Source organism: Diadema antillarum, unplaced genomic scaffold (assembly GCF_040938485.1).
Source record: "Diadema antillarum isolate AM-2024a unplaced genomic scaffold, OU_Dant_1.0 scf00000099, whole genome shotgun sequence".
In the NCBI taxonomy this organism is placed as follows: domain Eukaryota; kingdom Metazoa; phylum Echinodermata; class Echinoidea; order Diadematoida; family Diadematidae; genus Diadema; species Diadema antillarum.
In genome coordinates this window covers 344,972-633,329 of record NW_027270988.1, presented here as the reverse complement: position 1 = coordinate 633,329, position 288,358 = coordinate 344,972, and the positions used below count along the sequence as shown (strand labels likewise).

At 38.7% G+C, this 288,358-nt stretch overlaps 6 protein-coding genes across 6 annotated transcripts; 5 read left to right on the top strand and 1 right to left on the bottom strand.

Moving 5' to 3' along the window:
- The first annotated feature begins 1,809 nt into the window (after positions 1–1,809).
- On the top strand, positions 1,810–43,653 carry LOC139718726 (ADP-ribosylation factor 6-like). The gene is given in 7 exon segments (XM_071630188.1): positions 1,810–1,912; positions 18,628–18,776; positions 21,343–21,684; positions 38,522–38,625; positions 40,874–40,942; positions 40,944–41,073; positions 42,262–43,653. Coding segments are annotated over 5 exon segments (528 nt in total). The 5' UTR covers positions 1,810–1,912; positions 18,628–18,776; positions 21,343–21,602; the 3' UTR covers positions 42,405–43,653.
- A 20,418-nt stretch (positions 43,654–64,071) lies between these two features.
- Positions 64,072–101,622, top strand: LOC139718761 (MAM and LDL-receptor class A domain-containing protein 1-like). Its single transcript, XM_071630226.1, has 29 exons — positions 64,072–64,188; positions 65,629–65,752; positions 66,420–66,605; positions 66,922–67,184; positions 68,470–68,560; positions 69,076–69,204; positions 69,593–69,852; positions 74,998–75,082; positions 76,180–76,410; positions 76,762–77,024; positions 78,623–78,710; positions 79,272–79,445; positions 80,596–80,750; positions 82,361–82,553; positions 83,301–83,441; positions 84,074–84,237; positions 85,234–85,318; positions 85,451–85,543; positions 86,629–86,772; positions 87,431–87,690; positions 89,631–89,715; positions 90,559–90,705; positions 92,813–92,970; positions 94,411–94,603; positions 98,110–98,247; positions 99,029–99,300; positions 99,941–100,025; positions 100,754–100,927; positions 101,576–101,622. The coding sequence occupies exons 1-29, from the start codon at positions 64,072–64,074 to the stop codon at positions 101,620–101,622; spliced, it is 4,545 nt and encodes a 1,514-aa protein (XP_071486327.1).
- A 292-nt stretch (positions 101,623–101,914) lies between these two features.
- LOC139718760 (MAM and LDL-receptor class A domain-containing protein 1-like) lies at positions 101,915–127,437 on the top strand. The gene is made up of 19 exons (XM_071630224.1): positions 101,915–102,049; positions 102,494–102,584; positions 103,267–103,404; positions 104,294–104,562; positions 106,635–106,650; positions 114,067–114,207; positions 114,733–114,852; positions 115,967–116,188; positions 116,856–116,999; positions 120,009–120,283; positions 121,477–121,561; positions 121,950–122,096; positions 122,611–122,765; positions 123,175–123,370; positions 123,999–124,139; positions 124,859–125,012; positions 125,907–126,024; positions 126,633–126,717; positions 127,430–127,437. The coding sequence occupies exons 1-19, from the start codon at positions 101,915–101,917 to the stop codon at positions 127,435–127,437; spliced, it is 2,640 nt and encodes an 879-aa protein (XP_071486325.1).
- A 139-nt stretch (positions 127,438–127,576) lies between these two features.
- On the top strand, positions 127,577–236,918 carry LOC139718759 (MAM and LDL-receptor class A domain-containing protein 1-like). Its single transcript, XM_071630223.1, has 107 exons — positions 127,577–127,745; positions 128,737–128,996; positions 129,364–129,454; positions 130,208–130,357; positions 130,865–131,130; positions 134,397–134,487; positions 135,273–135,410; positions 136,149–136,283; positions 137,013–137,246; positions 137,843–137,986; positions 138,603–138,856; positions 139,822–139,906; positions 140,599–140,745; positions 141,894–141,949; positions 143,058–143,250; positions 143,672–143,812; positions 144,784–145,049; positions 148,229–148,313; positions 148,901–149,071; positions 149,347–149,606; positions 150,219–150,312; positions 151,356–151,487; positions 152,384–152,634; positions 154,183–154,273; positions 154,892–155,029; positions 155,455–155,577; positions 156,560–156,784; positions 157,490–157,678; positions 158,701–158,874; positions 159,508–159,690; positions 160,263–160,400; positions 161,290–161,415; positions 161,969–162,054; positions 162,821–162,980; positions 163,722–163,969; positions 164,805–164,915; positions 165,519–165,665; positions 166,572–166,767; positions 168,161–168,288; positions 168,820–169,024; positions 169,397–169,653; positions 170,211–170,375; positions 170,956–171,202; positions 172,935–173,048; positions 174,289–174,530; positions 175,054–175,303; positions 175,761–176,017; positions 176,547–176,637; positions 177,720–177,860; positions 179,110–179,307; positions 179,974–180,126; positions 180,818–180,958; positions 181,497–181,631; positions 182,358–182,488; positions 183,414–183,525; positions 184,204–184,610; positions 185,692–185,782; positions 186,618–186,755; positions 187,576–187,785; positions 189,295–189,447; positions 190,566–190,706; positions 191,203–191,331; positions 192,184–192,314; positions 192,971–193,100; positions 193,738–193,887; positions 194,659–194,906; positions 195,561–195,651; positions 196,402–196,542; positions 197,717–197,973; positions 199,083–199,332; positions 199,843–200,108; positions 200,639–200,843; positions 201,831–201,968; positions 202,769–202,894; positions 204,878–205,008; positions 206,235–206,319; positions 207,209–207,328; positions 208,269–208,415; positions 208,975–209,246; positions 210,376–210,631; positions 211,301–211,529; positions 212,083–212,254; positions 212,850–212,952; positions 213,665–213,817; positions 214,565–214,746; positions 215,891–216,059; positions 217,138–217,269; positions 218,074–218,336; positions 218,857–219,091; positions 219,534–219,620; positions 220,802–220,971; positions 222,001–222,121; positions 222,670–222,819; positions 223,456–223,712; positions 225,339–225,429; positions 225,827–225,958; positions 226,609–226,754; positions 228,059–228,175; positions 228,786–229,020; positions 230,211–230,437; positions 231,042–231,165; positions 231,569–231,685; positions 232,500–232,640; positions 233,374–233,630; positions 235,271–235,355; positions 236,017–236,145; positions 236,746–236,918. The coding sequence occupies exons 1-107, from the start codon at positions 127,577–127,579 to the stop codon at positions 236,916–236,918; spliced, it is 17,925 nt and encodes a 5,974-aa protein (XP_071486324.1).
- A 461-nt stretch (positions 236,919–237,379) lies between these two features.
- On the top strand, positions 237,380–260,752 carry LOC139718758 (MAM and LDL-receptor class A domain-containing protein 1-like). Its single transcript, XM_071630222.1, has 24 exons — positions 237,380–237,472; positions 237,865–238,029; positions 239,411–239,501; positions 240,196–240,351; positions 242,361–242,480; positions 242,983–243,101; positions 243,910–244,065; positions 245,173–245,362; positions 246,810–246,956; positions 247,535–247,632; positions 248,718–248,882; positions 249,977–250,097; positions 250,638–250,754; positions 251,768–251,908; positions 252,564–252,838; positions 253,694–253,910; positions 254,438–254,575; positions 255,246–255,343; positions 255,817–255,978; positions 256,734–256,908; positions 257,862–257,951; positions 258,345–258,438; positions 259,223–259,304; positions 260,663–260,752. The coding sequence occupies exons 1-24, from the start codon at positions 237,380–237,382 to the stop codon at positions 260,750–260,752; spliced, it is 3,300 nt and encodes a 1,099-aa protein (XP_071486323.1).
- Positions 260,753–265,244: 4,492 nt separating this feature from the next.
- LOC139718694 (dnaJ homolog subfamily C member 5G-like) lies at positions 265,245–281,517 on the bottom strand. Its single transcript, XM_071630153.1, has 7 exons — positions 281,451–281,517; positions 279,411–279,642; positions 276,463–276,544; positions 275,183–275,239; positions 274,112–274,264; positions 266,284–266,433; positions 265,245–265,416 (listed from the first exon to the last, which is right to left on the bottom strand). Exons 2-7 carry the CDS (start codon positions 279,509–279,511, stop codon positions 265,312–265,314), a joined length of 648 nt encoding a protein of 215 aa, XP_071486254.1. The 5' UTR covers positions 279,512–279,642; positions 281,451–281,517; the 3' UTR covers positions 265,245–265,311.
- Positions 281,518–288,358: the final 6,841 nt, after the last annotated feature.

Genomic DNA, 288,358 nt, shown 5'->3' with positions numbered 1-288,358 from the left:
TCTATCACGTATATAGCTATGACATGGGAAGCAATGAGACTCGGGATTGTCACAGGGCCGGAACCGGGGCGCGGGGCTGGCCCCCCTCTCCCACTTTTTTTTTTTTTTTTTTTTGCACCCGGTACAAAGGAATACATAAGGTGTCACCACTTCGGCCCCCCCCCCCCCATTTTTTAAAACCCCGGAAGTGCGTAAGTGGCACTAGAAAGAAATAGATAGAAACCTTGAAGTGAAGGCTATGTTGCGGTAAAGATTTTTTTTTTTTTTTTTTTTTTTTTTGCTTTGCAGCTGAAGAAACCCGGAAGTGGCACCCTAAAGAAGTTGCGCTGAAGACCTTTTTTTTTTTTTTCGCTTGTTAACTGATGAAACCCGGGGTGGCACCAGAAGTCTGTTCAGTGCCCCCCCCCCCCCCCCCCAAACACACACACACACACACACACTTTTGAAAACGTGGTGCCGGCCATGTGTCAAGATGATGTGAGGCTAGCAATGGCATAATACTAAACATCCATCTAGTGTGAAGGGTGGGCATTAAAGAGGGTACCTGTCCAGTTTCAACTAACTCGCGTAATCTCAAGATAAGCTATAACAAAAATGTTTTGAAGAATGTGTCTCAACCATGTGAAGCACGTATCCCATTAATTAGCAGGCTTATAGCTAGGCTGTATGTTATAGAAATCATGTACCGTACTGTGTTTCCGAAATTACGTGACAACAACTTACTATATAATATAGCAACCCCCTTCCCCTTTAAAGTCACCAGTTAATTGGTTATTGCAGCATCTTTTTAACTCCATGTAGGCATGCATTTTTTTTTTCATTTAGAAATAAAAAATACGAAACTATGGTGCATATTTAGTTGTTTGCTGGTCAATGGGATACTAAAAAATGAGAGAGAGATACAGTATTTAACATCTTTTCAATTTTAAAAGAAGAATAGACTAGGCCTATAGGCCCAACTGCATTTTGCTTACTGATTCACATGATTTGAAATACGCCTATTGGAACTATAGGGCTTACCATGTTTCATTTATATTCTATTGAAGTACAATATATCGAAAACAAATGCTAAAATTGTGTGTGGGAGAGGGAGGGGGAGGTGGAAGTGGTTTTACGGCCATCCTTTCGTCGGAAATAACTGCGTCAGACCCAGAGTTTGCCCGCACCCGCTAACTTGTCCTCTAAGTATGGATTCCCGTCCGCGACTGAAGATCAGGCCAGTTTGTAGCGATTTATTATTCGTCAAAATATGATAGTCGACTCTTTCAGGCCTATTATCACTGATCTCGTATAGAATTCAGTGCCTATAACGAACGATCAATGAATAAAAAAATAAAGATAATCACAACGTTCTGCCTTCGCATTTTTCATATTCGCATCGAACGTACTTCACAATCCACAGGTAGGTATTATCTCTTTGATTAAAACGTTCATTACTTGGACTATGTGAACGGTTTTTGTTAATTTTCGTGACTACACTAAATTCGATAGCATGGGACTATTCATAATAGAACAAGCAGCGAACGAGCCTACCAATAACGTCACCACACCCAGGGCGTTTCACATTGAAAGAACGAAAGTATCCATCTACTTTCATAATAATGCCTATAATGTGAAGTCAAGTCGCGAAATACGGATGTAAACTAAATTCCATAACTTTAAATGTGAAGAAGTTTTACCAACTGTGACATTTAAACGTAAAACGTGGGGTTCATGACATATATTTGTTGCCCTCTATTTTTTTCAGCGTATGTTTCACGTCGTGATGTGGCATCGTGCAACCGCGCATAATTGCTTGAATGTAGGCGACTAGAATTAACGTTTCCCGTGTGACCATTGAAGCGCAAATTGCTTTTCTTCAGTCGTTGTCAGTGGTATGAGGGACAAAATGTTGCGTTTTTCACCTATCTAGGTAAATATTTCATCTCCTGTGCTCTTTTTCTAACAATAGGTTTCGTTATATTTCACAAACGTTGATCTTATGTTACCCCGGAAGTTTGATTTACCGAGTGTGTCAATGAGTGAACGGTGTATAACCACGCACTGCGATGTGGAGCTGTGTGGAGTGGATGCCGTGATCCGTAGATTATTCTTTTACTGAGGTCTGTACTGACTGTGCTGTGCATGTGCTATATATGTGCTGTGCTGTTCGCCTGGCTGTATACTGAGTGTAGCAGTGCAGTGTAGTGGGATGGGAGGTACGGAGTGATACCGTGCACTGTGTGGAAAATGGCTCGCCCCTGAACTCCTTTACTATAAACATGACAAGCACATATTCTATACATTGTAAGTTAAAATCACTAAGAACGAGGGGCAAGGCCAGGGCCAACAATCATTGTCAGCTCGTCAGATAGTATACAAATGACGCACAGGTCTGAGTGCGTCAGTTGGAATTGTGTGCATGCCATAACCATAAGGTAACTATGGAATGCTTAACCCACTGGGCTTCGCCTCGTGGGTTAAGCATTCCATAGTTACCGCATGCACACTATATTCTGACTGCCGCACGAAAAGACATGTGCGTCATCCGTTTTATAGAAATAAGAATGGGTAATCTTGCCAAAAACCCAATTTTCTATCGTTACCCGATGACAAATTTACTGGATGCATCCTTTTGGCTTGTCATAGACGAGAGACCGAAAACCATGCATCAGTTTTTACTGGACGCATGATTTCTCCTCAGAAAAAACTGATGCATGGTTGTTTTAGCCAATAGGCGTCTCGTACTGAGTGCGCGAACCTTTGTTACAAGTGCGCGTGCTCTTGCTACAAGTGTGCGATAACATGTTTACCACTGTGACTCGGCGTGCGGCCAGTATAAATAAATACATAGCTCTCGACCAATGAGATCACAGGATTCTCGCTACCCATAGTAAAATATCCCAAATTACAATAGTGAATGGCCGCGCGTCGTTTGCGATGGTTCAAGATAAAAGTTAGAGGTGCTCTATTCTACGAGGCGAAGCGGAGTTGAATTGTGCGCCTCATCTTTCACCGAGTGCAAAATCTTGGTCCATTGCAAACGACGCGTGGCCATATTGTAATTCACTATTGTAAAGACCATACACTAGGTACCGGTACTAGACGGGCTATTTGTTTTGTACAACACCTTGTTTGAACATCAACAGATGTGATCCACACAGCACAAATTCTTGAATTTAGCATAGAAATGGCAACTATTTTCCATGAAAGACGAATGAGTAGCTGCACAGTCACAGTCACCATGTGCGCACTTACATGAAGCCGATCGGTTGAAGTTGTTTACAAAAATGAGTGACAAAATAACGCGCTTGTAAGTGGGCTTGTAATTGTTGAGTGCACGGGGCAAATGTTTGTTGATTGTGACCTCAGATCCATGCGATGGAGCAAAAACTTCGAGTCAATCGCGAGTTTTAACACGGGAGTCAATGGAAATGGTTGACATCAGCCATGCGCTATCCATTTTTGCTCAAACAAAATTACAAGGCTGACAGCCAAAGGCACAGCGTGCGATGGAACTTTTAACTAAATGTTGATTGTCATGTGATGGGCAATCGACCAATTGGATAGCTATGTTCTGACTTCTAATTAGGTGTTGTATAATAAGTAGGGCTGTAGGCTTTTTACTGCAGGTTATCAACTGCTGCACCAGCATGCGCAGCAGTGGTTTCGACAGCTACCTGGTGCAAATCCAAATGTACACAACAGGTGAATGTGATGCCAATGACCAGGGTTCGAAATTGGCGATGGTCCGCTGGCCATTGGCCACCCAAAATCACGTCGGACTAGCTAAAAATCGTAAAATTCTGAAGTTACTAGTCCGTCTGGCTAGCCAAAATATTGCTTCAGTGTCAAAATTGATTCTAAGTAGTCCGCCTGGCTAGTTAAAAAAAAAGTGAAGTGCGACCCCTGATGACAAATGACCAATCAATGATATATTTGCATACCTGCCAACTGTTCAGTTTTAATCTGAATATTCATATTGTTTGTTTAGATTTATTAAGTCTCAGGGTTGGAAAGTATGTATTTGTGAAATGTAGTACTTAATCAGTGAGTAGTAGGAATAGTGTGTATTCTATAGGATGTAGAGTTTGCGACAGGGTGCCTATTTCTGACAGGAGCACTTTCATTCATCAATAAAACAGCCCATGAACAGTTGTACTTACACCTGTAGTCCTACTTAGTTTTAAGAATACAAGCAGTCCTGAGTTACTTGCAAGTGTTATGGAAAGTGACACATAATTGGGCCTTTTCATCAATGAATGAAGCTGCCCCTGCCGCAATAGGCACCCTGTACAAGGCCTGCCGCTGCCGCAAACAGGGTTGTTCACTCTAGGCCATCGTCAGTTAAAAAAAAAAAAATGCACACACACACACACCAAGCAAGGTTAGGCCTTTCGTTCCAAAATTCTATTGCGCACAAAATCACAGGTTTCTAATTAATGTAGCCGGCGATCGAACCTTGGAAAGGACAGTGTTAAACTATGGTTGAATTAAAGGTGGCTTGCTTCTTCAACCACGTCATTGGATCGGGCATTTATATAATCCTATCCCTTCTTTGACAGAAATGTCAGTGTAGATTGTACTTTACATTAATCTATCTTTTACTACAGTGTATCAGCTCCAGTTAAGGCAAGCACGCCATATGCGTCACCTTTGATTTTTCTACAATGTTGTGCGTGCTGCTTGAGTGTACCACTGCACGGCCAACAGTCTGACCTAATGAAGTACACTGATGACCATTTGTTATGGGTAATTTCTGCCTTTTTCCAAGGAAATAACCGACCATGTGGAGGGAAGTGAGAAACAATAGGACCCAGAAAAAGTTGCGGTATTCGGTACAAGGCATACGTGTAGATGATGTGTGAAGATGCACTGATTGTATTTTGCGGCAGAAATTTTGAAGGATTGCTGTGATACATTGTACTTTGTATAACTTAGTCTAGAATCCATTTATACATTTACTTTATCTTGTGTTCCCATGTACAATGTGTAAGTTTTGCTGTGTGGCAACAAAAGCAATTTTTGATGTATCACACGGTGTTGTACCTTCTCATACCAGCTGCTGAGCAGTGACTGACTGCTGAAGTTCTTCTTCCCAAAATTATATTCCTTCTGTGTCCCAACTACAGATATGTGATCATTTGTAGCCGTTTGTGTATTAGCATTGTGCATGTGTGTACATTAATTATTGCAGTAATGTTGTTTACCTGGTGAATGCAATATATTGATTGGCAAGGACCAGGCTGTGGCTACATCGTAACGAAATGTTCCATGCAACACACCAGATACTATTTTGTCTTTCTGTTTCCAGTAAATCAGGATTGGATATGGTGTAATGCCATCAGATTTTATCCTGCTCATTTGCGGACAAAACTTTTCATGTAAAGTACTGTACAGTGCAACCATAATTCAAATGAAATTAGCAACCAGTTATCATGGCCAGTAGTACCAATGTCTGACTTTTTGACAACACTATGATGATATATTACAATGTATGTGTGCATACATAAGTACAGTTCATGTATAATTAAGTAATTTTTTTTTCAGCATCCATCGGTGTTATTGAAGACAAATCAATCAGTATTTTTTAACACACTATGCACACTGTTTGTATGGAGACTTGCTACAGATATCACTGACATCCAACTGATCAATTTAGGAGGATTGAGGTTCCATTGATGAAGCAATTCAGTGACATGGTTCTTTCAGAACACACAGCATACTCGTTAAAAAAACCCCAAACAAACAAACAAACAAAAGCAAAAAACAAAACAAAACAAACTCATAATCATTTATCAGAATAGTGAGAATCATTGTTGTTTAATTGAGATGAAAGCTTCACTTAAAATGTAAGAAGAACTCTGGAAAGCACACAGTATGGAGTACAGGTGTTTTGTGAGGTGGGTGCAGCAGTAAATTGCATACCGGTAATTGTCACATTCATGCTTTCATGTGTGCACTGTTACATTGTAAATATCACAGGAAATTTAGTTTCTGACAGTACTGCACACACACACTTTGCTGATGTGAAAGTCTGCAGATAAACTCTGTTGTACCTCCTTAAATTGCATGAAAACTTCAGGGTGAGGAGTGGCGCCATTGCAGTGCTGACTACATGTACGTACAAGTGTTTATGTACAGTGCACTGTAAAAATAGCTTGGGTATTAACCCTCTCTGACAATGAGTCAAGTGTGCACACATTTCACATGGACAGGACATACAACACTGTAAGTGTGGTACTCAGAGGGTTAGTGAAGTTCTTTTTGTGACTTCCATGGTAGTCCTGTTTTAATTTAGGCTCAATGGCCCGAATTCACGAAGGTGGTACAAATGAAACCATGGTTTAAACCATGGACAAAAACCATGGAGCGCCAAGTGTCGCACGGAATATTTTGTTACGAAATTGGTCATTTCGTCGACAAAATTACCGTTTTGTTAACGAAATTATCATTTCGTGGACGAAATGTTCATTTAGTTACAATATGTTGTCATTTCGTAACAAGATAATTATTTCATTGACGAAATGACTGATTTCTTAACGAAATATTCCATGCAACACTTCGGGCTCCCTGGTTTTTGTCCATGGTTTAAACCATGGTTTCATTTGTACCACCTTCGTGAATTCGGGCCATAGGGTTGAAAGGGAGATGGTCCTTGCAGTATACTCTTTGCAAGCTGACTGCACTGTGCTGTAACAGTAGACATTTACCCACACTTTTTTTTTTCTTCTGATTCATTAGGTTCTTGTTTACAATGTACATTAAGTATTTTCGTGCTGAGTCAATCTTTGATACAATGTAACTGCACTTCTTTGTAGATTTAGGGATGAGGGCAAATCTGTACTTAAATATCTCCCAAAAATGTTGGCATGCTATTTGTGTGCAAGATCAACAGGCCCAGAATATTGTGAACATCTCTACACTACAGACTATTCAATATTGACAGTAGCCCAGCAATGAGGGTGTACATGTACATATGGCACATCAAGTGACATTTCTGCTTCTAATGAAAGTGTATCCCATATTGAAGTTCTAAAGGAAAATGAAAAAGAAGCTTTAGTACCTTGAACGATATTACACCAATTATGCACATGTAGTTCATTTCCTGTAATATGGCATTTAGATTTTTAGTAACAGTTAGAAAAATGTCTGTCAGATCATTAATGGCCCTCGTCTGTTTTGACTAGCATTGTGTTAGAGTGCACGTTTGAATTGGTCATGGGGGGACCAAATGAGACTATCTTTTTTTAGCAGTTTCCTTCAATTCAGTACCATTGAATTTCCTACATCTGGAGTTTCAATTAATTTATGAATGAGTAGCCTATGTGTCTGACTGTGAGTTGTCAAACACACTTGTTATATTAGCCCGTCCCCCTGCTAAAAGAGAAAAGAAAAAAGAAAAAAATATCCATTCCATCCAATTGAAACAGTAGACTCTACAGCAAACTGCAAATTCTAGGGATTCCAACAGAATGATTCACGCACCATGGTACACTTTGTACAGCAAGGCGGAACAGTCACAAGTCACATAGTGCATCATGGGATACCATCTATATGTTTTAATACATAGGATCATGTTTTACAGTGTATGACAAGCATTGGATTATAAAATGTATCATAGTTCCAGTTCCTTGGAACATGTGACAATACCATGAAATTTTTAGGAGAGAAGTTTACTGTATGATGTTTTGATTTACCGTATATTTTAGATGATCAGTGCGTCAGATGCATCCATTCACACACATTCAAAATTAAACAGGTTTTGAAATTTATGTAATATTTCTTCTTTTTTAATGCATGTTATCGGAGGCTAAGGAAAACTGATTTTTACATCAAGATGCAAAAATCAATCGAACTCTTGTCTGTATTAAAGGAATGTGACTCATACAGTGTTATAAATGTCAAAGAGGTGGCTTCAGGCAGTAGACTGCCATGCCCACTTTGGTGGAAAAAAAAAAAACTTTCTTGAAATTACTGTACCATTGTTATCACACTTTTTTGTTTCATTCTGTTTGATTTGTGTCATAATCATAGGCGTTTTCACATCAGCCCGATGTTTCGAAATAGCGCGCTATTTTCTGACTTGGGAAATTTTCCCGACAGCGAAATAGCGCGCTATTTGATAATGTGAACACAAATTAGCGCGCTAATTGTATCGCTCTGATCGAGAAAATTTCTCGAGTCCAACTCGGGAAATTTCTGAAATAGCGGGATAGTAGCGCGCTATTTGATAATGTGAAAACGACTCGAGAAATTAGCGCGATGAATCCCATCATGCCTAGCGTGTGTGACTCGATCGATCGAGGCAAACTGCACACAAATCATGAGGAATTTTTGAGAGGGCACACACATTACTGATGCTGTTTGCACATACTCAGCTGTCGAATTAGCTCGACAAAAATTCGGGCTAATTCTCTTCGGGCTGATGTGAATAAGAAATTAAATGGCGAGTTAATTCGCAATCGCGAAAAATTTCTCGAGCTTGGATTTTTATCGGGCTGATGTGAAAACGCCTAATGATTGTACATTTAATAACTTAGGGATGGCACAACAGTATTGATTGAGGTGAGGCTTCAGGTTTCCAACGTTTTTCAGTTATGATTTTTTGAGATACATGTAATTAGAAACCTCTCCTGAAATATGACAGAAAATAATTCTAAGAGGTACGGTATTCAAAGTTTATTTGATAAAAAACTGGTTTTGAAAGAGCTCAGGCTGAGATATCCAAAATAAAGCGATCTTAATAAAAGGTGGGACCCACCTTGTAATAGTGATCACTTTGCTTTACTTTGTTTTTGGACATCAGCCATTTCAAAACCAATTTTCATCAAATAAACTTTTAATTCCTCTTTATACTACATGCTCTTGAAATAACATTTCATAGAGTGGTTTTATAGTATATTTTTGCATAAAGTTAAAAGCTGTATACTCACCGCAACCAACAGTTAAAGGGATCGTACAGTTTTGTTTGAGACCTAATTTCAGGTTTCTAACATTTTTTGGTGAGATAATGAGAAACCTCCTATAAAATATGAAAGAGCATGTAATTCTATGAGGAATTCAATGTTTATTTGATGAAAATTGGTTTTGAAATGGCTGAGATATCCAAAAAAGAGTGATTCTAATAAAGTGTGGGACCCACACTTTATTACGATCGCTTTGTTTTACTTTGTTTTTGGATGTTTCAGTCATTCCAAACCCGATTTTCATCAAATAAACTTTGAATTCCTCTTAAAATGGTATGCTCTGTACTATATCATAAGCGTTTTCTTGGTATTTCGCAAAAAGTTAAAAGCCCAATTCTCATCTCCACCAATACTGTACTATCCCTTTAATACTGTACCATCCCTTTGTAATTCAAATGAAGCTGAACATGATGCTTGTGTCGTGGTAATGATGGCCTTTCCGCAAAGGGAACATACATGTACGTATGTGCTTTTACATAGATAGTAAATAGTTCCCACATACAAAAATGTGCAATGCATGCAGCATGGCAGTTGTTTGGGAAAAAAAACACATACAAGTACAATTGTATACATGTGGTTATACTGTACTCGCTACTAGTACAAGTATGTGTTCCATTCTCTTTTGTATTGTTCATTTCGTTCCTATTCACTTTCGAGCTCATTCATGGTATGTGTCAGAATAGTGCAGTAATGAGTAATTCTGCTTCAAAGGTGGCTTCCACAGTGAATCTACAACTGTACATGCCTTGAAATCTCTCTCTACTACAGTCATAATACAATTTGTCCACCTGAGGTGTGTGTGTATAGACACAATGTGCTATGGTATTGTGGCCATATTCAATGAGAAGTTTCAATGTGTTTGCTGTGTGGTTTTTCTGGAATGCCACTGCTTTGAGCATCGGATGCGCCTGAGTGACACAACCCTTATGAACCGGAGTGGGAGGGGAACATCTAAAGGAAGCGATTGATACAGGAATTCTGTGAGTGTCCCAGATAATCGTCAGTGCGACAGAACTACATGTCAGGATGGATTAGGATACTGCATGTCTATGTACAATGCACAGTATGTGTTCGCCTTTCAAAAGTCCTTGAGAACAGCCATTATTAAAATGTTTTTGGTATTCAATGAATTTTTAGAAAAGGAAGAAGAGAGGATATTTGGGACTACTAGTAGTTTGTACTTGTTTTCCTGTACTTCAGTGCTTCTTCGTTTATCACTTTTATGGCTGTACATACAGACGTAATACTGTACATGTACACAATGTACACTGTACGTGTGTGCCTGGGCCACATTGTTCTGAGCACACTCTGAAAAACTCTTTGTATAGACTGTAATCCTCACACTCTGAAAACTCTTTGTACAGACTGTAATCCTAATAAAGTTTTCTAAATTTGTAACAAGTCACAGATAAGTCAGACTGTGGAACTGTTTTTTATTTCATTATCAACAAATGAAAAAGGTTAGGGTTAAACACTAACCCACCAAGTACTTTTTTTTAAAACCACTTTGCTAGACCAGTGGAAGGTCATTTTTCTGCAATGATACTGTAATACATAAATGTGATTTTCTCTTTGAGAGAGTCCTCAATGTTTTATGTATGATGTTTGCTCGTAATTGTAAGTGAGTCAGTTTAGCAGCCATAGCACTGCGGAAGAGCCACTTCTTAAAGGGATGGTATAGTTTTGGTTGAGACCTGGCTTTAGGTCTCTTTTTTTTTGTGGGATAATTAGAAACCTCAAATATGAAAGAGCGTGTAATTCCAACAGGAATTCATTGTTCATTTGATGAAAATTGGTTTTGAAATGGCTGAGATATCCAAAACAAAGTGATACTAATAGAAGGTGGGACCCACCTTTTATTAGGATCACTTTGTTTTACTTTGTTTTTGGATATCCCAGCCATTTCAAAAACTATTTTCATAAAACACCTTTGAATTCCTCTTGTAATGGTACATATGCTCTTTAACATTTCATAATGTGGTTTCTAAAGTACAGCTGTATTTCGTAAAAAGTTAAAAGCTCAATCTTCATCTCTACCAATACTGTACCATCCCTTTCAGTGTAATGTCACTGAGCTTTTAAGGTCATTGACATGAAATAGGAAACTATTTGTCACATGATACTATCTTATGTCTAGATTTCACTGGAATTTCATGCTAATTGTATACACTTCAACCTTGAATACCATGTAGTTTATCATCTAGGCGTAACAAGAGGAAATGGCAATTTGTTAACATAGTACTTGGATTTCACAATGTACAAACATGTAGAATTGTTCTGTAAATATCATATTGATATGACTGTGCATTATATTGATGTACACTGTTATGATACATACTTTTTATATCATTTTATTTCATTCTGTTATTTTAAAATGCATTTAAACATTTAATGACACTGTAAACATCACTGTTACTACACAGTACAAGTTTAGTACAGTATGTCACACAACACATGTAGGCCACTACTACACTGTACATACACTGTACAATTGTACATGTACTGTATTATGTACACTGTACAATGTACATAATGTACTTTGCTCCTATTTCAATCATTGTATCTGCAATGATTAAAAGAGGTTTTAATTGTGTATAATGGAAGCCTCTGTGATATTATAGCCCACAAATCAGTTCTGGAAGAGATTAAAAAAGTATATAAAAAGACCAAGGAATACAGTTGTACAGAAAGTGTACACGTACAATAAGTATATTACAAATGTACAATTTATCTACACTGTAAACTGCATCGTACGATATGGTACGTACAGTAATGCTAAATATAAAGCTGACAGCAAGTCCACTTATTGTACACAATATTACTTGTATGTACATGTACTGTATGTACTCGCGTGCCTGTGTACATCATACAGTATGTATGATGTTCAATGTACTTGTGATGTGGGGTGGATGTGGATATGAGGTGATATAATCACACAAAAGGACACTCGTCTTTTCCTGAACCCTCCCCTCAGTAGCGAGTCATCGCTCAGTGACTGAATTAGCCTGTATCCTGTCTTACCAATCTTGTACAGCTGTGTGTGTGTGTGTGTGTGTGTGTGTGTGTGTGTAGACAGAGAGATATGATGTAAAGAGGGATCCATTGGTACTGTATATCATACATTATTGTTTCTGAATGCTTCTTACACTGTATATTGATGAGCTGTTCATTTTGTCATACCATGGACTGTACTCATTTTTTATAAATATATTGACTGCATTTTTCATACAGCATTTTACATACAGTGTATGCTGTACAGGCTCTGTATTTTGTACAGGGTTTATAGGAAGCAGTTTTTTGCTTGATGTTTTCTTCAACATGTAGTGTACAGTATGCGGGTTACACTGTATGATATTGTGTTATTCTTTTTAAGATAGCTTACAACTTTTTTGTGTGTGTTTTTCATGAAAATATTTTTATCATGATTATCAACCCTATTTATAGTTTCCATCACGATAGAGTCCATTTTTGTACCGAGCTGAGTCAGACATACAGAATTGTGTGTCAACCGAGTCAGAGAAGAACAATGGGTACGTTCGAGCGCTCTCTTAAAGCGAACTGTACCGTACCGTACCCGCGCCAGAGGAGCACTCGAACGCTCCTAAAGTGTACCGTACCGTACTGTACCGAGCCAAAAGTGGACCACCTCCCGAAATGCTTGACCTTTTCTAAAGATAACTCGTGAGGTACGCTTTAGTTCAGTTCGCTTTGGTTTGCTTTAGAGCGTTCAAACGCACCCAATGATCCTTGGTCGTAATGTTTTAATGATATGATGTATTGTGACAAAGAGCACACCATGAAAATACTGCAAATGATATCGGAAACACTACACGTATGACTACTACTGTTGGCTAGAAGCATGTATGAATATGTATGTACAAAATACCACAGCCACAGACAAATCTATGTACTGTATACACCAAGTTTTTATTTACAGCTGTACACTAATGACCTTTGCAAGTCAGGTGCTACAAAGTATTCGCGAATTTAAAAACAACTAGAAATATCAACTCTGATCTCGACATGAATGTGACATGCACGCATTCTCCAGTCAGTACACTGTGCTCAACAACCACAAATTTAACCGAGCTCGCAATATTGTCGGAAAGTCCTGATTCGCGAAAAATTAGACTCGCTAATTATATAATGCCGTATACAGTATCGTACCTGCAGTCATTCAGTCAATCCCACGAATCTGCACGCAAGCACTTGCATGATATATTATAGATTTTATTTTTAGTCTGGTGCAATTGCATATTTTATGGCACTTTGACAGTGCTTTGTATGAACCTTTTTTTAAGACCAAGTACACGTGTACTTGTACTGTGGTACATTATAAGGACTACATGTACATGGAAAATACATGATTGTCAAAACTATCAGGATCATGTAAAATAAGATACAATAGTGTACATTGTATTGCAGCAGCTACAGTGTATATTTTTCATTTCAAAACTCATTTTTAACTGAACAAGAACACATCAAGGTGCTACACACGTAACAGTATATATGCAATGTACATGTACATTGTACATTGTACATTATACAGTACATGTACCAAATGGGGTAGTATATGGGTGCAGGAATGCATTTTACCTACATGTATATCTCAAGATGTCTGAGGTTGTACAAAGTACACTGCTTGCAGCAAGTTCTAACTTTTTTTTTTTTCAAACATTTACTTTCAATACATTGTTGACAAAAGCTGATGATACACACTTTGTACATTGTACATGTAGGGTCTCCTGTGTATAGTGCAATTATTTTTGAAGAAAAGAATTCAGCCTCTTGCCCTTTACATACAGGGCAATATATCCCCATAACCTGACATATAAAATGTGAACAATATGCATGTTGCCCATTTTTTACAATTTTAATTTTATTCAGAATGAATGACAAGAGATGTGATTGTCCATGCACACATTGTTCCTGTGTTTGTGGTGTATTCAAGGTCTTACGCAATGAATTCTTCAGAATCTGCTGTCCTTATTTGTCGATCTTCCAGGATTGTGCAATATTGAAACTGATATGCTGCTCAGATCGTCAGATGTGATACGATACATGTATGTGAATACATATCCATGCATTGCACAGAAAATATTTTACTATTTAATATCTACATTTGTATGAACATGAAGACAGCTCGTTGAGATGCTCATGGCTCGCATAGACACGACATGACTAATTTGGCAGAGTGACTAATGCAGTGCACATCTTTTGATTCCAAGCCAATTCTTGGTGGAAGAAAATTGTGGAGTATGTTGTGAGTTATCTATTATTCGTGGTTATTTTAGGGTTTTTTTTTTTTTTTTTGGGGGGGGGGGATCCCTGGGGAGGGGGAGAAGATTTTTTTTTTTTTTTAAGTACGGGAGTTACTTCTTTCTGTTAAAGAAATATGACACAGAGTTTCTTGATGTCAAAGTAGAATAGCATTGGGGCATGATAAAGGATTTGGATTGATTATGAAAATTGTAATTCAGAAGTCTCAGTGATGGCAACAGGGAAATCTCTTGCTTTGGATGATAACAGTGTGATATTGTACCCTTAATAGTCAAATTGTACAATGTTCATGTACAATGTACATTGTAAGTACGCTGCTGTCGAGGCTAGGCCAAAAAAGACAAATTATGACATTACAATGAAAGTATTCAAATGGTAATACATCAATGACATCACTCGCTTTTAAATAGAAACTGAATGTGAGGCCCAGGTTTTCTGCAGGTCCTCCTCCTGTTGTAGTCAAGGCCGTGTCACACCATAACGCGGGCTTGTGGCGAGGAGGTATAGTTTCCAGCACGTAGAAGATTTTCAGTGGGCGAACAAGAATGTTTGCAATTTTCATTCATGCCTTGTCATACCGTACGGGGGAACTTCTGCGGCTTGACTTGCGGGGAAACAAATTTACTCCAAGGAGCTCTCCGCAGTTGGTCCGCACCTGACAGTATCTATCGCGTAGTTGCCCGGAGGTGCTCACGCAAGTCCGATTTAACCGCAGCCAAGTTTTGAGCATGACCAAAACTTTTTCCGGGTGAGTTGCGGGAATGCCCGTAGAGGTCCACGCAGAACGCCAGTAGGAGACCCTTAGCGGCAGTACTTCCCAGGCAATTCCCACGCAGGTACTTCGCAGTCCCGTATGCAGCCAAGATAATGAAATTCTGTGAGATTTCAGCCATTCCATTAGAGGAATTCCTTCACTAAGTTGTCAGCCCCCACGCGACTGGTACAAAGGTCACACAGTATACTCGCAAGTATAACGCGTCCAGCAAGTAAGACACATGCGCTGACTCGCACAAATCCTTTTCCGCCCTCATGAATGTCCGGTATGCTAGAAAATCCCTACACGTAACAAGCCCGAGTAGCTTGCCCGGAAAGGTGTGACAGGGCCTAAACACGGTTGCGGGTAAAAAAATATGCGTGCGCACCTCCGGGCGACTACTTTTGAGATACATGCTAGGTACTGTCATGTGCGGATATCTACGGGGACCTCCGGGTAGTCAAAATTGTTCTTTGCAAGTCGCACGCAAGGCTGGTGTGACACGGCCTTCAGAAATACATTGGCCCGAATTCACAAAGGTGGTACAAGTAAAACCATGGTTTAAACCATGGACAAAAACCATGGAGCGCCAAGTGTCGCACAGAATATTTCGTACGAAATTGGTCATTTCGTGGACAAAATGACCGTTTCGTTAACGAAGTTATCATTTCGTGAACGAAATGTTCATTTAGTTACAAAATAATAATTTCATCGATGAAATGACTGATTTCGTAACGAATATTCCATGAGACACTTGGCGCTCCATGGTTTTTGTTCATAGTTTAAACCATGGTTTCATTTGTACCACCTTTGTGAATTCGGGCCATTGTGTACAAATATGTAGGCTGACACTGTATTGCCCTTGACTACTGCGTGTACATGTACCACCTGTATCTTTCGGTCAAATATAGAATTTGAAAATGAAGAGAAGAAGCAGGATAATTTCATACCAGAAATACACAGGACCCTCAACACGTGCTGAATGTCACATATGTATAATTTGCATTTCGACTGTCGCTTTGATACTGATTTATTGAGGGGATTCAGATGCAAGAATTTTTATGATTGTTGAACATTACGTTTTTGATTTTCAAACTTCCTGTACATTGTTGTGTTGTACTTTGCACACACTATGTATACATTGTAATACAAGTTTTATATGAAAGGAGACTTTGCCATTCAACTGTGTCCGTAGTCCTCGTTTCCAAAAATGGTTTAATATTCAAGCCAATAGAAAGAGATATTGCTCCCACTTGCCCAACTGGACATGCTGGCAAGAACCCCATACACTGTACTCTGTGGAAGAGAAGAAGGCAAGTTCCCATTTATGCTCCTTGCCAGATAGTGAGTTTTACCGGTAGTTGCCCCTGGCCGGGCCATTATAAAGCAAGTGTGTTTGTAGCCCCCTGCCCCCTGTGCTGGCATAGAGCTGAATACTCTATAATACTTTGAAGTTTACTTTATATAATTTGTTTATGTATCTCAGTGAAATAGTGAGGGATACATTGTACATGTTCTGTACAATGTGCACTGTTGTACTTGACTCGTTCTACAGCGAACAGCAACTGCAGTGCTGTACCACACAGCACAGCATACTGTTTTAGTACAACATTTTTTTTTTTATCTGATTCACTGAACATGCTGCTGTGAATAATTCAACTGTCACATTAATCGCTTCCAGTGTGGTTCACATTCAGACTTCTCTCAGTGTAAAATGGAAGTGGACATGGTGACACACCTACATCCCACTTGTTAACTTCCTCAAATAAACATTGAGTTGGTTGAATAAAGGCCATTGTACTTCCACAGGAGATGTACCGTGGTACCTACAGTCTGTACGTACAGTTGTACACTGTACATGTATGCCCAGCATACAGTGTGCAGTGTTCGTGTGTGCTTCTAAAAATGTGCATTTACCTGTTCCAAAGTACAGTTGTACATGTGCAACATGTACTATTAAAACGTACAGTGGATGTTAACTGCAGTCGTATTGAGAGTACCATACTGTATAGTGGACCATGTGCATGTACAATAGTACTGTAGGATACAAATGTAGACCGTGTGTGAAATTCCTAGTGGTACTGTTGAAGTGTAAGGTACTGGTAGATACAGCTTTAGATACAACTCTCATAATTGAATACAAATTACTAATTGAAATAAAAGCACACATGAGTAGGTGCTTACTGAGATAATGAAAAAAAATAGGAACGTCACCAATGATAGGAACATGTACAATTATTGTACATTATGTACTTGCAGGAAGAAGTACAGTACATGTGAGATGTCTACTGAACTTGTAAACTAATGCAAGTGTGCCTACACTGTACATCCGTGCTTTGCAGACTTTTATTGGTTCATTAACTTGCAATACATGTATTAACCTCTAGTGTAAGCCTGTACATATACAACGTAGGTCTTTAATGTATTTCATGTAAATCACTCATGGTTTCATTCAAAAAGAACCTCTTTCTTTGTATGAATATTCTCTCTTTGATATGCCTTTTTACATTTTTGTGCACTGACGGCTGTATGAAGGGATTGATTTACTATGTCTCTGTATGCACCATATATCACCCATCAAACCCAATCCAGGAAACCATTATTTGTGTGGTTAATGGTGTATCTCTTTGTTCAATGATTTCATCTTCCAGTACCAGTAAATTGATAAACTTTGGTAAGAACTTTGCAGCCATATTGTTCATTAAAGGACAAGTTCACCTTCATAAACATAAGGATTGAGAGAATGTAGCAATATTAGTAGAACACATCATTGAAAGTTTGAGGAAAATCAGACAATCCGTTCAAAAGTTATGAATTTTTGAAGTTTTTGTGCAGTACCCGCTGGATGAGAAGACTACTGCAGTGTATGAATAACTTAGATGTCACATGCGTACAACAATATAAGGAAAATATAAAGAGAATTTCACAAAATTCCATCTTTTGAAAAAAGTACACATTCCCCTTACTCGTTACCGACAAATGTTATGGGTAATATTATTCCCCCTGCCTTTAGAAAGAGGCAAGTCAATTGCTCTTTTATTATGCGAAAAAAGTGAAAATATGTTGAATTTTCTTTTATATTTTCTTTATACTGTTGTACGCATATGACTCACAAGCTGTAGTAGTCTCCTCATCCAGCGGTTCCAACGCAAAAATTTAAAAAATTCATAACTTTTGCATCGATTGTCCAATTTTCCTCAAACTTTCACTGATGTGTTCTACTAATATTGTTGCATTTTCTCAATCCTTATGTTTATGAAGGTGAACTTGTCCTTTAAATGAAGATACAATTGTTTGTCTTAGGTGCACAATCATCAAAAGCCTTTGATGAACTACGAAGTCTAAACTTGATGTACACCCTGTGCATGCACAATTGATTTTAAAATAAATGGCATGTTATCTTCCCTCAATGAACTCTGTAGGATACCAAGTATACTGCAGAGGTGCTCACTTTTTAATGAGGACAAGATTATAATTTCTTCAGCGCGAAATTATGCCGGGAGTACATGTAGATGTGTGGTAAAGGCCACAAGGCTTGCGTGGTATGCCGGGCTGTGATATCATTATGTGCAATTATTAAAGTGATGTTGTCACTTTGACAGGATGTCACAGTCTAAATGACGTGTCCGTTCATTGAACACACAGGTCGTCTGGCACTGCTGGTGACACGGTCTTTTTGACGAGCCCTTTCCAAGGCGAGGGATCCCCCCCACGGAGTGTGACCAGTTTTTTTCTCTGTCTTCCCTACCTTGGAAGGCTGCTTTTAGCTGTGGACAGCCAGCCATAAACCAGAGGTGACCTGTCAATGTAGACTTTTCCTCTTGTTCATCATTGTACTATTGTTTATAAATATAAATGTATTGTCAAGTGTAGAGTTCTCTGCATGCATTTTATGCATGCATTTTATTTTTATAATCAAAATTTGGTAAGCATGATGATTTGTGCCTTTGAATGTGTAGGGCAATTTCAAGAGTTGTGGAATTCGCCATCTACTATCGCTTTTGTAGAATCTATGTTAGCAATACGCCAAGGTGGAGATGATGTACATGTATGTTTTCATTTGACACTGTACAGGAAGTGATTGAGAAGTTTCAGTGGGCTCCTGAAATAGAACAAATGGCATCATGTAATGTTTATGTGATAAAGTAGGCTACACTGTACGTGTTGTACTGTGTACAGTGCATGAAAATGTTCAAAGTTCACTGGTAATCGAAGTCTAAAATCCAGAGACCAAAATATTACTTCGATTAGACTTGAGCAATCATTTGAGCCATTGAAGAGATTCAGTCAAAGTACAGTGAATGATATTGTATGAAGTACATTTCTAAACTAGAGAGGGGCCGTCAAAGGCGGCAGACCCACGCCTAAGTACAAAGTCGGGGTAAACATAATGTGCATTCGGTCATCTACCAGAATTCGGCCACTTAATTGCCAGTGTGCTTTATCACCAGCCAGTGAGTTCTACCAAAGATCGTACACTGAAGTGTACGATCTTTGGTTCTACAGTCACATCACACGCAAATCACATAATTACACATACGGTATTAACACTCATTCACGTACAGGAAAGTCCTTAAGTCTCCTCCAAAAATCCATCGAAAATCCCAAATTCCACCGTCAAAAGTGCAGAATCGGAACTTTTCCAAGCGCGCGCGAATTAAGTCCAGTTTTAAGAGTATTGTCTACGCGACGGGTCGCGGAAAAAGCGCTAAAAATCGAGAAATACGCCGTTTTCTTGCGGGATATTTTGATTATAGCAAGCCGAGAGTGTGATGATATCAAAGGTCGTATGAGTGTACGATCTTTGATGGTATCCACAAAAGCAAAAAAGAAAAACAAAATTTACGTACCCCCTAGGCAATTACCCCTATGATTAGTGTCTACGGGAATTATTCAATGCAAGGGTTGAATGCAAATGTCTACTGCACCAGTATTCGGCCACCAACGAGCGCCGCAACGTCCCCGGTGCAATTTTGCACCAACAGTGTAGAGCGCGATGCATTTTCAGCGGCCTTGCACACGCATTGACATTGAGCACGCATATCGTGCAGTGTGACTGCGACCGAGCAAAATGCTCCTCCAACGAAAAAAACAATCAATGTTAATTTGAAAAATCATCAAATATCAAAGGTCGTATGAGTGTACGATCTTTGATGGTATCCACAAAAGCAAAAAAGAAAAACAAAATTTACGTACCCCCTAGGCAATTACCCCTATGATTAGTGTCTACGGGAATTATTCAATGCAAGGGTTGAATGCAAATGTCTACTGCACCAGTATTAGCCCACCAACGAGCGCCGCAACGTCCCCGGTGCAATTTTGCACCAACAGTGTAGAGCGCGATGCATTTTCAGCGGCCTTGCACACGCATTGACATTGAGCGCGCATATCGTGCAGTGTGACTGCGACCGAGCAAAATGCTCCTCCAACGAAAAAAACAATCAATGTTGATTTGAAAAATCATCAAAATACGGGCCAGTTTGTGATGACGGAGAACGAACTTTCATAAATCTAGAAGGACATAGTCCCTCAAATAGGCCTAAACGTAAATTTCGGAATTCTTACGAACATTTGAGCAGCGAAGTCGGATCGTTGGGGAGTTTATGTCTTCGTATGGTAGCGGAAAATCGCAAAGTGAGAAACGGGAAATTTTCGGAATGGTCACTATACCATGGGGTCAAAACTTCAAGGTCACACAGAATTTGCAAGGGTCAACCGATTATCACCAAAATCTAATCGATTCTTTCCTGTCATTATCCAAACATTCCCTGAACATTTCGTGCAAATCCGTTTTCCCGTTCTCTTGTTATCTTGTACACAAACAAACAAACAAACAAACAAACAAACAAACAAACATACAAACAAACAAACAAACAAACAAACAAACAAACAAACAAAAAAAAAACAAAAAAACAAACAAACAAACAAACAAACAAACAAACATACGGAACCCTTTACATAACCCCCTGCCGATTTTCATCGGCGTGGGTAATTAAGTTGCAAGTTTCACTTTGGGGTAAGCTCATGCTTGAATTATTCAGAAAGTGCCACATTTTGGTTGGCATTTGATCATAATAATAAGGCACATTATGTGGAAGGTGAATTTTTCGTGCATACATACAGTATGTACATGTAGCTCCGTACAGATAGTATCAATCTTATTGTATGTGGTGGCATACAAATTATGATGTTTAATCTTGCAAAGCCAGTTCCAAGCATTGATTTCTTGATAGAATTGTCAAAGTCAGTATGTACCATATGTACTGTAATATATACCATTTTATGTACAGTTGCTCTAATCCCATAAATAGAATTTGATGTACAGTTTGATTTTCTTTTATTCCATTCTTTACCATGCAGCAAATAGGGTAGTTGCAGAGGACCCTATCGAGGGCCGTCGAAGCGCTCAAGGAAGACAGGTGGCCCAGTGTAGGGAGGCGGTCTGCAAAGGACGTGTCACGCCCAGGGCCAACCTTGGGAAACTACACTGTGCAGGAAGGAAAGAGGGCGCCCTTTTCCCTCTTCTTCAACTGGGAATCCCTCGTTCACACACCAGTGGATTCCAGTGCATTTCACTGAACTCATTCTACTAAAAAGAAAAGGACTTTGAAGATATCACCATGGGGAAGATTATGTCAAAGATCTTTGGCAAGAAGGATATGAGGATACTCATGCTGGGGCTGGACGCTGCTGGAAAAACCAGTATCCTTTTTCTGTCTCTGCTGCATGAGTGTTGAGCAGTGCGGTTTTTCATTTCAAAACATGCATTCACTTTGGAATTTATGTGGTAGCACAGTAATATGTAGTCAGTAATATGTCATTGAAGAAATACCACAGTTATGGCACGGTATTTCAGGTGGCACGGTTCTCATTCAAGTAATACTGTGATATTTCTGGCCCGAAAGTACACAGGTCTCTCCGAGGTGTCATTTAAACACCTTGCATACTGTAAAACACAATATTTTCGCGGCATGAAATTTTCGTGGATGGGAGCCGACGGCCTTGTTAGCAGCTTGAAGTTTTCAAGAGTTACCTCTTACATTCAGTGCATATAGTGTAGACAACATCTTTAGCGTGCATTTTAATTTTGCGAAACTTGGCTCTCGCGAAATTTGCAAAAGTAAAATGCGTGTGAATATTCCTCGTTTTACAGTATATTTCCTACGTTGAAAAGATAGGGGAGTATGTCAGGGCATGTGGGGAATGCACCCGCTGTCCGAAGTGTGGTATTTCACAACAGGATTCACACACAGTTGTAGCAGGCGTTATTCGCGTGAACTTTGAATTACTACCCTAAATACCACATGTATTTGAGGTATTGTAGATGTGTACACATTACGGAATACTACATGGATCACCGTATAGTGACCAATGCATCACTCTTTCTTGTAAATATGCAAACCTTTTGAAGTTTCATAATACTGTCAAGATGACGAAACCTTGTGATGATGTCAAATGTTCAGGAAGGGGCAGTCAAAGCACTGTGACAAATGGGATTTCCTTTTCCTTTAAATGCAATGGTGGCTTCATTTTGGGGGTAAGACAGCTAGGATTTAGACAAGACATCACTTTAATACCCGATTATCTGGCAATTAATCTAAAAAGTAATTTTAACAAAAATTCGAGATACATATGTACAAGGTTTTGAAACCCCAGCGCGATTATCTACTTTATACTTTCCCATTTCAATGTAGCTTCATCCACTCTGTTCATTTGATTTTAAATGGTCATACAGTGCATTGATTTCAAGCCAGTTGGGATATGACTTGCCTTTCAGGGCTCAGAACTAATGTTTTTCTTTCGTGGCCTATTTGAGCCTCTAAAATATTTTAATGTGATATTTTGGTGGCCTGAGAAAGAAATGTAGCAGCCCAAAATAAAGGGAAATATAAAAAAGTCATCTTTAGTTTTAGCAGCGCAATCAGGCCACCATTAATGTTGAGCCCTACTTATGAAATATTAGTGCTGAATATTGGCAAAAATTACAGTAATAATACAGAACGTCAATCCACAAATAGAAAGTAAATTCTGGGACTTTGTGGGTTGAAGAAGAGACTGCAACAACCTGTAGGTAGGGTACTTTTATGGTATGTGTCACAACATCTGCTTTCTCCGATAAAATTTCTCTCTTAATAGTCACTCTGAAACTGATACGGAAATGAAGGTACTTTCCATTGTGTTTGGTCACAAGACAGGTAGAATGTATACCTGTACCTGTAAATAGTATGGTTTTATATTTGTCCGTAGTACACTGTAGTACCTGTGGCCATTCTTTTGTGTGTGTGTGTGTGTGTGTGTGTGTGCGTGTGTTAGAATAGTTCAGGCATGTCAAGTGGAAAATATGTGTGTCATTTCAAAAGTGCCCACGTATTATTCTTGGCTTGTCATAAATTGTGTGCATCTCAAGTGCATTTGCATCTGTTTGTTTGTATAATGAGTATTTGCCTCTGCCTTGCATGCCTACAAACACAAATTAGTGTATAGTGCTGTTGAGTAAACAAATAATACACAAAAACTACTTGATTATTGTACTGCCAGCTGATCCCAGAAACCACAACATTTTTTTTGCAAGTTTATGTGTATACTGTAAATGCAGAAACTGTCGCGGTACATTAATTTTCGCGTATTTCGTGCTACTTCTGGCTATGTAAAAATATCTTTTCAATTTTCTCCCCATATTGTGAATAGGTCAACAAATGCGCAGCACGAATTCAACAACCCACGAATATGTTTTTGAGCCACTCAGCACGAAAAATTAATCATAGTATTATGTTTACAGTACTGTTGTACTGTATGAAAATGTTCAAAGGTTTAGCAATATTTGCACTAACATGTACAATGTACATGTTGTATTCAACTGACTTGCTGTAAGGAAAGGTCAAAGGTGATGGGCCAATTGGGTCATGGTCTGTCCAGTGCAAGTGTCGAAAACGTTGAAAAAAAAATGAAACTAAAAGAAATTCATGTACATCATATTTCATCTCTAATCAAAACAGTGTGTGGAATTACTTGCTTTTATGTGGTGATGCTCATAGTAAGTGTCCTTGAATTTAACTGTCTACTATTGAAGGTTTGCTGTGTCAAAGGTCATCTAAGTAAAGGTTAGAACTAAAGAGGAAAACTGGTATGGAATGACATATTTCTTTACCAGAGTATTCTTCATTCTTACTAGTCTTATGAAAAGTGAAGTAGTGCTTATCGCTGTATTTTGTCAACCAGGTAAACAAGCTTTGTGTCAATGTTGTTTTGTAAGTATTCTTCTTTAGCATTAGTAAAGTATGTTGGTTTTTACCTGCACACGTACAATGTACATACCATAGTTCCTGTACTCTTCAGAGTTTTCAAACAAAACACACCAGCTCCATAACCAAATTGGGCGATACAAATGTATTCAACACCAATGACCTAGCTATACTGTGGCAATTGTCACGCTATATATACAAGACTGAAACTTCCCCCCTCCCCCCACCCTCAGGTTGACTAAACTCACCATGTATGATGTTGATGTCACCATGGACCTAGATCAATAATATCTAAGTCCATGCTGTCACCAAGAGCTGTACTGTAAAGTATGTTGAAATGATGGACAGCAGTTTTACGTCAAAAGACAAAATGCCGTCTGTTATTTAGCTGGATATACTGGCTACCTTGTTAGGTGATCCGAGTATCCTCTCGGATCACCTTCTGTATCTGTACGGATTCTTTGTTCTTCTTCTTCTTCTTCTTCTTCTTCTTCTTTCTTTATTTCTGGACAAAAGTTGTGTATCTACGTACTCAGAAAGTACCCAGAGTATCAACTTCAAACTCATACCATATATGTATCATGTCCCAAAGACGACAAATCTATTGTATCATTGTGATTGGTCGATCGTGACGTCACTATGACGTCATTATATGAAAACACATTTTCATTCATATCTCATTAATGGAATAGAATTTTGCAATGAAATTTACGTCACATACATTTCAAGTTATGCGCATTTTACTCATATTCTCAAAATTCATATTTTCTCTTAAAACGTGCGCGTACGCGCGCGTTGAAATATTTGTATGCTTAAATCGAGCTCAAATTTTTTGTGCACACGTTTCAGACCATTTGGAGCATTTTTTGAAAAATTGAAAAAATTGGACGGACGCGTACGCGCGCGCACATATTCGCACACACAGCTCATATGCAATGGAAATTTCCCGTTTTTTTACACTTATCGGATGCCTAAAATGTCAAGGAATATTTCTACCAAGTTTCAAGTCAATCTGACTCAATATGACGTCATACAGGCCCGTCAAAGTTGAAATTTCGCGCGCGCGTCAATGGCGATATACAGTGCAACGATGCCAAAAAAACGCCAATTTTAAGTCCGATTTTTACTCGTCAGGATGGACAGTAACCCCCTATTTTCTTTACATATTCTGAAAGCTGATGAGTTGGACATATCATTTCATGGGTTGGCAATGCTGGCAAAATGATTAAAAGATATCAAATTTCTTAATAAAGTAAAAAAAGTAAATTTTCAAAATGACGTCATCAAATTTCAAGTTCACTCGAGCGTATCTCACTTATCCTTTGCCAATTTACACCCAGATTTCAGTATGTTGTAGCTTATTAAATGATCTTTCATTAATATGTTTACAACATTTTGATTGGATGACGGCATCACCTCGTAAAAATGGATTGAAAGTAATATTGTCAAATTTGACCAGTTTACGTGTTATCTCTATGGGAGAGCAGTTTTTCTGGCAGTGAAAATTGACATGACTCTCTTTTTCGAGCACTAGCTCACTTATGCTTCGGTGAATTTCTCCCAGATTTTAGTATGTTGTAGCTGAGACTTTGGGCTATCGTTATTGTGCCCTCCATTTTTTCATATGATGTCGGCATCACGTCGAAAAACTTGGTTGAAAATGGCATGAGGCTTCGATGCAGCGTCATTTTGCTTAATACACAGGGCCTATGGAGAATGAAATAGGTCATTGCGTAGCGCATCCGACTCGTAATCCTAAGGTCCCTGGTTCGAGGCTCACCCCTGCCAATATTTTTTTTTAAAATTTTTTTAAACACTTTTTTCTTCTTTTTCTTTAGTTAATCTTAATCTCCCTTTCCTTACTTTATCTTTTTCTGATTTTTTTATGCTTCTCCTTCAAATTTCTATAAAATAACATAATTTTTTCTTTATTTTTCTTTCTTTCTACTACTTTCTGTGCAATAGATGAACAACAACAATGGCTATCAATCCCATATTTTGCACATGTTTAGTACATGTCACGTACATTATTTAATAAAATAACAACTACTTGATCGGACACCATCTTGGGTATGTAAATTAGGGTCAAAGGTCATAAATGTTTCATCCTGTATCTTGGTGAATACATGTCCTATCTTTCCCATATTTTGCACACACAACGACCATGTTACAAGAATCATTTCAGAAAATAATCACTTTTTGCTTAGACGCCATCTTGGGTGTGCAAAGTGAGGTCAAAGGTCAAATATACTTCATTCTGTATTTCCGTTAGTGTATACGGAATTCGGTACCAAAGATGGCAGGTCTCACTCCCTTTTCTAAATGAGAATCCAAACATCACACGGCCAATGTCCCGTCAACACAGATGAAACCTGTATGGTCATGAATATTTGGATCAGGACTCAAATTATTGATTTTCGAAGAAATCGGATCACCTAATTTGTCAGTGTTGACAAATTCCGGTTCTAGTTTAGTAGTTAATGCTCTTTTAAAATGCTAATATCTGGTTTCTGCAGTGTGACAAAGTAATGGAATAGCCCAATAGTTTGTAATGTCATAGCAAACAGTAATACACTAGGTATGAGGAGTACAGTGTACATGTCTGCAATAAAATTCGCAGAAGAGCTTGACAAGCAGTGCTGGACAAATGAACCATAATCTACGTCACTCTCAGTTTCATTTTATTCTGTGAGACTGAAACAATGTTAGTTCACAGACGATATGAGTGTGTGTTTAGAATCTGTTGTAACGTTGTACATTAGCACGACAGTTGACCAGTTGTTCAGTTGTGAAATCGTATAGCATTATTGAGTGTGCACAATATTCAGTCATGACATAAAACAAGGTGACGGGTTAGTTCATTTTCACTCTCACACATTATTACCATAACAGCCCTTACTGTTGAGTCTAACATACACTGTATACCGTAGAAATAACATTGATATTAATTGAATAAAACGTTCAGAGGGAGAGCGTTGCACAAAAAGCTTGTCTGAATGCTGACATCATTTGGAAGCTCCTACAAGTATTACAATAACTGTCGGGTCATCTGAATAAACAAACAAACAGTAGGAGACTTCATTCACTAGCACTTTGAGTAAAAATGTGGGGTGCCTCCAGATAAATTGTGCTACATAAATGCTGTTCTTCATTGTACAGTCCCTCTAATCAATTTCTGTAAATTACCATGGTGTTCGGAAGAATACATGTACACTGTATTCTTGAATGCATTGTTGGCTAGGGCTCTGTTTCACTAACACTTGTAACTATCCAGTGAATCGTGCTATACAATGAACCCACATTGTGTGTGTGTGTAGACTGTAGCTCTATAGACCTACTCTATCAAAAGGGGATTTCCCTGATTAGAGATCAGACTAAATTACCAATGAAAAGACACACCATGTGAAATGGACCATGCAGAGCACTGACCCTTTTCCCTTTCCACAATTGTCTCACTACCGGAAATCAGGCATACAGTCCATAAACGTGTACTGACTGTGTACACTGTACGGTATTGCACAGTATCCTGTACAGTGTACACCATTACTGTACATGAAGTGGACAGCTTCTTCAAGAGGTACAATTGTATTGAAACCATGAATATTTCTGTATTTTAATATTAAAGTGTGATTATGTTCAAGTTGTGTGCACAGTACTCTAGTTTTTGAGGGCTTTTCTCACAACACTCATGAATACATGTAATATTAGCATACTTCCATTACCGTTTACAATATCAAATACCTGTAATGTGAAAATTTGCTCGAAAACCCACAGCAGTCACACCCGCACTACAAGGAAGCATAGAAAGTTTTGGTGTATCTCAGTGATGTGATGTGTACCAAGCAATGCTTGCAATGTTAAATAAACACTGTCTATCACTGTCAGTGTACACCATGTATTTTTAACCCATCATTCAAATAATTATGCTAACAATAGGACAAAGCGATTTATTTGTGCACACTGCATGACGTGTCTAATTTGTAGTACAGCAACTGCAAGAAAGCTCTGCTACAGACTGTGCTGACACACCGGCTGAAGACATACATGTAGATATTTCATGTTGCCTCTAATTCTGGCAGGACCTCCTCAATGATATCATTTTATCAATCTGAAAACCATGTCGAGAGAATGCATTGTGCCTCTAGTATACGTAGATTGGAGGTAATTAGGAGCCAAGGGAGTGTATAAGAATACACATCAAGGATGAGATATATTGATGGAAAGGGGAAGGGGGAAGAAGGAGGGGGATTGGTAGGGGAGGGGAAAAGATCATTTGGGCACGGACACGTGTGTGACTGAAATACCGTGTAGCTTAAAGGAGGCGGTGTGACTCACCGCTCCTTGTCCCCCATCCCTAACCCCCAAGGCTGTGTGCTGCAAGTGGCTTTGGCGGAGCCATGCAGGCAGGGGGAAGCCTGAGCAGCGAGGAAGAGTACACAGCCCACAGCAGGAAATTGTTCATAACTTTCAAATCCCCCAAACTGTGCTGTTCTACAGTGAATGAATCCTGAAACTGCATCTTTCCTTGCTCTCATTGCTGATACATTCTGATGCATCCTGTTATGATTTTTTTTCTGTTTGTTTGTTTGCTGTGGTTTTCTCTTTCTGTTTCTTGAAGTGCATACAACAGGAAACTATTTTTACACCAACTGAGCCTGAATGGGGAAATATTGTATTCCATGTGGCACGTTAAAGGGATGGTACAGTATTGGTGGAGATGAGAATTGGGCTTTTAACTTTTTGCGAGATACACTGTACCAAGAAAACACTTATGAAATAGTACAGAGCATACCATTCTAAGAGGAATTCAAAGTTTATTTGATGAAAATCGGGTTTGGAATGACTGAAACATCCAAAAACATAGTAAAACAAAGCAATCGTCAAAAAAGTGTGGGTCCCACACTTTATTAGAATCGCTCTGTTTTGGATATCTCAGCTATTTCAAAACCAATTTCCATCAAATAAACATTGAATTCTTCATGGAATTACATGCATGCTCTTTCATATTTCATAAGAGATTTCTCATTATCTCACCTAAAATTGTTAGAAACCTGAAATTAGGTCTCAAACAAAACTATATAATCCCTTTAAAGGCAGCCGATCGCCATCCCTAATGGTACGTAAACTCCGAACGACCGAAGTTTGTGCGTGCAATTGCGCAATGGCAGACTCGGTGCTATATCCATAAACGTGTGGGACAATGCTACCACTGAGACAAGTGTGTGTGTGTGCGTGTGTGTGTACGCATCATACACAAACATTGTCACCGCGAGCTGCGGTGATTGGAGGAGAGAGGCCAGAAGACGCTGCGGCGTGTGTGTGTGTGTGTGTGTGTGTGTGCGTGTGTGTACGCATCGTACACAAATATTGTCACCGCGAGCTGCGGTGATTGGAGGAGAGAGGCCAGAAGACGCGTGGCTCTTTTGGCCTCTCTTCATGCGCATGCGCACTGAGAGTGTGCGTCCATTCGGAAGCTCTCGGGACAGCCATTTTGGGTTAGGAGATAAGCACAGGGAGCTCTCTTGTAGCCTACCGTATTTTCGCTGACCCATTGAGCCAGCGCTATTCTCATTCGGGGGTCACTACATTTGATACAGAATGGGGGAGGCAGCGTGTTGCGTTCGTCTCCGTGCCGCACAAACCACTCGCCACGACTGAGTGTCTTTAAGGGTTTGTTTAAATCTAAAAATTTTCTGAGGCAGAATCGCAATCCTAAACATGTTGTAGGCATTTTGATAGAAATGCCAATATGAATTCAATGAAACACCATTCAAAGGGCAATTAGAATCGTTTGAGACAACGATCACCTTTCTGCGAGTAGATAAATGCAAAGCTATTGAAACGTGTTTTATATCTCCAAGCTGCAAAGGTCAACTTCCAGTATACACGCCGTCTGTTAAAACAAACAAACAAACGAACATGCCTCTACTTACGGGGTCGACAGCACAAAGTAGTTCTGCAGTGACAATGCTCAAATCCCGATTATGATGTTTAGATAAATGCGGCACCCAGAGAATCACGTTTCAAACCACGTTTGCAAAGGAAATGCCATTCAAAAGGAGTTTTGAAGCGTGATTCTCTCTCATGTTAAATGCAGCCTTAGTCTCATTGGGATTTTCACTTTCAATTTCAGTGGACTCTCTGCTATACTCTTTCTTTTCGTGGATTTTGTTTTAATAGCAAATCAGTGATAAAGGGAATGAGAAGATTTCATAGTTTGTCTTTCTGTTTCTTGTTTTCTCCTCATGTACTGTATACAATGTATCTTTGATAATGCAGGGTAATAGGAATATTATTTAAAATTGTATTATTTACATTATTTATACAGTTAAACATTCATGAACATAGAAAATCATAGTATGGGAATAGTACCCTTTAATGTTTGTAGCCTTTATAATAACATTATGTCATTGTCTATATTCATATAACTCTATCAAACTTATTAGTATTTTGTGTGTGTGTGTATGTGTGGGTGCGTGCATCATGCACTTAATAGTTACAAATTTAAATGATACATACTGCATACAAATTATACATACTGTAGGCAAGCGCACATCTGCGAACAGTTGTATACAATTACGCATGTCAATGAGTGTGTTTATGTGGGTGGATATGGGTGTTTGCTTGTATGTGGTTTTGGGAGGAGGGTAGTTTCCTCTTGTACATTGTCACTTCCATGAAGACTCGAAGACTTCCGTTCCTATCTCTCCGTGGCAGTGTGCCCCGTTCTCCTTGTGACGTTTATAGACCAAAGTCCAGCTACAGTTGTAGGAAGCACGAGGGGTTAAATCCTAGCCGCAACTCTTCCTAGTTAGCCTTCCTTCCGTGTTCCTCCCTTCCTTGGCATGTGATGCAGCACGTACAGGTAGAAGCTTTCAAATAGATTCCCTCTGGCATTTCAACTGGCACTTTACCACATCTGTGGAAACTCGATATAAAGGGATCTGGGCCCTGTTTTATCAAAAGAATTGATTAAATTTCCTTACCACACAGGCTGCCATAGACTTTGATAGCATAGAAATCAAAATTCTATATAATTAATTATAACTCTTCATAAAACAGAGCCCAGATTTAACAAAACTATTGTACCTGATGTAACAAACTAATTTCTGTGGCCCCCATGAATTTGTTTCTTTTGTTTCGTATTGTTTATTGACTACTGATATAACAAAATACCTGGTATAAAGAACAAATTATCTTGGTCCCAAGGATCTAAATACTGAGTTTCCACTGTATTGTCAAGTGTACGCACAGTAGTCACTCACTTTCTTTTTATCGTAAAGATATTTATGCAATGTTCACAAGTACACTGTATCTTCTTTCTCTTGTATTGTACGATGATACTGTATTCCCTACAGTGTACAATGTACTTCAATTTTTGGTTTACATTTGGGTCATGTCTTATTTTTTTCTTTCCAGAACAGTTTGATTTCTGAACAAGAATGTTTGTCTGTTTGTTTGTTTGTTTGTTTTTTGTGTGTGGTGGGGGGGGGGGGAGGTGCTTTTGTTTGTTTTTGGGGGGGATGTAATGAGCATACAACTGTACACAGAATAATTGTACTTTATTAGGTACCGTAATGGATATTGCTGAGTCCAAAGTTTACCATGTCTGACTTGTCCACGTCATTGGAACTACGAAAACTCATTGTCCAGCAAGTAATGTATGCAGGTAAATGGGCACTTCAACTTAAAATCAGAAATTATGTGACCTTTTGTCCAAATGTCTGTTGAGACTGCACAGTTTTTAATAGCGAGAGAAATATTGTGATACAGAACTGTACTTCACCCTGTCAAGGTCCATTGACAGCATACTCATTGTACAATCCCATGAACCATGTTTGATGCATGGAATATTAGCACATCAATCTACCATAGAATTCTTCTCTTTCTCTCCCCCTTATTAACACTGTATCTCATTCTAAGTATGACAGCTGTAGAATCAAAAGTATGAAGGGAAACCGTGTTCTCTGAACCTGGCACTCGAGTGACTACTTTTCCACTCTGTAAAGAATGCATGTACTGTGTGTTGCCTTTTTTGACAGCGTTGACGTTTTGTACATGTACCCAACATGATTAGGATGGTTATTTGTCTGAGTACTGTAACACAAGAAATGCTTGCGTGCATTCTAATTTCACGAATATCACGAGAGCCAAGGTACGCGAAATTCAAATCATATGCATGCGGGAGTTCTTGTCTACACTACATCATTGAATGGTAGTGACAAAAGGCCATTGGCTCCAGTTTGCAAAAATTCCATGCCCCGAAAATACTTTGTATTTTGCTTTACAGTAGCGGTTCTGCCTTCTTTTGAGTCCCGTTGAGCAAAGCTGAGCAATGCTGTGTGTACAATCATGCCGTTCCCTTCAGTATTTGATATAAAGGAAAAACACTGTCCTTTGAAGGACATGCAGTTGTAAAATTGTGCAGTGTAGATGGGGTGCATGAACACCTTTAGTCCCAGTCGTACATTGTGAAATAAAGAATACTGTCACCACCATCTTATCAGGATGGCTTGGTCAATGTACGCAACTTGGGTCTTTTGTCCTAATAAAGCAACTGTCCCAATTACTTTTAATTGAACGAAGTAAAAATTTGGTTATTTGTACAATGTGAACTTAGTATGAATCTAGACATGGGCCTTTAAATCATTCTTTGAAGACACTCAGTCGTGGCGAGTGGTTTGTTCAGCACGGAGACGAACGCAACACGCTGCCTCCCCCATTCTGTATCAAATGTAGTGACCCCCGAATGAGAATAGCGCTGGCTCAATGGGTCAGCGAAAATACGGTAGGCTACAAGAGAGCTCCCTGTGCTTATCTTCAAACCCAAAATGGCTGTCCCAGCGAGCCACGAGAGCTTCCGAATGGACGCACACTCTCAGTGCGCATGCACATGAAGAGAGGCCGAAAGAGCCACGCGTCTTCTGGCCTCTCTCCTCCAATCACCGCAGCTCGCGGTGACAATATTTGTGTATGATGCGTACACACACACGCACACACACACACACACACACACACACACACACACACACGCCGCAGCGTCTTCTGGCCTCTCTCCTCCAATCACCGCAGCTCGCGGTGACAATGTTTGTGTATGATGCGTACACACACACGCACACACACACACTTGTCTCAGTGGTAGCATTGCGCAATTGCATGCACAAACTTTGGTCGTTCGGAGTTTACGTACCATTAGGGATGGCGATCGGCTGCCTTTAACTTGCGTAGACTATCACTGTCAAGTTTAGAGTGCTTGCATGTAAAATCATTTCTGCATTAGTATCAAAGTATTTTTTTAATCAGTTTTTGGGGCAAAGAGTGGATTGTTTGTAGCTGGGATTGATTACCAAGTGATTTTGAAACTATTAAAGGCAGCCGATCGCCATCCCTAATGGTACGTAAACTCCGAACGACCGAAGTTTGTGCATGCAATTGCGCAATGCTACCACTGAGACAAGTGTGTGTGTGCGTGTGTGTGTACGCATCATACACAAACATTGTCACCGCGAGCTGCGGTGATTGGAGGAGAGAGGCCAGAAGACGCTGCGGCGTGTGTGTGTGTGTGTGTGTGTGTGCGTGTGTGTGTACGCATCATACACAAATATTGTCACCGCGAGCTGCGGTGATTTGAGGAGAGAGGCCAGAAGACGCGTGGCTCTTTCGGCCTCTCTTCATGCGCATGCGCACTGAGAGTGTGCGTCCATTCGGAAGCTCTCGTGGCTCGCTGGGACAGCCATTCTGGGTTAGGAGATAAGCACAGGGAGCTCTCTTGTAGCCTATCGTATTTTCGCTGACCCATTGAGCCAGCGCTATTCTCATTCGGGGGTCACTACATTTGATACAGAATGGGGGAGGCAGCGTGTTGCGTTCGTCTCCGTGCCGCACAAACCACTCGCCACGACTGAGTGTCTTTAAAGCAGGGCCCAGTGAAGTCAATGGACCATCAATGGATTGCCTGCCATACAGTAAATTTAAACTACTGTTGAATATTCCTTCATACCAGTCATTTCCGTGACTGGTAAAGAGTAGGGTGTTTCTTGTTTTGTTTTGTATTTATCTTGTTTTGTTCTCTTCTGTTTTTGGTTGGTTGGTTGATTTTTTTTTTTACCCATAGTTTTGACATGTAATTGATTGTCCTTGTACAGTTCTGTTAAAATTAAATATCAAACTTTATACAAAGTGTCTAATTTCCAGGAATATCTGATGAAGATAATCCTGATAGCAATGTTTCATCCTGTTGAATTAGTCATAACATGTGTCCCTTGGAAATGGTACAATAACATTGTCATGTATTGTACCCATTTATCCGAGTCCTCATCTAAGAGTATCGACTGTGCATTACAATTGTATGTGTAATCTTGCTGTCATGTCCCTCTGTGAGGAAGTGGGCTCTAGATACCAAAAACACAAGAGATCCTGTTACCCTCAACATGGCATTGATCCTCATGCTCTGCTCTGGGAAATATAATTGGGTACAGGGCATTTACAAGAGCTATTTTCACCTGTACTTGCCTCCAGTGAGGGGGTATACACCAGGCTAGGACCCCCATACTCCTAATAGGCAAACTCCCACTATGTACTTGGATTTCAGTAGCCCCGGTCAAGTACAGCAATCCCATAATACAGAGTATTTATGACATCTCATGGGCCTGTTTTATAAAGAGTTGCGATTGATCTTACGTGTGATTTATTGAGTGTAACTCAGTGAATTGAGCGTAACTCAGTGAATTGAGCGTAGAGTAAGTTCAATATTGAGCAAAGTCCTTTTCCATAACGACGCGCTTGATTTTAAGAAAAATCAAGAGTAACTTTCAATAGATTGAGAATTACTTGCGATTAATCGCAAAGTTGTTTATGAAACGCAATTTGCGATTGATTGCAACTTACACTCAATCTTTATGAAACAGGCCCCAGTTCTCCTTCATTGTACAAAAATGCCGTCAATTACATGACACTACTGTTGTACAGTGTAGGTCTGGTGTACCTATTGACCGATTCGGGTTCGTTGAGGGCAGCAGACAATTTGTGGCACTGGGCGCAGCCATTAGCTCAAATTGCGGTGTCCCAGCCGACCCCCCTCCTCTCCCCCACCCCCCAGGCAACATGTTTATCGCGCACTTGTAGCAGGAGTACGCACACTTATGTAACAAAGGTTCGCGCACTAAGCAAGCGTTCTTGCACTCAGTACGAGACGCCTATTAGCTAAAACTACCATGCATTAGTTTTTCATTCCGTGCGCATGCTAATGTAGGGAGGGGGGTGGAGGAGTGGGAGGGGGGGTTGGCCGGGACACCGCAGTAATGGCGCTGCCCATGCTGATTATACACAAACCGCCTCACAGAATCGGTCAATACACAGGGCTTGACATTGGTGGTCCCCGGTGGCCCAGTGGCCCAGGGCCACCAGGAATTGATGTCAGGTCACCGAACTTCCATGAAAGCTATTGGTGGCCCAAATGGGCAGCTAATTTTTTTTATGATTATTTTTTTTTTATATCGGGCCACCACATTTCTTTTCAGACCACTACAACTCGCGAAAATTTCATGCCGCGAAAGTATTGTGTTTTACAGTTTACATTGTATTGTCAAGCCTTGCCATACATTGTATAACAGATTGGATACCATACGATATAAATAAACCAGCCGTAGAGCAAGTGTCAAGTAGAAGAAATATTGGTTTCATTTAGCTGTGCATTGCATAGTTAATTCAAGTCAGCCTCATTTTGCATTGCAAAACCATTTCCTGTCATTAGGTTATAGAGCCACATAATAGCTACACGTGTAAGCTATTATTAGTTATTATTCTAATAGAGCATACTGTACATGTACCTGGCAAAAATGAACAGTCACCTCTGCTTACGGTAATTAATGGCATGGGAGTGAGACCTAGCCCTGAATGGGCAACTGTCCTGATTATACAAGGTTAGATACTGAACCATCCATTATGCTCTTGAGTTCAATGCAATACATCACACCACAGCTGGAACACACTTGAATATTATAGCTATCAAGCTTTAGACTACACTTGTATTTTTCAGTCCCTGAATGCAGTGTACATGTACCTTCTCCAAAGACAAATTACATTTGAGAGAAATTCTGTGGTAATAAACTTTATGATGAGGATATCATGTGAATGGCATCGTGAAGAGGATGAGCGGAGAGTGACGGAATGTACACTGTGTAGGAAGGAGGAAGAATTTCACGATCAAGTAATAAATCTCTAGCGAGTGGCGAACACTCCCATTTAGTTTCTATGACTATTGAGTGGTTATTCAGTACCATGAATGTGTTTCTTTTATTCTCTCTTCCTATTTCAGTGAGATATGAATCCTGTAGATACGCTGGCTTCTATTTGAAACAAATATCTGATGAAAATATGTCCTGTTGTTAAAACCAATGTCCTATCCCCTTTTTCGCAGTGAAAATAACATGCCTTTCAAATGTCACTGGTCCTGTTTCAGTACATTGTAGGAGTGTACTCACTTTATCCGAGTCCTGGTTAAACAGTGGTGACTGTTACATTTTGTTAGTACAGTGTATCGGTATTCGAACATGTACAATGTAGTGCACTAAACATGAAGTGCTTGCCACTCAAAATAGATGTGCCCTTGATACACAACAGTTGCTCGGCTATTTTTGATTAAACCCATGCACTCATGTAGGCCTATTACGTGTACAATATGCTGCTCACGTGTGTACTGTGTGTACCTGGGCTGATTAACGTAGCTGCAGTGAGTTCTGCCTTTATTAACATACATTCATGACAAAACCAGTCCTTTGGGCATACACACTGCACATTATCTCTATTGTACTATTTTGAGTACCATGCATTGAATATCATGTGATTCCAACACAGTCAGATGGACAGTAGTACTGTAACTCTTGTGAGATTATTACAATCTTCTCAAGTTTAATTTTCATCTTACATTTGTTTGTGATACTGTATTATTAGAATACTGAATGTATACAAAGCATGTACATATATTCTGATTATTAGTAGTAGTTAGTAGTGGAGTGGACTTTATACAAAATTACAATTATCTGTAGATTATTGATATCTTGTTAACTTTTTAATCAATATTTTTAAACTACATTTTATATCATATATATGTATATATATATATATATTTTTTTTTTTTTTTTTTTTTTTTGGGGGGGGGAGGGTGGTGATTTGATAGCACACAAGTAGGTGTACATATCTTCAGCATCCCTGTATGATTAATTCATCTATTTTCATTTTTCATCATACATGTAATTGGTGTCATCCCAGTCTCAACACATGACGCTACAGGAACTTTTGATATGACTCATTAATTTTGCCAAGTGACTTTTATTGTCGTGTTAACTCACAGAATGATTTCCTGCATTCATAATCTTGTATGTAAAAGCCGCGTTCTGCCACAAATTGTTACTTCAGCCATTTTGTATTGTTCAGTGGGAAACTGGAGGGACAAGTTGACTTTTAATGATAATGATAATCATTGCAATTGCTATTTGTGTAGTGCTGTAGCCACAGAAGTGCTCAAAGGGCTTAGAAGTGAAAATGAAATAAAGATAAAAAGCAGGAAACAATACACAAACAAACTAGAAAAGTGCTCACAGAGCACAGACCTCCGCCAAGCCAGCAACTCATTTTCACCCATGCAATTTCCCAAAAGAGAAGCCTTTTGTTTACATCATTGCACGGCGCCTTGCCCACGCAGAGTACGCTCTGTAGTGCCCGTACATTGTATGAGCCTCCAGTACGCACAGCTTGAACTCCAAGTTTTTTACCTTATATGCCAAAAGATGAAAAATCCTTCTAAAATCCATTAAAATTCCTGGATCACTACCAACATTGAATGACGTGTTCCTTGTGTCAATATCAACTTCTTATGCAAGTTTCGTTCTAATCCGTACACAACTTTTTGAATTATTTTGCAAACAGACAAACCAATGCTGATGATCACTTAACCTCCTCCTTCCTTGGCGGAGGTAACAATATAAAATGAACAGCTACTTAAAATATGATATGCAAATTTACAGAGATGTGTGATAATAGAGTGAAATATGAAGTGGAATGGTGGAAGTTTCTTGAAAAGTGGACATAAAGACAGAAATCCTGACGTTTCATGGATTTCAGGAAAGTACTGGCCACGAGTGCAAAATCAAACCAGATAAAGATGTTGATATCATTGCCTTTTACAGGACTCTAATTGACCTTGATTGAACTCACAGGTGGCTCAGATAATTTGTATAGTATTGTGCAATCATATGGAATGTTGCAATGTTTTCCTTGACTGTTTTTTTCTCCCACAGCCATTTTATACAAGCTGAAGCTAGGCCAATCAGTGACAACAATACCTACTGTAGGTTTCAATGTAGAAACTGTCACATTCAAGAACGTCAAATTCAATGTATGGGTGAGTATTTCTGGTAAAATCCATAACAGCTTTTAGCCCCCAAACCAAAAGTAGCTGCTTGAAGTAAATGTGGATGTAAGTGGATAAGGAGATCCCAAAATGACTGTAATTCTTGTTTCACAAACTTAACCCATTGAGGGCAAGCTAGTAATGCTATAATATTTCCCATAGACACCTTCCTGAGTATACTCAATCTTTAACGGGTTAACCCTATTCCCACTGGGGGGGGGGGGGGGGGGGGGCATTTTGGCGGCGCCACCCCCCCCCCCCCCAACGTTTCACGTGATCATTCTGCAACGCGTGACGCTCTCGCCGCGACATTTTATGACTTTTTTCTTTCAAGTATCGCGCAACTTTTGAGACCAAATTTGTCGCTCCCGGGCATACCGTTTTGAAGCCACGCCCCTTTGAAGAAAATTCGTCGACCCAAAGATTGCTCAAAAACATGATTTTTTTTTTACAAATCCAATATAAATTGTGTTTTTGCAATGAATTCATATAAGAATAAATATTTTTACTTTCAATGGCTGATGATGATTTATTTTAGCCTGATTATGCTTTAAAAAGTTTCTGCGACAAATTTTGGCAAAAAAAAAAACAAAAACAAAGTAAAAAACAAAGAAATACACAAGAAATTCAATAAACAATAAAATACATAAGAAATAATTATGAAGCCGAATTTTTGCTTTAATATTATTGTTGAGGATATTGAAAAGAATATGTTCACCAAAAATTAGAAGTCTTGGAGCTTTATTTTTTGATTTATAGGCAAAAAAAAAAATTGCAGAAATTAGCATAAATTAATTAATGTAAAATACATGAATTAAAATTTGAAAAATCTAACTATACCGTCTTGTAGATTACATTGACCTCTACCTTAGTGCAAATTTTCGCGAGAATCGCGCGATCCACGACCGAGATCTGAAGGGGGGCCAAAAAGGCCCCCCCTGGTGGTTTCAAGTCTCTCAAAAAACCCGATGGGATTTGTAGGGTTAAGGGAGTTTTGATGTTTTTTTGTGATACATGCTATTGAAATTGTAGCATACATGTACGTAGGCCTATACTTAAAATAGTTGAAATGCTAATGACAATAATAGTGACAATGATAATATGAAGATGATGATGAAAAAGAAGAACAAAAAAAGAGGAAGTGGAGGGAAGAAGTGATGGTAACAGAGAATGATAGTAGTTGATGATAAATAATGATAGTTGACTATTAAATGATAATGACAGTGATCCAATGATTACCAATAATGATTAGCAACTTGGTTGCTTCCAAGACAGTGCTAGCCATTCATAAGCAAACCCCGAAGACCGAAACCATTTTGTGCCATACAGCCTTTCAGTTTCCATGAACTTCATGAATACATCATTTTGCAGTACATTATTTTTTTTTTTCATTCAGCATGTAACTTCCTGATATTCACTCTTGAAAGTAAAGTGATCAACCATAGTTAATTTTCACTCCTCTTCAATGTCTATGTTATCTTCCCAGTAGCCTTTGGTGTTATGAAAGTTATTTTTGATTTGTCATGTTCCTGAGCTATTAAAGATATTGATCCGGTAAAAGCCCGGGTTCTAATCCTAACTTTGCTTGAATAACCGTGGTACAATTTAAACAGGAAGTCATGTCATGTCATGTTGGAAGAATTACAATGTATGATGTGCAATGTAAAATACAGTCATCAGCACACCAGACAAGTCCAGCAATGTGGTTTGATACTGTACTGTACATTAAAGGGGCGGTATAGTTTTGGTTGAGACCTAACTTCAGATTTCTAACAGTTTTGGATGAGATAACGAGGAACCTCTCATGAAATATGAAAGGGCATGTAATTCCAAGAGGAATTCAGCATTTATTTTATAAGAATTGGTTTTGAAATGACTGAGATATATCCAAAGATAGCGATCCCAATAAAAGATGGGACCCACCTTTTTTACGATTGCTTTGTTTTACTTTGTTTTCGGATGTCTCAGCCATTCCAAAACCGATTTTCGTCAAATAAACTTTGAATTCCTCTTAGAATGGGTATGCTCTGTCCTATTTCATAAGTTGTTTCTTGGTATCTCGCAAAAACTTAAAAGCCCAATTCTCATCTCCAGCAATACTATACCATCCCTTTAACGTTGTCTAAATACACTAATCAGTTGCCTGACAAGTCCAGCCATTTACATGTAGTTTGCTTTTTAATGTGCACACCTGGTCACTCCATGGTCTCTCTTGATGCTTGATCTACTAACACTACAGGATGTGGGTGGTCAAGACAAAATCCGACCGCTCTGGAGGCACTACTACACGGGGACACAGGGACTGATTTTTTGTAGTGGACTGCGCTGACCGGGATAGGATAGATGAAGCGAGACAGGAGCTGCATCGGATAATTAACGACCGTGAGATGAAAGAGGCCCTCATCCTCATCTTTGCAAACAAACAAGACCTTCCAGATGGTGAGGCAATGCATAACAACAACAAAAACAAAAATACCCATGAAAGTTGGGGGGTGGGGGGAAGAGACATGGAATGCTACATGTAGAAAGATGTAATAAGAATACAATAATGATAAGTATGATAATAATAATAATAATAATAATAATAATAATAATAATAATAACAATAATGATTATAATAATAACAATAATAATGATAATAATGATAATAATAATAATAATAACAATAATAATAATATTGATAATAATGATAATAACAACAATAATGATAATAATAGTAATAATAATAATAATAATAATAATAATAATAATAATAATAATAGTGATGTCGTATTCATCCAGGGTATTCTCTTCAGTGTTGCCAGGTACCCATTTATACACTTGGGTCAAGAGGGACATGATGGGTAAAAATATCTTGTCCAAGGACGTATGCACTGGGGCGGGAATGGAACTCGGGTCCACCGATTGGGTGGAGTCTTATCCACGATCCTCCCCCCCCCCCCCCCCCTTCCCCTTGAATAAAGGGTGATGTGACATGAAACCTCTTCCATCCGTGATATTGAGCAGTTAAAGTTTTGAGGTTTTGTTTTTGTTTGTTTGTTTGTTTGTTTGTTTGTTTTGCATTTCAATACTTTTAAATGGGCACCATGCCCCACTTGCCCAACCCATCCCCCCGGGACATTATGGAATCTTGAAAGTAAGAGTATGCAAGAAAGCATGGTTGGTGAACTTGCGATACTCTGAGCGCGAGACCCCCAGGTTGTTCATTGTCTCAAAATTCATCATCAAAAACATTGGAAACCTGAAGCCCCATCTCAACGGAAACTGTACCATCCCTTAAACAGTATCTAGTGACAGTCCCACTATATTTTTGGATGATTTTGCTGAAGAGAGAGATTGTAGTTGCCAGATTATCAGAGTCTGGAAAGCTTAGTTAACATTCTCTCTTCCAACCTAGCTGAGGAGTTGGTTAAAGGTACCAGATACCTTGTAAAAAGAAACAATAGAGGTACAAAATTAAATCAATTCATCTGGACTTGTTTTAATTCAGAGAACGATTTCGTGTCTGATCCTGGACGTTTCATCAGCTCGTCTGATAAAAAGAAACCTTATTTCATGTTGATGTGTGTACAGTGAAAGTGTACAGTGAAAGTAAACCGAATGCATGTTTTTCGCTTCTCCTATTAGCCATGAAACCTGCCGATATCCAAGAATTACTCGGGCTCACCAAGATTCGAGACAGGAACTGGTACGTCCAGCCCGCATGCGCCACGTCCGGGGACGGCCTAGTAGAAGGGCTAACGTGGTTGATGACCAACAGTAAAGCCTAACGTAGCATCTCTGTTTGGAGGGCCTGTTCACACTGTACTGTCGGTGGGAGGACAACGCGCCAAGCTATGAAAAGCCAGCACCAGTCCACCTGAATGCATCTGTTTGCGCCGCCTTAATCCTGGTGGAGCGGTGCCAGGGATCCACATCGTTCTCTCTCTGTGCAGAAAGTGTCGGTGCGGTGATGGTGTTCAGTAGATACTGGAAGTGATCAAAGTCAAGTTAATCATTCCGTGTGCATTCTGGCCTAGGTGGCTTTTCATAGCATGCTAGCGTAGAGACGGTACTGTGTGAATGTGCCTTAACTCTTCATCTTATATTATATATAATACAAAATAATCATTTTTTTAATGAACCTATTTGTTTACTTGGAATCTGCACCAAGGCATCTTCTACATGTTTTTCTTTATTCTTTCTTTCTTTCTTTCTTTCTTTCCTTCTCTCTTTCTTGTAGAAATCTTGCTCAAGTCTGTGTGAGTGGTATGACATATTTGTTATAAAGGTAAAACTGCGACACAAAGAAATTGAGCGAGAGTGAGTTATGTTTGCTGGTCTTTTTAAAGATTTTTATATTGTTGTGACATGTCTGAGATACCATGTTTTTTCTACCTGGTTGTAGGTTTTCCAGAGCGGAGTAGAAATAATGCAAACTGTGCCTCCTTATTATTAAGCACGAAACCACCAGCGTTCAGTATCACCTGACCCCAAAGCTAAATCTCCAAGAACTCCACTGCATGCTACGTAATAGACACTTATGTTGGAAATTGTAAGAATCAATTGCAGCGAGAAATATAGAGTATTTCCATGATTAGGTGCACAAGGAAATGTGTCAAAAAGTGCTTGAGTTGTCTGTAACAGTCTGGAAAGGTGTACCAGTGAAATGACCAAATCTTATGGAATAATGATAACATGTTGTAATGTGAACACATCCATACTATCTCTGTGGTTGAGAGAAAGCTTGCATACAGCAAAATGTGAAAAGAGTGTGTACAAAACATATGTATGATAACATCAGTAATGGTGGTCATGGTTGCTGTTATTTGCAATACTCAGTAGTGTGATTATTTTTTTATTGCTGAACATGATTCAAAATATGAGCACAATTTGTTTTCTTTGATGATAAGAGAAAGAAAAAGTGAAAAAAATTCTTTTTGTAGCTCAGTATGCCAGCATCTAGAGTGATGTGGTGTGTTCCATTGTGTCATGCCTCATGTTCCATTTTTTAAATCTGTCTTGCTGAGAGGGTGGGGGGGGGGGGGGGGAGTTTCAACAGTTATGTAACTCCGAGGGCGCCCTACCATTCCTTGCAGAGATTCATGCGTATTGGTGCTTACTGGGTATAAATGTTCTGCAAATGCAAGTGTGCAAATTGCTTCAGCAGGTTGCTTTAAATCAGTCGTAGTAAAAAGTTTCATTAGAGAGTTAGTGGGTTTGAAAAGGGTCAGGGTGGGGAGGGATTTGCAGTGAATTGCACCGAATTGCATTTTTGGTGTGCTGCCTGAGGGGATTAGATTTCAACGGCAATTTTGGCTGCGAGATTGTGAAATACTCTATTGTAAAATACTATTTGCAGCAGCAAAATCATTTATGTCACATGCCTGCCATGGAGCATCTTCATTTCCTTTTTATGGAAAAATCAAAATGAAAGAAAACAGAGAGTCACAAAAGACTGAATTTTGAGAGAGGGTACGTGGCTTTTGAATGATTGAAAATTTATATGGCACATTATTTCCAAATGTTGCCCAAAGTGCCATTGTTTTATACACTTTCCATAAATTGTGTGAGTGTTACGCTTGGAGGAAAACCAGAGCGGAGAGAGGCTGGCATGTATGTTTTATGTTTGCCTGTGGCAATCCTCCTCAGCTTTGCAATGACCATCGGCCATTAGCTAGGTAATAAGTTGTCTGCGTAGTCAACCACATACTTGGATTTAATCATTTTGTATGTTGACATTTAGGTGTATAGTGAAGTCTGCCTCATACATTAAGATCAAGTTCATCCAAATTGCAAGGATTATTTATGTTGATGGAGGGCAATTTGTCAATCATATCAAGTTCAGTTTGCGGTAGTCTTGATTACCATGGGTTTTTGTTTATTGTTTTTTTTTTGGGGGGGGGGGGAGAGTTGGGGAGGTGGAGTTAAGTATTCTCTGTTGTGGTGGTGCTGCATGCCAGAGTTGTATATTCAACATTGTTCATTCTTCCTAGAGGATGGGGCATTGAAAACATGCACCATTCTCACCTCGGTATTTGTGATACGCTGCAAAACTCACATAACTCCAGGCACCTGCAGCCATTTCTTTGATAGACATTGTCCACCAACAGACCCAATTCCTTGTTGCTTGGAGTTGAACATAAGAGTCCCAGCTAATTTTGTAGTCACAGTAATGAATAGTTATCAGTAGTAATTGGATTACATTGAAACCATGTCATTTTCATCAGTTTATCATTCATTCTTACAAATATGTCAAGTTTCTGGTGGGGTACAGTTTCATAATGTGTAATCTGTCATTCAGCCACTGCTGTTGCCCAACGAAGGAGATTTAGAAACCATGTGCTTTTGGTCCTTTCCGATTTGTGTCACAAGTTTGCAGTAATCCCAGGCCCCTATGTATTACTAAATACAAAGCATTACATTCTGTGTACCATGCTTCAAAGTTGTGCTTTACTTAAATCTGCTGCAGGAATAAATGTATCAAAGGCTCTTAAGCCTCACTTACCATAAGTCTTACTCAACTCTTACTGCACAATTTTGAATACTTGCTCTTTTTGTTTGGATCAGTTTTCTAGCTGTTTCTTTTTTTTTAATGAAATGTATTTACAGTAACTGCAGATGAAGTGATTTTTGCATGTGAAGTGGTGCATAGTCAAAAGCAAATTCATGACTTTTCAGCGTGGAGCTAATGAATGGTTGATCAAAGTAATCCACAGGAGACTACAGCATGAATTTTCCTCGCTAAATTCTTCACTTTTTTAGTCGTTGAAGAATTGTCACTCGACCCAGATTGAAGAGATTGGGTTGAAATGTAAAGATATTTAGGGTTGAATATTATTAGGGACGAATATGACAGAGACATTTTTGGAATGCATACTGTGAAGTAAGATTTGTGTGTCATGTAAAGAGTGACAATATTTGATGCGTTCACACTGAGACAGTGTATCGTTTGCTTGCTGGCCAGTTGTGTGATGTATTGTAAACAGACCTGTAAATAGGATCAACACGAAACCGTGCCGTGGCCGTCAAGCGCATTTATGGCGTCTGTCTTTCTGCTGGAGGGGGATGCCAAATTGGCAACAGTGAAAGTGCTTGACAAAAGGCCACAACTTTCAGTGTATACTTAAAGGGAGAATTATGACAGTTGTGGCTCCAACTGAACTTGTAAAGTAAATGTACAGCTGCAAAATGGAAGAAGATGTAGAAATTGATAGATTTTAATGTAGAAAACACTTAGAGAGCTACCCCAGATCAGGGATTTGGGCACAGAACTTTGGAAAGCAAGCATGTTTTATACATCTATGCATGTACAGGTTGTTATCTTTTCACATTCATTTTTTTAACCTGTTTTCATCACCCAGTCTTGTTAGAATGCATCCATCTGAATGTAATAGAGTAGAATTTCTCCACTACTACTGCTACTACTACAGTCTGATTGGCTGGCTGTCCATGTTACAAGTGTGCCAGGCTTGCTCTGCAAATTTCTGACGAAAAAATAAACGTGAAGGCATTATGCCTTGTACAACAAGCCCGCAAATTGTGATGACTGTATCCTTAGAAAGGGAAAGAAAATTGAATCGAAGTGAATCAGATGTCGTTGAGAGTAATAGCCAAGTGTGCTGACCCACATTGTGGTGACTGATGTCTAGGCAATGAGAACTAAAGGAAGAAATGGGGGCAGGGGAAGGAGGTAGAGGGGGAGGTACCAACGCTGTGTGTCCTGCTGATTACCAGATTTACTGTGTGTGGCAGTATTGATAGGGGGTTCAGTGGAAATCAGGATTTCGCATACGAATTAAGTATTGTAGGTGGACAACATGGCACAGTCAATCATAAACCTGTTTCACATTGTGCTTCCCATGTTCCGCTGTTTCCTTGTAAACTTGGAATATTTGTGTTGTGTGAAAAATTTACCACTCTCCAGCTTAACTAAAGTGTTTCAAAAATGATGTTACATCAAAAAAATATTTTGGATATAGGACTGAACTTTGTAAAGAAGAAAAAAAATATCCTCATCCACAAAATAATAAAGCAAGCAAAGTTCACTGAAGTTGGCCTTGGTGTGAGAATTCATTGTGCAAAAATTCTACAGTATGTGGATCTGGGCTGAGATTCATATCACATCTTTTGTGGAAAAGTAGTTGCGAAGGTTCCCGTTTTCCCTTCAGTCCCATCTACTTGGTTTGTTGGTAGTGGTTTCTTACAGGGAATGTAAGGTATCTCAGCATGGGTGTATATGGGAGCATTTTACACTGTATAAACAAGGGTATAAAAATAGTAAACTATGCTTCCTTTGCTCTTGTATGTATATCAGAGGAGAAATGGGCACTGGAGTCCCATGCAAGTAGCTGTGGATATATGATTGTGTCTACGATGCCAACAATAAAAAATACAGATGATGTAAATATATCTCTATGACATATTTCAGTTTGTAAAGTAATGTTCTCTCAAGTAGAGGTGTTCAGATCACCAATTTATGTTATTAAGTGTGTTTTGTTCTATTTTTTGTTGTTCTTTTTGACACCGAGTACGTGTATGTTTGTGTTGCTGATTTTGCTGCTAATACGAAGGATGCCAGCATCGGCTGTTTTGTCTATTCATGTCCATTCACAACATTCACTGTTTTTTCCCATGACTCTAAAAAAATAAAAAATAAAGTGGGTCTAATTAGGGGGGCGTGTTTGTACCCCTGTGTATCCCCCCATTCAGTGATGAATCCTAGAGTGGGCGTGAGATGAATGCCATCCACAGGTTCTTATCTCTGTTAGCCCGTTGAGGAGGAGTCCCAAGTATACTCGGGCAAGTGTCTTATGGGAAAAATGCGTGTTGTAGCAAGATCAGCCCATCCTCAATGGGGTTAATGATGTCTTATCATTTATATTTTTGTCTCTGAACGCTTTGAATAGCTGCCAAATTGAGATTAATTTGCAAAGGTTCTTTTTCAACATTAACAAGGGGACGTTATTATTATCTTTATCTCTGAATTCATGTCCAGTCTTGTGGCCCTGTGGTAACACTATACTACTTTTAGTAAAGCCAATTCCCAGTATTCTGTTTGTATAACATGGCACAGAGAGTGTCAAAGAGAAATCTGTAACAGGAAGCAGCCAAGAGAACAGCTTGTGTTCATCAACTTGTGTCATCAAGAAGACCTTGGTGGATAAGTGCAGCCAGATTCTCTTTCGTTTTCAAGTTTGTTTGTTTTTTGTGGGAATCGCTTCTACGTATTTATTTATTTAGTTGTGAGTTGGCTTTTTGGGGGTAGTTCGGAAAGAAGTTACCCAGTGCATAGGAATGAGAGGATGGTCAAAATGTAATTTATGTGAAGCGCTGCATGCTAGTTTAGCAGAAGCAAAGCCTCCCCCACACATCAGACCTTCCATGACAAGCAAACAGTAACCAGGAAGAGAATGAGACAGGATGGTGTCGGTAAATCAGAGAGAAATTATTTTTTACTTATGTTTGAGTTTTGTTTTGTTTGTTTGTTATGAGGTAACTGCTCTGTTCATGGCTCCAATACACGGTACAAGGCAATGGAGGAACAAACTTTTGCAAGTTGAGTTTTGATGTGATTAGCACTGTGAAAAGCTGGCACGACAAACTCAAAAAAGGTAACAGAACGTTCTGTTCCAGCAAATTAAAAAACAAAGAATTTGTGCATTGTTTTAGACATGTACACGTTCATTTTCTTCTACAGTGTATTTATGTTTGATAATACCCATCTGTATAATGTCACAGCATAACCAGGTCTTTTTTTTTCCATAATTATTTTCTGTAGGTGAAAATCATGATTCAGTGTAGTGAGTTGATTTATTTCATGACAGTGATTTACTTCATAGTTATTGTTTTATTCCTGTCAGAAAGACCCAGATAAAATTTCTGCAAAGGAAGAAAAGCTTTTATCTGTTGTCTATCGATTTTGAGTTTTTTTTTTCACCCCATTTATATTCTAAAAAAAAAAAATCTTCAGTGAGAATCAATCTATTGTATGTTATACACAATATGAATTCTCATTTTGAACGTATGGAAAATGAATAAAACATTATATATGTGAGCCAACTTACGTGATCTATTCTAGTATTTGTAGCATTTTTTTTTTTGAGTGCTGGATGTTTTCTGGAGTGCTGGAGTGTGATTTTTATTTGTTTAAATTCATTGGTTGATGCATAATTATTCCCAAAGTCAGTATGACCCTTTTTTTCTCTCTTTCTTTTGTGGACATTAGGAAACACCTCAAACAAGAATCAAGTCATGAAATTGTGAAAATGGGAGTATGAAATCAAACACAAGCTTTAAAGCAACACATCAGTATGAAAGTACAGTGTAGCAGTCTCCAGTTTGTAGGATATTTGCAAAATGATGTACATTTAGCACTCGTCTACCACAGCCAGCAGGGCCCTGTTTTAAGAAGAGTTATAATTGATTATGATATGTAGTTGATTTCATTTTTTGAAGCGCCATGAGCACCGAAAGGTGGACCTGTGCGCTACAAGTAGCCACTATTAGTAGTAGTAGTAGTAGTAGTAGTAGTAGTAGTAGTAGTAGTAGTAGTAGTAATAGCATGATGATGATGGTGATGATGATGATGATTATTATTATCATTATTATTATCATTATCACTATTATTATCATTATTATTATTATTATCAGTATTATTATCATTATTATCATTGTTATCATTATTGTTATTATTATTATTATTATTATTATTATTATTATTATTATTATTATTATTATTATTATTGATTTCTATCATAAGTTTATGGCAGCCTGTGTGGTAAGGACATTTATTATTCATTATATCTTTTGATAAAACGGGGCTTGGTTTTCCATAAACGTCAGCCATAATTTATGTCAATGTATGTGGGTGTTTTTAACCTACCTCAGCCAAGGAGGTTTATACGTTTTTGCCCGCTATGGTTTGTTTGCGCAAAATGACTCAAAGTGTTAAGAATAGATTTGGATGGAATTAGATTTAGGTAAAGTTGATAATAACACAAGGAACAGATGACTAGATCGGGATTACCGTCTGGATCCACGAATTTTTGTTCAACTTTATGAAGGATTAGAGTAGAAGTTTATCTGTATTGGAAGTTCAACTGAAAATGGTGTTTAAATTTTGATCTCAACACACGATATATTTTACCTCTGGAATTTTCAGCTGTTGACGCCACAGCCTTCATCAGCTTCAAAGACGGGTCATTCCGCTGATGAAAGCTGTAGCGTCAACAGCTGGAAATTCCGGAGGTAAATATCGTGTACTAATCACAGAGATCAAAAGTTTAACACCATATTCAGTTTATCGAAGGATTCTTTATCATTGTGAAATACAATGTATAGCCATTGTGAAAAGCTGTTAAGCTAAATGATATCAATGCGATTCCATACTAATGGGTACGTTTTGATGGTCAAGGAATCTGATAAAAATGCAGATAATATGAAAGAAGGACTGCAATATACATTGTACATGTAGGTTGAAATCACAATATTGGTGGAAGTGAGCTATTCTGTAAAAGTCTGCGCTCGCCGGGTATTTTGTTTTTCCGGATTTTTGTTTTTACTTAAGTTTTGTTTTTCTTTTTTTGTGTTTCCACGCGTAGTTCTTAGACTTCTCAGAATTTTTAGTCAGCTGTTTGGTGAAGATAATGCTTAAATAACCCAATTTGTAGAACATAACGGACTGACCTCAATCTTAACCACGGATTTCCTCCTCACCGACAAGGCGGCAGAGGGCGGAATGTCGGAAAGAGGCGCGTCGCCGCGCTGATAAAGTACTCCATATGTGTGTGTGTATCACACACCGAACGAAACTCGACATTATCGGGTTCCAGAGTTACGCACTTGAATATCCAAAAATGACGTCATTTACTTCATCGGCGCTTGCCATCATGCGGTTTTCCTTGAGCCTGGCTCTTTGATTAGCACTATTGCAGTGAAATGTTTCTCCACGTAAAATGTCAGCAGGAGTTTCATTGAGACACTGGTCTCAAGAAATCGTCATTTTAATGTTCCATATATTTTCACGTAGAGACGAGAGAACATATTATGACAATAAACTTTGTAGTATCTTCATTAGCATATTAAAGGTGATGATAGCATAGATGTCATTAGACTGCCTGATTGGTTATAATCAAACATCTGTCATTCGTTGAATCAGTTAACAAACAGACGTATAGAAATGATGTCCTTAAAGGGATAGTACAGTATAGGTGGAGATGAGAATTGGGCTTTTAACTTTTTGCGAGATACCAAGAAAGCACCTGGAAATAGTACAGAGCATACCATTTTAAGAGGAATTCAAAGTTTATTTGATGAAAATCGGGTTTGGAATGACTGAAACATCGAAAAACAAAGTAAAACAAAGCAATCGTAACAAAGTGTGGGTCCTACACTTATTAAAATCACTCTGTTTTGGATATCTCAGCCATTTCAAAACCGATTTTCATCAAATAAACGTTGAATTCCTCATGGAATTACATGCTCTTTCATATTTCATAAGAGTTTTCTCATTATCTCACAAAAAAAAAAAATGTTAGAAACATGAAATTAGGTCTCAACCAAAACTATACAATCCCTTTAACATAATATTGGACAAGGCGAGATGGTGAGAAGTTGATTTAATGTTAAAATGTAGAAGCACGAGTATCAAACTCGACACTTTACAATTTGTATTGTACATGATGTACCGTAGGTGTATTCGTGAAACGTGTAGCTCACCACAGAGTTAATCACGCTTCATGAGGGACCAGAGATGTGCATTGAATGCATTGTAACTATAGATGGCGCCCTACTCAAAATAAAATTTCGTAGGATATTATGAGCCTTCCCCATTTCATTGTACCACAAACATGATTTATCGTCTCGATTAATGAATGCCGACTGCCTGGTCAAAGGACTCTCATTCTTGAACGCTTTTGTGTCACAATTTGATAAATTATTTGCATTATTCGACGACTGGAACCCTTAGCAATAAAGAATCATCGTAGACATTGATTTAAAGCAAAAAGGGGGCAGACAGTATTCGACGTCACACTTTCTTATCCTCGATCGCATTTCTTCATGAATGGTAAACGTGACGCCACGATACACAACAACCCGATTTTTTTTTTCAATGTAGTTTTATCATGCGATTTTTTTTTAGTAGTCACCACACAGTAGGCCTACATGTTCCCCGATGTTGATTTACTTGCGATCAAGTGTCTACTTCACGCCGCGGCGCGCCGTGTTCAGACCGTAAAGTATACTACAGTGTGTATCAACAACAACAAAAAAAAGGTTATCCAAATTTGGAGGTCTACTATTTCATAATGTTAGCTATGGAGAGTACAAAAAAAGGAGCTCTTCTTCTTTTTATTGGTACTTAATTATGTTGCCAAATGCCATGCATGACTGAGTATACATGAACTTTAAAGACAACAATGACAAATTACACTTTTTCCAGGTTTGCGTGCTATGTCCCACTGCATGGATTAGATCATTATTTGTCAATTAAAAGTGGCCAAATAGGCCAGTCTGTACGAATGTAAGTTTGTTTAGGGTTTTGTCCAGGATTTCTTCTAATTTTTATGGTTCATAACCTATAACTTAGCCACCTGTCCGGTAACTTGTCCCTCCAACAGAGGCCAACCCACATAGTCCATTTTTCTCTGTTCATATTCAACACATAGCTCGTAGCAATAAACCATGTCTTGAATATGAAGAGAGAAATATGGATAATGGTTCAGTCTTTAAGTGAAGGACCAAGTAAGTTGTGTTAATGTGTGTTAAAGTTTTGTTAATGTTGTGTTAAAGTTTTGTTAATGATTTGTTAGATGAAGAAGGAAATGTATTATCATTTACTGCCTTTAAGAGGAAATATGATGTTGACGTTAACTTTTTAGATTATTTTGGAATATGTCATGCGGTTAAAAAAGCAGGTTGTGATAGAAGTATGAATAATATGGAAAAGTTTTGTCAACCAATTATACCTGATATTTTACAATTGGTTATAAAACATTCTAAAGGATGTTCACATATTTATGCTGTTTTGTTAAAGAATAGAAATAATGTATATCAATGTAAAGGATTTTTAAGATGGCGACAATTGATACAACTTGAAGAAAAGAAATGGCAATATTTTTCGTTGGCCCCGTTTAAGAGCACGGAAGATGTTAGTTTACGATGGTTTCAGTTTAAAATAGTTAATAGAATTTTATATACAAATAAGATGTTGAATAGAATTGGATTGGTTGAAAGAAGTGAATGTTCATTCTGTAATGTGAATGTTGAGACTTTAATACATTTTTTAGTGAGTGTCAATATGTTGATAGATTGTGGGTTGAAGTAAGAGAATGGATTCATATTAACACGGGGTTAGAAATAACATTTACGACGGAAAATAAATTATTTGGTTTTGGGGGTATTAACAATTCGGCATTGAATTGTATTACCATGCTTGTGAGATATGAAATTTATGTTTGTAAAATAAGAAAAATAATACCTCGTTTTGATTTATGTAAATATAGTATAAGGGAATATTATGATAGAGAGAAATTTATCGCAAGAAATAATCATAAGTTGCAAGTGTTTCAGAAAAAATGGTGTCTTTTTAGACACCTTTTTCTTGATGTATATTGTATTGAATTCGAAAAAAAAGCATGATGTTATTTGAAATATGTTGTAATATGTGTATAGATGAAAGAGAATAATAAATATCCCAGTGAGGGAAAAAAAATTAAAGAAAAGACAAAAAAAAAAGTAAGTTGTCAACAATGTGGCCATGTCGAAGGTTATAAATACGAACCATAAAAGGTTATGAAGAAACCCTAAACATAAATCTGCACTCGCGCAGGTTGGACAAAATGTTGGATTAATGAGTTGACCATTTTCATGGACAGATGTAATAACCATGCAATGAGAAAAAAAGTGCAATTTGTCATTGTTGTCTTTAAAGTTCATGTGCTCAGTCATGCATGCCGTTTGCCAACATAATTAGATATCAATGGAAAGAGGAAGTGTTTCTCTTTCCTCATAAGTACCATTGCGCACCCCATCATAGCTGACACTTATAAAATGAAAGCCCTCGAAAGTTGGATTACCTTTTCTTTTGATACGCACTGTATAATCATTAAACGTCTGGTCTATCCACCGTCCCTCCTTCGATAAACAGAGTCAAACTAGACATAGCAGCGTGATAGAAGTTGAAGAAGTTTGTTGAAGTTTTTAAGTTTGACTTTGCACTCTAACAGAATTCAATCGACAGAAATCAGCAAGGATTACAATTTACTGTTACAGTAGAAGTTCCCGAGTTATTAAATAATCACAAGGACATCTAGAATACTGCAATGAAAATAATAATAAATTCTTGTGTTTCACAGGCTTCAACAAAACACGGATTCTAGTCAAAGCGGCACGTGTGAGGATTAGTTGAGGTGGTGATGTTGCTACATTATAAGTCTACCACTTTAGCTACCTATGAACACATATCTCAATATTCTAATTATTTGCTTTTATAGTGGCATTGTATCAACAACTTATAAAAGTTAGATGAATAATTGATGTCAAACTCTCCCTAGTGTTTAATCAATCTACACAAATCTAAAATACTACCGGCACTACAATATTAAATTCGAGAGCATGCATTAGCTTAGCCTATGCCATCTCGGGTTCAGACCATTATTTCTATTACGGCTATCCTCAGTAACTATTCACTGACACTATCAAAGGCTGTGTTTGTTTGTTTGTTGTTTTTCAGTACATGGATGTTAGTGGCCTGACTTTTCCCTCTTCCTCGTCCTAATAAAAAGCGGGACAAATCTATCTTTTATTAGGACCACTTTGTTTTGCTTTGCTTTTTGATATCTCAGCCATTTCAAAACCGATATTTTGAACGAATAAACTTTTAATTCTTTTAGAATTGTATAATCTTTAATATTTCATATAACTTAAGTGGTTCATATTATTTCGCAAAAAGTTAAAACCTGAATCCCCATCTCAACCAAAACTATATTTCCCCTTTAAACTTGGTTTAGGCTCCCAAGAGTATTATCAGCCGATAATACAGAGTGCCACGCACAGTGTCTCGCTTATCTTATCCTCTCACACACTTTGACAGAAACACTCCGTGTGTGCACATAAATGGGAGACTTAATAACCACTTCAGTAATGGGAGAAATCTTTAATCGATCTCTTCTTTTGGCACGAAATAAAAGAGAAAAATTTTCGCTCCAAACTTCTGTTCTGTTGTGTTCTAATAATATAGTTATAGGGCTTAATAATGACTTCTAGCATAACCCTGCATCTGTCTACAGAGGGTTGTAGTTCTGATACTGCAGTATAATGATTACAGTGATAACGACTTCTAGGGTCACGGTTGTCGTTGTCATGATGTATTATAATAATGACTTCTAGGGCAGGATTGAATGCGCAGGTAAATGGGGAAACTTCTTCGAGAAATTTTTAATCGATCTCCGGTTTTTTTTTTTACACGAAATAAAAGAGAAAATTCTTCGCACCAAACTTTTGTTCTTGGGTTCTAATATAGTAATAATGACTTTAAGGGCAGGGTTGTCATTCTAATGTATTGTAATAATAACTTCTACGGGCAATGTTATAGTTTGCGGAATTATCGCCCAAAAGCATGTGTCCATTTTGATAAGATTTTTTTTTTTTTTTGTGCACCAACAAACGTGAGTGTTGATGACATCATCATTTCAGTTAATATAATTTGCACGTGTGGTTACAATCGATATTTCAAATGAATGAAAAACGTGTGACAATATAAATTCTACCAGTCCTGAATTCCACCAGATTTCATCTAAAGTCTGATTTTTATGAGACTTCTTTAACTTCATCCGTGTGATTTTTAAAGCCAACTTGATGATTGTATTGAACTACAGTAAAATACATTATGGTATACGAGATGGTCGCAGAGAACGTGTAAGTCACCCATATGAATCCAACAATCCTAAAACCTATCTCCAGATTAACACGTCTCAAGTTATTTTAGTGCTTTGTCGGGGGTCATACGGTAAGTAGGGGACCTGCGTCCTGATAGTCATTTACCAGCTTGATAGATCTGCGACGCGAACGCTAAGACGACGCAGCCTCCCTGGTTGTGCAATGAAAACAGCTGTCTCGCGTATGTGCAGAACACAATTTGGGCCTAATTAGCGTCGTCGTATCAATAGCGTTCACGTGGCAGATCTAAAGCTCGGCATAATCTGGGAGTATACTCGGTAAATGAACTGCGCTGTCACCCACGGATTTTATTCTCGTCCTGGTTCTCTATCTGATCTCAAAACACGAGATTTTGTCACGCATTGTGTCGCTGTGATTTAAATGACTGTATATATAGTCATATCACAGTAGGAACGGAAACAAACAAAGAAACGATGATTTACAACAAAACCCCGCTATGAAGCATTGACTTTCATAAACATAACAAAATTAGACTTGTTTAAAATATATCACCATTTGAAAGGTAATTATTCTTACATGAGGAAGGTAGTGCCTTTTGTGCCGCTGCAAGGTGGATGTCATTTCTATGTTTTCTGGGGTTTCTTCTTTAGAATTTTTTCATTAGGCCCTTCTTCACAGCAGATGGAAAAAACCCTAGTAATGGATCCCACCAGGCTTAAACGTGGATAGTGCAATACAGACCACAAGCGGCTGACTGCAGTGTAATTATGTAGAACAAATCTCGCCGCATCTTGCCTTAGTACGGGCAAAGGGGCGTTTTGTTTTACCTTCGCGGTAAAAGGCGGTGTTATCGCCCCCTATTGGTCAAGAGTAAACAGATCGCCGATAGTCATTTCGCAAATACGCAACATGGACAGTAAAATTCCTCGACCGCTTTGGCGTTAGTTCGCATACGGTCATTAATTGTAGTTTGACATGATACAACTGAGCTACGAGTGTTGATATGAAGGTATACGCGCAATAATGACAAATTATTTTACATCACACTTGCCTTGCGTAATTCGATCTTTCCATGTTACCAAACAGTATCTACATTGCGTCGCAGCTTTTTTGTAAAGCAGTTAAACTTTGTTTACTTATAACTGACTTCATGACTGTGATAGATACCATTATAAGAATACCTTGGTGTACCAGGCAGGGTGAAATGTGTATGGACTCGGCCATTTTTAATCATTCACTCCCTAGGTCACTGTAGGTGGCTTACTGTCTCCGCCAAACTTTACGTGTATAACTTAAGAAACTTTACAGCGGGGAAACGATAATCAAAGAACAACTCCCGATATGGACAGATTCAAGAATGATTGTGTTAATTCGTGTTTAATTAATTTGTTATGAGAACCTATCTTTTGTTATTTTGTATAATGCATGCACACAGTTAATAAGTTATTTTAGTCATGGTTTATGATTTATTGGTAATCTTGGGACACCTTTCATCATATATCATGATGGTATCATCAGGCCCTACAGGTCACATTAAAAAAGAAAGAAAGCTGATTATGTAGAAAGACTCTTACATTACTGATACTATCAGCATTGTAGATGATTGCGTGTGATCATATCATTATCAAGTCCACGAGGGTGTTGTTGAATAAAGAGCATATTTTTATATCAGAATTTGATGTAGACGCATGAACTTTAGTATTTACCACTGAATTGTATGGATATCACTTTGAAATCACTTTACGTTACCTAGGAAATACTATACCATGTCATTTCTTAAAACATTATACGCAAAACAATAATTCGATTTTCACAGATAGACAGAGAGATGTAAAACTATACGTAGTCTGCAAACTTGCAATGTATAAGGCCTATCAAGTTCAAGTGATAAGGCCTATCAATTTTAAATGATACTCAATTACTTGAGTTGTAGTGCGTATTCAATACTTTTCTTCCTTTTTTTTTGCAAAGGCATCTCAACATTTCGGCAAAATTGAAAATATAAATCTAAAAAAAAAATAAAAACACATAAATTTCCGCAGCAGATACTTTCATGGACATCTTGTAAGTTTCATTGAAAGTACAATTTGGTTGAATGCGTCCTGTTGCGTGGTGCACTCTGTCGAACCACTAACAAGAAGACTTATTTTCAAACACGTTTCAAGTGCTGGTGATCACATTTCCTCAATCATTGCTCCTACGCCTTGCATAAAAGAAAGATGTGAGAAATGACACCAGTCTCAACGACCTATAGTACAGAACAAATAAAAAGATCATTAATTACCCAGGGGGTGATCCGCCCCTAATGCCATTTGAACAAAATCTCTAAGCCCCCCTATCACGCAGGGTGAGGGGTTTATCCGTGGTTCGGTGGGACAGTTCGATTGCAACAAACTTCCCGAAACTTCGGTCCAAAACACGGCGAGGTGACTTTTTACCCAGGAGTATTCCATTCGGAATAGCCATTGGAATAACCCCGCCCTCTGCATTGCTTCATCGAAAGACATTTCCCCTTTTTCATCTCCTGTTTGACCTATTGAGTGCGGATAATGAAAGGAATGTTATAATTGGGGTCTTGTCATCAGCATGGAATCAAAGAGAGAAGCGTTGATTCTTCTCATGGCAGTCGTCATCTCGAGTTTTGAATTATGTAAGTATGCACAATCTTGATGATTTTTGTCTTCTTTTATTCCTAAAGGCAATCTTTACTAATCCAGTTTCTTTTCACGTTGTGACTATCCAGTGTAACGTTATTAGAAGGGTTTGATTGCAAATCGAGTTAATTTCATTATTGCCCCTTTGATATATTTGCGATAAAACCTGCTAATAAAACAAAGAAAATAGGAATAAGAAAATTTGAGATATTTTTAATCATAATTCCCAGAATAATATGCCTTGTTATGCAACAAGTGAGGTATCATTGGAAAAGTTTAATTTTGCTCGGTCTGATGGTGGATGTACGGTCTAATTAAAAATGTTAAAAACTGAGTTTAATTCGTTTTGGATTAAACTCTTCGTTAGTATCTCCGCGTGTAATTAAAGTTTCTTACCGTGAATAGCAGACACGGGGCCCCATTTCATTAAAAATCAAAAAATAATATGATAGCAACTCGATCTTGGTAGAATGCCAATTGCCATGGCAACAGCAAGAACCCAGCTTCCTGACTTGCTATTGCTACGCGATGGGAAGTTGCCATTGCAACCACATGCCAACAGGAGTGTTATCCAAGTATCTTTTATGAAATGAGGCCCTGATTTTCTCTTTGTTTCAGCCATTGGATAACTACGATTTAGCTGACGTGAATCAACCCATCAGGAACATATTAACCCCCCTCCCTCGTTCTCTCTCTCTCTCTCTCTCTCTCTCTGTAATTGTTTTATCTGATTTCCACCTTCATTATTACAGTTATAATCATTATTTCGAGTCTAAAATATCATTGCCAGTAATATCGTAATCGATATCATAATTATCATTATCAGGCTGATGTTGTACATGATATCAATCATCATCAAAAATATCACAGGAATAGATATCTGCATCTCGATGCATAGCACCATTTTTTGTAACATCTCACGAGTATGAATTCACGCGGAGTTAACGTCATGTTCAGTATGAAACATGGTGCAAGTGTGAAAGTATTGTTACTTTCCTGCTTTTGACTGAAACAGGTTGAGCGGGAGTAATCGAATTTGGGCAGATTTAAGCCTGTCATAAACAGCTGAACAGCCGGTTAAATCAATTAGATTTTCATGTATCACGAAATCTGTTCTCTGCGAGAGTGTGACAGAAGCTGTATGTCACTCGTATAGTCCCTACCTTACGAGGACTTTTTTTATGTTATTTCTACAAATGTTGTTTTGGTTTTTTCGTAGCAATGATTATGTGCCTCATTCTGATGGTTCAAATATTTTGTAGTTTGTTAAAGTGGTTATACGCAGTCATAGAGTCAAATGCCAAGTATAGTACAATATGTATCTGAATAATGTCCTTTTTGAGTAAATCTCATTAAACAAGACAGCTATTTTACTATTCCGTGAAATTGACTACGTATATTTAAAGCTTACTAGTATCATCGATGAAAACATAATACTTTGGACCATCTCTAAAAAGTTCTGACAATTTTTTTTTTTTTTTTGCAGCAATGATTGTTTTTATTAATATCCAAGAATAGTGTATCGGAGCAACAATGAATTGAAGATCTGATGGTTTTTTTTTCACGATTATGCCCCAATTTTGCAACCAAAATGATTTTTATCAAACTTCAAGTGGCTTGTCCAAAAGGCATAATGGTGGCCTTGCTAGCTGAATTTTACGATAACTACCTAAGCATGCTAAGAGAATAACATGATAAGATTGCTCCTGTGCAGCTCATATAACACAGTCGTTATCTCACTTTATTGTGTTGAACGAAGGCATGCTTTGCTTATCCATTATTTTTCTTCTCTTTCCTAAACTCGGTCAGGTCGATATATATTGTTACATATGATTCTTACATCAGAGTCATTAAAATGTACTCTTCTCCATCTCCTTCTTACGTTCACATTTACTCCGAAAGAGCTGATAGGAAAGCCTTGAGTTGCTCATTATGTTAAACACTCTTTTTAGAAGGAAAAATATAATTTCATGGAAAACTAAACGCAGGGTCTATTTTTGTTTGCGGTCATTAATAACAAGTTGACAGAACTGTCATGATTCTTGTCATTTATGATTTAATCATAAGTAGTCAATGCACTTCACTTCACTTCAATCCAATTCGATTCACTGCGATTCAATTCAATTCGATTCAATTTAAAGTAATGCAGTTAAATTCTGTTTCATTTATTAACAAAACATCGAATACAAATACCAACATTACAAAGGGATGAAAGTCAAGTCTGCCCAATTTTTATGTAATTCTGACAAATATTATTGTCTTGAAAAATAAGATGTCATCATGATGATCAGAATTGCTATTCCTGTAAATGTGTAGATTTCTTACTTTTTCTCATAGCTTTAGTGGAAGATATGATATTGCGTCAAGATGTCCATTTTTGGTCTTTAATATCATTGAAATAATTATTATACCAATCATTGAAGATTATCTTTTTTTCAGAATTTGGTACTATAAATGATTATTTTTTCTAGTAGTAGTAGAAGTAGCGGTAGTATGCTGGAGTTTGACGGATCGCTAACACATTCTCTCATGACAGTTTATGAAATCAGGTATCACAAAAATCATATTATCAGAAATAGAATATACAAAATCAGCAATATACGAAGTGGGAAAGATAACAAAATTATCATGACTTGTTTCATACTTTTTGCCATAGCTATTATAGCCTATGTAAACGAAAACAAAGAAAACATAATCATAATTGTCACATCACATAAATGTTGGTTTAATCACTTCTTTTAAAGGTTTTCTGCTGCTAAATTTCACGTGTTTTTGTTTCCAGTAAGAACCCATTCTCCCATACAGAAGCCATGTTTTAAGCACATTCGTTTACCCAATGCAGTGCCTGTTACGGATTGATTATGCTTGTCCGTAATTGTACACCGTTGCATCAGTAACATAATTATTCAAAGCACCAGGGATTATCTATATCGAGCCCAATGTAAAGACTACCTGTATAGTTGCTATCTTAGGTAAATTTACGTCTGCAACCGGGATGATACGGGCTGTAACGCGAGGCTGTAACAAACCGTATCCCAGATTATCAGGAGAGCGAAGAGCCATCTTGTCTAGAGCACGTGTGCCTATTAGCACGTGCACGAGGCAACAGTGTGATGCAACGGGAAAAAATAGTTAGGAGAATAAGGTTTGATTTTTTTTTTTTTTTTTTTGGGGGGGGGGGGTCTTTCTTTCATTAATCATTGCTACACGAGTCTTGCTTTGTAAATATAATATCATGCAAGATAATATTAATCTCTCAGTGGTCATTGTTTAACAGGGGTGTATTTATGGTTAAACGAAATTTTATCATTTTTTCTTCTTTCTTTGTTTTTAAAAAAATTTGTTCATTGAAAAGAAATGATAGTCAAAACGCAAATAATAAGCATTCCACATAACTACAATCCTTGATTACATACGTAGCACGTCTGCAAATTACGCGCGCAAATACACGTCACATGCACATAATGTGCTTAATTGTCTCACATGCATTGCATTAAGATGTTTCCATTGCTTCTTTTCTTTCTTCCCTTTTCATCCTTAATTATTTTCTTCTTTTTCATATTTTGTGAAGATACATGCTGTTAGCAGGCAACCACTGTTGACCTTGGGGAGAACTACAAGAATCCAAAAACTATCCATCTTATACCCATTTTCAAAAATGAACCATGGTTGTTATGGTAATGTTGTTCAGGGGTTTTAACAGAAATATTTTGTGAGCATTTCCACTTTGATAGTTTTTGTATCATTCACAATTCATTCCAAAAATACATGAAGGAAAAATCCGTTTTTTCATATTTCTTGCAGTCAAATCGGAGAGGTATATCTTTGATCTCAATTTTTGTTGCACAGGTACAGCCCAGTTCGACTGCGATTTCGATGTTGATATTTGTGGATGGACCCAGGATTCCGGGGATGACTTCGACTGGACCCTGCTGTCGGGTTCGACGACCTCGACGAACACAGGGCCAGACTCTGACCACACTAGTGGTGGTAAGAATAAAATTGTCTGATTAACCAATTTGTTTGCATCTTCACTCTAAGCAAAGCTTTTTTTTTAGAGAGACTCCGCCATTTTCATGAAACCCACCATTACTTAGTTTCCATTAATATCTTGGAGCCAAGAGCAATATGAAATATGGCGGTATTATAGGTCTATCATCACATTAATAATAGTATGTGCTGCGAAATGCTCGGAATATCTTCTGAAAAGAGAGCCCAATTAATGTTATTCTTTTCTACGAAACCACATAGGGCCTATATATACCACATAATAGTTTCTTCATAACGCGGTACTTTATCGGTGATAATGACAAACATCGGTAACACTATAACATGTATAATGCAGGTCTTATTCAGCATAAACAAAATAACATTCGGTAGCACTTGTACGTTGAACATATCCACGTAGTTATGCACCGAGTAATTATTAATACATAAAATATAATGGTTGTATCGATATGGACAAAATGAAGGATTTAATGTTGAAGATAGTGCTTATCACTACGATATATAGGGCCTATTACAGTATGGATAGAAACATTCGAGAGGTGACTGCGCTGCAGTTCTTATATTGTATAATGGGACAAGTTTCTGATTTCGATTCTTGACAGGGTGGATGATTCCTATTGGACAATCTATTGAATATGTCCGACGATTTGTTTTGCTTTACCAAATTGAAATATCAAAATGCAATCCCCTGAACCGTTAGTTACTGTATGTGATGGCAGCTACTCAGTATATAGAACATCTGAACATAGAACATAGAACAGTAGGCAACAGCCTGACAGCTGTAACGTTATTTTTCAATTAACTGCTAATCAACTGCCCTCAAACATGTCAAAGATTCAGTGTTAGAGACACATATTCCCTTCTATAACGCACTCCTAAAAAACAAACAAACAAATGAGGAATTGTTATGGGCATATAATAATAATATATCAATTTATAAAGCGCAAAACATATAGACATATACTTATATTCTTCTGCGCTGCAAAAGCTTCTGATGTACTTGATGACAGCAGACAGTTTCAATTTATTTTTCAATGCAATAGTTTGTTTATTTTCATCATCAAAAAAGAAAACACGATTCAAAACGGTACAAGTTGTCGATTTGCCTTTCATTCATCTGGTAAGGACAGGTTTTTTTTTCGAATACAATATAAATTATATTCATATGCACGAATGATGTCATAAAAAAAAACAATGCACACTTTGTCATGGTAACTAAAAAAGAAGTATAAGTAATCATAACGACGGAAAACAGTGTTCCAATAAAAAGCCAAGCTTGTAAGACATGGAACACTGGATACAAAACAACGACAGCACCAATTTGTTATACAAATAAAATATATTCATATTAGATTCATCGATTTACCGTTACCTTTTCATCAGTTAAATGAAAAGATGTGTTTTGAGTCGTGGTTTAAAGACTGCTACAGTTTGGGATTTCCTGACTTCTCTGGTAGGTCATTCCAGAGTTTGGGAGCTGCACAGGCAAATGCTCGGTTTCCCAATGTTATTTTTGTTTTGCGTGTTGGAATTTGTAAGAGAAGAATATTCAGAATATCCACATCGAATGGTTTTATATTTTTTTTGTTTGCTGAAGACTGTGACTTGGTATAAGGTATACTTAACCACTGATGCTCCCAAAGTATTGTGTCATCCTTATAACACGGTTTATTGGGGGAAATGTGCTTCTTATTCATATGCACCCTTTCTGTAAAACGTTCAAACGTGTAATAGAAAACTCAAAATTTGTCTGTGATAACATTGCCCTTTAGGTGGTCAATACGCCTACATCGAGACATCGAGCCCGCGGACAGTCGGGCAGACTGCACGTCTGACCAGCCCGTTTAACCAAGTAACCGCCGGAGGAACCAAGTGTCTGAGGTTTTGGTACCACATGTATGGCGCCACGATCGGCTCCCTGCGAATTTACGTCTCCAAGCAGGGCGACCCCATCGGCAGCCCAGTGTTCCAGATGTCCGGCACACAAGGAACTGATTGGATTCTCGGCCAGGTATAATTGGTTAAACACAGTCGTAGACATAGTACACCCATTTCTTTGTATATTTTGAAATCCAGAGAGATTTCGTGAGAGAGCCAGGTTATCTAGGTTATGGTTCATATACGCAAGACAAGAACCCCCTGCCTTACTTCATCATTCTGTGTAATCCAAGACAGATATGAACTCATAATACTGGAATGGCAAATAAATGACAAAGTAATATCGTCATGGTGTAGGATCGAACTGAATTAATTGATTATTATGTATCATGTGCATTTTGCACATTGTTACAGTTACGTAACTACTGTATGTTGTTCGGGTGACGAGAAATCTTGTAAGCATATTACAGGTGGCTGTCTCGATATTTTCTAATGTATTCTCATTGTTTGTTTCTCTTGCTCTTTTTACTGTCTATTCCTTTACGTCACACTCCTTCCTTTCATAGTTTTCGTTATTAGGTTGATTGTTTATAACTTCAACATTCATCTAAGGACCTATACGATACAAGCTTGCTTTTCAGTAGGTTCCTCACATTTCATGTTTGCAAATCTGTCTTCTCTTGTCTTCTCTTTTAATTACGACGTTTTGTCTAGTCTTGTGTTCTATCGATGTGGTGTGTACTGCTAACGACACCTACAACATCGCTCATTTTATCAATTTCTAATGTCAATTCATGTCGGTTCATGAGATCATATACAGACCAATATTCTGATACTGCGGTAAAGAGAAAGTCTAGCTCTCCTTCCCCACTAGCACTATAGAATTAGGTGATCCGATTATCCTCTGGGATCATTATTTTTTTTTTCGCCCATATCAAAATTAACGGGAAAATCCTAAAATAGCTCATGGCCACTTTAATACAGTGCACTCCGGTTATCACGAAGTCTTCGGGACCGGTGGTGTTCTTTCGTTGTACCGAGAATTTCGTTATAGCCGTATTTAATTTGTTATAACGGGAGTGCATTGTAACAAGTTACATCTTGAGAGGGATCTCAACTACAGTTGTATATGAATGTATGTTTACACGTATATTATATATATAGTGTATCTATCTCGATATACATTGTAGGGATTTGTACATTTATTTGCATTATGTAGGTATGCGTACACGTTATTGTGTGAATATAATATGTTTATATACTCTGATTTATGTTTTTAAATTTTATTCTGACCCCTGTTTATGAATGCATAAATCCGATTACCTATATCCATTTTTGTACTCGTTTATTTACTTTTCCCTCGTCATTATTTGAATAAAGAAAACGTATCTATCCATAACCACGGAGACCACCTTACCCTTGATAGTATAACCACATGACAAAAGTGAAGAATGTTTCAGAAGAAAATGACAAAACCTAAGACATTTCAAAAGTATATGCATTTGGATACATTTATAAAAAAATTCCAGATTGTCTGACACTGAAGGAGAAGATATTACGTTTCCCCTGACAGGTGGATATTACTCGTCAAGATGCTGATCGATTCGTTGTCACTATAGAGGGCGTCGTGGGCACTGATTTCACGGGGGATATTGCAATAGATGACGTGCAGATATACAGCGGTTATTGTCCTCAAGGTAAGTGGAGTATTTTGGAGTAACATTCTGCCCAGTGAGCAGATAAAGGTCACAAAATGAAATGAGACAAAATTCATGACATAATGAAACACAGAGTAGGAGTTTGTTAACATGAAAGTACGTCATATTTTGTTTTCTTTTAAACGTTTTTGTTGTTATTTGTTAGTTGCATTGATTGGATGGGAATGTGATTTCGCATAATACATGGAAATTGGTAGATGAATCTGGTCGAATATTACAACAATGATGTTAATCCTCTATACGCGCTTATGTACAATAACAAAGTGTGACAAGAATTACATTAATGACACATTAATGAATTTTGATAGTTGATGTGACTTGATCCCAACGGTTAATATTGCAATAGCTTATCTTGATTTTGCATTACTAGGAAACTCGTTTAAGCGTCAATAGAGAACTCACTTACTTGAGGTCGCTATATTCGTTTATCTGTTCCCTGTTGTGTGCATTAATCACTTGCACGTCTAGAAAATACGTTTGTCAGGTTATAAGGAATTTGCAATATCCACTGTGTGATTGCTTTCGTTAGGGAGTTTTCATGATTTGTCTTTTACAATAACAGAAAAACAGACAATTAAAAAAAGAAGAAGAAATGAATAAAGATTGAAAGACAACTGTAAATCTTATCAAAATTCTTTTGTAATAGTTGTCGTCACGCCGAGCCCTTCTTCGATTCCCGCCATCGTCCAGTGCGACTTCGAGGACCCCGCCATCTGTGGCTTCTACCAGGACGTCAGCGGGACCGACGACTTCGACTGGCAGCGTCAGAGTGCGAACACGCCCTCATCGGATACCGGACCACCAAACGACCACACGTATGGCACTTCCGCCGGTAAGGGATTTATTTCAGTGATTTCATTGCGTTTATCAATATTTCATTTTTAATAAAAAGAATATGATTACTTACAGAAAATGTCCTAGAAAAAGTTATACACGTTCGAAATTAGATTGCATAATAGGTGTGAAGTCATGCAATATGCATGATAGAATAATTATTTATTTTCAAATTATTCATGGGATGTGCATACTCTTATAGCAATTTCTTGTTCAAAGGTAATCGGACACGAGTGGGTCTGTCTGAGCTCGACCCCCCCCCCCCCTTTCCCCTGGGTGAAACATTCAGGGCAATCAATTTCTTTTCGATGAAGGTTATTACATGTACATCGAGTCTTCCTCGCCTCAAGTCCTGGGTGACGAAGCCCGTCTGTGGACGCCATCTTACCCAGCCGCCGGTGGTCACTGCGTTGAGTTCTACTACCACATGTACGGATCCAGCATCGGAACGCTGAACGTGTACGTGGTGCAGAGCGGCGGATCAGTGAGCCAATCACTGCCCGCCTGGAGCCGCTCCGCAGACCAGGGAAACGAGTGGTACATCGCGCGCTTTGTGAGCACCATTCCCACTTACCAGGTGAATTTCGTTGACTTCTTTCTCTTAGTTGTACGGAACAGTCTTCCTTTCGTGTGTGAAGAGCAATTACAACAGACTTTCATTTGTTTCTTTTTAATAGGGGTGCAAAGTTATAAAATCATAAGAGCCACACCGCTTCGTTGTAATTTTCTTTTTGCGAGTTATCGATTGAAATACTAGTAAACAAAACCAGGTACTCTTTTAATGGTCCAAGACTTTCATTCTAAATTCTTCTATGTTACTTGTGTCGATTTTTTGTCCCCGCCGAACGAGTTCGAGCAGGGGACTATGAAACGGGCTCCGTACGTGTGTGTGTCCGTGTGTCCGTCCGTGTGTCCGTCCGTCCGTGTGTCCGTCCGTGTGTCCGTGTGTGCGTCCGTGTGTGATCAAAATCTTCAATTTGCTACTTCTCTGTCATTTATGAGCCAATTTTGATTCTGTTTGTTTTATATGATAGCACTACATGGGAGCTTTGAAACTTCTACACAGAATTTCAGTCGTGACCTTTGACCTTGACCTTTGACCTATATTGTACATTTTGCTACAAAATGCTACTCCTTCGCCATTTCTAACCCGATTTCGATTCCGTTTGCTTTATGTGATGGCACTAGGTGAGGGCTTCAAAACTTCTACACAGAATTTTGACCTTTGACTTCTTTGACCTTTGACCTTGATTTTTGACCTGTATTGTACATTTTGCTACAAAATGCTACTCCTTCGCCATTTCTTACCCGATTTCAATTCCGTTTGCTTTATGTGATGGCACTAGGTGAACGCTTCAAAACTTCTACACAGAATTTTGACCTTTGACTTCTTTGACCTTTGACCTTGATTTTTGACCTATATTGTACATTTTGCTACAAAATGCTACTTCCGGCGGGGACATATATTACGCACTGCGTAATTTCTACTTTTCCTTGTTTTCTGTATTCCCCTAAGATGGCTAAGCAGGTATACAATAACATTTCAGATTATTATCTCAGTAACACAGTTCAAATCAGGAATAGTTAGTTGCAACGTAAATACATGTATCTGTGAGGTTGGTTTTTAATCTAAATAAATGTTCTAAAGAGATTGTTTTGAAGAAAAAGCATAATCTTATAAAAGTAAGCAAAGAATAGAACAATACAATTATAGAAAACAACAATACACTACCCCCTCCAGGGGACATAAATAGCTTGAAAATACCAGTTATACTGTTAGAATTCGCGTTTCATTTCAAAAGCAGAGTCATAAAAAAAGGTCGATCTTTAACATCTCGTTCAATTTGATAAAATTTTTATAGGTTGTCTTTGAGGGCGTCGTTGGGTCAAGCTTCACCTCCGACATCGCCATCGATGACTTCAGAATCACAGACGGCACGTGTCTCGCTCAAGGTGGGTGTCAAGCAGGGCCGCGGAACGGGGGGGGGGGGGGGAGGAGTGGTGTTGCAGCCCCACCTACCCCACTTTTGGCTCGTAAAAAAAAATGAAAAATGAAAATAAATCACAACATTGATCTTGACCCCCCCCCCCCGTCCTGCAGCCCCCATCGCACACTGAAAAAAAAGGAAAACAAAACAAAACAAAACAAAACACGTCAAGTCTGTGTCAGGGATACAAGCTCACACGTCATTCTTATGAATTATTTCAGTTTCAAGAACTGTCTAGGCGAAGTCGAAGCCATAGCTAATGGTATTATTTCCTTCCACAAACACTTCCCATCACATACAAAGCAATAATCCTGACACTTAATCCGTAAACTGCTGACGTAGGCCATTGATGCAACGGATTCTTATTACTAGCTAACTCCCATGTAGCATTATCTGATTTCAACATTCATTTGCCATGTTTGCTCAATATACCCCGGGATTTCCCATGACTTCCTATGATAACTGTTCTCTTTGTTGCAGGTGATTGTGATTTTGAAGACGATTTGTGCACCTGGACCAATGACGTCACTTCAGACGATTTTGATTGGATCAGAAAGCAGGCTTCGGCAGGCACGCCCTCTACAGATCACACGCTGGGGACTGCAGCAGGTACCTTCACTCGTTTTCTGCTGGACAAAAAAAGTTTTACGTTCAGATCCACGACATTCTGGCATGCAATTACTTAACTTTGTGGTTCTTCATTATGACATAACAAAATAGTGTTTCCCTCTTATTATTGCGATCTCTCTCTTTAACTTAAAGGCACATGTATTGTGGACACCTTTTTTTTCTTTTTCTTTTTTTTTGCATGGCATGCATGGTGGATACGAAGTTGTAACTCATACTTATGTTAATGGTTAACATTTTCATAATAGTGTGTGTCTTGATGTGTTGACTTGTGCGATATTGGTAGAGTGGGCCAGCCCTACTTCTGACTTTTATTGTGACTTTTCTGAATAATGTTGTTGGGTTTTTTTTCTCCAAAACCCGACTTCAGGCTATTACCTTTATCTCGACACCACCAATCAATCCCCCGGCAATTCGGCCCGGCTCGTCAGCTCGCTCTTCACCGCCGCTCCGGGCACACGACGCTGCGTCACCTTCTGGTACTACATCGAGGGTGTGGATTCTGGCGCCATCGTCGTTGCTCAGGAGATCAGCGGACAACCTGACGTCATCAGGTGGAGATTAGACTCAACTCAAGGCTCGTCGTGGAATTATGGTCAACTGCCAGTCTCACAAGATAATGATTACAGGGTAATTATCGTATAAAATATGAATGTCTGTGTGGATGTATCTGTGTGTCAGTGTATATTAAGGGAAACGCCACCCCTGGACCTGCCTCGCGAGAGAGGTAAGGCAAGTGCTTTTTTTTTAGTATAGGGCCTATGCTAGATGAATGACGCTAGAAGATTATTCTCTCTATATCGTTACCCTACCCTATATACATGTATAGGGCCAACTGTGAAATCATGAATTGCTGCAGTCTTCATATGCAGCGATGACGTCACATGAATCTAATCAGAATTTTAGAATTCGCAACTTTTGAACGGATTTTCCGATTTTCCTCCAACTTCACTGATGCACAATACAAATATACTCATGAACTTTCATCGCCCGTTAATTAATTCATGCACCTGTTTCTATCAAAAGCATCACAAAAAACATTTTAAACATGCCTTCCTGCTTTGATCTCATCCTCACAGCCGACGGCCATGCCATGTTTTAAGGTTTGCTGCTCTCTATTGTGTTTATTCAAAGGCATTTGAGTCTGAAAAGGCAGCTCAGCTACATGACCCGAAAGGGTAAACAGTTCTTTTGTCAGCAACGATGCACGATTACAGAATCGTCATCGCCCAAAAATTTGAATGCACAGATGCACATAATCAGGACGTGGCGGCGGTGATGATGGGATCAAAGAAAGACCTCCGTTCATAGTCCATAAGCGGGTCCATGGTTGGACTTGTACGAAAGATCATGCAGCTCGTTGAAAATGTTGCCCTCTCCCAGATGTGCGGAAACGCGCCTGGATCGGAGTCTGTCCAGAACATGCGGAGAGGTTGCCGAATGAAAACGGATCTTAATAAATTTGCGTTCCGGCGTCTTGTCCGGGCCCTAGTGGAGGCCAGGTTCAATTTTAATCGAGACCGAAATTTGCACGCAGAAATCAACTTTCCGACACCTTCGGCAACTTGGTCTGTTATTGTCATGAGGATATCGTAATGCGGGGCATCCCGCCTTTCTGCAACTACTTCATCCTCTTCTGCTCAAACGCTCCTGCTGAAAGCCTTCGTCGTGCGGGCAGCTTCCGGAAGGAAAACGCGGACCATGCAGACGCGGATCTAAGGCCCCAGTCACACAACAAAATACGGATCCTCAATGATCTACACGATGATCCGGGGAGTTCCGGGATAATTTCGACCGCGATGAAGCGTCGACGAGCGTTGATATGACTGTACACAATGTTATCAACACGGCAGCTACACGGATAAGGCCGGAAGAGCGCCGCGTCTACACGGACCAACACGGCATCTACACGGATCAACACGGCAGCTACGCGGCAGCCACACGGACCATCCCAGATTGCTCTGCCAACACGGCAGTCCCCGGATGACGCCGGATGACTTCCAAAAGTTGTCGAGTTGGCCTCCCCGAAGGCGTCAACACGGATCTCTCCCCGGAACACCACGGATCAGATCCGGGGTTCCCGTACTGATGCCTCAGTCACATAGACATCCCGGATCAACCCCGGATCTGATCCGGGGTGATCCGGGGAGAGATCCGTGTTGACGCCTTCGGCATTCTGGGACATCCGGGAGGACAACACGGCAACTTTTGGAGGTCAAAAACATCCGGCGTCATCCGGGGACTGCCGTGTTGGCAGATGCGGGATGGTCCGTGTGGCTGCCGTGTAGCTGCCGTGTTGATCCGTGTAGATGCCGCGTTGGCCGCGTTAGCCCCGTAGACGCGGCTCTCTTCCGGCCTTATCCGTGTAGTGCCGTGTTGATACCGTGTGTACAGTCATATCAACGCTCGTCGACGCTCCATCGAGGTCGAAACTATCCCGGATCTCCCCGGATCACCGTGTAGATCCTTGAGGATCCGTGTTTTATGGGGCCTAATTGCGAGCTTTACATCTGCGACGCAAAGACGCCGTTTTCAGACAAGGTATTCAGCACAACCCCGTGTGCGAGACACCTTTCTGAACCGTTGTCCATCCCGGCCGGAGGAGGCGCGTCGTTTAACATTAGCGTCGCAGATCTAAAGTTCGCTATTTATAGTAGATTATGAGTGCGCGGAGCTGATTATTGCGGTCAACACACGGAAGCATATACCTACAGGTTGTATGTAACATGTAAGATTTTATTCTCAAAATTGAATTCCGCTTTGTGTCAATAAGACGCAAGAAGTCTGGGGAAGGAAGGCGAGAATCTTATCCCGCAGCCGACCATCTTTTCTCTCTGATGTTAAAACCAGTGATTGTCAACTTTTCCCAGGACCCAATTAGGCCCTAAGGGTGAAAGCAATTGAGCAAAAATGACATTTCGCCTTTCTCAGGAGACTTTATCTTGGCCTTGCTAAGAAACATAAATCAGGCATCAGCCAATCAAAATTGGGTATTCAAAGACTTAATTAAAAAGTAGAAATTTTCGCGGTGTTGAAATTTTCGCGCATTTCGCGCAATCAGAAACTAGTGCAAAAATAAAAGCACGCGAATGTTTTTGCTTGCCATATGTTCCTGTAGTTGATATCTTGATACCGCGGACTTAAAAACACGCGAAACCCGATCTTGTTACCGCGCCGAGCGCGAAAAATTAGTCGCGCGAAAATATCCACTTTTACAGGTCCGAGGGCCTATTTGATTTTCTGACCTAAGTTAGGCCTGTCTAGGGGCCGCGGAACTAGGGTGCCCCCTTCCCCCCCCCCCCCGCCCCAATGCGCGCGCGCACACACACACACACACACACACACACACAAACTCGCAAAAAAGTTTAAAAAATATAGACCCCCTATATAAATCGGGGAAAAAAATAGACGACCCATTTAATTTCCAAAGGTTCCGCCCTTACATTCTTCGATCCCGTCTAACGGGGATCGAGAGGGGTGGGGAACCACTGACCCACGCGTCCCGTCCCCATCCCACATCCCCCATCCCCACAAAACCGTTATGCAACCCTGGCGAGCGGGTATTCCGGGAGCGTGTTTTTTTTTTTTAGACGACACAGAGTGGGGACCCTAAAAATCTATTGGGGACCCTATCCCTAAACCTAACCCTCATCCTAATCCTAACCCTAACCATCAAACCCTAACCCTAACCGTAACCGTAACCGTAACCCTAACCCTAACCATAAACCCTAACCCAACGTTTTTCCCATAGGTTTAATACGCGCCATGCCCCAATCTGTGCCGTCTTAAAAAAATAACGCATCCCGGCACCCGGTATAAAGATGGGGAGAGCGCGCGGGACTTCAGTACGATGTGAGAGGATCCCACGCCGGGCACGAACGAACAAACGCTAAACCAAGGAGGTATAATGGTCCTCTCATACCTCCTTGGATAAACCGAGCCTCTGCACTACTAGTATTCGTAAAAAAATGTATACTAGCCGCCGAGATAGAGATGAGCGCTAGCGAATGTTTGGCCTTGGTTCTCGATGTCACTGCTATAATAGTGCGTGACGTGCTACCTCTTCACTTCAGTCGTAAAAGCACAATGAGTGTTATGGGGTGACTGGGGTACTAAGTAAGTAATACTGCTATCATAGAGATAATCGAACTACTGTACATTAGTTACATCATGTTATTTGAATGTAATTAAACTCGCAGTTGAAAAACTGCACTGTTGTCCCTCGGACTTGTCCGACTACTCCGGGCGGCCAGAGGCCACTGCGAGGGGTACAGGTGGGGTGGTGGTGGGTGCCTGTCATTCAAGGTGTTGCACGCAATAGGTCTATAAACCATATTAGAAACTACGTGGGCGTAAAAGTTTGCCAATCAAGAACGGACGTATATTAAGACTCTAACGTTATTTGCAGTAGTCAGACAGAGGCCGCACTTGCCTCTGCTCGAGAAGATCGAAAACTTTGATATGGATTCTAACGTTGGGTTGATGATCGTGATGATCTGTGGAGTATGATTGTACATCCTATTCCTTGCAGATCTTGTGATCTCAAGTCTGCATAATGTTGGCCCAAACCATCACTACAGGCATCACAGTGGATTTACATACTTGCCAACTCTACCGCATTTGGCGGGAGACTACCGCTTTCAAAAGATTTCATTAGCATTCAAGCTAGCGCTGCTTGGATTCTACCGCTTTCTCAAATGAAAATGTTGGCAAGTATGGATTTATAACCCTAACTAGGCCGGGGGGGCCTCTGAGGCCCTCCCCCTCGACGTTCCGTGCGATGTATCGCAATCGCAAAAAGCTTTCGCCACAACGTTTCATGACTTTTTTCTTTCGAGTCTCGCGCATCTTTTGACACCAAATTTGCGACGCCCGGACAGGCGATTCCGAAGTTATGCATAAATATGTTCATGCACGCGGACCAAAAATTGCTCAAAAACGTGAATTCGTGTACAATTTCAATGCAAACTGTGCTTACAGGCAAATTTCAGAAAAGCATGATTATTTTGGTGTTTTATTGATTATAATCAGCGAATAACATATTTTCTTGTTCGGAGTGATGTCGTGCACAAATTTCATCGAAAAAACAATGAAAAACATAAAGTCGAAAAAACAAAGAAATACATAAATTCAAAAAAACAATAAAATACTTAAAATTTTTTTCTGATATCACAATTTTTTTGAATTACATTTGCTAAGGACACTAAAAAGAATATTTACACAAAAAATGTGCCTGTTTTGAGCTTTATTTTGTGATTTATACCAAATAGTCTGATTTCACGCATCATTATGCATAAATTAGCATAATTTAGCATAAATGATAACTTTTTGAAAAATTAACTTCAAGGTATTTTAGATTACATCATAGGCAATGTGTGTGCCAATTTTCGTCGCGATCGTGCGGTCGACGGCCGAGATCTGGAGGGGGGGCCTGGGAATGCTGTGTTTTATACCATTTCTACACTTGGCAGTGATCGAGAGCGATCTAATGTTATATGTTACAGTACTCGGATTGACAAAGATGTGACAATTTGATCAGTCTAATTAAGTAACAGCAAGATCTGCATGTTACATGCATTCACCATCATCTTTATTTTCTTTTTTGTTCATCTGCTATGTAATTTGACCAAAGTTTGTTGGAATATATTTTGTATGGTGTATGCATCCTATTCCAGTACAATGCAAATGAGCTAGGAGTAAAGTTACCCTCCAGTGGTGTGTTTTTATCCACCTTAAGATAGTCTTCAACCATTTTATTTTTCGTTTATCCCGTAGCTTGTGTTCCAGGGAGCGGCGGGTTCCTCCACCACAGGGACCATTGCTGTGGATGATGTCATCGTCACAGACAATAACTGCCCAGGTACAAAGGATTGGTTCAAGCTCAGCTGGAGCCCATAAATTCTTACATCATTCCTGTCAGAATTAATCTATGCTCTCTCCAGTGCTATTAAACAAAGTCTTCATCAGGCAGCATCAGTAACTGTTTGTTTGTAATTTCAAAGCCTGGTTATAGGCCTACACTGATGTTCCAATATCTGTTTGGTCTATGAGTTGGGGAAAAAAGAATTGTGGTATGATACACAACTTTTATCATGCCTGGAGCACTTTGGATTTTTTGTGAAGTTGAATTGGTGAATTATGATTTCCTTCGAAATTTTCTTTTCTGAAATTTGCAGGCCTAGATCAGGGTCCAAAGTACACAATCAATAATATGTTTAGAGAGAAAATGGAATTCACTATCAGTATGGTATTGATTGAAGTTGAATGATAGATTACCGGTACAATGTAAGTGGATAGATTATGAGTGCTAAATAAAACATTTTGATCATGATATGATAACTCATTATAAAGGAAGCCTGTCATGTAGCATAATTTCTGTGAACTTGTGTGTTCAGAGAAGTTTGTCTGGGCATTTCAGGCAATTCAGCACCCAGTAAGTTTGGCATTAGGATAACTAAATACCTCATTTGGATTGAACATCAGTCTATTAGTGTTGGCAAACTATGCAATAGACCATGTGTAGGTTTGGTTCTACATACCTGGTACCGTACGTTGTCACATTTTTATGAAAAGAGACAAAAAATGCACTCTTCGTTGCATTTACTTGGTTGGGGGTTACAGTGTATGCTGTGACTCTTTTCTTTACACATGACATGACAATCATCCTTGAGGGTCATGAAGGTACTAAAAATGATCATAATAGAGCTCAGCTTTTTGCACTTATTATTGGAGCCACCTTCTCCGTATCTGATACCCTTGCATCTATGGAAACTGTAAGCTTCCATGATGCTTCTTGATAATACTGGTATCAGAATTCAAAGAAAATTTATGACACGATATCTCATAGACACCTGACCATCATACGTAAGTGAATTCCAAGTGTCTTGACTGTTATGATATTCAATTTCTTCCATATGCTATCTACTTCTCCCCCTCCCCACCCTTTTCTGAATACAGTGCGCCCCTACAGTGCAGACATTGGCCCCACCTTTCCCCCCTCTAGCCCCATCCCCACCACTGCTCCCCACATCGTGATCCCAGCTGGGCCAGCTAACTGTGACTTTGAAGGGGGCCTATGCAGCTATGTGCAGTCAGGCAGTGACGGCTTTGACTGGACCAGGAACTCCGGCCCCACCCCAACACAAAATACTGGTCCTAGTGATGACCACACCCATGCAGGCAGCATCAGTAAGATGGAAAATGATATTCTGTATGTTACATATAAAAAAAAGTATGACATGCTTTGAGAAACTCAGAAATGGAATCTATTGACTAAGATCAAACATGATTGATATTAGGAGTTTGTTATTTTGACTTTTTGCCACATACATAATTATGTGTAGGTATGTGGAAACTGTATCACTATTAAGAAAGAAAAAAAACATATCTATTTATCTTCAGGGAAAATTTTGTAGCTTTTTTTTTCATATCCATAAGAGATAGCAAGAAATGATGAGATTTCTTCTTGCCAAAAATGTTTAAGGATATGCTGATAAAGTTCAGTTAATCGTTTAGATCTCCTGTGTTTGCATTTTGCAGGTATTGCTGGATCATACATGTACACAGAAGCAGATACCACCACCGTCGGACAGACAGCTCGTCTGAATAGCGCCCTCTACAGTCCCGTCACATCTGACTCCTGCCTCACATTCTGGTATCACATGCATGGCCAGAATGTCGGGACACTGAATGTCCTGACGTCGTCTGGATCAGCGGAGACTGTGCACTGGACACGGTCAGGCACACATGGTGACCAGTGGCTAGTGGCCAGGGTACCCTTCTCTGGCACACAGACCTACAGTGTGAGTACCTCAAAATTTGTCCTAACTTTTCATAAGTAGTGCACACAAAGGCATGTACAATTTAATTAGTATCTGAAAGACTTGACCGAAAGATCGGTCAGTATCTGGTCGTTGGGGATATGTTCTGCAGAGACTGCCTCTGGCTTCACAGAATCCTCTGGAGGAGAGCCATAAATGTCAAAAATGATAGAAAAAAACTCCTCTGGACATGATATTTCTGTCTACTGTAAGGCATATTTTACTCCAACAGCTTACATCCTTTAATTATTGCCAGACTGATATTCATATGCTGTGCAAAAATATCGAAGGGAAACTTGAAACATTATTGCTGTATTGGAAGGGAATCATGTAACATGCTGTTTTGTCATTCTAGATCAGGTGTAATCTACAAAAGTCTATATGATGATGTATAGCTAATTAGCAGACATCAGAATGGTATAAGATGCTTAGTAAATTACAGGGTTTCAAGTCTAGTTGGTGGTTAACCAGTAGTGTCTGCCTGCTTTGTTCACTGAGTGGCACACAAGCTAGAGTGTTTTTTTTTTTGCTCAGACATCTGAAAACTAATTTTCAAAAGAATAGAGATTACCTAATCCCCCTAAGCCCTATTGTGTCACCATGGCCTTTCTGTTGGACTGAGGCACATTGCTACACCTCATTGACCTTACTAACTGGAGTCAAAAGGGGCCTGAGCTTTCGATCCTAGCAGAATCTTCCTCAGAGGCAAAATGACAAGCAGGCAGGGAAAGCAATCACAAGGACTTCACACAATAGGAACAGTCAGGGACAGGCTAGGGACACAACAAAAGAGACAAAAGGAGGGGGTAGGAGGTCATGGGCAAGGAGCCCAACAGGTAAAGGGAGGGGGATTAGAGCAGGAGAGTGGACAGACAAAAGGCAGAGGAGGGTCAGTAAGGATCCTTAGGACCAGGGGGCAACCATTGAAGGAAAAGGATGAATAGGGAGGCAACATCAAAGAAGATAAGGAACAACAGAGGGATAAAGAAAGGAAAAGAATGAAATAGCAACAGCAAGGGGAAGGGAGGGGGGTGGGTAACTGCGGAAACAGTAAGCCCTAAAAGGTGTACCAAGAGGAGGCAAAATGAAAGTGAGAGTCAACCAACAATTGAAAGTTATCAAACATATACAATGTGTACATCAAAGTGTATTAATACACAATAATGGTGATAATAACAACAACAATAATGATAATGATATTGATAAAAGAAATTATTGAGATAATAATTAAAGCACATAAGAAAAAAAAAGGGGGGGGGGTTCCTGACCATACTAACTTTGCAACTAGGTCAAGTTTGGATAGATTACTGACTTCTGATGAAAGAGGTTGGCAAGATTAACTGAGTGCCTGAAGACATTAAGGTTTAACCCCTGTTAGTACCATCAGTCACCTGCTTGAATGTTTTACCAATGTTATTTTGAATTGGTGGAGCTGAAAGGGTTAATCAGAAGAAAAAGCTCATGCTGTGATCAGTGTAATCAGTTTTGCACAGTTATCCAGTTTGCTTGAGTGTGTATATTTGTATATGTGGTAGAAATATAATCCTGTGTGCTGCTCTAACTGGTTGATCCTTCCACAGGTTGTGTTTGAAGCCGTCATGACGGGTGATCCAAGCAGCGACATGGCCATTGATGACATCCTTCTTGAAAACCAGGACTGCCTGGCAGGTAACTGTTAATGATAGTCTTTTAATGATCACTCTGCATCCCCCAAACACTCCTCACAATCCATGTTGTACTGGCCTGTCACTTATGACTGCACAGACACATCCAGATGCTGTTGTGTGTGGCGAGAAAGAGGATCCTAACTGGCAATATGTGAAACAATGTCCATAACACAATCTTGTGTTAGGAAAAAGAAAATATTAAGCTACCATTGTTAAAGATAAGTAGGTTGTTTTCCATGTGCTTTTGCATGTATCTGTTTTGATTCTTTTTGTCAATGACCAATGTAAGATAATTCAAATAGATATATAATTGCACAAGTACAAAGAAATAAATGATTGTTTACTAATTCATGTGACATTGCATTCTCAATTTTACCACAGGGGAGCACACTAATGAAAATCTGTTCCGAATATTGTTGGAATGATGCTTCAAAATTACATGCTATACCGGTATGTTGACATAACTTTCTAAAAATTGTCAATCACTTTTATTTCTTGATTGATCTTTCATTATGTTTTAGTTAATCATTATTATATTTTTTATGTCTGTGTTGTAACTCAGTTACTCCGAGTCCAGGAGCCTTCAGTCCGATGTGTGACTTTGAGTATGGCTTTGCCACCTGTGGCTATAGCCAGGAGTCTGTCCTGGATGATTTTGATTGGAGTCTTGGGACAGGGCCACAAGGGCCATCCACATCGGGGCCAAGTTCTGACCACACCACAGGCACTGCGGGAGGTAAGAAGGGCTGACTGGAACTTGACGAGCTTGGCACTACACTACACTACACTACACTACACTACACTACACTACACTACACTACACTACACTACACTACACTACACTACACAACCCTATACTACACTACACTACCCTATACTACACTACACTACCATACACTGCACTACACTATGCTACACTACACTTCACTACACTACACTGCACTACCCTATACTACACTTCACTACACTACCCTACACTGCACTACACTATGCTACACTATGCTACGCCACACTTCACTACATTGCAATGAAGTAAATATTTCTTATGAAAAGTGATTGTTTCGTGGGGTTCTACAATGAGAAGACAAATTGATAACATCAATCCTGCAACAATGCTGAACAATAAATAACCATGATGGAATAGTTTCAAAGCAGCAAATGGGTTGAAGCATGATGCAAATTTGGTATGCGTTCATTAACAAACTTTAAGGAATTTACAAAGGGTTTAATTATCTGATACATGGGTCTTATGTAGTTTCTTCAACAGTCTGTGGTAAATGACAAACCACTTTGTAGCTGTAGGTCAGTCTACATTGGTGGTCTTCTATGCAAGCCTAAGAGCTACACAGAATTGTTTTCCTTTTTCCACATTACACTGATACATTTATAGACATTAAGAGTTTAGAAAAAATACCAACAAAGTATTTTGACTGACAACATGAAAGTTTATATTTCTCGGCAAATCTAAATTTTCATCTTTTAACCATCTCCTGTCCAAAAATTTTACTTTTCACAGTGTTTTGAATGATTTAGTTTGTGAGGCATATAACTATTGCATCTTGAATTGACCAATTGTATTTATTTAAAAATGGGACCAATTTTACAAGATTGATTGCATGTAAACTTCAAATTTTGATTTCTCAAAACTATGTTTTTCTGGTAATCATTTTGTTACTTTTTAATTGAATCAGCCAACGTATTTATCATGCAACTATAACATCCAGCTGAGCTTGTGATATATATTTGAAAATACCTAAACCAGGAAATCATGGACAGTTTGACCATTAAATCATTTGTTGTAACAGGTCACATTTAGTTCACTAAATTCTCAGTCAAGTGTTACATTGATACTTTGTCATGTACTCTATCAATTTTCTCCCTGGTAGGTAAATACATGTACATTGACACAGCTGCCCCAAGGGTGCCAGGAGAAAAGGCGTGGCTCTACTCACACACCTTCCCAGCTGCTGGTAGCCACTGTTTGGAGTTCTACTACCACATGTATGGGGGCAACATAGGCTCCCTGTCCATGCTAGTGGAGGTCAGTTCAAACTCTGGATATGTTTCTAAGTTACTTCCTTTGTAAAAGGGGAGGAGATGCAAGAGGTGAAATCATGCCATGTTTTTGATAACAAGTAATTTCCTTTCTTTCTTGGAAAGCGCAATAAAAAGTCTATGGGGGGACTTTTCTTGTTGAGATTTGGTAGATCAAACCTAATGCCACATAACATTCTGACTTTGAGAGAAATGGCTGCAAGCTGAAATGTTACATATACATCTGCACAACTAAACTTGAGAGAGTTTATGTCAGAATTGGTACTGTGTCATTAATTTATTACAGTGGGAAGATGTCAGTTGTAGCAGCAACCAGAACTTTACAGAGTTGGTTCACATCTAAGTTAGATCATTCCCCTTCCTTGAAACAAGGACCAAGATAGATGATTTGTTACCTCTGCCATGGAGGGTATGTTTTTGCTGCTGTTGGTTGGTTTGTTTGTTTGTCTGTTTGTCTTTGTGCAAAATATCTCAAAGAGTTGTAAACAGATTTTGATGAAACTTACAGGGAAGTTTTGTAATGACACATGGAAGAGATGATGGAATTTTGGAGGTGATCCAATAATTTTTATGGATTTTTGAAGCATTTTTGATCTTTTGGCAGGTAGGATCAATGAAGTCGGGAGTTCATGCTGCACTTTTTAGGTTTGCATACACGCACTAAAGTGCATGCTATGCTCTGCTTGGGGGAGGCACTGGTTGCTGATTTATTTGATGAAAATCACTGTTGAAATGGCTGAGATATCAAAAAAAAAAAAGGAAAACAAAGTGGTCCTGATAAAAGGTGGATCACACCTTTTCTTAGGACCTTTTTGTTTTGGATATCTCAGCCATTTCAGAAACAAAATGCATCAAATAAACTTATATTCCTAGAATTATATGCTCTTTCATATTTCATCTGAGGTTTTTCATTATCTCTCAAAGAAGTTGGAACCTGAAGCTCCATCTTAACCAAAATTATACCATCCTTTTAAGTGATAGGCTTGGTTTTTAAATACAGTCAAACCTGCCTTAGCGGCCACCTCTCTATAGCGGCCACCTGTCTATAGCGGCCACTGAAAAATCCCCCCGAGAGAAAAGCCATGTTAAAGACCCTGTGTATAGCGGCCACCTGTCTAACGCGGCCAGCGGCCACAAATTTTGTTTCCCGCGGTAGATTTTAACCTGTCTATAGCGGCCAAAAACCCGATGGAGCCGTAGCCGAGCTGATAATTCTGCTTTTTAGCCGTGCCAGTCATTTCTGGGCAACATTCAGTGATCGCCACCGTTGCATTCATCACTTATTCAGTCACAATAATGCACTAATTCATGACTGTGCACATGCTACATCTAGTGTAGGCCTACTGTGCAACAATTTCATAAACACCGGCATTGTTCTAGATATGCATGATACACACGTGTGCATACGTACACACATAAATGTACATGTATATACAACGATGATACATGTACATGTAGGCAATGCACACAAAGTTGGATTACCTGTCTATAGCGGCCACCTGTCTATAACGGCCACTTTATCCGTATCCCTCGGGTGGCCGCTATAGACAGGTTTGACTGTATAATACTTTTTCTGAATGTCCTTTGTAATACTAGGTTGGTGGTTTGCTATCATCCCCCTACTTCACATTGAGTGGTCAGCTTGGTGACCAGTGGAACGTGGCCCGAGTTCCTCTGGCCATCAATGACGACTTCCAAGTTTACTTTGAGGCGACAGTCGGTGATGGCGCCCTTGGCAACATCGCGCTCGACGACATTGACATGTATGCAGGATCCTGCCTTACACCTGGTATGAATCTAAGACTAGGATTGCAGTAGATTGTGTGAGGGCGTTATTGCCTGATCTGGCTGAGTGCAATGGATATTTGTTTTAGCAGTATTATTCACTGAAATATACACTGTACAAAAACACTATAAATGTGTTGTCTTGGAGGAAGACTTTCATTGTTATTGGAGCAGTTGAATGTTTCTTATCATTACAAACTATGTATATCTTCAAGGAACATACATAGTAGTCACCATTTCATCACCCTAACTTTTAAAGCTTGAAATCTCACTTATACTTGTGAGTGCAAAGAAGATTAAGCTATTAAAGGTACATGTAAGAATCCTCTTATTGCCAATTTTGATAACTTCAACAAGTTTTGTTCCTACATATATAGTAACACAAAAGTCCAGTTTTGAAATCAGTTGATTCTATGTTTTTCGTATGATATGAATAGAAAACTCATTGTACAAATTCAGCGTGGATAGATTTTGTTTCACTTTAGTATCTAACAAGATCATTTGGCATCCAACAAACCCTGAGATGTTATTGAGAGCCTCATATGAATCTGCAATATGTCAGACGAAGTACATGATGCCATATCAGGTACTTAATTCTGTGCCTTTCAAGAGTTGACAGGTGGCTTACAAATGTTGGCCATACAAGTAGCTCATCACTAGTGCTACTGACCTTAGGTCTTGTCATGTGCTTAGTGGAGAGTTTTGGCAACGTGATAATTCCGTTCTGTCCCCACATCTCTACTGTCTATAGGTGACTGTGACTTTGAATCTGGCTTCTGTACCTGGACCAATGACCCCACTGGGGATATGTTTGACTGGATCTTGGGTTCAGGTGGCACACCAAGCATAGGAACAGGTCCCTCTGTAGACCACACCCTGGGAACAGCCTTAGGTAACTCTTGTGGCTCCAGTTCTTCACCTGTGTGCTTGTATTCCTTCCACAGTGTGTAATTGAGGAAAATTGTGAACATGACACTATAAAAGTGGAAGTTTTGTGGTAGGGAAATTTTTCGTGGCACCTTTTTGTTTTAGGAAAGGCTTAATTCTGATCCTACTCATGTCCATGTTTAATATTGATGAGCATTCTCATGCTCTCTGGACTGTGTAGATATCATTTAAGAATAGATATTGGAATGTAAAATAGATCATAAATTACAGCAGCAAATTGTACATTGTTGTATTTTGAGATACAGTCAGAATCAGGAAATTTCCATGCCATTGATGCCATTAAGGATCCAAAAGTTTGATTGATAGGTATCTGACAGATGAATTCTTACACCTTAGAAGGATTTTTTGTTATTATCATTAGAGGGATTTTTGTTTTTTGATAGTAAAGGGATTTTTGTTTTTTATTAGCGGAGGGGTTTTTGTTTCTAATTATCAGAGGATTTTTTTGTTTTTTATTCTACTGATCAGAAGGTATCATTCTTTGGTTATGGTTAACTAAAGATTAAATCAGGGTATAGTTTTGGCAGTGTAAAAATCAATGAGTCAGTGTCATTAAAGCTACCGTTTCTGCTCCAGGTACATTTGTTTTCATCGAGACGTCGTCACCCCAGGTGTTTAATGATGCGGCCCGCCTCCGCAGCCAGGCATTTAGTGCCACGCCCTCTGGAGGCAGGTGTCTGCGATTCTGGTATCACATGTATGGCACTCAGATCGGCTCGCTCCATATCTACCTCGAGACCGTAAGAGGGCAGCGTGACCTCTGACCTCTGGATCTATGGTGTCAATGTAGGAGATCGCTGGTCTGAGGGACAAGTACCAATCATCAGCCTCTGTGAATTACTACGTGAGTTCTTTATGTCTTTCAGTCATTGATAACTCATTTGTTTAAAAATAATATATATATACAGTAGAACCTCTCTTATCCAGGCCTCCCTTTATTCGGATCTCTCTATTATACGGACGCAATCTCGCTGTGATTTTTTTTTAATAATTATGGGAGAAAAGCGGGATTCCCAACTCCTTGAGAACTCCTACACAAACACTCATGAATTACATTATTACTTCCAACATGATTAACATACATTAAAATTTCCTTCCAAATTGCTTACCTTCAGACATTTTAACATTCCCAAACATCCCCAAATGTAACAATGAAAAGGTTGCAGTATACACATTACTACATGTGGTACTACAATGGGCTACATCAGTACATGTGTATGTATTTATATGTACATGTATATAAGCATTGAGTCTCCCGTATCCAGCCAAATCCCTTATCCGGATGAGCCCCAGTCCCGACTTGTCCGGATACGAGAGGTTCATCTGTATTTGACATTGTGTTTTTATCTATCCTTTGTCCAAAATTTCTTGGTCATAACATGATTTTGCAAGCAAAGAACCAATTATCTGGAACCTATTTTTCCAGTTGCTAGTATTTGTTTTTGTTTTTTAAAACCTCTGTCATAGGATTACATGATCAGATGAGACAGATAATGATTTATTGTCTCAGATACATAACAAAAGCGGATTGACTTCAGCATCAATGTTTGACATATTGCTCAACATGGCAACTGCCTTAAACAAACTGCCAAACTTTGACAGAAATTTTCGTAATTAGTAGTTATATTTGCAATCCAGCATTGCAATGGACATCATATTGGTGAGATTTATGCAAATATTTGGTTGTATTGTAGTATCAATTTTTCTTTTGTTTTGTTTGTTTGTTGACATTTTAGGTTGTATTTGAAGGGATTGTTGGACAAGGTTTTGAGGGAGACATTGCGCTGGATGACCTCATGTTTGTGGAGTCTTATTGTGGAGGTGAGTTTTAGCCTTTCTGTGCCAAGCACTTTTGGACATTTTGTAGAATGCTAAGGTTTTTTGAGCCACTTGGCACTCAAAGCACAGAAATCTAACATTATATTTTGTCTGTGCTTTACATCCACTCTTTAGTCCTACCACCTCAGGCTGATCCAAGACCGCCCTCATTGACCACTCTAGACACAGGGACAGGACTAGCCGTTGTCCACCGCCATCACCTAGTAGGTTTGAAATCACACTTTTGTCACTTTGAAGGCTTGGTATGAATCTGTAGAGTATCTGTATTGACAGCATTGGAATTGCTTCATTTGTTGAAAATATTCTGTGGAATGACTGTTTTGTTTACTGAATGACTCCTCTATATACCAGCATGAATAATGATTTCTTCTGTATAATAAAGAATTGTATAGTGTTGTTTTTCATGCAATCAATAAGAGCCTTGCTAAACAACAGGAAAGTTTATTTCACAGAGACTACTCTATTCTCTTTAGTTTGGCAATCTAAGGGACATCATGGGATTAATGTGATATTTTGATTATTGGCAGGAACCAAAGTTGCTAAGCTGAAACAAAAAGAATGTGACACAACTGGTATTTACAATCAGTGCAATGTGCATAGTGAAAGTAACTTGAAGATGTGAGTGTGGTTTTGACATCTGTCATTATTGAAATCATGACATCTAATATGAGGCTTGTAAATCTTGTATTAGCATAAAAAGTCTATGAGGATTTCAGTATCTTGGTTAGATATGGGCTAGAGAGGTCAAACATAGTTCATAGAGGGAATCTAAATTCATCTTCCACTATTTGGAATTTGCATGCAATACATCACAAGGATTTACAAAGAAACTTATCCTGGCTGGAGTGACTTATTGCCAGGATACTGAGTTGACTTGGAGCCTTTTGTGTTCAAATCTAAACTGTGATTTTCAATGGTAGAAAGGTAAAAAATATAATGTGATGGTCACTTGTGCCCTTGCAGTAAGTCTTTCCCAACAAACTGCATGCGTTTCTTTCTAGACAGAAGCTCAATGGATACTACTATGACCCGATTTGAAATCAATTATGCAGCAGTGATTATGTAGCAACCATGTTCAGATACTCTGAGATTGCAACACTGTTGGTGAACCTCTTTGGGCGATATTTCACTTTTGAAATTGTCTAATCATAGTGGTATTTCAGATGTTTCTTATGCATATGTCTCCATTTCACAATAAAATTTGACAGTGTTCTGCAGGCTTATTATAGAAAGCATTTTTTACCTCTCCTTTATGCTGATGACACTAAGAAATGAATGTTTGTATCTTACAGGTCCCAGTGTGTACAGCTGTGACTTTGAGGCGGGCTTCTGTACCTTCACCCAGGCCACAGACGACGGCTTTGATTGGACCAGGAACTCTGGGGAGACCACGTCCACTTACACTGGACCAGCCACTGACCACACCCTGGGAACAGGTACAAGAGAGATGACCTCTTCAAAAGCTGACTTACAAAGTTTTTAGTTTAACTCTGATGGTGATGGGTGTCACTTGGAAAAAATATCACCAGAAATCAAGCTCCTCTAGCAACATTTGTTATGCAGTTGTAGGTTTGTTTAAGTTTTTTTTTTCCCTTCAGTGTGTTCCCAAAATTTAGAAGAACATGATGGAAAAATTAGGTCTATGTAGAAAGGGCAAATTTGGTTATGTGTTAACTGAGATTGCAATAAAATCAAACTATTCAATATGAAATGAAATTCTGACTCTATTCTCAAATATTATATAAACTAGAACATTTGTATTTAGTACTCAGAGAGCATATTGTGTGGCTTGGCATATCTTCAGTGAGTCTAGTTTTACGTGAATCAAGATTTTCAATAGAAAAAAATGAAATATGTGAGAAACCAGAAGTTGAGAATGGAAGAGTTTGTGTTGGTTGTTATTGCCAAAACAATCCATAAACCACAAATCATAGAACAATTCAACACACAGTAAGACACTCATTCGATAAATTTTTCACATTTTGATTATCTTGTTCTGTATTACGTGGTCTGAAATATGCTGAAATTATTACCCTTTAAGTATTAGAGGTGGTGTTTAAAGGCTATGAGCTCTTTGTATTTCATTCCTTTCAGTCGCAGGATTCTATATCTACACCGAGGCCTCCAATAACTTCAACAACATAGCCCGGCTTGAATCTGCACTGATCCCTGCCTCTGTGGGGAAGATTTGTGCTCAGTTCTGGTACCACATGTGGGGGGCCGACATGGGGACGCTGAGTGTGTACGCCAAGGTTGGGTCCAGCCTCGGTCCGGTCCTATGGTCTCGCAGTGGCTCCCTCTCTAGGAAGTGGTACAATGCCCAGGTGGAATTCATCCCCACTACTGACTACAAGGTAAGATACGTTTAACCCATTGAAGACGAGTCCCAAGAATACTCGGGCAGGTGTCTATGGGAAATGTGTGTTATAGCAAAATCAGTCCGCCCTCAACGGGCTAAGTTACAATTCCTCTCCATAACAAAAAAAAAAAAAAAAATAGTAAAAGTGTCATAAGCTTTTGCATGTCACATTTACAAACTTGACTCAGTCAATGGCTTGCCAACTTGTGAACTTTTCTCAAATGATTTATGCACCAATACACATTGTTTTTGATTGATGGCCATGTTGAAAATCAGGGGGCATATGTATGCGAGTATCATGTATGATCATGATATTGATCATGGCTAATGCTCAACAACACATGCAATTATATGATATTATACAAATGATGCACAGGATAGAGTGCGTTAAACGCCACGAAATAATCCTGTGCATCATTTGTTTTATAAAATGGGTCGAAAATTCGAAAACTAACAGCATTTTTCTGCGTTTTTCACGTACGTTTGTGGGTCAAGAAGTCCGAAGATGTTCGTCCCAAACATTTACGCACGTCGCACTCGGAAATCCCGCACATATAAGTATGATGGGGGGTTGGGTTTCCGGACACTTAGTTCCCGCATGAAAACTTACTTATTTTACATAGAATATGCACCCTTTACCTTAAAGACTTGGATAGACTCCTCATATAGGCCTACTAGACAACATACTTTGAAAACGGCGTGAGAATTAACCTGCTAAATCGTTGGATTTGCCCTTCAAAGTGACTCCATGTATGTGTTCGGTCCCACAACGCGTGGTCTACTGTACTGTACGTATAAGAGTATACGTACGCCACACATGTTATGCACAAGGGAAGAAAGGCCGGCGGCCGGCAGCCCGAACTAGAAGTTGTTTACAGGATTGACAGCGCGTATGCATGCAATTCAAAGGAGCCGCCGCGCGCACAGACGATCGGCAATAGGATTTAACACGCAGTGCAATGGGACTGAGTAACCAAAGCACACGTGACTCATTTCAGCGCTTCCTATTGGCTACATTCTTGAACCCATTTTATAAAAAAGATTACTTAAAATATACATATTGACATGTTATATACTTTGCATTTATTGGTTGGCTCTCACTTTAATTAGTTGCCACATCTTTGTACACCAGGTGTAGGGCCTGCTGCTTGTTCAGCCCCCCCCCCCCCATTCTTTATCCTTCTGTTGTTCCTTATCTTGTTTGATGTTGCCTCCCTATTCATCTTTATCCTTGACAGGTTGCCCCCCCCCCCCCCCCCCCCCCCCCCCATGATCACTAGCACACCTCTGCCTTTTGTCCATTCACCCCCTTGCTTTAATCCCCTTCCTTACCTGTTTGGCTCCCTGCCTTTGACTTTTAACCCATCCCTTTTGTTTTCATTGTTCTGTGTCCCTATAGCCCTCCTGAAACTGCTTGTTGTGTGTAGTCTATTATGTGAGTGCTTTCCCTACCTGTGTGTCATTTTGCCTCTTACAAAGATTCTGGTAGGATCGAAAGCTCAGACCCCTTTTGTATGTGTAAAAAGCACTATACTCACTGTAAGTCAACTTGAATTCAGAAAAGCATTAAACTTCACAACAAATATGATAATTGTTGAAAATATGATAACTGGAGCATACAATGTATCATTTGTTCTTGTATTGCCTTGCAGTGACAGTCATTAGCCAGAATTGTCTCATATTCCTTTTTTTTTCTCTCTTTTTTACAAGTGAGGAAAAAGCAAATGGGACAGAAAAAAGAATGCAAACAAACAGCATTGTTTGGTATGAGGAATAAAAGAGCCAGTATACTTGGCTTATACAGTACATCTCTCTTTACTGTTTATTTCAAGAGTTCTGAAGACTTGTTGATAAAATTCATTATTTTGTTTTTTTCCTTGTATGTGTATGTTTGCTGATCTCTTAAACACCAGTGTCACATGTTTTTATGCACAGTTTGTGTTTGAGGGAGTGACGGGAACCAACTTTGACAGTGACATCGCCCTGGATGACATTTTCATCACAAATGGAGACTGCCCAGGTAAGATATGATGTTCATTTGCAGAAGGGTACCCCTGATTTCAGCTCCCATCTTCCCCGAAAAAAATAAAAGATTTTGATTTGCATCAGAATAATATCATCCAAAGTCTAGGTGAAGTTGCCTTCTGTGTGGAGCAATGAGAAAAAGGAATCTCTTTTAACTCGTCAAGGACGGGCTGATTTTGCTATAACATGCATTTCCCTCAGACACCTGCATGAGTATACTCGGGACTCGTCCTCAACGGGTTAATCTTTTGATTGTGAAGTGGTATGCTAATTAAGTCGTCCACATCTCACAAATTACTTTGGCCTAGAAACATGTATATGCAACAGTGCCCTGCACTGCACAGACTTGATTTGTGTTTGTCTGATATGAAGATGTCAAAAAGATGCTACAGGGGAGTTCTCTATATTTTTGAATTGTCCCTCTCATACCCTTACAACACAGAAAAAAAAAAGTATCCTCAAGTAATGTGAAATATATGAAAATTTAGAATTATGTTAGAGTCTAAAGTTGTACATTTTGATCACAACCTGTCTGTATTTCACAGTCCATCCAAGGGACCTACAATTGTATAAGACATACCTAATCACACAATTCTACCCCCCCCCCCAAAAAAAAAGCATTCCAGAAAAGCAGCAAGATTAATACAATTTTCCATGTGTTCTTTGATTCCAAATTTTCAAATAATTATATACAAGAAGAATTACTCTTTCAGAAAATAAAAAAAGCAACAACTAAAGACTGATTACCTGTTTTGAGTCATCGTGTATAATCAGCATGTGTGACTTTTTGTTGGTTTTGTTCACATATGATTGAATACCCATCTGTTTGTGACTGCAGGTTTCCATACATGTGGCTTTGAGGACTCCTCACTCTGTGGCTATGCACAGGACACAACGGATGACTTTGATTGGAGTTGGACAGCTGGATCGACAGCGACGCCATACACTGGACCCTCTGTGGATGTTACCATGGGAACAGCCTATGGTAAGCCAAACAGGCAACTACAAACCATTCTTATGTTCTTTTAGTTTTTTGTCCCCGCCGAACGAGTTCGAGCAGGGGACTATGAAATGGGCTCCGTACGTGTGTGTGTCTGTGTGTCCGTCCGTCTGTCTGTCTGTCCGTCCGTCCGTCTGTCGTAGCGTCCGTCCGTCCGTCCGTCCGTCTGTGCGTCCGTGTGTGATCAAAATGTTCAAAATGCTACTCCTTCGCCATTTCTAACCCGATTTTGATTCTGTTTGCTTTATATGATAGCACTACATGGGAGCTTTGAAACTTCTACACAGAATTTCAGTTGTGACCTTTGACCTTGACCTTTGACCTATATTGTACATTTTGCTTCAAAATGCTACTCCTTCGCCATTTCTAACCCGATTTTGATTCCGTTTGCTTTATATGATGGCACTAGGTGAGGGCTTCAAAACTTCTACACAGAATTTTGACCTTTGACTTCTTTGACCTTTGACCTTGATTTTTTACCTATATTGTACATTGCCTACAAAATGCTACTCCTTCGCCATTTCTAACCCGATTTCGATTTCGTTTGCTTTATGTGATGGCACTAGGTTAGGGCTTCAAACCTCCTACACAGAATTTTGACCTTTGACTTCTTTGACCTTTGACCTTGATTTTTGACCTATATTGTACATTTTGCTACAAAATGCTACTCCTTTGCCATTTGTAACCCGATTTCAATTCCGTTTGCTTTAAGTGATGGCACTAGGTGAGGGCTTCAAAACTTGTACACAGAATTTTGACCTTTGACTTCTTTGACCTCTGACCTTGATTTTTGACCTGTATTGTACATTTTGCTATCAAATGCTACTCCTTCACCATTTCTAACCCGATTTTGATTCCATTTGCTTTATGTGATGGCACTAGGTGAGGGCTTCAAAACTTCTACACAGAATTTTGACCTTTGACTTCTTTGACCTTTGACCTTGATTTTTTACCTATATTGTACATTGCCTACAAAATGCTACTCCTTCGCTATTTCTAACCCGATTTCGATTCCGTTTGCTTTATGTGATGGCACTAGGTGAGGGCTTCAAAACTTCTACATAGAATTTTGACCTTTGACTTCTTTGACCTTTGACCTTGATCTTTTTACCTATATTGTACATTTTGCTACTAAATGCTACTTCCGGCGGGGACATATATTACGCACCTCGTAATTTCTACTTTTCCTTGTTTATCTTGTATGTGTTGTATTTTTACCTGCCAAATAATGTAGGGGTTTAATCCTTGTTTGTGATAGGGGGTCTAAGTCAAACAATCTTACAATGTGCAAGAGGTTGGAGTGTGAAAATTTATCATAATCTTGCACTTCAACATCATTTATTTGTCTTGAATGCAAAACGTGTGAATCAGGATATGCCATCCATTAAAAAAAAAATATGGACATAGTACTACTGTAAAAGTGGATATTTTTGCGTGATTTTTTGCGCCCAACCCGGTAAGAAGAGTTTCGCATGGTTTTAATTCTGCCGAATCAAGATGGTAAGTACAGGAACATATAGCAAGCAAAAATATTCACATGCTTTTATTTTTGCACTAGTTTCTGGTTGCGTGAAATGCTCAAAAATTTCAACACCACAAAAATGTCCACTTTTACAGTAGTTTTGAGTAACAACTTGTATAAGTACAGGCATTTACATTAATACTAAAGCAAATCACCACATCTCCAGCTTAAGTAAAGGATATGTACAGTACTTTTTTGTTGTTTTTCCGTGATATTTATTGATTTCCTTCAATTTTACATTTTATTATACCTTGCCTATGAAGAATACAAACACACACACGCACACACACAAACAAACAGAAAAAGCTGTACTATACCACTACCCTTTTGTATGTCTGTTCTGTCTGTGTTGCTGCAGACAAACAGTCAAATATGAAGTATTTGATAATCGTATTGACAACCAGTCAATATACGTAAAGCCAGTCAATATTCAGACAACTGGTCAATATATTATTATACAGAAATCCAGTCAATATACAAACAACCAGTCAATCTACATACATCCAGGCAATGTACAAACAACCAGTCAATATCTAACATTATGTTTTGTCCTGATTTTTTTTTCTCCAGGACATTACGTGTACATCAATGCTGCTACTCAGCAGCCAGGGAAAACAGCAAGACTTGTGACGCCGTACTTCGACCCGGCGACTACGGGTGAGACGGAGTTCTGCTGGACGTTCTTCTACCACATGTTTGGTGACCAAATGGGTGCACTTAGTGTCATGGTGAGTACATCAAAACGAGTTCTATTCCTCAATATCACGTACTCTTTGACAGCTGTGTGTGTTCTTTCCTTTCATTTCACAGTTATGGCAAGCAGGCCAGGAAACACTTAGAAACATACAGTTGGCCAATGTTTCCCAGATAATTGTAATTTCTTTGTAATCAATGTTTCATTTTCATTGCCACCCCCATTTTGTGATTGAGAGCATGTATAGTAGTGCGCGATGCACTTGTGACAACTGATTGAGTGCGAATTGCTAAAGTATTCATTGTGACGTCAGTGACCGTGCAGTTTAATATGCTTTCTCTATAATGTCCCATAGGATAACACGCCCTGCTGTTATGCTTTCTTGTTGCACACTTTTTGCATGGCTGTGCATGTTCGTAAGAAAATCAAGGACGCACACATGGCTCATTTTAGTGCTTCTGATTGGCTACATTCTTGAACCCATTTTATAATTGCTTTCATGTGTGCATTATGCATAAAAAGAAAAAAAATATTTAAGAAGAACAATTACTGATGGGGCTAAGTAGATAAAGAAATGAATGAATGAATGAATAGATAGACAAAGAAAGAAAGAAAGAAAGAAAGATAGAAAGAAAGAAAGAAAGAAAGAAAGAAAGAAAGAAAGAAAGAAAGAGAGAAAGAAAAAGGGCTTAAAAAGTACATAGAACTGGACCCTGTGGAAGACCAGCTAGTGCAGCAAAATATGGGTTATCCAGCCATCTTGTCAGGCAGGAAATAAAGACAAACAAACAAACAATCGAACAAATGAATAGTAAGCAAATAATCATCGACTATGAGGGCATTGGTACAATTTAACATTGACGTGGTGATCCGTGAGGTGTCTATTAGGTCAAGCCGAAGGCGAGGGTTGATAGACACCTTAAGGATCAACGAGGAGATGTTAGATTGTATTCATTACCCCAAAAATAGGAGATGATTATTTGCTTTATATCCCACATCGACTGACAAACTTGAGATTTGACCAAAATGTATTCCATCAACTACACAGAGTTTTGTTTTTTAATCGTGCTGAATATTACAACACAGTCTGCGGCAGTCAAATGAACGAGACTAACGTTAGATCGAAGACAAGAACAAGTAATACTGATAATTGTGCGATGTGCATGGATGTGTGCCACTAGAACTTGGTAGCTACCCGCGTGGCTGATAGATGCAAGCAATACCTTATATCGTTTGCAATCGCGGGTATGGTAACAAGTGGTAACCAAAAAAGTGTACCGCATATGTAATAGTACCATGGCATGGATGTTACAGGAGAAAAACATCTCTCAATCGCGTGTTCCAAAGTCAAGTAATCCCATCGATCAAACATACTTATGTGCGATATAATTATATTTAAAAGCTACCATGTAATTCATGCATGGTGTGTACAACCCATCGGAACTGATTGCTCGTGTGTATTGACTCATGGCAGCTTGAAGGAGACCCACAGCCTCTGTGGACTCAGTCAACCTCTGACCTCGGTGACACTTGGTTCTTCGCCTCCGTCAATGTCTCCAGCTCCGCCGTCTTCCGTCTGGTGTTTGAGGCCACGGTAGGCTCGGGTCCCAGGAGTGACATTGCAATAGATGATGTTGACTACCAGTTATCACCATGTGGTGCCATAGGTGAGGAATTCATTAAAACTCCCCATATGTGAGTCTAGCAATTTCCTCCTGTAAGTGCCAAATTTGGATCATGCAAATGAGCTGCACATTGTATTGCTCTGTGCAATCCATATTATCTTGTTCCCTACACAAACCTGGGGGGCTGTAATGTAATCAAATCTATAGGGATTTGAGTAACTTGTGGGAGAAATTTAATTGGAAAGTAGATTTCATGAAATCTCATGTGAATTTCAAAGCCTCACTCAAAACTCACATTTTTCACCAGGCATTCCATTGCTAACTCTCTTGGAGAAGTCTGCGCCTTTGAATGTTTCTATAACAGATATATGGTGCTTTACAAATGCTGTCATCATCATCATCATCATCATGACTAGTAAGAGACATGCTATCTAACCCCCTCCCCTCATGCATGTAGTTGTACACCGCTAATTGAACCCTAATTATGAAGATATTGATCCAGATACATGTGTAGGTAATATGATAGGTAGATAGATTTGTAGATGTAATATGGATGAATCGTTGGATGGATGGTTGGATGGATGGATAGAAAGATAAACAACAGACAGGCTGACAGACGGACAGATAATAGAAAGAGATATAGGAAAGTTGGTAGATAATAGAAAGAGATATAGGAAAGTTGGTAGATAATAGAAAGAGATATAGGAAAGTTGGTAGATAATAGAAAGAGATATAGGAAAGTTGGTAGATAATAGAAAGAGATATAGGAAAGTTGGTAGATAATAGAAAGAGATATAGGAAAGTTGGTAGATAATAGAAAGAGATATAGGAAAGTTGGTAGATAATAGAAAGAGATATAGGAAAGTTGGTAGATAATAGAAAGAGATATAGGAAAGTTGGTAGATAATAGAAAGAGATATAGGAAAGTTGGTAGATAATAGAAAGAGATATAGGAAAGTTGGTAGATAATAGAAAGAGATATAGGAAAGTTGGTAGATAATAGAAAGAGATATAGGAAAGTTGGTAGATAATAGAATGAGATATAGGAAAGTTGGTAGATAATAGAAAGAGATATAGGAAAGTTGGTAGATAATAGAAAGAGATATAGGAAAGTTGGTAGATAATAGAAAGAGATATAGGAAAGTTGGTAGATAATAGAATGAGATTTAGGAAAGTTGGTAGATAATAGAAAGAGATATAGGAAAGTTGGTAGATAATAGAAAGAGATATAGGAGAGTTGGTAGATAATAGATATATAGCAAAGTTGGTAGATAATAGAAAGAGATATAGCAAAGTTGGTAGATAATAGAAAGAGATATAGGAAAGTTGGTAGATATAGATACTGTACAAGTGGATATTTTCGCGCTACGAATATTTTGCGCTCAGCCGGATAAGATAAGTTTCGTGTGTTTTTAATCCCGCGGAATCAAGACATCAACTACAGGAACAATATCTTCATAATTATTGTTGTTGAACAACAACAACAATAATTATGAAGATATTGATCCAGATACATGTGTAGGTAATATGATAGGTAGATAGATTTGTAGATGTAATATGGATGAATCGTTGGATGGATGGTTGGATGGATGGATAGAAAGATAAACAACAAACAGGCTGACAGACGGACAGATAATAGAAAGAGATATAGGAAAGTTGGTAGATAATAGAAAGAGATATAGGAAAGTTGGTAGATAATAGAAAGAGATATAGGAAAGTTGGTAGATAATAGAAAGAGATATAGGAAAGTTGGTAGATAATAGAAAGAGATATAGGAAAGTTGGTAGATAATAGAAAGAGATATAGGAAAGTTGGTAGATAATAGAAAGAGATATAGGAAAGTTGGTAGATAATAGAAAGAGATATAGGAAAGTTGGTAGATAATAGAAAGAGATATAGGAAAGTTGGTAGATAATAGAAAGAGATATAGGAAAGTTGGTAGATAATAGAAAGAGATATAGGAAAGTTGGTAGATAATAGAAAGAGATATAGGAAAGTTGGTAGATAATAGAAAGAGATATAGGAAAGTTGGTAGATAATAGAATGAGATATAGGAAAGTTGGTAGATAATAGAAAGAGATATAGGAAAGTTGGTAGATAATAGAAAGAGATATAGGAAAGTTGGTAGATAATAGAAAGAGATATAGGAGAGTTGGTAGATAATAGAAAGAGATATAGGAAAGTTGGTAGATAATAGAATGAGATATAGGAAAGTTGGTAGATAATAGAAAGAGATATAGGAAAGTTGGTAGATAATAGAAAGAGATATAGGAGAGTTGGTAGATAATAGATATATAGCAAAGTTGGTAGATAATAGAAAGAGATATAGCAAAGTTGGTAGATAATAGAAAGAGATATAGGAAAGTTGGTAGATATAGATACTGTACAAGTGGATATTTTCGCGCTACGAATATTTTGCGCTCAGCCGGATAAGATAAGTTTCGTGTGTTTTTAATCCCGCGGAATCAAGACATCAACTACAGGAACAATATCTTCATAATTATTGTTGTTGAACAACAACAACAATAATTATGAAGATATTGATCCAGATACATGTGTAGGTAATATGATAGGTAGATAGATTTGTAGATGTAATATGGATGAATCGTTGGATGGATGGTTGGATGGATGGATAGAAAGATAAACAACAAACAGGCTGACAGACGGACAGATAATAGAAAGAGATATAGGAAAGTTGGTAGATAATAGAAAGAGATATAGGAAAGTTGGTAGATAATAGAAAGAGATATAGGAAAGTTGGTAGATAATAGAAAGAGATATAGGAAAGTTGGTAGATAATAGAAAGAGATATAGGAAAGTTGGTAGATAATAGAAAGAGATATAGGAAAGTTGGTAGATAATAGAAAGAGATATAGGAAAGTTGGTAGATAATAGAAAGAGATATAGGAAAGTTGGTAGATAATAGAAAGAGATATAGGAAAGTTGGTAGATAATAGAAAGAGATATAGGAAAGTTGGTAGATAATAGAAAGAGATATAGGAAAGTTGGTAGATAATAGAATGAGATATAGGAAAGTTGGTAGATAATAGAAAGAGATATAGGAAAGTTGGTAGATAATAGAAAGAGATATAGGAAAGTTGGTAGATAATAGAAAGAGATATAGGAGAGTTGGTAGATAATAGAGATATAGCAAAGTTGGTAGATAATAGAAAGAGATATAGCAAAGTTGGTAGATAATAGAAAGAGATATAGGAAAGTTGGTAGATATAGATACTGTACAAGTGGATATTTTCGCACTACGAATATTTTGCGCTCAGCCGGATAAGATAAGTTTCGTGTGTTTTTAATCCCGCGGAATCAAGACATCAACTACAGGAACATATGTGGCAAGCAAAAATATTTGTGTGCTTTTATTTTTGCGCTAGTTTCTGGTTGCGCGAAATATTTCAACACCGCGAAAGTTTCCATGTTATGTATGTAGCACTGAAAAATATGTTCTTACTGAAATATGTAACTGTACTGGAGCTTGGGTCATGATGTAAAGAGACAAATTCTCTCTATTTGTTACCTGCTCCTTTTATCATCAGGATCCTGTGACTTCGAGTCCAGCATGTGTATGTGGAAGAATGTGGATGGAGATGACTTTGATTGGCTGAGACTACAAGGGACCACGCCCAGCACAGGAACCGGTCCCAATGTTGACCACACCCTTGGAACCTCCTTTGGTAGGTCTTAATTTGCCACACCCAAGACACTAGAGCAATTAAAAAAAAATCACATACACACACGCACACACACACACACACACACACACACACACACACACACACACACACACACACACGCATACATTGTGTGCAACAATCAATAAAGCAATCGTATCTTTTTATCTGCATGCAGTATTCCTACTCTGGTAAGAAACAAACACCTGCTTTGAATTACATACTTAATAAGCTGAGACTGAAATAATTCAATTTATTATGAAATGATGACATTAGATATTCTACATGTATTAGCTTTTGATATAGCTATATTCTTATATTCACATATATCTTTAACTAGCATGAGTATGAACTGTGAGTATGGCTTCATTGTTTGTGTGACAAGTAAGAGATGACAGTTTTTCCGTGAAGCACCAGGAATGATATCATCTGCAGGAAAAACTCAACTGACCTTCTTTCAGAGAGCGTTCAATGTGCATTTAGGTGCCAAGATCAGTGGTTAGCCCTCAGAACCTATAGCAGATATGGTCACAGTATCTTACTCACTGGAACACAACTACAAATACTACTGTCAAGGAGTTTTCATGTAAAGAAGTTTGATCTTTCACTATCTAAAACAGTTACTGTGTAATCATGCCCTACACTTTTTGGTGCTCAGTTGTGCCTGAGTTTTCTTAACCCATTGAAGACGAGTCCCGAGAATACTCAGGCAGGTGTCTATGGCAAATGTGTGTTATAGCAAAGTCAGTATATCATATACAAATGTTCTATCTTCCCACTGCAGGCTCCTACATGTTCATAGAGGCTTCCTCACCACGGCTAGCCAGTGAGGTGGCACACCTCTTCCTGAGCTCCCCTGATCTCACCGGTCAGCGCTGCCTTGGCTTCTGGTATATGATGTTTGGAGTGGACACCGGTCAGCTGCTGGTCTACGGGACGACAGGTGCAGCCCTCCTTTCTAGCGAGATCCTCTGGTCACTGAGCGGTCAGCAGAATGTTGACCAGAACACCTGGCTGTATGGGCAGGTCACTGTGGACTTTGATGCCATTAATGAGGTGTGTTAACCCTTGGCCAATGCAAACCAACATATGTATGGTGCCTGTTTTAAGTCTATGGCAATTTCAGTTTGAGAGGGAACAGGTTAATCAGGAGATTATTTAGTTGATAACATAAGATGCTGTGCCATGGAGAACACAAACTTGATGGGTTTTTTTATTCTGTGAGAGCCTGAATTGAGTTTCCATGACAACCATCACCATGCACACTAGCCAAGCTGAATATGAAGTCTCACACAATTGTTAAGATGCTCTTTAGCTTTTGTTTGTCTACATGCGCTGCATCTATTAGAAAGTATTTGAGATCTGGTAATAATTAATTTTCTTATATAAATTGAATATCAATTTTTCTTTGTTCAGGAACAGTTTTTGTATGTAAATTACCTGTACGTCATATTTTTAACTCGAAATACTCTCCATCTAACTTCTGTAATTCTTTTTTTTTTTTTTTCGATGACTTCATCACTCTAAAATATCAAGACTTATTTTGGTACCAAATAGGTGTGCTCACTTACACTAAGACCTCGGCATTCTTAAAGAATCCTACAGTGTTAGATAACACCAAAGAATATTTGTTCAAGCCTGCTGTGATTCTATGTAACATAATGATCTGATTGCTGTTGACCTTTGACACACACAGGTCTACTTGGTGGCTGTCTTGACATCCGTTCCCTATGGAGATACATCAATAGATGACATAGTTCTCACAGAGGGAAGCTGTGATAGTAAGATCTCCACAATTGTGAATTGAGTTAATGTAGGTCTCTTTTTTACAGACATTGTTTATTTTAGAAAGAAAAAAAATTACTTACAGGACAACTTGTGCATCATGGTCATATATATGGATAAGTGGCTCTGGAGCAAAACTGTACAGAATAGTTACCAGTCATAGCTGCTGATTAATGTGCCTTGATATTAGCATACTTTTATGATCTGTCAATTTGACCCTGGATATCTTTTTGTTTTGTTTTGTTTTGTTTTCATATTGAATAACCAGCTGTGCATGCATCTAATGCAGTATTAGGATTGTATTGATCAATGAAATGCATACATCTTGCTGTTTCATTCCTCTCCATGTCTGCAGCGGTTATAGGGAAGTCTATGCAGAATTGTAGGGCAAGAGGTGTAGTGCACAAAAGAAAGAGATGAATATTGAAACAAGGATTCATATTATGCCAGCGTGCAAAGTACTTACTGTATCTTGGAGGCATTTGACTAAAAATTTGAAGCGCACCATTAACCCATTGAGGACAAGTCCCGAGTATACGTGGGCAAGTGTCTATGGAAAATGTTTGTGTGTTGTAGCAAATTAAGCCCGTCCTCAACAAATAATAATATGATGAAAAGGTTATGCAAGGAGACTTATACATTGGAAGTATCTTTGTTAAAGTTTCTTTGTTTAACAAATGAACGTATCAACTTCTAAACAACATTGTCTATTTTTATCACCCAGCTCTCCCTGCCTCAGCAGTCCCGAGTGTCAACACAGGTTCAGCGTCATGTGACTTTGAGATCAACTTCTGCCGCTACACCCAGGACCCCTCGTCGGACTTTGCCTGGTCACGCCTCCAGGGGCCAACGTCCTCCGTCAACACCGGTCCTAGCGGTGACCACACCTCTGGTTCAGGTGTGTCCTCATTTATCCATTCTGATATCAAGTTTTGTCTTTTTATTTTAGTTTTTTTTTTTTTTTAGCTTAACTTTTTTCCAGAATATTCAGTTCTGTTTTTGCCTTGTTGAGTTACAAGCCATTGCCAGTTTGAAATAATCTTTTTATTGAATTTGAGATTTACTGGGGGATATTGGGAACATTTGCAAATTAGCTTCCTAAGAATTCTGAAATCAAAGAGAAAAACCTGGGTTCCTGTGGTGATGTTATATGATGTTGTAGAGTTGACAGAAGTGCAGTGTAAAATTCACTTGTCACTGTGAGTAATTCTGTGTCTACAGAACTGTGGTGAATATTAGTCACTCCTTTCTGTGCCAGGGAATTTGGACAGTGTATGTGGCATTTTCTGTGCCAATCAGGGTTCAAAGCACACAAGCACACAAACGATTTAAGCTTTTTTTTTTTTAAGCTTCATTCTTACCACCGACAGAAAATTGTACTGCTGCTGCTCTATCATGTGATATTATCAGGGTGATGTATGTCTTCACAGTTTTTTACAACTGACACCAAGATGATTACCATGTAAAGTGTCAGGTCAGAAAAATGACTGAACTCTGGTATCTGCATGATTCTATCTCCACTATAGTCTTCAATCTCTACACCCAGACATGTACAATGCAAGGTGCCTTACAAAGTACAACTTCTACCTGTAGAATTTTTTGTCCTACACTGTGTATGAGCAGTTAATATCTGTGTACACTGCTTATATTCAGAGTACATACAGTATACACCTGTATATATATATATATATATATATATATATATATATATATATATATATATATATATATATTTCTGTTGTTTTTCAAAGGATTTTATATCTTCACTGAGGCGTCTAGTCCCCGTTTGCCTGGAGATACTGCTCGTCTAGTCTCACCATCCCAGAACACGACGGGGTCTGCTGGAATGTGTCTTGAATTCTACTACCACATGTATGGTGGCACCATGGGAACACTGAAGGTCAACGTCCTGGACGAGAATGGAGCGGAACAGACCATTTTCAGCCGGGGGCCGTCTGACTTTGGGAATGTATGGAATCCAGCAGCCATCAGTGTAGACTCCAGTGGACAAAACTTTCAGGTGACGATACATTGTATGTCATATGTCATGTACAATGAGATTCATGTACATGTACATTGTATCTAGGGGTTTTTGCTATCGTTGTGCACTTCCTAAGACAACAGCTACTCTAGTTGTACCTCATCATACAGAGCTGAGCTGCAATGATTCATGTGTAACACAATGTTCTCTTATCCAATGCTTCCAACTTGTTTGTTTTTACCATATTCATATCTTCATATATTTTTATGTTTTGCAAGACTTTTTTGTGTATCTATTGTACAATATAAGTTAACAAAAACTACTTTCGTCCTGCAGGGTAAGGGTAAGTGTTAAATTGTCAGGCCCAGTTGGAGATAGTTCAGGTACCTGGAGAAGGATTAAAAATCACATTAGTGGCACAATTCTTTGGTTTGCAATAGAAGCTCTGATACAATCTCACATTCTACTTTGTCACTTCCTCAGTTTGTCTTTGAGGGCATCATCGGATCATCGTTTGAGAGTGACATCGCTGTAGATGACATCTCCTATCATAGTGGAAACTGTCCCCCATCAAGTAAGAAATTGTACTATCATCTTCTTGTGTTTCTAAACAGGGATGTATGCAGGGACTTTCCAGGCTACTGTCCTCCCCATCCCCCATCCCAGGCCCTGATTATTTGTGACATTATGCATCTTAATCCCTCCTCTGTTGCAGATTGTCGTGAATGCAAATTTTATGAAAATGTTCCCTTTGTTGTGAAACCATATAAGATCTTAACGTTTACAAGCACAGAGCAAACTACTGTTTGCCATTCCGGTGAAATACTAACCATTTCCCTCTTGGACATGGTCATGTAGAATAAAATCAATCCACATAATATGTTTTCCCATTGCCATTAATTTTGATATACATATATTGTGCAAAATAAAGGTTTCAATGGTGGTTGTTCCATAGGTTTTGGATATGTGACATCTTGAGGTAAACAGAAAAAAAAAAACCACATTATCTCATCAATGTGGCCAAAATATGTAGATGTTATTCTGAGTTCAAGGAAATTCAAGATTGATATGTCTTTCAGAATTTCCCCACAAAATTAGTGATAATTAAATAATACCAGCACCAACAGAAATAGCAATAATTATAACAATAGTAGGATTAGGAGGAAAACTAGTTTCAACTTTTCGTTCTACAGAGTGGTCACTTCAGTCATGAAATACTGGTGTTTGTCATGCCATTTCAAATCTTATTTTTGCAGGAACTTGTGACTTTGAAAGCAGTATTTGTGGCTGGACACAGGAGACTAGTCTGGATGATTTTGATTGGCTGAGAGTCCGAGCGCTGGACGTTCCCCATGGCACCCCACTGGGTGACCACACCACTGGAACCTCTACAGGTACAATTTTATGCTGTCATGTGACACTGTAATATCGCCCTCTCTTGACAGAAGCACAGTATCTATAGTCCCAGTCACATCGACATCCCGGATCACCTCGCATCTGATGCAGGGTGATGCGGGGAGAGATCGGTGTTGATGCCTTGGGCATCCTTGGACATCCGGGAGGTCAACACGGCAACTTTTGGATGTCAAAAACACCCGGGGTCATCCGGGGACTGCCGTGTTGGTAGAGCAATCATAGATGGTCCATGTGGCCACCGCGTAGCTGCCGTGATGGTCCGTGTAAGCGCCATGTAGATGCCGTGCTATTCCAGCCTTATCCGTGTAGCTGCCATTTTGATACCATGTGTACAGTCATCAACGCTCGTTGACGCTCCATCCAGGGTGAAACTATCCTGGAACTCCCAGGATCATCGTGTAGACCCTTGAGGATCCGTGTTTATATGTGGCGGGGGCTTACATGTTGATTTGCTATCAGGAGATGTTTTGTATTGCCTGTTTTACTTTCTGAAACCTGTGTAACACTTTAAATCACTGTGATTGTTCTTGTTTACTGGAAGTTGTCAGGATAGAATTGTGAGAAATTTTCCAATTCTGTATGATTTCAAAGCATTAGTATTAGGGAGGAAAAAAATAATTGTCTCCTGTGAGAATAATAATAAACCTTCATTTAGATGTCAGCATGGGTTGCGGTTTTGCCAAAATTGAAAAAAACAACAACAACAAAAGAAAAAAAACCCAGAAAAGAAGTACATGTATGGTGAAATAGGTCTATTTCTTTTCTTTTGATATCAGTTGATTTGGTGTGCAGGATTTTTGAAATTTGATCAATGTTGTTCAACTAGATTCCATTTACATTTGTACATCCCTTTTCTGCCCTCCGCAGGTTACTTGCTGTTTGCTGATGTAGCCTCTGCACAGCGTTACCCTGGCGACCAGGCCCTGGTGTACAGCCCTTCGTTTGACGCCACCCAGGAGGGAGACTGCATGAAGTTCTGGTACCACATTGATGACTACGTGGACGCAGGGTACATCGCAGTGTGGGAATCTGTCAATGGCGCCCTCATTGGCCCCTATTGGTCATCCACGCCAGGTTCTCAGGGAGCTTCATGGCAGTATGCTACAGTGACGGTCAAGTCTAATGCAACTTTCCAGGTATGAAAAAAACTTTATGTTCACCTTTCAATTCCAATACTGTAAAACCAAAAATATTCACGAATTGAAACCCACAGCCTTTATCGAAGCATGACATTTTTGCAAATTTCCACTAGCATTCAATACATATAGTGTAGACAAGAACTTCTGCATGCATTTCAATATTGTGGAATCAAAATGCATGCAAAATTTTGAATGCACATGAATCTTCTTTGGTTTTACAGTATATTGTAATTCCCCATAGAGTTAAAACATGGTTCCTGTAATCATTGGTTGAGTGATTCCTGTAGGCACAGTGTCTTCTCAGTGCCCTTGACAGAGATGTATATAGCATCAGCAACGAAAGGATGAGGCCTTACAATACATGATTGTGCACAGTTTGATCATTCACAATCATCATCTGTGTGTTGCCCCCTTCCCCTTGCAATCAACCTGCCGTACAATGGCATTGATAAGTACATGTTGTGTCTTGTATACAATGTACGTGGGTAATTCCATAAAGTTGGGGCAACGTCCATGTAGCATCGTGATATTTAAAAAGTACATTTCAGCATAACTCAATATCAATTATGCTATACATTTATTGTTTGTAGGCTTTACATTTGCATTGAGGCCACACATTTTCCTGGAAATTTTGTGCCATTCAGACTCAATTTTGATGAAGTTATTAAACAATATGTAACAGTGTCCTGTAGCATCGTGACGTGTCCATGTAGCATCGTGATATTTTAAAATTTGGTCCTAAGAGGTAAATTATAGCAATCAGCTTGACCAAAATCTGATGCAATATGCATATTTACAAGATATGAATGAGATAGCTAAATATCTCAAATTTCCTGTAAAGAGCTTTTAATTCTAAAAGAAAATTACAAAATGTATCACGATGCTATGCGGTGTCCTTTTTTGTGACATTTGGTGGACACCGCGTAGCATAGTGACACATTGTGTAATTTTCTTGCAAAAGTAAAACTGTGGAAAGGAGAGTTAAAGGACAAGTTCACCTTCATAAACATAAGGATTGAGAAAATGCAACAATATTAGTAGAACACATCAGTGAAAGTTTGAGGAAAATTGGACAATCGATGCAAAAGTTACGAATTTTTTTAATTTTTGTGTTGGAGCCGCTGGATGAGGAGACTACTGCAGCTTGTGAGTCATATGCGTACAACAGTATAAAGAAAATGTAAAAGAAAATTCAACATATTTTCACTTTTTTCGCATAATAAAAGAGCACTTGACTTGCCTCTTTCTAAAGGCAGGGGGAATAATATTACCCATAACATTTGTCGGTAACGAGTCAGGGGAATGTGTACTTTTTTCAAAAGATGGAATTTTGTGAAATTCTCTTTATATTTTCCTTATATTGTTGTACGCATGTGACATCTAAGTTATTCAAACACTGCAGTAGTCTTCTCGTCCAGCGGGTACTGCACAAAAACTTCAAAAATTCATAACTTTTCAACGGATTGTCTGATTTTCCTCAAACTTTCAATGATGTGCTCTACTAATATTGCTACTTTCTCTCAATCCTTATGTTTATGAAGGTGAACTTGTCCTTTGATATTTAGCTATCTGACTAATCAGTAATTATGCATATTATATCAAATTTTGGTCAAGCTAATTGCATCAATTTGTCTTTTAGGACCAGATTTTAACTATCACGATGCTACATGGACACGTCACGATGCTACAGGACACCGTTACATATCGTTTTAATAACTTCATCAAAATTGAGTCTGAATGGCACAAAATTTCCAGGAAAATGTATGGTCTCAATACAAATGTAAAGCCTATAAACAATGTATAGCATAATTAGTATTGAGTTATGAAATGCTAAAATGTCACACTTTGTGCCCCAACTTCATGGAATTACCCACATATCAAGCACCCCCTGCCCCTTGGAAAGCAAACATACAAACGAAAACAAAAAATTATGAATGGATGCATAAAAAGAAAAGACTGTTGCATGTATTGAGTAGTTTTGCACTTGCTGAATTTACAGTGTATGAGGCGCTTATTGATTGGATGTTATTTTGTATTGAATATGACATACTTCTTGATGTGATTCACAGGATCTCTTCTACTTCAGTATGTATTTCTTGGGGGGGGGGGGGGGGATTGGGTGTAACCAGTTTTCAGCTATACTGTTGACAAAGTGGAGTTCATGTGCCCCAGTGTTGTCATAGCCAGTAACTTGATGTAAATTGAAATTAGTGGTCTGTGGAATGTAAAGTTATGAGGCAAGGTGTTAATCAAAAACCCTAGCAAAGCCACACTGCCCTACTTTGGCAAAAGGAAACAAGTGACATACCATCCGAATTTGAGTTATTGATGTTTTCATAATTCACATAATGAGCTCTTCTTCCAGGCCAAATTTCATGCAGAAACACTCATCGTACTAAGAGATATATTAGATAAGACATCATGATAGTCCAGTGACGTCAGTGTAAATGACAGACACATTTTGTTCTTTTACGAGAAATTTCACTTTTGTCACTTGCTTCCTTTTGCCAAAGTAGGGCAGCACAGCTGGTGCTCCTTCATGTACTTTAACATACAAACAATCTAAAGTGGAATATATTCATCAACTAGAACCAACTTAGATTGAAATTGAGCACTTTCATTTTTTGATGTAGTGTACTAACCCAGATCATACCTGCTAGGTACATGTACATGTATATGAGTAATGACTTCTCCCTTTTGCATTGGATTTATTACAATGTTTTTTTATAAGACTTGATGCCTAACAGGGCTTTTGTATGTGGAAGAACACCAATATTGTTTCACTGCAAGTCTTAAAGCATAATGGCCAAAAATGATATGAAGTCACTTTTCCTCTCTTGCTAGTCCAGATTATATATTTTTTCGTATGTGTGGTACATGTAGCTGGAAACTTATGATATCATGTTACCAAAACCTAGCAGTATTTCATGATACTGGTTTGTGTGTTTCCAGGTTGTACTCCAAGCTGTGGTGGGACAGATGACAGCAGCAGACATTGCTGTGGATGATATTCTCTTTGAGTATGGAGCCTGCCCAGCACCAGGTGAGTTGATTCTCTACAGTGGGTGATATTCTCTTTGAGTATGGGGCCTGTCCAGCACCAGGTGAGTTGATTCTCTACAGTGGGTGATATTCTCTTTGAGTATGGGGCCTGCCCAGCACCAGGTGTGTTGATTCTCTACAGTAGGTGATATTCTCTTTGAGTATGGGGCCTGCCCAGCACCAGGTGTGTTGATTCTCTACAGTGGGTGATATTCTCTTTGAGTATGGGGCCTGCCCAGCACCAGGTGAGTTGATTCTCTACAGTGGGTGATATTCTCTTTGAGTATGGGGCCTGCCCAGCACCAGGTGAGTTGATTCTCTACAGTGGGTGATATTCTCTTTGAGTATGGGGCCTGTCCAGCACCAGGTGAGTTGATTCTCTACAGTAGGTGATATTCTCTTTGAGTATGGGGCCTGCCCTGCTCCAGGTGAGTTGATTCTCTACAGTGGGTGATATTCTCTTTGAGTATGGGGCCTGTCCAGCACCAGGTGAGTTGATTCTCTACAGTGGGTGATATTCTCTTTGAGTATGGAGCCTGCCCTGCTCCAGGTGAGTTGATTCTCTACAGTAGGTGATATTCTCTTTGAGTATGGGGCCTGCCCAGCACCAGGTGAGTTGATTCTCTACAGTAGGTGATATTCTCTTTGAGTATGGGGCCTGCCCAGCACCAGGTGAGTTGATTCTCTACAGTAGGTGATATTCTCTTTGAGTATGGAGCCTGCCCTGCTCCAGGTGAGTTGATTCTCTACAGTGGGTGATATTCTCTTTGAGTATGGGGCCTGCCCTGCTCCAGGTGAGTTGATTCTCTACAGTAGGTGATATTCTCTTTGAGTATGGGGCCTGCCCAGCACCAGGTGAGTTGATTCTCTACAGTAGGTGATATTCTCTTTGAGTATGGGGCCTGCCCAGCACCAGGTGAGTTGATTCTCTACAGTAGGTGATATTCTCTTTGAGTATGGAGCCTGCCCTGCTCCAGGTGAGTTGATTCTCTACAGTGGGTGATATTCTCTTTGAGTATGGGGCCTGTCCAGCACCAGGTGAGTTGATTCTCTACAGTGGGTGATATTCTCTTTGAGTATGGGGCCTGCCCAGCACCAGGTGAGTTGATTCTCTACAGTAGGTGATATTCTCTTTGAGTATGGAGCCTGCCCTGCTCCAGGTGAGTTGATTCTCTACAGTGGGTGATATTCTCTTTGAGTATGGAGCCTGTCCAGCACCAGGTGAGTTGATTCTCTACAGTAGGTGATATTCTCTTTGAGTATGGGGCCTGCCCAGCACCAGGTGAGTTGATTCTCTACAGTAGGTGATATTCTCTTTGAGTATGGGGCCTGCCCAGCACCAGGTGAGTTGATTCTCTACAGTAGGTGATATTCTCTTTGAGTATGGAGCCTGCCCTGCTCCAGGTGAGTTGATTCTCTACAGTGGGTGATATTCTCTTTGAGTATGGGGCCTGTCCAGCACCAGGTGAGTTGATTCTCTACAGTAGGTGATATTCTCTTTGAGTATGGGGCCTGCCCAGCACCAGGTGAGTTGATTCTCTACAGTGGGTGATATTCTCTTTGAGTATGGGGCCTGCCCAGCACCAGGTGAGTTGATTCTCTACAGTGGGTGATATTCTCTTTGAGTATGGAGCCTGCCCTGCTCCAGGTGAGTTGATTCTCTACAGTGGGTGATATTCTCTTTGAGTATGGGGCCTGCCCAGCACCAGGTGAGTTGATTCTCTACAGTAGGTGATATTCTCTTTGAGTATGGGGCCTGTCCAGCACCAGGTGAGTTGATTCTCTACAGTAGGTGATATTCTCTTTGAGTATGGGGCCTGCCCAGCACCAGGTGTGTTGATTCTCTACAGTAGGTGATATTCTCTTTGAGTATGGGGCCTGTCCAGCACCAGGTGAGTTGATTCTCTACAGTGGGTGATATTCTCTTTGAGTATGGGGCCTGTCCAGCACCAGGTGAGTTGATTCTCTACAGTAGGTGATATTCTCTTTGAGTATGGGGCCTGTCCAGCACCAGGTGAGTTGATTCTCTACAGTGGGTGATATTCTCTTTGAGTATGGGGCCTGCCCTGCACCAGGTGAGTTGATTCTCTACAGTGGATGATATTCTCTTTGAGTATGGGGCCTGTCCAGCACCAGGTGAGTTGATTCTCTACAGTGGGTGATATTCTCTTTGAGTATGGAGCCTGCCCAGCACCAGGTGAGTTGATTCTCTACAGTAGGTGATATTCTCTTTGAGTATGGGGCCTGTCCAGCACCAGGTGAGTTGATTCTCTACAGTGGGTGATATTCTCTTTGAGTATGGAGCCTGTCCAGCACCAGGTGAGTTGATTCTCTACAGTAGGTGATATTCTCTTTGAGTATGGGGCCTGCCCAGCACCAGGTGTGTTGATTCTCTACAGTAGGTGATATTCTCTTTGAGTATGGGGCCTGCCCAGCACCAGGTGTGTTGATTCTCTACAGTAGGTGATATTCTCTTTGAGTATGGGGCCTGTCCAGCACCAGGTGTGTTGATTCTCTACAGTGGGTGATATTCTCTTTGAGTATGGGGCCTGCCCAGCACCAGGTGAGTTGATTCTCTACAGTAGGTGATATTCTCTTTGAGTATGGGGCCTGCCCAGCACCAGGTGAGTTGATTCTCTACAGTGGGTGATATTCTCTTTGAGTATGGGGCCTGTCCAGCACCAGGTGAGTTGATTCTCTACAGTGGGTGATATTCTCTTTGAGTATGGAGCCTGCCCTGCTCCAGGTGAGTTGATTCTCTACAGTAGGTGATATTCTCTTTGAGTATGGGGCCTGCCCAGCACCAGGTGAGTTGATTCTCTACAGTGGGTGATATTCTCTTTGAGTATGGGGCCTGTCCAGCACCAGGTGAGTTGATTCTCTACAGTGGGTGATATTCTCTTTGAGTATGGAGCCTGTCCAGCACCAGGTGAGTTGATTCTCTACAGTAGGTGATATTCTCTTTGAGTATGGGGCCTGCCCAGCACCAGGTGTGTTGATTCTCTACAGTAGGTGATATTCTCTTTGAGTATGGGGCCTGCCCAGCACCAGGTGTGTTGATTCTCTACAGTGGGTGATATTCTCTTTGAGTATGGGGCCTGCCCAGCACCAGGTGAGTTGATTCTCTACAGTAGGTGATATTCTCTTTGAGTATGGGGCCTGCCCAGCACCAGGTGAGTTGATTCTCTACAGTGGGTGATATTCTCTTTGAGTATGGGGCCTGTCCAGCACCAGGTGAGTTGATTCTCTACAGTGGGTGATATTCTCTTTGAGTATGGAGCCTGCCCTGCTCCAGGTGAGTTGATTCTCTACAGTGGGTGATATTCTCTTTGAGTATGGGGCCTGCCCTGCTCCAGGTGAGTTGATTCTCTACAGTGGGTGATATTCTCTTTGAGTATGGAGCCTGCCCTGCTCCAGGTGAGTTGATTCTCTACAGTGGGTGATATTCTCTTTGAGTATGGGGCCTGTCCAGCACCAGGTGAGTTGATTCTCTACAGTGGATGATATTCTCTTTGAGTATGGGGCCTGCCCTGCTCCAGGTGAGTTGATTCTCTACAGTGGGTGATATTCTCTTTGAGTATGGGGCCTGTCCAGCACCAGGTGAGTTGATTCTCTACAGTGGGTGATATTCTCTTTGAGTATGGGGCCTGTCCAGCACCAGGTGAGTTGATTCTCTACAGTGGGTGATATTCTCTTTGAGTATGGAGCCTGCCCTGCTCCAGGTGAGTTGATTCTCTACAGTAGGTGATATTCTCTTTGAGTATGGGGCCTGCCCTGCTCCAGGTGAGTTGATTCTCTACAGTAGGTGATATTCTCTTTGAGTATGGGGCCTGCCCTGCTCCAGGTGAGTTGATTCTCTACAGTGGGTGATATTCTCTTTGAGTATGGGGCCTGTCCAGCACCAGGTGAGTTGATTCTCTACAGTGGGTGATATTCTCTTTGAGTATGGGGCCTGTCCAGCACCAGGTGAGTTGATTCTCTACAGTGGGTGATATTCTCTTTGAGTATGGAGCCTGCCCTGCTCCAGGTGAGTTGATTCTCTACAGTAGGTGATATTCTCTTTGAGTATGGGGCCTGTCCAGCACCAGGTGAGTTGATTCTCTACAGTGGGTGATATTCTCTTTGAGTATGGAGCCTGCCCTGCTCCAGGTGAGTTGATTCTCTACAGTAGGTGATATTCTCTTTGAGTATGGGGCCTGCCCAGCACCAGGTGAGTTGATTCTCTACAGTGGGTGATATTCTCTTTGAGTATGGGGCCTGTCCAGCACCAGGTGAGTTGATTCTCTACAGTGGGTGATATTCTCTTTGAGTATGGAGCCTGTCCAGCACCAGGTGAGTTGATTCTCTACAGTAGGTGATATTCTCTTTGAGTATGGGGCCTGCCCAGCACCAGGTGTGTTGATTCTCTACAGTAGGTGATATTCTCTTTGAGTATGGGGCCTGCCCAGCACCAGGTGAGTTGATTCTCTACAGTAGGTGATATTCTCTTTGAGTATGGGGCCTGCCCAGCACCAGGTGAGTTGATTCTCTACAGTGGGTGATATTCTCTTTGAGTATGGGGCCTGTCCAGCACCAGGTGAGTTGATTCTCTACAGTGGGTGATATTCTCTTTGAGTATGGAGCCTGCCCTGCTCCAGGTGAGTTGATTCTCTACAGTAGGTGATATTCTCTTTGAGTATGGGGCCTGCCCTGCTCCAGGTGAGTTGATTCTCTACAGTAGGTGATATTCTCTTTGAGTATGGGGCCTGCCCAGCACCAGGTGAGTTGATTCTCTACAGTGGGTGATATTCTCTTTGAGTATGGGGCCTGCCCAGCACCAGGTGAGTTGATTCTCTACAGTGGGTGATATTCTCTTTGAGTATGGGGCCTGTCCAGCACCAGGTGAGTTGATTCTCTACAGTGGGTGATATTCTCTTTGAGTATGGGGCCTGCCCAGCACCAGGTGTGTTGATTCTCTACAGTGGGTGATATTCTCTTTGAGTATGGGGCCTGCCCTGCTCCAGGTGTGTTGATTCTCTACAGTAGGTGATATTCTCTTTGAGTATGGAGCCTGCCCAGCACCAGGTGTGTTGATTCTCTACAGTGGGTGATATTCTCTTTGAGTATGGGGCCTGCCCAGCACCAGGTGAGTTGATTCTCTACAGTAGGTGATATTCTCTTTGAGTATGGGGCCTGCCCAGCACCAGGTGTGTTGATTCTCTACAGTGGGTGATATTCTCTTTGAGTATGGGGCCTGCCCAGCACCAGGTGAGTTGATTCTCTACAGTGGGTGATATTCTCTTTGAGTATGGGGCCTGCCCAGCACCAGGTGAGTTGATTCTCTACAATAGGTGATATTCTCTTTGAGTATGGGGCCTGTCCAGCACCAGGTGAGTTGATTCTCTACAGTAGGTGATATTCTCTTTGAGTATGGGGCCTGTCCAGCACCAGGTGAGTTGATTCTCTACAGTAGGTGATATTCTCTTTGAGTATGGGGCCTGTCCAGCACCAGGTGAGTTGATTCTCTACAGTGGATGATATTCTCTTTGAGTATGGGGCCTGTCCAGCACCAGGTGAGTTGATTCTCTACAGTAGGTGATATTCTCTTTGAGTATGGGGCCTGTCCAGCACCAGGTGAGTTGATTCTCTACAGTGGGTGATATTCTCTTTGAGTATGGGGCCTGCCCAGCACCAGGTGAGTTGATTCTCTACAGTGGGTGATATTCTCTTTGAGTATGGGGCCTGCCCAGCACCAGGTGTGTTGATTCTCTACAGTAGGTGATATTCTCTTTGAGTATGGGGCCTGCCCAGCACCAGGTGTGTTGATTCTCTACAGTGGGTGATATTCTCTTTGAGTATGGGGCCTGCCCAGCACCAGGTGAGTTGATTTGATGCTGTGTCTGTCCTTGTGGCCTTGAGTAAGACATTCTTTTGACAATCTGCTTTCTAGATTTATAGAGGAGTGCCTCGTGTGTAGATAATCATGTCTTTAATATCAAACAGATTGAGTGTGTTTCAGTGTTGCCATGACAATGTTGCAAACTTCCACTTTCTTTACCAAGACTTTTTCATAACTGAACCCTTCGTGCTCTCAGGCCTTAGTTTGATTTGCCAAGCTTTTTTGCCAACATTCAGTAATTCAACCAAACTTAACCTCGTTGTAAAGTTTGCAAGCTTACTCAGGTGTAGCAATATGCTTCAGTCCAACAGGAAGGCTGTGATGACACATTAGAATTTAGTGGGATTAGGTACCCTCTATTCAATTACAAATAGGTTCCACTGTGGCAATTTGTAAAAGTAGCACACCAATTACTAGAGGCTGTGATATAGAAAGAAGCCAATGCCGTGAGGAGCCTCTTGCTAACCCGTTGAAGACTAATCCCAAGAATACTCAGGCAGGTCTCTATGTGAAATGCGTGTTGTAGCAAAATTAGTCCATCCTCAACGGGTTAATGCTGAGTCTTTGTCCAAACCCAACAGGCTTCTGTGACTTTGAGCGAGACTACTGCACATGGACCAACCCCCAGACTGGCGACAACTTTGATTGGACGAGGAGCAGCGGGGCCACGCCCAGTGTGACTACCGGTCCCAGCAAAGACCACACCCTCTCATCACCCTCTGGTAGGAATATGATTAATGCTATGGAAACAGACAAAATATTTACAATTATAATTGCCATCGTAGGTATTTCCTGCCGACCAAAAACTAAATTACAAACCATTAGTGCTGAAGAAAGCTTTCAACTTTCGTAAGATTTTGTGCTTGTTGTTAGAAATATTAGAAACAATGAAGTAAGCCAAAATGTTAAATGTTGAAACAAAAGATATTTAAAAGAATGCAAGTTTATTAATTTAGTAATAAATACTTTTCTGTATCCAAATGATCACAATAAAATCTATTTTCTTGTTTAGCTGCTATTAAATATTTTTTTAACAAAACATTTGAAATTATAAATTAACTGTAATTTTTCAGGATAAATGATTATGTTTTGCATTTACTCTCAAATCAGTTTTTTTTCTTATTTTCATGTAAAATTTTCGTGTAAAATGGTCTTTCAATACTAAATGATATTTTGTCTTTTAGTCTCTAAATTATGTCAACATTTGTTCTGGACTGAAGGTAAAATGAATATGTTTTCTCTCCCAGGTCACTATGTGTACCTGGAAACAAGCACCTTACTTGCTGGTGATGTGGCTTGGCTGGTCAGTGAAAATCTACCATCTGATGATGGCTGCTTCTCTTTCTGGTATCATATGTATGGAGCAGGTGAGATTATGTGGACATACATTATCATATGATAAAGTATTGTTTTCAAGTTCAAGTTCAAGTTGATTTATTTCACTTCTAACAAGCAAATAAATAGAAATACAGTGAAACGCTCGTATACACAGACGTCAGGGAATCAGTACCACAATGCGATGAACAGAACAACATTGTAAAAGAGATAAAGGTAAATTATCAACAGAGATACAAATAACTGTTACGTCACTGTGGTAAATGCATAAACAATATTGCTGGAAATGGAGGGGACTGCTAAAAAGCAGAGCTTGTAGAATGCAGTCCCCTCATAGAGAAAAAAAAAATTGCTAAAAAACAACAACAAATTTCCCTAAGCGGTATTAAAAAAAAAGACAGTTGTATACAGAATATACAGTTTTATTGTTGTATACAGAATCCTTGATAGATTAGGGGTGTGTGATTTCAAAGGACATTAGTCTCAGCATGTGGTAACTTAGCTTTTCATATAAGAATATAAGATACCTGGATTGCTGTTTGTTTTGCAGGTGAATATTATTTATTTCATATGTTTCCCATGAGATAGAAAAGAGCCATCGTTGCTGTATTCATTTTGAGTTGTTTATGATATTATCCCCATTTTAAAGTTTCCACATAAAATGAATAAACCCCCTCCTGAAAAACAACATCCAACCCCCCCCCCCCAAAAAAAAGGGGGGAAATCCTTTGTCTGAGCCTTTTTTCATATCAAATGTCACTAACTACAATATTTTACAGAATAACAGAGATAACATAATGTGTGTTGTGAACACATGTTTGTTTGCTTTTTTTTTCTTTTCACATGCAATATTAATGAGAAGTATTGAACAAAGTCCAAGAAAATTATTACACAGAAATGGACAATTTAAGCTCTTGTGGGATGCCATAGTGGCAAATTCAGTTTTGTCTTTTGATTTTCTTCCCATACAATTATTGATAAAGTAAACAAAATCTGATAATTTAATGTTGGAATTTCACGTCATTAATTATGAGTTTGTGTTTCAGATGACTTTACCTTTAATGTTGTCATTGGTGTTAAAAGGGTATTCGAGGTGAATAGGCTATTCATATATACTTTGAAAATATCTCTTTCTTTATACCTTAGGTGTTGGATCTCTGAATGTCTACCTGATTGATGGCATAAATGGGAACATGGCCCTACAGTGGAGCCAGTCTGGTAACCATGGCGACCGCTGGATCAAAGGTCAGATGTCGACCTCTAACCCCAACACCTACCAGATTGCGGTGGAGGCCACGTTCGGGGGAAATTACACGGGAGACATCGCCTTAGATGACACCTTGATCAGTGTGGCTGGACTGTGCAATGGTAAAGCAAATATTGCAGCTGGATATGTACAAATATATGTGTACTACCCACCTAGATTTAAACACATATCATGAATGAACACTCAAGGATATCACACAGTTTCAGGTTATCAATGTTAATGATAGTAATGTGGTCTTCTTTATCCAGGATAGTCCTTTCTGTTTTGCCACTGCTCTACCAGAGGGCAGGCCCTGCTATTATTATTACCCTAGCATTGCCTGGTACCCATTTATACACCTGGGTTGAGAGAGACATGGTGGCTAAAAACATCTTTTCTAAAGAGTAGGCACTTGACAGGATTCAAATTCAGGACTTTCTGATTGAAAGTCAAAGACTAGTTTCCACTATTCCACAGTGCCCCCACATGCACAAGTGCATTTTAGCAAGGCAGGGCGATAGTAGCTACATGTTTTGTAGGTTAATTTGGAAGAAAAGGGTGCAAAGTGTTATGTGTATGCAACAAATATATGCTGTATTTTAGAAATGCTACGAAGCAGAAGTACTTCAGCACATGATGTGGTTAAAAGTGTGATAAAAAGGTGTTTTATTCAAGAGAAAATTAACTGTCGTTATTATTACAGTGCCTTTTAGGTGTTACTGAAATGTAGCCTTAATATTTGGTGGCATTTGCAATTATGTTCCATTCATTCCTGTCTTCCAATCACAGATTCCAGTGAGTGGGACTGTGACTTTGAGAATGGTTGGTGTCAGTACACCCAGGCCCAGGATGACAACTTTGACTGGGTCCGCCAGCAAGGGTCCACCGGCTCAGTAGGGACAGGACCATCTGTGGACCACACAACAGGAACAGGTCAGTACCAATATCCATTCTAGATATGATCTTACCAACTGCTGTGTGTTACTTTAAAAGCCATTAACTTTGAGCCATGAATAAAAAACAAACACAAAGACTTCAAAAGAGGACTGAATAATTTTTTTTTTTTTCAAATGAATGAGTTGAGTTGCTTACCTTGAGAGCTTTATCTTTTGGTAAATTCTTCTTATTCTTTTAGTCCGTCTTACAGTTAAAGGGAACACAAACCCAAAGAGCAATGTGGATTGAGTAAAAGCAGTAACATTAGTAGAACACATCAGTGAAAGTTTGAGGAAAATCGGACAATCGATGCCAAAGTTATGAATTTTTAAAGTTTTGGTGTTGGAACCGCTGGATGAGGAGACTACTAGAGGTTATGACGTATGAGAGGACCACAATATAAAGAATATATAAAAGGAATTCCACAAAAATTCACTTTTCTAGCAAAATGAAAGAGTTCTTGACTAACCGCTTTCAGAAAGCAGGGGAATAAGTGCTACCCCTAACATATGTCAGTATCAAGTTGATGGAATGTGTAATTTTCATGAAAAATGACTTTTTATTGAATTCCCTTTTTATTTTCTTTATATTGTAGTCCACTCATACGTCATAACCTCTAGTAGTCTCCTTACCCAGCAGTTGCAACACCAAAACTTTAAAAATTCATAACTTCTGCATCGATTGCCCGATTTTCCTCAAACTTTCACTGATGTCTTCTACTAATATTACTGCTTTCACTCAATCCACATTGCTCTTTGGGTTTACTTTCCCTTTAAGTAACAGAATTTTCTTTCAAGCCTCTTTCTTGCTGAATATATGATTGAGAGTTAGATTGACAACACATATGACATGAGTAAAGTTCCCATTTTTCCCCTGTCAAATTGGCAATATTTTGTAAATTTTCTTCTCATTTTGTACAGATGCAAGGAATCCAACCAGTTCCTTGTAGTCTTTGTTCAAGGCAAAATATGCCATGATATTAATAAGGAATAAAAATATTGGAATTTCCCCAAAACTTGACTGTTCAAAGTAATGTTACAAGGGGCAGGGAATTAACGTAATTACAAACAAAATAGCTAGGCATGGTTCAGGCACATGAAAAGGGTCATCAGGAATGCTGTATAAAAAAGCAATCAGTGGTTTGCTCTCCACATCTTGACATAGGTAAAAAGGTGTAGAATGCCTTGCAGTGATAATAGTTACACATCTTATGAAGAAAGCTACACATGAGATGTATGACATGTACACAGAGTTCTGATAGCTGGATCTTTGTGTACACTGTACTTAGAGCATTTTTATGCAAAGTTCACCCCAACAATGTACAACCTTGTAGGCAACTGACCAGTGACACTGTATCATACATCCCCAGCAGTACTCACTGACCTATAAGTTGATATCTAGTGAAGATAGCAAAATACAATGTATGTCCCAAGTGTACATGTGTCACACCTATTGTGGTACAAATGTTGACGAAACATGGGAAGGATGGTTCTAGCAGAGAGAGCTTAATCTTCTTTTGAAGAACCATAAGAGTCAGCTGACATGAGCAGTACTCCTCATAAATGTCTTCTTAGTATGTCCAGAACATGTTGTTAAAGCATTCTGTTCACTCAGTGACAGAAATATGCTACTCACATACACATAGTTAAGCCCTACTTGTCACAATTCTACAAAAGGAATAATTTTCTGTGCTCAACAACAACAGAAGAAATGATATGGAGATATATCAATTGTAGAATACTATAGCGTGCAGCTTCCATTGAGTACTCTATATCATGGTACATTCACATCTAATGTAGATAACAGTGTAGTGCATAATACTGAACTTCATTGAACTACACAAGGAGCTGTATTTAATGACAATGGCTGAGCTGTTACTGTAGGGGTTACATGTATATCAGCTCAATATACTGTATACTGATGTTACTTAATATTGCTCACTTGCAAGCTTCATGCAACTTGACCATGAACACCCCCCCCCCCCCCCCAAAAAAAAAAAAAAAAACACAAACAAACAAACAACAAACAAACAACAACAAAACAACAACAACAAAAAAACAACGCAAAAAAAACCCCAGAAACACCTTGAAAATAATCTTATTTCAAAAAATTATTGCCATTATACTGGCAGCAAAGATAAACATGAAGAATGGGAAAAAAATCTCTAGAAACATTGTATTTGTTGAATCCATTCATTGTAGTTTAAAGTAATTCAGTATGTTTGGTTATGTAGCAATGATTTCACCTTCTTGCCTATTTACCCATTATTAGGACAAACTGATTTTGCTATCACATGCATTTCCAATAGACACAGGTCTGCCAGAGTACATGTGGAGCTAGTATTAGATGGGTCAAATTAGAGAGTCTTGCTGAATTAAATGTTTGTTCACTTATCTACAAGTTACAAGCAGTAAAAAAAAATGGACTTTGCTATAAAATGAGTTGTGTGAAAAGTTAAATAAAAGAAAAATGACTGAATTGCACAGAATTCATGACATCAACTGTCACTATCAAGATGTTTATTTTATGTGAATTGGAAGCAAAACCTTATTTCTGAAAATGAATTATTCTTGTATGATATATTATTGTCTATCAGAGAGAAAAAAAATAGAAAAAATAAAGTCTTGATAAATCCTGACACAAATACATTTTTCACTCTTTTTAAGCATTACCCAATATTTTTCAGCCCCATCCTTTTGTTATTTTATTGCTTCATTTCTATACAATGTCAAAGATGCTGGTATCTAGATTTCTGAAACTGGAAGTATTGTAGAACACAGCCTCTACTTAATACACTTGCTGTCATATATTTCTATATTTTCAATTGGCAGCAAATGGTTATTATGTGTACATCGAGACATCCAGCCCCAGAGTGTCTGGAGATGAGGCTAGGATCATGAGTCCTGTCATTTCTACCACCTTCCGTCAGTGTCTCAACTTTTGGTATCACCTAGCCTCTACTTAATACACGTGCAGTCATATATTTCTCTATTTTCACCCTAACAGCCAATGGTTATTACGTGTACATTGAGACATCCAGCCCCAGAGTGCCTGGGGACGAGGCTAGGATCATGAGTCCTGTCATTTCCACCACCTTCCGCCAGTGTCTCAACTTTTGGTATCACATGTTCGGCCCCACCATCGAGACGCTGAACGTTTTTGCCAGGCGCAACGACTCGGCGACCTCCGACCTCGGAAACCTCGTGTGGAGCAGCCAGGGTCAGAAGTCCGATGAGTGGTTCTTGGGATCGGTCACCATAGCTGAGGCCTACCCTTACCAAGTTAGTCAAAGCCCCACAATGTAGTGTGCCGTGTACAGTAATTATTTAGAACTTTCTGTGCCTGTGAGTCAAATGTGCACAAAATTCACACACAAAGGTGTAGACAGATGATGAATGTGGCATGGTTAGTTCATTATTTAATAATCAGTCATTGATAAGGTCTACTGTGAAAGTGGATATCTTTGCGTTAGTAATTTTTCGCGCCCTGCTAGGTAAGATGAATTTCGCGTGTTTTTAATTCCGCGGAATCAGGACATTACCCTCTGGAACATATGGCATGCAATAATATTTGCGTGCTTTTATTTGCGCTAGCTTCTGGTTGAAGAAATGCGTGAAAATTTCCACACTAAAAGTAATATCGTATGCTACCCTGTATAAGTCTCACCGTGATACTCAAAGTATGTCAGCACACATTTCCTGTTAAATATTACTAAACAGAAATTAGCCTCAAGAATAGCTTTGCTAGCTGGGCTGGTTTGATGCAAACATTCTAGATAATTTCTCATATCATTTGAACACACATGGTACATACATGTTGTATGTATCTCCATGCATAGCACCCATAAAAGTAATGTTAATGTACGCACCAAATGAAATGTGTAGCTGCGATGTTTAATGTCAACTATGCCAAGTGTAATCTAGCATCAGTATGCTAGAGTTACAGCCTCAGATATAAATGTTGAAGGTAATTCATACCCTGTCTCTGCCAACTTGGTGGGCTTACATGTATCAATTATTACCTACCCATGAAACTATGGGGTCTGATTGGACAGAAGTAGCCATGACAACAGTGAGAAATTATTGAGCTTCTTCCACTGTAACCTTAACCTTGTTCTGTAAGCATGGAATGTATCTGTAAAATATATCTGTACTGTAGTGTAACACTAAAATGTCAATGTTTCTCCACAAAGCTGGCATGAACACAAAATAGAATGGGTAAATAGTTTTGATAGATATTGAAATATGTACAGTTTTTTTTTCAGTCACAAAAAAACTTAGGCAGACATAAGAAAATTAATTGCATCAAAATAGACCCAACACTATCAGTGAATAAAAGTTAAATATTGAAAAGTTTCTGCTTGAACAATTGATCACACACTGTCCAAGAAATTGATGTTAATCTCATGTTTACACATGGAAGAGGCTACAATTAGGAGGCTAACATTCTTGTGTGTGTCTCTTCCTATTTAAAGCTGGTGTTCCAAGCCTACGTGGGATCCTCCTTCACAGGGGATATTGCCCTTGATGACATCACAATACGTCAAGGGGACTGTGAAGGTCAGTGTCAAGGTCACATCCGTCATTGTCCCCTAACCCATGTGTGCCGATAATTCAGGCTTTTTCTCCAGTCATATTTGTTAGTTCCGTGATCACTTATGGGTGTTATTCCTTGGTCTATGAGATTTAACTGTTAGTAAACTGTTAGTAGACTGTTGTAATATCCAAAATACTTTTGCAACAAAGTACCCAGATGTGATGTGTGGCCAGTAATAAAGTCAGAGCCAGTAGACCATTATTTCATGTACTACATGTAATTGTACATGTCTATTGTATGGTCATTATCAACACAGTCTATAATCTCACAATAGCTTGAACAGACAACAATTTAAAGAAAGTGAAAATAATTTGTCCCAATTGTAGTATATTTCTGTTTTTGTCCCCACAGCGACTGCAACTTGTGACTTTGAGAATTCGCTCATCTGCGGCTATCGCCAGGATGCCACCGACAACTTTGATTGGACGTACTGGTCTGGGGACACACCCACCCCACTGACCGGTCCATCCGTTGATGTCACGTATGGCAGTGCTTATGGTGAGGGGAAGCATAGAGAAGTGCTTTACTGCATCTCATGGTGGAAGTGAAATTTGCAGAAATCAAGGCACTTTGACAAAACATGGAATGCCCAGTTTGTGATAAATGCCAAGGTTATGGTAAAATCATTTTACAAACACGTTAAGGTAAAATCATCTTACTTTACACGTAAATCATCTTACAAACATTGACCCCTCAAGCACATACATGTAAATGCATATACATGTAGCTGGCATGATGATGCAAAATCCAAGTGAGTTGAATACAATCTTTTCTGGATTCACATCAGTCATATTCATATGATTTCCAGTTCCCTTCTAGTTTGGTTTGTAAACTGATGCTAGAGTATTTAACAGTATTTTGCCTGACAGTTTTCTGTAGTGTATAAGCCAATCCTATTACATTTTGATAAAGCAATGAACCATGGCCAGTGGATACACTGTATATTTGACTCATCAATTCTCCCTCGATCCATATCTGCTGATTTTGTCTTTGCTTGACTATGGCTCATCAGGTCACTACATGTACATCGAGACTTCCCGGCCCAATACTCCTGGTGCTAAGGCTAGGCTGATTGGTCCTCACGTTTCCATGGAAACAGCATCCACGACTTGCTGGACTTTCTTCTTCCATATGTATGGTCAGGATGTCGGTACACTATCAGTCTTGGTAAGTTTGTGCAGATTATGGTGCCAGACTTTTTGGATGTTTCTGGTTAATGTTTCAGAAAGTTTTGTAATGCATGTAACAAAGCTTTTCAGATATAAATCATAACATGAGTGGCATTAAGAAATACTCATAAGACGCTTTGAGATGTTGGTAATATCAAATCTTACTGTGTATGTATTATATATCTTTACATATATAGACACACTTTTTACTTCTTTTTTTTTTTAAATGGAAATAATCTCACTGATGTCCCATGCCTCATCCTGTGTTGGTATCAAAAAGCATAGTACATAATCCATATTTAGTTTGTATGAGCTCACTCTTTAGCCTTACTTTCTGTCAGCCAATGAGGCAAGACCACACACTGATACCGTATGGTGGATGAATTTCCCAATCCTTTTCTCCTCAGTCCAACAATGCTGATGCCACACGCACCACACTGGCATCTTACTCTGGCAACAAGGGCAACCAGTGGTACAGCACATCGGTGGAAGTCACTGGCAATGGCTACGAGATCGTGTTCGAGGGGACGGTCGGAAATGGGGAAGAAGGCGACATCGCTATCGATGAAATCAATATGATTGATGGTGGCTGTGATGCACTCTGTGAGTAAAACATCAAAGATTTTTTTTCCCTTTAACAGAGATGATCTTCAGCTAGTCCTTTATGGGCTGCCTCTTGTTTTGTTTATGGGAAATTTACTTTCTGAGTTAAAGAGTACCAAAGTGATGAAGTCTTAGTCTTTTGTTGTAGTGTAGTGCTGGGTCCATACAAAAAAATTACCCTTGCATTTCAGGCAGTGGGTTGGAACTGGATGTGAGCATAGTGAGCAGCTGTTGTGTTCACAGATATTCAGACTACCTGAGGTTGTGTAGAACCAGTTTCCATAGCTATGAATGGCTACAATGTATGTAGCTCTAAAATCTGAGGTATGTAGGGGTGAGATTAACCAACATGAAATTGTTAATCAGTATAATCAAAAGTTTTCTTTAAAAACCATTTCTAGAATAAATCGTCACTCTGATGGTTTATTGAGAAAATTGTTGATACTGTATCTCCTTGTATTTGTGGCATTATGATTATTGCACAATGTTTGTACAGTATGCTGTTTTGTGCCACAACTGAACAACACAAATGCAGCAAATATGATAATTCAAACCTTCTTTAATCACTGCTCCTGATTGTAGCTTTAATGTGTATTTGACTTTTTTCCCTCTTTGGATGGACTCACAGTGGATTGTGACTTTGAGGATGGTTACTGTCAGTGGTATAATGCCCCTCTGGATGAGTTTGACTGGATAAGGGTGCAGGGAGGCACCCCTTCTGCCAGCACCGGTCCCCTGTATGACCACACCCTTGGAGCAGTGGGAACAGGTATCGTAATCAGTTTATTAACCCACAACTCTTGCTTGTGTGACAGTACCATATTGTACATTGCATAAAAACAAATGTTTATTATGTTTTAATGAAACCTCCAAGGAATGAACCAATGAAGCTGTGGTGCCAGGAACATTTTGTAAGCATGTTCCTTGCAATGACGAATGTATAGTACAGCATTTACCATGAGAGTTACGAGTTAAACAGATTGTGTGTTAACTTTGTCTAGTTGCTCTTACTGGAGTCCACAAAATGCACACCCTTTCCATGTCAGCTCTGTATTCCAGCTTGTACCAACCCTTTGAATGTGGGTATTGACACAAAAAGTGTATCATAATGTAATTCCTTTTCAATGATGATGAATGATGATTTTTTTTGCTGAAAAAAAGTAATTACACAGTGATTTTTTTACTAGTTTGGTTGTTGAATTAGTGTATTTCCACTCAAATTGTATGTTAGTCATTTGTAACTAAACAGAAAATGCTAATAATTGATGATTTAGAGCTTTCTATGTGGAGTAAAATACTTTGCACTTATCCTGTTGTTGAATTCGCATGTTTCCACTCAGATTGTATGTTCGTAATTTGTAACTAAATAGAAAAGACTAGTAATTGATAATTCAGAGCTTTCTATGTGGAGTGAAATGTTCACATTTATACTGGGAGGCTCCTTGATTCAGTTTTGTTAACATTTTGAATGTAAATTCTTCCTTGAAGGATTTTATGTGTATGTGGAAGGGAGTGCACCCCGGTTGCCGGGGGATACAGCCAAGCTATCCAGCGCCATCTTTGATGCAGGACCCATTGACGTTTGTTTCACGTTCTGGTTCAACATGTTTGGTCAGCAGATTGCTGGACTCAGACTTTACAAGTAAGAGGGTTATCCACTCTTCCACTCTCAAAAGTAAGACCATTGTCCACTCTCACTATAAAAGTCTAAACTTTCATGGCAAGATTGCCTATGGCTTAAGATGCTCCAATTGATAGATGATTGAGAAAATGGTCTGAATTTCATGACATTTTGCTGTTGAGCATGCTATCTGCACCCCTCCCCCCCCCCCAAAAAAAAAAAAAAAAGACTGTCAGTGACAACTAGTCAAGCATTCTGAGTTCATTCAAATGTGAGAATTAAAATGACTTATATGTGTGTCATGATGCAAAGTGGAAGAAACTGATCCTAGTAAATGAGAGAGCAATGAATAGCACTCAGGTAGTTATTATGAGAATTACAGTTAGGAGTCCCCTACAGTGTACAGCTCTAGGTATCCCATTCCTGTTGATATGAGCCATGGCCTTGGTAGAGAGAACTAACCCAGGCCTGAAGTTTGTAACTTTTCTGTGGTAATTCTTGCCTGTAACAACTTAACAGGAATTGTCACAATATTTAAGGTTCAATGTACATTATAGTATCAATCATTTCTTATGCTGTTAGAGCGATAATGCTAGCGTATACCAGGATTGGTTGCAGTTGCCTTTTCATGTCTTTGTACGCACTGAGCATTTCAATTTGATGATATTCACTTTACAGCGTGTGCACCAAAGGTGTATTCTGAGTGATGAAAAGTAAGAGATTGTCACTGAATTATCTCTGATACAAAGCAAACAAAGTTTGAAAGCCTTGGCTGATAGATACTCACCTAAATTAAATGATATTTCATAACAAGGAGGTAGTCCATTTTCTTGTTGATAAATAATCATCAACCATCCCATTTAGACTTAGAATACCTTACTCAGTCTTATTTGCTGATTTATTTCTTTGATCCAGGCAAGACACGTCCAGTGGGGTAGCCAGTCCTGAATTGATGTGGTCACTGGACGGTCAGCAGAGCACTGACCAGACCCACTGGATTCAAGGACAGGTGGCACTCAGCGGCTCATTCCTGGTAAGGAACACCACTCGGAGCTGCCAAGAATTAACTGTACAATTTGTATTAATCATCTGGAGGTATAAAGTATACCATACATACATGGTAGTTATGAGAAGCACTATTAGAGGAGAACATACAGGAGGCAAAGTGTGAAAGAATTGGGGTTGAAAGGAGTCTAGAGATTAGAGTGAAAGATTTTAAGAGTGAGTTATTATTGTTATTATTATTAATATTAATATTATTATTATTATTGTTATTATTATTAATATTAATATTATTATTATCATTATTATTATTATTATTATTATTATTATTGTTATTATTGTTATTATTATTATTATTATTATCATTATTATTATCATCATCATCATCATCATCATCATCATCATCATCATTATCATTTTATTATTATTATTATTATCTCTATCTTTGCAAGATATCTTTTGGAAATTAATATTGGAGATTAATTATTGATACTGTCTCTCCCACTTTCACCACACTCAGCAATGTTTTCAGCAAGAAATACCATCAACATTCATTGTGATGTCAGTCTTAGTTCCTATTTGTGTTATTTTATTCTTTGACCTTATAAACTTACCCTTTGCTTACCCTGTACGTCTTAGCTTCAATTCTGGGGAGTGATTGGATCTGGTTACTATAGCGACATCGCCATCGATGACCTGGAGGTGGTGCCAGGAACCTGTTCTTGTGAGTCTTCCCTTTAATCTTATTTTCTCTCAAAGGACAGCTTGTACATTCCTTAGGCCCATGCCTATAAAAAAAAGTGATGTTCTGCATGTATGTATACAAGCCAGTGGGCATTCTACAAGCTCTACCCATGAAGAGCCACGTTTCTGTACTGTCTATGCCTGTTGATCTTAGCAGATTGTGTTATGAATGACTCCATATTCAAAGTAATTTTATCGGCATCCTAGTTGCATTGTCTATTTAGATTTGTTTTTTTCCTGGAGTAGGCTGCTGATTTTGATCATGTTTCCAAACAAGTGAGTCTTGCCTTGCAACATTGACATGTTGGTAATGGCTGAAAGAAAAAAAAAAAATGCTGAGCTCATTTAAAGTATCTTTCTGTTGCTCATGAGGTTATGATATATTTATCACATGATTTAGGAGGTGTTCACAGAAAATGAAAATATCACATTTCCAGTTAAAAATGAAAGGAACACAAATATTCTAAAACAATAAATTGTTTTGACTTTCATGAATATTTATCATCTGTACCAGGAATACTGAAGTTAATGGTAATGACTGCCTGGCAAGTAACATGTTATTTGGTGTATAAAGAGTAGAACACATCACACCATACATGTAAAGGAATCCATTCGCAGAAATGTATGCACAACATTTCATGCAGAATGAAAGAGAAATCAAAACTATCTGATTCATGTTTATCTTATTTCAGGTCAATGAAAATCTCATACTCTCATGTTACATTCCTTTTTGATTTAAGCAAATAACTGTCCTTGAGATTACCGAAAGTTGCAACATCTTCCTAGAATTTCTCAGTAGATTTAGGTTAATCATCTAATTCTGTGTCCTGGTTACAGTAATGCCAGCTGATGCTGATCCAGACAGAGTGGGTGCAGGAATCTCATGTGCGTTTGATACCATGTGTGGCTGGACACACGACTCCAGTGACCAGTTTGATTGGACGATATACTCTGGCCCTACAGCTTCACTCAATACAGGACCCAGTAGGGATCATACCACGGGATCAGGTACTTCCTGGCTTCCTTTTTCTCATCACAGCCAAATGTAGTTTCTTAACCCGTTGAGGACGGACTGATTTTGCTACAACACGCATTTCCCATAAACACCTGCCCGAGTATACTCGGGACTCATCCTCAACGGGTTAAAGAGCAGACTTTGAAAAAAAAAAAATAAGAAATAAAAAACACACACACACACATATTTCATTTGTTCGTGAACCTCTCTGTGTGCAAGCTCTCAGCTGAGACATGCAGTACTTTTTCATCAGCACTTGGATAATTTTTACAAACTTGTCCTAATCTTATGTTCACCAGCCCACTCGGGCATAACAACAGGAAAGCCAGGGTGACAAAGTAGGGATCAATGAGATTAGGTAATGTCCGTTCATTGACAATTCATTTCCAGACATCTGTGCCAGTCGGCAATTAAAGTGATCCAGCTGAATTGCCACAGGCAGAACAAATCACAGAAAGGGGTAAACTATTGTGCCATTATTCTTATATTGTCTTTTTTACTTTTTGTCTTTGAAGCCTGGAGTTTTGTTTTTTGTTGCTCACAAAAAAGAAAAAAGAAATGGCAGTCTTCACAAATAGCATCACACATTATTCCTAATGATGTTGTTATTGTTTCAGTAGAAATTCACAACATGAAATGTATCGAAGCATGTATATATCAATCTTTTGTTGCCATTGCCAAATATTAATTGTGATCGTTTGTGTTATGCTTCAAAGGCTAGTTTTTCGTTCAAATTGTTTAACAGTACAAACTGACAGTTAAACACTTCGTGTTGTGTGTTATCATTTACTTGGTGGAAATGAAGAATGATTGATTTGAATTGAATTGGAGCATATTGACCTTCCTTGGCTGAAAGTCATTCTCAGTATATCATTCATCTGTACAGTGTACAAATGTATGTTTTACATACAATTGATGTACTTTGCTGTGTGACTCTGTGTAAGAAATATTTCTTCAGTAAATAACTCCTATTTCAATTGACAGGAAGCTACATTTACACCGAGGCATCGGCTCCAAGGCTGCCCGGTGAGGTCGCAAACCTCGTCTCGCAGACCATCGCACCGACCGGCCCCAGTGGTGCCTGCTTTGTGTGGTGGTACCACATGTTTGGTGGTACCATGGGCACCTTCAACGTGTACCAGGAGACTAATGGTGTCAGGAGCTTGCGGTGGGCTAGGACTGGGGACCAGGGCAATGAGTGGAGGCTAGCTCAGTTCTGGATCAACAGTACAGACACCACTCAGGTAGTCTGTTTCCTTCACGTATTTGAGCAATACTTTTCACTACAATGGTCTTTTATGGTCTTATAATGATTTTTGATATATTGATGCCAAGGTTACTAGAGATCTATATGGCAGGCTTATCTAATTTCTATGAGTAATGGTTTGATTTGTACAATGTACATGGTAGGAACATTTGAATTGATAACATACAAATGTTTCCCATGTGTCAGATTATTGCACATTGATGAACATTCAAGCATGAACTAATTTATTTGAGAGCAATAGAGAGCATTCTCGTATGTTTGCTTTGTCATCAAACAAGGGCAATATTCAAACAGTCACTACATTTGTATGTTTTGCTATGTTTGTTATGTTTCACTCCTCACAGATCATCTTCCAGGGTATCGTGGGTGCGTCATGGGAGAGTGATATCGCCATTGATGACACAGAGTTAACTCAAGGAGAATGTCCACCTCTTCGTAAGTCAAACTTCAAGAGTGCAAGTACTGTAAAGCAAGACATACAAACTCACGGCATGAATTTTTTTCAAAGTGGAGCCAACAGCCTGTTTAGCAACACAAAATTTTTGCAAATTGCCTCTGGCATTCATTTGCATGTAGTGTATAGACAAGAATTGTTGCATGCATGTAAACCCGTTGAGGACGAGTCCCGAGTATACTCGGGCAAGCATCTATGGCAAATGCGTGTTGTAGCAAAATCAAACTGTCCTCAACAGGTTAAGTTCGCGATCTTGGCTGTTGCAAAATTAGTGAAATTAGAATGTTAACATTGTTTCATGGTAACTCCTTTCATAAGAACTTGTGTCATATAATCGATGTGTCTTGCAAGTGTGTATTAATCATACTTATATATAAAACCATTTGCAAAACTTGTAAAACAAGTTACATGTACGTAGATTGGGTACTCAGTAAATATGGAATACAGGATATCTTTCTTGGCTTGGAAAAAAAAACCCTTTTTTTTTGGTCTTTTGATCTGCACGTCCAATCTGTTAACCTTGAATGTTTCTTATACACTGTAAATCTTACCGCATTAAAGCTTAAAGTTACATGTATGCAGGAAATTTCTTAGTTCCTCAAGGCTTCATGAGTTTTGTATAGAAGTGTTTTCACTGAAGTCAAATCCAGTTTAATGTGCACAAAGTTGAATGCAAATGAACAGCTGATGTGGACTGGTTCACACAAGGCTAAGACTGGATTTGTCTTTCACAGCAACCTGTGACTTCTCTGACGGCACCTGTGATTGGACGCAGGAAACTCTGATGGATGATTTTGATTGGATGACTGGTTCTGGTGCGGACACCAGATACGGGCCTGCAGGACAGAGTTCTCTACCGGACAAGACAACAGGGGTCATTGGAGGTCAGTGCAGGAAGATTTCTTGGAACCTTGGAAATATTACATGTCGTCATTTTACAGTTTGAAGGGCAAACGTTTCTTTCTGTGCGAACCTGCTGTAACAGTTGTGCCTTTAATTAGATGATGTTTGCATTGATAGATTCACAGGTTTATGTTTTGTTTTACTTCACAACTGAATTGTAAAATTCTATATTTCTTATGGACTGTACTCAATGTGTAGATGGTGAGAAATGAAAGGAACTGAGGTGTTCCATAAAATGAGTTGAATGAAAGATCAGATGAGGATACAGCTCTATGGCACTTTTCACTGTGTGTGTAGACTCTATACTAGCATTTACAACTTTTACAGTGCCTGAGTGTGTATGTCAAACTGACCAAGCAGTCTTCTCTTTTATGATGTACAGGAAGAATTGTAAGATACAATCATACATCTCACTTGTTAATTTAGTAAGAGTTTTGACAAATATTCTTCTTGATTTATTTCTGTCTTCTGATATCATGTTTTGACAGGATTTTATGCCTACCTTGACCTCCGTGACCCGACCCTTGCTCCCGGTGATTCTGCCATGTTGAATAGCGCCCTCAGATCGCCGCCCGACAATGGCGCAGACTGCCTTGGGTTATGGTACCACATCGATGCGGTGAATGTCGGCGCCATCAATGTCTACCAGGTGACCAACGGTACCATGAGTGATGTACTATGGAGCATCGACGGTAACCGAGATGACTACTGGTGGTTTGCTGGCGTCAGTATGATCGGTCAGCTGCCTTACCAGGTATGCACTGCACTGCGATCAGAAGATTTTGGATTTGGATTACATGCGTTCAGACACTCGCCTATTTCCTGCCCCAGTTGTCTCACCTCCCACACACACACACAAGCAGACAGAGAAATAAAGGAATACAAATGTGCATGTACTTGTACATCCATGCCCACAGTTTAAAAGTCATTTTGTTCATAATAAAGTTAAAAGCTAAGTAGGGACTGGCTAGACTTTAAAGTCTTGGCACTACGTTTTAAAAATTTCACTTTCCTTTTCTTTTTTTTTGGTAGTGTAATTGTGCTTTCAAAAAAGTGGGGATTTTTCACATGAAAATGTTTCAAAATAAGTCTCAGAGTGCACCAGAGAGCATAAAGAACCCTGGAGCATCCAGGGCTCTAAGGTGGGCCCTGGACCCCGCTGCAAGGGTCAAGCGCTCTGCGCTCAAGATGTGTGCTTTGTGCAGACTACAACCATGTATTTGGTGTCAGTTGCAAATCCTCCCTAAGTTCGGTTTCCAAAAGTTGGCATCTTTGAGTTTTGCTGTTACGAACAATGCATTTTTGTAAGATGGTGATGTTTTGCGCAAAGTCAAATGTACAGTGAACTGCTGTTATTGGGACTCTAAGCTCTTTCTCGAGTTGTGTGTCTTGGATACATTGATTACAGTAGTCTCTGTATTCTCCTGATCGATTGATGTGTTGTGTCAGTGACTTGTTAAGGGCTAGAGTTTCCTCTTTTCTGCCAGCATAGGCCATTTACTGCTTTCCTGCAAATCTCACACTCATGGTTCACATCACTCCTTGGTTTGGAAACCTGAGCGTGGTGGCCGACTGCTTTCCATGTGTCTTAGAAGCACGTGAATTGCACATGATGGTGACTTGCTTCAGAACATGCAATCTTGTACAGTTTAAAAAGTCCCTCCTGACTGAGGTTGGCTGGCAAAATTATTGGTGGGTGGTTGTCACGTCCACGGGGAGCTGCTGGCTGAGGTAAGCCATTATCCCTGGCATACTCCACAATGAAGTTCACAATGTGAGTTGCTGCATCAAATGTCAAGGCATGCTTTGGTTTTCGTCCAGTGTTTCCATGGCTCCTAGGTGCAATGCCTTCTGTTGCTACAAGCTTCATTAGATTTTTAAGTCGCTTCTCCCCAATGTTATGAACATACAAGAAGCAGTTTTTGCAGATCTCTTGTCCGTTGAAGTTATAAGCATACCGCTTCCTTTTCACTTCCATTGCAGCGCTGCTCGATTGTTTTACTGTCAGCTTTCCCATGATGTACAGATCATGATCCAATTTAGTACTAAGCTCATGCATTGGCAGAGTGTGGTCAAAAACAGTGGAGGCGTCCAGTTTCTGGTAGTGATTTGTCCCAGAGCACCCACAGCCATTGTTCATCTTTATGCTGGTTTTATTCTTCAGTTCATCCTTCATCTACAGTTCCTGGATCAATTCCATCCACTTCCTGCTGGGATGAAATAGATGCTGTAACTTGCTCAATAACTTTTAAACTCATGGGTATAATTTTCTTCCACATCCTCGTCTTATTCCAACTATTCTTCTATTTTGCATTCAGAGGTCTGTGTCTTCAAGTGACTGATGATGATATGTGAATTCCTGGACAAAAAATTCTTTAAAAATATCATCAACTTCCTGCAAAATAAAAGTAAAGGATAAAAGTAAAACACCCTGATTTGGGATAACATTAATTTCATACTGTGATTCATGGGAGATAATGCATTAACTGAAATAATACGTAATATCAATCACATAAGATGATGTTAAAGTTATTTATTCCTAATCTTAGCTCCTATCAACAACAATGTTTGACTACTGAGTACCCTTCAGTAAGTATAATGCAATCTTATATTTACTACTCAATAATACATTAACCACACATTAGAATTTAGATACAGCACTAAATAACAAATGTAACAGTTTCAAAAAGTCCAAGTAACCATGTCCAAAGTTTGATACAGTGTATGAATAGTCTCTCATCAAAGATATAAATATATTTGCGTTCTTCAGAACAGAGGCCTGACTTAATCGTACTGGACTAAACTCTTTGTGTTCAGGCTGCTATAAAAATAAAATCTAGGTGAATGTCTTTTGCGACAAGGCTCAACCACAATGATCGATAGTCAATCGACATGCACATGCAATAGTCATTGCCTGAACATAAAATGCCCTGAAATTATTTTCACCGCTAAGACACAGGATTATTAAGGTCAGCTTGAAAAGCTTTGATTTTGAAATTTGATGGAAAGAGGGGTGATAATAAATGTGACACTGTTATACATCTACGCATTGTCAGACACAGTTCTGTATTTACTTTGTGAAAATTTGTGAAGGTCCACAGATCCGTGATAAAAAATGAAAGATTGGGACTGAGCTTCAGTTTTAAGCACAGTGCAGGAAGAGCACAAAAAATTATTTTGTTTGGTGTGTGTTCTTACCGCTTCATCCATGATGTTGATGCTCAACACAAATCATTCAAGGCAATGAATAATCAAAATGCGACAGTTGCCTTAAAAAAGAAAAGAAAAAAAGAAATGACAGGTTGATACAAGTTGACCCCAACATTACAATAAATGTAGCTAGCTCAAGCAATCACAGTTTTTGTTTATTGGTTTGGTGTGCATTTTCAGTTTGTCAAACTTTCACACCGTTTTCTAGCATTTGTGCACTACATAGCTCAGGGCCCTTTTCTCAAGTCACATCCCTTTTAATATTATCCTCCAGGTATTGGATACTTGGACCCATAATAGTCTAAGGGCTTGTGAAGTATGCATTAATGAGCATGCTTAATGCAAAGCAGTGAAACCATCAAACTTTGAATACTCTGAAGAGCCTTTATAAATGATTGGAGAGAAGAGTTTTGAAACTTGTTCTAGATTTCTGGAGAGTTGCCTGGCAGCTCCAAATGTCACTTTTTCAGGAAAATGCAAGCCATGTGTATCAGTCCTGCAAATGAGTGTGTGATAACGTATTAGAAGAACTTATTTGTAAGTGCCAAATGATGTTCATGTTGTAGCAAAATCAGCCTGTCCTTAGCAGGTGAAGCTTGGATATGTTTCTATGCATTTGTGCAGTTTTGTTTTGTAGAAACACATGGGATATTGATTGAAACTCCAGTTCAAGATTTGTGAATATTGCTCCTACCCATGTTCTTTTTGTGAGCTGCAAGATTGACAGTTCTGTATGTCTTTTGAAAGATTTAATAAAGAAAACAAACAGCCTCCTCTCATACCTTTAATATTACTCCCACTCTCCTGTAGGCTGTGATAGAGGGTGTGGTGGGGTCTGGATCTGAAGGAGGAATCACCATTGATGAAGTAGGCTTCACCTCAGGACCTTGTAATCCACCAGGTAAGATCATAGCAGGGAGTGCAGATCAAATCTTAGCTCCAGTGAGGCCAGTTTGAAATCAGTATTCTCATTTCTAGCTTTTTTGTGATTTTTTTAAAAACATATTTACCAAAGGTGCTGTCATCTAATACCATGTGATTTTATTTCCCATATTTGTAAAACTTGAGGTCGTGTTAGGAGGTCAACTTTTCTGGTTTCTTTTTTAATTCGTCCTTAATCATGATGAGGAATGTTTATTAAACTGACCTGTGAGTATACTACATTTTACTTAACCCGTCGAAGATACAAGTCCCGAGTATACTCAAACAGGTGTCTCTGGGAAATATGTGTTATAGCAAAATAAGCTCATCCTCAATGGGTTAATGCAGAGATTTTAGTGTACAGGAAACAATTTTTGGCGCAAGATCTCCCAGTGCATGGCCTATGAATTGAAGTATAAACTGCTGAATAAAGATTCTCAAGGATTGTAAATGATCTTGCTTCTTTTTCAAGATCGGAGTTAGGACTATTAAAGTGGATATTTTCGCGCGAATAGTTTTCGCACTCGGCCGGGTAAGAAGAGTTTTGCATATTTTTAATTCTGTAGAATCAAGACATCAACTACTGGAACATATCGCAAGCACTAATATTCTTGTGCTTTTAATTTTGTGCTAGTTTCTGGTTGTGCAAAATGTGCAAACATTTCCACTATATAGTTTATCACTCCTTTTGATTACCGTGATAGATTTTGATGTGAAAGAAATTTAGCTTGAATTAATCAAGAATCTTTGTTAATCCATTTGAAGGTCACTGTAACTTTGAGAAAGGCATGTGCTCATGGCAGAACCGAGATGGAGACAACTTTGACTGGGAGAGGACTTCTGGTGCTACAAACTTTGACAACACTGGGCCCAGCTATGATCACACACTCGGAAACGATCAAGGTTAGCTCTGCACTCAGAGTTTCTTCTCTTTTTGAAGCCTGTATACAATGTATGTCAGCAAATTGATACTTGTGGATAGTCCAAACCTACCGTATCTGTAGTGTAGATTTAAGAATTCAGTGTACTGTCAACTCTGTGTATTAAAAAGTCAGTCTTGATAGGACTGAGGAAAACTCATCAACATCAAATTATTTGACTTTTGCAAAGATGACTGTGTGTGATTGTGTTTTTTTCTTCTTCTTACCCGGTATGATCAACTGTCTGGTCCACCAACTCATTTTTTGCTTCATTCAGTTCAATTGTGATTGTCTGCCTTAGCAGACATCAGAGGTATTTGAACAATTTAGTCTCACTGGGAACACCAATTCTGGATATGCTGATGATTCCACTCTGGCTTGGTAGATATGAAGAGTTTGTTCGCAAAAACCGTTAAGTCCATTTTTGAAGATTTTGAAGTACGGTCTCTGTCATAAAGTACAAAATAATACCTTTGAAATGATATATTGGTCACTACATATAAAGCTACATTTTTGTAGTTGTGGTCAAAAGAAGCAAAAAATTTCTTATTATTCTCTTTATTTTTCTTGACCTTTAATCGCAAATATTTCCTTTTAGCAAATATGGACTTATCGGTTTTTGCAAACAAACTCTTCATATAATCAACTGTAAAACTGTATGTTGTGTAGAATCCCTTGTGTCATAATATACCCTTATTATCTGTTAATTTTTCCCCTCCAGGTTTTTACATGCTGGTAGACACTGTACCAGACACTTCCATTCTAGTGGCAGGAGACACGGCTGACCTGTACAGTGAGGTGTTTGACCCGGTGGATGCTGCATGCTTCACATTCTGGTATCACATACGAGGAACAGGTATGCTACATCATATCATAATTGCTATCAACATTAGACACGTGATAGGATGGGGATATACCCCAGAGTGGGAAGGCTGACCCAGCTGTGATATACAAAGTGTACATTGTACAACGAATTGTTGGCAGCTTTATCACTGATCTCTATGTAGTGCACATAGCCGAAGAATCTTGACTGGAGTTGACTCTTACTGACGGTTGTACACTTCCATGCATGCACATACAATTGTATATATTAGTTGACACATGGCTGATGGAGCTACAGATGTATTCGTCATTATTTAATGTACCCGGTGGGTAGCGCATGAAGAACAATGCAATCAGACCACCCATGTTTCCCCATGCTACCGGGGCTGGAATGCATTATCTCCAATTTGCAATACCCCCCCCCCCCCCCCCCCCCCCACACACACACACACACACCAGTAGGCCTATACATATGACAGTGCTCCAAAAGATGAAACTGTTACACCTCTACAAACATTAGATGTAAGTGTTTCAGTAGTAGAATGTACTCTCTCTGTTTTATGTTTAAGATGCCCTAAATTAAACTGACTGTTATTGTGCACTGTAAGTGCCCTTTTGTCATATAACACTCCAAGAATTTAGAGCACTTGATTTGGTAGCTTTGAAGGAATGGGAGTTTTGATGTTTCAGTAACTAGTGAATTGAATCCAGACACTCATGTAAAAAGTGTCCTATGTTGTTAATGTTTAATTGTCACCTGCAGGGCTTCCAGCATCACTTGTAGGCTCAACCTTGACCTTTGACCCTCCCACGACCCACACACTCACCCAGCAGTTTGTCGTGACGGGTGATCAGGGAGGGGCGTGGCTGTACGGACAGTTCAACGTCTCCACGACGCTGGAGTACCAGATCGTCCTTTCGGCAGTCTTTGATGCCGCCAATTGGACAGGGGACATAGCAGTGGATGACACTGGACTGTTTAATGGCCTTTGTGAAGGTGTGCTGCTTTTTGCTATCATCTACAAATAACGAGGTCTATCACCTTTTGCTGCTGACTGGGCTTTGATGGATTATACATGTATCATGGGGATCCAAATATGCTCGGCACTTCCTTTCCCGGCCTTAAACACAAAATTGTCATATCTCTTTCGACTTGGAATAAATAGGAATGAGATGTATCCTTTGCATCAACTGTTATGATTTGAGGAGAGAGAAGTTGATGTAGCTTTGATAATGACTAAGAACTCAAATTTGATATTTTTGTGTACAAACCAATGGGAGAATTGTGAGGTAACATCATTACCTTCTCCAACTTGTGTTTATTTGTCAAAAACATAAAACTTTATGATTATTTTTCTTAATGATATAATGAAATGATATTTCCATCCTGATAATAATATAACAATATTTTCATCCTGATAGTATTCCATCCTTGAACATGATGTGGTATTATATGCTGTACTGTACACCAAGATACGTACATGTAGTGTTCAGTGCTCATTGTATTTCATTAGTGTAGGAACTGTGATATTCATTCTTTTTTTTTTCTTGTTCTGTTTGCAATTTCTCCTCTGTCCATCCATCACCTGATAGTTCCAAACCCATGGTCATGTGACTTTGAGGATGGTCTGTGTGGCTACCGACAAGCCACAGATGATTCTGATTACTGGATGCTTGGAACGGGAACGACTCCGTCGATAGAGACAGGGCCGTCTTCAGACCACACAACAGGCCTGGGTGAGACAAAGTCCCTCATGTACTGTATCAACTGAAATTTTCACAAAGTGCTGCTTGTTGAACATTTGTATGCATTGCTAATCTTTGCAGCTGCAAGAGTTTAGTGACTTCACCTTTCACAAAATAAATAAGAATGAGTAACCAGTGACAGTACTAGCACTGAATGTTTTTACTTGTTGAGTCCTTGAACATGAACATGTAGAGCGTTCTGTAATTGAAGTACTGTACTAATGTGTTTTTTGCACGTTTTTATGTATATCTGCATGCTGTTATTTTTATAGTTTAGAGGCGATGCGTGAAATTTGCAAAAAATCAAACCTCTGCAAAAATTTCAGGTTAATGTGCAGTATTCAGTATCATGTGTCTCATGGGTGTCTTCTTGAGGAGAATCATCTTACCAGTAAAATGGTTTAAGCCACTTGGCTCCACTAGCTCAGTATGCCATCTATTGGTGATGGTAATAAAAGAGTTCAATAGTAGATGTGTCCTCATTCAATTTGATCATTTACTCTCTACATTCGCCTCTGACTAGAATATGCTTTGTACTAGAAGATGACCTACAAACAAAATCAAAATTGTTGACAATGAATCTTTTTTTCACCTACTAACACCATAGGGAGTTACATTTACCTTGAATCCAGCGTGGGTGTGGCAGGGGATACCATTGGACTGATCAGCCCCATAGCCCCGCCCGGATCCTACTGTGTGGAGTTTTGGTACCATATGTATGGTGCCACCATAGGAACCCTCAATGTTTACATTCAAAACAACCAATCATCAACTGGACTCCCAGTGTGGACACGGTCTGGTTCCCTTGGCAACAGCTGGACCAGGGGGTCCATACAGATTGTGGACATTTACTCATTCGAGGTACAGTACATAGCTCATGTCCAGAAAATATGCATATCAGTAACTCCTTTTTGTTCTCAAATCTCAAGTCCCTCGGGTTATATAGGACATTTGAGGTTCTGTTTGTGAGAAAGTCACAACTCATGCATGTATTAGATCTTGATTCATTTATTCATCGCAAAAGGCAGGGTGTTTAACCGGATGAAGTAGTTCCACCTTATATTGATTTGGACCCCGTGGAAGACCAGCTAATGCAGCTGAAGATGGGCTATCCAGCCATCTAATTCTTAGATGAAAAGTGAAACAAAACAAACAAACAAACATAATGTAGAGAAGAAGAAAATTCTAAGATAAAAAGTGAAACAAAACAAACAAACAAACAAACATAAGACATGATGATTGAAAGGATAACTTAATCTTTGAATCAGCCACATGCTGATTTGCAACATTAATGTGTCTTTTTAGGTAAAGCAGAATATATAACAAGCCCACTTTCATTAAAAATCACAGAAAATGACATATGGTGTAGAAGATGTACAATTGTAATTGAATTAGTTGCTTATTCATGCTAACTTGTGTTTCATTCAGGGTACAAAATATGGACAGTGTCGTTTTGGTCGCAAGGTTTTGAAGTGCCTTGGAGTCTAGTGGGCGAGAAGATTGATTCACAGAATCAGTGGATACTGAATCCAATATAGTTTATAGACAAGCTGTCAACTAGCATATTTGTATCATATGATAGTGTGTCTCGATTTTCTTCAACCAATAGCAAAAAGATTAAGAAGAAGAAGAAGAAGAAGACGACGACGACGACGACGAAGAAGAAAAGATATGTTTTTGGAATAAAAAGTATGTTTTATGCCTTAATGAGTTACCGTTTCGTGGATGCAGTTTTTCATTTTGCATCATAGTCCCATGTATGCAAAGCTCTTGTAGGGAGCTTTCATGAGTCTGTGGTAGCTTGATCCATTCTTTCTCCCCCAAAGGTCATCTATGAAGCAGTCAGAGGCTCCTCCTTCACAGGGGACATTGCCTTGGATGACCTTGACCTCTATGAAGGACAATGTCAAGGTGACCTTTAAAATTTTTCTTTCCACATCATGTCAGTGTATAATACCTAATCAAATAGAGCTCTGCCTTGTGCTTTCCGCAGGAAGGCAATGTTGGCGTAGCTTGTCAAAAAATGATCTCAAAAGGTTCTTTATTAGACTGCAGTCTTTTACTGAAATGTGGGCAAAATGCAGATGTAGCTGTTTTACATGCACATGCGTCCGAGGTACACATTCACCCAACACTTACTCCTGATTTTATAAAGTATACTCAGCTACAACAAATGAGTGCGTCATCTCCTCTTGTAAAGTCTTCACAAGCTTCTAGTAAATTACTGTATGCTTGGTATCTTTCAGTAAACTTTAAAAAAGACATTGATTATGGTCATGTTTTCACAAATTCCCCAAATTAACAAGCACTATTTAACAGTGATGCTGAATTGATCGATCATGAACTGAAAACAATGTGATCAATAAATCATTAGTCAGACCTGCTATGATTTGACAAATTTGCACACAGGGAGTTATGAAAAGTGCACAAGAAAATGATGATTATTTTGTATTAGTATCTCTCTTCAAAACATTTTGGAAAAAAAAAAGCGTGCTGTTGGTGCTGAAGGATTACTCATTGACAAAGAACAGTGATCAGGAAAGAGCAAAGCAAACAAACAAGGAAGATGTGAATATAATGTGGAAATGTCTTGTTGATTTTAGCTGCCCATGAGTGTGACTTCCAGGCCCCAGACCGATGCGGCTACACCCAGGATGATAGCGATGACTTTGACTGGTTGTGGGGTGAGGGTAGCACAGATACCATTGGGACTGGACCTGATGTTGATGCTACCTATGGCTCCATCTATGGTGAGATTCTTGTTGAGTTCGGTCTTTTCATGCTGTCTGACCCAAAATCACAAGCGTAGTTTAAATCAAATCCATGTTTTAAGTTGATCAAAATCACAAGCGTAGTTTGAATCAAATCCATGTTTTAAGTTGAAATCAAAATCACAAGCGTAGTTTGAATCAAATCCATGTTTTAAGTTGAAATCAAAATCACAAGCGTAGTTTGAATCAAATCCATGTTTTAAGTTGATCAAAATCACAAGCGTAGTTTGAATCAAATCCATGTTTTCAGTTGAAATCAAAATCACAAGCATAGTTTAAATCAAATCCATGTTTTAAGTTGAAATCAAAATTACAAGCGTAGTTTGAATCAAATCCATGTTTTAAGTTGATCAAAATCACAAGCGTAGTTTAAATCAAATCCATGTTTTAAGTTGAAATCAAAATCACAAGCGTAGTTTAAATCAAATCCATGTTTTAAGTTGAAATCAAAATCACAAGCGTAGTTTAAATCAAATCCATGTTTTAAGTTGAAATCAAAATCACAAGCGTAGTTTGAATCAAATCCATGTTTTAAGTTGATCAAAATCACAAGCGTAGTTTGAATCAAATCCATGTTTTAAGTTGATCAAAATCACAAGCGTAGTTTGAATCAAATCCACGTTTTAAGTTGATCAAAATCACAAGCATAGTTTAAATCAAATCCATGTTTTAAGTTGAAATCAAAATCACAAGCGTAGTAGTTTAAATCAAATCCATGCTTTAAGTTGAAATCCATGGACTGAAAAAGAAATTTAAAATAGTCATAATTTCCCCATGTGTGTGTGTCAGCGCGTGTTCATTGTTGGATGTCTGTTGGCATAAATGATGTGTCATGCGTGTTTATGCAGTCTAAATTTGCATAATTCATGAAATAGATTTAAACTACCTATGGAATTCATGAAAGACTTGCGAAAGACTTCCCATACCTCTCCTTGATGTAATACAATGTCTACAGATAGTCATGGGGAGGGGGGGGGGGGGTGCCATAGGTTCATAGAATTTCTGATTCACTTCAGCAATGGCATTGTCAGAGCCATGGGAATGGGCTTATCATGTGTACATAGCCTCAGTAGTCTGGGAGAATTTTCATCATTTTTCCCTCCTTTTCCTGATTCACTTTGACACAGGGAAATACATGTACATTGATGCCACAAACCAGACAATGGGTGATACAGCCAGACTGGTAGGACCTACGTTTACACCGGAAACTTCAGGGATCACATGCTGGAAGTTTTATTACAATATGAACGGGGCTGACATAGGTACTCTCTCTTTCAAGGTAAGAAAAGAAGCACAAATGTGTTCCCTTTTTATTTTACATATGTATTTTATACTGGTATTTCATTATTTTTTTAATCATTAACATTTGAAACATAGTGCCTTAATACAGCATTTAACACTGGCACTGGTCCAACAATCTCAGGCCAGTAAAATGGGTTATTGTGCAGCCCTTCTTAATGCTTTTCTGCACATGAGGAGACATTAAAGGTTATAATAAACCTTTACCTAGCTTCTTGGAGAGAGAGCAATCACATGGTTTAATAACAAAAATTATCTTCCAGCTAAGAACATTTGTTATGAAACAAGTTGCATATGGAGTGCCCTATTGTGTCATCAATATGTACACCTGTATGTGTGCAGATGTCCCACACCTTATAAATGTCATATCCGGTCTGTGTCATCGCAGTTGCAAACATTTCTCATTCTTAGAGTGGATACAAGTAATTTATCTGTATATATTTTTTCCTTGTTAATCAAAGAAAAAACATTAATAACAGTTGTCTTTATGGTATTATGATGAATGCCAAACTGAATGCTCAACTTAGATATCATTTTCGATGGATAATCTCTTTAATGCTTGCTGTAAAGTAAGAAACAGCAATGAACCCTTTGTTGAGGATGTCAGGACACGAAGAACTTGAGATTTATTTTTTAACAGAGCGTATTACAGCATTTCACCTTTTTCCTCCCATGGATGGTCCTGACCAAACTTTACCTCAGTTGGAAGTCTTTCTGTCTTTAAAGTTAGCTTCTCTTGTATCAAATGTCAAGGAACATACTATGTGTCTAATAATGTTGATATCCCCATCTCAGTCATGTTCTTTATTTCAAGTTTACTACATGTACAATGGCTGTACCAAACTGAAAATATATATCAGGTCTTAAGACGTTTAACACTTGTTTATATTACCAAACCATAAGGAAAGAGTTGATATTTTCATGCAAAATAGTTAATGCTGGAGTAGGGAAAACAAATTTACTATATATTTGTGTCTCTCTTTATTCTACAGCTGCAGTCGGACTTAAGTACGCCCCTTTGGTCAGTTTCTGGTAACCTTGGTAACGCCTGGTATGGACAGCAGGTGACTATCACCTCTTCCCTTCCGTACCATTTGGTCTTTGAGGCCGTTGTCGGACAGGGAGAGCTGGGTGACATTGCTGTCGATGAGATTGACTACCGAGATGGTGTCTGTGATGACTCAGGTAGATTGATATTATTATCTGTCTTATCAGTTATCATAGAAGAAAAACCTCTACTGTCGATATGAAAGTTTTCATGGTTTGGAAGTTTTTGCGCATTTTGTACAACCAGAAACTAGTGCAAAAATGATAGCACAGTGATATTTTTGCTTGTTACATATATGTACTGCTATGTAATTTCTTGATTTTGTGAAATTTAAAGCATGCGAAATCCATCTTTACTTGACAGAGCACGAAAAACTGCTCATGTGAAATATCTACAGTTGTACTCTTACAGTAATTTGCTCCATTTTAAAGTCAGATCGTGGTGTCAACCCAAATAATTACAAATTATCTTCATTTAGATTTAGTAAAAGTTTTCCTTAAAGTTAACCCAGAACCATAATGTCCACCCCAACTGATTGGTGTCATTTCTGTCCTCCAGTTTCCTGTGACTTTGAGCGAGACATGTGTTTGTGGAGAAACACACCGTATGGAGACAACTTTGACTGGATCCGGCAGAGTGGGGGCACCCCTTCCACTGGGACCGGTCCTCTGGCTGACCACACCCTTGGCACCAGTCTTGGTTGGTCCCCTTCTTTCCCCAGAATCCTTATATTAGAGAGCTTTAGATCTGCTGCACGGATGTTTTGAGACGACGCTTGACCTAGACGTTCTCCTCTTCCCTGCATCGTGCTGAAAAGTAGCTTTAGATTACGCTGAGAAGCAATGTATAAAAAATAAAATGGCACCCCCATATGATCGATGCATCAAGTAGCTCTCTACGTCATGAACTGAGCAGACGTAAAAATAGCCCAGAACGTAGTGAAAACTCAGGCACGTGAGCTATGAATAGATCGCGTCTGATACGCAATTCTGTGCATGCTCAGACCAGGTGTTTTTCTCTCTGAACGTCCTTGTCGCGCAAATCTAAAGCTCCCTACTGTTCCATCAGCAATCCCCTTTCTGTGCCCCCCCCCCCCCCCCCCCCGACCTCTCTACTTTTGAATTTGCCACATTGCTCCTATCAATATTTACTTGTGATCTCTGGTTGTCGTTTGTTGTTTGAATTGGAATTCATCATTCTAAGTTGGTTAGAGACATTATCTGCCTTAGTGTACATAATGAATGATGATATCATATTCAATCCCTTCTCTGTGGCCCACCTGGCTGTGTTTGATATGTGCTGATACCAGGAGAGGAAAGAAGATGGTGTGTTTTATGATAATTGTTTGTTTGTTCATTTTCCATCTGAGAAGATGGCTGGATAGCCCATATTTAGCTATGCTAAGCTGGTCTTCCATGGAGTCCAGTTGGATGTGATAAACCAATAGGCCTATAATTAGTATAAATTGATTATAAGCTTTTGTTAATTGTCATTCATCTTATTCATTTTTTTAAATTTTTTTTTATGTGTAACATTCGAGACTTTTTCCAAGGATGTTGTCTTTGGTGCAACACTCCTTTGATACTACCTTCAAAACACAGTAGTATTATTTAGCTTCTCACAGAGCCTCTAAGTGTATTGTTTCTGTGTAATTCTTACTCTCCCTCCAGGTTTCTACATGTACATTGAGTCCAGCTCAGTGGGAATCAACTCCAAGGCCCACCTCCTCAGCACCATCTTCCCCTCAGGAACCGGCTCCTGTGTCTCCTTCTGGTACCACATGTACGGCTCCACCGTCGGCGAGCTCAACTTCTACGTGATCGACACCATCTCCGGCTCGGAGGAGTACAAGTGGCGGTTGTCGGGGCAACAGACGACCGATCAGAACCTGTGGATGGAAGGCAGGTTCATGGTTATGGATGGAGACGGTATGACGGTAAGATGTGACTCCACCCTCCTTGGATGTTGTGACTTTTATGCAGATTGTCTGCAACAAGGCCATTATTGCATGCTCCTTCATTGACATTAATGGCCTTCTTCCACGAAGCAGACCATTCCATGTACAGCAGGGGCATTGAGAAATGTATTGTCCTTTGTTGTTGGCGTGGTTTTTTATGTAGAGTTTTCCACCATGAAAGGCTGCTAATAGCATGTTGCAGTATATTATTACCTTGGTGCTGGAATCAATCAAACCGATACAAACCTATCCCTGTGTGTGTGTGGGGGGGGGGGGGGGGCGTCCCAGCCAAGCTGCTACATAGCATGTTGAAGTCTAGACCTGAGTATATGTGGGTGTCTATTGGAAATGCATGTTACAGTAAAATCAGCTTGTCCTGAATGGGTCAGTGACACATACATGTACGTGTACCTGCTATTAAAAAATCCCACCTCACTGCCCTGTTGAGAAGCATTGTGGATTTTAAGATGCTGTGGAGTACACTGTGGTACATGGTGTAGATCTTGAACCTGCAAGCTACTCATTAAAGATTCAGTGTGTAGACTTCTGGACCACAAGATCCAGTCAAGTGTAGTCTGTGTCAGTAGTCACGAGCACAAAGGAGGTTTTGTTTTTGCCGGCTTTGATTTGTTTGTTTGTATGTTTTTTGAATGCAAACTAACTGAAATGAACAGATTTGGACAAAATTTCAGGAAATGTTTGTAATGAGTCAAAATACAGTAAATTTTGGTAGTCATCCAGATAACTGTCTACATTCAGGAATTGTTTATACTTTGTCATTGTGCTATTTTCAGCATATGTGACCCTGCACCTCAAAACAAACAAAAAGTTGCAAGACATGAATTTTTAGTTAAGACCATATTCTAGAAGAGCAGACTTTAAGCTTTAAAATGATGTATAACTCAAATCAAATGGACTCTCCTAACCTGTGTATCTAAATATTGGAAACAAAGCACAAACCCAGGAAAAGTGTGAACTAAGAAAAGAGGCTCTGAAGTACAGTGTCTATTCAAGCGCTTAATCTTTACAAAACCGTGCTGGCTGTGCGATGAATGGGACAAAAAAACAAGAAGTAAACCACTAGAGTAACAACAATGAAGGGATTATCAAATTAAACTAAAATTAAGCATGCCTCATTAACACATTCTGTCCATAATTAACGCCAACTTTCAAAGCAGTAGCACTATCCTTTCAAAAGTTATTAGAGTTGAAAGTGAAGAGTGTGGACAAGGTTTTTCAGAAATGAAAAAGGGATTCTAAAGACACACCTAATCACAATATTCTAACAAAAATGTTCGAGATAAACTGCTAAAAAAACACACTTTCCTGCCCGTTTTATGATACCAAATTTTAGCACAATGTAAAAGAAGACCCGCTCTTTCAGAAAATATGAAAAAGTCAAGTTCTACTAGGTTGAACCATTTCACTTATTTTCAGTCCTCACGCAAAATCAGTGTGTGCGACTTTTTGTTCGTTTTGAGGTGCACGGTCACATATGCTTGGTGGAGATGTGCGTTCTTTCAGTGCTTTTGTAGTCCTTTTTTTTTTTGGCAATTCTTATCAAGGGCTACTACTTTGACTAGACAAGAGACAAGTTTAATAAAAAAGAAAATCCCTAATTTATTTGAATGTGAGAATAAAATACTGTGATTCAATGACATGAGTTCCTCTTCTTTTTTTTTCAAAAGAAAGAATTCAAAGTATTTCTACTTTAGCATTTTTACAGATGCTTAAAGTGAAGAGGTAGTAGATCTCAATGATCGCTGGCCAAATCAACCCAAATTTGTATTTACTGTCTTAACACTCTGTCTTATATTGTGTATGTATTCAGTGGAAAAAAAAATTGTTGTATACTGTCTTTGTTGTTTACAGCCTTCACCAACTCCCTTCTCTAACATGGTGGTGGTAAGGGGTCACTTCATATCAGTCATTGGAAAAAATTATCACTGTTTACATGAATTCAGACAAATCATATTCCAACCATATTCATGCATATCTTGAGGGAATCGATTCTCTTCCTCTTTATCCACAGTTAGAGTGTGCATGTAGACAGTGTGTGCGAATGTAAATCATAACCAGAATTTTATGACATTCGACTGTCTTATCATTGTACACATGTTTCCTAGAACATGAAGTCACAGACATGTAGATAGTATTTTGAAATTATCTTTTTCTCAGTTTATATATACATTTTTAATGGCATTCATGTCTTTCCTTTCTCTATTTCTGTGCAATTAATTTTCATTTTGATAAATGCAGTAAGATTGAATGTCACCCATATTTACTGACATACCGTGTACGTCACTAGTTTATCCAAATTAGCATACCTTTTGTATAGTCATATAGAATATTATTCAAGCGCATACTTTCGTCATTATCAAACAGTATTTATATGTTGGTATACTGATATATAAACATAAAGATTTTTATGAATATGTGTACTGGCATATGTTTATATGCCAGTACACTGTATATACTGTTATTTTCGCGTACAGATATTTTCGCGGATAACGAGGTCATAGGCATTTTTGCATGATGTTGTGTTCGCGAGTCGACGCCGACGTTTACGTAAATGCTCTATTAACACATTGCATGGAGACATCTTCACGTGTTGTTGAATTCGCCATCCAACTGTTTTTCGCGAAATTTGCAAAAATTAAACCCTCACAAAACTAACAGCTTATACAGTACTTGTAAATGGACTGCTTCTACAATATGTATGTAATGTCAAACAATAGACGAGCCACTGTTTATCGATGCCTGCTGACGATGTTTAGGCTAGTCTGTGATCCACTTGATGATCATTGCATTTCATCTTCCTCAGACTTTCAAGAGCCATTCCATGAGTATGTCACCTATAATATTTTGGTGTCATTTAGCATTTACATTCACGCTGACAAAGGCAGTTCTAATAAATGGCAGAGCATACCATCAAGCATTGGACCCATAACGATGCACTGGCTTTACTATTTATCATATGATTTCTGTTTTTCTCACACATCAAAAAAAAGAAGAAAATTGATACAGCTGTCAGCCTATGTGTATTTCGTGACAAACTGCACATGTATGCAGAGTAATGCAAAACAGGTAAACTTCATAGCTCCACACTAATTGGAATACTGGTTTCTAGAATTTGTTGTTGTTTCTTTGACATGTAGATCAAAGTAGAGGGTACAACAGTGACCAGTTACTATGGAGACATAGCTATTGACGACATCTTAGTTCTGGACCAGGTCTGCCCAAGTAAGTTGATGTAATATAATAGTGTATGAATTAAATTAGAGTCATCTACAAAATGTGAGCCACATTAAGTAGATGAACCTCTATCAAGCTACATTCTCTTTATTGTGTAGTTGTCACCCAGTAAATTATTCAATTCCAGGTGCCTTGAAGAGTACAAAAAAAAGGTTTCTTTTACTTCGTCTGCACATAACATCCCTTTATTTTCTGTGATTTATGAGGACTGTTAATTCTTACTGGAACAATCCTATGTAAAAGTCATTTGTAATGTTTGATTCTATAAGACAGATGGAATTAAAGCTTGTAAGCACAGTGTGCAGTGTGGATATACAGTAATGCAGCCCCAAAGTAAGAAGATGGGAAACTTGTATGAATCAAAAGCCATATATGTATTTTAGTGAAACAACTCACATACACATGTGGTTTGATGATATTTACATGTACATTCAGTCCTTCATTTAGATTTTAGTTATTACGTTCAGCAATATAGCAATATCGTAAACACTCCTATAAATTGTATTTGCTTGGTACTGTGCTTTGTTATTGCAACAAACTTAATGTCTCTAGTGATAATTTCCTCTTCTGCGCAGTTTCCCCTAGCAACGCTGACCCCGCCCTCCAAGCAACGGTCACTTGTGACTTTGAGATGTCCCTGTGTGGCTGGATACAGATGAGCGATGATGAATTGGACTGGACTCGGCAGAATGGTGCCACATCGTCCACCACCACTGGACCGACGGGTGACCACACCAGTGGCATAGGTACAAATGTGATGAAAGGGTGCATACAAGTAGCTTTGTGATTGAGACAAGGATAGGGGAATTGTCCATCCACGTTATCTTGCTGACCCACTTCTGAAAGCATTGCTACAGATTGTTGGGGTCGTTGGGATAGAGAATGCAAGAGAATATGAAAACCTCTCCAACTTTGGAAATATTGCCTTTTGAGATACGAATTAAAAAAAAATCTTCATTGTTTGCATACTCTTCAAATTTTGAATATGCCACATAAGTAACTTTGTTTTTTGTGTCTCCAGGGTTCTACATCTACCTGGAAACATCTACCGGCACACTCGGTGACGCCGCTCGCATCAGATCGCTCCAGATTCCTGCAACCCCAGCCGGTGCTTGCCTCCAGTTCTGGATACACATGTACGGTGCCACCATGGGCAAGCTGAACCTGTATAGACACAGCTTGTTTGACGGGAGTACCACGTTGGTATGGCAACAGGATGGAACGCTGACAAACTCCTGGATCTACCAACAGGTGGACTTTGCCTACGGCCAGGATTATGAGGTTTGTTTGTTTCCATAGAAACAGAGAAAATGTGCTGTTTGGATGGTGGTTGCCATCATCTGCTTATACAATACAGCTGTATCATTTCCATTACAAAAAAATATTCTGCAATGAGTATTGGTCATTAAACTTGATACAAAGTTCTTAAACACCTCTGTGTCAGGGATTTTGGGCAGTGTGTAGATTGCTGTGGGATTTTCTGTGCAAATTGGTGCTCAAAACACAGAGATAAAAAGATTTGTGATGCTATGAATACAGCATGTTGGTGTTATAAGAATGAAATGAAATGACTAGCTATCTGATTGTGTTAGTCTTTTGCAGACTTCATTAACAGGAACATTGTGGTATGCAGTGAAATGTGTTTTCTGTGTATTCGTGCAGGCTTGTTTGTAAGAAAGGGATAGAGGACCTAGGCCAACAATTATAATAAAACCAAATAGATTACTACTTTTTGGTACACATGTGTAACAGAGCAAAGGTTTATTTTTTAGTGACGTAGTGTAACATGTCATAACATTATGGTTTTACTTATGAAGTTATGCACTTATTATAATATGGAAACTTTCATTCCATCTGTTTTTTTTTTCTATCAAATTGTGTAAAAAAATCCAGCTTATATTTGAGGCAGTGCGGGGTTCAGATTTCACTAGTGACATCGCGTTGGATGACATCTACTTCGATTCATCTTCAATCTGTCCAGAGCAAAGTGAGTTTTGGTGATAGCTGCGTTCTGCTCTCCTTCAGCAATACTTGACTGCTTGTGTATCTCACTGTACCAATCTCAAGATTGTTATGCATGCTCACTCAATCTTGGTGATAGGTGACTACATGTATAATGCCTGGTGACAGAGATCTTACATGTAGTTGTGTTTCACAAAGAATTAAAGGCGATCTTAAAAGTAAAGATCAACTTAAAATTATGGTATGCCATTGGTTTCCCTGTACAGTTTTATCAGCCTTTCAGAATCCATTTCTGATTGTTATTTCCCTAATATGTTTTGTATAGATGGCTAAATGAAAGAGTCCCCCAAATTTTGATTTTCATTAGGGAGTGAGAATACCTATGAAGACACGCACAGGATACCGGAATTTGAGTTGATCGTAACTTTGAAAATCAACCCAATTATGTATTTGTTGTGAAACAGCCCTCTGTAGTCATAGATGAGAAGGCGGCTAGACCAGCTCTATCATTTCTGTTTCTGCTTTAAATGCTAAGACACGACCACAAGACCTCATCTGTATTGAAAGCCCATACAGTACATGTACTTAATCAGATTTGCACTGTTTTTTTACCTAGCCAGCTAAAAGTCAGATATTCCCCAGTGCTTTCTTATTAGCATCAGTAATGAATAACTAAAGGCTTCATTTGCTAGCTGTCAAGGGAACATTATCATCACATTGAGAGCCATAACAAATAGGTTGGATATATCAATGCCGTTCTTGTGTGAGGGAATATGATGTCTCCACTATACTGTAACAAGTGGCTTATTTGAATATTTTAAGGTGCATATACAGACAATAATAAATCAACTCATGCCAGGAATGTTGCGCAAGTAGTATACCAGTACTCCAAGAAGGTTCTGCTTAATACTAAAAAAATGTAAAAGAACCGGTCAATTTGTCACTTTTTCTTGAACAAAAGTCCATCAATGTGTACCATACAATCTAATGTTAGTCTAACGTACCATTATTATTTCAGCACATCATAACAATTTTGTTTATATGTTGATTGTTGGATAACATCCACAGAGCAATGCAGTTTTGAGCATGACTTGTGTGGCTGGACACAGGAGACTAGTGTGGATGACCTAGATTGGAGCCGTGGCAGTGGGGCCACGTACCCTGTGGTGCCCACAGACAAAAGCACTGGAACGGCATCAGGTGAGATGACTGTTATTGAGTATGGCATATCATTGTACTATTATGGGGTCATTTTGAGGTAAACTTGAATTCTTTCCCACATTTCTGTGTGGTTTCTCTTTGAAATACAACTGTATACCTTATCGTTTTAAATTTAATAAAATTCACTAAAATTTCTTGACAAAATACTTGTGATAATGTGTAATTTCACCATCATATTTTTACATTTTTCTCAGTTGAATAAATGTTTTCTTGCATAGATTGGTGATAAGTCAGGCAATAAACTCGAATGTTGTTAACCTATGTTGAGATAAAGTTCACAAGATTTGTATCATCACAGCACAAAACAGGATAAAACTAGTCACAACTACAAGGTCATCATGAAACTGGCATATTGATTTCTTTTTTCCTGTAATCACACCCTAACATTCTCAATGTTCACAAGATCATTTGTGGTACAATTTTTTGCATTTTTTAAAAGGTGATTTTAAATACCGTCTTCTCTCCCGAGTAGAGTTGACACAGATTACTGTGTGATGTGCACTGAACGAAGTGAATGGAGAGTAGGTAATAAATGACAATGTGATGTTCTATTTGAGACCAATAACTTTATACAGTACCTTAACATTTGATCAGCTGAAATATTTGTGCAACTTTTTCTGTAAATGAAGGAGGAAGGACATACACATAGTTACAAAGAAAACTTTTGAAAAATAAAAAGCTTACTTAATAGCAAAGTAATTTCAATGCAGCTATAGAGGACCAAAGTGTGATATCATAGCCATTTATCGCCATGGAAACTGGTTCTAATCAAACTCACCTGGCCCAAATGTTTATGCACGCACCTGGTTCCAACCCAAGCTCAAACAGAAGACTGTGACATCATCACTTCAGCACTCTATACTTGTATCACTCAGGTCACTTTGTGTACATCGACACCACAATGCCCCATGCCGACGGAGACTTTGCCATCATACGGAGCCCCGCATACAACCTCTCCTCCTTCAGCCACTGTGTCCAGTTCTGGTACTACCATGATGGTGCTGGTTTCATTACCCTCCACACCCTGGGATCGGGGGCCTACTCCGCCCCCCTGTGGACCACACCCACCAATACGATGAGTGGGTGGCGGTATGGGAGTGGGACAGTCTCAGGGGATAACATCCAGGTAAGGGTGACATTTGCTGGTTTGTGATTTTTTTTTTTCTTTCTGTCATTCATTCTCTTTTGTGTAGATGAAGAAGAAAATTGTGATATGTGTTTTCATTTAACACGTTAATGTCGGACTGATTTTGCTACAACACACATTTCCCATAGACACCTGCCCGAGTATACTCCAGACTCATCCTCAACAGGTTGAGAGTGACTGATTCATAAGGAGTGTGTATCCCTCTGTAGATTAGGACAATAACATGACTTGGCACATAATGTGTTAACCCCCATCTACTGATTTAAGTACAGAGCATAAGCAAATATCACAAAGAGCAAATTCGCACATTAGGCCAACTCTTGCTGAATATGATGAGTTTTATGTTTTGCACTTGAATGTCTTTCATGCATTTATACTAAGCATAATTGTATGTAACAATTATAACGTCAGTTTACCCAATCAAATAGCAGCATGTTCATGAAAATATAGAAAGACAACATTTTTTTTCTAAGATTATTGGAACATGTTCTGATGAAAGGGAAACTCTGAGTACCGAGGTATTGGTATTTCTGATTGCACAGCTTTCAGCCAGCTTGTAGAAAATTTGATTTAGGTTACTATAGACTATGCATAGATTACATGAGAATCTGTCCAGCTTTCAGCAAGCAGAGTTACAAGTGTGTGGGTATTATATGATTGTATGCCCCCATGATTTATTTGTCAATCAAGATCAGTCTCTTGATTGTGCATACTATGGTTGTATGTCTCAGCATACATTGTTCACTATTTGGTTCACAAATTTCTTCACTTATTGGCATAGATGTCAAAAAACTAATTGTCACTGAATATAGATTACTTAATCCCTCTAATCCCTCTAGTGTCACCATGGACTTTATGTAGGACTGAGGCACATTGCTACACCTGAATGGGCTTACTAACTCAATAATTATGTCTTTTTTTGAGCGATTTAATGAATGCTAAGAAAAGACGTTGCCAGTGATAACTCAGTGCCCAATCTCTTCAGGCCTTTAAAGGTGCATGGTCGCGGTGTTTTAGTCAAATGCGTATGCGGGCGCACGGCACAAGTTTCCTATAGAGACCTACACTATCGACTCCTCTTTAGCGCTTAGGCTTTGGCCCACTTCCCCGAGTCCAAAGAAGTCTGATTCACTGTAGTCAGTGGTCCGATCACGGTTCGGCTCATGATTTGGCTGAGGGGGATGACAGCTTCAGCAAACTTCTTTTGTGATGTCATAATAAGAAGCATATACGGTGTATGCACGCACCCTGGCATTACTACAGACTGCGTGATGCGCAGAGAAGACAACGAAGGCAACGTTACTTAGCAACACCTACGCACTTTACTCTTGATGACAGCTCAACTTCGGTAATCTTCGTATCAATGCCAATGGTGATCGGCAGTATCATCAACAGCGCCCTCTACACTACCGGGACCATGCACCTTTAAGTTATATTTTAACAAATTTCTGAAGAAAACCGCAATACATAATATTGATATTATGGCATAAATACTATGAAAAGGTTCTGGCCTTCTAATTGGTCCAGATTGCATTCAAGGGAACAGTGACAGCCTTATACAACAGCGCCATGGCGATGGATGAAATCAACTTAGAGTTTGGAGCTTGTCCCCCTCCAGGTTAGTTTTAGTGTGAGAAATTTTAGTCTGAGTTGGTTTTAGTGTGAGAAATTTTGATCATTTGACTGCAAGTGATACAAATTTGTGGTGTATTGTCATACATTGTTTGTAGCAGAATGATTTCCAGTGAATATACATGTACAGTGTAAAATGGAGTTCCTTTGCAGTTTGATATTGAGCTTGAAGTAGTGTTTCAAAAATGTTGGCAAGATTGTTAGTTGTCAGTAAATAAAGTACCATGTATAAAGTACCATGTATCCTTATACATTGTTTGCGTGTTCTAAAGTTGTTGATTTTTTAACCAAAAGTGTATCTGTTCTAAACAGCATTTTATATGTAAATGTCCTACCTTGCTAAAAACTGTACTATTCAATAGGTACTAAAATGAAAAACCAAAAGGTGTTGTGATATTACATGTACCTCTGCTTAAAAACAAAAACAAAAATAAAGCAACTTTGTCATTCCCATCATCTAAATGTCTCGGATTGTAATTTTGACAGCCTAGGCTGGTCTCAAGTGTGTACATCATACCTCCTTGATATGACACAAATATTTTAGTAACAGCTGTATGTTTACAATGGAGACTACAGTATGTGTCATGATTTCTTTTATATGCAGGTTATTGCACCTTTGAGACACAGCACTGCGGTTGGTCCAATGTTGACAGTGATGATTTTGATTGGCAGATTCACTCTGGGGGCACACCCAGTGATAGTACCGGGCCTCCATTTGACCACACCCTGGGCACAATCCTAGGTGAGCAAAATTTGTGTAATCCAGAAATTCTGATGTATTTAAGAGAATATCCTTTGCATTGTAGTGTTGTCAGCTATTGTACCATTTATCACCATGCCTTTATATGAAGAATAACTTCAAAATTATTTTGAGCACTCTTACCTGTGGTCTTGTTCCATGCTGTATAGAAGTGATGCATACTTCACTTCCAACCAACTTATTTTATGATAGAGTAGACTCAGCGTTTTGTCAGGTGAGGGGGAAGTCAAAGTACACTGTATATTCTTGTTTAATTTGTTAGGTACTTGATATTTTCTTCTTTTTCCATTGAGTAGAATGTTTTGCTTCAAGATAAATTCATATACATGTAAATACAAATTTTGAACATGACTGGTTGGTATTTGTTCTGTATGTTTTGACACTACCCAAATGTTATTATCACACAGGTCATTATGTCTACATTGAGACATCTGATGCTAGCACTGGTGAGAAGGCAAGGCTTGAGTCTGAAATCTTTCCTGCCCGCCCCACCGGCTGTCTCTCCTTCTGGTACCACATGTTTGGTGCAGGTGATGTTTGCCCTTCTTTCAGTTTCCTGTCATTTAAGGGTAGTACAGCAAGTACTGAGTTGTGAAGCTATTAACTCTTAGCATGAAGGTACACATTACCGTACATCACAACTCAAGTCTTGGCATTTCATTTTCTGCCAACTCAAAATGAAAATGAGACCAAGGGGGTGTTTCATAAAGCTGTTCGTAAAGTTACAAACAACTTACAAACGACTGGTGATCAGTTGTGATGTGCTTTACTTACCAGAATTTCCATGATTCAGTACAAGAACTGATCACCAGTCGCTTGTAAGTTGTTCGTACCTTTACGAACAGCTTTATTAAACAGGGCCCAGAGGATTACCAGTAATATACTGTCAGTCAAACAATTATCTGCCTCCATCAATTATCTGTTGCTAATGTTAAAGCTTGTCCACGTAATTCTCAATTTTCAAGTAACATTGCAACCAATACTCCAATTATGACCACACTTAGGTTAAAGGTGCAGTTAAGGTACATGTCTATTCATGTTATGGTGCTGTCCATGGTCATATGCAAGGGACTAAGGTCATTACTTGGTCTCATCTTAAGATTCGCTGCAAGGTTTTGCAACTACTTTGCAACTACTCATCCACTTGCAACAAATTTCGGGGCACAGATCTGCCTTTGTACTTCTCATAATGACATTTCATCAAACTTTCTATCAACTCACATCGATTATTGTAGTGAATATGATTTTTGTCTTCTTGTCTTCAAGACTTCAATTTACCACTGATACTACAACTGTACATGTCACACTTGTTGAAATTGCTCTTCAATTTTGATTCATTCTTCCACTTCACATCACAATATGCATTCTAAAACTCATCCCAAGCCAGTGAGGCACCATTTGAAAATAGATTTTAGTATTACAAATATGTACAAATCAGTAAAAGAAAAAAACACCCCCCCACAAAGAAAAACACATCCAAATGACCTGCATTTACTACCTCTGACCAATCAGACATGGGAACTCTCAACATCTACCTCCAAGAACTACCAAACGGTCCTGAAACCCTCATCTGGAGTCTGAGTGGAGACCAAGGAGACCAGTGGTTGCCAGGGCGACTGGATGTCTCCACAGGGTTTGAACACATCATCACCTTTGAAGGCATTGACTCCTCCAGTTTCACTGGTGACATCTCGCTGGACGACATCGACTACCTCACACGGTCATGCAGCAGCATCTGTACGTATCTGAGTCTATGAAGGTGTAATTGCTGTGCCGTTGACTTCAAGATACTCTAGTTCACAGGAGTTAATACATAGTAGACCAAGTTCCAGTAAACGAGGGGTTAAAATCCTGTGCACAATTTGGAATCAAAGTGTGCAATGTATTTCAAAATGTAGGAGTATAGGTGTAAAACCATTTTTTCAAATGAAGCAATAGACCAAGGTGAACCTATTCAAACGACATTTCCACTTATAATGCAGGTCTAATCAAAGAGTATTTTTATTAATTTGCTGTTTTGTTTGCAGTATTGTCTATGTTTCGTCTTGTGATGTATTGACTAATTAATGTAAAGCACCAAGGAAGCAGTCTGTGACAGGCATTATATACAATCTATGTTTGTAATTACATCTGCAGCATGCGACTGAAATAATGATGTTTATTTGTTTTTCCTTTCTAGTGAAAAGTGATGACACTCATTCATTTCCAGTCCTCCTTACCTACATTTCCCTCATGATTATTTGTTAGATACATGCAGCATGATGACAACTTTTGGTGATCATATTTGGATTCACCATATTTAATCAAAATAATACTTAAAGTAGCATTAATAGACACTGTCCTCTTTCTCACAATATAGCTGATATTGTCAAACACATTTTTGGAACTTCAAGTACACCCTAATTTTGCTGTCTTGGTTTTTTTAAAATTTTCCCTCCATAGCACCTTCCACGACCTTAGCCCCCCAGCCCACCAGGCAGCCCTCTCAGTGGGACTGTGACTTTGAGGCTGGGTCAATCTGCAGCTGGGTACAGGGCACTAACGATGACTTTGATTGGTCACTTCAGCAGGGCAGCACAACCAATAGCGGATCAGGCCCATCAGCTGACCACACCCTCCAGAATAAGAATGGTTGGTCTTCTGATCCTCTCAATTATTTTGCTTTTATTTTTTTCTTGTTTTTTTTTTTGAAGGGGGGGTTGCGGGAGGTATCATTACCTATTACATATTCATCTTTAGTTTATTTCCTATCACATTTCACAAAATTAAATGTGCGCCATACTGTTTCAGATGAAGACATTCTAATGCCCCTTTTGAGTGAAGTGAAATGTTACAAGTGCACTCACATGTTCCTTCAATATTGAATTGAGGTTGACTTTGATTGAAATATAATTTTCATTTTGTTTGTGAATGTTCAAATCATGTTACATTGGTACTCTGTGCAATGCTATATTCATATCTACCTTAGATAGTGCTGCCACGTGGATGTAATGTTTAATCATTATTTGTATACTGTAGTTCTGACAAAATTCAATGTTTTATACAAAAACAGGACACAGATTATGAGCTGAATATCTATCTCTGTATACAATTTCTACCCATAAAACTGCTCAGAATCATTCACAATACATGCGTGCAGGGTTTGTTGTATTGTACTTGATACAAGAATTCCTGTGCACTTATCATACATTTGGCACAATTCCTGTGATATCAAATTAGGAAAACTAATGCAGGTGAAAAAAGAAGACTTCACGAGTAGCACAGGAGTTATTATGTTGATAGTACAATGTACATGTACTTATTGAACATACAGTTCGTAGTTTTTAAAGCAGTTTAGAATGTTTAAAACAAAAACTGAATATCTTACACCACACGGAAGTGAATACCGTGCCATCACATTGCCACTGTGTGTTCAGATATGTTACTCCATACAAAATTAGTTGAAATATTTAGAACAATTTACAATTCCTCTTAAGATTTTAACATTCCATAATCTTACAAATGTGGATGTGACAGTTTGCTGTGGTGATGTTGGCCTTACAACATTAAAATCTACCTGTTATGTTGCTTATACACTTTGTATACCATGTGCGTAATCAAAAACAGTCGATTCTGATTGTGTAGCTTTTCTCCTGGTTGCCATGGTTACCCAGGTTACTATGCCGTGATAGACTCCAGCAGTCAGGCAGAGAACCAGAAGGCCCGTATCTATAGCGACGCCATCCCTCCTCCAGCAATCTCATCCTGTCTTCAGTTCTGGTACTTCATGTATGGTTTCCATGTCGACACACTCAACGTGGGAGTTGGCAACAGTGACGGAAATCTCAGTAAGCTGTCTATCCAGTAATACTGCCATTTCAATATAAAGGGTATTTTTTTCTGAGGATATGTTTGTGCCTTTAGAGTGCAGTAATGCTGGCATTGCTAGATTTTGCTTTGGATACCAACAACCATATTTTGTTCTTTAGCATATTTTTTGTGAAGACTTTGCATTGGTTATACACCTCATTTTTCTGTTAGTAGACCAGACAAAAGGAGCTAATTACAGCCGCATTGTATTTGATAAACATAGAATGTAGGCCTTAATTTTACAGGGGACTTGTCCATATCACTGTATGCAGTATCCCCATAGATATATCATACAAAGTGCAGTTAAATGCTCCCGTTGTATTCTGTGCTGTTTGATCATGGTGTAGTTTCCATTAGTCCTACATGTATGTGTACAATGCATGTATATACAATTGGGTTGGTTTTTAAAAAATAATTCTCTTCAGCTTTGTGTTTGGACTGTTTCAATGTATGAAACAGTCTTAAAACAGCCTTTTGCTGAGAAATCTCTTCAACAAACCACATTTTATTTGTGAGGAATGGAGAGTACGTTGGGACAGTACAATTTCAATATGGGCCGGTGTATAAAATGTACACTGAACTAATGAAAAGCCTTTTATTTTGTTTTGCAGATGGAGGACCTCTATGGACCCGGTCTGGTGAGCAGGGCTACAAGTGGGTCCAGGGACAGGTCCCATTTGCCACCAACTCCATCTACTCCCGGGTCTACTTTGAGGGTGTGGCTGGAAACGGTTACCAAGGAGATATTGCCATCGACGATGTGATTGTTTTGGATGGAAATTGCCCTGAGAAATGTGAGTGTTGCATCTTGCAAGGTGTACCTCTTCTTTTCAAGTCGTCACATACTGTTTGTATCACAATAATTTTGCCATTACATCATATAATTGTATGTACACTATGCAGCACATCCCATTCTGAAGCATACAAGAGCTAAAACATTGCTTGGGGATACTTAGTGGGCCCTGTGACTGGTTATGATGTTCTGTAATCTCATGTACAATCTATTCCCCTATAGGATTCTTAAGTCTCCATAGTCTTTGTACAGGATGGACATATTTTTCATGGGCAGTGGGTTTAACAGATGATACAATTGTATAATGAGGCACATCATCGTGAAACATGGGCTCTGCATTATGTAACTTAATCTTTTTGTTTGCACGCTGTCCACTATTTAATGTACAAGACATCGCTCAGAAATCAGTCTGTCTCACGAGACATCAGTCTTATTAAACATTAAAATTACATTAAAATAGTACATTCCTAACCTGGCATAGAAATCTACATTTGATGTCGATTTCCATTCTCTGTGATAGAATGTACTCCTAACTATACTTTTTCTTCATCCACATGCTGGCGATCCTGACAGTGTACTGTGACTTTGAGGAGCAAGACATCTGTAACTATGTCAACGACAACACCGACGCCTTGGACTGGTCCCAAGAAAGGGGCGTGGCCTCCATAGCCAACCTTCCACCAGTGGACCACTCACAGGGCACTGATAATGGTATCTTACCTGTTAGCTCCAAAGTTCTTCCTTGTTGGTAGAGAATTTAGCTGATTGCTTAAAGGGGAAATCCAGTCCAAATATAAGTTAGTCTGATAAGAAAGAGTAAACTATTACAGCTCAACGGTATAAATTTGATCGAAATGGGATGAAAAATAAGGAAGTTATGACATTTTGAAGTTTCGATATTTTTGGGGGAAACAGTTCTTGAACAGTCAATATGAATTATGCAAATGGCAAAGCTTCAAAATGTCATAACTTCCTTATTTGTTATCTGATTTCGATCAAATTTTTACCATTGAACTTGTAAAATTGTACTCTTTTTATCAGACTAACTTATATTTGGACTGGATTTCCTCTTTGATAATTAGAAACCTAGTCCCATATTGGGACCATTTCTTTATGTATTCCATGAAGGAGTATAGACTACCTGATAGCTAGTGAAAACAAGGGCACTCTTTCATCTTGTGTGTATAGTCTTTCTTGTTTTAATAATAATAATAATAATAATGCAGGGTACTTATAATGCGCCAATTCCACATAACTAACATGCTCAAGGCGCAGTAGAAAAAGTGAGTTATGAAGTACAAAAATCATTACACAAACATGCACATGAAAATGAATGAGACAATAATGATGATGGAAAAAAAAAAATCATAATATACAATTCTACTGGAAAATGGTTACGAACAAATGAGTTTTCCCTTATGATGATGTTCTGCTTTTCTTGGTCATGTGCCTACATTTGTACTTGAGGATCTGTCACCTGAAATACAGTGTAATGTCGCAAAATTCTTGTTTGTTATACTTTTCATGTTACATTCCATGCTGATACCCTCTCACATCCTGTTATCCTAGTCAACAATCAGTGTTATTCTGATGCATGCAGGATACTACATGAGCATTAACACCGGTCAGCGTCCAACGTCTGGAGAGAGTGGACGACTGTTTTCTCCTCCGTACCCCGCCCCAGGGTCAGGCTTCAGATGTGCTGAGTTCTGGTATTCAATGAGTGGTAAGTTTACACATTTCTCAGTAATCAGTTCATTTTTAAATCATACAATATTCAAAAAGAAACTTTTTAGAAACATATGGATTTGCCTATGATGGAGACTTCCTATGTGCTCACATGACAGGATCTGATATAATAATAATGATTATAATACATTTACAGAGCGCATAATAAGCACATGCTTCTTTATGCGCCGATATGCCTACACTGACCATAAACTAGGATTCTGGAAGGATAATGTCTGTGTCTCCAACAATTTGGAGACTTATTTTTCTTTTCTGTTTATCAGACAGATGCAGTACTATGTTGTAAGGCATAGATCTTTTCTACATTATCGTGATCTTTCAGTTTGTTATGTTAGGCATTGTTGATCACACATGTTATGGTGTGAGTGTCTTTCACAAAAATAACTATAATTCCATGGGCTATGATCATGTTACAGACATGATAATAAGATTCAGAGTGAAATGATTATCGTATCAGATTCAGGGACAGTTGCGATACATTTGTTTGTTTGTTTTTCACATTTCTCTTACTCCAATCTGTTTACTTTAAGATTACTTTGGAGTTTTCAGTGTAGAAGCCCAGTTCTATGACAATTATGGCCAACTCTTGCCTACCTCCATGATGACAAGCTACACAGTAAGTTTCCATGTTGGTTTCTTTAATATATGTTTTTCTAAGTCATTTGATAAAATATGATGGTCAATTTTGCCAAAGTGCGAGATAGGAACCACACTGCTGTAGAGTAACCCTTCAATCAGAAGTACAGTGTATACTTTACAAAAATAAGAGAATATGTTGCATAGATACAGACACAGACTGGCACTGAAGTAACCAAACAATTTGTTTTTGTAATTGTCTATAACATAGTTCATGTTAGAAGACCAGTATTTGTGTTTATCAATACTTGCATGTGAAACTCATTGACATTAATTTACAGTGCATGTTCTTTTTCACATACAAATCAAATTTTTCTGAACCTTTGATACAGCTTCAAAGCATGTCACCCTGAAAGCCAAACGAGAAAACTGTAAATTACAAGCTTTGTTTGTCAAAAGTTCCCTTCATTTCCAACAATTTTGATTTTGATTTGGTATAATCAGAAAGGCCACAGTATTTATTGTCAGTTCACAGTTTTATTTTTCTTTGTTACGGCATTATACTGATTTTGTTTTAATGTGTTTATGTAAATGTTTTGTCCTGTTGGAAATGAAATAAAATGAAATGAAATAAAATAGAGGATGTGATGTGTGTTCAGTTCGTAGTGACAGAGAATGATAGTCTCAGAGTATTTATGTGCTCTTTTCTAAATCTTTATTCATTGACAATTAGTGTTGAAGACATCTTTGTCAGTTGGAGAGTAAAGCACAATAAGGGATAATGTTTCTGTTGTGTTTTTGTCAAGGATCCTACACTGGGTTTCTGGAGAAGAGGAACCCTGGAGCTGTCCTCCGCCTACCAGAACGTCTTCTCCTTCAACATCCTCCTCCAGGGAGAAATCCTAGATGCCTACATCGCCATCGATGATGTCCACATCAAAGATGGACAGTGCAGTGGACAACCAGGTCAGGACATTGCTGTAAACCAGAAATTTTCGTGCACATTTTAATATCATGAATTTTGCGAGAGCCAAGATTCGTGAAATTAAAATGCTCGCAGAAGTTCTTGTCTACAGTATATGCATTGAATGCCAGTGGCAATTTGCAAAAATTTCAAGCCCCGAATATATCTGGTTTTACACTTATTCTCATTGTATAGATTTGAGGATTGCCTACTACCAGACTAGAACTACATGGCCAATTACAATTTGTACACATAGTTACATGAACTTTGTAAAAAATAAATACCGTTTTATGCCTAAAGGAGTGATAAAGAATTCTTGAACAGAGATGTCAATTACTGGGCAAAAACCACCATTCAGGCCATGGTAGTATGAAAGTTTAGATCCTTTTGTGTACAAAGAGGCTTTATGTACTGTGTAGGTATGATTTAGGCCCTCTCTTACATTCTACCCAGCATCCTGGCTGGAAGTTTCCAAAGCCGCTCTACTTTTAATGTATTTGTATGTACAGTTGTACATATAAAAGCATTCATTTTTTTAATATCAGTTGGCTTGTGTAGCATTCACTGATTGCAGTAAAGCAGCTGTAAAGATCAATACACTTGAGTCAACATAGATTAATGCGTACATTCACATTTGTACACTGATGTACTACAGTTCATCAGTTGTAAGAATCAGTATACATTCCTTAACTTAGATAATACATAAATCCAGAATTTGTGCACCATTACATGAATTTCCCCAGGGACATGTAACTTTGAGGTGGACATGTGTGATTGGTCCAACACTGAGCTGGGTGATGAGATTGATTGGCTACGACACAGTGGTACCACTGGCAACGTCAACACGGGCCCCGCCCTTGACCACACCACTGGCACGCCCTCCGGCTGGTATGTCTACATTGACTCCGCCCGAGGGGGTACGGGGAGCCGCGCCCAGCCTGGAGTCGTCGAGTATCGATGCCACCAATGGGGCGGCTTGCTTCACCCTCTGGTACCACATGGTATCAAGTGGGAGTAGCCCTGGAACCATTAATGTGAGTTATATGGACCTTTTCCCTAAAATACAAAACTAGAGTCTAGTCCCTGATTCATGGGTTTATGTTTATGATAGGAATCAAGAGATGAATTCTGTGACTTAGGCAATATGAAATGTAAGTGAAGTTTATTGTGAGTACCAATACAAGCGATCATCTTTGCCCTTTGTGAGTACATTGTTATTCATCTGGCAAGCTGCAATCAACAAAAATTGTGAAAAAAAAAAATTATGAACTTGCTTATGCTTTGCCCAAAATTACTCAGGGGGTGCTTCTCTTCTCCACTGACATTCTGTGCAAATGAGAAATGAACTCATTGTTGGAGATAGAGCAGAGAGCTACATCAAATATGACTGTGCTCTGAAAGACCCTAGGGCATGTAGTTATTATCCTCGCTTGCTTAAGAGAGCAGTCCATGCCTCTTTGGGTTATATTGATTGAATCCAATACATATGTAAGCACTGGTATTCCATATATGCAAATGAGTGATATATACATGTATACGTCAGATAAGAATAAGAGTTCACCAACTGATATACCAGAAATAAAGAAAAATATTACACTTTATTTTTGCAATTAATCAGTGCCTTTGCTATGGCACACAGTGGTCTGAAATCCACAAAACTACCAGGTAATTGTGGTCAATGTTTATACCTTTGTTAATTCTGACTCATCCTCATGAAATGCATGTATGCCACCATTTGAATAAAATACACATGATTTTGAAATCCATTGATATTGCTTTCTTGTATAGGTTAGAATGTAATGAATTAATCACTCCTTACGTAACAGGTTGCCTGGGAGACAGCATACCGCTCAGAAGTCCTCTGGTCCTACTCGGCCTCGGGACCCGACCAGTGGAGATACGCTGAGTTCAACTTTCAAACTTCCGACCAATTTAGGGTAGGATGTATAGAAGTGCAGACATACACAGTGTGTAACTGAACTTGTAGATATTTGCTATTAATCTGATTTTGAGGTTAGATGTCATTGATGTACAGCATGGGTCATACTCCCATTGACTTGATATCTACATCGATAATCATCTTTGACAGTGTTACTTGTTTTCTTTCTAATTTGATTAAAAGCATTTATCTAATGGCATTGTTTGTTCAGCCAGATACACTTTGTACTTTCCAGAAAACAAAATATACTCTACATTTTCAGTGATTCAAAGATATGACCAAATTTGATGTCCATTTTATAAATTTTGTTCCTCAAAACTTATAGTCCCACAGTACAATGTTATACCAGTGCCTGTGTTATGATACTGCATACTAATATTCACAGTTCAGGAAAATTTTAATGAGAAACAGCTTGAGTGATGTCATGATGTTTGTCAATTTAATTTCTTGCAAATGTGACAATTTACCTACCAGCCTATTGACATGTGACCAAATTTTGTAATGGCGTATTGACAAAATGATTTGATATCTGCTGTGTAAAGGATGTTGCAAGAGAAGAGGAAAATATTATGAGCATCGTCCTAAATACACTTTACTGCAGATACTGATAGAGGGCGTCCTAGCAGAGACTGGCACCTGCGACATCGCTGTCGACGATCTCATCCTCTTCAACGGGGCCTGCAGCGGGCTGACGGTGGAGCCGCCTTTTGTCTGCAACGATGGCCAGCAGACGATATCAGGTGGCTTGGTTTGTGACTGGGTGGCAGACTGTGATGACGGATCAGATGAGATGAATTGTGGTAGGTGCCATCATGTCTGGACATCATACTTTTCTTTTTGAGATCTCTACTAGGTCTTTGATCCATGTTCACCAAAACATTAACCCATTGAGGACGGACTGGTTTTGCTACAACACACATTTCCCATAGACACCTGTCCAAGTATACTCGGGACTCGTCTTCAACGGGTTAATGGTGGGCCGCTGGGTAAATAAAGCAAATTGTGAAATATTTGTGCCACTAGTGTCAATGTGCAGGATTACCAAAGAAGTACTACTTAAAGGTATTTTCTATCATTTGCAAATGAAGCAAAAACCCAACTTTAGTGATTCAAAATATTTCTAATATGTGAGTTTCCAATAGAAATGACCAGTATAAAAATTTTAACCAATGTGTGTGCCGATTTTCGTCGCGATCGCGCGATCGACGGCCGAGATCTGGAGGGGGGCCAGGGAGCCCCCCCCCCCCCCCCCCCCACCCCCGGCTAAATAGCCCAGCCTTGTTAGGGTTAAGTACATGTATTGTGTAATAAGCAAAAATGTGAGTAATAGTTATATCAAAATTGTTTCAGGATACCATCTGCAGTTATGGTTTATTGAGAAAAGTAATGATACCTGTATCTATTCATATTTTAGGTTTCATAGCAAAATTTTTATATGGTAGGATGTTTAGTGATACAATCAACCTACACCTATGCAGCAAATGTGATAACTCAAGACATTTTTAAAATCACTGCTCCCAGTGGTAAACAGTACATTTATCTACCTGTTATCATAAATGTTTTCAATACAACACAACAGAGTCTGTGACTTTGACAGTGACATCTGCAGCTATACCAGTAACCCCACAGAGGTTGTTCCCATGGATACGGCAAGGTGGACAAGCAACCACACCCCCTCCTGGGCTGTCCGGTCCCCGGTTCTGACAGCGACCTCAGTAATGGCTACTACATGATAGTGGACTACACAGCTGGGGCCCAGCCGAGTGACTACGCCCGGCTTGAGGGACCGTCGGTCCAAGAGGCTGTCTCATTCTGTGCCATAATCTTCTACTATGTCTTGAGTGGTTACAGTGAGTGCTAGAATCACTTGCTGAATTTCTCTTCTTTCCTTTACAATTTTTTATCATCAAGCTCAAGCTTAGATAGTACACTGTATATAAGCCAATATTAGAAACACTAAGGTGAATAGAATTTGGGGTATGATTGTACTTGATAGACGTAATATGATAAGTGAAGATACTTAATGATGTAAGAGAATAAATTATACAGAGGAAACATACAGAATGAAGGATATGAAGGATTTAGAATACAGTCAATGTACTACCTAGGAATCTACCAGACCGAGAGGCAGTCAAAGAAAACTTACAACTTGCCCAAAGTGGCATTCAACCTTGAAATCATAACAGAGTCTGCTTGTTCCTGTGACACAAATGTCATCAGGTGGTTGATTACTGGTACAGTTGAACCTCTCGTATCCGGACAAGTCGGGGACCGGGGCTCATCCGGATAAGGGATTTGGCCGGATACGGGAGACTCAATGCTTTATACATGTATACACATGTACTGATGTAGCCCATTGTAGTACCACATGTAGTAATGTGTATGCGTGGCAACCTTTTCATTGTTACATTTGGGGATGTTTGTGGGTGTTAAAATATTTGAAGGCAAGCAATTTGGAAGGAAATTTGATGTAATGTATGTTCATCATGTTGGAAGTAATATGTAATTCATGTGTGTTTGTGTAGGAGTTCTCAAGGAGTTGGGAATCCCGCTTTCCTCCAGTAATCATTAAAAAAAAATCACGGCGAGATTGCGTCCGGATAATAGAGAGATCCGGATAAAGGGAGGCCGGATAATAGAGGTTCAACTGTATTTAGGATTTTTCCAAGGATATACATGTACAGGTTTACCTTCCTCTCAACTTTCCCCATGGAACGATGTTTTGAAAAAACCACGTCAAGCAGGACTTAGACTTTTATCATGCTCTGCTACATTGCATGTTTCTGTACTTCAGTTTGCATATACATGTAGATTGTTTACTCAGTCTTCATCATTACAGGCCTCGAATTTCACCAGTTTTAGGGACAGGCAATTTTTGGTTTTAGGGGCACTCTTTCTCAAAAATTTTTAAGGGCAGCAAGGAAAAGTTGCAGTAAGCATGGTAATTTTGAGAGAGGCATTGCGGCAAGTTGCCTTTTGCCTCCCGGGTAATTCAAGGCCTGTCATTATGTAGAAAACCTGAAAAAAATTGCATCTGTTGTTATATCACTCGATACCCATTTATGTTGTTCATGTAATTGTTTGCCTATGGGAGTTTCTGATAATTAAATGTATTTGTCTGTTGGCAAATATAACAAGTGTTCCATTATCGTTAGGTCTTGCTTATCCCCTCTACTGAGTATGACTTACCCACATGGTATAGGAGTTTACCAGCAGTGGCATTATTTTGTATGATTCACTCAGGTGACCTGATGGTGTCCTTCAAGGCCTGGTCAGGAGAGGAGACGGTCATCTATAGACTGACCGGTCCTAAGGGTTCTTACTGGCAGCAGGCTTTGGTCTACACTGGACGTATCACCCACAGCCACACGGTAAGCTGACTCTGGGCTTTAAATCAGAGGAGCTGTTGCTTTCTCACAACAAGCTGTCTTTCCAAGAAATTTTTGTGTTACTTTGAGGAGGGATTATTGCTTATTTTATGAGCAATGATTTTCTTTTTGTATATACCTCCTTCATGGTGTTGATTTGATCAGATTGTGGTAATTCTGCATTCAAGAATGTTCCAAGAGAAGTGGGGATATCAAGAAATTGTCCGTTTTTCATTCTCTGAATGCTACCAGTATTTTCCCAGTAGTTCTTTAGATGAGATGGAATGGTTTGTATATGTTGAAGATGACTTCTGCCTAAGACCCCTCCCCATGTGAACATATGAATACGCCTTAATCGGGTGGAATAAAGATGTGTGCAATCTTCACCTTATTTCAAAATCCACATAAAACTGTAGAAGGAGCCATAGTGGAACAATTCATGATTGTATTTTGATTGTTAAACCAATATTTATGTAGGTACTGTCACTAGTACTACTTTGTTGGTGATGTTTTTTGCTTCCCTTTCTACAAAAGTTCAACTTCCTGAGTTTGCCCGACCTCAACAATCCCGGGATCAATGCCGTGGATGATATCAACTTCTACAGCTGTGGTCTACCCAGTCCCCAGCCATCATGTGACATTGGAGAGTTCCGCTGCTCAAACCGCGCCTGCGTCAGCATCGAGTACGTCTGCGACTTTGCTGATGACTGTGGGGACTTCTCGGACGAGATGCAGTGCAGTGAGTGGACGAATGTCATTGGGTTGCCATGACAACTGATGATTTGATATTCCATCATTGGTTTGTTTCATCTGTTTTCTTAATGTCTGGCTCCAACTCAATTAAATGAAAATGTTTTACTCATAATTTCTCTGAAAAAAAATATACGGACTCCAACACAATTAAAGGAAAATGTTTGATTCATATTTTCTATGAAGAAACATAAGCTGTAAGATATTGTCAAGGTGTAGAAAAGGAAAACATTGTATGACCTCGTATATCTGCCTTGTTTTGGGGGGTTTTTTTAGCGAAGTTATCATCACTCTGATTTAAGCTCCATTGTCTTTCCAAGTTTCATTTATCAATTCTTGCCCTCATTTATGGACTGACCAGGTACGTCAGACTACACTGCCCGCTGTGACTTTGAAACGGACCTGTGTACCTACTCTGCCCTTCCTGGTGACTTTGACTGGATGAGGACATCATCCGCCCTCGTGGGGGACCACGCCTATGCACCCACTCGGGACCACACCCGTAACAACAGGGGTGGATTCTTCCTATTGGCTGACTCCCAGGGTCAGAGGTCAGGTGACGTTGCCAGGGTTGTGTCGCCAATCTTTGAAGCCACTGGCCTTATCACTATTTGCACAGTGAGTTTGAGTTTATCTCATCATTTTCATTGTAACACTGTAAAATACCATGATTGTTATATCTGCTTGTACTAGGATGTGCAGGTGTATGCACCATATCATTTGAAAGGGAAGAATTGATAGGTAATGTGAGGAAATATCCAAAAATATGCAGATGTTAAGAAGAAGTTGTTTGCTTGTGTAAGAAAAAAATAATGACAATGTCTTAGAATTTCTTGTTCAAAAAAGCAATTACAAACTAAGTGAACAATTAAAAGTGCATTCATAAGCTAGTAACACAGCAGTATGGCATGTTTGGATTTTTTATTATTATTATTATTATTGAAGAGATTCACCCTAGTGCTCTTTTCTTTTTCTTTTTCTTTTTTTGCATTCTTCATTTTGAAACAATTCAAATAAGTCTGTTGCACCAGGCACCTTCTTGCTCTAAGGCAAAATGTCAAAATTCAAGCTCAGACCCACTCTTTTCTCTTGGTAGATATTTTACTCATGATTACCATTTCCATGTGCATTTGCTACAGTGTTGATTTCATGTGTCTTATTTCATTCCATTCTAGATGCGGTTCTTCTTTATCTCCTACGGACCTCAAGTTGGGACCTTCAATGTCTACACCAGGACAACAGAGGGCGGTCCACTAGATTTGATCAGGTCTATCAGGAATTACGTCACCAACAGCTACATTTACATATCAGAGTCACCAATTGTCACTTCTGACTTCCAGGTACTGCAATGGCACCTTAAATTGCTTTTCAAGTTGTTTTGAAAGGTCATCTTTGCTTGCAATGTAGATCATAGATTTAAACTTATTCTGTATTCACAGCTGAAAATTTTGCTTGTAGAGTTTCTTGAAATGAGAGATACATGTATGTCATTGTGATGAATGTATGTATGGGAGATTGCTTATATATAGTACATTACAAGCAATCCTAATACTTACCCTTGCGGTCATGTAAAGACCATGTTGACGTTCCAGCTCCATCATGAGAAGGTGACATTGTGCATCGACTAGAGTCACATGTGTAGCTGTGAAGGACTTGTACAGTACTTGGGAGTACCTACGTGTAGATACAGGGAGTCTGGAACAAAATTGGCCATGTTCAAACCTGGTTACCTTTTCTTTAGTTTTCCCAAGATGACATGACCCTTTATTATATGTGTAGATGTTTGTTATCCACACTGCCAGATCCTACTAACTCTATGCATCATAGTTAGGAAAACCAATATGAGTTATTTTTTTCTTAACATCCATTTGTATTTAACTGTGTAATTAAATGACTGATGCAAAACTTGTGTGCCCGCAGATTGTCCTGGAGGCAGTAGTGGACGGTGAGAGTGGAACCATTGCTATTGATGACATCAGCTTCTTCAACTGTCCACTGTCCTCCTTGACCTCCCTGCCCCCCGGCTCCACTCCACCCCTCCCCACCACCAGACCGCTCTGCCCCTACCCAGGGGACTTCAGCTGCGGGGAGGGCACCTGCATCGCTGCAGCCCGGGTGTGTGACTTCATCGAGCAGTGTCCCAACGGAGCTGACGAGGCACTGTGTGGTAAGCATTCATGGTTAAATCTAAGATGGATTAAGCATCATACAAACTTAATGCCCAACATGCAACCAAAGAAAATAAAATGAGCAGATCTGTTCTTCTTTATACTGAAATATATAACTTTTTATGCCTCCGCCAACGAAGTGGCCGGAGGCATTATGTTTTCGGGTCGTCCGTCCGTCCGTCCGTCCGTCCGTCCGTACGTCCGTACGTCCGTACGTCCGTCCGTCCGTCCGTCCCGTTTTGTTTTTGTCGATATCTCAAGAACCGTGTGGTGGTTTTACATCAAACTTGGTATGAGGGTATATCCTTGGGGGATAATACTTTGTGTGGATTTTAGGGTCACAGGGTCAAAGGTCAAAGGTCACAGGTTATTTTGTGAAAAAAAATTGACACTTCATGTTTTTCTCCATATCTCGCAAATGGTTCAAGGTATCTTCATGGAACTTAGTATATATGCTTGTACCGATGGGCAGTGATTATCTAGGGAAGTTGGGGGTCATGGGTCAAAGGTCAGGGGGTCAAAGGTCAAGGTCAACTCCTCAAAATATCACTACTTTCCTTATATTTATGCAATGCCTAAAGGTTTTTTTTTTTAACTTGATGTATACATGTATTACCCAATATATATTCTGTGGGAAGTTTCTTGCCCAAAGGTCAAAAGGTCAAAGGTCAAGTGAAAGTGCTGAATTGCACTTTTTCCTCCATGTCTCAAAAGTAACTCAGGTATCATCATGAAACTTACATATTTATGCATGTTCAACCTAACAGTGATTCTCTTTGGAACTGTGAGGTCAAAGGTCAAAGGCCAGGTTTAGATAATGCTATTTTCCCATTTGATACTGAAATTATATTTTTTCTCAATACCTTGAAACTAAATGCATTTAAACTTATAAAAGGGCCAAAAGTCAAGTAAAAATCATCAGTTCCCCAAATACCTGCACTCTGACATTTTAATCATTCATCCAGTTGAACCTAGTTCTAGGAAAGTGAACATTCAGCACATTAAATGTGTCAAACCGGTCATTTTAATATTTTGCCAATTGTGTGAAACTGTCATCACACATTGTCAAGACATTGTACTATAGACCTATTAGGAGAACCATGAATTATTGCGGAGACATATCAGTCGCCATAGCGATATATCTAGTTGTAGTGTATAGTTTCCCAAACTCCTTCGAGAATTCAGGTTGTACACCATTATTCTCACTTATTAGATGTACAATGAAAGGCATACAAACACTTGCGCCGTTAAGAATGTAGTTTAAACAAGTCTGGAAAATTAGTTGTAAATTTTTTTCTGTGTGTAATGAATTGTATTCCTTTTTCTCTTTAATCTGTAAGTATCTTATTTATTTTGAGGTACTATTTGCTCAGTTGTAGAGGTGCTTTACAATGTACTTCCAACTATACCAGTGCCTGTGTATAAGAAAATTAGCATGATTATTTATTTGTGGCTGTTTTTATAAAACCTTGTGCATATTGTCATGTTGTACATACAGCATATTATAGCTTCTTTCTAGACTCTTGGGTGATGATATGGTTTCTACAACTGTAGCTGCACTTGACAAGAATGCTAGTATATCAAACCAAGTTCAAAGATTATGATGTGTGTGTGTGTGTATGTGCTTTTATGGTTTTGTTTTTGTGAAAGGGTGTGGTACATGATGTTAAATATAATATAGATCAGATTCATTACCCTAACCTTCCATCTCTGTGTAATGTACTACTAAAGGAGCCTGTGAATTTGACGATGGATTCTGTGGTGGAAACAACTTTGGCTGGCAGAGGACTCTGGCAGGGTCAGACTCTGATGCACTCCCCACGGATCGCTATGGCAACCCCTCCGGTGAGACTAAATCTTTTTAAGACAAATTTAATCTTCACCCATCTCTCTATTACCTTGGCCTTCAGTTCCTTCCAATTTTCACAAATTCGGAACACAAACTAGCTATATATGTCATATATTTCAGGGTGTTTTATTTTCATGAACTTTAGGAGTCCACTTATATTTGCAGAATGAAGAACTTATGAAAATATCTTCTTTTTTTTTCCAACAGCAGACAGGCATTGTATACTGCATGAGATATTGCCGACTTTTCTCTTTAAATGGATGATGTCCATTTCTGTTACATGTGATTCTCAGTTGTGAATTCAGCCATTTGTTAGCTTGTCTTTCAAGTTGTGATTTGTAAAATACAATGCTTACGAAATGTATGGTGTATGCAAAGTGTGTGTATGTGTGTGTGTGTGTGTGCGCGCGCATATCTTCACCCTTTGAGGACGTGCTGATTTTGCTACAACACATATTTCCCATAGACACTTGCCCGAGTATGCTCAGGACTCGTCTTCAATGGATGAAAGGCATAATTTACCATTTGTAAAAGAAACAAAAACCCAGCATTAGTGCTTTAAAATAGTTCTAAAATGTGAGTTAGGGAAAGAAGCAACCACTGTAAAAATTTAAATCCGTATAATCGATGTTAAGTATTGTTGTAAGTACACAAAATGTGAACAATACAATGTACTTACAATAAAGATGTTTCCAGACTAAACTGTCTACAGTTACGGTTTGATGAGAAAAATGCTGATATCTCCTTATATTTTAGTCATATATTGCAAAACTTTTATATGGTAGGATGTTTTGTGATACAACAGACCTACACATATGCATCAAATGTGATATCTTGAACATTTTTTAAATCACTGCTCCCAAAGGTAAACAGGACCTTGAATGTATGCATACAACATTGGGCCACATTTGTCTAGTGTTTTAAGTCAAACTTTTGTCATTGTAGTGCCAACATTGAAATGGAAAGATCCGTAGTTCTAACATATCGCAGTGCATCTACGTATTGCTAAGTGATTTCAAAGACTGTTGTCAGCTACAATTGTGTGTAATCTGTGAGATGTGTCATGTCTGTATCCCCCTTCATATTGACACTTGTCCGAAAAGATATTGTGTGATAAATAATTCAGTGTCCATGTGGTTTTAAAACATTACTTTGTTAAAAAATCAAATGGTAGATAAGTTAAAACATGAAAAGCATTGTTTTCACAGGGTTAGCATCTTCATCTTTCTCTCTTAGATCCAGGATACTACCTGCAGAACATCTTTGGCTATAACTCCTACACCACGCCGGAGGTAGGACCATCAGGGTCCAGATGCCAGATCCAGTTCTACTACTTCATGAGTAACTCCACGGATCTGCTGGAGCTACGGGCCTACCTGGTGGATGGGGAACAACTCTTCCTGGCCCGGGGTACGGAGTCTCCGGGAGTCTGGCAGCTTGGAGCTGCATACGTTGGTGCTCGTGATGGGAGGTTTGAGGTAAGGGGTCATACACATTCCTTTTGTTGCCAGGCTTAGTGTTGTTATTCCTATAATTTTGTGATTATGATTATGATTATTGTCATTACCAACATCAATTTCAGTAATTTCATTTGTCTTTTTGTTTTTTTTATTCAAGTTATTATTTTTATTACTCTGTCCTTATCATCATTGCTGTTTTTATTGTTGAGTATGACAGACAAAAACAGATATTGTGGGGGACATTTTAAAAGCTGCTCAACCATGGTCTGAACTTGAGAGGTCTACCATACAATTTTTTTGTGTATGACAACCTTTCGCCAGGGGAGTGTAATCTTGGAGATTCTGATCAACCCATTGAATCATGAGTATAATCAGTCAGGTGTGTGTAGGAGATGCATGTTATAACAAAATCAGCTCATCTTCAACAGGGTAATTATTTATTGGAATGAGGATTTGACTATTATACCATGTACATTTGTACAATGTACCTTCCTGTGGACAAACTTTCAAATCATTCTCCATTCATATGTCTGTTATCCAGGTGAGTTTTGATCATGTGTACCTCAATGCCCTGGAACCATTCAGCTATACCATCGCCCTGGATGGCATCAGCTTCTTAGACTGTGATGCCAACTTGACCCTCGCAGCCGACCTGAACTGTACCTTTGAGCAGGACACCTGTGGCTACATCCAGCCTTCCTCCCCCGAGGATGACTTTGACTGGACTAGGATCCAGGGATCTACGGCCTCGGCCCAGACTGGACCCCGCTATGACCACACCACAGGATCAGGTATGTGGCGTCTGCAGAGCCTGGTCCCGTGATAAGAGCAAGCAGCATCATTTAGTTCTCTTTATTTTGACATTCAGTGTACTGCATCTTCTCTCCTGAATATCCACCAGTTTTCAAGAAGTCTGTTGCTATAAAGATAAACTTGTTGCAAATTTTGCCTGCTCTATGCATTGCAGCAAATAAAGAAAACAATCATCTCTTGAATGTGTAAATGTATTATGAATATCTATTGTGCCTGTTGTAGACAGTGTACATATATTTTTATGTATATTTGTTTATTTGAAATACTCGAACATTCAAGAACAATAACCATCTCAAGATGAAAGATGAGATTTATCAAGTCCCAGTCCAAGTCTTTTCAACAGTTGTAGAAATTACACACACACACACACACACACACAATATTGGGCATGCGTGCAGTGTGTTTAAAAAAATATCTTCCACTACTCCTGCACAGGATACTACGTGTACATTGAGACTTCAGGAGTAACAGCAGGCCAAAAAGCCCGGCTGGAGTCCCATCCCCAACCACCCCCGCCAGAGAGTGGAGTGTGCCTGACCTTCTACTACCACATGTACGGTCCACATGTGGACCGGTTCAATGTCATCCTGCAGCAGGGGAGTATGGAGACACTGGTGTGGACGCGCACACAGTCACAGGGAAATGAGTGGCTGCTGGGACAGAGGACGATCACTTCACTCTCAAGTTGGTCTGTAAGTAGTCTTAATCAAGTCTTTTGTAGATATTGTCCCTTCACCCGTTGAGAACTGGCTGATTTTGCTACAACACGCATTTCCCATAGACACTTGCTTGAGTATACAATGTACTTGGGACTCGTCCTCAACGGGTTAATTTGGACTTAAGCCTGTGAGTGCAACAATGTCAGCTTTATTTCAATTTCAGTTATTTCTCCACTTGTGCAAATGAAAACCTTGAAAAAATCACCAATTTTTACTTTAAGATATAAACAAGAATACTCAAAAGAAATAGACTGATATAATTACTTGTATAGTATACAATATTTTAATGCGTCTCTGTCTGCTGCTGTGAAGTGTAGTGTGTTTGATAATGACTTACGACAAATGTAAAATGCTCTAAAATTGTGGGATTCTCAAAAAATGTAAAACGGGGAAAGAAAAGATAATAAAGGTAGGATTGGTTATGACACCATTCCAAGGATTAGAAGTAAATTCTTGTGATGCATCCAAATTTACAAGCCATGCATTTCTGGTCAACTTACAGGTGATCTTTGAGGCATTTCGGGGTCCAGGCTTCTCTGGCGACACCGCCCTTGATGACATCATCATCTATCCTGGAGTTTGCCCCCCTCAGAGTGAGAAAAACTAACTTTCGATCTTTCAGGTCGTTGTATCATGTATCAGTGGTAGAAATATAGGGAGCTGCATCAATCCACTGTACAGAGATGCCAACTGTGCATTGTGCAGTTTTGTTTTGTTTTGTTTGCTTTGCCAAATGTACTGCAGGTTTCATGGAAAATGCTTCATGGAAAATGCTGCATTTTCCCAAATGGTATTACCAGACATGTCTATTTATACAAGAAAGATAAAAATGCTGTTTTCCACCAAAAATACCCCTAAGCCTTTTTCTGTCCTCAGAATACTGCTGTGCTTTTTACAAGAATGGTAGTTCTCTAATCTGTACTACAATCTGTAGAGTTGGTCCCTAGTTTGAGCCACAGTGATACAGGCTTATGGCCCACTTGTGTCCCTATGACATTTTTTCATCTGTTGAGAGTTCAATGTTGATGTTCTCTGCCTCTACTGCTGGGATATGAATTTCAGGTTGTGTCTTTGTGTGGGAGAATAAAACCCCACGCAAGTCAAAGACCCAACTTCGTTCGTTCCAGAGAGCAAGGTACATGTACATTACACTGTACAAACCTGGCAGACAAGTGGTCAATCTAACACAATGTTGTGAAGAATTGGGTAAAAGAGACAGACCTCTTTTCATTTGCCTCAAATGACCTGTGATCTGAGAATAATTGATTTATTCATGTAACTTTTGCCATGCATGAATTTAATAAGTGGTAGACACCACAAAATCAGTGCTGCTGATGTAATATTGTTCATTTGTAGTCACACTCATATCTCAGGAAGACACTGCCTCTCTTTCCTCTAGATTCATCATTTTAGATTAACATGTTGCATGCACCTGTATGATTGCAAACTAATGGTTCCATTTGTGCATGGATATAAAAGTTTTTAATGACTGTAGAAATTTTTATCGTAATTTCTTCGTTTTTGTTGGTATATTGCTGAGAAGGAAAATGATAACATTAAGTCAGTGTGCACATGTAGGTCAGGACATATCTTAAAACTTTTGTCATACTGATGTACACTATTTCTATGCTTAGTGCTTAGGCTTCTTTTGACGTTGACCTTTGACTATTCACAGAGGAGTGTGACTTTGAGGTCGGCGGTCTTTGTGCCTGGAGCCAAGGAACAGACGATGATTTTGATTGGTCCATCGGTAGTGGTGGATCTGCAGCTAATGGTACAGGACCTGGGTTTGATCACACAACAGGCACAGCAACAGGTATTTATCGTACTATGCTATACTTCTTGATTACTGTCTTGTTATTGATTGGTTGTTTGTCTTTTCTTGATTGAAACATTTTGCATAATTTGAATGTCTCATCACCAAGGAGAGTTTACTCTGATGCAGATGAATTAGCCATGTTTGAGATATGCCATAACCTTATATTTTGGGCTATGGAAATGGTGTAAGCAGTTTTTATGCCATAACCTTATATTTTGGGCTATGGAAATGGTGTAAGCAGTTTTTATGCCATAACCTTATATTTTGGGCTATGGAAATGGTGTAAGCAGTTTTTATGCCATAACCTTATATTTTGGGCTATGGAAATGGTGTAAGCAGTTTTTATGCCATAACCTTATATTTTGGGCTATGGAAATGGTGTAAGCAGTTTTTATGCCATAACCTTATATTTTGGGCTATGGAAATGGTGTAAGCAGTTTTTATGCCATAACCTTATATTTTGGGCTATGGAAATGGTGTAAGCAGTTTTTATGCCATAACCTTATATTTTGGGCTATGGAAATGGTGTAAGCAGTTTTTATGCCATAACCTTATATTTTGGGCTATGGAAATGGTGTAAGCAGTTTTTATGCCATAACCTTATATTTTGGGCTATGGAAATGGTGTAAGCAGTTTTTATGCCATAACCTTATATTTTGGGCTATGGAAATGGTGTAAGCAGTTTTTATACCTCTGCCAAGAAGTGTCGCTGGAGGCATCATCAAGCTGTATGATTACCAAGAGTATAGGAACTGCTCACAGAGTCACTGCATACACTGTTCACTCCATATAATCATAGTTACAATGTATCTGTGTTAAGTCCAGAAACAAGTTAAGTAATGAAACTATTCCCACTAAAATCTACATTAGCAGACATTTTATAGCTGGCAACATAATTGAATGGGTTATACAGGATACTGTAGTCAAAAGTTAATGCGTTAAAAAAAGTCATCACAGATGTAAGGTGTTGAATTGGTAGATGTGAGATGATTAGTAATATGTGTATAGTTGTATCTCCTAACATCTAGCGTCAGTTTGGAAGTGCGGTTCTCTGTTGTCCCAACAGTAATATTGGAATAGATTATATCATGTGTAAGTGTGCTTCAGGAGGTCTTCACTGTACCCGCTACATTTGCCTCACTGGTGGGTCTGGAGAAATAAGGATCAACTACTCAGCATTAATCATTCAAATAACTTTTCTCACATCATTGTATGCCTTGTGTTATTCTCTGTTTCCTCGGCAAAGGAATGTTTGCCTATGTGAGCACAGCGCCCCCACGTGTCCCGAATGAGGTAGCCCGTCTGGTCAGTCCCCTGTTCCAGCCGGTCACTAGTCAGTGTCTGGGTTTCTGGTATCACATTCTGGGAGTCAATGTCGGTTCCCTCAATGTTTACGTCTACGATGTCGTCACCCAAACCTACACCTTGGTCTGGACACAGAATGGTGAGCCATAGTTTGTGGTCTATTTCTCTTTTTACGTTCCATGTATGTCCCATTTTCCTATAAATCAGTTTACAAGCAAACCCAATTGCCTTTTTGCTCTAAGAAAATATTCTTTTTTTTTTACAATCATTATTAGTATTGCAGCTGCAGTGATTGACAAATTATGTCATTGACACAGTATTGGTTTGCATTTTTATTTATTTTTTTAATTTTTTTTTTTGTTGGTGGCTGTATCCAAGTCTGAAGAAAACAGGATAGATATGCTATTTGGCTGCATGTGTGATGATCAGTGTTTTATAATACATGTATGTACAAGTATGCCAATACAAGTCAACATGCATGTGCACTGCACAGGCCCTTGAAGTTTGTTTGAAAATTCAGAGTCTTGGAGGCAACAGATAAATTTCATAAGTTCTATGTGCAACATATTCATATAGAAAGTCAATAGGGCTTTGGACTATTGTTCCTGAGGAGGTTACTGTGAGTCACGAGACATGATATATTGAGATGGACCTGGTATATACAATGTACATGTATAACTCTATTTTGCATCACCTTTATTAAAATAGATATGAAATTATGATTCTAAGAAAAACACATGACATTTGAATTTTGTAGCTGGAATCAGCTTCACTGTACATCACACTCCTCTGCTCACATCTGTAGGCCATGATGAGAATTCCTGGCACTTTGGTCGAGCCACCACGCTCGCCAGCCATCCCTACCAGGTGGTGATAGAGGGCGCCCTTGGCTCAAACCCTGTTGGTGACATTGCTATTGATGATGTTAAGATATCTGATGGTTCGTGCCCCAGGGCAGGTAGGCAATATATTTTGTTTGAAGACTTCTTATTAATATGTAGAATTCTCTTCATAGGGTTTGGATTTTTAATTTCACTGTTTTATTTTTACCTAGCTAGTTGTTGGTGTTGCTGTTGTCATTGTTGTTGTTATTTCTTAACCTTTGCAGCTTTGTGACAGTTGTATGAAGCTGCATTTTCCTATTTATATCAAATACACATGGCAAAAGATTGCTAATAGAAAAAAAAAAATCGTACATGATGACTGAGTCCATATATACGATCATAGTTACACAGAAGGTACAGGTTGTACGACATTTCATAACCTTTTTCATGGTTTAACAAAAGTGTTACGGGCAAAAGAATGTGAGGGAGACCAACTAGATCTTTTGGATCATGAAACAATAAACACACGTACAGTGTTGCGGAGTTTTTTGTGGCAGTCGTCACTCAAAGCACACGAAGGGTTAAGTTACTTAGCAGCAGTCTATTTAGGAGCTGGTATGAAATGTTAGTACGAGATGTCATTTCTGTCATGGTAGTTCATGTTAACACAAACTAAACTGAATCATATATTGAGATACTGCAGCAGCATTCATCCACTTAGTTATAACGAGATTTCTATGCATTGATATTTTTCCTTCTTGTTCAAGTAAACAGCGATGATGAAATTTTACTATTCTTCCTCTAAATCTCTTGTCAAATGACCAGGATTCTGCGACTTTGAGACCGACCTGTGCAGCTGGACCAATGAACGCACCCGGGACGACAGGGACTGGTTGAGGAACAACGGTGACACACCAACAGACTACACAGGTCCCACTGTGGACCACACCTATGGCACAGCTCTGGGTGAGGATATACCTCTCTGATATACCTTGAGCGCATGATATGTCTCTATATGTGATGACGCGCAATGATACATCCGCGTGCAATCTTTACTCTGCGTGCACAGTGTATGAATTGCATTTCCCTTCATCAACTTTTAATAGATACATGTACACACTGATTATTCAGTATTTATGAATGACAGTCTTGATAAGAATCATGGGCATACATGCTTAAGTATGTACACATGGCATACATGCTTAAGTATGTACACATGTATATGTGAATAATTTGAACTATTGCATTACTATTCATGTATTTGATTCATTACATGCACATTCAGTGGTGGATTAAGAGGGGGATGCACCAGGCGTGTGTACCCTCTTTATTTTTTGGTTAAAACAAACGAAATAAAAAGAAAAAATTGAAATGAAACCAGGAAGTAGGACCAGAAATACCATTTGCACCCCTCTTTACGGAATTCCTGGAGCCGCCCCTGACATTGATCGTTCACCCCAATTGATTTGTTTACCCCCCCCCCCCCCCCCCACCCCCACTCCAGGAATGTATGTATACTTTGAGGCATCTGACCTGGGGTCAGGGGTCGTGGCCGGTCAGACAGGTTGGTTGGTCAGTGAGCATCTGCCAGCATCCTCTGGGTCATGTGTCTACTTCTGGTATCACATGTTGGGTGGAGGTGAGTGGTCAGTTTAAACTTTTCCAGTATCTACAGTTGTGATGCCACTGTAGCATTTAAGCTGTGTGATAGTTTGATTATGAGTTTATATTTGTGTAGTTACACATTGTATCTCATTGAGTGTAGTTCAGAGCAGCCAACAAGTTTTTTTTTTTTTTTTTTTTTTTTTTTTTATAATTAAGATTTCAATCTATTTCATCAAACAAGATTTTGTATTGAACATATCGGTGTACATTATAGTTTGTTGATCACCGCGATGAAAAATATAACTTTAGGTTACATTCATTGTGAAAATAGAATGCAAAAACGTAGGTGTGTCTGCAAAAAAACGATTAACTTTTTATGTTTGAAATGTTTTGTTTTTTCAGTTGCAAAAATTGTACAATTGTAGTTTTGGACTCTCCTACATAAACATATATTTTTATCTTGTAAGTGCACAAAAAAGAGAGTCATAAAGTACCTCTGAAAGATTTGCTGTTCAAAAAAGAAAAAAAATCTGTTACTAATAATGACAAAATAACTGCACATTCTGTAATAGATTAATATGAAATAAATTGTTGAATGTTGGCTCTCATGTGTGTCATGCTGCACTGCACACACAGGAGTATACACTAAACACTAGTACACAGTAAATTTAAACTATTCAATATTTCAAGAAAATGATGATGAAAGTCTATCATTTGGCATTTCACTTATTGGCAACCATCCATCCTTGTCCAATGCCAGCCATTGGTCAGCTGAATGTCCACTTGCTGGACGAGGCCGGAGGTACTACCCTGCTATGGCAGAAGGTTGGTGCCCAGGGTGACGTCTGGTTGAAGGGAGAGGTGGATGTCAGTAGTGGGGAGGAGTTTCAGGTAAGGAAGCATAGCACACACTGTATCATCTATCTTGAAGATATACTGTGAAAGGGGAAATTTCTTGCGGTGTGGAAATTTTGCACAAGCACACAAATATTTTTGCTTGTGATATGTAATAACAGTTTGTCACTTTGATTCTACCGAATTCATTTTTCCTGACTAAGCACAAGAAATTACTCATATGAAAATTTCCACTTTTACAATACCTACATGTAGTAGTTTAAGATGGAAAAGATGCACTTACAAATTGTAGTGTGTCTTTTTGGTTCATTTTAGAAAAGCCTATAATAATTATTGAAATGATTGTGTCTTTTGGATCAAATAGTGTCATTTTAGTATACATTGGATGAATTAAAACCTTGTGAACTTTGTTAAAATCATGAAGTCATGCGAGTTTTTGCAGTACTATCACCTAGAAAGTTGCATGATCTTGGTCTCTTAGTGTTTGGGTATGTTTTAAGAGTAGTTTCGCCAGAACACGAATACATAAACCACTACTTTTGCACAGAGAGCAGATATGTGTGAAAGCCATCAATGGGCTTTGATCACAACCTTCATATGGTGTTCACTACGTCTTCAATCATTTTGTAGTGTGAAGTGTCTGCAAATGTTTTTATCTATGATGTAGGAGTATACTTTTATGTCATTAAACACATGAAATGGAAACAGCATTCAATGAGTCTGTTTTTGCAATTTTGATATACCACAGTGAGATGTTCGATCTTGCTGTCTTTATGAAGCCTGGTATGAAAATTTTCTGAGTGTATAAATGTACCCTTTTCTCACAGTGTAGTGGTCTGTTTTACAGGTGTCTCATGATCCTTTACAGCTTGTTGTCTTTGATATGGAAAGCATACAAACTTTGCACCATCTGAATATATGCTATAGTGAGAATGTCATCTTTATTCTATGAATGTGACAGATTATTTTCGAGGGCACGACCACGAATGGCGTTGGGGGTGACATTGCCCTTGATGATATTGACGTATCACCGGCTGTCTGCGGTGGAACACCAACAAGTGTGCCAGTTGTCTGTAAGTTGTTGCATCAAACAAATCGTATCACCAGAGGCAAAAAAACCCAAAATATATTCTACCGGGCCATTAACAATGATACAAAAATTGCCACTATATTACTTAGAATAATGCAGTTGTTAATCATAACCTGCAATATATGTTTAATAAGCTCTATATGCAATATATTGCCAAACACCTAAAATAAAAAGGTACATAGGAACATTTTAGTGTACTGTACAATAAGAACAACAAAATGTAATAGAATAGAAACAATTATTCTATGTTTCCTACATAAAATATTACATACTATTTATGGCATGCTAAATATTATGATACTAAGTAAGCCTCCACACAAGTCTCACAAAGTCCCTAAATGTAAACTTTTTTGTTTGGGTGTTTTTGTATTTTTCACTTTTGTTATCTGTGAGCTTTGCAGGGCTATAGCACTTGTCCAAATTTCTTTCCAAAGACTTCTGTCCACAAAAGATGGTAAGAACACCAGCCACCAGATTAATCTGAAATTTGAAAAATTACAGCAGTCTTCTGATCTTTGGTAGATATTAAAATATTGTAGAGTTTGGGCTGTCATTGCTGTGTGTATGACATGTGAACTTCTGCATTTGTTGCTAGACATTACGAGGCATGTTTAATGCATGGTTTGTGTCCCTCTGTATCCCAACCCCCCCCCCCCCATAGCAATGGACTGTACCTTTGAGCAGGACCTCTGTAACTATGTCCAGCTGACGGACGACGAATTTGATTGGACACGACACCAACAGGCGACGCCAAGCTCCGCCTCTGGGCCAACTTTCGACCACACAACGGGTTCAGGTTGGTACGTCTACATCGAGGCCTCGGGGCCGTACATGTCTGGTGATCGGGCCCGCCTCCGTGGCCCGGACCAGAACCCTACTGCCCAGGATGGATCGAACCCGAAGTGCCTGGTGTTCTGGGCCCACATGTATGGACCGCACATCAATCGTCTAAATGTCTACCTACAGAGGGCGGGCCAACAAGACGCAAAGATCTACACCAAGTATGGTACGCAGGGTAGCGTGTGGTTCAAAGCTGAAAAAGAGATCTCGTCCGCGTCTGCATGGAATGTGAGTCTTAAAAATCATATCTTCATCCTAATCATTACTAGCTGTTGTCTGCTCACTTCAAGCCAAAGAATTCCCCTCAGCTGATACTGATTGGTTTCAAGTGGTCTTTTTCTTAGAAACTCAAGTAGAAGCATATCTCTTACACTTTTTGTCCTTGTCTTCCCTGACTACAAATATCTTTATAAATTTTCCTTCGTATAGACCGATTCTGTGACGCGCTATGTGTATTTTTGGCATGGGCAGCGCCATTAACGCGGTGTCTTAGCCGACCCCCTCCCCTCTCCCCCACCCCCTTCCGCGCACGGAATGAAAAACTGATGCATGGTCGTTTTAGCCAATAGGCGTCTTGTACTGAGTGCGCGAATGCTTGCTTAGTGCGCGAACCTTTGTTACAAGTGCATGATAAACATGTTGCGTGGGGGTGGGGGAGAGGAGGGGGGTCGGCTGAGACACCTCAAAATGAGCTCATGGCTGCGCCCAGTGCCACAAATTTTCTGCTGCCCTCAATGAACCCGAATCGGTCTATAGAAGTCGTTGCTGTCGTGGAATACTGGCCAGCCATTGAATACTGTCCATATAACTTATGGCCTTGGTGCTCTATGTTGCTCTTAATCCTGCATTCCTTTTTCAGCTGACATTCTGGTGTCTATGTGTATTTTTCTTCTTCCCTGAGTAATTTTCTTCTTTAGCCTTCTTTATCTTTTGGCCGCACAATTGTATGTGTATGATTTTATTCTGTATGCTATTTAGTTTGAAGTCTGTACTTCAATCACTTGCCTGGATATCTAAGCTTAACCTTTGAAATGGGTGTTGTACATCGGATGTGTGTTGTTTGTATTCACTTTATATTTCATACAAGTCTGTGGTGGACATGATATTGAAGGAAAGTCAGTTTGTAGTAAGTGATCTATATGTGAATGATACAGTGTGACTATCATTTTCATCTTTCAGAATCAACAAACACAACATTTAATTGACACTCTTTTATTGTGTGTATCTTACCACCGTGCCCTCCTATCCAGGTGCTTTTCCAGTTCATGTGTTTATCCGTGGTTTAATGCATGACATTCTTTTTCTCCAGATAATCTTTGAAGGAGTGATGGGTGACAGTTTCTTTGGAGACATAGCCTTGGATGACATTACACTGTATGATGGGGCTTGTCCACAAGAAGGTAACATGCACCAGTCTCTGTCCTATGTGTTGAAAAAAAAAATCATGTGGCATTTAATTACTTGAAGATAATGCTGCAAAAGGTATACTGCAATGACATACTTTCACCTGATCTTTTACTGTTTTATTTGTGTTTCAAGATTGTTATTGAAAACCAAATATAGCCCATATTATCTGCACATTTAGATTAAGAGAAGTACAGAAGAGAATTTCACAAGATTTGAGATTTAAAGTATGAATAGAATAGAATCTATGGGGAAAAAAAAGCCCCACTAGACAAGTATTGTACCACAGAAAGTGAGGATGATGAATATAATGTAATTCTACATTATGTCATTGATAAATTTATGTTACATTATATGTTTCTTTGTCTTATGTGCCTTATATCCCATATGCCTAATATGCCCTGTGTGTTATGCTGGTATGTGATATGCTTAATATGTTCATCTTATATGTCATATGCCTTGACAAAATCTCACATTTCAAACCATCATCAAGGAGTGGTCCTGTTTATATGATGAAAAAAAAAATGTGATGCTTGGTAATATGAAGGCAGTTTTGCTTCACTGTACTATTTATATGTGCAATTCATTTGAAAATGGTACTTTCATTTTAAGAATGCTGTCTTTGATTCAAGAATTCTCTCTGTTGTATGTCTATGAGGTTACTGCCTTGTGACCCAGATCAGCTATATAACACTGATTTGAGCTATTTTCTCTGCTCCTAAAAGTAAACAATCTGTTTTTAAAAGTAAAGTCAGGACTACCTAGCAAAATTTGGAATAGTTAATGCCTACAGTATATATACATTTCATCATACTTGTACGTGTCCCACAGTGGCCTGTGACTTTGAGCTGGATTTGTGCAGCTGGATGCAGGATACATCGGATGAATTTGATTGGACGAGAGACTACGGAGGAACGTCCTCCAGTAACACCGGTCCAAGCGTTGACCATTCCACAGGCACTGCAGAAGGTAATCACACATTGAGTCACAAATTCTGCATTGGCAAAGACACAGCAAATTTCTTTCTGGGGTAATGTTCGTTATTCTAGAGATTTTACAATCTGAAAATGAAATAAGGTTTTTGTTCCAAAAATGAAAAACCGTCTGTAAGGTTTGTTTTTCCAAAGGTTTAATCTGAAAGAGAGAAAAAAAAAGTTCATTAATCTGAAAATGTGCAGGCAGAGACATAACTGATGTCTTTCTGTGTGCAGTTGTTTAAAACTTTAAGCATAGTGAAAAGAATAGATACATTTTGAATTCATATTGTCTATTACGAGAGCAACGTGTGTGACACAACACTGCAATTAAGTACTGTAGATTTGTTATACATTGTGAAAATAGGACGTCCTCTTCAGGACTTGACACATCAAAAACAAAAGCAAATAGCAAGTGCACCATAAGTCACTGCATCTGTATATGTATCTATCTAAGAGTGTGTGACAAACACATTACTACTGTGTTCTGATTTCATTGCATTTACTTGAGTACCATTGTGATTCATAGATTAGGAAGTGTGATGCCATGTATTAACCTGTTGAGGGTGAGCTGATTTTGCTATTATCCATTTCCCGTACACACCTGCCTGAGTGTACTCCTAACTAGTCTTCAACAGCTTAACACTCCTCCATCATTAATGAAGTTTTGTTTTTCTATATTTTCTTACCTTGAAAGTTGATTGAGTGTGTAAAAATTGATCAGTAATCTCCGTAAGCTTCACATGAATTTATGAAAATAATGTATTTGGAGCGGCCTGTATTATGTTGTGTCCTCTGTCTCAACCCTTTCCCAGGTTTCTATGCCTACATTGAAGTCTCCTCCCCCCGTGTCCAAGGCGACAGGGCACGCCTCCTCAGTCCGGTCTACTCGGACACGGACAACGAATGCCTCAAGTTCTGGTACCACCTCTATGGTGGGGCCATTGGGCAGCTGAATGTGTACACCTTGGACCAGGTCACGGTCACTTACAGCAACGCCCTCTTCAGCAAGTCTGGTAGGGAAGGTAGATGGATCGGTGAAATAGGAGAGAAACTATTGAAAGTGAAAAGATGATAGAATTCGTGAAGAAGAAATCAATGATGAAAGATAGAAGAATAGAGATGAAAAAAAAAAAAGACTTTCGATGCAGGGGGAATGAAGTTATCGGAGGTTGAAAGTTGATGGAGAGTAAGGAAAAGAGAGGAAATAATAACATAGCAGAAATGAAAACAAGGAATCAAGGAGAAAAGGAGGCAGAAAAAGTGCATCACAAAACCAACAAAAAATTTGCACCCCTTGATTTCACACGAGGACTAAAAAGTAGTGAAATGGATCAACCAAGTCAATTTTGATTTTCCCATATTTTGTGAAAGAGCTATTCTTGTAGATTATGCTGAAGTTTGGGATCATAAAATGAATGAGAAAGTGTGTTTTCAGCAGTTTTTCTACAACCCCTCTCTTTGTAGAGTAGTGTGATCAGGTACGCGTATGTGTGAGAGGCCCCTTTTCATTTCTTGAAAATCCTTTGCACACTCTTACGCTTTCAACTCTGATTACTTTTGAAAAGGTAATGCTAGTGATTTTAAAGTTCGCATTAATCATGGACAGAATGTGTTAAGAGTATGCTCAATTTCAGCTTAATCTGATAATCCCTTCATTGTTGTTGCTCCAGTGGATTACTTCCTGTTTTTTTGTCCCATTCATCGCACAGCCAGCACGGCTTGGTGAAGAGGAAAGACTTGAATAGACCCTGTACGTCAGAGCCTCTTTTTTCTGTTCACATTTTCCAGAGTGTGTGCTTCCTTTCCAATATTTAGATAGAAGAGAGTCCATCTGAATTGAGTTATATATCATTTTAAAGCTTAGAGTTTGCTTTTTCAAAATCTGCCCTTAAAAAAAAAAAAATCCAAGTCTGGCAACTTTTTGTTGGTTTTGTGATGCAGGGTCACATATAGTATAAATTGTTGCTGACTGGTAAAACAGCAGCCACATTCACAAGAATGTAGTCATTGTTGTTGTTTTTTTCAGAAATTGCACAACATAAACATAGTGATGTAAATGTGTATAATACAGGGATGCCAGTCCTGATTCATTTGGGATGATTTCAATATCACATGAAGCCAGAGTGATTGCAGGTAAGGTCCTTTAGCCTATACCCAGACAGGATTTAGACAGAGAAATTAACATGGATTTCTTTGGTTTTGATCATTTATCAAGCAGTATCTCAAGATGCAGAGTGTTGCTTATGTTCAGGATTTAGTAGTTACCAAAAGTGATGCAGATGCATTCCCATAAATTGTATTGCTTCATACAACTTTACGTCTATTGCAGGAAAGTTAAAAATACTGTTTTTTCCCCAACAAAAATATGCCACTCAGCCTTCAAGAATACTGCAGTCCTGTTTTAAAGGTTGGCATTCCTGAGTATCATCATGCTGTGATGGAACATAATGAATGTCAGTATATCTTTTAACACACAGCCATTATTTCATTCTCTTGATACATTTCTGCCCTGTAATGACTCCATATGATAGGTCCATCTGAGGATACTTGGCGCTTTACTCAGGTTGATGTCTCATCTCCCCACCGCTACCAGATCGTCATGGAGGGTGTGAGGGGAACCAACGTCGGTGGCGACATCGCCATTGATGATATCGAGATTGTACGTGGAGCATGTCCAAAACAAGGTACCCAGTTCATTCATACTTGAATTACACTGTTTGATGCTTATGAGTGAAAATCTTGCCCTCCCTGTCGATTTAGTATTCATAACACATAATTATGAACAATGTGTGTTTGATGTCATTTACAGGTGTATTAACTGCATTTTTGTGTGTTAGTTTGTTTGGTTTTTTTTTGAGGGGGCAAAAAGATCAGACCCTCGAAATAGGAGGACTGCTCGTGCTGTTAGATGGAAAATCTACTCTAAAAATTAGTTTGTGTGAATAGAAGCAGAAAAATTAGAGAAATAGTAGGATAGTGTTTGACAAACTAGACAAACCTCCAGAGTGCAGTCAATTTTTAAATAGATTTTTAAGGTTTTTGGCAAATTGTGCTTCACACATCTTTCTCTCCAGATTCTACACAGAGTGAAGGATGATTAGGATGAAATTTGATGAAATTGAGTGAAAACACAAGATCAAAATGTTGTCTTCAGTAGCTATGTATACAGCGTATAAATCTACTTACTACATGTACATGTATGAACTGTTTTGCAATTCATATTGTGTATTTTTTAGCATTTGCGAGTTTGCTGTTATTTTTTTTTTCCATTAAGGCTGGAATAGGCTATCAGCAATATGGCTCTGAGGAATAATAGCCGGGCTTGTTAGACCAATGAATTATACTCAACAAATTACTTGTGGAAAGTTTACAGGGATAGTATAGTATTGGTTGAGCTGAGGATTCAGCTTTAATTGTTTACAAAATACTTAGAAACCACCTTATGCAATGTTAAAAAGCATACAATTCTAAGAGGAATTCAAAGTTTACTTGATGAAATTTGGTTTTGAAATGGCTGATATAGCCAAAATCAAAGTGAAACAAAGCAACCCACCTTTTATTAGGATTGCTTTGTTTTGGAAATCTCAGCCATTTCAAAACAAACTTTCATTAAATAAACTTGAATTCCTGCTAGAATTATATGCTCTTCCATATTTCATAAGAGGTTTCTCTTTATATGAAAAGCCATCATCAAACAAATGTTGGAAACCTGAAGCCCCATTTCAAATGAAACTGCATCATCCCTGTAATGTGAATTCTGTCTCCATATCATGCTAACATTTTCTCTGTTGATGTGCCCTAGGGGCTTGTGACTTTGAGACTGGTCTTTGCGGCTGGTCCCAAGAGCTGACTGCTGACGTGTGGGACTGGCTCCGGACCAGTGGGTCCACCCCCAGCTCAGGAACAGGTCCTAGTCAGGACCACACCACAGGCACTGGTGCAGGTGAGGGGACCATGTTTTATATAACAATATTGAATGGCATAACATCATGGAATTTGGGTATCACTGGCATGAAAACTGGACACAATTAATGCTGTTTTCATATTGCAGTTACAGGAAAAAAAAAAAAGCTTTATCTGGGTTAATTTGTGTTAATGTTTTTTTCCCCACACCTAATGTAGAATGTACATGTTCATTGTATTAGGAGATTATTTCTGTTCACATGTGCAAAGGTAGCTGTAAAATCTAAGCTCACCATACATATTACGTGATACAGGTTTTTACATAAAAGCTGAAGGAGTTATGATGGAAAATACTCTGTCTGTGCAATTTAGGTTTGAATGAATGGGACCATCGCAAAAAAGAAAGTGGAGCATTTAAATTTAAAAGTTCGAAATTTCCTTTTGAGTTTAAAGTCCTCCCTTTCACAGTTTGCAAGTTGACCATTTCCAGTTGATGTTTGTCATAAAGAATTTTGTTCTGTGCATCTGCTGGTCAGGTTTCTATCTCTACTTTGAGACATCTCACACCACTCTGATCCCTGGAGACAACGCCATCTTGGTCAGTGAGCACTTTGACCCCGCCCCAGCAGCCTGCCTCAGCTTCTGGTATCATATGTATGGTACAGGTGAGATCTTGTGACTAGTATTACTATGACCTGTTCACTGTAGCTGTGGTGCTGTTTATGTCATGTACTGTATATTCAGAAAGTTATGTTTTACATCTGCAAAAAGACTATTGATGAATTCTGGTATTGGAAGTATCATGTTTTGAAATGTTGTGTGTATGTTTTTAATTGAAACACATAAGATAGTACATTAGCAAACCATAAGTATGCTTTCCATTTTGTTTTTTGAAGTGTGACCACATACAATTCCTGACAGATTAACAAAATGCTTCTGCAATATGGCTGTCATTACTTAGACACCCAACAACTCCAGCATACTGTAAGTTTATAGAGTAGCATGTTAGCATTCCACTTTCTAGAACACTCATCATGCCTGCTAATACTTCATGGATAAGAATCTGTAGCATGTAATGTCAGAATGGAATGTGCTCTGAGATCGCACAGCAACATGCGTCTTTAATATATGTTATAGGTAACACATTACAATGTAAGTCCTTGGGTTTTTTTTTTAATCAGACATTATTACATTGTCTTTTGTGTGCCATAAATTTGCAACCCAAAATATTACCACATTTGTAATATTAGACAAAGATTATATCAATCTGTTTTACTTCATTGAGATTGCACAAAATTGGAAACAAATTTTGAATTGCGTCTTTTGCAGAAAGAAACATGTAACTTGAATCCTCTGTAAAGGCTCAAACCAGAATTGATCTATTTGGAAGCTTTGCCAGGATTCTGCAACCAAAATAATGGAGGGAGTTTTTTAAGTTTGCACATGAATTAATACTGGCTGTTTTATTTGCTGCCCTCCTTTGCAACTGTGCGTTCATTTGTAACTCTGCTCTCTAGGTGTTGGTGAGTTAAACATCTATGTAACAGACAATACAAACAGCCAGGCCCAAGTATGGACAAAGAGTGGTGACCAAGGCAACGTGTGGTGGAGTGGACTGGTCCAGATGTCGAGTGTCGTGGAGTTCAGGGTAAGAGATCAGTTTGCCGTGAGACATTTGAATGGTTGTGCAACATGTATCAAGTTATGAGTAGCTGCTTTACTAGCATTCTCGTGTCATCTTCAGTGTGAAATGTCAACATTCTAAACAGATTAGCCCATTGAGGATGGGCTGATCTTGCTACAACACGCATATACCATAGACACTTGCTCAATGGGTGAAGGATACAAAGTCATTCAGTGTCGTTCCAGAGCTTGCGGCTAGGTTTGACTGCAAATGTCAGATGACACCTGTTCTGTGTAGATGACCGTGGTGAACTGGACAAGGCAGAGATTGTGTTACTTGCTATTGCCTTCTTTCAAAACATTATAGATTGACCATGTTTTGTATTAGTGTTACCATACCATTTATTTTTGAGAATGTGTACTTGATTACCTAATGATTTCATAAGCAAGACTCATTGCCCATCTACAACTTCTGTGTTCTTTTCAAATCATGCTGGTCTTCCATGATAAAAGTTAACAAAATCTGCTTAATTGTAGAACATGGCTGTGTAACAACATGTGTAGCCATGATCTTACATTATGTATGTTAGAGAAAAAGTACTGATACATTGTATGATATTGAAGAGTCTACTCATTGAAGATCAGGAAACTTATGTGTTTTTCTTGTTCTTTCTTTGAAAGGTTCAAATTGAGGCCGTGTTCCTTGTTGACTTTCTTGGGGATATAGCCATTGATGACATAGACATTGAGCTGGTGCCCTGTTCTCAGCTCACCACAGCACCTCCAGTCCCAACTACAACACCTACCTCAGGTTTGTGTTTGTGTACCAGTCTCTTTCTCTCTCTCCTTGGTCTTGATGTTGAGAAAATTGACAAATGTTTTATAATCAGGAATGTTATGAGATAGGATTACATATTAATTTTCATTTCTCAAAAACCTGCATTCACCCCATCAAAGGTGTGAGGTTTAGAAGAAATGTTCCCTCAATTTACATGTACATTTCAATTGAACAATACATGTGCCCTTCTTACAGTCCATTCAACAAAGAATGTATCATACAGGCATGGCTGGAAAAAAAAAATGTAAAAACATTCAGATCAGGAGGTCATATTTTGCTCAATGTTCTCTGGCATCAAATCTTGCATCATATTTTGTTTTTTTTTGTAAATACATTTATTTGAGCAATAGATATAAGGTTTTGGTCAGAGATGGAAATCTATTAATGCCTCACTTGTTATCGTTCTTATAATCAGTACCAATGTATATTGACATGCATTGGTGATGTGTGGAATGCTGGTAAAAGTGATTTATCACTGAACAGAATTGTTTGAAACTTAGATATACTGTTACAAAGATTGATTGTATATGAGAAATGTAAGAGTATACTGCAATGAATCAATCTTTATGATTAATTCTTTTTTTCTCCTTTCTTTCCTCATGAACTGCAGCTCCTGTTCTTTCACTTTGCACATTTGAGGCTGACCTCTGTGACTTCATCCAAGACAGCTCTGATGACTTTGATTGGCTGCGAAGATCAGAGGCCACGCCTTCCTCTGGGACTGGTCCTCAATTTGACCACACCCTTGGAAGTTCCAGTGGTAGGTTAAGAAGTCTGTATAACCCTTTCTGTGCTCTGAGTGCTTATCTGCTCAGAAAACCCCTTAGTGTTGGACATACATGTACTGTCCAAAGTCCCTGGCACAGAATGAATGTTAAGAGTCTGATTACAGTTTTGGGGAAAACAAACAAGATTTAATGACTTTCAACTATTAAAGGAATTCCTCATGGTACAGGTGTGCAGCTGCATAGCAAAAGACTTAGGTGGAACAGTTGCCCCTGATGGTTAGAAATAATCTGATCCCCTTCAGCACATTTAGAAAATTGAGTTTAAAGACCCAAAATTCCCTGTCATCATGTGACCACTTCCCATAAAACCACCAAAAGGGTCCTAACCAGAAAGTTTCCTTAGTTCTCTTTTTCAAAAAGTGGAATTTTAGTTTTTCATCAATTTATTGGTGGTTTTATTTTTAGCACAATATCTATTCAATGAAGCCCTTAGGGGACCCACTAGTACTAAAATAAAGAAGTTAATATGAATTAAGTGTTGAATTTTGCAGAATGCTAATAATGCCAGTTGTATGGGTTATTGCCTTATTTAAAGGTTTGTGTTTGACTTCCCCATATCAGCAAGAATAGGCTGGAAGAAATTGCACAAATGCATTAAAAATATCCCAAGTCCTTGCATGGAAATGATTGTGACATTAAGTTAATAATTGGAGCCAACTTCTGCTGATGGTATCTACATAAACTACAAGCCTCATGAAAAGTTCTGTGCATCAAAATGTCTCCATCATTATCTGCTTTGGAAGGTTCCTATGTGTACACGGAAGCAACTGGCCACTCCAGTGGTGAGAGCGCATCCCTGTGGTCGGTTACCATGGCAGCTACCCAAGGAGGATGCATGTCCTGGTGGTATCACATGTATGGAGCAGACATCGGGAGACTGGATGTCTTGGTCCAGTACACTGGAGGTCCGGACGTAGTGGAGTGGACACGGAATGGGAACCAGGGAAGTGACTGGAAGCAGGCTCAGGTTTACCTCATTGGAGAATTCATTGTAAGTTGATCTAAAAATGAAGATTTTATATCATCTATGAATTAATCCACATTTAATTCAATTAGCCTTTAAGCAGAGAGACACAAAAGTGAAAGTGTGTTCTTTGCTAGAGAGAAAGAAAAAAAGCTGTGATGTGTTCTTATGGTAGAGAGAATGGAAAAAAAGGTTAAAGGGTTTTCTTGATGAGCAAGAATGTTATGAACTACAAAATGGATTGGTGTTTTCTTCCAAATGTACATAATGTAATGTACTTCTAGTCAGGTTTAGGTGATACTGTGAGTCAGTAATATCTGGCATTACTAAGGGAATTTGCTTTATATCATTCAAACAATTGCGTGAATGTGGTTCTCTTTGATAAATATTGGCATAAAAAGGCTCATTTGCTTTGATAGTACATAGTTTTTGTATCTCATTATGCTTTCATTGCCTTTGTCATCAGTATCATTCCAAGGTGCAATAATTTTGTATAGATATTTATGTTGATAATGCCTTTGAATATGTTTGTGAGAAAGCAATCATGCAATAAACAGTGCATTCCTAGAAACATGGCTTGATAAGTCATACACCTTTCCTTGAAGTCTAGAAATAATCCATGTTTGCAGTGCAAATAGTAATTACCATCCTCAATGTTGATTTGATTGTCACTCTGCACAGGTGAAATTCAAAGGAGTTGTTGGTAATGGAGATAGAGGTGACATCGCCATGGATGACATTGCTTTCAGCAGTGGTCAATGCCCACCATCAAGTGAGTTAGAAATCTATCAGCGCAAACTGTGTCACCTATTGATTCATCATTGTGATGTCTTCTAGTTATTTGATGTATTTCTGTGGTTCATGAGAAGAGTTTCCCCCTTGTTGTTTCTGTAACTAAGTGCAACAAAATTGATCAGTGAGTAAAATGAATGGTTGTACCTTGCTAATGATGCTGCTATCTTGAAATATCCCCTCTGTTAAAAATATTCATATGTTCATATTTTATTGTAACAGTATTGGCAGTGTTACACTCACTTTTATGATATTCAGGACCTACTGCCTGACTGCACTGACTGCCCTGACTGCATTTAAATTTCAATTCATTTCCATTCAAGTCAAGCCAGTTACATGTAGGTCAGGTCAATTTACAATAATGGTAGTTCAAGTTCTCAGTTTACATGCACACAGTTTTTTCACAAGAGCATTAATAACAGTCAGTCCATTTGTCTCAAGGCTTTTCATGTGTATGAAAAAGCAAATATTGCAAAGGCAGGCACCAGTGAAATAAGGTTATGCACCGTAATCAGTCTAATATGTAAAGTAACCCGTTAAGATGTTGAATGCAAGTACTGAGATATTCAACAACTTATTTTTAAATTCACAGACCTGCATGGACTACTGAATGGATAAAGAAATCAAATTAAAGCAGTTTCAATATCTCTATAGCTTCTATCACAAGAATTTAGCTCAAGCTGTGATTTGTATAAGTGTTATGATTGGATTTGATGCATTCTTTCTGTAGCATTCTGTGACTTTGAGACTGGAGATCTGTGTGGATTCCAGCAGGATCCTTCAGACGTCGGTGACTGGACGTTGGCCAATGGAGGGATGTATAACTCACCCTATGGACCGTCCAATGATCACACATTCCAGACTGCCTACGGTAAACTTTTCTTTATCCACAGAGTATACTTGAATACTCTTTCTAAAATTGCCTCATTAAAATACTCACAGTGGGCAAACATTTTTGTACAATGTACTGTATTATACACTGTAGTCAGTCCAACTGGATTCCTTTTAATATAATTTATTAGACACCATAAAAACTTTGTTATAGAAATAGATGCGGTTTAGCAATGCTAAATGCAGGAATCATCATGAATTTACAAACAAGTCAGGTGTTGATAGATACCCTGTGAATGTGTGTCTTTACAGGCTACATGGCATATTATTGTCATAATTTTCCTCTCTTTTTTTTTTTGCTCAAAAAGACAAATACATAGGGTGTCATAATTGTCTTTGAAACTAGCAGCGGGTTACTTGATTATTGTTTGAGACTGTTATTTGTTGGTTTGTTTGCTTTTTATAGTTACGTCATAGTTCATTTTATTATTGATTTTGACTATAAAGTCCTTGCATACATTAAAGCTTGATCAAAATGCTAAGTGCATTAATGTCGCAGATAGACAGATGGGTGAAGGAGAAAGGTTTGCAGTAACCCCATGTCATCGTTTGAGAATGATAAGGGCATTAGGTTGCCACTTGACCCATAGTGTTTAAGACAACTGAACACCCTGCTCATTCTCAACAGACAATGTGTATGTATGTACACATGGTGTTCCCGCAAACTTTTCTCCCTCATTTACTTCACCATGCAAACCTTTTAAAGGGTGTGTACAGTTCTGGTCGAGGTGAGGATTTAGCTTTTAACGTTTTGCGAGATATTCAGAAACCACTCTATGAGATGTCAAAGAGCATGCAATTCTAAGGGGTATCAAAAGTTTATTTGATGAAAATCGGTTTTGAAGTGGCTGAGATATCCAAAAACAACGTGAAACAAAGAGATCCTAATAAAGTTGTGGCCTGTAGTCTTATATTAATATTACCACTTTTTTGGATATCTCAGCCATTTGAAAACCAATTTTCATCAAATAAATGTTGAATCCTTCAAAAAATTACATGCTCTTTCATATTTCATAAGAGATTTCTCATTACCTCACTTTGGAATGTAAAAAACATGAATCCCCACCTCAACCAGTACTGTACAGCCCCTATAAGCAACACAAGACTTATTGGTGATCTTACATCATGTGTCGACCTCCTCTCTCTCCCTGTAGGATACTACATGTTTGTAGGCTTCCTACAGCAGAGTCCTGGCAACCAAGTCAGGCTCATCTCCCCTGTCTACCAGGCCACCTACCAGCGCTGTGCTAGGTTCTGGGTCTACCGCGACGGCCCCAGCCCCCCGGACCTCAGGGTCACGGTGAATGTTGGGGGATCCCCCGTGCTGACTCTGGTTGACGGAGGGCTCCCTCTTATGGGGAATATGTGGACAGTCATGGAGGCCTCGTTTTCCAGTCCTCTTGATTACACAGTAAGTTAATGTTGGCCTACGTGTAGCTGCTACAAAGTACATACATTTGTATGTGACCCTGCACCTCAAAACAAACAAAAAGTCGCCAGACATGAATTTTTAGTTAAGACCATATTCTGAAAGAGCAGACTTTAAGCTTTAAAATGATGTATAATTCAAATCAAATGGACTCTCCTAATCTATCTAAATATTGGAAAGAAAGCACAAACTCAGGAAAATTGTGAACTGAGAAAAGAGGCTCTGAAGTACAGTGTCTATTCAAGCGCTTAATCTTTACCAAACCGTGTTGGCTGTGCGATGAATGGGTCAAAAAACAGGAAGTAAACCACCAGAGTAACAACAATAAAGGGATTATCAGATTAAACTGAAATTAAGCACGCCTCATTAACACATTCTGTTCATAATTGATGCCAACTTCCAAAGCAGTAGCACTATCCTTTCAAAAGTTATTAGAGTTGAAAATGAAGAGTGTGGACAATGTTTTTTTCAGAAATGAAAAAGGGATTCTAAAGACACACTTACTCACACTATTCTATAAAAAATGTTCGAGATAAACTGCTAAAAAACACACTTTCCTGCCCGTTTTATGATACCAAATTTTAGCATAATGTAAAAGAAGATCCGCTCTTTCAGAAAATATGAAAAAGTCAAGTTCGGCTAGGTTGACCCATTTCACTTATTTTCAGTCCATACACAAAATCAGTGTGTGCGACTTTATGTTCGTTTTGAGGTGCATGGTCACATATACTTTGTAGATCAAGTGCTATATTTGCATATGTCGGTGTGCAGTTTTTGTTTTCTTGACACTGCAATATTTGTTCAAATGTTTCCAAAATTGCATGTGCAATGAATGTCTTGAATTATCTGAAAATACACAGTTTTTTCTTTCAATACTCATATGAGAAAATTTGAGCAGTAGTCAGTCATATTGAATGGTTAGAATGAAGCACTCAGCTGAGTTCTGTCACAAAGTCAACTGTGGTATGATTACAATTACTTCGAGAATCATGTTCATCTCATCAGAAAAATTTGTTATCCTTAGCAAGAACAATGCCGGATGTCAAGGTATCATGGTATGACAATGTTTTGGTCTTTCTGGTTCATCACAGATTGTATTTGAAGCCACACTCAATCAAGATGGCGTCCTAGCCCTGGACGACATCGACCTCAACAAGGACACCTGTGCTCCTGTAGCATCATGTGACTTTGAAGCAGACACCTGCTCCTATGTAAACATCCCCTCTGACTGGAACATTGGGCATAATGGGGATACGGACCAATTTGACTGGCTGCGACTCCAGGGGCCCAGCCAAGCGACCACTGGACCTTCTATGGACCACACCCGTGGAACATCGCTAGGTAAAGGTCAAGAGGTCAAAAAGAATTGATGCAGGAATACGAGATCATTAGGGATGGATCATAATGTATATTTAAATGTGATTCTTGTCATGAATCTCACTAGTTTGACAGCTGTGTGAAGAGTGAGAGAATCGCTTTACTCTCTCTGATAGTGCAATTTTTCCATTGATGTGAAATGTCATACAGTCAGTTACTATAAGCAGTATAGATTAAAATCAACATCATCATCATCATCAGTTTGGTTTTTACGTTCAAGCCTTTGTTTTGCAAAGTAGCAATTAAAAAAAAACAGCGGAAGATGTAAAACTAGCTGCATTAGCTATTAATCAAGTTCTTACAATAAAGTTAGGTTACGGTGTCACAATTGCTATGTTTTGCATGCTTGATTCAGGTCTGTGTTAGAGAAATTATGGTAAAATCAACTCCTTAGTTTGCACTTTAAGTGCTGTATGAATTTTCCATCTTTGGACATGGTGCCTCAAAATGCTAAATATTTTGCCCAACATGTAGGTTTTTACATGGTCCTGGACTCCTCCTCTCCCCGTTCCTCTGGCGATGCGGCCTGGCTGATGTCGGAAGCAATCATGGACTCCGGTGACAGGTGCCTGTCCTTCTGGTTCCATCTGAATGGTCAGGGGGCAGGATCCCTGACAACCATGGTGCGCAGTGCAGCCACACCCGACAACTGGACCCCTATCTCGACAATGTCTGGTAGCCAAGGGGACCAGTGGAACCACGCCCTAGTGACAGTGACTAGTGATGGCAGTAACTATGAAGTATGAAATGAGTGAACTTTAACCCTTAATTGACAAATTGTCCTTGGATGATATATCACTAGTGTAAGGCAACTGTTGTTTCCTGTAGAAAGAACTGTGTAGAGAGATAAGATGGGGTATGCATTGATTTAACTTGAACAAAGGCAATTAACTAGTGCACTTTTAAAACAGTAGTAATTTCGAGCATTGCATGTATCTACTAATGAGTGATAGACCAATCATAACAGGTTGCGAAGAAACTAAATGTACAGCGGTATATCTACACAAATAGGAAAAGATCAAGATTACAGGTTCTCACGACATTCAACTGTTTGCATGTATTTCTATCGCTGTTCTTGCCAGGTAATATGACTGATTTGTATATTTTGGCATTATATCGTATTTGTGTCTGATTTTTGGGGCTTTGTATGACTTCCACTTCTTTTCTTCTCACATATTATTGTTCATTGGTTTGTATTCTGTCTATTTTGTTTTTATTATTGGTTTTACTAATGATAAGTATACACACCCTATGTCTGTGAATATTCTAGATCATCTTTGAGGGCGTGGTCGGGACACCATCCCAGAGTGACATTGGTCTGGATGACATAGTCCTCTACCAGGGAGCCTGTGCCTCCCCGACACCGACCCCGCCCTGCCAGTTCTACTGCAATAATGGAGGCTGTCTGACGGACAGGACCCAAGTTTGTAACTTCCAGGATGACTGTGGAGACGGCAGTGATGAGCTCAATTGTGGTAGGAAGGTCCCAGGGGATTCAAACAGGATACTCTCTGTGTTTTGGAGTATTGCCTAATTGTATTGTATTATGTCTAATTTATAAAAAGATAACTTTGTTAAGAGAAGTCATTGAATATCAGTGAATGCCTGCCTCTTATGTTCATTATAATTGGTTATGATTAGCAAGGGGAAAAAAATATTCAGTTATTAATTCATATGGAATCTTGTACTCTGTAGATTATAGAAAATGGAACATATAATAGACATTGCATGTATTCATTATCACCCTGAACAAAACTTATTCTGAATTTGTTAATATTCTGAGGCAAATGTCATTATACAGTGTATTTGGTGGAGCAATGTTCAACAGGAAACTTATGAGATTAGCTGCTTTTCTAGATGATCAAATGTAAAGAACTGTCACGACTGTGTCATTCACCTATACCTTTCATTTAAGTTATATACTGTTTTGTGTTGCTGCTTTTTATTTCTGGAAAAAAAAATATTTATAACCACCCATATCATGATTTTATCCATAGGTCCTGAGAGTCCTATCTTACACTCAGTCTGACTTGAAATGACTGCAAAGATTGTGATTCCTCCACAACTGATATTATCTGGGGACCGTTTCATGAAAGTTGTCAGCCCTGACAAATTGTCAGTCTCTGACAATCACCATGGTAACAGTCAGTGACCAGAGCTTCTCAGCCAATCAAATCCACAGATTTTGCTGAAATTGTCAGAGACTCACAACTTGTCAGCGCTGACTAAATTAATGAAACACCCCCCAGATGTTCATCAGAGTGATGTAGAATTTTGCCTCTTTCTGTGCAGAATGATTAGTTGACCACTTCAGACAAACTTCCCCAAAAGATTTGATATGTCAAATAACACCTCTGTGTAAAAACATCCAACGGACATGAAATGCCATGTCCAAAGGTATGTCCAAATGTGTTTGTCATGTGTAGTCAATGCTTGTTTTGTTTGCCACTATGTTGCTTTAGGATCATGTGACTTTGAAGGAGGCTGGTGTAACTATACAGACTCCAGTGATGGGGGCTTCCAATGGATGATGGGTATGGGAGCCACGCCTACTGACAACACCGGTCCTAGCTATGACCACACCCTAGGAACGTCACTGGGTACGATTGCTTATTTTTTTGTGTGTATTCATAATTTGCATATGAAATGGTCCTCTCTCAATTGCAGTGATATGTCCTAGAGTCTAGATGTTTCGTGTGCGAGTTCTTCAGTGTCATTCTCTAAACTGGCTTAGACGTATCAGGGCAATTGCCTCCCAGAGGGCAATTTACCCCTGGATAAATGCTGATTAGTGATAAGGTTAGAGTAAAGATTAGGGTTTGGGTTAGGGTTAGGGTTCAGAGTTTGGGTTAGGGTTAGGATTAAGATTAGGGTTGGGATCAGGGGAAGAGTCCAGGGTAATTGCCCAGGGGATAATTGCCTAGACCCAGTGTAGATGTCATCTTACAAATTTGAACGTGGAAAGGTTACAACTGAGTACTGGCTGTTTCACACAATAAAAGTCTGATGGGTTTTTTTTCCAACAGTCCACTTACATTGTATTTCTGTCATACAGGATTCCCATGAAGATGTTTTCCTAATGCATCTCCAAGGCTTTTCCACCAAAATGATAATCATCTACAGACCTGCATCCCTTCAAACTGATTCAATTGATTCCTGTCTCCCATGTAAACACAAGAAAGTAGTACAATATAAAACTTGCATATATTTTGAAAAATAGTGTCTTAATGAAGTCTGCTGTATGACAATGTCACAATTGCAAGAGATCAAAATGTGTATATACAGTTTGTATGAAGGTAATGTAAAATTGTATAATGTCCTTGAAATTGTGTCAATACACATTGTACCTACATGTACAACCTCTTGTGCATTTTGTTTGCATTTGTTTGAACCCCCACAGGGCACTACCTGTATGTGGATTCCAGTACAGGATCAGGCTACAGTAAAGCTATCCTCGTTTCACCATACCTCCATGACTCCAGTCCGTCTTGCTTCCTACAGCTGTGGGTTCATCTCTATGGCACAGGTCTGGTTGTTGTTGTTGTTGTTTTGGTTTTAATGACATTTATCACTCAAAGTTGAGTATTTACGCCCTTTGACTTGAGTCTGACTCACTGTCTAGGGTAGCCTTTTGCCAAGACTCTCTCGCTGTAAGATGGCTATAATGGGCAAGAGAAGCGAGCCTAGCTGAGCGCAGCAACGCGAGGGCCTGTTGAGATCTGCTTCACACATCATCATTCATGACCACAGGAACCCTACTGAATAGTCATATTAATGGGTTCCTGTCGACCAATGGAATGGCATGCTCCCCATATCCACTGCGTTGTCTGGCTGTTTGCAGTCATCACTGACCACCTGTGGAGGTCTGTGGCGTGCATACATGGTATACATATCGGGCTCAAGCAGACTGGCACGCTGATTGGTCAACTTTTGCTCCCGAAATCGGGGAGCAAAATTTGGTAATTCAAAGGGCTGACAAAAGGATGCGGAGCAGATCTCAAAAGGCCCTCGCGCAACCCCACTTGGCTGGGCTCTCTTCACCGTATAGCAAGAGAGACTTGACAAAAGGCTATGTCTGATGCAGATCGCACTCCTCCACTAAACTCTGTGGTGGTCTTCTTATGAAGCCACTCATGTGTCTTTTTTTATCTCTGCCCTGTTTTATTGCTAGGAGATGACAAAAACAACAACTGCATGATGAAATCAAGCAATGAAATTCAAAGAGGCTGGGGAAAGTGACTGTTAATCATGTATTACATCTCACTGTTTTAACATTAGTATTAGCTTATAAAATGATGAGATTGCTGTCTTAGCAGACAAGACCAGCAGGAACTTACACTGACAAAGGCAACCTCGTGCACAGCTAATCTAGATAGTTTAGAATGAGGGGAAAAGTACTGAAGGAATTAAACATGATGTGCAACGTAGAGCTGCTAGCATACATGATCCTCAATCCAACGAAAACAGAAGTCAGCTTTCACCCATGGAAGATTCCCTCATTTAACTGAGTTTAAGAAAACCTATTGTACAGGTGTAGATGTTGCTCGTCTGTCAACATTATTTCCTTTGAACAGCTATATCAAATTAAGATTTAGACAATTATCAGTTGTGATAGACACTATCAGTTGTGCTAGCAATTACATGTAGTCCTTATCAGGGTGAAATATTTGTGACCCGCTACAACAAAAAGGTCCTAAAGTCGCGCACGGTCGAAGCCGTGAAAATCGAGTTTGAAGTCAGAGCATTAAAATTGTTCAAAACGTACAATTTTCTGATTTTGACATATTATTGGAGTCTGACATGTCTTCTATCATCTGTCGAAATTTTGAAGCAAAATGATGAAAGGAAAGACCAAAAAATAGCGTTTTCTGAGCCATGTTTTTTTGCGTTTCAACGAAGCAGAAACTGGTTTGAAAATTTGGATTGAGCGCCACAGATAGGCTCCGCCCCTAACAACGACAAGAGTGATCTCATTGCTCAGTTTGCTGCTTGCTGCTAACCGAAGCGTGAAGCTCGCACACTGCCCAGTCGACTGGTGCGTGCAGGCGGGGTGCTCTATGCTCAGCCGTTTCTCACATCCTGGTCACTGATTGGTCGGTGAGGAGACCGCCGACGCTGTGCTTGAATGAACTTTTCGGGGGTTGCTAGGGCTTTAATACCTTCTATTGTCCGGAGCTGAAAACTGACTTGCGTGTCCCTTGATCGCGATTGCGTCAAAAGGAAAACTTTTAGGGCGCTTTTCTCGAAACAGTGATTTCCCAGACGTCTCGACATGCTCTCTTTTAAACATCGATATCTCCGCAGCCGATTATTTTTATAAGATGTGTTATATATCAATTCAAAGCAGAAAGATTAGGGAATTATGTCATGCAATTTTCAAATAATCGACCGCGCCCGACTTTAGGATCATTTTGTTGTAGCGGGTCACATTTGCTCTTCCTCTACTTATTTATTTTTTTTTTACATGAAAGTTTGAAAATTCATGGCACAATATTTCTTTTCTGCGCAGACATTGGAAGTCTTGGTGTATACCTGAGATCTGGTCTCTCCAAGACGTTGCTAATCTACCTAGCTGAAGACATGGGCAACCAGTGGAACAGAGTCGACCTGGGTGTCGGCCGTGTGAAAGGAATGTTCAGGGTACTACTAAGAATCACTTCTCTGGATCAATTCACCTACACCATCTGTGCCCCCTGTTCACACAGCAGTAACTTGCCAAACTTTTATCAGCAGTCAGTGTATAGACCATTAAAAAAAAACACTCATCTATTCAATTTGTATGCACACTTTTTGTATGCAAACCTGCAAACAGCCGTAAAGCTTTCCTAATACTTGAAGACCCAATAAAGCATCAAGTGCTGGATGATAACCAACTAAATTCCAAGTTTTTCGGTGGGAGGGGCGAGTTGCAAAGCTTTTTACTTGATCATCAGGGAAAAGCCATGAATCGCAATACATGTGTGAACCAGCATGCTCCTCACAAAACCTTGCTCTAATGTACAAAATGTAAGTTTAAACAAATCCACTCAGATGATGATAATGTGGCAGTTAAACACATTCAATAGAGATCCATAGCTGGCATGATAACTATTTATTCACATGATCCACACATGATCCCAGCGTGATTTTTACATGATTTACACATGATTCACACATGATCCACACATTTTCCACATATCCACATATGATTCACACATGAACCACCCTTACTGTGCTTTACTCACTGATTAGCAACAATGTCTTGTAAATGAACTCTCAGTGACCAGAGATTACCGACCCTCTAATCCCTAGTGTCATCATGACCTTTTTGTTGCACTGAGGTATTGGTGCACCTGATTGCACTGACTAACATGTGACTGCGTTGTAGGTCCAATTTGGAAAGGGCACACTAGTGGATGTTAAATTTAGCTAGTCAGTCACAATTTATATTCAGGACAGAAGTATCATTTTAACACATTCAAATCTGTTGTAATGAATTTACATTTTCACACTGTCAACTAGTGCAATGTTGCCATATACATGTGCTGTAAAACACGATATATTCGCAGCATGAAATTTTTGCAAATTGGAGCCGACATGCTTTTTTGTGGCATGAAATTTTTGCGAATTGCCACTGGCATTCAATGCATATAGTGTACATGTAGGTATGAACTTATCGCGTGCATTTTAATTTCGAGAATCTTGGCTCTCGCGAAATTAAAATGCATGCGAACATTCCTCGTTTTACAGTATATGTATGAAGTGTATTCACATCTACTATAGATTACTTAGTGCTGTGTGCATACATACAGTGATCCTGCATGACTCAGTATATGTGTAAAAAGAAATCCTGCGTGACCGTATCTTTCTCTTTATCTTGATCTCAGATTCATCTTGATGCTATTCGCTCCTTTGATGTATTGGGTGATATTGCAGTCGATGACATCACCTTCAGTGGCTGTGGCTACCCAGGTTTGTGTGCACAGTTATTTTTCCTATTCTTGCATAATTTGTGACCTCACATCACAAATCCAACAAAAAGTTGCACACACCAATTTTTACGTGAGGACTCAAAATAGGTGAAATGGGTCAACACAGTCAGTCTCGAGTTTTACATATACTCTTACAGAGCAATTCTGCTTCTTCAATATCCTTATGTTGGGAGCATATAACAAATGGGAAATTGTATGTTTTTTTAAACATGTTTTTGTAGAAGATTTTGATTAGTTATGTATTTTACATTTCTTTAAAAAAAAATTTACAAACTCTTCACTCTGAACTGTAACACCTTTTGAAAGATTGATGCTACTGCTTTGAAAGTTGGTGTTAGGCATGGATGGAATGTGTCAACAGAGCGTGCTCAATTTCAGCTGAATCTGATAATCCCTTCAGTGTTGTTGCTATGGAGTTCTACATCCTGTTTTGTCCTGTTCATTGCACAGAGCACGGCTTGGTAAGATTAAGTGCTTGAATAAAGACACTATACTTGAGAGCATCTTTTCTCAGTACACAGTTTTTCAGAGTGTGTGCTTTCATGCCAATATTTAGATAGGTTAGGAGAGTCCATTTGTATTGAGTTATACATCATTTTAAAGCTCAGAGGCTGCTCTTTCAGAATCTGCCCTTAACTAAAAATCCATGTCTGGCGACTTTTTTTTTTTTTTGATGCAGGGTCACATTTGCGTGACTGCACAGTCTACTCTGTTACTTTGTGTTACCTCCTTCCAGCATGTATTTCAAAATGTCCAAAAGTATGGCCCATGCCTTTTGATGAAGATAAATTTGTCACTTTAAAGCAATCAATTCAGAATCAATGGAGTGCCTGAAAATAAGTCTGATATTATTTATTCGTGTTATACAGCCCCCTCTGCACCCTGTAGCTCCTCACAGTTTGAGTGTGCCAACCAGGTTTGCATCGATGCGTCTCGGATCTGTGATCTCAGCGATGACTGCGGCGACAACTCAGATGAAACTGACTGTGGTGAGAAATCTGTGTACATATGATTTGTTAATGTTTGCTTTATTGCGATTTGGCAAAGTGGAATTTATTCAATCAAAGGAGATGTTGATATTGTCAGGACAGTGATTGTAAGAATAATATGGTATCGTTTTGCTGGTGTAGATTCTATAGATTTAGCATTGCCTTCACAGGTACTGTATACACAAAGTGAAATTCAGTAAACAAAAGGAGATTTCAACATTGTCAAGATAAACATTTTAGAATGATATGTTACTGTAAAACATGATACCTTCGAGGCATGACATTTTCGCGACTTGGAGCCAACGGCCTTTTTTGCAGCATTAAATTTTCGCAAATTGCCACTGGCATTCAATGCATATAGTGTAGACAAGAACTTTTGCATGCATTTTAATTTTGCGAATCTCGGCGCTTGCGAAATTTGTGAAATTAAAATGCATACAAATATCCCTTGTTTTACAGTAATCGTTTTACTAGGGTAGCTTCTATAGGTGTAGTATTGCCTATGCATGAAAACACATATTAAAGGGATAGTATAGTATTGGTGGAGATGAAGATGGGCTTTTATCTTTTTGCAAGAAACCAAGAAACCATTTATGAAATGATACAGATCATACCATTCTACGAGGAATTCAAATTTTATCAGATGAAAGTCAGTTTTGGAATGGCTGAGACATCCTAAAACAAAGTAAAACAAAAAAAAATCTTAATAAAGTTGGGTCCCACCTTTTATTAGGATTGCTCTTTATTGGATATCTCTGTTGTTTCAAAACCAAATACATGTAAGAGTTGAATTCCTTTTGGAGTTACAAGCTTTTCATATTTTATAAGAGGTTTCTCATTTTCTCAACCAAAAAAATGTTTGAAACCTGAAGTCAGGTCTCAACCAAAACTATACAATCCCTTTATTTTAATTTACTGACATCCGTCCTTCTGTCCACAGAGCTGTATGAACAGTGTGACTTTGAGGCTGGTATCTGCGGCTGGGAGCAGCTGACCAATGATGAGCTGGACTGGTACCGGTTTGCTGGGATCTCCCCCTCCTCCTGGACCGGTCCTACCAGAGACCACACCACGGGGCTGGAGACCGGTAGGGTGATGCCTAGATGGGTGCACAAGAAGATGCTCCTAACAATGACTTACAAACTTTGAATAGCAATGATGGTTCTCATAATAAACAGTTTTACAGAGTATGATAAAAGTGATCCTGATGAAGTTAATGGTGATTGTGGGAGGAATCATGATTCTGTGTGTACAATATGTACATTGTACAAACTGTATATGCGGTAGAAATTCACATACAGTCTTGCATGTAGTAGTAGTAGTAGTAGCAGTAAAAGTAGTGTGAGTAGTAGTAATGGTTAATAATGATAATATGGTTAATGATAATGATAGAATTGGTAATTGTGTCTTTCATGACTGTTATTATTGATATTATAAATGCAATTATTATTATTATTATTGTTATTATTATTATTATTATTATTATTATTATTATTATTATTATTATTATTATTGTTATTATTATTATTATTATTATTATTATTATTATTATCATTATTATTATTATTATTATTATTATTATTATTATATTCATCATATTAATAGTAATATTGATAAAAAGTTCACTATTATTTATTTATTTAAAGGGACCTACCTCTACCTGGAGACATCCAACGGTAACCATGGCGACCGTGCACGTCTTGGTAGCCCCATCCTCCAACCCATCCCCCAGTCTGCCGCTACCACATGTGAGTTCCGCTTCTATTACCACATGTATGGTGAGGACATCAACTCGTTGTCCATCTACACCCGAGAAATCATCAATGGTCCCCTAACGTTGCTATGGCAACGGGTCGGAGAGATTGGAGATTTTTACGAGAGGGCAGACATTGTGCTCACCAATCGTAATCCTTTCCAGGTTAGCCAAACATACTTTTCTAATCCCGCCTCTGTATGCTTGAGTTGTCTCATACCATTCATTTCCATCTACAGCATTATTTTGACAAAGAACTCTTACAAATTTGTACCTGCCTTGCCCTAAGTGTCTTCCATTTCAGTTTCAAAAAGTTTAGAATACAATTGTAGTCAAAGTTATCACAAGCCCAACAGTTTTTTAAGTAAATTTATACCAAGTTCACCTTATAACCATGCTACATATACCTGTCTGAAATATATGTTATGTATTATTACAGTGTTTTGTATGTACATGACTGTGAACGATAGAACCTTAATAAACCAAAATGAAGTTCACTTGTAGCTGCCAAGACAAGTTAATTTCCTCACAAGCCAAATGCAGGCAAATGATATACATGTAGAGGTTGTACGTAGGAAATTCTGAAAGTTGGTCTCTAGATTAACCCTTGACATATGTAGAAAATTTAGTTTGTGTTTAATGTAAGAACCTGAAAATGTAATGTATGCATGTACGTGGAGAGAGCCATAAGTTTACCAAACCTTTTACTCCATATCACGCCACTGGGCAAAACCATCATCTCATATATTTTGTTTGCGTAATTCTTTTTGAGTTGGGATTTGAAAGAAAATTTCATAGCAAGTCATTGAAATTTGCAGATGAGAATCACAGCGATAGACAGGAGTGTGCCAAAATTGCTGCTTACAAATTGTGTGTTTCTGTAACAGTACCTAAATCTGTTCCATTCACAGATTCAAGTAATACTCATGCACCATGAATATCAATCCACTTTTAAGAATTGGCAACCTCAAATTACATCATGTATCAGACTTGTGCAGTATCATACAGGGAATAGCGTATCATATCAAACTTTCTTACAATGCCTGTATTGTTCATTTCAGTAATTTAGCATGTAATATCGAACACTGTTTTGTGAGAACTTTGTATGCATTTTCATAATATGTCATTTTAAGCCGTTGAAGACTCATCCCAAGTATACTCAGGCAGGCATCTATGGGAAATGCGTGTTGTAGTAAATTCAGTCCGTCCTCAACGGTTGAAGCTGTACAGGAAGTGAAGATATTCCCATACTCTGAGGGAGGCTTAATGTGTTTCTCCCAAATTTCCTCCGTAGGTCATCGTTGAGGCGACTCGTGGAAGCGATATCCGTGGCGACATTGCCATCGATGACACCAGCTTCAGCAGCGGCTGCACCTTCCAGTCAGCCCCTCTTCCATCAGTGACCACGCCCATGCCTACCGTTGCCGTGACAACCCTTCCTCCCTGCCCACCCAACTCCTACCAGTGCCAGGATGGTTCCTGCATCGACATAGACATGAGATGTGATAGTTCACCAGACTGCCCCCTGGCTGAAGATGAAGCAAACTGTGGTAAGCAGGAAGAGTGCAACTTGGGACCTACAATGTACGAAGCAGAAGGGCCTTAATGTTGGGGGTTGATAAGCAGCCTGGATGACCTTCTGCTTTTACAATGACAGAGACATCAACCACAAAGAATATGAGAGGGAGATTCTTGTGCCCAAAAAGTGATATGAAGTACATTTTTGGTTTTGGTAATGTTCAAGTTTTTTATCTATTCCTCCTTTCCGTTTTTCTATGAACTGTTATTGAGTCGTAATTTCCAATTTGCCTACTTGTAAGTTCCCACTCAGTGCCAAGTTCTCGTCCTCCAGTGTGATATCTATTGAAAAAAAAAATCATTAACAGAAGTTGACTTGAGCAAATAAGTTTGTAATTGATCTTCAATCAAAATGGGAACTTAGGCAAATGATTTTATCACTGGAATCAGTTGTGCATCAAATCCAGCAAGATCCTATAAAGGTACAAACCTTATGCAAATGAAGTGAAAACATGAATGTGGCACTCTGGTCAGGTGAGTGACCATGGAAAAGGTCAGGTATAATAAAGTTACATAGGATTCTAAGAAGCCTTGTAACAAAATTTTTGATGACTGCAAATGGCTGATACTGACATAAATAGTGGGATGGAGTGAGTTAACCTGACTACTTAAGTTATCTCAGCTTTCTTATCTTTCCACAGGCGCTTGTGACTTTGAGAGCGACACGTGTGGATGGACAAGTTTTGACAATGGTCTCTACGTGTGGCATCGCACGGCGGCCAGTGACGCCCCTGTGGGGAAAGCGCCCTCTACTGACCACACGCTGGGAACAGCTGCCGGCTCATACATGTTTGTGGACAGCGCGTCAGGAACCTTTGGTGTGAGCGCACTGCTGATAAGTCCACCCCAGCTCGGCAGGACTGGACAAAGGTGAGAGCAGAGTACAAGATAAAATTGAGTTTTTTCGTCATATTTCATGATGCAACCAAATGAAGTACATATTTCTGGATGAAACAATAACAAAATCATCAAAATACAATTCTAAACATAGGAACTAGCCACATAGTTACGTAAATGCAGTGATGTATAAGCAAGTAGACAACACAAAGCTGTATTTTAGTAAATGAAGGAAGGAAAGCTTCAGTCCGTAACAAAGGAGTTTGAAATATGATGGAGCAACTAATAGCAGTGCTTGTAAATACTAATCAGTTGCTTTTGTTGAATTTGTTCATAGAAATTATGATAGAGGACAAAATTTGCCGTGAGGAGAAAGATGCTGATATCGATGATAACAGATGATATGTTGTAAAGGATTAACTCTCCGTGCCCTCTGCAATTAAACTGTGATGAGAAGGCTTATTGTGGTGCTGATGGGTATTTGGCTATGATACCCCCATATGTCATTGGTGGACAGTCCAGCCATAGGGTATGTTATAATACAGTATATGCCATGACTTTTTATCACCCCTAATACTCACTGTAGGTGTGAACTGTCCTTCTACTACCACATGCGAGGGGGGCAGGCTGGCACCCTCACAGCCGCTGTGTACGACAACAACCTGTTGGATGGGTCGTGGGTGGAGTCTGGTGACCATGGCAACCAGTGGAATCAGGGCACTCTGGCTGTGGGACCTCGCAATGCTGGCCAGTATTATGTGAGTTGGGGTATTGTGTTGCCATCTTAACCCTCTGACCCTAAAATGTTGTGATTCCTCATGGGGATAAAACATGCCACCCCGGTTCTTGTGATTGACAGGTTAAATTGTTGCAGCCACTGCAGACATGGTGGCAGGGATGGCATTGGCAGTGTTAAAAGTGATGTTCATATAAGAAGGCCATCATGATGGTACTTGGTTTCATGATACAGTAGATCGCTGATAAAGTGCTAAAGATACATGTATTCAATTGTAGCTTAATTAAGAGTCTTCACTTGAGATATTGTGAAAGCTGTAATTATTTTTGTGTACAGGTATTTTCACGAATGAGGTCACAGACATCTTCGTGAGATGCTGTTTTCACAATTTTGACACAGGCTATCGTTAGTGCACTAATGCCTGTCCGTTTGCGATATTGTCACATGCTAAATTTATGGTCCAGCTTTTACAGTAGATTCTTTGGTGTTTGTTTTGTTTTCTCTCTTTAGATTTTTCATGAATGGATTTAAATTGGATGAATTCATTATTTTTTTTTTTTATTACACTCATTTTCAGTGTGAAAGCCTTCTGACAAGACTAATCTTTCATTTTCTAGATTCGTTTTGAAGCATCTCCTGGTGTAGGCTTTGATGATAGTTCCCAGACCACTGATATAGCACTGGATGATATCACCTTTGTCAACTGTGCGGACACTGATGGTAACGCAACAAAACCTCTTTCGTTTCTTTCCTAAGATTTTTAATTTTCTCTGGTTGAGGTCTCTATGCTTAGCTTGAGTTTTTACTTTACCACATTTCCTTTCCTAATCTTTCTTTTCAACATTCTTTTTAATTGCTTTCTGCATGTTATAGCTATATGGCATATGTGAAGTTCAATTTTGTCACAAGTGTTATGGAGTGCAAATCAGTATGTTGATTCTATATTCATAATTAAAATGCAGGCAAGTACATGTACAAAAGTGTCTGAACATGATGCACTACAGATGACAGCCGTCACAGAGTAAAGATCCGAGCAGGATTATGGTTTTATTGTGCAGTTCAAATCTTTCTCCAGCCTGGGCTTAATGGAATGTTTTGTGCAATTATTCATCCAGACTACAGGGCATGTTCAATAATGTAATGCTTTTGACTAAGTTTTGAGCAAATGATAGGTGTCCAAGGAACTTTAAGCCCACTTCCAAGGTATTATTTTCAAGGTATGACATGATGAATTTAAAGTTGCTTATTTCAATGGTTGCTTTGGATAATATACAATGCATTGATATTTACTGCTAGTGATTGAGGAAAATGATATGAATGGCTTTTGATTGTTTACTTTTTTACCAATTATTGATCAACTACTTTTGTTTTACATATGAAGTCATTTACTTGCATATATGTTTACATTCATGCTTTGTCCATCACACTACAGATGTGACATGTGACTTTGGAGCCAGTGACTCAGCGGGCAGTTTGTGTGGCTGGACACAGGCCGTGGGCAGTGACAACTTTGACTGGGTGGTCAGAAAGGGAAGCACACCCTCTGCCTACACTGGCCCTGCCACTGACCACACAACAGGAGATGGTAACCAAGACTTGTAGATTCTTCCTTTGTCCACCCCATCCCCCCCCCCCCCCCCCCCCAATAGCTGACTGTTTGTCGTTGTGTTCAAGAAAAAAAATTGGACCCTATTAAAAGATAATTTGCCCCACTGAGTTTAAAGGTGTAATAAGGATACTAATCTTATTGATTTGTGTTTACATGTACAGTATGTGGTTAATCTTAATGCCTAATCAGTGTCTTTTGAGCAAGTGTACATTGATCATTTAGGCTGATCTTCCCCATCCCCAACTGATTGCAGGTATATTGTTGATGACTTTTGTCTTCTTTGAGTAATTAAGATGCATACAATGTATTCTTTTCTGTCTGCTGATGATGTACAGGAGTAATATGCCAAAGAGGCACATGATATATGTTTATATGCTTCAGCAAAAACATGACACACCATGTGAGGTTTTATGTGTGTGTGTGTTGAAATTATGACCCAATTAACAGATGTTCCATCTTTCATCTCTGGACAACACATACAACTCACTCCTCTGTTTTCTGCTATGTTCTGTCTGCCACCTATCATAGGAGCAGGAGACTTACAGGTATCATGATCTGTAATTTCTTTCTCCACCAGATCATATATTTTACTACACTGTATCGAGTAACATTTTTTGACTGATTAATGCTAATACGTTTTTGATTGCAATTCAAATTCAGTTTTAGCGTAATGCTTATCTGTATCATTCATATCTCTACCAATCTACTCCTCATTCTCCCCAGGGTACTATGCATACATAGAATCCTCCTCTCCTAGACTCATTGGAGAGACTGCTAGGCTGTTGTCAGGGCCACTGAGGTCAACCAGGGGTCAACCCTACTGCCTTTCCTTTTACTACCATATGTTTGGCGGTGACATCGGTAGTCTGAACTTCTACATGCTGGATGGATCAACCGAGAGATTGGTAAGTTTGATGGTGCTTCTGCACCTATCATGCCTTAATTGGTTTAAAGCTTGTAGCTCCCACTTGGAAAGTGTTGTGGGTTTCTTGTTTGTGTGTTTTCTTTTTAGATATAGATCAGGCTGTATCACAGCTAACACTGACAACTGATGGATATCTCCCCCTTTTTGTACTCCATGTTACAGTATTGTGCGATCTGTTTTCATTCATTTCCATGTCAAAACATTACATAGACCCCGTTTACAGTGCGAGGCTCGGCCGCGGCTGAGCCGCGGCCGTGCCCAGCCCCGCTTCAGTGTAATCGCACAAAAGGCCAAATGTGAGGCCAAAATTGGCCTCGCATTTAGCCTCGCTCTGGAGGTGGTCTTGGCCGCGGCCGAGTCTGGCCTTTTCTTGGTGTAAACGCAAACTGGGCCAAATGCGCGGCCAATTGCACGGCCAATTTTAGTCTGGCTTCCAAACCCTCTGTCTGTATCTTTCGCTATTCAGGATATTAACCCCCTCAACGTCGAAAACTAGTATAGTTTAAGGTGGTTTTGTCCTGCAAAGGATTCTTTCCTTCGGCAAAGGCCTTTGCCCAAACGGCGACTTCGTCGCCACGGAATTCAGTTGGCAAAGGGTCTGAAAACCAGACAATACCAAATTGCGTTTGTTTACAAGCAGAGCGCCACTACGACAAAATATTGAAATGTTTTAATTAAAAGCGCGGCCGAGCCCAGCAGTGTAAACGGACAAAATTGCGGGGCTCGGCCTGGCAATTGAGGCTGGGCTCGGCCGCGGCTCGGCCCAGCCCCGCACGGTAAACGGGGTCATATAGGCCTACAAAAATCAAAATACAATTGCCTTGTTACAATTTACATGATTGTATATATTTTGAATGGATGGATCATAAAAAGCACACAAGAGGCTTATAGGAAATGACCCCCTACAAACAATCATTACATATCAAATGAGCAATAATCAGACAAATTCAAATGATGTAACAAAGGTGAAAATACAATGAAAAGAGAAGAAAATAGGCAGAGGCGGAAACAATGCATACTTATGCAGACATTGCCTTCATTTGTCTTCATTGGTGCAGTTTTCCTTTCAAAGCTTCTGTTTTTTTCATGTAACTTTTCATTTGTTTGATCTTTGTATGTAACAGATTTGGACCAAGTCAAGAACGCAGGCCAACGAGTGGCGTAGAGGGCAGCATATCATCACGTCCACAGCTGGCTATGAGTTGGTGATAGAGGGTGTGATTGGCCCCAGCTGGCTGGGTGATATCTCTATCGATGATGTCAGTCTTGAATCTGGAGACTGTCCTGCATCAAGTGAGTGCATCAAACTTACACCATCCATCAAGAGTGAATATGCATTGCACATTCATGCCATCTTTTATATCATGATAAGCATTAAAATAAAGAGAAAGTACATTTTCCTGTTTGAATTGTTCAAACAAGGCAATCTGATAACAATCTGTAAGGTTAATAAAGGCTTTTTCGACCAACAGAAGAAGTGAAATATCCTTGCTTTGTTTCTTGTACCACATTTGGTCTGTGTCTTTATTTTATTGTTAAAGCCATAATTTATTACAAGTATGGATCGTGGAATCACACTGTATCTTGTAATTCAGAGTGTCTCAATTTGTACACAGGTATGGATTGGTTAAAAAAGGTTTACAAATCTGACAACTGAATAGGGAATTGATACCATTGGCTGCTAAGATACTGACTACGTATTGTATGTAATGAACAAACTTTAAGAACTCTGTGTAAGGCATGGCTGCTGGTTACTTTATCAGCTGTAAATTTGAACTGTTTGAGCTCATACAATGCATTCAACACTGGGTTTGACTTGTTGGTGGGGTGAACTTACAAACATTTGTAACACATGGTGATATAGGGCCCTGGCAGACCAAATCTTCAATTTTAAATCATGTGCTCACCTTTATGGCTGAGCTTTAAACTCTTCAGTTGACTGCAACTTTGAGCAGTCCAGTGAGACTGATCATTAATGGTCAGCAATTGTGGGTTGATCACTAAGAGGAACTTCACTTGCAATGTAATACATGGTTGTGGCAACTCGTATGTGTAAATGTTTTTTTAAATGTTAGCTACAATGTTTTATACCTAAAGGATGTAATTCTTCATGACACATCCATGTGACTTGTGAGTTTGACTGTCTTTAAGATGGACTAACAATCATATGCAATATGATTCTAAATGATATGACCTTTTGTCTTCTCCTTTCATTTGAAAACGGTGGAAAACAGTCCTGTGCATCTGAAATAAATAGCACCATTAGTGACTAGTTTGACTGCCCTTGAGAATGAGCGTACAATCACTTTATAATCTTAGTCTCAATTGGGGACAACAATTTTGACTGAGATCACGATACTTTACTTTGCAGTGGAGTGTGACTTTGAGACAGGACTGTGTGACTGGACCAATGATGACATCAGTGATGAGTTTGACTGGTCACTAGGGTCAGGGCAGGGAGGTGTGGGACCTGCAGTGGACCACACCACCAACACTGACTCAGGTTTGTGTCATGTGATCAGAAAAACCTGGCCCTGTTTCATAAAACTGTTCGTGAAGTTACGAACGACTTAAGAATGACTGGTGATCAGTTCTGATGTGCTATACTTACCAGAATTTCCATAATTCAGCACAATAACTGATCACCAGACATTCTTAAGTTGTTCCTAATGTTACAAACAGCTTTATGAAACACCCTCCTGGTTTGATTTTCACTACATATAATGTAACTTGCTATCATGTACAAATTTCCTTCAGTGAACTTACCATACGCAAGTGCAGTTACTGAACTCTGTGCAATTAATGATCGTGTGAATGCTTGCCTTGTGTTGTGACAATTGCAAAACAAATGAATGTGATGATTATTAATAAGTGTGTGCTTTCATAGCATATCACTTGTGTAATCTATCCTGCCTAATGCAATCTCTCTTTTCTGCAATTTTGTTTCTTTTTTTTTGGTGCATTTTTTCTTGAAGATCCTTTGTTTTTAATAAGTACCTAATATCAAATAATTTAGAAGCAAATTGAATTTATATATGATGAAAAATCATTTTTTGTTTATTTTATTTATTTTTTTGTTTCGTTTCTGTAGGGTACACGTGTAGCTACTGTACTGCTGTATGTCAATCATTTTCACATTAATATTCTTGTCTGGCTGTAGGTATTGCAAGTTACATCATAACAGTCGTGAACTTCTTTAGTAGAATCCATTCTTAGGAAAATTTGTTTGTTTTTGTATACATATATACTCCTAAATGTGTGTTCCTGTTTCTATTCCATGTTCACATCACATGAATGAACCAAACAGGTCAGTATGTCTATGCTGAGGTTCTCAGCCAGCCAGCTGGTTATACCGCCCTCTTGGTCAGCCAGCTGTACAGCCCAAGCGCTCCGCGCTGCCTACGGTTCTATTACCATCTCAGTGGGCAGGATGCAGGCTCTCTGACTGTCTATAAACAGGACGAGGGCGATATATTTGTCACGGCAGGCTGGAGGAAGTCAGGTGACCAGGGCGACCTCTGGAGGTCAGGTCAGGTCACTATAACCCCAACAATGACTGACAACTATAAGGTGAGGGAGAGTTGTGTTTTTTTTTTTTTTGGGGGGGGGGGGGAGAAAAGAAAGAAAATTACAAGGTTTAGGAAAAATTACATTTATGTGACTGCGAGCCATACAAAGTATACTCAAGATTCAACATAGTGTATTCCATGGATGTGAGAGTTCAGAGTTTAATCTCATATCAAATCTTTTACTCTGCTCAAAGCCCACTTTTCATACTTTTTCACAATTTAAATGCATTGAAATGTTCAGTTGTAATTTTTTCTTAGATTTTTTTTTTCTGCAAGAACTCTTAATATACCCCTGATATTCAATGTATGCAGCAATTTAAAAGGAGATAGTAACCTTGGTAGCAGTATAGATTATAGTTGTGGTGATTGAAAATGAAGATTTCTATGAAATGAGAACAGATAAAATCAATAAAATTTGAAATTACCCATGTTTCCAGTGAAGTGCAATAATGGTCATGATCATCTCATAAGTTTTCAATTGTTTCAGTGCACATTATTCTTTGTCTTTCCCCCTATTACAGATTTATTTTGAAGCCACGTCATCCGGTGGGTCCTCTAACTCTGACATTGCTGTTGATGATGTCATCCTCACTGACACAGCCTGCCCTGTAGAGGGCGCTTGTGACTTTGAGACTGATATATGTAGCTGGACCAATGATTATGACAGTGATGTGTTTGATTGGCTGAGAGGCAACTGGGAGACATTGTCTGGATACACAGGGCCTACTGTAGACCACACATTACAAAATGCATATGGTAAGCTTCTGTGATTTATCTATTTATGTTTTGTGAAAACATACAAAGTTAAGCATTCAATATCTGTGTATTTATGGTGTGTGCATTGCAGGTTGTGATTGATTAATTATGTGTTAGGTGTGTAGTAAATCTTTTAAGTTTGAAATAAAATTTCTGTATGTTTAAACCATTAGAGGCTGCACATGAACTCCAACAATAATTTTGTATATAAGTGTACAAGTATATTCAGATTTTGATCTGCAATTTTTTAGATTTTGTTATGTATATAAATATAGTTTACAGATATACATATTTTTCGTAATTTATGATTTGCTAATGTTATTTATGAGTCAGAATGCAGATTGTTGGACAGGGTATGTTCTTCATATCATCTAATTGTAACACAGACCTTGATCTCCTACAGTGAAATGGTGTTTACTTTGTTGGCACATCTCACACACAGGTCACTATGCCTTCATTGAGAGCTCTGCCCCACGTGTCCGTGGTGACAATGCTTGGCTTGTCAGTGAACACTTTGAGGCCAGTGGAGGTGAGACCATTCACTGTTTATTTTAAATAGAAATTGATTATCTATGCTAATAGAATGTTCAGTTATGAATGTTTTTTTGTGGGTCTCTATTACTATAAGATTGCTGTTTTCAGTCTGAATTGGAATTTACCTAGTGAAAAGAGAGAAACTAGCCAGAAATTGAACTCTCAGAGAGCTATTGTGAAAAGACGTACTTTGGTATAAAGCAGACTATATGAGTTTTACTTAAGGTTCCTATAGTGCAAGTTCGCTTCATGTGTCCAGCTCTCCAGTAGTAAAATGTCAATTTCTGTGAATCACCAGTATTGCACATACGTGTAAAATTTAGACGTACAATGTACATTGTACTTGAACACATTACTGTCCAAAATTAGAAGTGGATGGCAGCTGAAACTTTTGACTTAATAGCTAGAGTAAACTCATTTCGTACAGGAACTAGCTACGTCATGAATACATTTTGAAAAAAGATGTCTAAAGTTCAGTTTACACCCACATGTACTTTTTCTGCACGAAAAATGTCAAAAGTTGATAATGTGCTCTATGTACATAGTATGGTACCAGACATTTTTGGCAGTGGTTGACAATGTAATGTCTGTAGACCCATCTTAGGAAGTCAGTGTAGTATTATTATTGACTGTACACAGATGATTATATTGAGAAACTAAAAAGGCATTGATAAGAAAATTTCATAACATTTACACGTACCATTCAGCAAAATCACCTTAAATGTATCTCATGTTGTATTTCATCGCTGCTACGGTGTCATCCTAACTTTCCCAGTTGTGTTGTAAGAATTTGCTATAGTGCAAACATGCCAGAAATTATTGTATGGCTGGCTGAATTCCCTTTCTCCAGACTGTGGCATATACCGGTATACATATTTCTTCACCTTCTACTTCTTGGTGATGGACATAACCACTTCTTGCCAATGAGAGAAGAGAAGTGAAGGGGAAAAGAATACTTGTACTTACGTCTTGTGTGCAAACACACAAAAGAATTCATACCACCGAAGCAATACGTGTTTGTTCTGCTGACTCCCATGCTATTCCTATTCCAAAATCACTGTGCAATGCTTGACATGTGTTTATTTCTCATTTTCATTTTCATTGAGTTTGTGTGCTTCTATAAAGTCCATTGCTTTTTTACTGTGTTTACTGCCATCCCATTTCCTTTCTGCTCAGGTCGCTGCTTTGAGTTCTGGTACCATATGTTTGGTCAAGGTACAGGGACTCTCAATGTCCACACTCAGAGGCCCAACTCACAGCCACAGCTGGAGTGGACAAAGTCTGGTAACCAAGGCAACGTGTGGCAGCAAGGACTGCTCAATGTGGCAGCAACCTCACAGTTTTGGGTCAGTGTTTTTTTTTTTTTATCATTATTATTTTCATTAGGCAGAGATGTATTCAATTGGTGTTGTTGAGATACATTGTATATTGTGCCTGCTCTCTTTGTGGAAATATAATAAAGGAGTTTGTGTGGCTTAGAATACCAGTCCCAGACAGAATGAGACGGGGAGTATGACTATGTAGAAAAGAGAAAAGACTCGTTGATGGGATATTGATGACTATGAAGATGATGGTGTTGCTGGTGATGAAAATAATGAGTATGATGATGAGTCTGATAATAATGATGATGATGATGATATTAATGCAGAATATCAGACTTGATTGTAGAATAAACTTGCCCTGACAGCAATTACAACCTAAAGAGCCTCTTTGGTAAATAATGTTGATCGTTATATAAATTGCAGAATATTGAATTGTCATTTCAATCTGGTCATTTATCATGGCTACCTTGTGACACAACTATTGTCTGTCTAGAGAAGCAGTGGTTTTCTCTTCTTTGTCCATGTACAGATGTACAAGTAGTAACAGAGTTTACATTTTTTGAAAGATATATTCATGACATGATTTCACAAGATATGGTTCTCACTTCAACTGAAATCATGAAATATCACTTAGTACATGTGTCTGCGCCTGTGTGCATCTGTGTTTGTCTGAGCGAAGAGTTACCTTTCTTAGGTGAACATAACAGCTGCTGTATTTCAGTGTCTTATTATCTCTTTGCTGTTCTCGTAAATGTCAGCTTATTTGTCAATCCCTTTCTTTTGTTTTCCTGAAATCATTATGAGTAACTTTTATCTCTCCAAATTTTGTGTACTTGCACCCCAAACTGTGCTCAAATATTTACCAATCTCTTCCTTATATGTTCAGTAACTAAGTAACTCAAGATAAGTTCAACAGCATAGCAGGCTTTTGTTTGTTTGTTTGTTGTTGTTTTTTGTACCACACAACTCTTTTTGCATAGCTTCAGTATTTGTCCTATGAACCCTCAGTCATGAATAGTACAGTGAACTCATTGTTTATTTTGTGTGCATCAGATCATTATTGAGGGTGTGGTTGGATATAACTACACGAGTGATACGGCAGTCGATGACCTCATGCTGCACAGTGGCCCGTGTGCGTCAACTCTTCCACCTCCGACTACCAGACCCACATATGGTGAGTTTGTAAATAGTCTTTTCCCTGATTCCAGCAGCAACAAAGACAGTTTATGAAGTGTGCATGAATTATTACATTGCAGTGTATGAATTATTACACCACTGTGTGAAGAGTATAACATCACAGTGTATGGATTACTACATCACAGTGTATGCATTTTTGCATCACAGTATTTGAATTAATTATTACATCTCAGTGTATGGAGTATTACATATCACACCTAACACGGAGTGTTAATTATGTATTCTCAGATATCTACACCAGTAAGCATGCTTACCTCTGTTTGTGAACTTGGCTGTATGTAGCATTTAGCATTGCTGTGGCAAATTACAGTCTAAAATAGTCGATGTTAATAATAATAGCAGTACTCTCAAAAACCTCTAAGGCTTAATTATCACATCAGCCAGCTGTGTGAATTGGGGAATATTAATGTTTGATCACTAAATCATATTTTAGATTTTTTTTTAAATGTGATTAGCTCATTATGACAGTTCATAATGAACAAGTCACACGAGATAATAGTACCATATCTTTGATTTGAAACCTAGTCCCCGATTCCCACAACTGTGACTTTGAGAATGGGCTTTGCACCTGGGTCCAGGACCCATTGAACGACTTCAACTGGACCAGGGCCTCGGGGACCACTGGCAGCAAAGGAACAGGACCTGCTGGGGACCATACCACAGGAGATGCTACAGGTTTGAGGAAGAATATTGTGTTATGAGATGGTTAGCTATGCACATCATGAAATAAATGTTGTAGAGTAATTTGTTGTCATTATAAGAACTTATTGAATATGTGCACACCCACCTGTGCATATTTTTTTGTGTGTGCCTGTGCATTTGAACATGTGTGCGTCTGTGTGTGTATGTGTGTTTGCTGAAACTTTTTTCTTGTTTTGCTACCTTAAGATGAATAGATTAAGATGAATTCAGTCATCAGTGTACTGAACAAACAGCAGAAAGTGCAATGATGGACATGATTCCATGCTTGCCTGTTACATTTCCACTATTTCTACATCTTAGTAAGATATAGGAAATCAATGAAATATGGTACCAGGAAAAAAAAAGACATAATTAATGAAACCTTTGACATCAAGCTGCTTCATGGATGATACTGTACATATAAATGGAAATGTGTAAGAGGTCATAGTACTTGAACAGCAAGCAGTGATGTGCAGATTCTCTTCTAAAGCAAGGATGAGAATATGCTTTTCAGGCAACACCAGTTGTATGGCCGCTATTGTTGCGAGTGCCTTCACACATGGACAGCTTTGTGACACCTGTACATGATTTATCGCTGGCATTTCTCAAATGTTTTTTCTCTCTTTTCAGGTTACTACATTTACACAGAGGCAACTGGTGGCAACTTAGGAGACACAGCCAGGCTGAATTCCAACTACCTGACGAATGCAGACTCCAGTGGCTACTGCATGGAGTATTGGTATCAGATGTATGGCAAAGATCTGGGAAGTCTGTCTGTCTATACATCAACAGGAACAGCAGAGACTCTGGTCTGGCGTGAGACTGAACCAAGAGGACCATTCTGGAAACAGGCTCACATCCACTTCACTGGCTCAGATTCCTATCTGGTACAGTTTAGCAACAATTTTTCTGGGTCGTAGGAGGCTGAACAGTGCTTCACATATTCTTTCTTGGGTTTGTGCAAGGAGGTTTAAGAGATGGAGTTCCAACTGGTTGTAATTATTCAAACAGTTGTCACTTTTCTATTGATGTACAAAAGAATTCCACAGGTGCATCTGTGCCTTTGATGGCGGGGTTTGATGCCGCCGTCTTGCTGAGCAATCTGAAGATTCATTTTGAACGTTAACTTAATGTTGGCTATATTTTGCTTGTTTATCTATTAAATGAAACGAAATCTCACTTAATGATAAAGCTCATTAAACAAAGGTCAATCCCTTCAAGAAATATGTGCAAAAGTGTAAATCAGAGCTGTATCATGTGAAAATGTTTAAAACTGTACCCTCCTGGAAAGCCGGTTTTATCACTTTTCCACTTAATTCCTCCAAATAAAACTGATATGGAATAATCTTCGAGTATAATTCTATATTCATAGATACATCAGATTAGTGGCCGGGCACGGCCAGTCGAGTAATTTTCATTTTCATTTTATCATTTTTTGCGCAATTTCTATTCGCGCATCCCTGTGTCTTTACCTTTATATACCACCTATCTTTTATAAGTAGGGATGGCGAAAAGTGATTACCATCGCAAAGACATATGTTCGTTAGAAAGTGGCTGATGATTATGCAATGAGAAATGAGTCAATTGTCTTCCTATCTGCGCGGCAGATCCAGTTTGCCACATGCTTCAAATACTTTCGAGTGGCGGCATCGAACGTGACTTCAAAGGAAATACGACAGTTGTGACTCCATTCTCTTGAACCTCCTTGGTTTGTGTGTGGCCCTAAAAGGATCTAGAGCTGCTCCCATGCCTGATGGTTGGGCAAGCATGCTCTTTTCATATTCAAGAGAATTATGTTGGGAGTGGGTAGGCCCTTTTCAGGGTGACACACATATCCAAGAAAGAACATGTGATACACTGTTAATCCTTCTACGTCCCCAATGTTCTACCACCATGGAAACCTCCAAATATTTCAGCAATTGTTTCTCCAGTACCACTTGTATTTCATTATCTCGCATTTACAAACGTACTTCAAAATTCTAAAATCGTCCATGTCACCTTAGGCTGTGTATGAACCCTGTCTGCGCCAGGGACTTTGGACAGTGTGTACAGTCCTATAGAGATCTTTGTGCCAGCCTTGCAAAGGGCACAAAGGGTTAATCTTACCTCTTTTTCACACATGGAAGCCACTTAATGGTTCAGGAGACAATTAATCAATTCTACATTTATACATGTAGTTTTAACTAGTAGAATTTAGAATGTATAACATGCCTATGCAATCATTCGTATCAAATTGTAGAAAGTTACCCAATTGTGGAATTTTACAACTGTTACAATAAACTACTTTGACTGTTGGGTATGGGCAGAGTCTAACTTTTTTAAACATCTGTTTTCTCTCTGTTTTGTGAAAAGAAATACATGTTTTTTTGTGTTATTGCTCTGTGTTGAATAGATGCATTCTGTTTTAAATTTGCTTGTGTATGCAAGTACATTGCAAACTTTGTAAGGAGTTGAAACTGTACTTTTGCAATTGTAACTCTGCAAAATGTTAATTGACTTCTGTACCTTTGAAGGTGATCTTTGAAGGTATCCGAGGTTCTGACTTCCAGGGAGATATTGCTCTAGATGACATCGTATTCCACCCTGGAGCCTGTCCAACTGCTGGTCAGTCTGATATTTATTCCCCCTCAATGTGACTTATTCCTCTTGATATGAATTGGTACAGTTTGAATCTTCTAGACCCATAACTTCTCACACAAAACCTAGCAAGAAAACAAGAATTTAGATCAACTCAGATTACATTCAATCAACTCAAGTCAAATGATATCAAGCTGCAAGCACCAACGATACCTAGCCTCTCTTCTGCCCTCTCCAGGTATTGTAGCCATTGATTATACGTACAAGGTTCCAGGTTAAAGCTGTTGAGACTATCACTGCATGAAACCTTCTATCATCTCATTCACTATAATTTGCTGGTGCAATGAGTGCAGTTAACATTGTCCTTGTGTATATCAGAGCTGCCACGATATATTTTAATTTCTTTTCCATAATTTCTCCACAGGTATGTGTGACTTTGAGAATGGAAACTGCGGCTTGGTGCAGCTGACTTCAGACACGTTTGACTGGGAGCTGATTGAGGCTGGATCTAGGGCTACTGGACCTGCCATAGACAACTCCTATAGGACTGACTATGGTAAGCTAATATATGATAGATTAAATTCATAAGCATTGAAACAGACATTACCAAGTTTTGTCCGAGAAATAACCTTAAAACTTGGACACCAAGTTACACTTAATGCTTCACTATCCAGTAAAGTTGTTGCATTTATAGTTTCCAAACCATTGTTTTTTAATAAACAATGCAAATTTCTTGATGCTGAGATCCAGTGTGTGGGATTTGCAGAAAAAGTTATATCAGACATGTTCTGCAGATTTTCTTGCACTGTGACAGTCTATTTACCATCTGGAAGTATGATAGGATGACTTTCTTGACTGAAAGACTGGAAGTTGAACAAAATATGAAAACTTCTGTGTGGATTTGAAAAAAAAAAAAAATCTTTCTGACATGCATCATAAGAGATTAAATGATTATTTTGTTCCCCTCCAGATGAAAATCTTTATGTTGATTATTGAGAATCAACTCTTTTCTTGTCTATTTGCAAGCAGCATAGTTTGATTTTATGGAATTGTGTGAAGCTTACAATAAATTCTACCGAGATACTACCACTGGAAATCATTGTAGACATTAAAAAAAAAAGACATAAACTAGAACTAAATGGTTTCACATTATTACATGTTAGCAGTGTGAAGAAAAACAACACATTTGACCATCTCCCATTGCAGGTCACTTGATGTTTGCTGACCTGTCCAGTCTGTCCACTAGTGGTGATTATGCCACCATCCAAACAGGGTTCCTTGACCCCACCCCCACATCACAGTGTCTCCAGTTCTGGTACTACATGGGAACCACCCAAGTCTCTGTTCTTGAGGTACTACTTAACATTCATTTTGTCAAGTCTTTCTAACTTGGCAATGATATATATATCAATTTTCAGATTTGGTTAAAAAAGCAAGGGTATATCTTATTTTGATGTGCCATTATGCAATCAGCTAAAATAAAAAGAAAGTTTTATGGCATATGAAGTGAAGAGTGAAAAAAGGCAAAACAGTCCTAACATCCATACAACCTCCTATCAACCTCCTGTTCCTTTCTCTCTTTTACTGTGAATTGTTTATCTTTACCCTCTTGCAGCATCTAATGGAAAGACATGTTTTGATGTCTGGTGCCGATGTACATGTACTGGTCCGGGCACTTGATGTGTATGACGTTTTTGTTATAAATTTGTTTGGCCACTTCCATAAATACAATTTAGACTTAAGCTGTGAAAGCCAGTAGAGAGGCCCAGTGTGTAAAATGTCTACCGTATCATCAAACTGATCAGGTTCAATGCATAATGAGAACAACTACACTCTTGTTAAAGCAATGTTGCATGTTATAAAAATACTCTGCCCCGTGGATAGGACCTTAAACTTGAGTTTCCATGTTTGAATCAGTCACAACTCACAAATATGGAATGTCGTACTCCACTCCTAACAAAGAGCAGAATGCAAACTGGATAAAGTGGTCACTCAGGGTAATTAAAAGCTACACTGTAATGATGACAACTCCTCATGGATCATCTTACATGACCACCAACTGTCCACAGATGGTGTTACCTCAGCACCCTGTGTTGTATGTGACCGTGCATCACAAAACGAACAAAAAGTCGCACACACTGATTTTGTGTGAGGACTGAAAATAGGTGAAATGGGTCAACCTAGCCGATCTTGACTTTTACATATTTTCTGAAAGAGCAAGTCTGCTTCTACATTAGGCTGAAAATCTGATAATCCCTTCATTGTTGTTACTCCAATGGTTTACACCCTGTTTTTTGTCCCGTTCATCACACCGCCAGCACGGTTTGGTGAAGATTAAGCGCTTGAATAGACACTGTACTTTAGAGCCTCTTTTCTCAGTTCACACTTTCCTGAGTGTGTGCTTTCTTTCCAATATTTAGATAGGTTAGGAGAGTCCATTTGATTTGAGTTATACATCGCTTTAAAGCTTAGAGTCTACTCTTTCAGAATATGCTCTTAACTAATATTTCATACAGTTGTATCTGGTGACTTTTTGTTTGTTTTGTGATGCATGGTCAAATATGAATAGATACATGAGCTTTGACAGTGAATACACATGTACATGTTAATATGACATTGTGTTTTTGCATTACTGTCTTGGTTACCATGGTTACAGGTATATCTGAAGACAGTGAGTGGAGGATCCACCCAGCTGTGGGAGATGAACTCTGTGTCTGTAGCTGATGAGTGGCACGTTGCTGAGGTCAACTACACCAGCTCTGAGAACTATGCTGTGAGTTAACAAATCTGTCTTATGTCAAAAGTCTTCATTAGAGAGAGTAATGCATTAACTCATTGAAGACGAGTTCCGAGTATACTCAGGCAGGTGTCTATGGGAAATGCGCGTTGTAGCAAAATCAGTCCATCCTCAAAGGCTTAACAAGGGGTATCATGTTCACTGGATCTAGTTTTTTTAATTCCAGGTATAAAATCAAATGAACATTTTTTACTTGTATGTGTTGCAGTGGCACATTGGTAAGCAAATGGCATGAGACACTGTGATCTGAAGATTTAAACTCAAGCTTTTTCTTGATTACCTTTCAGTCATTCCGGTGACATTAATAATAAGTAGAAAGCAAAACTATAACAGTTGTACTTGACGTCTTTGAAATATTTCTTAAGATATGTACGTTTTGCCAGTGTATTGATAAAAGATTTCTGATTTCACCAGATGATTTCACCAGAAGGTCTGCCCTTGCAAGAGTTTTCTATCAGGGAGTATGAGGTACATAGATTGTCACCCCTCATTTGTGATGTACTGATATTTTCTCCCTTTTCTAACGGCATCACTCTTTTTTCAATCATTCTAGTTAGTTAATGCTCTCGATTATTGTTTTGTTCAGTTTGCCTTCAGGGCATCTTCCAATAATTACCAGACAGCTTCAGGCGTCGGCATTGACGATCTCACCATCTCGACGGAACCCTGCGCTCCATTTGGCGAGTGCACCTTTGAGAACGGCCTGTGCACGTGGAAGAATGAGGAGTCCTCCGATGACTTTGACTGGCTCCTGAACCAGGGGGCCACCCACTCGGAGGATACTGGTCCCAGCTCTGACCACACCCTGGGAACACCCTACGGTGAGATGTTCCTCCTTTTTAAAAGTTTTCTTTTATGATGGTCTAGAGTGATGAGAATGAGCTTGATGATGATGTGTGATTATCTTTAAGTATGAAAATTAGCATTTGCCGTATCAAAGTACATATGTAGCAATGTCCAAGCTTTTGCTCGCAAACATTTTAAGTTTTCCCTTTTAACAGTCACACCTGTCTATGTATAGCAGCCACCCAAGGAAAACAGAAAGAGTGGCAGTTATAGCCAGGTTGCCATTGTAGACAGGTTTTATGTGTGTGTTGGCATTATGTGTGTTCGCATAATGTTTGTGTTTTTGAGCTGAAATACTTTTGATGTGAGACATCTGAAATATTTTGCATGTACAATGTAAGCACATTGCTGTTTGAGGTGTCATTCTAATCTGTGTAAGGAATGAAGTGTGTGTAGAGACTCGTCTGTATGTATTTTCATGTTGTACAATAGGAAATGGTGAAGCATTTCATGGACCCAGATGTCTATAAGAATATCTTTAGGACAAAGTGTGCCAAAGCACTTTGTACGTATTGATTCATGCATGCAATTCACACTACAGATTATTAAAACCCATTAATGAAAATCAGGCAAACTGTAAGCCTTATAAGGCATTGTTCAAGAGCTGGTGGCCCTGATCAGTTTCTTCTGGAAAATCTCAAAATCTTGATGATTGTCAAAATACTGTGATCAAATCTTTGAGTGAACTGATCCTTTTTAGGACCAATACTCATCATTGAGTTATTGGGTGAGTATGTCTTTTTTTGGGACCAACATTCAATGCTGAAAGTGTTTGGAATATCCCTGGTGCCAGAGCCTGACATCATGAAAACTTCCAGAAAATATTTCTTTGCAGAAGTCAATATCCTTTTTACTGTATCCACACACAGGTTCACATGTGTACATCAAGTCTGACATCATAGAAACTTCCAGAAAACACTCCTACTTGTGTATGTAAAAGTGAATATCCTTCTTAAGTTATCCCCACACAGGTTCATATGTCTACATGTACACTGAGGCTGACATCATAGAAACTTCCAGAAAACACTTCTCCACAAAGATCAATGTCCTTCTTAACCTGTCCATACATAGGTTCATATGTCAATATCGAGACTGACATCATAGAAACTTCCAGAAAACACTTTGCCATGAAGGTCAATGTCCTTTTTATTTCATCCATACACAGGTTCATATGTCTATATAGAGGCAACTGGTCAGACTGAGGGAGATGTAGCCATCCTAAAGTCCAGTGACTTCCTAGCACCAGTGACCCGCTGCTTGGAGTTCTTCTACCACATGGGTGGGGAGGATGTCGGGTCATTTTACGTCCAGGTTCAGCCCGATACGTCGTCGTCGGCAACCAATGTCTGGTCCCAGCAGGGTGACAAGGGGGATACCTGGAGACAGGTTCAGGTCAGTGACCTCTGTAGCTTTTGATTAAAGTGTGTTTATTGGTCAGAGTTGACTCGTTAGCATTGATACACAGCCAAGACATGCCAATTACTTTCTTTTGAGGTTACGTGTTGGTGTCAAGCAATATACACAAAGATTAACATCTTTTCAACTCATGTGGCTTGAAAGCAGACTATGACAATCAGGCAAGCATGTACAGTGTGCAGAAATATAATGTACAGTGTACTGTAAAAGTAGAAATTTTCGTGATGTTGAAATTTTTGCGCATTTCGCGCAACCAGAAACTAGTGCGAAAATAAAAGCACACAAATATTTTTTGCTTGTCATATGCTCCTGTGCGTAATGTCTTGATTCCGCGGAATTAAACACACGCGAAACTCTTCTTACCCGGCAAAGCGTGAAAAATTAGTTGCGCAAAAATATCCACTTTTACAGTGGTAAACTGAACAGATTCATATTCTTTGACATGAATTTGAATTATTTTCAGATTGGAACATATCATGTACATATATATATAATGGACAGCTTCATATTGGCACCGTATAATGCTCATTTGTAACTGAATGTCATGAAAGAATTTTTCTTTCCCTCATTATTTGCATAGGTTACTCTTCCTGGTAGGAATGACGCTTACTCCTACCAAGTATTGTTCAAGGGAACGGTTGGAGCCTCTTTCAGGAGTGACATCTCCCTTGACGATGTGACCTTTTATGATGGCCAGTGTTCAGGTGAGATTTCACAGTGCCATCAAAGATGCAGACTGTTTTTTTTTTTTTTATTTGCAGTATTTTGTACCCTTTTGCCAAAAGACTGCAGGTTTTGTAGAAAATACTGTCTTTCCCAGTTGTATGTGGCATTCACATGTATATACATGTACATGTATTGTAGGAAAGATGAAATATTGTTTTCCACCAAAATATACCTTACGAGCCTTCAAAATATTGCAGTGCTGGTTACAGCATCCCATGTTTGTGTTTTACACATCCATTGCCTTTCAGAGTGAGGGTGGAAATTTGTACATGTATTTTGTCTGTGAATTTAGGGTTGTTGTATTTCAGGATAATTTTTGAACATGTCCATCAATAGCAAGCCTGTTAATGATCTATTTTTAATCCTTTCTATGTGTGGAAGATCCCCCTACGGAATGTGACTTCTTCTGTAACGATGAGGATCAGGCGTGTGTGCCCACAGACCAGAAGTGTGATTTTGTGTCTCAGTGTAGCAACGGTGCTGATGAGGGAGACTGTGGTAAGTTATGTGTTGCAAACTTTATTTGTGCATCCATTTACTGTGTATGCCATGTATTTTGCAAGGCTTTTATTTTCACAAATTTTGTGCGTCAGGTGCTATTCGCAAATCTAACAACACATTAAAATATCAACTCTGAATCTGACATGAATATAACATGCACTCATACATTTCTCTGTTTGTTACTATACTCCATGATCACGAATTTAACCACTTGCAAAATTGTCGGGAAGTCCGATTAAAAAAAGAATAAAAATGCCTTGCTAAATATATGCCATATACAGTTAATGCATGGATCTATGAATCTCTCAACTACACTATGTACATTTAGGACTTGATATTTTCATCTCTTTAGTAGACAGGGAGTACATCAAAATTCTTCAATGCTGCTGCACTCTGTCATTTATTTCCCTTGATGTTTTCTGTTATCGGTTGTGGAATTTTCTCAATATAGACAAAAAAGAAAGAAAGAAAGAAGAAGTACTCTCATTGGCTATGATAAATTTATGTACTGTTCACTGAATGAAATATGATAATTGTGATTTTCTTGATACTTACATAAGTGAATAATTTCCTACCCTGTACTCTCATCATAAATGAAAGATCTAACTTTGTCATTCTGTTTGGGATTCCAAAACTGAAGTCATCAAAGAGAATAAGATTGCGACATTTTCCTCATAAGCCAGATGACAGCTGAAGTCAATCTATATTTTACATAATACATTCCAAGGGTAAAAAATGAAAAATGAAGTTGTATTGCTGCAATTACTTCGTAAGATTGAATGAACAAAGGAAGAGGAACGTTTTTTTCCAGGTTCCACCTGTACATTTGAGGTGGACAGATGTCGCTGGTGGAATGCTGGTCATCCAACCCATAAGTTCATCCGTAGTCAAGGGGCGACGCCCGATGCTAACACAGGCCCCGCCTATGACCACACAACCCTGACATCTGCAGGTAACCCTTGTCAATTATGCCATTACCTTTCTGTAATGTACAGTGTACTTGACATACAGTTGTTTGTAATCCACTAAATATTTAGCATCATCTATGACCCGACCAAAGCTTGTTCCGGGACACGGGACCAGTGTTTAAAAAGCACTGTTCAGCAATGCTTCAAATTTGAAATCTGAACTTTATTTTTAATACTGGTCCTACATGATGCCAATGTGTATGATAGAACGAAAAAATATTATTAGTCATGAAAATCAACCTTTTAAATTTTTTTAAAAAGTGGACATCTACAAGTGACTCGATTTGCCACACTCAATTTTTCCCAAGGACACTATTTGTAAAATGAAACTGGTAGAACTAATGGCTAGCATGGTGATAGTGACTGAATGATTCTGTAGAAAATCATACTTGCTCAGTCTCATATTATAGAAGTCACTGCAATGTTAAGCAATTAGGTTATAACTAATTGACAGTTGCCTTTCATTGATGTAGATACACACTGATTATTTGATGTTCTTCAAAATCATTAATTTGAATGTCAAATCTCTCGAAAATTATGTATAGGATCAAATACTCGGATAATAAGTGTTTTGGAAAAAAAAAAGGCACTCCTGAAGATATGAATACATCCTTTTCTTCATCTCATTTCAAGATGGTATATTTATATGTGTGTGTGTGGAGATGAATAGGAAATTATTTTTTCAATCTTTATTTTGCATTCACTGTCATCTTTCAGGTTGGTATATGTACGTGGGGACATCTCCCGGTAGTGGGGCAGCATACGCCGTGCTCTCGTCCGTCATGCACCGCAACGCAGCGGCAACCTGTGAGGTGCGCTTCTGGTTTCACATGCTGGGTGACGACGTCGGCACACTCCAGCTCTGGGTCCAGGAGCAGTACTTCCTGATGCTGCCGTGGTTCAAGTCTGGTAACCATGGCGACCGTTGGCATGAGGGCGTGGCAGGACTTGGTCGCATCCACGGTGGATTCAACGTAATTCTTGTCATCTGATCTTGAGCCAATTACCATGTCTATTTCTTGATGATTTGTGTTTGAATTTTTTCTCACGATTTTTATGCCTCCGCCAACGAAGTGGCCGGATGCATTATGTTTTCGGGTCATCCGTCCGTCCGTCCGTCCCGTTTTGTTTTTGTCGATATCTCAAGAACCGTATGGTGGTTTTACATCAAACTTGGTATGAGGGTATATCCTGGGGGGGATAATACTTTGTTTGGATTTTAGGGTCACGGGGTCAAAGGTCAAAGGTCACAGATTATTTTGTGAAAAAAAAAGGTTGAAAATTCATGTTTTTCTCCATATCTCGCAAATGGTTCAAGGTATCTTCATGGAACTTAGTATATATGCTTGTTCCAATGGGCAGTGATTATCTAGGGAAAATATCACTACTTTCCTTATATTAATAATGATAATAATAATAATTGTTTTGGATATAAACTCCAAATTTTATTGTCCATGAATGGAAATTCTTTTTGCCCAATTGATCGTGGGCCCGGCAGCCACTGAGCAGCGCCAGATCGACGTTGCTCTAACCTTTTCAACTGTTGAACGGCAAACAAGGTAGCAGCAACTCCCATCTTTTAACGTCTTTTGGTATGACGCGGCCGGGGTTTGAACCCACGACCTCCCGATTGTGAGGGCAGCCGCTCTACTCACTGAGCCAACACATCGGCATATACAAATTATGCAATGCCTGAAGGTTCTTTTTTTTTTTAACTTGATGTATACATGTATTACCCAATATATATTCTGTGGGAAGTTTCTTGCCAAAAGGTCAAAGGTCACAAGGTCAAAGGTCAAGTGAAAGTGCTGAATTGCACTTTTTCCTCCATATCTCAAAAGTAACTCAAGGTATCATCATGAAACTTACATATTTATGCATGTTCAACCTAACAGTGATTCTCTTTGGAACTGTGAGGTCAAAGGTCAAAGGCCAGGTTTAGATAATGCTATTTTCCCATTTGATACTGAAATTATACTTTTTCTCAAATACCATGAAAATTACTCAATGCATAAACTTATAAAAGGGTCAAAAGTCAAGTAAAAATCATCAGCTCCCCAAATACCTGCACTCTGACATTTTAATCATTCATCCAAGTGAACCTAGTTCTAGGAAAGTGAACATTCAGCACATTTGTGTCAAACCTGTCATTTTAATATTTTGCCAATTGTGTGAAACTGTCATCACACATTGTCAAGACATTGTACTATAGACCTATTAGGAGAACCATGCATTATGGCGGAGGCATATCAGTCACCGTAGCGATATATCTAGTTTTCTTATGATGTCAATTAAAAAGCAGTCATGATTATTATGATTGTGTTATGAATGTTATCTTAAAATTTGTAGGGATTGTACCTTTACACCATATTGACATCTCAGTCTTTGTTTAAACCAGAAATGATGAGGTACAGTTGTATTTACTTAAATTTACACTATTTGTTAGCTCTGTGTTAAATGCATCATAATATGACATATAATTGGAAAGTACAATATACATGTGTGGCATTAAGTGATTGGAGTACACATAGTGAATTCAAGCTAATGAAGGAGCAAATCTTTTTTTGATGATATGTTTTGAACTAACAGGAGTTCATGCCCTCTACTACTATAGGTTAAGTTCCAGTCTGTGAGGACCTTCGAAGTCCTGGGCGATGTCGCCATCGATGACATCAGAATGGAGGGCTGTGCTCTGCCAGGTAAGAATTAGTTGCTTAGCAACCAGCATTGGCCCCTCCCCATTAGTAATATGTCATATTTTGCCCGATAATGAAGTACCTCAGCTAGTTGCAAGTGTCAATCATTTTCATACATACATTTCAGACAAACCTCTTGCACCTTAAAGCACTATTTTATGAATTTTGGTAGCATGTATGCTGGATGATATTTCATGGTATTTGAAAATTATCATTCCAAGACATTGCCCCACCTGTTCTTACAATGTAAATGCCTGACATGAGAGTGCAGATTATCATAAAAGCCTTTGGAGGTACAGTATGTATCAATCATTGTTCTATACACCATGCATTTTACGGGAGGAGGGAGGGGGGGGGGGTTATATTTGTGAATTTTGCAAGTTGGGTGCTATTCACAAAATTCTAAAACACATGGTAATATTTACTCTGATCTTAAACATGAATGAGATGTGCACTTTTACATTTTTTCTTCCATTGCTGTATTCCATGATCAAGAAATAAAGTACCAACGAAATTGTCTGGAAGTTCCACTTTGCAAATAGATTAAACTCGCCAAATATATGGATTATACAGTATTGTACTTTTATGACTTTGTGTAATATCATGATGGAGTTTCCTCAAGCTTTGAATTTTAGCTCTCCCTCCCCCACCATTCTGCTTACAGCTGAGCGATCTTCTGCCTGTGGTGCGGATGAGTTCCGCTGTGACCGTAATGCCTGCATTGACTCCCGCCGTCTCTGTGACTTCACTGATGACTGTGGAGACTATTCTGATGAGGATTCTTCCCTGTGTGGTAAGAACAAGCTTTGGTAGCTTTGGTTCGTCACAGCTTTGACATATTTCTGTACATTAGGAGATACCATTAGATGTAATTTTGCTTTCTTTGTTTTTCTGTTTCAAGCATATACACGTGTCAGTTGAAAAATTGTGTTTCGGTTGGATTTGTTTCATTTGAGCTTTAATCATTTGTATTCAACTCGAATTCCTGTAGACTTTAGAGAGAGGTTGTCACTACTCACTAGTACAAAGGATGGATCTACAAACCTTGATAGGGATTAGCCCTAAACATAGGAAATCACTCATTTGCCAATACGGATAGGGAGCTCATATCTTTGAAAGACCCCTTAAAACATTGATGTTAAAAAGAAAGCTCTTTTTTATGTAGGTCTAAGAAATATTAGTGCTCAATTTTTAGAATGTGCAGAACCTCAATATAAGGTGTAGTATAAAGAACAAATCGGCCAAATTCTTGTAAGCTTTACATCAAAATGCCCAGAACTTAGATATAAGTTGTATGTTCTTTCAATTTTATAACTTTCTATAACATAGCCATAGTGAGTTACACCAGTACCTACTTGTAAGCCCACAAGGTCTCATGTTTCTTTGCTTTCAGCTTCATATGACATGTGCAGCTTTGAGGTGGATTTCTGTGGCTGGACCCAGGAATCGACCGATGAGACCAACTTCATTCGAAGGACCGGTCCCTCGGACACAGAGAACTATGCCACAGGACCATACAGGGACCACACCACTCAATACACTGGTGAGATGGTGCTTAAGGTGTAAACCATGACTTTTCTCATGCTTTGCACAAGGATTGCATGATATTGTATCATATTGAGGAAGGAATTGTAAGCTCAGTCTCTGTGAAGTACAGTCATATTGCTAGATATCATTGTTAATTGTCTATGTGTGTTGATTTTTGTTTACCCTTTAAATGCTATCATACTTTCTTTTAACAGCTGTTTATGAAAAGTGTTGAAAATATTCTCCTACCGATTTGCAGATAAAGCAGAATCTTGTTTTGAAATATCTTGCTGACATTTTTTCTTTATCAAATGATATGATATGCAGATATGAATATACTTCTCAATATATCTTTATTTTTATGGGAGTGGTGTGATTACATTTTCAAATCCAATTAGAATAAACCTATGAGAAACAGATAGCAATAATAATCAATGACGATGACATCACTTTAAAAAAGAAAGAATATCATATATTTCATCCTAGGTTTCTACTTGGTCATGGACTCCAGTCTGACTGGTCTGAGTGAAGGTTCCAGGGCCCGAGTCATAAGCCCCGCCTACCAGCTGGTTGACCCCTCGGTCACATGTCGGGTGAGAGTAGTCACAGATTAATATTTTACCATTTTGTGCTGGAATAGTAATACAATGTATGTCAAGATGTTTGGCACTTGAACAGAAAGAATAGAATCTTTGTGGTATTCAGCCCTTCTTTGAGTGACAGATTTGATATAGCTATATGTTTTTACAATTTATGTACCTTGTAGCCAACAGAATTGACTCAAGTGCTTGTATTGCTGGCATGAAAAAAAAAGATAAAGCCATTTGCAGTTGACTTTTCAGTTGCCATTTAATCATATTGATAAACCAAGGTAACCAATACTGTAAGTATAAATATCCAGAGAATCTTACCATCTGTGCTCACCCATATATGAACTGTGTGGAAAGTTTTCATTGTACCTTCTCTTGTGGCTGTTTGTCCGTAGTTCCGTTTGTGGTATCACATGTTTGGCAGCGACATCGGCACCCTTAATATCTACTACCGGACTGCTGTAGGGGCGTACTTTACACCCCTCTTCTCCAAGTCAGGTCATTCCAATGATTACTGGGAGTTGGCAGACATGGAAATCACCTCAAGTAGCAACTTCCAGGTAATATATCTGAAGAATATCTCATTTGTTAGGGTAATGAGGCAGTAATAAACCATGCCTTTCACATTGTACTGTTCTAGCTCTGCTTGAGTGTATATTATGGTAATGTGATTGAGTATGAAAAATAATTTGTAAGTGTTCACTATACATAACATACAAGTACTGATAGAAGTACACATTGTATTTGGTGTACACACAGATTGAATGAAGGCTACACATTCCTCCAGTACAAATGAAATGAGAAGAGGTACAAGAAAAAAATAACAATAATGAGCCTTTACATATGTGACCCGCTGCAACAAAAGGATCCAAAAGTCGGGGGAGGACAATTTTCTGAAAATGACATGACATTATTCCCTTACTTTTCCACTTTAATGTCATACATAACATGCCTCAATAAAGTACTCAGTTGCGGAGATATCAATGATTTTATTAGCGCATGTCAAGTGGCTTAGGAAATCAGCGTTTCGAGAAAACCGCTTTCAAAGTTTCCCTTCCGACACTGTCATGATCAAGGGGAAGCGAGACAGTTTTCACTGTTTGACAATAGAAGGTACGCTCCTAGCAACCTCCGCGATGTTCATTCAAGCTTAGCACCAGCGGTCTACGCACGACCAATCGGTAGCAAGGATGCAATGCACTGACCAATGAGATCACTCCCTCGTTGCTAGGGGCAGAGTCTAGCTGCGGCGCTAAATCCAAATCTTCGGACATGTTTCTGTTCCGTTGAAAGTCAGAAAATCATGGCCCAGAAAAGGGCTATTTTCTTGCCTTTCCTTGTATTATTTACCTACGAGATTTCGGCAGATGACAGAAGATATATTAGACTACAAAATTTTCTCAAAGACAGAAATCCGAACGTTTTGACCTATTTTGATGATCTGACTTCAAACTCGATTTTCTCGGCTCACCTGTCAGCGACTTTAGGATCCTTTTGTTGTAGCGGGTCACATATACATGTACCATCAGATGTGGGAAGAAAATAATCAATTTCTCTGCCTTGTAGTTTTAGATTTTATTCATTGGATGGTTATGTGAAACATCTAAACAAATAAGTATGTATTATTTAAATCTGTCTTTGCAGATCTAGTCCTAGTTATCCTATCTGGTTTGTCATGTTTCTAGAGTAATAGCAAAACTCAAGTCTTATACAGTTTGAGTGAAATCTTCATACATGTTATGTGCACAGGAATTACATACATTAGTACAAACACCCTCCTGAGAAAAAAAGAATTGTAGGAACACACATCTATCATCATTCTGCAAATATCTACACATTCTGTTTCCACTCTCAACTGACAGAATATGTACATTTGTATTATCATGTTGCCGTAATATTTTCTCTTTCTATCACTCATTCTCTCTCTCCATCTTGTCCTAGATTGTGATAGAAGCAGTGCGAGGGGACGGACCCTATGGAGACATAGCCATAGATGATACCTCGGTCACTCCACAGTGTGTCCGGGCAAACTGTAAGTCTCTTTACAGTGATATTATGTATAAGGGTTAACGTATTTAGAAAAAAAGAGCAAAACAGGGCTGAAATTAGCCTTAAGTTGAACCTTACTGCCAAAATTCAATCAAATCATGGCTGCCGTTGATTGTTCACTAGTCAACATTGCTCAGAATAGTTGAGAGAAAATCTTTGTTAATTTGGTTTCTCAGTTGAAAAAGATAAGATAATGAAAAATATTCAGTACCATCATTAGTGTGTTACAACCGTATTTCATTTCCAACTGCACAACCTACAGAAACTCAGAATAAACTTATGTTTCAGATCTGCCTTCAATTGTTGTATATTTGCGTTGGACTTTTCTTTTATGCTAGTGATCTCTTTTGAGTCGCTGTCTTCTTGAAGACATAGAAACAAAACAAAACCAATTAAGATACTCATAGTGGAGTTGCCTTGTGAGAATCTAGTGGTGAGCGAAAAGAATGTACTCTTCTTCCAATATCCAAAAGGTAGATATGAAAATTCATTGCATTTTTGTATTTTTGTTTATGTTAATGAATATTTGAAAATGACTGTACCTTATAGTAACCTGTTCAGCACCAATGTAAAGTATACTCTGGCTTGAATGTGTAGAAATGAATATGATAACAAAAATTAAAGTGTCCCCCAGGGTCATATGTATTATGTCTTTTGTTGCTTCACCTCCCTCTCAGCTGACCTACCCACTGGGTCCACCTCAGCACCCCAGACCACCTTGGGTCCATGCGGTGCAGGCAAGTGGCAGTGTTCTGACTCAACATGTATTGATGTGGACAAGCTGTGCAACTATGAGAATGACTGCAGCAACGGGGATGATGAGGCTTCATGTGGTAAGATCAGATGAAGGCCTTCATGATTAGTCAATCTTAAATAGCATTAAGTAAGGGATTTTTTTTAATGTCCTGTAGGATAACGATGTGCCAGGACATTAGTGTTATAAAATATCACTTGTGCACATAGATTGTACATCATTGATTGATGAACATCCAAGTGGACCCCATGGAAAACCAGACTCTAATAGAGCAGCTGAATTTGGGCTTTCCAGCCATTTTCTGAGATGAAGAATGAGAGAAACTAACAAGACAAAACAAAAATATCTGCATTCAGGTTTGATGAATATAAAAAGTGTATTTGTAGTTGAGATGAAGGTAACTTTAAAGGGGATGGCTAGTAACTGATCAGTGGGAATCAGTGGGAATGCTGGAGGGTGATTGTTTCAATCCTTGTGGGATTAAAGAGTACACTATATATCTATTCTTGTGTGAAAATTATTTGCTTCAGAATGGTCTCATATTCAAGTAATGTGCAGTTTAATGTTTCCAGGTAAGCGTCCCTGGTCAGTGACGGGGCATTAATCTGCAAATTACTTGAATATGAGACCGTTCTGAAGCAAATAATTTTCACACAACAGTAGATATATAATGTACTCTTAAATAAATCCCACAAGGATTGGAACAATCATCCCTCAGCATTCCCACTGATTCCCACTGATCGGTTACTAGCCATCCCCTTTAATGATAATTTTGATCATTATGGTAATTGCTTTGATAATGGCAACAGTGATGATTATGATGGTAATGATTGTGATGGTAACAGCAGCAATTATAATGGTGGTTGTGGTACTTATCACAATGGTAATGCCAATTGTCATAGTTGTTATAATGGAAACAGCTATAGCTATGTCAAGTAATGGTCAGTGATGATATGATGGCAATACCAATACATTGTAGTTGTGATATCAACAGTGTCAATAATGGTTGAGGCAGGGACTTTGTTGGTTACAACAATGATTATGATGGTAATGGTGATGATTTGATGATAAATGGCAGTGATTATGATGGTTATGACGGTGATGGTTAGGGTAGTAATGGTAATGATTTTGATGTTAGCGATGATGATTATGATAAAACAGCAATGAACATGTTTATTGATCCCAATTAAGAGGTAATGTTTGTAATGGTAAGGATAACAGGTATGATGGTAATGACTACAAGATATGTTGGTCAAGATTATGATGGTAACAGTGTAATGATTATTATTATAAAATTGACAGCAATAGTTATGCGGGTAATGGTGATGATTTGGTAATTCAATTCAATTCAATTCAATTTATTTTCATATTTCTCAATGAAGGAATGTACATCAAATATAATAAAAACATAGTGAATCATAATATGCGGCTTGGATGCACGGTAAATTAATGTAAACATATAAAACATAGCGGTCAATCATCGTACGTTTGGTTCTATGTATAACGCTACAGAAATATGATGGAACTTACTTAAAAAGCGAGCTTATTAAGCGTAGGTCCCAAACTCTGAACAGAGTGTAAGATACATATGAGGAGCACGGATGCAACGTAGGACCAAAATAAAGAAAAACAAAAATGAAAGGCAAAAATACCCGGGACAATAACAGAATCTTCTCAATACAAATAGTGATAGTAATCATGGCAACAAGTATGATGGTATTATTGAAGATTATGATCATGGTTATTGCAACAGTTATAATTATGGTAATGGTAGTAACTGAGGTGTCAAGAATTATAGAAACCAGCAAGAAACAAAATACTTACAGGGATGCTATTGTTATGCTAATGATGATAATCATGTTGGTAACAGTGATGATTCCGTGTATGAATTTAGTAACTATGGTAACAATAGTCACTAAGAATGATGGTAATATATATCAAGAAGATTAGAAGATTCTGTTATTCACACTGATAACCAATCATTTTGTTGATTTGTAAAACAAAATGTCATTTGATTGTGTCATTGAATTATAAAAGTTGGCTTAAATATTATTTGCAATTTCTACATCAACTCTATTCCCATGCCAGGTTCATGTGATTTTGAGTTTGATCAGTGTGGTTACCAGGACGACAGCTATGGGACATACGCCTGGACTAGGGAACAGGGCAGTTTGCTGAAGGCTGATGTGTCCCCAAAGTTTGCTGGTGGTAAGTCCTTTCTCAAACATCAATGTACATTGTATGTCACAAATATAAATAATTACAGATATATATAATTATATCTGAAGACTTATTATGTACATGTTTGTAAGTGTACATGGTACAGTTTTTAACTCTGGTACCTTAACTAGTAAACCGCATATTCCTTGTTTTAACTTTCAATAGTGACATACATTATTTCTTGTGTTAAATGGACCACATCTGTGGTGTCCATGCTGTTGTTTATGTGTGTATTACTTTGTAAAAGAGTAGAGGATAATAGCTGTCACTGTAACTGCAGAAGAATTACCTTGTTTGTGTGTTTACCAAGTGTGCATGCATTCATGAATTTATGAATATTGCACGAAATACATTCACTTCAAGGTGATCTATGTACACTACACAAGTTTTTTTATTCTTATTCAGTTGGTAATTGATACATTCATGTGACATTTTGTACATTTGTATATGTATTGGATTTCTCTCCATTCATATTTTGTTCCCCCTGTAGGTTTCTATATGAAGATTGGAAGTGGAAATGGCCAGTTCAATGAGCAAGCTAGACTTGTGAGTCCAGTCCTTCCTGACACGGCTCCGGGATGCACTGTCAAGTTCTGGTTTATATCACAGGTAAAAAGTCTCCTGATGAAGTCTAGCATAAATGAATCATTATTACCAATTGAGGAAGAGCTGGTTTTACTATAACATGCATGAATTTTGCTATAATAGACACTTCAAGTTCAAGAACTTGAAGTTTCAAGTTTATTTAACCAATTCATTAAACATTTGACATTTTACAAAAGGATACAGCATTAAGAATAATGAATGGTTTGGGACCCCAAAAGAAGCAGAGCTTGTAAAAAAGGGGTCCCGGATTAACATATAAAACAAAGCAAAACATACTAAAGTTTTAAACATATTAACAAGAAGTATAATAGTAACATATTTACATAGGACAAATGCAACACAAGCACACACACACACACATGCGCACACACACACACACACATTCAATCACACAAACACGTGTCACAAAAACTCTCATGTACATACATATAATTTACATGAAATTGCAGAAAGATACTTTCTATTTTACTATACTTTTAAATACAGCTTCCCTGATCATTCTTGTTTTACAAATTTCCCTCAAGATAAATGCGACATGTACGTTTAAAGTTGGATAGTGATGAGGCTGACCTAATTCTCAATGGCAAATTATTCCATTCTCTAATACAAACATATACAAATGAATTTTGGGCAGTATTCTGTAATGGGTTACAACATTCTTTAAATTCATCTTCTTTCTTCCAAGTAATTTAATTAAAATGAAAGGAAATGGAACATCTTGCAGATATGAATGTAAAGTTGCTTCCTGATATATTCATCCAGTGTTTTATCAAATTTATGAAGCCGTATTTCTGCATTCTGTTTTAATTAGATGGCCTCTTCTACACCTCGCACTGAGTTCTACCTCCAAGTCCACCAAATAAACAACCCCGCCGGGTCAGCTGTTGTATGGATTCCACCCTCTACGTCCACCACTGCATGGACACAGGCTACTGTAGGCCTGGGACGCCAGATAAACAGCTATCAGGTAACGGAAAGGAAGGAGTTTAAGAATCCAGGCTGCTCTTGTACTCTCAATACTCTGCCCTCCTGCGTTCCCCCCCCCAAAAAAAACAACAACAACAACAACAACAACAACAACAACAACAAAACAAAACAAAACAAAACAGCACAACAATAGCTACAGCATGACAACAACAACAACAACACTAAAACTCAGAAGATGGCAACTTCTCCCCAAATCACAGTGCAAAAATATGTACCATGACAAGCCCAAAATCACACTCTCTCAATAGGCCTTGTGTGCATTATTGGCTCCACATCTCCTAGATAAATAGGCTCTAGACTTGATGCTTGCATATCAATCCAACCAAAATACAACACAATGTTATCTTTCTAAACTTCTTTCAAATCAATCACTCATAACAGAAGCTCCCATATTAACTACCTGTGTAATCACTGTATCAAGAAATGAAACCACTGCTGGTAATCATACTTTCCCAGTAGTACCTCCACAGTCATGGAACAGTCTATCCTACATACCATCATCCAATAACAAATACCACATGTAAAATCAAGAAGCTTGGCTGTTGGAAGTACAATAATTATTATGTAGTACTGGTAGCTACAGTTTTGTATAAAGATATGTAGTGAGGGCCTATGTTGGACAAACTATTTGTAGTGCAGTGCTCTATGAGTTTGCAATATTTGGTCATCATTGTTTGGATATCTCTGATTCTTTTTATTCACTTTTCTTAAGGATGAGGTTAAGGGAATGAATGCTCAGTTTCTCACATCACTTTTAAACTGCATGTCCCCAGAAAAATATGACAGTGTGTAGTGGAACACACTTACATTTTGCTTCAATTTTCACAGTGGAATGGAGATACAGAGTTTGCCTGTCTTAAGGAGGGATATTTTCCAATTACATAAGATCATGTTTGTCATTTCATAAGATATATATTTTGCATTACAATGTAGATATCTCTCATCAAAAATATATGACTGCACTGTATTGTGTAACTGCAGGGATTGTTTTTTGTGCTTACCCTTTCCTTGCTGTGTATTCACACTTTATTTAGATGCTTGCATCCTCTTGATGAATTATTTCTTTTTCTTCTGTATTCTCCTGCAGCTAAGATTTGTGGTGTTTATAGAGGACAGTACAGATGTGATTGCCATAGATGACATCACGTTTGAAGGCTGTAAGGTGGAGTCCTACGAACCCTGTGAGTTTGTGTGTGATAACCTCCTCTGTGTGCCGTTCTATGAGAGATGTGACTACTCGGACGACTGCACTGACGGAACGGACGAAAGGAGCTGTGGTATGTCCAGCTGGAATTCACTTCCATTTATTTCTGTCATCTTACCAAAAGCCAAAAGGCACTATCTAAATTCTCAAACTCATACTAGGCAGGCTTAAAAAGAAATGAATGAGTAAAAAAGATAGATAAGGAATTGAAGCACCTGATACTTACTATAGCACCTTTTTGTGTCAAGTGCAATACTGTATGTACGTGTACATGTGGAGGTACATTGTAAATATAATTCTCAGCCGAATGAAATATCATTATCATTCATGAAAATGCAATCTCTGTTTATATCAGTTACATTTGATAACTTTGTGTCGTGTAAACGTCCATATTTTCGCACAATTAATTCTTTTGCACTGATCTGCTTGAAAACATATTGGCGAGTTCTTGAATTCATGCTGCACAACTGTCATCCAATTCAAAATGTGCAGAGAAAATTGTGCAAGATATTTTAGAGGGTTTAGAGTATGCGCTAGTCAAAAGTAGCGCAAAATCCATGAAAATTAATGTACCGCAAAAATTTATGCATTTACAGTACTGTATACGCCGAATATTTCGCGAGGTTTTTATTGTTGCGAATTTCACGAGTCAGGTGCTATTCGCGAAATTAAAGACACACAAAAATATTGACTCTGATCCCAATGTGGATGTGACATACGCATGTACATTTCTCCATTCGGTATAATACTCCACGATCGCGAATTTAACCACTCGCGAAATTGTCGGGAATTCCCGATTCGCGAAAATTTAGACTTGCGAAATATATGGCATATACAGTATTTCATCATCATGGTTCAATTTTATTGCTTGTCCTTCTGCATGCTTCAGTAAATTCCTGTCCATTTGTTTGTGTGTGAAATTTGTGTCCATTTGATTCATTGGTACAGAGAGGGTTAGCCCATTCCACACAGGAACCTGGTGGCCTATGTATTGAAGGCACATGGTCCCAGTGGTTTAGTCAAATGTGTACGCGGGTGCACGGCGCAAGTTTCCTATAGAGACCTACGCTATCGACTCCTCTTTAGCGCTTACGTCTGTGACCCATTTCCCCGAGTCCGAAGAAGTCCGATCCACTGTAGTCAGTGGTCCGATCACAGTTCGGCTCATGATTCGGCTGAGGGGGATGACAGCTTTAGCAAACTTATTTTGTGGTGTCATAATAAGAACCACATACTGTACATTGTATGCACGCACCCTGGCATTACTACAGACTGCGTGATGCACAGAGGAGATAACGAGACAACGTTACCTAGCAACACCTACGCGCTTTACTCTTGATGACAGCTCAACTTCGGCAATCTTCGCATCAATGCTAACGGTGATCGGCGGTATCATCAACAGCGCCCTCTACACTACCAGGACTATGCGCCTTTGAGTCTATGGGGATTTCAGAATTCAGTATCAAACAGATTAATGTGAATCTCAAATATTTGACATTGTTGTCACCTCTTGGTTGCAGACTCCTATGACAGGTGCGACTTTGAGACTGATCTGTGTGACTGGAAGCAGAGTAGTGATGATGATCTAAACTGGGTGTGGCTGACTGGTAACCAAGGGGTGCAGGCTGGTGCCCCTGGGGTAGACCACACCCTAAACACTGCATTTGGTAAGCATCTCTTGTGTTCAGTACCTCAGCGGGGTAATTCAGTGTGGTGTGTCACTGATGTTATGAAAGTGTAGGAGGAGTCTGTCGCAACATATTATTAGATTCATTGAATGTGCAAATATATGAAACCCATCTCCATGATTTGTATTCTAGATGTTGAAGTTTGGCTACAATTTTGATATGTGATGTTAATGTTTGATCTGAATGTATATTTCTTTCAGGTAAATTGTATTTTAATCACAATTGATTCTATACTCACAATACATCATTGTAAGAAGTAATAATGATATAAGTACATGTATACATTCATGACAATGAAAACGTATTTGTAACAATACAATATTCCACTTGAAGTACACTATAGCTTCCATTATTCCATGTTTTTTATTGTGCGTTTGTAAGTATGTAATCGTTATATATTGTTGCCCTCTTCTGTACAAGGAAAATTTTATCTTATTTCAATAGATTTCATCACAATTTGCCTAATTGTTATGTTCTGTTCTTCAGGCCACTACCTGTATCTCTACACCTCTCAGAGTGATGCCTAGTTGTAATTGTTGTTATGTTCTGTTCTTCAGGCCACTACCTGTATCTCTACACCTATCAGAGTGATGCAAACAAGAGGGCTAGACTAGAAGGACTAGTCTACTCAAAGCCTCAATCTGGGGACTGTCAGGTGAGTGGTCAAAGGTCAAGGGTCATTAAAGTCAAAGGTCAAAACTTCAATGAAACAAGAATTCACCTGTTGTAGGATGGCAAAATGTTCAAAGTGGAAAGGCATAAAGACGGTAATGTTATATTTTGAGAGAGGGAAGCAACAAGAGAAAGCAACATGTACGTACAGTTGTACATTGTACATGTATAATAGTATGTACAAATCCCTAAGCAATATACATTTATAATGTACTGGGTATGAGGAACAAAAGGAAGATAAAAAAATAGTAGTAAAGATCTGTCAGTCACACTATCGGGAAAGTGACAGAAATAAGCATCCACATAGTTCAGACTATTGATTTGTTCAAATGTTTCTGTAGATTATTTTATCAGCTATTTTTTGAACAAAACATTTGCCCATATTTACATTCATTATATGATACTCATAACTGGGAACACACATACATAATCATAAACTCAAACATATCCCTACAAGTGTATCTTTGTAATTGATTTCATAACGATTAACTTTTTGATACACGTGTATGAGTAACCTATTTCTCCACTAGAGTTTAAAGAGGAACAGTTTACATTCAGAGAAATTATCTCATCTCAGAGCACAACTTTACCGGTCACACTATGAATATTGATATCTCAATCTTGCATGGGGTTTGATGGACCAGCCCAAAGGTTAACCCATTGAAGCTTTATACTTGGTTTTGCTACATTATAACATGCATTTCCAATGAACCCAAGCCCAAGTACACTGTACATATTGTACATTGTACACTCAGGTCTAGCATTCAACAAGCATGGACAATAACAGATGGACCATTTTGAACACTGTGTGCTTGTAGGACCTATAATTACCTGAATACAGGGAGGTATATGGAATTGCATAGATCTTGTAAGATTACAGTCTCTGTGTTGACCAAACTACCTTTTTATCTTTTGGTAATTCTGAAGATTACCTATTTTTTAATGATTTATTCAATCTTAATCTCAGACTAGTGTTTCGTGATGAGGTTAATTCTCTGAAATATGAGGGGGAATTAGGTCAAATTCATTTTCATCTTTTTTGTGTGTTTTTGTAAATTTTCTTCTCAGATGAGGTTCTGGTACCACATGAATGGGGTCAATGTCAATGAACTCAGAGTCTTGACCTTGGTCTCATTATCTGACCTTCCTGAGAGTGTCTGGTCACTGACCGGTCCACAAGGTGACCAGTGGCTGAGAGCTGTAGTCTTCCTGGACATCAGCAACAAATTCCAGGTGAGAATGTTGTGTGTGCATACACCGTACTTGAACCCACCGTACTTCAACCCTTTGATGATGAGCTGATTTTGCTATGACACTTTGCCCTACTATCCAAGACTAGTTTTCAACAGGTTAAAGTGGATAGATAGGAGTTATCCTGTGAGCTTTGTGATTATGTGATTGATTCTTCTACAGATGCAGTGGTAATCTTGATGGCAAACATGGTATTAAGATATCTTTATGGATAACAATGTGAATAGATATTCTTATTAGATTTCGTTGTAATTCTATATATTCTGAGAATATTTTAAAAACCTTTTGTGTGTGTGTGTGTGTGTGTGTGTGTGTGTGGCCCTGTGATTGTAATTTACTCTTTATTCTTACATTGTTGCAAGTCTGTGATCTTGGTCAAATTCTAAATCTAAGTATAAACAATAAAAAGCTTGCAGTTCATCTAAGCTTGGTTCGTCTGATGTTGTTATGATGTGATTTTGCCAATAACTGACTATATTTTTGCTAAACCATAACAATAAAGGTCAAAAGTTGAGGTCAAATTTTTATGTTGTGTATATGAAAGATAACTGAAATACAATGTACAGTACATGTTTATGTTTACTTGTTATTGCCTCAAGGTTGCTGATAAAATGATTATTAGACGGTTCTTGCTAGGTCATCATTTAGCAAAGGTTGTGATGGTCAATGTGGTACAGATGTACAGACAACAGGGGTAAATGGTGCATAGTCTACACTGTTACAAGAGCTAACATTGCAATTGTGAATCTTTTTCATGCATCAAGAGTACATGAGTCAACGCTATTTCCCATTTCTCCCTTTGCAAGGTTTTGGGAGAGACTTTTTTTTCTTTATGACATTCAGTAGAAGGAATACATTTTGCAAGAGCTATGAAACATAACAAACGTGGCAAACTTCTTGGAAACAGATGTTTCTCTTGTTTAAAAGAAAAAATGTTTCTGAAATATATCAAAGATAGGCTGATGTTTTGAAGTGAAACCCACATTAAAACAAGACTGAAGATGCATTGACATTATAGCAAGAGATAGACTCAGTCTTTGGTGTGAGTCTGAGTGTTCGTGCTCCTACCCATGTAGGTTTTGATTGAGGCGGTTGCCGGCGGCGATGATGACAGCATTGGTATAGATGACATCTCTTTCACACCGGGATGTGTAGTCTCACCTGACCAGACCCTGCCCATCAAAGTCACACCCACAAGTGAGCTGTCTCTCTCTGCCTTTAATAGTCTACACTGGCTCTACTGTGTTGAGTGAATGAATGCAATTTTCAGACTTCATTCTTTTTCTGTCTTCCTGTTTTTCTTTGTTTGTTTGATACTGTAGTTTGTAGGAAAACATTGTACAGTCATATTCAGACACCTATCTCCACGTTTGTTTAAGCCTTAATCTTGCAACATAATTCATTGCATATATTGTGTAGATGTAAACAGTGAAATATTTCATTTGGATTTTCCTTTCCACCCTTTGGGGAAGGGGTTTACATACATGTACATGTACTTACAAAAAAAAACATATATATACATATACATGTACAGTGTATATATTTTGATAATCTAATGGGGTTGATTTGAAAATACATATTTATGTTGGACAAAAGTAAAGTATTGCAAGCAAGTAGAGTTATTGTAGCAATGTTTACAAGAGATGGCTGTCGTATTTGACATTCTATCCATTATTTATATGTACATGATATTTGGATGCTGTAAATCCCTGTATGTTTGTTTGTCTCCACACACAGGTACACCACACTGTGATGTAGGCCAGCGATTGTGTGGGGACGGGTCATGCATTGCAGCCAACAAGTTTTGTGACTTCAGATATGACTGTGATGATGGGTCTGATGAAGCAGACTGTCGTAAGGATTGATTCCAACCTATCAATAACTCTCTTTGTGTACCATGCTCTTTCAATTCAACCACAGAGTCTTAATCACTAGGTCCCAGGTTCAGGTCTATTGGCAATAGTAGCCATGCTCATAGGCAAGACTCTTTATCCTCATTGCATATATGTAGTCTAAAGAAGAGACACTTAGCTGCCTGTCTCTCATAGTACAGTAGTAACGAAAGTGTTTTATTTTGTAAGTTTTTTGTGAATGATTGTTTGTTTCATTTCGTAAATCAAAGTCATGTTGATACTCATGCACATACTCAAACTCAAATTTATTGTATAAAGTTGTGCTAAGTAGGAGAAATCTAACTACACTTCTGTAGTCAAAGGGAAATTAATCTAATATATGTGTATTTATTCAATGAATGCAGAAATATTACAAGGGTGCATCACTTAGGTTTGAGGAAAATCAGAAAATCAATTTGAAAATTATGAGATCTTTTCAAGTTTAGGTTAAATCTATGTGCCCTCATTGCTAGATAAGGAGACTAAAGCAGAATTAATATCTTCACAGGAGGGCAATGATACAGTGATTATATAGAGATAATTCCACAAATTTAATTTTCAAAGAAAGGTAAATATTTCTGTAATAATGGCACCAAAACTTCAAAAATTTGAAACATGTGGTATGATTTTCCTCAGACTGTACTGATGTGTGCCACTAATATTACTGAGTGCATGCAGTAATATTACATGTATATATTTGGGATAAATTTCTCTGTAAATTTAGCATGTGTCCACCAGAGAATAGTTACCTGGCTGGACTTTTTCCTGAAGAGTTTAGCAGGTTCAGTAGAGGATTAGGTAATAAATTTTATGGAAGTGTAAAAGTGTGCTATGAACATAGAATTTCCAAGTATCATTAATATCTCAAAGTGTTTTTATTATGATTTTTATGTTGAAGGAAAAGTGTACACACAGACAAAAATACTGCATACACACTTTTGTATGTCTGTATATCTTTTGCAAATTTCTCTTCAGCCACGGTATGTAACTTTGAGTCAGACATGTGCTCCTGGCAGCAGAGCCTCAACGATGGTTTTGATTGGCTGCGGTACAACGCCTCCGAGTCTCAGACATTCATGGGCCCTCAGACGGATCACACCCTCAACAACCCTCAAGGTAAACAGTCAAAGCCTGTATGTTGCCAGAAAAATTTTGGTAGCAGCACCACTTACCATGATAATTTGTGTGTTTGTTTGTTTTGTTGTTATTGTTGTTGTTGTTGTTGTTGTGGATTTTTTTTTTTTTTGGGGGGGGGGGGCTTCTTACCTTTTGGTCTACAGCAACCTAAAGGAAATGAATCTTGGACATAGTCTGTGGGAATTTCAGATTCTTGTAGGAAACTACTGTGCAACTGATACATCCAATTTACTCATATTGGAGTTAACCATGAATTATAACGGGAATCTTAAGATTTTGCTTTTCAAATTTCCTCTTTTAAGCAAATTTCCTCTTTTTTCAGTACATAGAGTATAGTCAACTGTGAAATATAAGAAAACATGACTGTGAAGGTATTTATCTGTCATTTGCAAATATCTATCAAAGGTTGAGACTTTAAAGTTAACCCTTTGAGGATGGTTTGATTGTGCTACAACTCGCATTTCCCATAGACACTTACCCGAGTATACTCCGGACTCGCCCTCAACGGATTAATACTAGAACTACGAACTGGGACAAACCATCTAATCTAAACAGCTGATAATGTGATGTTTGTGAAATCAAGTTTTGCCATCACCATTTGTTGACCATTCCATATCACACACACCACCAACAGGAATATACTATTATGTGGACGGCTCCCAACTGACCGTACCGAGTGCGGTCAATGAGTTTGCCACTCTGGTCAGCCCACGTTTCTCCCAGGCAGGCACCACCTGCTCTGCCTCTATCTGGTATTACTCCTTTGGTGCTGAGTTTGGGCGCCTGGCCCTCAAACAAAAGGTGCTCACAGAGGAGAGAACAGTGGCCATTGTCGATAGCGGGAATGCAGTGGACAATCGCTGGACCAAAGCAGAGATTCAGATCCCAAAATGTGCAGCAGACTTCCAGGTAGGAATCTACAGCCATATTCGCACACACGAAATGCTTTAAAATTACTAATGTTTGCGTGCATTTTAATTTTGCGAATTTCATGAGAGCCAGGATTTGGAAAATTAAAATGCATGTGAAGGCTCTTGTCTACACTACATGTATTGAATGCCAGAGGCACTTTGCGAAAATTTAATGCTGTGAAAAAGGGCCGTCGGCTCCAATTTGTGAAAATTTCATGCCGCTTAAATATCATGTTTTACAGTATCTGGTTTTGGCATCGCAATGTGAAAAGTGATTTCATTTGCCACAGTTTACTCGTAGCAAAATCAATCACTCAGCTACATTTGAAATGCTTCAGATTTCCATACTGTGTATGCCTAAACAATGACTGAACATGACTCCGCCACTCTAGTGTGCAGACCTAGTGTGGCGAGTTGTATTATGAGACACAAAGTAAATAGTTCTGGGCATTTGTTAATGGGACTGACTATCTTTGCAAGTATTCAGGTTGTTCACATGGAATTGTTTGTCTCTGTTGCAAAATTTTCAAAAGCATCTTGCTTGCTTAATTGTTTAAGTGGTTCTTATTAAGTTGGCAAAATGTTTCAGAAGATTTAAGTTTCCTTTTGTCTCCCAAATAAGCAAGTTTTTTTATTTCTTCCCAATTATTTGCCAGATTTGATGGATCTAGCCAGTTTCACTTAATCCTCCTCCAATAGGAGACATATGCAAAGAAATTCAGAGTTGCCAATTTACCAATGACATACGACATTATCTGGAGTAGATTACTCCAGAACTTGATTGGTGATAAAAAAAAAAAATGTTAGAGTAACTTTCAATGAGAGATTAAACTGGTTCGCCCATTGTGTCCAGGTGCTGATTACAGCTGAGAATCACCAGACGGCGCCGTATGCAGGTGGCTTCGCCATCGACGATGTCAGGTTCGACAATTGTGCCTATGATCTAGCAACGCCAGGGGCCTGCCCCGTTGGTCAGTCAGCCTGTAGCAGTGGCCAGTGCTATCCTACAGAGTACCAGTGTGACTTCACTAAGGATTGTTGTCTTGATAATTCTGATGAGACGGACTGTGGTAAGTTGGCAATTATTAAAAAAATTCTACAACATTTCAACATTTGAGTGTTATACATGCATGTTTTTCAAAATAGTAGATATGTTGTACCTGTACTTTTGTTGGGTATTGCTAGTTTTTTTTGTACAGAAAGAAATTTATAGTGTTGACATAGGAAATATTAAAATGCTAAATGAAGAATCACATAGCAACACTGATTTATTTCATATGTACATGAACATGATTCTATGATAAGGCATTGAATAAGATTGTGCTGGTATTGAATGCACAAAAATTATTTTTGTAATAATGCAGAAATTATAGAACTGAATGTTTAGATCAATTGCTACTCCATCACATGCTCATAATGCATCATTCACACTGCGATTGATAGTAATATGCTTTGTTGGTGAAAGAAAGTCAGGAAAATAAGGGAAAAAATAACACAGTTACAGTCAAGGATATGACAAAATATATACATGGCAGATAGTAGTACATGTATTTAGATAACAATGTGTATTTGTACTTGTCTTTTGCTTTGTGTTCAGCTTCATACGCACGATGTGACTTTGAGTCAAGCCTGTGTGGCTGGGTGCAGATGACAGACGATGATTCTGATTGGATGAGGATTCAGGCTGCCACATCATCCTCACTATCATTTGATCACACACTGGACAGCAGTACTGGTGAGATTGATATGTATTCACACACTGAATAGCAGTACTTTGTGAGAGTAATATGTAGTATATCTGAGAAAGGAAAGGGGACATATTGATTCAATTAGATTTATTATTCTACCTTTTATCGAAGCATTTATGCAAGAAATGGGGTAATATAGGAAAGTTATAGAGAAATTTGCAAGCTTTGGTATTATATAATAACTGTGAGGAATTGAATTGCATATGAAGCTGTAAACATACTGTAGCATATTGTGATTCATCCATTGGTTTGTGCACTGTTGTGCATTCAAGCACAATATACAAAGTTAGTAAGCCATTGACTGAGTTGGGCATGCAAACATACCACACAAAGAGTTCAAGTTACAGTCATGACTGCAGTCAGAATATGAATAAGCCTGCAGATAATGAAACACTGATGAGCTTTCGTCACATAGCCTCAAGAAGTAGAACTTGAGGAGGTATAATGGTACCATAAAAATCTAACATTGAAACTAGATGAATGAACTCTCAGTAAATTGGATACTTTTGATGATGCCATGGACACTGCACTTATGACGATGATAGTGGTGGCAATGATGAAACATGGAGTTTGTATGTTTGCCCTTGTTTTACTCACACAAACTTGTTTAGTGAGCAGATGACTGAAGAGAAAAATATTCTTTGTTCTCTTACCCAGGCTCTTTCCTTGTGGTGGATCAGTTCCAGCTGGCTGGCAGTGGTAGTACCGCCCAGCTTGGTAGTTTTGTCATCAGTCCAGTCTCCTCAGGCTGTACAGTGAGTCTGCAGTAGATGTGAAACTGTTATACCGCCCTCTCTTGACAAGTACTGTATAGAGGGTGACTGATGTAGACCATTATGTTGTTGTTGTAGTAAATTTGTGTTTTATGTCTATATTTTATTACTGATTTATAGTCTTACACCTTTCAGTGTATCATTTTATTATGGTATGATTTGCATAAGTATCATATTTTTTGTTAAAAACAAAAGGAAAAAAGAAAAAAATGAAATGAAACCCAGAAGTGGCACCAGAAATAATAGTTGCACCTAAAAACACTTCTTTGTAAAGAAGAGTGAAAGAACTCTGTAGAGTAGAGATTTAGTTTGTCTTATGCATGATATTTCGTGAGTTATAATTGTATACCTGTATCTATGATCAAGCTTTAATATTTGCATGAAGGTGTCATTTTCATAATACAACGTTTTCACACCATCACGATACCTTGCTGTGATATTTTTTCCTTAACCAGATGAGGTTCTACTATTACTTGAGTGGGGATGATGCTACTCTAAACATCAAGCTCATGACCCTAGTAGGAGGCCCTCTAGAGACCAAATGGAGTATGTCTGGTGACCAGGGACTGACGTGGAATAGAGCCTCATTACCACTCACCAGCAGTGTCCTCTTCCAGGTAAGATTCATACTCAATAGTGTACAGACGCCACTGCTTAGAGGGATGGTATAGTTTTGGTTGAGATGGGAATTCAGGTTTTAACTTTTAGTGAGATGATTAGAAACCAATTATATGAAATATCAAAGAGCATATCATTCTAAGAGGAATTCAAATTTATTAGATGGAAATCGGTTTGGAAATTGTAAAGATATCAAAAAACAAAGCAAAACAAAGTGGTCCTAATAAAAGGTGGGATGGGTCCCACCTTATATTAGGACCTCTTGATTTAGGATATCTCAGCCATTTCAAAACCGATTTTCATCAGATAAACTTTGAATTTTTCTTAGAATTGTACATGTATGCTCTTTAATATTTCATTTAGATGTTTCTTTTTTAATGATCTCATATAGAGGTAAAACCTGAATCCCCATCTCAAGCAAAGCTATGCCATTCATTGGACAATTCTGGAGTGAAAGTTTTGTCCAGATTGAAAAGAAGTCAGCAATGTAGTCATCAGTAGACAGCATGAAGTTTAACAAATGAGATCACATGTCACTCCAGAATGTATTCCAATCAAGAGAATAATAATATCACAAGCTATTGAATCCTGAACCTTCACAAGGAAAGCACCAGGGTGCTGTCCTCTAGACCATAGGACAGCCTACCCAAGATCACATGAAGATAGTAGAGGATGACAGTGCAGATGATGATGAAATTATGTTTAATACCTTCAGAGTAAAGTTTATCTGTCATATTCTCCAATCTGTGTCCAGATTGTTCTGGAAGGGGTCAAAGGTGATGACCCCGGCTCCTTCCTGGCAGTGGATGATATGTCCTTCACACCAGGGTGTGTCCAGTCCAGCTCACCTCTACCGGTCAGTACCACCACCCCACCCACTACCAAGGCAACCACTACCAAGGCAACACCTGCCAAAACTACATCTAAAGGTGAGCCACCTGATTCACCTGTAGACTTCTTTTGATTCTTTGTCACCTGAATTGCTCGTAGTCACCCCTGTGTGTGAGTGTGTGTTTTTGGTTGCAGGTGTGTAAAAATACTTTTGTAGGATTTTTTTTTTTTTTTTTTTTTGGGGGGGGGGGGGTGGGGGGGACTGGTGTACATCATCCAAATATCACCTTCTCCTGCATGCTGATTTCAAGAGATACGTGATCAGTTTGTCCAGACACGCACAAATTTGACGATGTGTGATTTTTTTTCTTTTCTTAACTGCTTCCTTCAATCAGTGGAGCTTGACATTAGGTGCTAAGAGGTTAAATATGTGATAGAGATACCTTTAATGTGACCATGCCCTCTTTCAATTCATGCCAAACATTTACCCTTTGAAGCCTAGTCATGAGATACTTTAGGTTGGGCAAGCATCTATGGGAAAGTGTGTCACAGTAAAATCAGCTTGTCCCGAATCAAACTCTTAGATTTGGAGTATTTGGATTTTTCTTTTAATTGTAATCCGATGTATAACTATGAAACAGGAATGTAATGTGGAAACAGGAATTTGTGTATAGTTTCATCATGATGAGAAGAATAGATAAGTTTGCATGACGGGATCATTGCAAGAATTTGTCAGAGTTGTCTCATAGGGAAAGTATTTCAGTATCAATGTGTTGATAATACATTGTATCATTAGCTTTATGAAGTAGCCTATAGTGTCCATGGCATTTTGTAGTCAAGGTTGCAAAATCTTGCTATCCTATTTCTGTCTTGTTTGCTCAAAGGGTTTTACAATTTCAAGATTCAAGCTTCAAATATGCTGAAGGTGTCAAGAAAATTTTGTGATCCATGCCCGTATTCATAATACTGATATGCTTATGCCTAAGGTTAAAGAATTTAAATTATAAAATTCCACCTTGCCATTTTTCCTCCTCTTTTTTTTTTCCCCCAGCTAAAACCATGCCACCAGGCAGTACTGGAGGAACGACGGTAACACGGCGCTTGCCTACACCAGACAGCCAGACTGGTGACAAGAATAATGGTAAGTTGAATACTGTAAAAGTGGAAATTTTCGCGGTGTTCAAATTTTTGCGCATTTCGCGCAACCAGAAACTAGTGCGAAAATAAAAGCTCGCGAATATTTCTGCTTGCCATAATGTGCCTGTGCGTGATGTCTTGATTCCGCGGAATTAAAAACACGCGAAACTCTTCCGACCCGGCCAAGCGCGAAAAATTAGTCACGCGAAAATATCCACTTTTACAGTACTCTTTATGTTTGAGCAGTGTTTTTAATCAGTCAGATATAAGTGAAACAAATCCCTTGTTTTTATGTTGTTGTTTTTTCAATGTATTTTTTTTTTTTTTATGACATGCACCACAATTTTGTTGGGATGAAATTGTAAGGATTTGTGTTGTAAAACTTCCATCTTTACAGATACGGTTTACATCGCTGTGGGAGTCGTGTTGGGAGTAATGATCATCCTTGCTTTCCTTGTTCTGGCTTTCCTTCTGGTCTCCAGAAAGAGACAGTGAGTTTCAGTTACATATAACAACATGATCTTTAAGCCTTTCTGTACCAGAAAGGACAGAAAGGACTCTGGACAGTGTGTACAATGGGGTTTTCTGTACTAATCAGCACTCAATGCACACAAATGGTTATGACTTTAGAATCACTACTGAATGCAGCTATTCGAAACACGCTATTGTCATTGCAATTTTGATAGTCAGCCACATTACAAACAAGTGCCGTTCATATTTCTGGACTGAGTGCAAGAAGAGTCACTTGAACAATTTTACATTGAACTCTGATGTACATTTTTGAAGTATGTAATTTATTTTGTGCTGGAGAGTATTTGATCAAAATATGATGTCATATTAAACCAGCCCCAGGGATTAAACCAAATAATGTAAGCTTTTTCTGCCCAATGTGTATGCTTTGTAAATAATGTCAAGTGTGTGCTTCTAAGCACATGTACCATGATCGAGTACATGGACCCAAAATGTTCCAAATGTCTATCCTGTATGTGTAGCATTTGTCTCTGTGTACTTGGCCGACGTCGATACTACTCAATGGCTCCTTAACACAAACTGAGTTTATGTTCAATACTGTACATACTGTCACACACCTGAGCATCAATTCAAACCATCCCAATGCCTGCCGAGCTGACACAAATCAACATAGATTGCTCTCAGGTATGGTCTGGTACAATGTACATATATAGAATTCAAAATCAAGAGTTTCCAGAGTTTCACACCCAGAGTTGGAAGTTTATGCTCATTTTAAAGACATATTTTTCTGTAATGATTTGTCAGGAGTAAGACTGTAGAGGAGACAACAGTTATTCCTGGCTCCATGGAGAATCCTGGATATGATACAGACCTTGGAATCACCACGGTAACCACAAAGTCCTTTTTCAAACTTCTTACACCTTGTAACCTTCTACAACAAGCACAGCAGTAGTTAAGATTTTGCTCATGTCCAAAGTTTGAGAACGAAGACTGATGAATTGTAATAGGTTTTTATAAATGCAGAACAATGATATTTTTGTCACATGTTTTTTAAAATAGTTTGACACATTGAAGTATTTCATCTAGAAGAACAATAGCAGTTTTGTTTGCTGATGATAATAAATTTCAAGTAGCAGTATCATGCTAGAAATGAGAAGAGTTTGTTATTGCTATCTCTCTTGTATAGTGCATCTATCTGGAGTGTTGTTTCTTCTTTTATGTTTCAAAATGGTGTCGAGAGATATTAACACACCAACTAAAATCAGAAGTAATGGTATAAGTTCATCCTATGCTCAAGATAGAAATACCCATTGGATCATATTGATAGCAAGACTTTGATTTGTCTCATTCTTCCTTGACTGTAGTTTGCAATGAATGATATCAATACAGAGATGTTTGGAGCAAGTGGAATATATGCAACAGGTTTACCGGTAAGTGACTTCAAAATGCTTCAATACGTTGATTCTCGACATACAGTTAATACCTAGTGGCAATATTTCAGTTCATTTTGGCAAAATAATGAAATCAAAGAAATAGTATGTGTGAAATCCCTTTAATTGCAGGCAATTGAGATGTTGTTTTGTATATGATGAAAGACTTTTGCAGACAACATTTAGGTAAGATTCTGGGGTATATCCCTGTGCTAGTGAGAAGATAGAGAATGCAGTCATTATTTGTAATTCACTGAAAAAGAATTAAGCTCATATTAGTTTTGATTGACAATGTAGTTTTCCGCATCACTCATATTTTATATGATACATCTTGCATGTTTATTTTGTTTCTTATACTGGATTTATACCATAATAGCGTATTGAATTGTAATGGAAACTGACTCTATTTGATAGATGATGTTGGTAAATACTTAATGATGCTTGATTGAAAGTAGTAGCATTATGAAGGGCCTGTATGAAGAGCAAAAATAATCATCCCAAGTCAGATTATCTACTCAGATGCGTTGAAGGCGCATGGAGGAAAATATGAATTCATTTTGATGTGGGATGCAGTCTGAAAAATGCAATCTGCAAAATGAAGTCGACATTAATCCTTAACGTGCCAAGACCACATTTACATGTCTATGACTGGGTGTTAAATTACTAGCTCACAGCAGAATGCCCAACTGGAGATATGTTTTGGGGGTTACATGAAGATTTGTAGAGATGATGTACATATTCATATCATATCACATCATTTTCATATATCTTACTCTTCTATCTCACTCTCCTTTTTCTCTCCCCCCTAATACAGGATGTAGAGAAAACAGACCAAGATGGAATCTCCAACCCAACCTACAGTCATCCCGCAGAGTTCCCCATCAATAATGACACGCAAGCATAGTCAAAGTCACATTTTAAACATAACCATCTCATGTCAACATGATTCCAGTACTCGAGTCCCATTCACATCTTAAAGATACCTATTTCTTGTTGACATTATTCCAGTACTTAAGTCCCGTTCACACCTTAAAGATTCCTATTTCTTGTTGACATTATTCTAGTACTTAAAGAATGTATGAGATATCTTCTACCCTAGTCCAGACTGTTTGTCAACATGTGCAAGGTTTCATTAATATTTTGTTTCATGTACTATTGTCATATACATGTACCAACTTCACCACACCTTACAGAAATTTTTATATAAGAGAGCAGGAATACAATAATAGTAATACAAAGAATTGAAGGTATGAAGTAAAAGATATCCACTCTCGAGTTTTAAACTGTGAAGAAGTCCTCCATTGGACATTGATGTGTGTAATGTGTGACAGGGTTTTGCTGTAAGAGGTTGACTATTAATGTGTGCTTCTGCCTTGCTTTTCATTTTTACACCTTAAAGCCAATGTTTACCAAGAAATACACTGTAGGACTTCTCATAGACTTATTACGTAGAACAACCATCAGCCTTTGGATATAGGTTAAACCATTTGCAATCATATATTGTATTTTATTATAACTTTATCAATAAATACTCTGACATATGTGTTCATAGAGTATGTTTATAGAGTCATTTCAATTATGTGATTGGCGTAAGTGTTAGTTTGCGAATGGTGGAGTGTACTCATGTTGCATTTTACAACCATATCATGTACTCATGTTGTATATCACTTTGCAAATGTTGAGCAAGTTTACCCATGACACAAAGTGTTCATTGGAGATGATACCTGTGCATTTGTTTCAAGTTAGCAAAGCTAAAATACTACTCACAGAAGTGTTTCATTAAAAGAGCATTGTTGGTGCATTTATGAAGATCGGATTAGGACCATCAAATTCATTTGTTAAAGAGATTGCAATGTCAGGAAGAAATTGCTGAATGTGTACAGATACAATAATGCAAGATGGAGGAATACGATGCAAAATGTATAGAGGCGAGACTTATTTGCACAAAGTTAAAATCTGTGACCATCTACAGTGAGAAAAACTTTAATAGAATGATATAAACCAACAATGAGACTGAATGTCTGAATTTTGCTGTGCTGATCTATGAATTTCGTATTGAGTTAAGGCTGTGAACATCGACCACCATAGTTTTTACTATGTGGGCCCTTTTACATGTAACCCAACAAATTACATTTACAGTTGTATTGGAATACAGGCAGATAAAACTTATTCAGTCTGAGAGGTATAATTAGTACACATATTTGACTGATCTTTTTGTTTCGTAATCATATGTTGTATATCTTGCTTTCTAAATCTTTCTAGGTACTGAAATACGCTGCATGGTTTCATGAGGATGAATCTCATAACATGCAGTGAATTTTAGGAGTTCTGCTAATTGTCTACTTTGTTCAAGAGTGTCTCTCTGCAATAACCTGTCATAAAATGTGATTATACCCCTGTGTCATGAATGTTGTGCCAATGGTATCCCTATTATTATCATCTTGTGAAAAGTAATGCAGATGTTAACATTATTAAAGTGTGAGTTGTTATTAAACAAGAATGTATATTACAGTAAAACAAATGTCAGTCATTTGTGTGTTCAAATTTCATTTATTTCATATTATTGCCAAGACCTTTGAAGCAAATATGTATACATTAACCTTTGATTAAAAGAAAATTATAAAAAAAAAATAAAAACATATAATTTACATCATGAAAACTGCATTTACATTCCAGGCAAGTTGCAGCCACTTCACACTACTGATGTATTATCGAATTGTCATCATCAAGAAATAAATACTGTATTCACACATGTACATGAATCAGAAGAAAATGTACACTTACATTGTGTATAATTGGATATACAACAGGTGTGTAATATATAACACTCGAGTACACATGTAGTAAATAAATGCTGCATTAAGAGACCTGTGTCATGTGGAACATATATCAATCTATGATGAAAGAATACCGGTAAATATTGAAAGAGAAAACTGGTTTAAAAAGAAAAAAAGTAACTGAATGAAACATTGCAATATTCAACAACCACATGATGTGCATATTATGTTCCTTCAAGGAAATACCCTGCTGTTTTTTCTTTGTCTCTATATGTTTACCTATCTTCCTTTCTCCATGTATTTGTTATATCTTCACCTCTCTCTCTCTCTCTCTTTGTCTCTACAATGTTTCCATCCACTATCTTTCTATTTTAGACATATCTCTCTCTCTTTCTACCTCCCTGATTATACCTATCTGTACATTACCTGTATTTTACTACTAGATTGCCCTTACTCTGAGCTCCAGAACAGTGGGCCAATATCTAAAAAAAAGAGAAAACTAATCACAGTATTTGATTTGCATTATCGAAATAATCTTCAGTACATGTGTAATTGGTTATTAGTGGTGTTCAAAAAAAAAAAAAAAAAAAAGGAAACAAAATCTGGAATGCTCTAACAAGACAAGTTAAACCCACTGGGTCAAATGAAGACTTTGGTTTTACCAGGAAATGCAGTGGAGCAGAACTGACATAAGCCTCGCATGGACTGAACTTAGGGCGCGTTCGAGCGCTCTCTTAAAGTGAACTGTACCGTACCGTACCGCGCTAGAGGAGCGTTCGAACGCTCCTTAAGTGTACCGTACCGTACTGTATCGAGCCAAAAGTGGATCACTTCCCGATGTGCTCCAAAAGCGTACCAAAGCGTACCATAAGTTCGTTGTAAAGCATGCGCGTATCAAGCGCATACGTCACAATGCAAAAACATCATTCTCTTTGTTCGGGACAGCTGTAAGTGTAAGCGCAAGGTGAATGACCTTCTCGCTACAAACAAGCGTGACCTTTTCTAAAAATAGCTCGTGCGGTACGCTTTCTCCACAGAGCTTTCGAACGCTCCCAAACTGGCACAGTACGGTACGGTACGCTTTGGTTCAGTTCGCTTTGGTTCGCTTTAGAGCGCTCGAACGCACCCTTAGTTTCACAGTACAGCAGCTGCTGTATCAGTTTTTGTACTAAAGCAAAATTCATTGTGGAATTGAAAAAAATATACTTTGTATTTAGAAATAAGGACACTTATACATGGATTATCAAAAAAATAAAAAAACACTAAAAGTATGTGCATCACAGACACTGACAATTATGGCCTATAAGACAGAATGAAATAAGTTGAGAACTTTTTTTTTCAAAAAATGTAACATATGCCTATATGATAACTAAAATTGCTCACTTATAACGAAAGAGTTGTATCTAAAACAGTGCTAATCTCTTCACAAGAAATAAATAAGTAAAACCGATACTTATCTAGCATGTGGTCTAAGGTTCCCTTACAGCTCCTATGAGAACTACATGGACATTAAAAGAGGTGTTCACCATTCATGGAAAAGTTTGACCTGTTGCGAGGAATCTTGTGGGTACCGTTTAGGGCCTGTGGGAATTTCAGAATCTTATGGGAACAAAATAATGTAAAGTCCCTGTTGTGACGTTGAGTCCGCTTTGGTACACCCATCATGGTCTTAGCTAATGTTACGACATGATGCATGGTGCATTGTAACACCTCACCAACCCAAACTCACAACAGATGTTCGTAAAAGGCCACTGCACACTACAAGACTTTGCCACGATTCACCAGCCGTACAATCTAAAGACCGAAAGTGTGACGTCACCAGCCTTGCCTGGGTCTCGGCGCCAGCCATAGAGAAATGACATGTTGACTTTTCACGACAGATTGGGGACTTTCAGCCAATCACGCTGCAGTATGTACTGACGCCAGTACAGTCGTCAGCCTATACAGCTACATAGTGTATGTCGGCTGATCGCAGTGTGCGGTGTGTCGAGTCATGCGACTGGTCTTGTGACCCTGCTTTCCTCCTCAGTCCTGCGACCGGTAGGCTATAGGGTCTGTATACTGGCATAAGGCCGGGAAAAGTGACACACACAATACCTTTCCGAGAACGGATTATGTCATGATACATGTCTCATGGGCTGTGCCTTGTTGGCAGAATAATTCAGCTTCAATCAAGGAAACAAAATAATGGGAATGCAGTAGGAAATTATGATCACAGGGGGCTCATACGTAACATGTTTGGGAACAAGGAGCTACTTTGCATGCTATTAATCTTCCAGACTAAAAAATATACTGGATGTTCAATCATTGATACTTTCCCGCATATCGATTAATGTCTATACTTTCAGATAACTCTTAAATCAAAATATAGATTCAGCTCTTGAAAACTGAAGTAGCCATTTAATAACCAAAGCTGGTCTATCAAAAAAGAAGACAAAAATCGTCCTGGCTGTGAAAAGCTACGGAAGATAGCAGTGAATCACAGTCAAGTCACATACATGTACTCAAGTAGCAGGCAATGGACATCATACAGTGCGCCCCCTATCGAAGCATCGGAAGAGTCAGTTTGATAGGTGAATGTTAATGAGTGTCGCATTGTGCTTGCCATTCATCCAACACTATAAAAAGGCGATACATTGCATCCTCCCCGCTCCCCGCTTCCCCGCTCCCAAGTGAACACGGAAGGTTAAGGAGCGGGCATCGCGAACGCTTCGTTGTGAATACCGCTTTCCGAGCTGGGTTGGGTTGTCACGGTATCTCCATTCTTCTCTTCCGCCCTTTCCTTGTCCTCCTGCGAGAGGAAAAAGAAAACAAATAAACAATGGGCAAGCGCAGTTTAACACCTAGTCACAGTAACATGAGGGTGAGATAAGCCTCATGCGTTCACACAGAGCTAATGTCTGCGATAAACCATCAGAACGACATCCTGTCTATCCGCCGGTTTTGCTATCGATCTTTCTATAGCCTCGTTTATCACTTTCAACATTACATGACATTTACTGTGACTTTTCCTCGGCCTAGACTAGGCAGACGGTTTAACAGGGCCCACGTTTTACAAAAACAACAACAACAACAAACAAACAAACTAACAAACAAGCAAACATGTGCATAACGAGTTATGATGTGTATGACTCCATATATGCCCTCAAATATAGGGTGACTTTCAGCCATAACTCGAACAGCAAATAATTATGTCCTGCGAGTAGGTGTCCCTCCTCGTATAAATCCCTTATACATTTTTAATTTCGTAAGCACGAAAATAAATACATGAATAAACAAGCAAATAAGTCAACATATAAATAATGATAAATGGGATATCAACTTAGGTTGACGTGAGTAAAGAAAGAAACCGACTTCTCCATTTTTCCACGACAATCTGTGTTAGTGAATGGCTTGTATTATCACAATTTACGTGCGTATGCGTGTCTTCTTTCACGCATAGATGGGAAAAAGACAAGTCGAAGATACTTGTACGCTTTGAAAAAAAAATTTATATATATATAATATATATATATATATATATATATATATATATATATATATATATTTGTAGATACTTGTAGGGACTGTGAATAAAAAGAAAGAAAAATCTCTTGAGTATGGCAATTTTTATAGAAAGACTTGGAGAAAGAGAGAGAGATGAGTATATGGTACATACCGCCTCGCTGACGTCGGAGAAGTCTGCATCCTCGTCGTCATCGGGGGTCCGCCGGCATCGCGAGCACAGACCACAGCACCCAAAGCAGCAGAAGAGACAGCAGCAGCAGCAGCAGCATCCAGTACAGATTACACAGATGATTGACGTCACCTATCGGAAGCAAGAGAACAATACGGATCATGCAGGTTGCATACGATTTGACGGGAACACAATGATCATAGGCCAGATGCGATACTTCCATTTATTATTGCAGCAGATATGACTATGCATGCAACAACCCGGGGAAAATGTGACTTAAATTCAAGACTTCTGGCTGCTGCGGAAGCTGCAGTTCTCATCATGAATATAACGAGGTCGACGTCAGAATCTTCATCGTCCTTTATATCAATTTACTAATGAAAATTTACTAAAAATGCAGCCAACTGTGCGTCACTTTTTCATAAATATATCAAGCCAATGATTGCTCGTTGGATAAAACAATTTCATGTACATTAAACTGATGTAGATTATTATTCATCCCGTCGAAACGTAACCCCAAAATTCTTATAAACAAAAAAAAAATTGACTTCACTCAAAATAAACTATGTAAGGACCATTCTTCCACTGGACATGCTGGAAGGACGTCAGAAGAAGTTGATTGTTTATCGGCGAAACGTCGCACGACGTAAGTTTCCAATCCCGTTTTGTGATTTTTGATATCGAGTTCAATATACATTGTAACACAATGGCACCTAATAGTTTTTAAAGTTAATAACGCATAATAGTACACTCTTTTGTTGATGTCCAATCGTCGCTACTCGTTCGATCTATGTCTAACGGACGGTGGTTGAAGTAATCGTACAAATACATGAAAACTGTCAAACACATGCGATGATTAATTTGACGTTTTGAGTCAAGGTTTTCAGACATTTAAGCAGTACGAAAAAAAAAACGATTTATAAACAACATAACGCACAAGAAGTTAAAACATGTACTATTTTATTATCATAGAGAGCCTATGAAAAAGTGTGAAGACAAGCAACCAAGCTCGACAAGAATACTCATGATGTTTTCTTATTATCGTGTCAGTAGGCGTTTTGACATCAGCCCGATAAAAATCCAAGCTCGAGATATTTTCCTATTTCCCAAGTCAGAAAATAGCGCGCTATTTCGAAACATCGGGCTGATGTGAAAACGCGTATTATCAGCGTTTTCACATAAGCCCGATGTTTCGAAAAAGCGCGCTATTTTCTGAAAGGGGGAATTAAAAAATATCTCGAGCTTGGATTTTTATCGGGCTGATGTGAAAACGCCTATATAGCGCGCTACTATCCTGCTATTTCAGAAATTTCCCGAGTTGGACTCGAGAAATTTTCTCGATCAGAGCGATACAATTAGCGCGTTAATTTGTGTTCACATTATCAAATAGCGCGCTATTTCGAAACATCGGGCTGATGTGAAAACGCCTATTATCAGCGTTTTCACATAAGCCCGATGTTTCGAAAAAGCGCGCTATTTTCTGAAAGGGGGAATTAAAAAATATCTCGAGCTTGGATTTTTATCGGGCTGATGTGAAAACGCCTATATAGCGCGCTACTATCCTGCTATTTCAGAAATTTCCCGAGTTGGACTCGAGAAATTTTCTCGATCAGAGCGATACAATTAGCGCGTTAATTTGTGTTCACATTATCAAATAGCGCGCTATTTCGCTATCGGGAAAATTTCTCAAGTCAGAAAATAGCGCGCTATATCGAAACATCGGGCTGATGTGAAAACGCCTAGTGAGCCACCTGCAACAACTTCATGAATTCGAATAACATGAGATGCAAATAGTGGAACATTCCTGCATTGATTTGCATATTTCATTATCATTTTGCTCGCATTTCACACGTCACGTTATCACTTTGGTGCATTAATAGGCGTTTTCACATCAGCCCGACGTTTCGAAATAGCCCGCTATTTTCTGACTTGGGAAATTGGAAAAAATCTCGAGCTTGGATTTTTATCGGGCTGATGTGAAAACGCCTAATGTTGTCGCGTAATAACCAAGAAAGATATTGTCAAAGATCTCATTCCTGTACGGAGGCATTTGATTATTACGCCATTTTACCAGCTGAGTATTCTTCTACTCAATAGGCGTTTTCACATCAGCCCGATAAAAATCCAAGCTCGAGATATTTTTTAATGTCCCAAGTCAGAAAAATAGCGCGCTATTTCGAAACATCGGGCTGATGTGAAAACGCCTATTATGTCGTGTAGTAAATGTCGCAATTTCTTCCTTGAAGCAGAGCAGGTCTTTGAACTCCTGTTTCTTGCTTGAAGTTTACACCGTGATTCAATACATCAAACTGCCGATTGTTACTTTCCGATGCAGCCGGGGGATTCCTACCGGTTTCTACCGAGGTCGCCTGGTCAGCGTCCTGTCTAATGTCACTTTATAGAAAGGGACAATTATGAGGTGAAAGCTGGAGTGTCATCTCTTCGAGCAAGGCTCAGTCTTACTTATAAACACCATTACAAGATAACGCTTCTCCGACAAGGGAAAGACAGGTAAACGAGGACTGCTCTTGGCAGGCTTAATTCCACCGTCTGAAGAGTCGGTACATGCTTGATAGGAAGCCATCCCTTATAGGCTGATATCTGCAGCAAAGGTATTCCTGCTAATCAAGGACTAGTGAACAGCGATGGAATTGTGCGTTCCGGTGATATTGAAGTGCCTTCATTAACTATCAAAACCTGTATGAGCAATGAACCTGTTTTCAGTGATAGTATCGAATCACAGAATTTCAACCTTTCTTTGCTGCACGTAGCAGTCAGTCTACCTTACCAGGACTCTACCAGGACTGACAAGACACCACGCATCAAAAAAGGAGCCAGAACAGGAGCAAAATTTCACGATTTAACCTTCAAGATTCATCGGTAGTAACAGGACCCGCCCTGGGTGCGCTTTTCCGTTTTGCCCGAGGAACGGCGTTTTCTTCTACTAGTATATTACTCTTAAGAACGTGTCAGTCATGGAGATACATATATGTATGTATGCCTCTCACAGCTAATAGAACTCAAGGATGTCATATGCAGCAGCAGTGATGATCAAAAGCGATGGTCAAGAGGGGGTTAGCGGTGGCACCTAGCCGGCTTGCTTCTTCATCGAGCCCGGGGAGACAGATGGATGTGTTCCTGGCATCAGTTTGAAGAATTTGGCATGGCCCTGATTGGATACAGGTCAGTATCAATCCATGTAACTTTTATACGGGAGTACCCCGAGCCTATATACTGTATCATCATTAAGGTGTTCACTGTGCTTTTTTGTTTCATGGTGATACTCTCACTCATCACCATGCATCCTATCCAGAAATAAGACTTGATAAGAACTTTATGAAAGTCCGATGTAAGAAGTTTTGTGAGATGTTGTTGGTTCCGATTAAGAAAAAGTAAGAAAAAGAGACAGCACGTCATCCTTTCTCTTCCCATCTCGCTGTACTCCAGGAATTCAGGCTATGCACCGCCATTACGGAAAGCACCATTGTAGGACCCTGTCACAATTTCACTGAAATAGCTCGGTAGCATTGTCGTCCACATACGATGCAATGCAATAAAGCCAGCTCGTAATTAGCTCTTGGTATACATTGGTACAAATGGTCTTTCCTTCCTATTTTTTTCTCAGCTGGCTAGGCACTTCACTTGTCCTGAAAGCAGGATAATGCATGAGTTTGCAGGGACGTCACCAGCTTTTTTTCAAGGGGGGTGCGTTTTGACCCTAATGTAACGAGATTTTTTTGAGAGACATTTGGAATATAATCCCTGGACTTTTCATACTGTTTGTTTGTGTTTTGTTTTTGTTTTTGTTTTTTGGTTTTTTGTTTTTTTTTTAGGGAAACCAAGCGGAGAAAGGGCACCGGTGAAGCTAGGATTTCATCTTTTTTTTTTTCTTTTCTTTTTTTTTGGGGGGGGGGGGGGAGGGGAGGGTTAGTTTTCAATGGAGCGAGCAGGGGGGGGGGGGGTGTGGAAGTGACTGTTGTCCACCCACCCCCCCCCCCCTCCTCCCACGGTGAGAACTTTTTGCATTTTGACAAGTTTGTCATGTTTGATGTTGTAAAGGGTGCAATTTGTTGCAGGCTTTTTGCGTGTTTTTATCGGCTTGAAACAGTCCCAGTTGTTGTAGGTAGCAGTACCAAGTTGATGGAAATTGATGTTGAAAAATGTGCCTATAAACTATCATTTCAATAAACTTCTTGTATTGATTTTACACTGATATGATGAACGCGACCGATCCCGAGCAAGCGGAGCGAGCGAGGGGGAGGGTGTGAAAGGGGGTTAACCCCCTCCAACGGTTAGAACTGAAAATGCATTTTGATGTTGTAAATGATGGTTTTTTGCGTGTTATACCGACTTGAAACAGTCCCACTTGTTTAAGGTATCGGTATATTTTGAAGTAAATTGTTATTGAATAATTTGCCTATCAATGGTATGATTTAAATAAACTTCTGGTAATAATTCTTACACAGATGTCATGAACGCAACCGAGCCCGAACAAGCGGAACGAGCAAAGGGGAGATTGTGGGAGGGGGTTGGATTATGGAATGACGGTATGACACGACAAATTACTGGCAGCAATATCGGGAGAATGCCATAACGATTACATGCGAGCGAGCGGAGCGAGCGAGCTTCAAAATTTTACATTTTACAGTCCAAAAACTGCCTTACTTAGCCATATTTTTTCGCTTTGTAAATTAAGGGGGGCGCACCGGGTGCAACTGCAGACAATCAATGGCAGTAACAACAGGAGAATTGCATAAAGATTCGGCGAGCGAGCTTGAAAATTTTACCGTCCGAAACTGCCGTTTGAAGCTATATCTTTTTTGCTTTCGAAATTAGGGGGGGGGGGGGGGGACGCACCGGGCGCATCTGCTGGCATTTACTGGCAGCAATATCAGGAGAATTTTAATGCGAGCGAGTTGAGCGAGCGAGCTTCAAAATTTTGACATTTTACAGTCCAAAAACTACCGTTTGTAGCTGTATTTTTTCGCTTTGGAAATTAAGGGGGGGCGCACCGGACGCAACTGCAGACAATATAACTGGCAGTAACATCAAGAGAATTGCATAAAGATTAAATGCGAGCGAGCTTGAAAATTTTGATATTTTACAGTCCCAAACTGCCGTTTTAAGCTATATCTTTTTTGCTTTCGAAATTGGGGGGGGGGGGGGGGACGCACCGGGCGCATCTGCTGGCAAACTGGCAGCAATATCAGGAGGATTTTAATGCGAGCGAGTGGAGCGAGCGAGCTTCAAAATTTTGACATTTTACAGTCCAAAAACTACCGTTTATAGCTGTATTTTTTCGCTTTGGAAATTAAGGGGGGGCGCAAAGGGCGCAACTGCAGACAATATTACGGGCAGTAACATCAAGAGAATTGCATAAAGATCAAATGCGAGCGAGCTTGAAAATTTTGATATTTTACAGTCCCAAACTGCCGTTTTAAGCTATATCTTTTTTGCTTTCGAAATTAAGGGGGGCGCACCGGGCGCGACTGCTGGCAATTACTGGCAGCAATATCAGGAATTGGATAAAGATTGAATGCGAGCGAGCTTCAAAATTTTGACATTTTACAGTCCAAAAACTACCGTTTGTAGCTGTATTTTTTCGCTTTGGAAATTAAGGGGGGCGCACCGGGCGCAACTGCAGACAATATAACTGGCAGTAACATCAAGAGAATTGCATAAAGATTAAATGCGAGCGAGCTTGAAAATTTTGACATTTTACAGTCCCAAACTGCCGTTTTAAGCTATATCTTTTTTGCTTTCGAAATTGGGGGGGGGGGGGGGACGCACCGGGCGCATCTGCTGGCAATTACTGGCAGCAATATCAGGAGGATTTTAATGCGAGCGAGTGGAGCGAGCGAGCTTCAAAATTTTGACATTTTACAGTCCAAAAACTACCGTTTGTAGCTGTATTTTTTCGCTTTGGAAATTAAGGGGGGCGCAAAGGGCGCAACTGCAGACAATATTACTGGCAGTAACATCAAGAGAATTGCATAAAGATCAAATGCGAGCGAGCTTGAAAATTTTGATATTTTACAGTCCCAAACTGCCGTTTTAAGCTATATCTTTTTTTCCCACCGGGCGCGACTGCTGGCAATTACTGGCAGCAATATCAGGAATTGGATAAAGATTGAATGCGAGCGAGCTTGAAAAATTTCGTCATTTTACAGTCCAAAACTGCCGTTAGAAGCTATATCTTTTCTGCTTTCGAAATTACGAGGGGGGGGGGGGGCACACCAGACGTAACTGCTGGTAATTTAGGTACTGGCAGCAACATCAGGTAAATTGCATAACGATTCAATCCGAGCTAGCGAAGAGAGCGAGCTTGAAATTTTGACGTTTTACAGTTAAAAAACTGCCGTTTGTAGCTATTTTTTCGCTTTGGAAATTAAGGGGGGCGCACCGGACGCAACTGCAGGCAATTACTGGCAGTAACATCAGGAGAATTGCATAAAGATTAAATGCGAGCGAGCTTGAAAATTTTGACATTTTACAGTCCAAAACTGCCGTTACAAGCTATATCTTTTTTGCTTTCGAAATTAAGGGGGGCGCACCGGGCGCATTTGCTGGCAATTACTGGCAGCAATATCAGGAGAATTTTAATGCGAGCGAGCGGAGCGAGCAAGCTTGAAAATGTTGATATTAATACAGTCCAAAAACTACCGTTAGTAGCTGTATTTTTTTTTTCTTTTTGCATTAAGGGGGGGGGAGGGGCACCGGGCGAACTGCCGGCAATTACTGGCAGCAACATCAAAAGTGCATAACGATTCAATGTGAGCGAGCGAAGAGAGCGAGCTTGAAAATTTTGACATTAGTTTTTTACAGTCGAAAAACTGCCGTTTGTAGCTATACTTTTTCGCTTCGGAAATTTAAGGGGGGGGGGGGGTGGGGACGCCCGGCGCTCCCCTCCCCCCGGATCCGCCACTGGTAGTCAAGGGTGTCGGTTTATGTTCATGACTTGGGGAGGTATGACCAGCGAGGTGGCGTCGAAGAGACCAAGCCGGGGAAGGATGTCCAAAATCTATCTAAATAGTAAACACTGTAAAGAATACTATAGTAGATACGTATAAAAAAGTGCTGCCAGAACCAGGGGTGCGAATTGTTTTTGCCCACGATTTTTTTATTTTTTTTTTATTTATTTATTTATTTATTTTTTTTTTTTTTGGGGGGGGGTCTCTGGTGCAAAGTTGACAAAAAATAAATCAAAAAGAATAATTATTTAGCGCCCGGCGTTGAGGTCGCTCGAAGCCTGAAGGTTTTTTTTTTTTTTTTTTTTTTTTTTTTTTTTTTTTGTCTGAAGGGGGGTGCGTTCGCACCCAACGCACCCCCCCCTGGTGACGCCCATGGTTTGTCCGATGTAACAATTTTTATGGAATTCATATTCAAACAAAGAAGAAACTTGCGCAGAGCTGGTGACCGCTGGGATAACTAGTGCATGCCGTTCATTGTTACTCTTCCTCGGCTTTAATTTGGTATAAAGACTGAACATGTTTTCAATTTCGCTGCAAGGTGCTGGTCATATGATAAGCAAAGAAATCTTCAAAAATTTCCCTGGATAGAAAAGACGGTGACCGGCAACTGACTGAGTTGGTCTGTTGACAAGCTGCACTGCGCTCTGTTCTTCTTCCCCCGGTCACCATGTCACATGACATGATTGTGTGAATGCTGTTCGCGCGCTGCGTAAATTAAAGTCACTCATCTATTCTGTGCCTACCCCCATTTTACTGTTTTCTGAGAAAGCATCTAAATGATGTGAATGACTGTAAATGACGTAAAGAGAGAAAAAAAACAAGATTAAACGCAGACTTACCTTGAAGCATCGACTGTTCATCATGAAGTACCACTTTACGTAGTCATCGCCCACCTGGTCTGCAATGTACAGACCCAGCGACCCGTACTCGTCATAAATCTGCTTCTTCTTCTCGTCTGTTAATACCTTGTGTGCCCGATTGATTTCTTTAAACTGTTCGGTGTCATGATAATGATCAAAAGTATACATTACAAACATCATCGGTATTTTTGATTCATAATTCGTTAGAATCAAAAAACAATATCACGATCAATGTCCTTAAATGGCGCGGAGTAAATTTCTGCATGTATTTCTTCCACTCTACGAGCATATATTTTCGAACGAAATCGTCTCATGTAAGATTTTTATTGTGTATTGTTTTCCTTAAAGTCATAGGTCAAAAGTAATCGTTCCTCTACGGATAAAAGCAAATAAAATAATACACGTATCGAAATTAGAACTTGAAAACTCACCACTTGACTTTTGTTAATTGATTTCGTAGAAGACAGAGCTTTCCGATAAATATGATAATGATCAAAAGTATACATTACAAACATTAACGGTATTTTTATTCATAATTCATTAGAATCAAAAAACAATATCATGATCAATGTCCTTAAATGGCGCGGAGTAAATTTCGACATGTATTTCTTCCACTCTACGAGCATATATTTTCGAACGAAATCGTCTCATGTAAGATTTTTATTGTGTATTGTTTTCCTTAAAGTCATAGGTCAAAAGTAATCGTTCCTCTACGGATAAAAGCAAATAAAATAATACACGTATCGAAATTAGAACTTGAAAACTCACCACTTGACTTTTGTTAATTGATTTCGTAGAAGACAGAGCTTTCCGATAAATATGAGATTTTTTGATAAACGGTATGTATGCAAAACAAGAAACACGGGGGAAAAAGAACTTTGGCCTTTTTTGACATCTTCTGACATGCACACCGCGTACCCCTGATATAGAATATTACATCATTTGAGTAGGCCCTATAGCAATGCATGGAAATAGAATTAAAAAAAAAACCCTCCACTGGCATTACTGGAAAATAAAAACAAGAAGTCACTACTGATTGGTCAAACTTACCTTGTCCTCTGCAGTAGGGTCATCTCTGTTTTTGTCAGGGTGATACCTCAGTGCTAACTGAAAAAAAAAAGAACCGTAAAGGAGAATTAGGACCATGCTTGTTATATTATCAATCAACAACACATATTCACAGCCACACAAACGTACATAATTATTAGATACAATTTTCTGGTGTAACATACCAGCCGATTTGAGTATATATCGGCGATGGAGGCTAGTAATGTTTACACGCGCCTGCAAACACACCGCTATTACCTTCGTTTTGTGGAGTTAACCGACCCAGGAAATCACCGTGCCACGGGTGTATTTCTGAGATTTACCGGGAATATCATGAAACAAAGAAATGGAAATGAAATAAGAATGTTTCATCCTATGATTCATCTAGGCCCAAGGTTCTTAGAGTTAGTTACGTAACCTTTGTCCCACCCCTGCAAGTCGGTTACCTCCTACTCCGTCCGTGATAATAGACCATTAATGAAAGATTGAGTGAGCATGAGACCTTCAAAGATTCTAGAATGAGTTTGATGCTTTGAGACAGTTTAGCATCGAATGCTCGCCGAACAATCTCTGACTGCGTTTTCCTTCTTAAAGTACTGTAAGAAATTGTGCAAAACAAAATATCACTTAACTAATGAATAGAGCTTTAGTCTGATTTCGATCACAGATCCATATCGAATCAGCAAAAATAAATCATATATCAACAGCATGAATTACAATTGTCATGATAACAGGGTGTTTATTAGTATAACTGGTATGATTATTACAAATGAATGCTTTAGTTTCAGCCGTACACTATGACTGTGACACTTATTCATAGCGCAACGTTGAGGTATTTTGTAGTGACACTGGTTCTGCTACCATCAAAATCGCAAATGCACATGGCTCACTAGTCACAAAATAAGGAAACAAACAACAGAAAACCTACAGGTTTAGAGATATCAAGAACACACTTTAGTTGCAAATCTTATCAGATATATTTTGGAGTCATCTTGTCCTAGACTACTGGTTTAATACTTTAGAGATGTTGTTTTAAAGCGCCTTTGCCAGCATTACGAATTGCTTTATACAAAATGACGTGCGCACCTAACTTGCGTCCTGTATTCACACTGTGGACGAAAGAATATTATACGTGATTTGCCTACAACGCTGGAATATCATTGAAATCGACGACGAACTACCAGTATGCGCACTTAGTGACACTTGTATGGGCCACTTTGTGCAGAAAATTTTGTGTCAACAGGCACAAATTTCTTCTGAGAAATCATGAGAAAGAAACTTACTCTTCTGTACGACTTTTTGATCTGTTCATCAGTGGCATTCTTTGTGAGTTCAAGTAATGCGTAGAGTGACTCCCCTGACACGCTAAGAAAGAAAATAAGATTAAAGAATACAAAAATCAGACATGAAGAGGGAGGGAATAGGAGTGAATATATTACATAGTGAGCAAATACGTGACTATATGAAAGACACGCGGGAACAATATGAATCAGATGCGTGTGTAAGCTGAAATATGTTGTGTTTGACGGTTTAACTGGGGAAAACTGACATAGGAGGAGAAAATCCAATGTAAACTTCACTTGAAGAGAGATTATATTCAAGAAAGAATTTGAGAATGATGGTGGGGCATATTTCATTGAATTACTCATTTTGTCAATATTGACCGGTCGCTGTTAAGCTACTAAAATATATAAATATACACGTCTTTCATGTCCCATCTTGTCTCATTTTGTGCCTCCCTCCGCCGCTGTTCGTTGTCTCCCCCTCTCCTACCCCCCCCCTCTCTCTCTCTCTCTCCCTCCCTCTTTGTTACCCCCCCCCCCCCCTCCCACCGATTTCCATCATACCAAGGAGCTTTGAAGCTCCTTGATCATGCTTGCACCCAAGTCTCTATCTCAAATCGAAGTATGTGCAAACAGCATTATCTCTCTCGAGCATGTCGAGTACAAAGTATAACGGTCATTACTTGGTATATGCATGCACTGCTTGCCAATATGCGGTGTAGGTATGTTCATACGTAGTTTCAAGTTTATGAATGGACCTTTGATATTCATCTTAAAGGACAGGTCCACCTTCATATACATAAGGATTGAGAGAATGCAGCAATATTATTAGAACATATCAATGAAAGTTTGAGGAAAATTGGACAATCCGTTCAAAAGTTACGAATATTTTAAGTATCTGCGCAGTCACTGCTGGAAGAGGAGACTACTATAGTGTATGATGTCACATGCGTACAACTATATAAGGAAAATAAAAAGAGAATTTCATAAAACTTTACTTTTTGAATAAAGTGCACATTTCTTCGACTTGCTACTGACGTATGTTAAGGGTAATATTATTCCCCCTGCCTTCTGAACGAGAGAAGTCGAGTGTTCTTTTGTTATGCGAGAAAAATGGAAATAAATATGTTAAATTTTCTTTATTCTTTCCTTATAATATCGTCTGTTGAGAATGAGAAGGGCGTTAAGTTGTCTCGAACACTATGGGTTTTGTGACAACTTAACGCCCTTATCATTCTCAACCGACGATATTATAGTTGTACACATATGACATCACGAGCTATAGTAGTCTTCTCATCCAGCCGTGACTGAGCAGAAACTTCAAAAATTCATAACTTTTGAACGGATTGTCTGATTTTCCTCAAACTCTCACTGATGTGTTCTACTAATATTGCTGCATTCACTCAACCCACATGTCTATGATGGTGAACTTGTCCTTTAATGTGTAATATCTGATTTCTCAATCTCGTCCATCATAATACATGTATTCAGAATGTTTTCACGAGTGTAAATATTCAGAATGTTTTCACAAGTGCAAATATTCCGTATATGGAGTGATATACGAGGAACACCTGGCGGAAAATAGACTTATATAGACCTTAAACCATAACTGTCGAGTAGATAACTGCTGTATTCATTGAACATATCGAAGACTTCCTTAACTGTCGTCAAAGACATGCCAAACACAAGAACGACATAATGAACAATTACACAATAGGTCTGCTACAGTTGGTCGGAATGTAGGCCTTGTATATAGTGCTCGGTCTTCTTTTTCACATCTTATGACTCTCTTTCGCTTTCTCTTCCTCAGCTTCCATCTCTCGCTCGTGTGTTTTTTATTGTTGTTTTTTGTATGTGCTTGACTTTCTCCACAGCAGCCATTGTAACCTTCGTTCATTCTGTGTCTTCTCTCTCTCTCTCTCCTCTTCCTCCTCCTTCTTTTCCTGTTCTTATTTTTTAATCCATCATTTCTCTTCTTTTCCTTGATTGCAGTTAAACCAGCGCAATAACAGCAAATGGTGTCTACTTTGTCTTCTTGCCAATTTTTACTTTCTTGTGTCACTTACATATAAGATTTTAATGTATATACACGGACTAATGAATTACTAATTGATCATACAATCTTAATCTAAACCCGGCTCCTTTCATCTAATTTACTCACAATCTTCCTCATTCGATGATTTCGCATTGACAGATATCTCATCTTGTGTGGACGCTGACTATATAGGGAAGTAATTGGGAAGAAATTGCGGTTTGACCCCCCCCCCCCCCCAAAAAAAAAAAAAAAAAAAAATCTTGTGATGGGACAGTCGCCTTTCTGGACCCTTTATACGAGAAGTAAAAGTTGTTCTTGAACGACGAATCTTACAATCAATGTCTGTTCTCTATCATACTGGTCAGGACATTGCAAATATGATTATTTTTTCCTATTTGCCTGAATAGGCATTTCGGGCAATAAGGGAATAGACCTCTTTAAGCGGGCAAGTAGGTGTTCAAATATTTCCCTTGCCCATAACGCCGAGATTTAGTTGTCCACAGCGAGTGGGCATATAGGTTTGTCACGCCCGGTGATGGGATAACATTCCGCATTATACGCAATACATTATTGACATTAGGAGTGCACAATGGTAGTTTAAACCTACCATCGATTATGCAAATTACGATTGTGTATACAACAAATTTGATAAGAAAGACATGTTGACATGCGCATGTAACAACGTAGATGCACCTATTTACTATAGTCCGTGGACTAAATTTCAAATTACGACTTTGATTTTAATCATTTTGTGATTTCTGGTCATTATGTCTTGTATTGCCTGTGTGGTTCTATGCGGTTATATACGCAGTCAAACCTGCCTTAGTGACCACCTGTCTTTAACGGCCACTGTTTTCTACTCCCTTAGATAGCCGCTCTAGACAGGTTTGACTGTATCTCCACATCTCCTCACCTCATCGATCGGGCATCAGACTGTGCTTTGCTGGTGTTTTCTTGCCCGGACTGCTCGGCTTCCGCCTCCTTCTCCGATGGAATCTTCTTCTCTTCATCCATTATTCACTCCTTGATAGGCCAGTCTTGAATGAAGACTATCCTCCCTTTTACTTGCTCCTGAAGAATAAGATTGATCTTGGCTCTGTCTTCTCATAAATGTGATGTCGTGCTGCACATGAAGTCCTAAACATCTGACGAAATCATGATACAAACACGGAAGTCTTATGACCAACTAGTTAGACATTATCAGAATATCTAATCACAAAATAAATATGCAGAGGCTGCAGAACTGGCGGAACACTAAAATTAACCCTTACATGCGGGAAAAACGAAACAGTAGTATTTTATACGGTATTCATCGAATTACAAGTTATGTACACCAACAGAAGTGGTTGAACAAGAAGTACTAGTACTACTACTAGTATTAATAATAGGAGTAGCAGGTGTAGTAGTAGTAGTAGTAGTAGTAGTAGTAGTAGTAATCATAATATTAATACAAGTTGAAATGGTTAGGTAAATCATTTTGATAGTGATATATTTTTCATCAAACAGTATATCAAATCGTAGATCTAATTGGCATCAAATGCTATGGGGAAACAGTCCCGCTGAACATCTAATGATCGAGAATTAATTCTTTTTTTTTTTGGAAATACGTCGAGAACTCAATTCCTGCTTTGTTTCGAAGTTATTGTCAAAGCAGTGTCAGAGGAGGCAAAATTCCCCTGACACTAAACCTATGCCGTTGTGGTTCAAGACTATACTGTAGTATACTCTCCAAAAAAAAATAAGCTTATTGCTTGATATCATAGAGAAAAAAATATATAATGTGCACGATCACTTTAACAGCAATTACCTTGAAAAAGCCTTCATGCAAGTTTCAAAATGTACTGAGAAACCGGCTTCTCAATATTGGATAGACAACACGTATATCTTATCATACATTCTGATATGATTATTACAAAGATGATTGACGGGATTCGCGTCGACATTTTGAGCGCACTGTATAGATGGTTGTGGTTAGAAATAAACACTTTGACAAAGTATGGTTGCGCTAGTACGATTGTAAAGATCAGTAGTATGCATCTATATGTTATTATAGCTAGAACAGATAAATACTCTGAATGTTATTTATACTAATCAACGTTGGCTACTACTGCGCTATAATTTGAATTTTTAACAAGTGACATCAGAGACTATTGACCGAATATCCTTAATTTCTCTGTTTTCAGCACGCGTGAGGAAAGACAAGTATAGAACCTTACATTGATGACGGTCTCAAATTTGCTGGGCAACGTCAACCCCGCGAGTGACGTATCCATGGTAACGCAAAGCTACGGGATAATTTTAGTGAAGATGAACGACTGATCACATCACACCGCACCGAAGAGTATTTTGAGAAGCTGTTTCACTCGATTGCAGAGCTACCAGCTACTCATACGGTTTCAATTAGCGTTTTTTAATCTGCCTTGAAATGATTATTGCGGAGTCATTCTAAATAATTAGGCCTATATTCCCGTTGACAATGAATCAAACAACAGTAACTGATGCACTGTCATTTCTAAGTCTGCATCAGAGACACGCACGTGAAGCAGCTGTTAAAATTGTTTCTTTACCGTACCTCACTCTGTTGGTGAACTTTCTAGAAAAAGACCAACATTGTGTTCCAAGCCCGTTAACTGAACACCACAAAGATATAGTATTTAGACATTGAATAAAGCGCAATGAGGCCGCGAACGGGGCGGAATGAACGGTCAGCTGTCGCGAGTAATTAGCGAATATCAGCAATGCCGCCTCGATGGACGTACCCCACAAACTATAATAGTGACGAGACATTACCCCTGCAGCCCTGGCCGGCTCAATTCGATGCGGCCTCGTTGAACTACGCGGATGTTAAAAGCACGTTGCATCACATAATTGCCTTATCAACATTCAGTGATCAACATTGAAGCGATCACGAAATATCACATTACAAGCAGCACATATTTATATTATAACTCACCTTTCCGCCACCTGTGTGTAGGTAGGTATTCATGTCATGTTCGTGCTTCCTTGTCGACCAAACTGAGCGCGAAAAGGCCGCACACACTTGGCACACAAGGCGGTTCTTAAACCCGCACGCATCGGCATTGTAAAGGAGGGAGATTCCGTTCAAAGTTCACGCCAAAGGAGCTGCGACAATGCAGCACAGACGGAGCCCTCAAAGAACATGAGGGTAGGCAAAGGGGCGGTTTTCATCGATTTACCCATCATCGTTTATCAGTCTCACGAAACTAACCCACTTATGAGATCAGCGCAAATTACGTAACCACATCGTCAAATAGGGCGGAATGTATGTAACGACACCAGTTCGCACGTTTGGAGAATGCTGTAGCTGTACTTGTTGTAATGCCATGTAACAATGACAATTTCTCTTAATATAAGGTCTTTAAGGTCTTTAAGGTCTCGGTATCGATGTAAAGACCGTTAGCGATTGAATGCAGTAGTTAATCACTTCTCAACGTGACATCAATTGCATGAGCTCCCTTTCTATTCATTGCCAATGAATCACAGTCTATACGTCTCTTTCTACCTTCCTGTCTCTTCACTAAATACGTTGCTAACTTCATTGCTCTTTCTCATGTTATTAACCGATATTAGTGGGGTGGCTTAGTGACAAATATACTGATAATCGTGACACGCCGGACAAAAGTGTCATTTTTTCCTCAGACATTTGTATATATATGAGGATCAAAATTAGGGGGTGCTCCAAGAAATCCGCTAACAGAAAAGATGAGAAAATGCCCTTAATTTGTACATAACAATAGTGTCTGAATTCAAAGACTATACACAGGGCATTCGCCAGGTTTCTGTACAATGCAATGCAATGTACATGGTTGCTAGTCTTAAAATTCAGACCCATAATACGACATATTGTGTGCATGTTTACAGTAATACACCATTTTTACTGGTTTTCCTATGGTAACAGGTGGTTAGTCTGTGTTGCAGACCTGAGGGAGGTGTGTTGGAATAGTCCAGTTTTCTTAAGCACCTTTTCATTAAATAATTTCCTATAATTTCTGGTAAAGGATTTTTTTAGTACTGTCTACCTCCTGTAGAGAAATGGCAAAGAGTGACATGTGACTCTGGCTCAGATACTTTAAATCTTAGGCAATGACTGAGCCAGGTGTAGGACTATGTCACAGTTCATTTTTTCTCCCAGAACTACTAGTTTACCAGTAGAAGAGCTGCATATTCCATTGAGAACTTAAGGTTTTGGGTATTGACCTACATATTTCCTAACAAATTTAACCCGTTTCCTCCAAGATTGTGTGAATTCCATAGGTTTAGCGCAGGGATTACCTGGTTCCCGTAAGCAATTTTTATAGTCCGCACCTCCCCTCTTTATATGTTTCTTATTTCTTGTGGGGGTTATTCAAATGTTTAAAAAGGTTAAAAGTCTATTTTCATAGATGAAGTTGAATTTAGACAATTTGAATATTTTTAAAAATATATTGATATTTGTAATTTCACTCATAAAGACTTAAAGCGGTTTGAATATTTTTGGTCTGATAGCTATGTATAGACATGTTATTAAAAAGTAAAAGCAATGTTTGATTGGTTCACATTATCCAAAGAGGGTGGGATGTAGTTGGCTGGTGAACAAAGTCTATGGGGAAGTTTAAAAAGTTGATAGAAATAAAACAAAATCGGCATAGAGCAGAATCTAAATCACAATATGATATGACAAAATTCCCGACCCCAAAGGCGGTTGATTCTATGATGCTTTATGTCAAAATACATTCCACCCAAAATACATGTGATTGATAGGAGGAAAAAGTATAGTACATTAAAAACAATATAGTTCAACTAACCCCATTAGTCGAGCAGCATAATGAAATGATTGTTAAGTTTTATCGCCTTGTCAATTGAAGATGATGTTACATAATGACAATTATCAAAGTCAGCTAGATCTACGAGTATATCAAGAAACCAAAAAGAAGGGGTGGGGTGGGGTGGGGAGAGAAGAATGAAGTAAGTTATTAGTATTTGTAGTTTTGGTTTTCAGTATATTCATTTTAATTTCCTTAATTTCCGTTAGGTCATCATGGATTGGAGCATTTGTGTACTAGTAATCTGCCAGGAACAAACACAAGAAAAACTTAAAGGTCCTATATTATACACTTTTGGGAGAGTGACTTGAAAAAAAAAATGTTCAGGATATCACATTTTATGCATAATATGTGTAGGTCTGGGGGCATTTCATGAAGCATTTTGTCCGACAAGTTGTCGGACAAATTTGCTCTCTGCCAATCAGATGCAAGGATTTCTGTAGTTTGTAACAGTTTGTCAGAAAAATATCTGACCAAACTGCTTCATGAAATGCCCCCCTGGGGGGCATTTCATGAAGCATTTTTGTCCGACAACTTGTCGGACAAAAATGCTCTCAGCCAATCAGATGCAAGGATTTCAGTAGCTTTTAACATTTTGTCAGACGAAATATCTGACAAAACGCTTCATGAAATGCCCCCCAGTTGTATCACAAGACATCCTACCATATACAGTTTTTGCAATCAAAGCAAACATATAAAGAGATATCAGTATTTTTCTCATTAAAGCATAAATGCGGACGGTTTAGTCTGGAAACATGTTATCATAGAAATATTGTTCACATTTTGTGTTATTAACAATACTTAACATTGATTATACAGATTCATTTTTTACAGAGGTTCTTTGTATCCGTAACTTACACTTAAGAATAATTTTCAAGCACTAATTTTGGGTTTTTGCCTTTAATTATCCACAAAAAGGAGGACTCAGTGCATAAAAGGTGTATGCTTTATTTTTGGAAAATGTTGAGGAGATCAGGAAAATAATATATATTGATGTAGATTTTGGACCTGAAGGAGCAGTTGAAGCATTTTTAAGAAACAATGCCTTGTGGCATCGTTCTTATCATCAAAAATTAATAATGGCAAACTCAAATGAAAATTGGAGGGGGGAAGAAAAGATGAACATAATGACATGAGACAGCTTGGTAAAGATTAAACGCTAAAATAGACAATGCAGCCTCTTTTCTCAGTTCATACTTATCCAGAGTGTGTGCTTTCTTTCCAGTACCGGTATTATTATTTAGATAGGTTAGGGGAATCCCTTTGAATTGTGTGATACATCATTTTAAAGCTTACAGTCTGCTCTTTCAGAATCTGTCCTTAAAGGACAAGTCCACTTTCATGCGCACGTGGATTCAGTGAATACAACAATATTAGTAGGACACATCACAGAAAGCTTGGAAAAAATCGTACAATCCGTTCAAAAGTTATGATTTTTTAAGGTATCTGCACAGTCGCGGCTGGATGAAAAGACTACCACAGTGTATGATGTCACATGCACACATTCTAAGGAAAATGAAATGAGAATTTCACAAAACCATACTTTTTGAATAAAGTTCACATAGTTTCTTTGACTTGCTACTTACGTATGTCAAGGGTAAAATTATTCCCCCTGCCTTCTGAAAGAGAAGTCGAGTATCCTTTTGTAAGCGAAAATAATTTATGTTGAATTTTCTTTATTCATTCTTTATATCGTTGTACACATGTGACATTACAAGGTATAGTAGTCTTCTCATCCAGCCTCGACTGCATGAGCAGAAACTTCAAAAATTCATAACTTTAGAACGGATTGTCCAATTTTCCTCAAACTCTCACTGATGTGTTCTACTATTGTTGCTGCATTCACTCAACCCACATGCTATAAAGGTGACAAATCTTTGTCTGGCGACTTTTTTGTTGATCAATTATACCAACCCTGATGGAAATCTCTTCAAATTCATAAGTTCTGAAGTCTCCTTTAAGTTTAACCAAAATCTATATATGTAGTTGCCATGGCAACATACCACTTAACACTAATGAAAAGTATTTCAAACCTCTATACATCCCGTTGATCAGTTGTACCTATTCAAATGGAATCTCTTCCAAACTGGAAAATAGCCTCCTGTAACTAACTTCAATCAAAAACCCTCGTTTTGGGTTGCCATGGCAACGCACAAATCAACAATTATATTTGACCCCTGGTTTATACTCTTGGTACCTTCTATATAACGTTCATATCAAATTTTGTGAAAATTGAATCTTCCTACCTGGAGAAATAAACAAAAACATGATTTTTAGAAAAAGTTCATTGACCTTTGACCTTTGACCTTTGGAAAATTCACCCCAAATTCAATCAAAATATTTTACTTGTTCTCAATATTCTTCCTGCCAAGTTTTATCCAGATTGGATATTCCTGACCTGAGAAATAGCCAAAAAACCTATTTCACAAATAAAGGTCATTGACCTTTGACCTCTGACCTCCTTCCCAGCATCAATTTTCTTGGAGCACCCTATTTTTTGAGAAGGTACATCATGAAGTACCTTTGGTGAAAAAATCATGCTTTTGTCCGCCGTGTCACGATAATTTCACTAAGCCACCCCACTATATGCAATTGTACGTAACAATGAACAGCAATACTAGGTGTTTCAAAAAACATTTCCCACTTTTGATTCTTAATAATTCATAAACTATATATCAGATAACACTGTCATTGATATGAGTAATAGCTGAATAGTGTACAATTTGGTTGAAGGTGGTTTGAATATGAAAACATAAATCAGTTTCATGAAATACATGATTAAATTCACAGTTAGGTTCCAGATTTTGCTCTATTTTCAACCCTCTGTACAAAATTTCACTTTGCACAGGGGTCAATGGGTGTGTATGGAGTGTGTGGTTAACACCCTTGCAATGGTCCTAAACAATGGTTAGGGTTTGAATGCTTCATTATTTATTCATGAGAAATTCCACTATCACAACTAGTCTTTATTCAGCCTCTGGCAGTATCTGTGTAAAGTCAAACGCCTGCCGATACTGTCGTTGGGTCTCGACAGTGCTAGCTCTCCCTACTTCTGAATTACATTGAATACCTTCTGTTCTATCGTAAACATGGTGACAGGAAGCAAACAAAATCAATTAGAGTATACACTTGTGTAAATGGAGCCTTAAATAAATCTACTGTGAAACATATCGCCCCAATGATAAATGCTGCTGAACTCTTTACCAAAAATTATTTCTTTTTATCAAAAAGCGAAAAATTTGTCAGACTATTTAATTAGTAGACAGTTGCATTACAATGAGGAACTTTAGCTCACTTATGCTTATTTATATCCCAAATTTAGTGATACAGTGGACTCCCGTTATAACGAAGTCCTCGGGACCGGCAGTTTTCTTTCGTTATATCGGAATTTCGCTATAACCGAACAAATAAACAATAGAAATACATAGAGTGGATGACATTGCAGCCCAAATTTTTACTTCGTTATAACCGGAATTTCGTTATAACCGTGTTCGTTATAACGGGAGTGCACTGTATATGAAGCAAAAGTTGAAAATGATTGCTAGCTGGAATGGAATGTGGTGTTTGCAAGCACATGGAAACGTGTGCTTTCTTTTTCCATGTGCATGCAGTTTACCCTTTACCGTGCATGAATCCAGACTAGCAGTGCCCAGGGCAATCCACATGAATTATTGATTAAGCATTCATGTGCCTGGGAGCAAGAGACTGACGGCTAGTGAACAGGTGGTTCAGGCATGTCCATTGTTCAGGGCCATTGTCGGCACACACTCACATACACATCATTGGTTCCTGTGCAAGGTTCAATTTTTGTACAGAGGGTTAAAATTTGACCAAAATCTGAAACCTTACTTCAAAATCAATCTTAGATTTAATGAAACTGATTTATGCTTTCACATTTAAATTACCTTCAACCAAATTGTACACTATTCAGCTATTGTTTATATCAATGACAGTTTTATCGGATGAATAGTTTTTGAGCTATTAATGATCAAAAGTGGGAAATGTTTTTTGAAACACCTAGTATTTATCGGCACGTGGAAAATGCGCCCTATAATAACGATGATGATGACAATAGTAATAATAATGATAATGATGATGATAATGATAATAATATAGGTTATTGTTATTCTTATAACAACAATAATAATTACATTATTGTCATCATCATCATCATCATCATCATTTTTATTGATATTATTGTTAATACTATTATAATTATCATTATCATTATATTTTCGTATCTATCCTGCATGGGTCGCCTTTTCAATGTACTGTAATCACTGCTCTTCCCGAGGACCCAGCCATTATTATAGCCCTGTATAACATTACTCGTACTCTGCTTACCTATTTTACACCTGAACAAAAAAAAATTAAATTAAGTGCATAATTTGTGTGAGACTTGCGAGGTTGTGACATTAGCTCTTCATTCAATTTGATTGTGTGGTTACCATCAATATCGATGTTTCACGATAACACGCTATATAAAATTTGATATCTTTGCTCATTTTATGTCCGATGTCCGATGTCCGCTTTGATAGAACCTCTATACCACTCTATTTGTCTGATTTTGATGCGAATTTCCTCTTTAATACTCCATCACTCTCTCACCTGTGACGCCAGAACCACACATTTGGAAATTTCTCTCTGGAAAAATTCATTGAAATAATTGCACTTTAATATTTCATTGGCATTAAAATCATAACGTTTTGTGGAAAGACATAAAATTGATGAAACATTTATAAACAGTTGCAAGTTAGTCATTTGGCACACAAAAAAGTGACATCTATCAAAACAGAGCATAATAAGAAAATTACAGCTATTACAAAGATGATAAATTGACTTTTCTCGCTCTGATATACAATGTTATTGACAGTCTCTTCTCATTTACATTTTTTCTTTTAATTGAAGTACTCCTCAAATATACTTTTATAGAATTAACGTGATTGTTTATAGGGGAAATCATAAGAACGAATTAAACTTACATTCACACAATATTTTGCCAGTCTGTCAGAAAAAAATAAATATAAACATGATCACA

What these genes read in the sequence shown, in the direction of transcription:
- LOC139718761 (XM_071630226.1), top strand. Translation starts at nt 64,072, where the DNA reads ATGTATGGCGCCACGATCGGCTCCCTGCGAATTTACGTCTCCAAGCAG. An exon ending in TCCATATCTACCTCGAGACC is followed by an intron (nt 84,238 to 85,233) that starts GTAAGAGGGCAG and finishes TTGACATTTTAG; the next exon opens with GTTGTATTTGAAGGGATTGT. An exon ending in TCCCCACTACTGACTACAAG is followed by an intron (nt 87,691 to 89,630) that starts GTAAGATACGTT and finishes TTTTATGCACAG; the next exon opens with TTTGTGTTTGAGGGAGTGAC.
- LOC139718760 (XM_071630224.1), top strand. Translation starts at nt 101,915, where the DNA reads ATGGGAACACTGAAGGTCAACGTCCTGGACGAGAATGGAGCGGAACAG. An exon ending in TGGTGGCTGTGATGCACTCT is followed by an intron (nt 123,371 to 123,998) that starts GTGAGTAAAACA and finishes ATGGACTCACAG; the next exon opens with TGGATTGTGACTTTGAGGAT. An exon ending in CCTTGGAGCAGTGGGAACAG is followed by an intron (nt 124,140 to 124,858) that starts GTATCGTAATCA and finishes TCTTCCTTGAAG; the next exon opens with GATTTTATGTGTATGTGGAA.
- LOC139718759 (XM_071630223.1), top strand. Translation starts at nt 127,577, where the DNA reads ATGCCAGCTGATGCTGATCCAGACAGAGTGGGTGCAGGAATCTCATGT. An exon ending in CACCCTTGGAAGTTCCAGTG is followed by an intron (nt 193,888 to 194,658) that starts GTAGGTTAAGAA and finishes CTGCTTTGGAAG; the next exon opens with GTTCCTATGTGTACACGGAA. An exon ending in GTGATGGCAGTAACTATGAA is followed by an intron (nt 200,109 to 200,638) that starts GTATGAAATGAG and finishes TGAATATTCTAG; the next exon opens with ATCATCTTTGAGGGCGTGGT.
- LOC139718758 (XM_071630222.1), top strand. Translation starts at nt 237,380, where the DNA reads ATGGACTCCAGTCTGACTGGTCTGAGTGAAGGTTCCAGGGCCCGAGTC. An exon ending in ACCCCTCGGTCACATGTCGG is followed by an intron (nt 237,473 to 237,864) that starts GTGAGAGTAGTC and finishes GTTTGTCCGTAG; the next exon opens with TTCCGTTTGTGGTATCACAT. An exon ending in CTCAATCTGGGGACTGTCAG is followed by an intron (nt 247,633 to 248,717) that starts GTGAGTGGTCAA and finishes TTTTCTTCTCAG; the next exon opens with ATGAGGTTCTGGTACCACAT.
- LOC139718694 (XM_071630153.1), bottom strand. Translation starts at nt 279,511, where the DNA reads ATGGATGAAGAGAAGAAGATTCCATCGGAGAAGGAGGCGGAAGCCGAG. An exon ending in TCAAAAAGTCGTACAGAAGA is followed by an intron (nt 275,240 to 276,462) that starts GTAAGTTTCTTT and finishes TTTTTTTTTCAG; the next exon opens with TTAGCACTGAGGTATCACCC. An exon ending in TGAACAGTCGATGCTTCAAG is followed by an intron (nt 266,434 to 274,111) that starts GTAAGTCTGCGT and finishes TGCTTCCGATAG; the next exon opens with GTGACGTCAATCATCTGTGT.